At 41.5% G+C, this 265,728-nt stretch overlaps 18 protein-coding genes and 1 long non-coding RNA gene across 24 annotated transcripts; 9 read left to right on the plus strand and 10 right to left on the minus strand.

Annotated features, from left to right (window-relative positions):
- Window positions 1-1,917: 1,917 nt before the first annotated feature.
- rin1b (Ras and Rab interactor 1b) lies at window positions 1,918-22,073 on the plus strand (the record flags this gene model as incomplete). The annotated part of the gene is made up of 12 exons (XM_083936896.1): window positions 1,918-1,923; window positions 8,679-8,819; window positions 9,670-9,784; window positions 10,003-10,075; window positions 10,890-10,981; window positions 11,518-11,684; window positions 11,958-12,242; window positions 12,393-12,948; window positions 16,863-17,171; window positions 17,628-17,759; window positions 17,857-18,026; window positions 21,750-22,073. 12 exons carry the CDS (start codon window positions 1,918-1,920, stop codon window positions 22,071-22,073), a joined length of 2,370 nt encoding a protein of 789 aa, XP_083793022.1.
- A 2,853-nt stretch (window positions 22,074-24,926) lies between these two features.
- On the minus strand, window positions 24,927-31,122 carry LOC310963724 (actin-related protein 2). The gene is made up of 9 exons (XM_083936637.1): window positions 30,945-31,122; window positions 29,658-29,768; window positions 29,006-29,164; window positions 28,543-28,672; window positions 28,301-28,437; window positions 27,998-28,147; window positions 26,453-26,598; window positions 26,237-26,369; window positions 24,927-25,324 (listed from the first exon to the last, which is right to left on the minus strand). The coding sequence occupies exons 1-9, from the start codon at window positions 30,990-30,992 to the stop codon at window positions 25,154-25,156; spliced, it is 1,185 nt and encodes a 394-aa protein (XP_083792763.1). The 5' UTR covers window positions 30,993-31,122; the 3' UTR covers window positions 24,927-25,153.
- A 3,233-nt stretch (window positions 31,123-34,355) lies between these two features.
- On the minus strand, window positions 34,356-36,822 carry six7 (SIX homeobox 7; the record flags this gene model as incomplete). The annotated part of the gene is made up of 3 exons (XM_083937512.1): window positions 34,356-34,566; window positions 34,825-34,988; window positions 36,415-36,822. 3 exons carry the CDS (start codon window positions 36,820-36,822, stop codon window positions 34,356-34,358), a joined length of 783 nt encoding a protein of 260 aa, XP_083793638.1.
- A 19,604-nt stretch (window positions 36,823-56,426) lies between these two features.
- Window positions 56,427-60,605, minus strand: b4gat1 (beta-1,4-glucuronyltransferase 1). Its single transcript, XM_083936807.1, has 2 exons — window positions 59,248-60,605; window positions 56,427-58,248 (listed from the first exon to the last, which is right to left on the minus strand). The coding sequence occupies exons 1-2, from the start codon at window positions 60,352-60,354 to the stop codon at window positions 58,057-58,059; spliced, it is 1,299 nt and encodes a 432-aa protein (XP_083792933.1). The 5' UTR covers window positions 60,355-60,605; the 3' UTR covers window positions 56,427-58,056.
- A 1,445-nt stretch (window positions 60,606-62,050) lies between these two features.
- On the minus strand, window positions 62,051-65,936 carry pfdn2 (prefoldin subunit 2). The gene is made up of 4 exons (XM_083937395.1): window positions 65,848-65,936; window positions 64,667-64,755; window positions 64,250-64,373; window positions 62,051-63,346 (listed from the first exon to the last, which is right to left on the minus strand). Exons 1-4 carry the CDS (start codon window positions 65,926-65,928, stop codon window positions 63,161-63,163), a joined length of 480 nt encoding a protein of 159 aa, XP_083793521.1. The 5' UTR covers window positions 65,929-65,936; the 3' UTR covers window positions 62,051-63,160.
- Window positions 65,937-66,574: 638 nt separating this feature from the next.
- nit1 (nitrilase 1) lies at window positions 66,575-69,956 on the plus strand. Its single transcript, XM_083937225.1, has 6 exons — window positions 66,575-66,707; window positions 67,042-67,275; window positions 68,622-68,725; window positions 68,878-69,014; window positions 69,219-69,344; window positions 69,438-69,956. Exons 1-6 carry the CDS (start codon window positions 66,619-66,621, stop codon window positions 69,702-69,704), a joined length of 957 nt encoding a protein of 318 aa, XP_083793351.1. The 5' UTR covers window positions 66,575-66,618; the 3' UTR covers window positions 69,705-69,956.
- Window positions 69,957-71,226: 1,270 nt separating this feature from the next.
- clcn3 (chloride channel 3) lies at window positions 71,227-121,430 on the plus strand. Of its 6 annotated transcripts, XM_083937388.1 has the most exons (15): window positions 71,227-71,367; window positions 82,909-83,090; window positions 98,811-98,971; window positions 101,393-101,492; window positions 103,013-103,200; window positions 104,080-104,202; window positions 105,981-106,187; window positions 106,341-106,421; window positions 106,512-106,768; window positions 106,994-107,282; window positions 107,375-107,561; window positions 107,822-108,220; window positions 108,968-109,184; window positions 110,914-110,989; window positions 117,781-121,430. In XM_083937388.1, exons 2-15 carry the CDS (start codon window positions 82,928-82,930, stop codon window positions 117,958-117,960), a joined length of 2,628 nt encoding a protein of 875 aa, XP_083793514.1. In that variant the 5' UTR covers window positions 71,227-71,367; window positions 82,909-82,927; the 3' UTR covers window positions 117,961-121,430. The 6 variants fall into 6 exon arrangements, with proteins under 6 accessions (XP_083793514.1, XP_083793516.1, XP_083793518.1 ...); XM_083937390.1 differs by lacking the exon at window positions 110,914-110,989; XM_083937392.1 differs by lacking the exon at window positions 82,909-83,090 and having other exon boundaries at window positions 71,253-71,367.
- A 3,171-nt stretch (window positions 121,431-124,601) lies between these two features.
- On the minus strand, window positions 124,602-133,182 carry mfap3l (microfibril associated protein 3 like). The gene is made up of 3 exons (XM_083937099.1): window positions 133,055-133,182; window positions 131,071-131,480; window positions 124,602-126,537 (listed from the first exon to the last, which is right to left on the minus strand). Exons 2-3 carry the CDS (start codon window positions 131,342-131,344, stop codon window positions 125,606-125,608), a joined length of 1,206 nt encoding a protein of 401 aa, XP_083793225.1. The 5' UTR covers window positions 131,345-131,480; window positions 133,055-133,182; the 3' UTR covers window positions 124,602-125,605.
- A 5,052-nt stretch (window positions 133,183-138,234) lies between these two features.
- aadat (aminoadipate aminotransferase) lies at window positions 138,235-147,010 on the minus strand. Its single transcript, XM_083937484.1, has 13 exons — window positions 146,943-147,010; window positions 145,684-145,852; window positions 145,379-145,511; window positions 145,113-145,187; window positions 144,126-144,335; window positions 143,872-143,937; window positions 143,679-143,761; window positions 142,878-142,974; window positions 142,221-142,282; window positions 142,015-142,079; window positions 140,659-140,765; window positions 138,605-138,706; window positions 138,235-138,504 (listed from the first exon to the last, which is right to left on the minus strand). Exons 1-13 carry the CDS (start codon window positions 147,007-147,009, stop codon window positions 138,463-138,465), a joined length of 1,278 nt encoding a protein of 425 aa, XP_083793610.1. The 5' UTR covers window position 147,010; the 3' UTR covers window positions 138,235-138,462.
- A 1,672-nt stretch (window positions 147,011-148,682) lies between these two features.
- ino80b (INO80 complex subunit B) lies at window positions 148,683-152,256 on the plus strand. The gene is made up of 6 exons (XM_083937466.1): window positions 148,683-148,844; window positions 149,678-149,807; window positions 150,311-150,491; window positions 150,575-150,741; window positions 151,062-151,234; window positions 151,344-152,256. The coding sequence occupies exons 2-6, from the start codon at window positions 149,768-149,770 to the stop codon at window positions 151,806-151,808; spliced, it is 1,026 nt and encodes a 341-aa protein (XP_083793592.1). The 5' UTR covers window positions 148,683-148,844; window positions 149,678-149,767; the 3' UTR covers window positions 151,809-152,256.
- A 65-nt stretch (window positions 152,257-152,321) lies between these two features.
- Window positions 152,322-175,741, minus strand: intu (inturned planar cell polarity protein). The gene is made up of 17 exons (XM_083937465.1): window positions 175,451-175,741; window positions 172,825-173,414; window positions 170,977-171,062; window positions 166,740-166,955; window positions 163,863-163,981; window positions 162,798-162,887; window positions 162,166-162,243; window positions 161,655-161,838; window positions 161,250-161,303; window positions 160,963-161,025; window positions 160,573-160,791; window positions 160,358-160,450; window positions 158,018-158,428; window positions 155,852-155,946; window positions 155,576-155,765; window positions 153,296-153,438; window positions 152,322-152,902 (listed from the first exon to the last, which is right to left on the minus strand). The coding sequence occupies exons 1-17, from the start codon at window positions 175,534-175,536 to the stop codon at window positions 152,791-152,793; spliced, it is 2,829 nt and encodes a 942-aa protein (XP_083793591.1). The 5' UTR covers window positions 175,537-175,741; the 3' UTR covers window positions 152,322-152,790.
- A 5,201-nt stretch (window positions 175,742-180,942) lies between these two features.
- On the plus strand, window positions 180,943-185,790 carry trmt10b (tRNA methyltransferase 10B). The gene is made up of 8 exons (XM_083937303.1): window positions 180,943-181,169; window positions 181,483-181,591; window positions 182,871-183,004; window positions 183,158-183,310; window positions 184,139-184,217; window positions 185,108-185,175; window positions 185,328-185,451; window positions 185,531-185,790. The coding sequence occupies exons 1-8, from the start codon at window positions 181,038-181,040 to the stop codon at window positions 185,665-185,667; spliced, it is 936 nt and encodes a 311-aa protein (XP_083793429.1). The 5' UTR covers window positions 180,943-181,037; the 3' UTR covers window positions 185,668-185,790.
- A 2,674-nt stretch (window positions 185,791-188,464) lies between these two features.
- cxcl19 (chemokine (C-X-C motif) ligand 19) lies at window positions 188,465-193,614 on the minus strand. Its single transcript, XM_083937048.1, has 3 exons — window positions 193,535-193,614; window positions 190,673-190,808; window positions 188,465-188,975 (listed from the first exon to the last, which is right to left on the minus strand). The coding sequence occupies exons 1-3, from the start codon at window positions 193,584-193,586 to the stop codon at window positions 188,846-188,848; spliced, it is 318 nt and encodes a 105-aa protein (XP_083793174.1). The 5' UTR covers window positions 193,587-193,614; the 3' UTR covers window positions 188,465-188,845.
- A 4,721-nt stretch (window positions 193,615-198,335) lies between these two features.
- On the minus strand, window positions 198,336-200,731 carry LOC310964254 (uncharacterized protein). Its single transcript, XM_083937312.1, has 4 exons — window positions 200,540-200,731; window positions 200,257-200,374; window positions 200,048-200,128; window positions 198,336-198,845 (listed from the first exon to the last, which is right to left on the minus strand). The coding sequence occupies exons 1-4, from the start codon at window positions 200,598-200,600 to the stop codon at window positions 198,734-198,736; spliced, it is 372 nt and encodes a 123-aa protein (XP_083793438.1). The 5' UTR covers window positions 200,601-200,731; the 3' UTR covers window positions 198,336-198,733.
- Window positions 200,732-206,032: 5,301 nt separating this feature from the next.
- On the plus strand, window positions 206,033-207,066 carry LOC310963773. Its single transcript, XR_014593706.1, has 3 exons — window positions 206,033-206,171; window positions 206,277-206,401; window positions 206,687-207,066. It is a non-coding gene; the product is annotated as an uncharacterized lncRNA (long non-coding RNA).
- A 35-nt stretch (window positions 207,067-207,101) lies between these two features.
- Window positions 207,102-212,416, plus strand: LOC310963940 (protein mono-ADP-ribosyltransferase PARP15-like; the record flags this gene model as incomplete). Its single annotated transcript, XM_083936897.1, has 12 exons — window positions 207,102-207,691; window positions 207,774-208,010; window positions 208,548-208,772; window positions 208,868-208,922; window positions 209,038-209,184; window positions 209,795-209,857; window positions 209,940-210,116; window positions 210,221-210,403; window positions 210,493-211,116; window positions 211,271-211,407; window positions 211,566-211,746; window positions 212,130-212,416. Exons 1-12 carry the CDS (start codon window positions 207,221-207,223, stop codon window positions 212,414-212,416), a joined length of 2,787 nt encoding a protein of 928 aa, XP_083793023.1. The 5' UTR covers window positions 207,102-207,220.
- A 1,857-nt stretch (window positions 212,417-214,273) lies between these two features.
- Window positions 214,274-223,285, plus strand: LOC310963941 (protein mono-ADP-ribosyltransferase PARP14-like). The gene is made up of 14 exons (XM_083936898.1): window positions 214,274-214,508; window positions 214,603-214,727; window positions 215,011-216,540; window positions 216,623-216,859; window positions 217,096-217,320; window positions 217,421-217,475; window positions 217,591-217,737; window positions 219,264-219,326; window positions 219,409-219,585; window positions 219,887-220,069; window positions 220,160-220,801; window positions 220,956-221,092; window positions 221,758-221,938; window positions 222,771-223,285. Exons 1-14 carry the CDS (start codon window positions 214,340-214,342, stop codon window positions 223,055-223,057), a joined length of 4,158 nt encoding a protein of 1,385 aa, XP_083793024.1. The 5' UTR covers window positions 214,274-214,339; the 3' UTR covers window positions 223,058-223,285.
- Window positions 223,286-223,408: 123 nt separating this feature from the next.
- Window positions 223,409-235,452, minus strand: f13a1b (coagulation factor XIII, A1 polypeptide b). The gene is made up of 16 exons (XM_083937028.1): window positions 235,435-235,452; window positions 235,187-235,304; window positions 231,686-231,940; window positions 230,020-230,208; window positions 229,677-229,925; window positions 229,438-229,556; window positions 229,252-229,359; window positions 228,080-228,254; window positions 227,563-227,701; window positions 227,276-227,379; window positions 227,061-227,149; window positions 226,183-226,336; window positions 225,402-225,677; window positions 225,024-225,184; window positions 224,624-224,760; window positions 223,409-224,469 (listed from the first exon to the last, which is right to left on the minus strand). Exons 3-16 carry the CDS (start codon window positions 231,903-231,905, stop codon window positions 224,328-224,330), a joined length of 2,262 nt encoding a protein of 753 aa, XP_083793154.1. The 5' UTR covers window positions 231,906-231,940; window positions 235,187-235,304; window positions 235,435-235,452; the 3' UTR covers window positions 223,409-224,327.
- A 4,215-nt stretch (window positions 235,453-239,667) lies between these two features.
- LOC310963942 (uncharacterized protein) lies at window positions 239,668-247,874 on the plus strand (the record flags this gene model as incomplete). Its single annotated transcript, XM_083936899.1, has 5 exons — window positions 239,668-239,745; window positions 240,033-240,131; window positions 240,476-241,252; window positions 242,725-247,040; window positions 247,155-247,874. The coding sequence occupies exons 1-5, from the start codon at window positions 239,715-239,717 to the stop codon at window positions 247,872-247,874; spliced, it is 5,943 nt and encodes a 1,980-aa protein (XP_083793025.1). The 5' UTR covers window positions 239,668-239,714.
- Window positions 247,875-265,728: the final 17,854 nt, after the last annotated feature.

The raw sequence follows: 265,728 nt of genomic DNA on the forward strand, positions 1-265,728 counted from the left end.
ATTAAATTGTTGTATTTTATCAGATGCCAAAAAAAAAAAACTCCCGGCAGCATGATATTGGCATTGCAGTGCTCTCTAAATATCAGCATTGGTCATTACAAACCTGTTGCGGTCGAACTAGTTTGTTTTTGAAAAAAGAAGCAGGTTTAAATGTTTTCTTTGATTATCTAACTCAGGCATGTTTTGCATTTTTACAAGCTGATCATTACCCTGTTGAATGGAAATCCGTGTGTGAGAAATCAAACTAAAGCCTTGTGTTATGCTTAGAAAAATGAGCTGCAGCAACAAAAATACGTGTGCAATTTTAACTTTGTGTGTCTTATGCACCACTTAAAAGTGTGATTCCAGTGCAAAATCATCCCATGGTCTTTTTCAGCACTAACATACATCAAATAAGCCATTGAGACAGTTTTTTTTGTGCGACAATTATTAACAGAGAAATCCGGGAGAGTCGCTAACAGCTTGACGTGGCTAACACTGATTAGCTCGGGGCAGTACGGTGAAGGCATTAAAACGTCTTTTTTAACCACTAATGCTGCTCAAAATAACACCAAACCTCTGCAGCAGCATGAGAAGAGTCCCTACACAGAAAACAAAGCACCAACAACGTAGTTAAAGAACCCAGAGTTTATTAAAAGAGTGTTTGAAAGACTTACCAACTGGCCCCTGTACCAGCTCCTCTCATAGTAAAGTCCATTCAAGTGGATTACCAAAGTCAATCCAAAAGGAAAGAGCCCATTGGTGCTTTGTTTTCTATTTTGAGCCGTGTCAGTGGTTAAAAAAGCCGTTTTTATTGCCTTCACCGGACTGCCCCGAGCTAATCAGTGTTAGCCATGTCCGGCTGTTAGCGACTCTCCCGGAGTTCTCCATTATTAGCTTATACGCGAAAAAAACTGTCTCGATGGCTAATTTGATGTATGTAAGTGCTGAAAAAGACCATGGGATGATTTTGCGCCGGAATACGAAACACTTGAAAGGGAATTTCAGCAATTTGTGTAACATTAAGACCAACTTTAGTGTCAGACCAATGTGTTTTTGTGGCCTTTATGAGGGTCGACACTTTAAGAATGAGTCTAAAAAAAGTTTAAACAAAACTAATGAAGACTGACTTTCCTTCTCCTTGCACTTTTCGTATGTGAAGTTGCACAAGAACCCTCCACTCCACTTCATTCACCACCTCATTCTGCATGAGTATTCTTGTGCTCCGCTGCAAGCTCCTTCACCTTGCACACACTGAGCCGTAGGTGGTGCATCTCCTGACACAACTGCTCACCTGACTCATGTCCTCCTCTTCTTCTGCTTCACATGACAAAGCTGCTATCGGGGAACCGAGAGGGATCTGGAGGTGGTACAGAGTGTCGACACTCTTCAAATAAGGTCGGATCCCGTTGATCCCACGGGGGCGCTGCTCTAATCTGTAACCAGATGGGGCACTGGTTTGGAGGTGGACAAATCTGGACACGGTGATGTTGTCCATCTGTAGCGGACTGAGCTTCCTGGGGAGCAGCTGCTCACTGTCAGTGATCTCTTTCTTCCTACACTGTTGTCCTGAAAATTTAAGATCATCCTCCTCTTCAGCTTCACGTAGATGAGTTTAACTTCCGTTTCCTCTCCGGCCACGAAAGCCTTTTTTTTTGTCTTGAATCCCGTCTACTCAAGATGATCAAATCTGACCAATCGCGTATCAGTGTAACAGATCTGTGGTCTGTTGACATCTGGTGATGCTTTCAGCGTAAATCATACTTATTATTAGAATGCACAGATTATTTTTCTTCTACCAACACTTTGAAAATCTACAGGGAAATGTAATTGAACACTTATACCTTATGCATTTGCTATGTTTTTTCAGATATGACAAAAAAAAAATTGAAAGTGTTTGAGTCACTCCATCAATCCGTCATCCCTCGCTCAGCCAGCATGTCGGTCAGTCCTTCTGTCCACTTTTGCATCTCTTTCCAAATCTCTTCTCTTTTTCTGCCAAAAAAAAGTGTAAACTGGTCAGGTTTTCTGTACATTTACACAGAAACAAATCTGAAATATGCATTAGCAGCCTGATGATTGTTGGCAGTGTAAATGCTCACTCCAGATTTGCTTTACAAGTCCGTTCCCCTTCTACTAAGCATGTCTCCCAGAAGAGGGAGCATAATAAAGGGTTTTCCTGTACAGCTCCCCACAGACTCTACGACTGTGCTCAGCACTCCTTTCCCTCCCTCTATTCCCCTCTTCCCCCTTCAGACAAGCTCTAACTGTCTTTTCATCTACTTGTTAAGTAGTCTATCAACAGCATCAGACTTCAGATTCTCTGGTCTATCCCGCTAGGTTCCCTGCTGCTGCTTCTACTGGTGCTGCTGCTGCTGCTGCTGCTGTTGTTGCTGCTGCCCTCAGGTGCAAAAACACCTTGTTAGGCATACAGTGTGCATCTTCTGCTTATTACTCTTCCAGTCTGCCAGCTTGAACCTCAGCGCTGCAGGCTTACCAAAGTTGTGATTTCCTTACCAAGCTTTAATTTTCAGTCCCGGCTTTTCTCTCCTCTTTTCATCATTTTGTCTTTTATCTTTCTCTTCTGTTTCTCTCTCTGTGGCTCCCTCGTTCTCTGAGAGAATTACATAAGTCTTTCTGTGTGTGTGTGTGTGTGTGTGTGTGTGTATGTGTGTGGGCAGCGTTGCATTTTATGTAAGGCAGACCTGGAAATGACTAGTGAACACACCAGGGTCTTGCTCCCTTGCCCTATAGCCTTGTGTGGTTGTGTGTTTGCGGTTGGGTCATCGGACTGTGGATCTGCGTGGCGGTTGGCTCTAGATACACAATGAGGTGTCTCTGCAGGCCCACTCAGACTCACACTCACAGCTTGTTTTTTTAAAAGCACACCTTGAAATGAGAAATTTTTGACTCCTGATATGAAGATGATGATGCTTGTTGACTTGTTGAGTGTCTGTTTTGAAGTGAGGAATGTGTGAAGTGCATCTTTTGACAGATAAAACACTCATACTCTGCTTTATTTATTTGCATTCGACAGATCGCTAAGCTGACGATGCGCCTGTCAGACTTTGCGTACGACACGCATGCAGTTTTACAAAAATAACGGTTATCATTTCTCAGCTGACAAAATCAACAATCTGTGCTAGAAATGTTTGTCACTAGCAGATTGTATCAACTGTAACTAGCAAGCGTAGGAATACAAAATCAGGAGTTGGTTAAAAACTCCAGGAACTTCCAGATCCTGCCACTCCGATCGAGACAGACGAATATTGTGTAACATCTTTCAGCAAAGACCCCCCCCCCACACACGAGATCTAGCTTCACAGCAAGCATCACATTCATTTTTAATTGCAAATTCATTTTTATTAGCAATAAACATTGTTTTGATCGCAGCGAAGAAGAGTTTTGCTTGCAGTGTGGAACGTTTTCTTTTTGATTGCATAATAAAGAAACAGAAGTAAGCCCACATTTGTACATGATAAAGTGTTTGGCTAATGTTATGTAGCACAAGCGTGGTTGCTGGGGCATAAACTTCCTAAAACTACATCTTCAGGGGAGGCTCAGTTAATGCAAGTGAAAAGATATTAGAAAAGAAGATCACCAGGAAAAGCCTAAATGTGTGATTTGGTTAAAGAGACAGTTCAGAGTTACTGTTTTTATCACTTCCCTGTAGTCAGAACTAAAAAATGCCTTAGGACAGACCTTTTTTATGTAGCCTGAAGTTATGTACAATAGCAATATTAGGCTATTTTGGCTCAGTTGTTGAGTGTCTTTGGGATGAATTCACATAATTATGACCCCATAGGGATCCAGGAATTGAGTGAGGTATAGCGTGGGGAAGTCCCGCTTTTGTATTTCCAGTATATGGGACCTCAATATGAAGTTCTGATGAATGTATTCCTATGGCTCATAAAAATAATCTTCTTGTCCCGTTTGAACTGTGCCATGAATTAATGTTGTTTGTGGTTTTTAAAGATATTTTTTCATGCAAAAAAACTAAGATTTATTGCAAAGAAGTTTGATAATGGTAGGTTTTTGTGTGAGGCCGCTTTGAGAACTACAACTCCTCACTGCTTTCGACGTAAATGGGATGCATCACCACGTGGGCCTGGTCCTCTGGTGCAGACACGGCGGTATCTCTGCTCCTCTTCACCGCTTTTTTCAGAGGGGAGAATAAAAGTACCGAAAGGGGTGAAAACCCTTATAAGTCGGGTGACGACGTGACGTCACATACGCGACATGACGTAGTCTTTCTCACTGTGTTTTCTCTACAGTCTTAAAATGAACAGCTGCACAATAAACAGACAAACTGTTGACATGAAAAATTATCATTTTAATCCACAAACAACATATTTCTAATTCGGGGCCATCAAATAATTAAATTATCTTCATTGAGACCCATTCATTTTTTATGATCTCAGAGGTTCCATGGGGGTCTAGTGGAAGGGGTGGGAATTTGCCACCCTATAGGCAGGTAAATTTAGAGGGGTAGGGGTGCTATTTTTTTCCCAAGCTTTGTATGAGGGAAGGCTGGGGCTCAGGGGGTAGAGTGGTCTCCCCTATACCAAAGATCAGCTGTTCGATCCCCGGCTCACATTCTCAGACTTGACCTGTGCTCTGAACTTGTACAGTAGCGTGGTTTTACTCTCACAATGACCAGGTATTTATCCAACCTAACTGGTAACGCTACAGAATCATGTATATGGCTTATAACGCGTCCGATGCCTGAGGAAGAAAATGCTAGTTTACTGCTAGCACCTATTGTTCCACTTATGTATTAGCCCACTTGAACTGGCAGTGTTTAAAAAAACCAACTGGGGCGAGGTTACTACTGTAGGTGTAAAGTAACATTTAAAGCTTAGAGCATAACTCCCTGTTGTTCCACTCCTTACATATTTACTCTTGTATATTTGGTTTAAAGCTATGTGTTTGCCTAACATGGCTCTCATAATAGCACACCGTTTGCACACATGGAGAAATCTCTACTTTCAGTTGCTAAACTATAATCTGACAATTGCTGTTGAGCAAACTTCTCAATTCTTCTTATCTTCTTATCAAAATGTTCTGCAAGAGCTTCCTGTAAAGCCTCACAGCTGTCAGAGCAAACCTGTGATTATTACACAACACCGACCCCCTCCTTTGATTGATGTCTGCAGTACTTGATTCCTAACCCTCTAATGCTATTTACCATTAACTGCTAATGGTCCTTCAGAGTGCAGATTGGCGCACGGATATCTGGTTTCCCCCGAGAGGAGGGGAGCGTTATGCAATAAGTGGCAGGGGGCGATGAAAAATGTGAAAAATTCAAATGTGTTATTGAATGAAAACAATATTCACAATGTTTCCTCTGATACCACTGAAATAGGCGGCTGCGTGTGACTTGGGAGCAGCACATACGTTTGCTCAGATATGAACTTTAGTGCTTTGATGTGTGGGAGGAAGCAACAAAAGAAAATACTGATTATTAATGGCATCACTTCATTGTTTATTTAGCGTCATTAAAAAAAAGCTTCCTAGAAATAAAACCCTTGAAGACCTGTCGCATTTTGAAAATAGCGTGTGTGCGTTTGTGTGTGTGTGAATACGTGTGTGTTTGCATGTTTGGTTGTGTGTGTGTGTGTGTGTGTGTGCACGCGCTCCTCCAACTCGTCAAAGAAAGGGTGTTTCACTGAGTGGGAATGCCTGGTAGGTTGTGTAGGCCCAGGTTTCTATGGCAACCATCTGCTGCTACGCTCACATGCGCTTCGCCAGCAGCCCACACAGTGTGACATCCAGAGAGAGAGAGAGAGAGAGGGAGAGGGAGAGGGAGAGGGAGAGGGAGAGGGAGAGGGAGAGAGAGAGAGAGAGAGAGAGAGAGAGAGAGAGAGAGAGAGAGAGAGAGAGAAGCAAGCAAGCAAGCACATGTGACACATTTTTCCATAATTTTATTACTTTCAAACACTTTGATAAGAAATATGTTGAGTTTTCTGGTGTTATAGTGAAGTCAGAAGGACGGGAGGTGTACAGCACATCTAAGCACACAACTAGAGCTACTTTAACATGTTTAAAACTGTGAACTGGAATAGACAGAAATAATACATGTAATATATATTATGGATATGTTGTCATTATCCCTCAAAGTCCCAAATAAAATAATAAAATGTAAAAACCTGACTTGACAGAATACGGTGAAAGCTGAAAGGTTATAAAAGAAAACCTACGGAAGAGCCAGGCTGTACAATTATATCAAATGTTATGTTATATGTCATGCATTTTGTTATGTTTTCTGATTGTTTCAAGTGTACACAATTCTATGTGAATGTGCGGATAATATGTAAAATAATGGACGTGAAATGAACTTTTAACTGTTAAAAGTTTGTTGAAGGATAAGTTAGTTAAAGCCACTTTTAGACATCAGGTAAAGTTAGTTAAGTTGGTTGAGAACAACTCGTTTCCATCTCTCCAACTTAGATCTAATAAAGCGATAAAACAGCCTTTAAAAAAAAAAATCACAATAATAAAAACTGTTTGTAATAGGACACAAAAGATCTGCCGTTATTTACTTAAAGAAGGTAAAATCTGACGTTTCCAGCTGTTATATTTTTTACTTGGCAACGCGGCTCTGAAACCAATGAGATTTGTGTTAATGCAGTCACGCTCTGACTGGATTTCATGAGTCATTACGTCACCGGTGCCAAACTGGTATTATTTTACATGCGTGTGATCGTAATGAAGCACCTTTGTTATCAATTACTAACCAACCATCAAACTGTTGCTGATGTATAATAATGTGCAGGAGGGCTAACGTTAGCCGACTCTATCAGTAACAGGAGATCAATAACAAGGAAAACAAGCGTGCACATTTAGATCCAAACACATAAGTCAACGTCACGTAATGTAATCTCATTTTTCAGTCAAAGTTCAACAGCTCAGATATGATTTCGTTGTTAGTTGTTAACTTCAATGCAACTGTCACCAAAGCTAAACTGTGATGACTCTTCCTTCTCTGAGACAATCCTCGGACGAACAAACTGTCAAACTGTGGCTGTTGCCTTTAATCGTTAAAGCTTCTGGGCCTCCCCTTTCCCTCCACATAATGTTTATTTATAAATACATAGGAGGCCTCGGGGAAGACCCAGGACTAGGTGGAGAGGTTATATCTCCACACTGGCCTGGGAACGCCTCAGGATCCCCCAGTTAGAGCTGGTTAATGTGGCCCGGGAAAGGGAAGTTTGGGGTCCCCTGCTAAAGCTGCTGCACCCACGACCCGACCCCGGCTAAGCGGATGAAGATGAGATGAGATAATATACAGTGGGTACGGAAAGTGTTCAAACCCCCTTACATTTCTCACTCTGTTGATTTGCAGCCATTTTCTAAAATCATATAAGTTGATTTTTTTTCCTCATTAAGTACACACAGCACCCATATTTTGACAGAAAAACACAGATTTGTAGACAGTTTAGAAATTTTATTAAAAAACAAGAAGTGAAATATCACATGTCCATACGTTTTAGAATATAATAGAAAATTAGAATTGTCTTTATTGTCATTGTAGCAGTACAACGAAATTTACCGTACAGTACAATCCCTTAAAGTGCAGAAATAATTTAACATTAAAAGCATCAAAAAGAAGAGGCTAGACCTTTAAAAGACACATTTAAAACAACAAGCTTACACACACACACACACACACACACACTTGCTTGCTTGTGGTTGTCCATCACTTCTTTAACGGTGAGTTCTTTGATGGCTAAATAGCCCTATCCTGGCCCCACAGGTTCTGTTGCAGGTGGGGCATGTAAGAACGGTGTTGATGTTGCTGGCAGCCATGGATGCATTTCTTCTTAAAACACACACACACACACACACACACACACACACACACACACACACACACACACACACACACACACACACACACACACACGTAGCAGCTTAAGGAGACAAAAACAAAAACAGTAGATTGCGGAGACCCTGTGCATCATGTACCATCATAGGTAAAGGTATTTGCAGTGTTCAGCACTGTTATGGCTTTTGGATAAAAACTGTTCTTAAGTCTCAGTTTCAGACCCTTTGTTGTGATACTATATTTAACTGAGGTGCTGTCCATATCTTCTGATCATCCTTGAGTTTGATCTACACCTTTTGGAGTCCAGCTGTGTTTTATTTAATTGATTGGACATGATCAGGAAAGGCACACACCTGTCTATAACCTTACAGCTCACAGTGCATCTCACAGCAAATGAGAATTATGAGGTAGAAGGAACGGCCCGAGGCACAGATCAGGCAGTTCTGTAATTCTGTGCTTTTCTATAATATGGGATGCTTTGTGGGAAAAAAATAAATTTAAATGATTTTAGTAAATGGCTGCAAATTAAAAAAGAGTGAAAAATTGAAGGGGGTCTGAATACTTTCCTTATCTGCGATGCATAAACGATAAATCCGTATGTGTAGCTTTATGCTTGTGCGTTCACCTTTACGCACACAACCTTTAACTGTCTTAAGTACACTTGTGTAGTGCGTAGGTTTCACTTCAACATTAAGGGTCACAGTCTCTAAAGTAATATCTAAATATACATTTTACTCATTGACGGAAAATACCGTAAAGCTAACCCTTTAAATAGGCCTAACAGGTGGAAACGGACGTTCAGACAGACACAGAACAAGAACAACAGCTCATCGGATGGTTGTTGAATAATAACGTTGTGCATGTGTTTCAGATGCAGACGGGCGGTAACCATCGAGGCTCTCCGCGGGTCTTCAGCGTCCTGGATCGTCTGCTGCTCACACATCCCGTGTGGCTGCAGCTGTCACTCAACCAAGACGCTGCCGTCTACATCCTGCTCAGAGAGCCTGTCGGGGTACGGACAAGTCACTTAGAGCGTACTCACAATGTCCTTCCGCACCGCGACCCGGGCTTTAGGGTACTTGTCCCCCCTCCCTCTCCCCCCCGCGCCCCAGCCCCGTTTGTACTCACACTGCCTGGGCCGGCCAATGCTTCTTGCTGTCCATACGCCATCACGCCGTAACACGTCACACGCATTGATCGCGTGTGTGTGGCTTTGTTTACAAATCTTTCCACAGACCTCAGAGTTTTTGTGCGTCTTGTCGACTGTTTTTGAATCTTTTCATCCGACCAATTCTGCAGTAAACACTCAACATCCGCACCACACCAACGTGAACCTTTCACCGCCATTGTTGTTGTTGTTAAATGTCCGCGCATGGTCCGTCCTTCTATTTACATGTCCGAACAGGCGCACATAACGCTCGTACATGTGCAAACGGCTCCGCTAAAGCCCACCTCTTTCAAGTGGGCCGTGGACGGCCCGCTGGCCGCAGTTGTGCGCGGAGCGGATGCACTCACACTGCTGAAAGGTACTAGGCTTTAGCTGAAAAAACGGTTTTGGCCCCGGCCAGAAGGACAGTGTGAGTAGGCCCTTATTTCAAACGTATGACCTCATCAGTTTCCACGTTTTTGGATGTATTGACTCAAGAGTTCAACATATTGGAGAGTATTTGCTTTAAAACCCTCTGTACCATGTCAGTTTAACAAAGATAACACTTATGTGGTGCATGGGAATCATTGCTAAATACTCACAAAATATTCTTGCTATTATTATATATTTTACTTTGCTATTTGCACGCCCTGGGCCTCCTCCAGAAAAATATGTGCAAGATAAAACGTAATTTGAGCATCTCTGTACTTTACAGACCTTTTTGGTGCGTAAATGCAGCTCCAGCCAGAGGAAGGTGCTGTGTTTGAGAGCGACAGCGGACAAAAGTGCCTCCTCTGTTAAGGAGTGCTTCATCTGTGAGGAGGACTCCAGTGAGTATGAAACAAGACAGATTGACAGGCATTATCCACACAGCACGCTTACATTTCCCTGCTCACCGTTTGTGGCACAGTGCAGTTCACATACTCGGTGGAGAGGACGGGGTCCTCCAGGTTATTTGCAGACACCATATTTGCCTGTTAGATCTGAACAAGTCTCCCACTGCTTCCACAGCAGCTGTCAATCAAACTCTTGTCTGTTCTATAACCAGCATTCGCCTTGGAGAGCTCAGCGCTCACCTTCCCTGACCTGTGTCGACTGGTGGCCTTCTACTGCATCAGCAGGTGACGTATTATTTTCACCAACACACAGTGTGGCCAAAAATATGTAGAGTGCCGGACAATGTTTGGAGTGCTACATGTGCCGAAATAGCTCAGTTGGGAGAGCGTTAGACTGAAGATCTAAAGGTCCCTGGTTCGATCCCGGGTTTCGGCATTGAATGTGGATATTTTTTTATGTGGCAGTGGCTCAGACCGAATGGTCGCTGGTTCAAATCCCATACGGACCAAGAGAAGGGGTGGGCCTCGTGGCTGGGGAGGTGCGATTTCGCCATTTAATAAGAAACTGCTCTATTATGAAACCCTGCCCCTAGTGGACACTCAGAGAACCGCAGTTTTTGTCTCTTTGCTGTGGTTGGGACTTAAAAATAAAATTAACACTAATAATTATCATTTATTAAAAAATAATATTGCCCATTAGCTACGGTGTAATGACAACACAGCGCCTATTGTGCACAATTGTTTAAATAGTGTTTTCGATTTGAGATCCATAAAGAAACTGTTTTCCCAGTTTGGAGTCCAGACCTGAATCCCATGCAACAACTTTGGGATGAACTGGACAGCGAGCCTGGTCTTATCGGCCAACATCAGTGGTCCAACTCTCTGATGCTCTTGTGGCCGGATGGCCAGGTCTTCAGCCAGGTTCCAAAATCCTAATGAAAGTTTCCCCACAAGAGCAGAAGATGTGCAACAATTACGTTTGGGTGTCCATATACTTTTGGCCACCCAGTGTACTTGATGTCATTAAGCTAATGCTCTTCTGAAAATCTCACAGTCAACACGCACATGCTTAGGGTTTAGTTTTCATTTTCTTCTGCAGAGATGTGTTGCCCTTCCCGCTGCAGCTACCAGAGGCCATCGCTAAAGCCACAACACACAGGCAGCTGGAGAACATCTCACACATGGGACAAGGTACAGTGACTGAAGACCAAAAAAAAGAGCATACCAACATATAATAATGCTAAAAGTTCTATATATCTTTGTGTCAATAACTAACAAACTAAAGCTGCAGCATTGGAGACTTTAAGGATACAGTGAAGCTCCTCTGCAATGGCTTCTCCTCAGCAGCGTATTGCAAATGTGAGAAAGTAAAGGAATAAGTGACTAAGTAGTGACTGCCAGCTTGCATCTATTTTCACACGGTGACATGTACCGATGCAGCGTGGCGGCAGAGAGCGAGGTGTGACTTCAAGATGGCTAAAAATGACACAAGTAAGACACAGTACTGTATGTGTCACTGACTGCAGCCCGAAGAGAAAGACTCTTTTCTCACCGTGGTTCTGCAAAATCTGTCTGCTCCACTCAGATAGACTTATAGTACTGTACTTGTTTAAATGCTAGTCAAAATGATTCCTCCTCCCCTTAAAGTTTTGTGTTGTGAATAATTACATTGCAATAATTGAATGTGTAACTGCAAAGTAAACAAACTCTTCTTCTTTGTGGACTAGACTTCTGGAGCGCGCCGACTGCTTCAGAGATCCAAAACGGACCAGTGGACCTGGTCGCATCAACCAGCGGCAGCCAGGGTCAGGACCGATGCACCCTGCTGACCCGGGGTAAACCCGGCAAACTCTGCTTCATAAACCCGCTCTTTCTACAGCTGGAGGTTAGCAAGGTTAGTGGTGAAGGCTGTGCGCTTATCTGAGTTGTTTCTGAGACGTTTTAAGGCTCCACTGTTGGTGATTTAGCGTTTTAACCAATGGGGAGAAAAACACTGAAATTTTGCTTTAAGAAAAGCTTCCGTCTCTGTTTCCATCCTCTTGTATGACTGCTGATATACACTTGTTCCCCTTGCACTTCACTTTTTGTCCCTTTGAAAATAAACAGTTCAAAAAGCCACTGGCTCTCGTAAGGTGAAGGACTGAATCAAGTTTTTTCTCTTTTACAGCAGCCACAACTCACTAATCACAGTGCCTCCAATAAACGGCACCGCTTCAAGCGCAGCATGCGGCTCCGCCTCTCCGAGTCCTCCATGAATCTGTCCCTGGAGGGGGTCGGGTCCTACTCGCCTCCGTCGTCACTGGAGATGCCCGGCGGATCAGCGAGGCTGCAGAAGGCCGGCACTAACCCACAAAGAAGAGTTCACCCTGGGGCAGGGGTCCTGAGGAGAACCCCCGCTGTATCACCGGGTTCTGCAGAGGAAGAGGACATGATGTCTGTCTATGTGCCACAAGTAACACATCTTTCGGCCAGGCATTCACTTCTGTTGACTGTGATTATTAGGATATTTCTTTATAGGCTATTCATGCTAAAGATGCACTAAGAAGTTTCCCACCACATCTCAATTACTGTGCTGTAAAACTATCACTTCTGTCCTGTTAAGACATCTGCAAAGGTAGAGGAGCCTCAGCAGCCCCAGCAGTTCGCCAGAGCAGAGGAGCCGAACTTTGAGGTGGCAGTTCTGGCCCTGGAGCGGCGCCCTGCTCCATCCCTGGCCGAGCTCGACAGCAGCAGCTCCTTCAGCAGCATGGACGAGGACGATGAATCGGATTCAGATCCAGAAAGCATGACCCAAACCCAAACTCACTTCTACCACCGCCCGCCGTTGGTGCGCTCTCGAGGCCGCGGAGGGCTGCACCGTATGAGCGAGGCATTCGTGTGTTTCTTTGCTCCGGACAAGCGGCTGACGCGGCTGGTGGAGGAGCTGTCCAGAGACAGGCGCTCCATCTTTGGCGGCATGGTTCAGGACTTCCTTCTGGAGCAGAGAGAGGTGCTCAAATCCCTGGCTTCCTCTTCTTCATCCTCTTCCTCATCACGCGTGACCTCGGTGCAGCTCCTTCAGGGCCTGCGCCTCTTTCTGTCCCAGGCAAAGTGCTGCCTGCTGGACAGCGGAGAGCTGGAGCCTCCCATTGAAACCCTGGTGCCAGATAATGAGAAAGGTAAACAAACACATTATCAAAGTAAAACACATTTGCAAAACATATTTGAATCATAGCGTGAAGCGTGTCTTTGAAATACTGACCAATGACCTCCAAATGGCTTTTGGTCTCCCAGGAAGGAGAGGAACAAGCACGCTGAATTTCCATTGTCTTGCACAAATAGATTAAGTAAATGAGTAACTTTTGAACCTGTCTTGAGTAGAGTGTCTTGGACCCTTTCTACCTTCTTGAACTTTTGTGTTCCCTTACACAGAGCTTCAATATTTGTTTGAACTTCTGAGCACTCAAGACCTTTTTTCTTGTTGTGCAGCCTTTTGCCCCAAACACCTTGATTGGTTGTTCCAATTTTCTGTCAAGAAGCGGGCTCGAAATGATAAAACAGGACTTGTAAATTAAATCTCCCTGTGTGTAGGGACTCTTCTCATGCTGCTGCAGAGGTTTGTTGTTATTTTGAGCAGTATTAGTGGTTAAAAGAGACGCTCTAATGCCTTCACTGTCCTGCCCTGAGCTAATCAGTGTTAGCCACGTCCGGCTGTTTGTGACTCTACCAGATTTCACACGTTTAAACGAGGAGCAGTGAGTGCAGCATGGGTGGGTGGGTGTGGGGGGTATTAGTGGTTAGAGAAGGGAGAGAAATGTTGGAGATAAAAAAAAAAACTGTACTATTAGAAAACACTGATTCAATAGAGCACAGTGCCAGAGGACGCAGGTCTATGGAAACAGACATAAATGGTGGGCTGCCCAGGCTCCAGTGAAAGACACTGTCAACACAAAGTAGTTTGCGTGGGGGGGGGCTCATTCACTCGAGCTCATATTGTCTGTTGTATTTAGAAAACAGCATTAGGAAAGCCCTTCCCGACGAGGCCGGCACTCACATCCATCACATTCAAAGTGCGATTCTTCTCATTACTGTAAAGGCATCGCAGGGTGCTACTCTGGAAGGATCGTAGTCAGATCTTTTGACACAGTCCTGTGCGTAGGTTGGTTCCTTTTTCTGAGCTCCTTTTGTGTGCGGCCGAGTGTGCGTTCGCAGGTGCGTTTGTGTGTAAATGCGCGATGATGGATGGTTCCCTGGCAGTGCAGAGGCTTCAGGGGAGAGCGCTCGTCCGCTGCTCTCCTTCCTCTCATCCTTCCTTCCTGCGCTCTGATTTATCTCACATTGCGTCGGTGGGAGGCATTTGCATTTTTTTTTTCTCCCCCTCATTTATCATAAAAATATATCACAGTCCCACGCTCACTTGAAGAGCAGCACGATTCAGCGGAGGGTGGGAGGGAGGGCTTTTTGAAATAGGCAGAATACTTTCACAAATGTAATCAGTTACAGATCTGTGAGTCACAGCTTTTGTTTGTTCCAGAACCGGCCAGTAACTAACAAGGTTGTAATCCCATTACATGTAATCTGTTACTTTCCAGAGCTGGTAAAAGAGAGAGGAATGAAGGGAGAGGGGGTAAAGAAACAGAGAATGGAGGGTGTGAATGATTAATCACAAGAGGAATGATATAGTAAGGTAGATAGGGAGGGGTATTATACAGGAGGGGGACATGAAGGAGGGAGAGGAGGATATTGATGATGAGTGGCAAACAGCGTGCACCGGAGAATTGTTACCCACTTAGTCAGGACTGCCCACAGACTGCAGGAGAATCACTTGAGGTTGTGTGTGTGTGTGTCTGTGTGTGCGTGAGCATGCGTGTGTAACATATCCACAAGTTTGTGTGTTAGCTACATCTCACTGTTGTCAGGCCACAAAAAAAAAAAACAACGTTAGCTTTTCAGGTGCGAAGAAAAATAGCATTGTTTTAGTTTGAAGTTGCATTTCTCATATTCACATTACTATAGATATTGTTATAGTTACTGGAAGTGTGTCTGTCTCTGTCTTTGTGTCTGTCTTTGTCTCTCTCTGTCCATCTGTCCGTCTTTTCTCTCTTTCTCTCTCCTTCTCTTCCTCTCTCCGGTGCAGACAGATGTGCGTCCTCCACAGAGCTGGGTCTGTCTGACGTTCCTGTCTGTTATAGGGAAGGTTTTCGTTGCCACCGTACTCTACGGGGGAAATGTTGGGTCTATGTTTATCATAGAGTGTGGTCTTTACCTAGCTTGTAAAGTGTCCTGAAATAACTTTTGTATGATTTGGCACTATAAATAAAATTGAATTTAATTTAATTTCTGACAGTATGCAAACAAGTTTTTAAAGGAGAAGTTCACACATACAGAAGTCCTAAAGATAACGTGATAATAAATAAGAAAAGTGATAGGCCTGACATTTCCATCATGTCATACATAGCTTGTCAACTATGTAGTTAATGACGACATCAGGCTCACTTAGATTGCGCCTCAGATGAAGATGAAGCCTTGCTAACCGTCTTCTTGGATGACGCACGTTAATGTAAAGATTATCTGTAATAGCGAAGGGTTAAAGCTAGTTAAGACTGTCAGACCTTGATTGAAGAGATATAATAATAATAGATCAGTTTTATCTAGCGCTGTTCTCAGTACTCAAAGATGCTTTACAGGAAATACACATAAAAAACAGACAATCAAACAGAAAGCAAGTTAAACAACACATGAACAAAAGAACATCACATTAATAGAAAATGTGGAAGTTGGCGGATTTGAGTTGTGTTAGTTAGATTTGTGATGGTGATCGGTGTTCTCCTGCTCCTCTGACGTTGCTCCACTGAATGATGTTTCCTGCAATGATTTAATAGTAATAACGTTTTAATTTCTCCAGATCTCAAATTAATGATCTTATCTAACGGCAAAGCGGAGGAAAAATATCTCTTTATCAGGGAAAAACAGAGGAAATAAAATTAAATATGTATGACCCTTTAGGGCTTCTGTACATTTTGGGAAAAATATGGTTATTTGTTTTCTTTCCTGAGGGTGAGATGTTTGACACCGTTTTCATATCTGTGTGTTAAAGGTCCCATATCATGCTCATTTCAAAATCTGTGAAAACTGCACAGGTGAAGGGGGATAAACAGCATTTAAAGGGGCCTAACAACTAAACAACTTTTGCCCTGGGGCTCCACGCATATACTTTAGGTAGAAGTGTGAAGCTGTGAGCCTTTTCTACGGTGGAGAGTCATCGTGTTTGAAGAGACCTGTATGATTTCCATAGTTGTGCTAAAGCTTTCCTGACTTTACACGGGTTGTACAAAAATATGAACGCCTGTACAATCTGATGCAATCCAATAGAGTGACACAGCAATCACTTCTGCCTGTTCGGGGAAAGTTAGGTTTGTCAAGTCTGCGTCAGAATGTTTTGATTGTGCTGTTGTCTGAGTTTTGTTGCTCTTCTTCATTCTTGTCTGGAGAAACTTACACAATACGATGCGAGGCAGAAGGATCAAATATAGTATAAACCAACTCTCCAGTTGTAACTCTTCATGATAAGAGTATTGGTATTCACTAGGTTTTCCAGGGAATAAAGGCGATTTTTCATTTTTGTAATTTCTTAAAAGGCATCCTCGATAATTCAATTGGGGTTTGGGGCTTTTCATCGTCTGAACAGTGAAAATACAGTTTAGAAATCCCATGAACACAACATGTTGGTGTTCCTGTGTTTGTTTCATCCATTGGTAAAAACCAAAACAAAACAACAATTTAATCACATGCAATCAATGTAGAATCAGAAATCTCCGGCACAGCAGAAGAATTGTCCTTGGTATTTTTAAACCTTTTTCCAAGAGTGGACTCCAAATTATTACTGTTTACACTTCATACTCTAATGATTCAAATGCAATAGCAAGCTGGGCCAGTTGCCAAGGCCTCTAGGTATGCAGACAATTTCTCTACCTGCAAATGACCAAATCAATAAAACCCACAAGCAACTCTGTCTACAGAAAGCAGCCTCACAGTAGCACAAAAATCATCCAAACATTAACCCCCCTCCCCTCCCTCTGTCCTCTGTCCTCAGACCTGGCGCTGGAGCGGGCCATGTTCTCCTGCGTGCTCCGGCCCCTGAGGTCCCACCTTGAAAAAGCTCTGGTGGCGTCTCACAATCAGGACAACAGCAGCCAGCGCCTCACCCAGAACATGATCAGTCTGAAGGGAGACGCCGCAATGGAGCGGCTCGGCGTGCGGACGGGCGTCCCCGACAGCCGCGAGGTGGAGCGAGTGAGGCAGAAGCTGATCCTGATGCAGAGGACGCACTCGCCCATCGACAAGGTGCTGCTGCTGCTGCAAGTGTGCAAGAGCGTTCACAAGGCCATGGGGTCCTTACACGGTGAGACCACATACATTGTTTTATTGGATTTTAAGGCTCTACTGTAACTTTAAAACATACTTACTCAGTCCCAACTGTTAATATTCCACTTGCTGTAACGTTTTTAAACAACCCGTGTGAAGCTTCCCTGTAAAAGGAATGAAGGTCAACAATCTTCGAGTGTCACTTTGAAATGCTGCACACTTCAGACATAATGTATCTGCGTGAGCTGTGGCCCGACCTGTCTCTTTCTCAGTATGAACTGCAGGAAACGAATGCATCATCATGTCAGTACAGTTGAATTCTGGGTATCATTTTGGAACTGGTGCAGAGAAACAGTTGGAAACACAGATTTGGACCCAACTTTTGTTATTTCTCTTCTTGCATTGCTACGATATTTAAATAATTCAACTAAAATTGTTAGAAACCTCCTTTTTTTTAAAAGCCGATCGCATCCTACTGTTACTTTCTATCCAGGACAGGAAGTGAGCTGGGACGACTTCCTGCCGTCGTTGTCTTACGTGATCGTGGAGTGTAACAGGCCTCACATCCTGATAGAGGTGGAGTACATGATGGAGCTGCTGGAGCCCTCCTGGCTCGGAGGAGAAGGTGCGACCTGAACTCTTAAATGCTGCTAAATGTTGAACTGTGCTGCGCTTTTAATTTGTTAAACCAAGATCGTAATTTCAATTGTCCGTGACTCCAGGTGGGTACTACCTGACCAGTGTGTACGCCAGCCTGTGTCTGATCCAGAGCCTGAACAGGGAGCAGCCGTTGTCAGGCTTCCTGACGCCGGAGGCCCAGGAGGCGCTGAAGGAGTGGAGCTGCAGACGGAGCAGAGAGGCCCAGAGACACAAGGAGAACCAGCAGAGCCAGGTAGGTGCAGTACCAGGTGACTTTGATTGTAGCAGCACATAACAGAAACACCGGTAGTGTTACAGTGTGTGGGTTTGTACAGTAATCACACATAATCACACATCGCTGCCCTGCGTGAAGTGCTGATTGATGTGTAGGAACTGCTGCTTATTATGCAGCGAAACAATCCCATGAGATATTCTCCAATGGACTGAGAACAAAATGAAAGCAACATTTCATTTAATAGCTGTTAGTGAACATACGTATATGTATATATATATATATATATATATATATATATATATATATATATATATATATATATATATATATATATATATATATATATATATATATATATATATATATATATATATATATACTGTACTAGCATGTTTTTTTAAATAACCAAGGCACTTTTTTGGCACAAAAAACAGGGAGCAAAATTAGAGAACAGTAACCATTGTGTCAGAAGAGAAGATTTAAACAATGTTTTCTTCTCTAGGATTCAAAAATGAACAGGAAGTGTAGAGGCCACAGCTTTGAATGACTTCAGCACACCTGCGCCCACAGGACATCACTAGTTTCTCACTCTGCTCTGGTTTGATCTTGGTCCGTTCTTCTTCAGTCTCTTCCACAGTTCAGTAACTGTAGTGGGTTTTTTAGACATTACTTTGTTGCCAAGGATTTTCCAGAGACTCTCTATGGGGTTTAGATCTGGACTCTGACGTTTCCTCCTCCAAATTTAACTGACTTCTTTACACACTTTGGGTTCAGTCTTTCCCCAGTCCATCAAGACAATGCCCCCTGTCACACTGAAAAACAGGTTAAGCCGTTCCCGGCAGTTCCTGGCCTGGGCCCTTCTGTGTGGAGTTTGCATGTTCTCCCTGTGTCTGCGTGGGTTTTCTCCGGGTTCTCCGGTTTCCTCCCACAGTCCAAAGACGTGCAGGTGTTCGGTTCATTGCTGTTAGGTTAATTGCAACCCCGACAGGGACAAGCGGTTGAAGATGAATGAATGAATGAAACGGCCCGCCCAGAGTCCAGATCTAAACTCCATAAAAATGTCTGTAAAATCCTTGGCAACAAAGTAATGTGTAAGAAACCCACTACAGTTACTGAATTGTGGAAGAGACTGAAGAAGAACGGACCAAGATCAAACCAGAGCAGTGTGAGAAACTACTGATGTCCTGTGGGCGCAGATGTGCTGAAGACATTCAAAGCTGTGGCCTCTACACTTCCTGTTCAGTTTTTAACCCTATAGAAGAAAACATTGTTGAAATCTTCTCTTCTGACACAGTGGTTACTGTCCTCTAATTTTGAAAAATGTTTTTTTTCACCAAGTAAAGGTTTTTGTTGAAGTGCCTTGGTAATTTAAAAAACAATGCTAGCACAGCGCATATTTGTGTGAAAACATGAAATTGACTATTTACTTTCCCAACTCTACTTTTGATAACCACTTGATGACCCCGACACTGGTTTCTAAAATCCTCCGTGAGTGATCAGATCACAAGTGAACAGCTCGAAGTAGAGGCGTGACAAAATTGTTGTTTATTGTTTATATGTTTCCTTATTAATTGTTACCTTGGAAACAACTTCTGGGTCCTGGGGTCGTTGTTTGATGTTTTGGGTGGACTTTGGGCAAGGACATGGTCTCTCACGTTTTTTTTAAATGAACTTAAGCTAGGAAGACACTGCATGAAGTAAAGGCCAATCATGTCTGTGCTTCATTGAGTCTGTGCAGATGGGAAAACAAAAGCTCAGTCAATATCGGTGCTTTATAAAACAGTGTCCAGGATCTCTCATCTCTCATCCTCTGAGGAAACCAATCAGAATCATGTCAATCGTGATTTTTGCAGCTGAAATGTGAACAAATCTAAAGTGAACCATTAGCTTTTGAAAGTTAACAAGTAGTAGGAACTGTAATCTGTGAAATTTGTCCTATAAATGTAAGATGATGTGGATTTTAAAGGTCGTCTTGAGCGTTTTGCATCTACAAACTGTTTCCACATTTCACGATATGTCTTTCGAATGGCACTAAAGACACAAACGGCAACAATACCAAGGCGTTAATCAACCAAAGAGGTCACACTTGACATTAATTATACTGATGGAGATGCACGCGGAGCAAGTTACATCTGCGACAACGGCAGGTTGGGTAGAACGAGCAACAGCGGCCCATATATATTTCAGTTGATCGCGGGTATTACCGACGCTGCCACTCGGCAAAGTCGAAGGCAGCACTCCAATTTTCTAGAGTTCATGCAAAAGGTGTAGATTTTCAGTGGAACAGTAGGTCATCCATAAAAAAAACAGACAACACGCCTGGGTTTCCCTTCTTTGCGTGCAAACAAGTTTCAAATTCATTTCAGGGGATTAGTTTTTAGACATTTTTAGAGGTAATCCCCAGATCTGGGGCTGCCAGGGTTATGACAGGGTGTGCACTAATGCGTACACACACACACACACACACACACACACACACACACACACACACACACACACACACACACACACAGAGGCTGACTTTTACCTACACTCTCTTATTATCACCCTCCCGACCCTCAGATTGGTAAACCGGTCCACCAGATGCCATGGAGAAAAAAAAAGGGCATTGTCATCCACAACGTTTCTGTCTCGTCACGTGGTGCCTCTCCTGGCTTCAAATAGCCGATCTAACTCACCCGGCAGCCAGATTTTCCACTGACACAGGCGGGGATCAGTGAGCCAAGTGCTATGAAGAAGTGGGCGGTCAGATAACATGAAATTTATTGAGCTGCATCTACCCATCGAAGCAGGCAAACACAATATGCACACGGACAGCGAGGAGCTCAGTGACTCTGTAAGTTTTGATGATGGCAGACCTGTTGATTCTAATTGCCGGTGTGTGTTTTTAGAGCATATTTGGCCACTTGGTGTGTGTGTGTGTGTGTGTGTGTGTGTGTGTGTGTGTGTGTGTGTGTGTGTGTGCACGTGTGTGTGTGTGTGTGTGTGTCTGTGTGTGTGTGTCTGTGTGTGTGTGTGTTGGGAGGGGGGTAGTTGTGTGTGCAGATAGGATGTGTGTGTGTGTGTGTGGCAGAGGAGTGGATTCTCACTGGTTTCTCGAGGTTGGCTGTTTGGTAAAAGGATTATGTTGAGTGTGTTTTCACCGTGTGTGTGTGTGTGTGTGTGTGTTTTAAGCAGAGTTGTGAGGGCGTCTGGAGGTGGTTGAATGTGACATTATACAATAGCTCAGGTAGCTAAGTGTTTGAAGAGCGGCGATTGTTGAGACCGACTCGTTAGTTTGATTGATTTTTTTGAAAATGTCTTGAAAAGTTTCCGTTTGGATTCGAGTGCAGAGGCAGAAAACTTCAGCAGAGTGATCCGAGTAGAGTATATGTGGTGGGTTTGGACGTGGACGTGCTCCAGTGGATTAATATTGGGGAGTTTGTCAATGAAGCAGTGACATGCCACGGAAAAGGAGCAGTTTCAAAAGGATGTTTTTAATTTATTTAAATAATAAAAAGCTCTTGGATACACTGTTTGTGTGTGTGGGAAGTAGCAGCTTTGTTTGAGAGAGAATCTATTTTATGAGCAATCATTTATTACAGTGGATTATCAGCCTGTGTGCCTCCTCTGGCTCTCTCTCTCTCTCCTCCCCCTCTTTTGCCCTCACTCCATAAGCCTCTTGACCTCTGTTTTGCATGAATATAGTATGTATTCACTTGTTTTTCTCTCTCTATCTCTTCTTCTCCTCCCGCCCTCCAGAGGTGCGTTCGGATATTGTTCCAGGACGGGGAGCGGAGCGCCGTGCGGACATTGCAGTGGAGAGCCGGGGAAACCAGCCAGGCCCTGGCGCAGCTTTGCGCCGCCACCTTCGGAGTGTCCGACCCGCAGCAATACACCCTGTACTGGCGCAGCGGCGGCGAGATGAGGGCCCTGCCGCCTCAGGCCCAGCCCCAGGACCTGGCCAGCCACAGCGAGGGAGGCCCCTCGCTCTCCTACCTGAGGACCGACCACGACTTCAGCAAGATGAGGCGGCTCACCAGAGGTGGCGCCGTGGACCTGAGCGAGTCGGTGTGTGAGGAGTGAGTGGGAGGAAATGGAGGAAGGAGGGAGGAGGAGGAGGAGGAGATGGATGGTTGCTCTCGCTTTCTCTCTCTTTCTCTCTCTTGTTCTGTCTCTTTCTCTCCGACGGTGTGTCGTGGGTCAGGACTTGTTGTGAAAAACCACAGCCCTTCTCCGGACTCGGAGCAGACCTTTAACGGTAAACTCTTTCCTAAACGGACCAACATGCAGAGCACAGCAGGACCAACATAGGGGACTGTTGCCAAAAGTTGTACCATGCACCACTCAGTGTGGCTGCTGGTGTAAAGGAGTATACTACTATTTGTGACATGGAAAATGTGTAATAAATGGATTTGGTTGTTATTTGAAACATGAACCCAGAGTTAAACCATGAAGGGATTACATCATTAAAACATGAGGAGGCTCAAATCCAAAGACAAATTCTATGAGACTACCGTTGCCTGGAAACAAAACCACGTCCTTTACATACAACAAAACGGGCAAATTGTCCACCGTGGTGATGTAACCCTTTCACAGTATAGCTCTGGGCACCATCTAACAGACACTTGGATGTTTTATTACTTCACTTTTATGTGTAAAGGTCTGCGGATGGAACCACGTTGTTGAAGGGTTAGAGGACACAAACCTTTTTCTGGAATACAGTGTGACACAGATGTGTTCTAGCCAAGACCAAACCTCAATACCAAAGTGACAAAAACAAATCTAACAGAGAGGCTATTTCGTCATGTTTACGTGAAAAGAAATCAGAAGCGAGCTTTTAAAATCAGCCGTTTATTTTTAGGATCACCCACAGAGACAATCTTATTTTTGCTTTTCGAGGAAGAAGCGCAGGCTCTCCTCCTTGCTTGCGTATTCTATTAAGTGCTTTTTGGCAGGTGGAGTAACGGGCGAGTAGGAGGGAAGTGATAGGAAAGCATCCGCTCTCTGTTTTTTAAAAAACCACGTGAGAAACAAGAAAAAACATCAGCGAGACGCAGCGAGACAACCTGCAAACAGATTTGCCGAATGACTTGCAAATGTATTAAAACTCTTTTTTCCCCGTGTCAGACTTTAATCCTCTCACGACTGCATCGATTTCACCTTTCGATTCACCGCTTTTGAGTTCCTACTGTAAGATAACGAAGCCCGGACTGAGCGCACAGTCGGACCAATGAACCAGGACCTGGCGGTGGACCGGTCCAATGTAAATGTTCTGGTGACTCCTGCTGCAAGTCATCGCTATCGACTTGACTGTTCCACTCGACATGGATTTATCATCATATTGTGTATTTTAAAGCTAACTTTTAATTGTTCAATTTGTTGGGTAGATATCAAAGTATGGATTTTCAACATATCTGGAGTTTTTTGATCCGCGGGTTCATTTTGATGACGTGCTTTTGAACATTATTGCATGCTTTTCCTTTTCATTTAACGTGAAGGTTCTGCGAATGTGGCGTGTGTTGCGCGTGAAGCATGTGTCCGTTGTGAGAGCTCACTATTTCTTTTTCTTTTTCTTCAGTGTGAAAACAACATTACTGTATCTCGTCAGGTAACTCGGTATCGCAATAAAAGTTGCAACATCTGTTCGCAGTGGTCCATCCGGATTTGTTTTGCAGTGGAGTTGTGAATGTTGTGCTTGGATGTCTCAGACAAAGTCGACCAGCAGAGGGCGGCAGATCATCACACCGTGTTACATCAGTCTTTACCAGCCCCCGCAGATGTGCTTTTTATTCAACATCTGTTCTAGTGTTGACATCCTGACAGAGTTGATATTTTTGGTCTTTATTTCAGCTTTTAACAAATCAAAGAAAGCACTGCTCAGCAAGCTAAATTAGCATGTTTGATTACATTTATTTATTATTATTGATTTAAAATATTAGGACTGATATTGTGCATTAACCCCCCCACACACACACACATACACACACACACACACACAAATATTTATTTATAATCTTTTGAGAAATAGAAAGCAACTTTGTTCCTGTAGTCTGCTGGGTTCATGATTGTCTAACATTTTAAACCATTTCTACATGAGTTAGTGTTGTTTTCCAGCATTTATAACCATAACTTTATGATTGTTTCCAGTATTCTTTTACAAAGCACAATATGGAGTTGTATGTGTTTTCATAAGATGTAACAAATAATTTTAATTCATTGACAGAGTTTCAATTGTGTCAAACAATAACGGGGGGAAAGCACTTTCATGTTGCTGATTAATCATGAGAATATGTTGAGTCAACTTGATTTTTTTAACCACTAATGCTGCTCAAAATAACACCAAACCTCTGCAGTAGCATGAGAAGAGTCCCTACACATAAAAAGAAGCACCAACAACGTAGTTAGTGAACCCAGATTATTAAAAGAGTGTTTTAAAGACTTACCAACTGGCCCCTGTACCAGCTCCTCTCATAGTAAAGTCCATTCAAGTGGATTATCAAAGTCAATCCAAAAGGAAGGAGCCCATTGGTGCTTTGTTTTATGTGTAGGGACTCTTCTCATGCTACTGCAGAGGTTTGGTGTTATTTTGAGCAGTATTAGTGGTTAAAAAAAGACGTTTGAATGCCTTCACCGTACTGCCCCGAGCTAATCAGTGTTAGCCACGTCTGGCTGTTAGCGACTCTACCAGATTTCTCTGTAAATAGTTGTTACACAAAAAAAACTGTCTCATCAGCTTATTTCATGTATGCAAGTGCCGGAATTACACTTTAAGTAAGAATACCACAATCTAAAGATACTCCATTACCACTAACCCAATACAAGTTAAAGTTCTGCATTCAAAATGTACAGTAACTTAAGTAAAAGTAAACTAAACCGTCACCTCAGCAGAGATAGCAGAGGTCTGCAACTAACAATGAATTGTAATACCAGTCAGTGTGTCAGTTATTTTTAATCAATTGTTTAAAAGATATCAGAAAGGAGTGAAAAACACCCATTACATTGTTATTTCATAAAAGTCCAAATCTCAAACATAATCAGTTTACAGTTTTATAAACAGAGGGAAACACTTGATAAACTGGATGCACTATGAAAGCTGTTTCGTCCAGCGTGCCAGGCAATAAGAGGTGAGGAGTTACTATGAAGTTATAAAGCTATCTGAGTTTTTATCTGACTCCACCTCCCAGCTTCTGCAGCACTCCCAGGCCCTTCTCCTCGTACTCTGCCCTGCTCAGCCAGAACGAGTCCTTGTCCTTCATGATGTTGGCCAGCACCGCGCCGCCCAGGAACACCATGTGCTTACGCCGGGGAGGGTCCTCGATCCGGATCTTAAACTTCTGCACAGGTGAAGAAAGAAGGAGGTCATTGAAATACAGCACTCTCTCTACATGTACATACATTTCCTCTTCTATGCTTTTATGCTGTGTGTGTGTGTGTGTGTGTGAGAGAGCTATATTTTACACAGGTGATTATTTAATGCTGGTTTTATTGATATACTCAGTTTCTTTCATTTTTATTGTATTTCTTATTATTTTAATTATTGTATTTTATACCCATTAGGTTTAAACAAACTAAACTTTTTTTTAACCGATTTATTTTATTTTTTTTATTCTATTCTTACTATTATTTTTATATCTTAACATGATATGGTTTAAGATACTTCTGGACCTGTAAGACATTTATAATTTGACATTTCCTCTTAATTTCCACTTCCACTGTACTAATAAAGTAACTTGACTTGACTTGAGAGCACTTGATAAAACTGCTCTTATAACTGCAGTAGGAAAATGTCTTTTCAAATAACCATCCACACACATATATACAGTATATATATATGTGTGTGTGTGTGTGTGTGTGTGTGTGTGTGTGTGTGTGTTAGCTATATTTAACACAGCTGATTATTTAATGCTGATTTATTTGATATGTACTACTGTACTAATAAAGTAACTTGACTTGACTTGAGAGCACTAGATACAACTGCTCTTATAACTGCAGTAGGTAAACAATAACCATCACAATAATCCTATTTAAATCTTTATATGTATATGTGTGTGTGTGTGTGTGTGTGTGTGTGTGTGTGTGTGTGTGTGTGTGTGTGTGTGTGTGTGTGTGTGTGTGTGTGTGTGTGTGTAGTGTTTCTCTGTGGATTGAGAGTTGTGATACATTCACAGTTGAAACCCCAGCTGTGTCGACACCACATCATTCCCCAGTAAAGCATAAATCTCATTAGTGGGTATAAAAGTTCTTACGTTAAGTTTCTGGGTGTCTCCATCCAGCACCCTCTCCAGGTAGAGCTGCTTGATCTCTCTTTCCAGCCTGGATGGGAGTCCGGGGTACATGGTGGTGCCTCCAGACAGAACAATGTGCTTATAGAAGTCTGACCTGCACAGGAAAGAGAAAAAGGTGGGACATGGGGGAAATGGCATGCTTTGTTTGTCTTCTGTAGCGCAGTGAGGAGCTCAGACCTGAGGTCGATGTCTGCAGCCTGGATGGTGTTGAACAGCAGCTCGGCCACTCCTGCTCCCTCCACGTTGACCAGATGAGGCTGGAAGAGAGCTTCAGGGGCCCCGAACCTCTCTCCGCCCACCTTCACCTGCCGGCCGTCAGGGAGCTGCACCACAGAAAGGAACCCAAGGAAAAACAATATGACTGTGCCATGTATTTTCTTTTACATCAGGAGAGAGGCTGAACAAACAGATAGAAATAGACATTGAAGGAAGTATCTGATGCGTTGTTTGTACAGAGCGGCAAAAACGGCCGTTTCTCCGGTGCGCTCCAAAAGTGAGTCAGTCCCCTTCGACCCACATGTTAAAGTACCCAACTTTAGGTACAAGCAACGGTTTTGGTCTTTTTGGTCTAAATTTTGCAGCACTCTGTGCCGAAATAGCTCAGTTGGGAGAGCGTTAGACTGAAGATCTAAAGGTCCCTGGTTCGATCCCGGGTTTCGGCATTGTGAGTGAATATTTCTTTGGTGGCGGCAGTAGCTCAGTCCATGGTCCACTTGGCTTAGTTCGAGTCCCTGTGTGGACCATGAATGCAGCGTTGATGGTCTCCTGTGCACTGCTGAGGTGCTATTTATCAAGCCACCGAACCCCCAACTTCTTGGGGCGCTTGTCACTGGCCCCTCGCTCTAACATCTTTCCATTAATTGCATGTATACAGGTTCTGTGTCATGTTGCGAGACTAATAAATTAATATTAAATTCTTCTTCTATAACTCACGCGTTTCAATTATTTCGCAGAGACCACAGGGTCCACAGGGCTGGTAGGTCCCGCCCCTGTAATACAGCTTCCCGTAGACCTCGTGGGACCTGTAGCCTTGTGAAACTATCCTGATCTTGCGAGCTCTATTGTATTTTACTCACAGATCAGTCTGGTAACGTGCAACGGAGAAACTTTGGAGATGTTTGCCAAGCGAATGTCCAATCAGAGTTAGTTTTGAGGCAAGTGCGATGCAACGCATGCAAATCTGACCTGATCTAGACATATTTTAGATAGCAGTAGCCCTAATTCTGTTAGCTGTTCACTGAGGCTTCATTCCCTTGGATCCTCCTGTTGGAATATGGACCGGGCACCTGAAATTGTGCCTTTTATCCGTAAATTCACATCACACAAATGGCAAATATCCTTTACCGACATGTTGTTTACTTTCTGAGCTTTGCCTCGACGCTCTGTTTGTACCTGATACTCTTCGTTGATCTAATTGGTTGATTTTGCCCGATAGGCAGATGGTTTATCCAATCAGCAACCAAAAGATCACCAAAGGAGAGTTCCCAGATTGATATTCTGAGCAAATGCAAATCATGTGAATCAATCCACCAGGCGGAGTCAGATTATGTGTAATCCAGGACAGATAGTGACTGAGACCAGAAAACAAATGTTCTGGAAGTCGTGTTAAAGGGTAAAAGATTTACCAGCCCCATATTTTATACAGTCCATAGTTTGTACACTAACAAGAGTGCATATCGAGTGGCATCGATCTGCTCATCTAACGTTTGTTCCTCTGCGTACCGTGAACGTCTCCACCAGGTAGGTGGTCTCAATGGCCAGACGCTGCTCCTGCTCGATGTTGTATCCCACGTAGCAGAGCTTCTCCTTCAGCATACGCACAGTCTCGAAGTCGGCTGTGTGGTTGAAGGCGTAACCGCGGAGAAGCAGGAGCTGATGGCGGGAAAATAAAATATGAGTGTGTTTGTCGGGTTTTTTAAACAAATCTTTACCATAGTGTGTTTTCTTGACTTTGTTCCTCATTACTTCATGTGCAATATTCAGACCCTACATCCCAAACACTGAAACAAGTATCTTCCGGCGAACCTTAATAAGGTAGCGTGTGATGTCACGTCCCGCGATGTCCAGCCTGCGCGTGAGGTGGGGTAAAGAAAAGCCCTCATACACCGGACAGATGTGGGTAACACCATCCCCCGAGTCGAGGACCACACCTGTCAGCAAACCTGTAGACCAACATTCCCAAAAAGCATATTTTATGAAACATTTCCAATAATCCTGGAGGTCAGACATCAGACATTTTCACATCTCACTGAGCTGCGATGTCTTACCCTGAGCATACAGAGTGAGCACAGCCTGAATTGCCACATAAATGCCATGGAACTGGTACTTCTCAAACATGACCTCCGTGATCTTCTCCCGGTTCTTCATGGGATTCATGGGCGGCTCAGTCAACAGGATCTTGAAGTAGTGAAGTAAAAAGTGAAATACAAATGTAATGTAAAGTGTTTTTCCTTTAATTCTTGCAGGTTGCAGACAGAAGATAATGCTGGAATACAGAGGCAGAATTATTTACAATTCAGTCCTTTTTTGTTTTGCTACTTCATGTGATGTGACAAGACTTATATATGTTTCTGAGCTTTATTTTGAAAGGTTGATTGTGTGTTTCCTGCAAACCTCTGTAACAGGTTCACACAACATTTTTCCCAAAGAAACTTGTCTTGACAACTTGTCCTGGGGATTATTGAAGTATTTCTGATTCTGATTGTCATGCAACATCTGCCCAGCTGTTACCTTGCATTCTGACGGGTTGAGGTCCAGGCGCTCTGGACCGAAGGTGTAGTCCCACAGGTGGAGCATGTCATCCCAGCTGCGCACCATACCGTTCTCCATGGGGTAGGTGATCTCCAGCATGGAGCGGCATTCGCTGGCCTCGTCACCCACCATCAGGTCCTGATGGGAGAGATTAGATAAAGGTGTAAGAGTTTGACTTTTTGGAAAGGGTTTGTCAGTTTATCTTTGCATAAAGTCAGGATGAGGAAAACATGCACTTTTTCTTTTTTTGTCTTTTCCTGTTTTTATGTGATGCTACAAGTGTTTACTCCAGAGTTTCTACATCGTTTAAGGGATTACAAGAGAAAAGGTCAGGTTACATGAGCGCATAAACTTAACTGTGTCTTAGGCAGTTCTAAGACAGCTTGATGAGCTGTGTGGTAGGAAGAGCAGGAGGAGAGGAAGAAAGGTCAGGTGTGGAATTAGCTTAAGAAGTCTTACAGTGTGTGTCCAGGCATCCCATTCCCTTTGCTTTAAATAGACTACAACCACATAGATACAGTGGTTTTAAGTGACGGATTGTTTCCATCCATTTTCTTCTCCTGGTGTGGTTTATCTCAAGTCAAACCCAGTTCCATGGTATAATAAAGCAGTTTATTTAAAGTAATCTCACCTTTATCTCAATGTTGCCCACTTTGGCGGTTGATCGAATGAGCGGTCGACCCACCATGGCAGGGAAGATGTGCTCGGGGAAGTTGGATCCAGCAAAGCCACACTTGACAAACTGGGAAAGGGATGTGAGAGTGAAACATGAAGACATTTAAGTTTTTGTATGCTGACTGAAACTGAAAGTTTGTCCGAACATCCCCGAGTCAATGCTGCACATTAACTGCCAAAGTACTCATAGTGCAGTTAATTATTCCCGACCAGTGTTTTCCTATTATATATGATGTTTCTGGATGTCTGAACTTCCCCACAGGCTCGAATCACCCCGCTCTCCCCTACATGTTTCACTAGACAGGACTAGTCTAGTCAGACTCATGTAGTGGAGTAGAAGGTCTTTGAGATGTAGGCTTTGCATAAAGTTGCATAAAATGTAATTACGCAATAAAAGTACGAGTACCTCAAATGTGTACTTAAGTTGATTGTACTCCTGCACTAAAGGCTTTTGTAGTGGATGAGTTTCATTCATAAATCTGTTCTTTTCAGTTTAATCCAGCACATGCTTAATCTGTATCCAGGAAACAGTCCAAGAGTTTATTATCATGATGCATTTACCAGATTATATATCAGATACTTTCCTTACATTTTTTAAAAAGCATTTGCAATAATTCCTTTGGAAATCATGGTGAAATAGATATATGTTGATACATTGTTTTTAAATGGGCTGCAATCCACTGCTGCTTCTCTGCCTGTCATGACTACACCTCATACTGTAGTGTCTCAACTTGTCTTTGTGGCCATCGACACATTCCTTAGCCCGGAGGGATGCAAGGCATTCCAAGATAAGATACTGACAGTTTCTAACTACAGGTACAGTTCATAACTTGTGTTTGTCCTAACATATCTCAACACTATTGAAGAGCCACTCCTGATGTTTAAGTAACTCAAATCTCTCTTCCTGCTTCATCCAATTGTTGCTCAGTTCAAAGCATCACAACCATTTATGGCTCTGTGTGTGAACATCAGAGGCAGAGTGACAAGTCCAGACAGATGTGGAGTCAGGCTGGAGTATGCACACAGATTCACACCCTTCACATGTTAAGAAGCAGACTTCTTTAAAATAAAACAGATGTTTAACGCAGCTGATGTAGGTTTGCATGAACAACAGTGTGACAGGTTGTAGATAACACTATGAATACAGACTAAAGTTTACTGGAAAGGAAGCAAAACAATAACCAGTGCTGTTAGAAGGCTGTTGGGCTAGTGTATGGCTCAATAAAGACAATATTTGACTTACCCCTGTCCCATTGTCACAGACCACCACTTTTCTCCCCTCACTGTCCATGCTTACAGCTCAAGATACTCCCTCCTGTCAGGGCAGGGGACTGACTGAAATAACAAATTCAAGGTTTTTGTTCATGAATTTAGCCGTGACTATAACTGACGGGTAAGCAGAAGTCCTCTTGCTGCTCCTTCCAGAGGGGGCGGGATTGGCGAATATGTGGACGCCCATTTTCTGTGACCAAGTGAGGGGTGAGGAACCTTCACTTCCTACCACTTATTTGAGGGAAATAGGTAGTGTTCTCTTGAATGAGGCATTTGCAAATCACTTTTAAAGTTGACATTTCATGAGACTGCTCATTTTGCAACAAAAAAGAAGAACATTTTGTCCATTTATTATGGAAATTTCTCTACATTTCACACTTCTGGGGAGACCTTTCTCTACTTATGTTACTATATGAAGTTACCTCCCTCTATAATGAACAAACATTGCAAAGTACATTATCTTTTTCTTCTCTTTTTTTTTACATTATCTGTTCCTTTTGTATTGTTTTGATTTTAATACAAAACATTTTGATAAAATATTTTATATTACATGTTCAAAAAGGAGCAGGGAGAAGTTTGCACTTGTTTGTTCCTACCCCATTATCCACTATTCACCATAATTCATGTTTAAACACTTATCTCTATTTTATATACAGCCCAATATGCTAGAAGCATAAACACTTATTTTCTTTCATTTTTATGGGGCAAAACTAATTAATAATATTATCACGTTCAGTTTATGTACTTTATTTATTTATAACCTATTCATTTCTTATTTTCATTTTTAATTATTTATCATTATTGAATTGTCCATGCACTTTTAAGCTTGCCATTTTCCTTTTTTATATTTTTACCATAATCAGTATAAAATAACAGTAGCCTAGCATGATTTTAGTATGCTACAGGGTATTTACACAGCAGATGGTAGCCTGTGTGTTATAGTATTAGGCCTACTCTATAGAATTATGTTTTAATAAAAAGTTAAAAACCGTTGCTATATGCACTGACGTTGCTGCATTTGTAGTCAATATAGCTTTTTTAATTACTTCCCAAATTGAGGTGATAAAAAAAGAGACATCTAGCATCAAAATCATTGTTATTCAGCGTGTTTATTTCACTTAATACCATTGTATGCATTATAAAAAAAGTGAAACAGCCCGTCGAGACGTTGGAAGGTGCCCCATTATTGTTTTTTCTACCGTTAACTCCATAGACTTATAAAAAACTCCCGTTAGGCCGCAAGACGAGCAAGAAGCTATGTCACTTCCGGCCGCCATCTTTGTTTTGCTCAGGACAACAACAGTTGCCCCTAGGCTCGTTAAAAGTGTCAAATAACGTCTCCATTGTGCAGCAGAAACATTATTTTTCTTTCAAACTTGGTGGAAGAATATTTTGGGAACCAGGCAATGACCTCAGAACATGGGTATGTATGTTTTTCTTTTTTAAAGTTTGGCCTGTAACAGTTGTGTTATTATGTTATTCATGACAAAAACATGCTATGGCTAGTGACTTGAAGCTTTTCCCGCTTCGACAATGTTTGTAAAGCACTAATGTGTGGTATGTTATAATGTAGTGAGACTAGAGAAAGACAAGTACAGTTTTGTTTGGTATAATTCACTAACTGTTAGTTGTGTCTGCACTTAGGTCCAGCTCAGAGTTGTGTTAGTATGCCATCATTACTGTCTGTAATTTAAATAGAGTGTGTTGCAATTTTACCTGTGCTTTTGTTTCTGTTTTCGTTGTTAAATGTAAATTAAATCCAGGGCTTTATTTTCATATGAATTAACAACAGATTGTGTTCCCTTGTCGTCGTCTCTTACCTTCAATTGACGTGATGGAGAACATTATCAACAACAAAAACCATGACACCCCTTGCAAGTTTATACTCTATATGTGATGTTAGAATTCACACAAACAACAACAATTTTCAAGTGAACCATAAATATCTTAAAGGAGCTACAAAAATACTTTAAAATGTTGTTTGTCGGTAGGTGCTCCAACATTATCTTGTATTGATAATATATGAAAATAAAAAATTGATAATATTTGCACATTCAAAATTAGACCAAGCACTAAAATAGCATAAAAAGTGGTGTGTCTTATCTGTTCACTGGGTCACATGACTTTGAACCTATTGAAAGAAATGATTATATATGCATATTAGTATTCATATATATTAAATTATATTATCTTATATATTCAAAACTAACTTCACCACGGTTAAGACTGCATTAATACAACTTATAAATACAGTGAGACAGTATAACGTTTGAAAAAAATAGGTTCGTTTATTTACATAAAACATTTACAAAATACATTTTTCCATTGAAATGAAGTAATGTGTTATGAGAAATGATGGTTGTAAGAAAGACAGCAAACAGTAGGCCTTTGTTTGGTTCTGACGTGAGGACACACAATCATATCCGACCTGGTCTCACTGTTCTCAAATGTAATAGGCACATTGAGTTAAGACCGATTAGTGCTTTACATTCTCGCTGTCTCATCTTTTTCTGTTTCAGCTCCTGCAGGAATTCATCATCAGAGCAGCTCAGGAGCGTTTACAAACAGCCCTACGCATTTCAAACCGTAACCAAAAAGAGAAGTGAACAGGTAAAAACACAGCTGGTAAGAAAATGACTTGTATTTTTAGCAGCACATTTTGCATCATACCATACATAAAGTCAGTCTAAAACTTCTTTTGTTTGCATTGTAAAAGAGTGATGCCCTTAGTTCCCTTTTAAGGCAGTGAAATGTGTTAAGTTGGTCAATCACTATTTTTATGTGTACATTAAAACCTAATCACTCTGAATAACAAGATTAAGGTAATTATAATGTCATTTTCAATTATTTTTTCAATAATTTATACATTGTTTATGTTTGAAAAAGCCAATTAAATGGTTGGCAAATCACCATAATCTACAGATAATCCAGTTAGTAATGTGCTTGTGAATGCAGTTACATATAGTAATAGCCTACTCAAGGCATTGTTCATTGTGTCCTCACAATTTCCATACAAGTAAATAATGTAGCTCAGATACTGACTATTAGAAAATCATCTATCCGATAATATTTACTGACACCAGTATCAAAACTTGAAATATTAATATTCACATTATCTAAAGACCATGGTCAACAGTAAACTAATTTATATAGTGATCGAGGCCATGGTGCTTTTTTAAGTGCATGTTGTTTTTGCATATCGTTGCCTAACAATGTCCACTCGAAGCCACATCGAGTGGCCTCACCCTCCTCCCACTGAGAACGCCTCCAGTGTGTCCGCAGCCGGTTCAAGTGTCATTATGTCTGAGTCTGATGATACACGCTGCACTCTCCTCTGCAGGGAACGAGAGTCTGTCAAGTGAAAAAGATTCCTGATCCTCTCTCAAGACTCGAACTCGCTGTCGCTGCTGACGGAGATCTCTGGAGTGGAGGCTCCTGTCCCTCTGCGCTCGTTCTCTGTGCTACAGTCGCTGGCCTCCGGGCTGCCAAGGTGGCGAGGGGATGGAGGCAACAAGTGGGGGTGATGGCGGCGGTCCTGATGAGAGCCGTCAGGTGAGCTCCCAGAGGGCAGGTGGGAAGGATCCTGCTGCATTCTGGGTGGAGGAAGAGATGAGAGTGGGTTTAACACATGCATTTTTTTTCATTACTTTGCCTCATAATATCAGACCATAATTTATATTTCTATTTGACTGAAGGCCTACTGAGTCTGTTTCTCACAAAATCTTTGTAAAACACAAATATAATCTATACCTAGAGTAAACAGCACAATTTGAGTTGCCATTAGCCCAATTCTCCTCCTCTTTTCTCCTTTTTTATTCACAATTGGCAAATGTACGTAGCTCTTGACATACCTGTTCTTTGCGGATGCAGCGCGGTCTCTTTGGCGACGGTTCTTGAACCAGTTGCCGACCTGTGTGGGTGTGAGTCCCGTGGCCTGGGCCAAGTGGCGTTTCCTGGATGGGTTGGGGTAGGGGTCTTGGAGGTACCACTCTCTCAACAAACTGCGAGTTCTTTCCTGTAAAACACACAGAAATGCGTATATTCGTTTAGTTCAATGCATACTTTATATTATCTTCTGTTACGTAGACAATACAGCTTTATTAGGATGGAGCAGCACTTTGAAAAGACACCATATGGTATCTTGATATCATCCTATTAAACCACAATAATCTTATCACTCTCATATGACGCTCAGTATAATCGTATTAGACTGGACTTATGAATACACTGGATGATTACTATCTGCGCCATAAGTATACAGGACAATTTACAGTCCCTCAATTGGATCATGTTAAGGGGTTTAATAGGCAGTTGGAGAGACTATTCCCCCAGGAGTTAAAGATTAACCACACGTTTGAACAATACTTCACCCTGCCACATGAGGGAGACACACATAACCACACACACAAAGAGGCAAAGTGCATGCTTCTTTGCTTTCTAACACACTTTTTGATGAACTTAATCTTTGGATCCTGTTCGTTCATTCTCCCCTGTGATATTTAACGAATAACCGGTGTTATTATAACTTTAAATGGATAAAAATAGAGTATATTTGCTTCCAAAAGAACCACTAATGATTGCATGACTGAAAAATTTAAATGTGTTTGTATGCATGATGATGCATCAGCAGTCTGCTGGTGTAAACTGAAAATGTTGCTCTTAAATATGGAATAATTTTACTTCTACATGGGCTATATAGCGGATGGATGGCTCATTTAGACTCCAACAGGTGTGTGCTAATAGCCGGTTCAAGTGGGGTTCATGTTTGAAAGGTGTAGCTACTAATGACTGATTAATGCATCCTCTGGCGAAACCTGGCCTTTCCTTTTCCACGCAGTAAATGTTACAGTAGGGTAAATAAAAAACAATAAAATTATGCTGAAGTGACAATTTTTAACACAAGAAGATATTTGACGTGCATGTAAATAAAAGTGTAAAAGTACAAGTTATAAATCATATATGAGACAAATAAGAGAACGGCAACAACAACAACAAAGAAAAATCCAACTTCAACAAACAAACAATGCAACATAACACTTTAAATGTTAGGATAAGACTAATGAACGGACAATAATCTGTGATAAAAACTTCTTGGCATGTTTAGGAGCCATAATTTAATTATATGACCTTGTTTAACTGTATATCAAAGCTTGGATGCCCTGGTAAGAAACTATTGTCCAGATTTCTGGTCTTGCACCAGGCCACCGTGTCTAAAGCAGTTTAGTGTCCACGGCAGAAGGCAGAGGGATAACCACAGCTCTCTGACCATTATCATCTTAAGAGCTCAAAGATCAGACTGCTGGAGGTTAAAAAAGCACCTTTAAGAGAGAAACTGATGTCGATTCACTTCCATGTCAGCTAAAATGCATATTATAACATGATGCCCAAAAACTAGGGTCCACACACACACACACACACACGTGTCGCCACATTGTGTTTACCTTAAAGCAATGCGTCTTCTGCTCGCCGTCCCAGATGGTGCGGGGAAGGGGAAACTTCTTGCGGATCCGGTACTTCTCCACCGGGCCCAGCGGCCGCCCTCGGAGCCTCTCCGCCTCTCGGTAGTGCGCGTCCAGCCACAGGTCTTGAAGCTTGGCGTGCGACTCTCGCGTAAACCGGTGGCTCTGGAGGATCTGGTACAGACCCTCGAAGTTTCCACCGTGGAAGGCGACCAGCGCTCTCGCTCGCATCACGGACTCGTGTCGGTTCAGCGCTTCACCCGCCGAGCCAGGAACGGCGGCGGGCAGCGACCAGAGGAACCTGCCGAGGCGCTCGATGTCCCCGGTCTCCTCCAAGTTCTCGCACACCCGAGCGACCTGGTCCGGTGTGAACATCGGCAGCGGGAACATGTCGACTCGTTGCTTCGCAGTAGCTCACCGAAGAAGTTCGGAAATGTGCGCAAGGCATGAAATGATGTATCCAACCGTGCGTAAAGCTCCGTGCGCTTTTTTTGTTTAAATGACGGCAAATATTGACACTTGCAGCATGTATCTGCTGCCTCTCTTATGTAACTGAGACTTTCCTGGTATTTGGTCAAATGTTTCATGGAAGACGGTGCGCAACGGCGGCGGCTCGAGGTTCTCCAGAGTGAGCCAAATAAAGAAAGACGCCAAGGAGTCAACCTGTATTTATAGCTAAATACAATTAGCATCTCTGTAGTTGTTTTGAGAAGGATTATACTTCCCGGCCATTAGCTTCTTAGTGGGGGGTAGTGTGTACAGAGGTGACTTGCTGATCAGCTTGTTTGGCTTAGCCTGAGGATACATTGACTGCCAGGATGACTGCAGTGAGCAAACAAACGAGGATAGGTCATTTGATAGGACGGATCTGGTGGAGATGGAGCCCAGTCTCATGGAGGAGATGATGAGGGGAGTTAATGTAGAGTGAGAGGCTGCATGCTACAGAAAACAACTTTTTTTTGCCAGCAGGAAAAAAAACAACCAAAAATACCAAGAAATCGGCTCATTTGGCTTTTATAAGTGAGTGAAAACCTTAAAGCTGTATTAAGTAACAGTTACTCAACACACACTTGGATGGCACAATTCATGAGTATTACATGTGCCTTGCCATTTGGCCAAGAGTCCCCAACCAGCTAATACCCATGTAATTAAAACAGACGTGGTTGCACCTATAGGTTAACCTCAGTGGCCTTCTTACCAGGACAAGACATAATGACAAACGCCCCTAGACATCGATGCACTTCGGAGCAACTCCAGGGCAGGGAATTAATGATCTGCTGCCCAGTGCAATCCTTCTGATCTCAGTAGCTCATTAATCAGTCTTAGGATAAATTTCTTATTAATCAGGTTAAAGATCCTGTAAGCATCTGTCAACGACAATGCAAACATGTTGCACCTCATTTGCACATCATGAGGAACATATATATTGATGTATAACAAAAGCCTGACATGTTAAGTTATAGATTATCAATACTAGTTATAGCCTCTGACCTGAGAGCAGACATAGATTAATTAATCCCTGGACTGAATATTAGGCTTTGCATGAAGGTTGCAGTCAGGTGAAGGATCATCTGGTTTAAAATGAGGTGAAGTGGCTTAAAATCCGTCTACAGATCTGTCTAGAATACAGATATGAGCCTGCGAGACACTGAGCACTGATCTGTGGACATCAGGACTCCTAATTTATAGAGAAATAGGATATGTTGTGTGTTTTTAAACAGACAAACAACAGACATGTTTCTTCTTAATTAACATACTTGAAAATGATCCGTTGAACCGTGGGGGCGATATGAATCTGATACATTTTGGACAAATACTATTAAAATGAGAAGTCTATATGTTAGGAGTCACCCTGAGACCTTTATTCACACACCAGTTGTGTTTGTCAGGATAAAGTGTTTTCTGGTTTTTGAAATATTTACCGGTGAAACAGGAAGATAATCCATGTTGAGCTAAATGGATATGAAACATGCGCAATGAAATCGTTCAAAGTGTTGTTGTAATTTTTGTTGAATCACATTTTATTAATTTGTACATTAAGAAACAAAAACACACTTTAGGTTCCTAATCTACATTATTGTTTGCATTAGAGTCATGTCAAAGGGAGGAGGTTAGACGATCCACGACTTATTGTGAGGACAAGGTGTGAGTGCCCTTTCTGCGATAGGTTAACAAGATCATTAGGAAGAAAGTCAAGAAGGGGTTGCTTCATATTATAGAAAATATTGTTGTTACCCTTTAAATTAGAGCCAAGATGTTCCATAGGGAGAACCGTAAATGTTTCTCTATAACAGAATACAGAAATTTATACAATCAAGCCAACGGTCCAGTTGATAACGAGAGCTGTCCGTAGGTATACTTAAGAAAATGTTTGTTCTGTTTCATGAGTTTTATCCTAAAATGGTTTAAGTTAGATTTGTTTTCCTCAACATTGTAATTATGATTGAGTATTTAATCTGACAGCTTTTTAATTTATACATTGATTAAAGGCCCTGGAAACCCAAATCCTCAATATCTTTCTAAATATGTCATTTAGGAGTGTGTGTACATGCAGTACGCATATAAGATAAGGTATTGCTTTGTTAGTTCCTCACAGGGGAAATTTCTTACTCACAGCAGCAAAAGTGGAAAGCACACAAAGAAGAAGAAACAATAAATTGTAGAAAACTATGAACAATATATACATAGGGATATGGGAAATATAAGAATGACAGGAACAATATATACAGAGTTTTTAAGTAAGTTAGTATTTGGGTAGCATTAACAATTAGTTTAAATCCAAATTTGAAATAATTATATATTAATTAAAGTTTTTTTAACGGTCCTGGTTTTGGATTGGAAGTGGTTGTAGTCATATTCAGAGAAAAATGACGTCGTTGCTCCAGTCTTGTTTTGGATATATGTATAATTATTATTATTAATTTTTACAACAATAATATAATAAACATTATATAAACAATATAATATATTTTTAGACAGCACCTTTAAAAACAGAAGTTTACAAAGTGCTTTGACAGACAAAGCAAAAGAGCAAACAAATCTATATACATATGTATTTATATACTGCCTTAAAAGAAACAGTAGAAGGACAAATGAATAACTAAAAATAAAATTAAAGGTGAAAAGGTATGAAGACGATAAAAAGAAGATAAAAAGGCGACATCACAAAAAAGCCATAAAAGTGTGACCTGAGAATCAAATGTATCACTTCTTAAAATTATTTTATTCTGTGTTTAGTCCATAAACAGTACAGTACAATCTACTACATGTAAAACAAATGTCCAACCAGTGATATAAGACAGAAAAAGCACAAAATGATCTCATCTGAGCAGCTGAAATGAGCAAGTATGTTCCACGTAAATTACTTACTTAAGCAATTAATCGATTATCAGAATTGACACGAGTACGTTTCCAGTAAACTAGGCAGCTAATCCTTCTACCACCAGTCCACAAATCTGTTCTTGTGATGCTGTTCGGTGGAGTTTAGGGTATGGAAAGCGTATAGAATTACTTTATAAGCAGTGGGCAATCATTCGATACGTGTTAGATCCTAAATCTAGATTAAAATACCAGGTGGGATTGGTGGACTAATGGAAAGGGGGGAGGTGTGACTGTGTGTGTTTGAGTGTGTTTCAGCCACACCTTAGGGCACAGAAGGGGAGAAATGAGCTCAGTGAAGATCATGCTCACAGTTAATCTCCCCCCCCCCCAAATTTCAGACACTTCCCGCCACTGACCACCCTCCACACACACAAACACACACACGCTCACCTTCATTAATCCCCCCGACCCAATCTGTTTAACACTTTGAGAGCAGACTGAACCAAAATCTGCTTAAGCGCTCCCAAGCCGTTAGAAACAGGATGAATGATAAGATGGTGATGGGATGAACAGATTATGTATGTGTGTGTGTAGAAGGGTCAGGGGTCATTTTTGCATTATATCTTATACAGTATATATCTGTAAAATAGAAAATTTTAAAGTGGAGCGGCTGGCAGGTCAGTGGTTTGAGCAGTCGGCCCGTGTGAAAAGACTGAAGGTCCTTGAGTCAGCGAGAGCGGGTTCGACACCCACCTGTGGCCCTTTGCTGCTTGCCCCCCCCCCCTCCCCCTCTCTCTCTCACCCCACTTCCTGTCTGTCCTTTGTAATAAAAGCTTGGAAAACTGCTCTAAATACAATCTGAAAAAAAATTGAAAATCTTAAAGTGTTAGTCTGGCTAAAATGGACGACATGGTCTTTTTGGCATGAAAATACATCAAATAAGACATCGAGACAGTTTTTTCATTGATCTGCCATGTATGGAGAAATCCAGGAGAGACGCTAACAGCCCCAAAGGGCTAACACTGATCTAGGCGTTGTGTTGAACGCAGTCCTTAACGGCATTCTTTACCACTAATATTGCTCAAAATAACACCAAACTTCTGCATTAGCAAGACTACACATAAAACGAAGCACCGAAAAACGTAGCTAGCTAACCCAGACTTTATTAAAAAAAGACTGTTTTACAAGTCTGTGCCTTACCAGCAGGGTCATGTGGACAGATAGTCCTTACAAGTCGATAACCGAATGAACTGGAGTTCAGTGCAAGGAGGAAAGTTTTGGCAAACATAATTTGTTGTTTGTTGTTTGTGACAGTGTCTATTGAGTTGCATAAGTTACAAAATAATAATCGACTTGTATGGACTTTACTATGAGAGGAGCTGGTAGTTGGGCAGTTAGTAAGTCTTTTAAAACAGTCTTTTTTAATAAACTCTGAATTCGCTAACTATGTTGTTGGTGCTTTGTTTTATGTGCAGGGACTATAAACATGCTACTGCAAAGGTTTGGTGTTATTTTGAGCAGTATTAGTGGTTAAAACAAGCCGCTTTGTATGCGTCCAGCGCACCGCCCCGAGCTAATCAGTGTTAGCCCTTTGTTAGCGACTCTCCTAGCATTCTCTAAACATGGTTGATCAACCAAAAAAACTGTATTGATGGATTTGATGTATTTGCATGCCGAAAAAAAAACATGGGGATCATTTTCACCAGACTTGCACTTTAACATCACTGGCCATGCTATTGTCACTATTGAGAATTTAGTGCTCAATAGTGCTTAAATGTCTAACATCAAGACCATTTAAATGATATATTTTCCCTTTATGTCCCACCGTGGCCCTATTTTTTGTCAGCCTAGCACCACCTATCACTGTTTCTGTAATAATACTCATCTGCAGCAAGAAAGGTTTGAACTGCACCTGGCCGGTTGGAGCATTTCTGTGTGGAGTTTACATGTCCTCCGAGGTTACCTTCAAGTTCCCGCCCTCAAACAGTCCAAACACATGCAGGAAAGTTGAACTGGAAAGCCAACATGTACCTGTAGATGTAACAATGCTTGTGTGTCTTTTCTTGTATTCTAATTCCGTTGGTGAATCACCCAAAGGACGCGGCACAAGATCTGAAGGCCGGACTGAACCCAAAACCCTTTCCCCAAAAGGAAGAGACTCATACTACTGGTACATCCAGGTCCCCCCTCATGAACGCATCAGGTAAAATACTCTTCAAGTTTACCGCCAGGAAGGTGACCTCTAATGGTTGATTGGATCTAAATATCCGTGCAACAGTGTTGGTTATGACGAGCCTCCATTATTTCTACCCAGCAGAGGCTTCTTCATAAGTGTAGTTCACGTTAACGAGTCATTTGAAGACCAGCTGTAGATATTAATGTGATATTTCATGACTTTATGAGTTGACGAGAATCAGTTGATGCACACAGTGGTTTACATGCAGTTTTAAAACCTGATTATATTCGGGATAAGGGCATACTCCGGTTTCTCAAGCACCATGGAAACAGTGTACTGGGTAAAATCTGAGTTCTCATACCAAGACCTAGATAACTCCTTCAGTACCCCGATTATTTGTGCATGTAAACAGCCTTCCTGGATTACTACTGGGTTTCGCGTCTGCACAGGCTCCAGGTTATAACCCCCCCTCCACTCAGGCAGCAGTGGTTTCTAAACCGAAACTACAATAAAACAGGAAATAACAGCGCCGAAAACTTGGAAAAAACAACAACAATAGAGCAGAATGTTAAATCGAAGGAGGACTTCACCATGGCAACTGACATCAGTACCAAGAAGACTTGTTTCTCTCGTAACTCGGCCCAAAAGTTGACCATTTTTCCCAACGCTTGTGATTTTGCCAAAGGAGAACCGGAAGGAAAAGCCATATTTTGACCAGTTGTATGTTGGCGGAGCGTCACCCACTGTACCAGAGGTCAAGTTGCTCCGTCATTTTCCCATTCAACCCCCTTTCATGTATATGAGGGGAACTTCAATAATCTGATTATTCCCTTAACTACTTAACTTGGGGTTACTGACATGCATGTAAATGCACTGACTGAGGGCTGCTAAGGGTGTAGTGGTTGTGGCAGAAGAAGGTTCTTAACTGGCTTTGTAGGAGCATTTGACACAGGACCAGTCTTGTTGGCCTTAAGCCTGTGAATGTTCTCATTTGTCCAGGTCATCGTTATCCCCAAAGCAAGTCCAAGCCTGGTCAGATGCGTACATGAACTGATGAAGCCTCTTGGGTGAGAGGGGAAACGTCTATCTAGACAAATAACCAAGTCTTTGTTGGCCTTATTGACATATCTCGTTTTAAAATGCACACTTCAGGGGATCCATTCCAGTCCCTGAATCGGGACGCTTGCCTATGCTTAACCCAATACGTGCTGGCATATATTTTAGCTCATGATCAGTGTAAATGAGTCTAGACAATAGCAGGATATGTTATTCTGCATCTTGTTTTACAGTTCTGTAGAACCAAACTTCCTGTTTCATTATGTAATGTAGGTAAGTCACGATATGAGATTTTGATATTACGATTCTTGTCAGAGGAAATGTCACGCTTTTCACGTTTATTAAATCAGGGAATTTATTATTCAACACTATGAAAAGTCCTGCAAATTAAAACACGTCAGTCTGCTTTTTATTGAAAATAGAGGGTTCAACATGAACTCATTGAACTGGAGTTACATCCAGTTAACTACTACTATATCCTGGGAAAATTCAGAAAGTTCTAGCTTAGTAACATTACATTTGCTAGTTCAATTTTTACCTTGACTTGAGCATAAAGGCGTGGATGATCATCTCTTAGATGTTGAGACATATTCAAAGTGTCAGGCCCGTTTGCAGTCACTCTTCGACGGCACCTCTTCAACAACTCCCTGCCCATTTTGTAAATATCCAAAATGCACCACGCTGCTGATTTAAGGTGGGGTGATAAGGCTGTCAGTTCCCTTTGACTTTTTTTACAGCAAACAAACCGTAAACATGTCACGTGACTCCTGGGATTTGTTTTCAAATGCCGGGCAACAACGAATGAATCAGGACACCATATAACTTTTACATTGTCTGTGTTTTAGCAAAAAAGGGTAGGTGTCCGAAGATCATTTACATCTCTGGTTCACCCCAAACAAAGATAAAACCTTACAGTAATCCCACAAAATCATGTATTCCATAAGCATGTGGTCATATCAGCGCAATTTAGACAAGTCCAATGGATTCATAGACCCATTAAAACATGGGACAACCTGGACGCCATCTTAAAAGTGACACCTTTCTAGTGGTCAAACTTTGGTAAACTTTAACTATGTTATTGAAGACACCTAATATTACGAAAAACAGCTGAAAAACGTTTTTTTTAGGGTTAGGCGTTTTTTTTCATACTTGCAGCCGTTTAATCGCTTCTACATTTCGTACAGTTATGAAACTATGACGTCATGCAACCACAGTTTTGGCAAAATCATTCTCGGACTCCCGTAATGTAATGTTTACTATAAAGTGAGCTGTCGGAACTATTTAACCTTAGAGGCAGCAGACATAAACCTGTAGATCCATGGATATATGTGTTTGTCTGGTTACTGTATTATGTTTTAATTAAGGAACAAACTGGAGAATATATTAACATGGTTCACACGCACACACACACACACACACACACACACACACACACACACACACACACACACACACACACACACACACACACACACACACACACACACCCATGGATGGTGGAACCCCACTTGGCATAATTAATTAGAGGCTTAAACAGAAGCCTCCTGCTTAATACAATGACCTGTTGATTTTGCCAAAAGGCAAAGCGGGGGGCATGCATCTGTGTGTGTGTGTGTGTGTGTGTGTGTGGAATGGGGGGTATTACCATGCTGTATAAATCCACACCAAGCACAATTAACAAGCAATTGGGAGGAGAAGTAATTAGTATTATCTGCTTATCACCGTCGACCCCTATTCTGAGGAAAATGGGTTAAAAAACACACAATGACACTCACACACACACACACACACGCACACACACACACACACACACACACACACACACAAACACACACTATAAGTCCCTCCAGGCAAATGTGTAAGGGCTAATTACAAGCTCATTTGCAACTCAATAGCAGTATCCTCTCAGACAGGTCTATCCCCCTGCATCCGCCCCTCCCCTCGTCCTCAACATACTGTGTGTTAGCTTTACCTCTCAGCCCACGCCGGGGGCTCTCGCCAAACAAACGACCAAAAATTGCTTCCCCGTCCGTCTCTGTAGGGTGAGAGGAGAGAGGTAGATCTCTTGATTCAATAGACACAGGTGATATAAAGTAAATGTGGGCTGTGGCGGGGGATTTCATTAAAACTTTGACACCAAATAGAGGTTTTAAATTAGAACTCCATCTAAGTTTGATAGATGAATATATATAAAGTATTAATATAAATGAAGGACAGACACATACTGTTACAGTGTGAATATCAAAAAAGCTTTATCAGACTTTTGGACCTTATGGGAGAAAGGCATGTGAGCAGTTATGGCTCGTAACTTATATAATTATGACCTTTTTCCAGATTTCCCACAGCTGTAACTGAAAATAAGTTTGGTCTCTAAAATGTCAGTAAATAGGGAAACATTACAATTTTCCAAGACACAGAGATACTGTAAGAAAACCAACAAATATTTGGTTGCTGTCCAGCAGAAACATCGTATCTCCATATTTTTTACATCCACATTTTTCTTTTTCTTCATAAATCAGTGCTTTTGGTCACTCTTTACGTCTGTGTGCGGGATTTATAAAGTTTTAACCAATGAAAAGTTAAAATAGAGCTTGTGACTAAATCTTGTAAGACCACTGGATCCCCAAACTTTCAGCAGAACCTCACATTCCTAAAAAATAACGGCCTTGGACGTGTACGGTTTACGCCCGACAGCAACGATTTGCTCTGAAAATAATGACTCTTGTTGCAGATGAATAGATTTTTGTACTTATTGATTAACTTCCAGTGTGTTGTCTTTATCCATGGATGTACTGAAGTGTGAAGTGTAATCAATCCGCTTCTATTATCACCATGATGTGGAAACTGGTTTGTATTTTTAACCACTAATACCAACTAAATATACCTCTGTCCTCGCTCTGAACTGAGACAAACAGTATTTTTTCCTTCACCTTCACCTCCAAACACAATTGAAACACCGTTAAACCAACAGGCAACTAACCCTAAAGCTATATTGGCCGATCACACACGGAAGAAGAAAAAAAGTACATTTTCAGGCTTTCAAAAAGTTTCAGGAACCCAGAAGGAGATTCTTAAAAGTCACCTATCTTGTGACTTGTGACTTCATTCCCTTCCCTTACGTAGTTGTGTGTCCCTGTGCCTGGTTTCGTGACATTAAAGCATTTCCGAGGGGAAATCCCCTCTGCGTGAATTAATAAGTCCGAGCTCCTGACAAGCTCCTTTACACTTCACACAAGGTGTGAAGTGGAAAAGCTGTCTGGAGATTATTTGAGTAATGAGATGTTCTTTCCAGGTATCGTTAACCAGTGGATCGGGTTGATGTTCCCTCCGGTACAATGAACCACCCCCAGACGGTATCATGTTCGCTGTTTGAAGGATCAGCTTACCACATGCTCACGGTTAGCTGGCAAACTGTAATTTAAGCCTTTAAACAAAAATAGCCTGGCAAATCGGTGCACGTACACTGGATGCTTTGTGTTCTTGTCTGATTGTGAGACTGAGATCTGACCGTCTGGTTACACAGTCGGTGATGTAACGGGTAAAATCACTTTAGTGGTTGTAAAGTTTGTTTGAAGGGGGTTTATAGATATGTGTCGTCCCTGTTTGGTGGGATTTTTTTTGAATAATTCAAGTGACTTTGCCATTTTCATCCTCTTAAACTGTGCATTTCTCTAATTTTTAATAAAACCAAGTGAGCTGAGGGTCTTCTGCACATTATTTTGATTAAAGGTGGCTTGATTTAAATTCAGTTCAGTAGCCACCGGCCCACTTAATGTGTTTAATACTGTAGAGTGAATAAACTTAGACACTGTAGAGTTACTCTTGTGTAGTTTTTGTTAAAGTACTGCCAAGAGTTCATTTCTAATTTGTTTCCCTTTATCTGCACTTTTATTGAGAGGGTTCTGTATAAAAACATTAATCAAAGACGCTTCACGTGTTTCTTTATAAATCGGTGTCACGAATGGGTTTGACCGAATAAATGAAGCGCGTTGAAGTAAAGTACTGATAGCAGGCTTAAATCACGCACTCGCATTCCAACTTTGTGTTACATAGAAGAACATGAGATCAATATATGTAGTACATGACAATATATGTCTGCGTATGATAAAAGATCGCTTCACTGGAAGTGTCTGTGCAAAATTTATTTTGTATTTCCTGTCGCTGCTGTCTTCAAAGTGGCGCCTGCAGTAACACCTCCGTGCTTTTGTTGGTTTTAGATGCCGTTATGGGTGATGTTTACTTATGGCAAAATTTGGTCTTGGAGACACTGTCTGTCTGTAGCGGGAACTACCACAGAGGCGGTGTCGAGTGGTGTTTACATGTCTGTCTTTGGACCGATTTTGTCACCACGAGCATCACAAACGTGCAAGATACAGTCAGGAAATGTTACAGGTTTGTAGTTGAGATCAAAATGAAGGTTGAGTTTGAAGACAGGTGTGGTCCGAGTGACAGAAGGAGGGAAGGCCCCTTTAGGCCCCCGGCCCAATTCGGTGTCTGGTTGATGATAATGAGATGGTTCTCATTTTTATTTGTAGTTGACGTGAAACAACATGACCAGAGCAGCTTTTTCACACAGTAGATACCTTTAACTGCAAACTATGCACCAGGTTCAAAACCAGAGCATTGTGCAATAGCAGTATTTTTACTCTAATGAAAAAAATGTGTCATATGTTTGTAATTTCATCTAGTAAATCATATTTCCTAATATTGGTATGGAGCCCTCCGTCATGCTTTGTCATAAAAACCCTCCTCTTCCTCTGCTTCCCTCCATCATCATATGTAACAGGTGTCACTGGAGTTGTTTAGGAACCCTTAAGGATTTAAGGTGGGACTTATTCTTACCTAATACTATAATGCTCATTAATTCCTGCTTTGGTGACTTACGTCCCCCTGATCCTCTCTGGTTGGCCCGGCCCAGCCCGGCCCTGCCCGGCCCATCCTCGCAGAGCGCTCAGCTGTCAGGTGGGAAGATGAAGAGGCGTCGGAAGGATGATTTGTGTTTCAGAGGGAAACCGTAGGAGAAGGCGGGAACGTAAGACAAGGGTACATGTCTGCGTGGGCGTACCACCGGGGTCAGTTTAGTCAGCGCAGAGTGGTGTGTCGGAGGGGTGTGTTTCCCCCTGAGTATCTCTAATTGTTTGCAGGGATTTGAGCATACTGTGTCCAAAACAATAGTCTCTTAAGTTTGGTAAATTTAACAATGTTTGTGAAAATGATCCGTTACAAATAAAAGTCCTGCATTCAGAATATCACTAAAAGGACAAAAGTATTAGCTTATACTAACTGTACTAATATGCACATTGTTCAATTTCATATATATCATATTACTGAATCATAGTTAGTGATGCACTTGATTGTATTGTTTTATATACTCCTGGGTAGCTTACTATATAATATTACATTGTAATATTGTTATGAGCATTCGTATTAATAATTTAAATCTGCAAAGTAACTCAAGCTGTCAAATAAATGGAGAGGAGTAGGAATATAAAGTAGAATAAAATGGAAATACTCGAGTAAAGTAAACCTCAATACAATACAATACTAGCATTTTAAAAACAATCCTTGTTATTTCTTTTAATACTACAGCAAAAAGATGTTTATTCATCTCTGCAGCCTTATAATATATAATTATAATAATAATAATAATAATAATAATACATTTAATTTGTAAAGCATTTTTCATTGTTAAAACAATCTCAAAGTGCTACACTTGGGTTAAAATCTGATTGTAGATCTGCTTTTTTATAGCTTCAACAGGGCAACGCTTTTGATAGCATCGTATCTTTTGAAAGATTTACCGGTAGTATTGAAGTTTCGATACTTTTGACAACCTTAGTATTTGAGTAAATTGTCTTCCACACTACAAAAGGAAGCTATAAACTATAATTGGGCTATAAGTACACAAAATTCATGGTTTCGATACACACGGTGCTTTCGGGGTCACAGTTCTATTATTTTGAAAAACAGATAAAAAACAGTAGCAATGTTAGTGTAAAAAAATTAAGGAATCAAACATTTGTGCATTATATGTATTGTCATAGTAAATGTATCATTATTGGTGTAATTATTTACAAACTGATGCCTTCAAGAATCAACATTATAGCGAGCTCTAAACGCTTTATGTTCTTGCGTATGGTCACATATCCACAATAAAATACTCTTCTATGATAAGGAGGTTATTGTTTGGTTTATAAGGAATACCGAACTATAAGTGCTGATAACCACTAGAGCGTGTCGGGGCAAAGATTGGTGGTTGGTGACCTTTCTGTCAGGAGGGGGGGGGGGCAAAGGGAGACACAAATACCCCTATAGTGGTTACTTTGTATGTTTTCTATTGGCTCATGTCTGAAAACATTGGGGGGGGGGGGGGGGGGGGGGGGCCTGTTTATGGTGGCACCTGTCAACATGTGTCAGCCCTGAGCTGCACTGACTAATGAGAGGATCATCTTTTCATGTTGACCAAAACATGAAAACATTGCGTTCAGGCAACCACAGTCCGATACTTGACTGCCCTTTGGCGATACTTACGGAATAAACGGAAATACTCTCCTTGTGTCGCCGATGTTGGGATGATGCTTAGACACTTAAATGAGTGATAATCTGAACTTGATGAGAAGTCTTACGTCTTTTGTTCAGGTTGTTTAATGTTAATGATAGGAATTACACGCTCATTTTCATAATGTTCTGTTTTTACAGTGACTATACAACATTTCTACAACCTTTTTGTATTTTTGTACTAACAGGAAGTGATACAAGACATACACAAAAAGCAACCCGAGGGATTTAATGTTGCTTTTAGAGCCTTAACACAAATACTTAAATCTAGTGTTCGTATTTTCTTACAGTAAAATGAGTCTGTTGTTAATATTAAGCTATTACTCACCACTGACTTTGGTAGCATCAGCTGTGTATGAACAGGTGTTTTAGATGCACCTGCAAACAACTCACAAAAAAGCAGTGAAAACAAATACAATCACCTTCTCTGCTGGCTTATATTGATTTTGTCATGTTGCGCGATCCTTTGATACAAGGGCCGACAGCTCAACTAAAATTTAATCTGTCATATAAGTCCCACTTAATCTCCTGTATTACACCTGCTATATTAAGTATATTAGCTAGAGCAAGTGGTCAGTTAAGTCCCACTTCTACTACTACTCAATTGAATCTTTTGTGCTACTTTTGAAAGACTTTTATATAAAGTAGGAAGGAAAATCCGTGTTTGTTTTGCGGGCTGCAGCCGTGGTGAAGCATGGTGATATTACTGGAAATCCTTCAGGAGATCGTTGCTTGCACACACGCCGTTTATGTTGTGTAAACATGGAGGGTAATTGTATCATAGCGTCCATCATCTGTTACTGTATGGCCTCGATCGATTGAAGCAGAATCAGCTCAACGTGGCCTCGGCAGCCACTGTAAAGTTTGTGTGTGCGTGTGTGTGTGTGGTCGTGAGCATATGTTTTAGTGCTTCACCGTGTGGTGTGTGTGTATGTGTGTGTTTTCTGCAGTATGGCAAAGTCGATTAATCAATTAGTTGGCATCTAATGAATTTATCGTGAACTATTTTGAGTCATATTTTTATAAAAATTCTCTAATTTCAGTCTCTTAAATGTGAATAATGTTTTTGTTCCTCCACCATGACAGTAAACTAAATATCTTTGAGTTGTGGACAAAACATTTGAGGACGTCATCTTGGTCTTTGGGAAACACTCATTGACATTTTCCCCCCATTTTACGGCCCAAAACGCTAAAATGCCAGATTAATTCGATTGAAAATATTACTCGCTTGTGTGTGTATATGTGTATGCACACGTCCACACGTCTGTATGTCTGTATTGTGTCTCTTCCTGCTGGGTTCATGTGACAGCAGGGGTGGGAGGCTAAGAGCTTGGTGAGAAGGATTACCTATATCTGTTAGGCCTCCTTTTCTTTCCCCCGGGCAGTGTCACGTCTCATTACTTCTGTCCTCCAGCCGGGATCGTCTAGCTTTAGCGGGATACATTTAAAATGCGGGCAGCCTGGGCCTCCAGGAACACCAGGTTAAGAGGCAGAGTGATATGCATGCCCTTTGCCTGAGAGGCTTTTTCCAATAAGCAGACAGGTAAACTTCTCCCAAAGCTGGCATTGATGGCAGCTAAGCCCTCACTTGTTTAAGTGAAACGGATGGCTGCATCTCAGAGAGAGACATGCTCAGTGTGTGGTTTCAATCTGTCACGATCAAGACAGAGTGTCCGTGTTCACCTGCATGTAATTTACATGTAACAGGGCGCACAAGAGGGGAGGTTGTAAAGAAGGATGGTGGCAGTGACACGTTGGAGCTGGAACATTTTTCATGTAAAAATGAAATACATTATGTGGTCCCAGCTTCTCAAATGTGCGGATTTGCTGCTTCATTCAGTTTTATGTCATTATAATTAGAAATCTTTGGGTTTTTGAGTGTTTGTTGGACAAAACAAGACGTTTGAGGATGTCAGTCCAGGCTCTTGGAAGTTGTAAAAAGCATTTTTTAATTTAAATTATTGATCGAAAGTGTAAATAAGAAGAAGCTAGTTCTCACTTTAAAGGGGATTTTATTGATATATATAAAAAAACAGAAGATGATGCCTTTAACTCGCAACTTATAGACATTAATTTTATATAATCATTGATTCCCATCAGTGATAATAAAGGGTAATATTGTAATATGTTTGGGTTTTGGACGGCCGGTCGGACAATATAAACAATTTGGATTCTAGGAAATTGAGATTTTTCACTGTTTTCTGACGTTCAATAGAGTAAATGACACAATACTCAAGAGGACATTCACTGATCATGAAAACAATTGTTTGTCATATTTAGTCAGATTCCTAATCTGTGTTTTCCACAACCTTTGCCGCCTTATATGCATGTGACATTCACTTTTCACCGTTGCTGTTCTTCATCTGAAGTATTTTCTGTATTTATACATCCAACATTTCCAACCACGTTAGACAATCTGCTCCTTGTTTACACCGGTACGTTATACATGGATTCAGGTGTGTTAATAAGGATGGAGATCTATTCTTTTTGTTTTGAAACACTGTTTTAGAAAGAATACGTAGTCGTTGGTCTCAGTTATATAGTATCACATTTGTTTGAACCTACATGTTTGTGTTTTTACCTCATCAGGGAAGTTTAGGGAGAAGCAGTAAAATGTTGATTTTTAACTATTTTTTTACATTTTCCTCCCTGCCTACCCACGGTTTCATCTTATCTTTGGTTGAGAGACATTTGTTACTCAGCTGCTGAAACTCTTGTGTGGCGAAAACACAACTATTTCATTGTTATCTGTTTGTAAGTCATTGTATCCCCTTTGAGACACTTCAAATCATTCATTCAATAATTGCAAAGATCTCTTCAACCATTTCTCGTAACAATGTGTCCTAATCACTTTGCAAATCCTTCCAGTCAAGTGGCTCATTATAGGAAATCACTGATGTCAAGCTGAGGGGCATAAACATCCTTCTATAGTCTTTTTTTCTATTCAAACTGCTGTTAAACATGCTACAGTGGACAAACAACCATTTGAAACAAACAACCCACATGTCATTTCTTGAATTCCTTTCATGAGTATGGGTCATTGACTCCTTCATTTCTCACCCATTCACTGACCCAGAAGGACTACAACGCCTGTGTGCTGACCCCTTGCTCTCGTTGCGCTCCCTCCCTCTTGAGGAAACCCCCGATGCCCGCTCATCTCGCCCTCCAGCTGGTTGCCTCCACCGCCCAGAAGCCAGTGGAGCTCTCCTGGCCTTAGCAGGGCGGCTAATCTAGAGGGCGGGAGGCCTCCCTCCTGCTAGCGTACACAAGAGAGGGAAGCCCTAATTGCTTATGTCGTAAAGCTCCCTGACCCAGATAAGCCTCCACTCCCCAAAGCTGTCGATATAACCCCACTTTACCTCACCAAACCTGCCTCTCCTGATCCACAGAAGACCCCCCCCCCCCCCCCCCCTTCATTTCTGCACCTTCTGCCACATTATTAACACCCAGGTCAGGGGGAGATGGGAAGAAGAGGGGCAGACGAAACATGAGTAGTACTTTTCTTGTCGGGACAATACCAACAACGTATATGTTATATATGTAAGTTACGTGAAACTAATTAAATTACGTGCCATTTTTAAAAAAGTCCTCATGTAGCTTGAAGGAGAGTGAAAAAAGTGTGGATAACAGTACGGGACAACGCTTCTTTTTAGATTAATGAACAATTTTCCTTAAAAAATGCAAAAAAAGAAACTGATCAGTTCATGCTTGTACGTTGGATTAAGAGCACATCTTCAAGGAGAAAGCCGTGACATAAATGATCAAAAAGCAAAAGTGCTGCACATTTACAAACGACACACAACTTCGTTTAGGTAGACGCTGATTAGGTGGGCTCAATGAAAGCCGATCTAAAAGCCAAAGCAAGGAGTTGCGTGCAACTTGCTCTTGCATGGCAGGCTCATTATTGAGCCCGGTAATGAAGGCTTAGCCACAAAATGCCACAGTGCCCCGGACAGTAGTCGAGCGGCGAATGTCACACGTGCTCTACTTCACTGACAGATGGTCACTTCACCAATCAACACTTGGGGAACTTTAAAACCTACGCAAACACAGAGATCGATGCTTTGTTTTCTCATTTTCTACGTCAACTTTCTAACACGTTTGTCATGCAGAGAAATGACAATTTATATAAAGAAAACAGAAGAAGTAGTAAGTCATTCATAACAAACAGGAGCCTTACTGAGAACTCCTTTAAGTCCACTTTAATAGACATCTTAATTACTAAATAGGAGCTTTTAATTGGGATGCTGGCCTGACTCACCTTGTAATCACCCACCACATGCTATTGCTGCAGGGATGCCTTTAAACCTCCATGTTAAGCCATGTTACACCACAGGTTAATGTCAACTGTGTCAAGTGCTTGGTGAACGATACTCCCGACTGATATCTACACATAAACAACCCACCACAAAGACAAAAATACAAATTCCTACAGAACTGGAGACACAGTTTAAGCTTAAATGAGTGAAAGATGGTGTTTTGTTTGTGAGGAGCATGTTTTTTGGACATGAAGCTCGTTAGTTCTTGGCCTGGACTGACCTCAGCTTCCTCACCTCCTATTGAGGTGATCCCTCCAGAAACACTGTGGACGTTTCTCGTCATTATAAATTCTTTTTGGTTAAATTAATTGATTGGATCTGTGCTTAAAGGGCTTTCAGATGATTGAGGATGTTCATTCAGTAGTTGAAACAACTGACTGTATTTTGTGTGTTAGGTTAATTGATGACTCTAAATTGCCCGTAGGTGTGAATGGTTGTCTGTCTCTGTTCGTCTCTATGTGTCCTGTGATAGACTGGCGTCCTGTCCAGGGTGGACCCCGCCTCATGCCCGATGTCAGCTGGGATCGGCTCCAGTCCCCCCGCGACCCCGACAGGGACAAGCGGTTGAAGATGAATGAATTAATTAATTAATTAATAGTACAAAATTAAATCAAATTAAATGAGTTACAGTTTTGGGTCAAATAAAAGTCACCAGTTAGGTTTAATAGAAATTCCAACTATACAAATCAAGCATCATGTCTCGTGAACACAGAAGAAAAAATAAATACAAAAAACAAAATGCATGTTCAAGTAAGGGAAAGACACATCACGTCATCACACAAGGTAACACGTTGAAATTGATCGAAAAATACCAAATTTTAAAAAATGAACAATAATGTCCCAAACCAACAAACACAATGTTGTGCTACAGTTTTCCTGCTTCGGCCATTTAAAAAAATTCCAAATGACGGAAAATATTTTCACAATAAATATATCATAAACACTGCAAATGAGGAAGGAAAACATATTAAAATATCTCCAAAAATCAACAATCACATATCAACTTAACACTTAAAATGGACCAATCTCTTTTCTATATGTATACTTCGCAGTACATGTGCTGTTTATGTGGCAAGAGTGGTAGTCAGTGTACCAGTACTATACAGAATAATAACAAGTTTAATCAATAATTTCATATTTTCTAGTGGTGTTGAGATAAACTTTCCCACAGAAATCCTCTTGACAGCACAGAGGGCTTTTGATTGAGCAGTATTTCTTTTAATCCATGCTACCTTTCTACCTATAGCCCCCTGGCCCCATCTTAAAGTCTACTTCAGGAGAAAAACCCCCAAACTCTACATTATCTGACCGACTACCAGCGTCAGATCCTCCGTGTTATAATACAGCAGTTTTCCACAGTGTTGGGGAAATCGTAGTGTCGTACGTAACGTTCTGTGTAAAAGTTTCCCAGTGCTTTTGGTTGTCCTCATGACTCGCGAGTAATCTCTTCAGACAGTTTGCGGCAAGAACGATCACTCACAGGGTACTGAGAACGTCTGAAATGTGCTGACGGTTGTGGCGTTGAGTAAAACGACCTCCCCCCTGAATCCCTTGGGTTCTGCTTCAGGCTAAAATGTATTAACTGAAGCACTGCACTTAGCAGTCAAGTGTCTGGCGCCACCTGGTGGTCGGACAGCATCACTGATGACATTCAAACAGAAACATCAAACATACACAACTGAAAACAGGGTTCCTACACAGTATGGAAAAGCATGCAATTCAATTTGAGTAATTTCCAGGTCTGGATAAGTCGGAAAAAGGGAAAAGAGTATGGGAAAATGTTTGTATTGTTTCCCGACTATTATCTCACTTCCTTAAAATTAAATATATTTATATTTACAAATCAAAAAAAGCTTGTTAAGGCAACATTGCCGACCTGTAGATGAGATGAAACTAATCAAGCTGGCAGCAATTTTAAGCCACACGCAGGGGTAAAAGCACTGGTGTCTCGTCAAAGCATCTAGCACTGGACCACTAGCCTCTCAACATCTGTTGCCCAACCGAAGGAGAGCCCGAATGACCCACCGACCACAAGTTGGCCTGATGAGTTACTAAGGGCGCACTCACACTGTCCTTCCGTAGAGTTCCCAAACAGGTTTTTACGGGTAAGCCCAGTACGTTTGACCAGTGAGAGTGCAACCGCACCGCGCCTAGCTGCAGCCCGCTTGCCGTCCACGGCCCATTTGAGAGAGGTGGGCTTTTGTAGAGCGTGTTTGAAAGTGTACGAGCACAAGGCCTACGGTGGCTCTTATGTCATTTTATGTGCGCCTGTTGGGACATAGAAAAAAGAAGGACGGACCATGCGCGGACATTTAACAACAACAAAAATGGTGGCGAAAGGTTCACGTTGGTGTGATGCGGAGGTGGAGTGTTTACTGCAGATTTGGTCGATGAAAAGATTCAAAAACAGTCGACAAGACGCACAAAAACTCAGAGGTCTATGTAAAGATTTGTTAACAAAGCGACGCATCGCGATGATGTCAATCAATGCGTGTAACGTGTAACGTGTTACGGCGTGATAACGTATGGACAGCAAGAAGCATTCGCCGAGGCCCAGGTAGTGTGAGTACAAACGGGGAGAGGGAGGGGGAGACAAGGACCCTGAAGCATGGGGCACGGTACGGATGGACAGTGTGAGTGCGCCCTAAGTTATTAATTGCATTTAGCTTGAATAAAATGCTGTGCGTTGAACATGTCTCAGTTTAGAGTTCATTCACTTATATGAGCTACGATATGTAGGTTAAAATATCTTGTAATTACTTGGCAACATAGTCAGAATTTAAAATACTTGTGTTAAAAGTTGGATTTTAAAACCATTTATTCACATAAGCATCTAACAATTGGTATGGAGATGTTTAATAACGACTGAAAATCCTCAGAGAAGTCTGGAAAAGTCTGGAATTTTAAATATAAAATGTAAAATGTGTAGGAACCCTGAAACAAAGTGATGCATTTGTGGAAAACCTAGGTTTGTGGTCAACCTGATCCCTCAGACTGGATTGTGTTTCACTTCATGATTGATGCTTTAGTGGATCCATGCCAAAACTACAGTCCAACTGAAATCGACATAATGTGTCCTGGGTTCTCCTTTCAGAAAAAAAGGAATAATAACATATTTCTGTATCCTAAGGGTTCTGGTTAAGTTTGTAGTCCGTTTATAGTCTAGAAGTATTGACCTATCACCTTTGAGCAGGTTGTGGTTGCATGCAGGTAAACCGTCCGTGTTGAGAGCAAAAGAGGCCGAACGCGTTGGTCGTAATCTCGTAACCCATTGGGGATCGTCTGATGACAATCAAGCTTTTTATTATTTGCATTCATATGCAGATATATGTTATAAAGAAGTCGTCTCTCAACTCCAACTCCATTCTGTCGCCTCAAGTTGTTAAATCGAACACAAAAGAGCGGAAACCCAAAAATATCGACCGTTGCCCCCGGAGGCTGAATTATCACCAGACGGATGCTGATGAGCTCTGAGATGAGAAGGCTGTTAATTCTTTACATCTACGGAAAACTTGTTTTCATACAGCCGGTCCTATCGTTTCATTTTAAACTATATTTGCATAAAGCAGTTACGTCACAGTTCTATCTTTGGGATAGGAAGATGTTTTCATTATTAAACACTATCAACTATATTTGAGATAACGTCCGACAGCAAAAGTGATGACCTTAACTTAAGTTGGACTTTGAGGAACAAGGCAATCTTCGATCAGTGGTCATGAAATATTAAACTCTAGGATACAGTACATACAGTGGACTATTCTTAGGATCTCTCTCTCTCTCTCTCTCTCTCTGAGTGAATAGGTAAAGAGTCTTTTAGTCACATCTGTGCCCATGTTTCTTTTTATCTGGACAAGCTAAAAAAAAACGTTAAATAGAAAATGTACCTATACTTTAACATTAATGTCGATCAAATGGCATCTACATTTTGGATTAAAATATTCTCCAGCCAGTTTTCCAGTACTGGACAGTTCCAGGTAGCAGGACGCTCTCAGAAATCCCCAGAGAACATTTCCTTGCTGTTCACTTTCAGAGAGGACGGAGAGAGTGTTGGATTAGATTTAACTCCTACTGTGCTGTCATCACGAGAAATCAAAGAACAGAACTGGGACGTTTCGATTAGACAGAGCCTGACTGGAAGCTAAATCAGGTTAAAAAAATACGTCGATCATGTCAGCAGGAGATCCTCATCGTGTTTTAGCATCGTCGGTTGGAAGATGGGTATTTGGTTTTCAGGCCCTCTTTGAAGCTGCGAAACAGAACCCGGTTTCGTTTATTCTCCTCGTCCTTCCTGGCGTGGAACTCCCCCTGGATCTTGAAGCCCCGGTGCACCACGAAGGCCGAGCTCAGCACCGAGAACTTGTATCCGGCTACATGGAGCTCGCATGCCTGGAGGGAGACAGAAAAGAGAAGGCGCTTCCTGTCAAAGATGTTACTTCTCCAGCCCAATATCAGTCTGACTCAAAAAATGTTGCTGAAAGAAAAAAAATGTTCACAATGTGAAGCTAAATGACTGAAAATAGACAAAAACAACCACATGGAGACAAAAAAGAGGACATAGAAACGTAAAATGTTTAAAAAAACAGATGCAAAACCACCACAAAAAGATGCAAAATGTTCAAAAACAGATTCAAAACCACCACAAAAAGTTGCAAAATGTTCGATAATAGATGCAAAACCACCACAAAAAGATGCAAAATGTTTAAAAATAGATGCAAAGCCACCACAAAAAGATGCAAAATGTTTAAAAATAGATGCAAAACCACCACAAAAAGATGCAAAATGTTTAAAAATAGATGCAAAACCACCACAAAAAGATGCAAAATGTGTAAAAATAGATGCAAAACCACCACAAAAAGATGCAAAATGGGTCAAAATAGATGCAAAACCACCACAAAAAGATGCAAAATGGGTCAAAATAGATGCAAAACCACCACAAAAAGATGCAAAATGACTAAAAATAGATGCAAAACCACCACAAAAAGATGCAAAATGGGTCAAAATAGATGCAAAACCACCACAAAAGATGCAAAATGACTAAAAATAGATGCAAAACCACCACAAAAAGATGCAAAATGTTTAAAAATAGATGCAAAACCACCACAAAAAGATGCAAAATGTGTAAAAATAGATGCAAAACCACCACAAAAAGATGCAAAATGGGTCAAAATAGATGCAAAACCACCACAAAAGATGCAAAATCACCTCAAAAAGATGCAAAATGTGTAAAAATAAATGCAAAACCACTACAAAAGATGCAACCTGCCATTCTGATGTGCATTAGATTACACTCAACGACACTTTTACTTTTGCTTTTTACAGCTTTCAACTGAATCTCACAGTCTTCTTCAGCTCGTATGTGGACGTGCGGATGAACTTTGTACAAACCTGGCTGATGCGATTGAAGCCGTACTGCTTGAAGTTCTCGTCGTAGAGGGGCACAGTGTGGGGCCCGATGTAGAAAGGCTCCCAGGGGTCCACCCAGGTCAGCGTGTAGGCAACTTCCAGGGTGCCCGTCCCTCTTTGTACGTGGCTGTTAACCCAGCGTGAGTAGTTGGTGGGGGCTTGACAGCGAGGACACAGCTCTTCATAAAAGGGCCGGACTTCGCCAACCTGGTAGAGCTGAACCAACTCTGCCTTGTTGGCGGGGATCTTCCGGGCGTGACGGATCTCAAAGGCGGGCAGCACGAATACCTCATCGCTCACAGGTTCACGCGTCATGATCAGGGCCAGGAACTGCTGGTGCAGGTCGGCGCTCGGCATCATGTCGATGTCAATGACCAGGATGTAGGAGGACTCTGTGCCACTCCGGGCGACGTTACGAAGGAGGTTGTTGGGGTAGGAGACGTTCCCACTGATGTCATAGTTCTTGTATTTATCCCTGTGCGTCTCCAGTCTGGAGAACACGGAGGCGCAGTCCTCAAGCCCTGCAAAATGCTCACGGTCCTGGTCAGGGAAACTGGCCATCTCTCCAGAGAGGCAGACCAAGTGGAAGTCCACCAGAGACTGGATCTGAGGGCAGAAGAAGCTGAGCGCGTAGACCAGAGCTGTGGCATACCTGACATCTTGCCCGTGCGCGAATATGACCACAGAGAGAGGGTTGTGCCACCTTTCCAGAAGAGTTTCCAGGTGATGCAGGTTGTTGATGGTTGTGTGCGTGGCTAGAGCCAGGACATTGGAGGCGGGGTCGGACCCTGGTTTGTTATTTGTGGTGAAATCACTTTTGATCAAGTTCTTGTACACCCGGTACTGACCACTGTGGTCAAAGATCCCACCTGTGGACAGCGAGTACCTCAGACGCTCCTTCCGCGAGTTTTTCTCGGGGTGCCCATTTTTCTTGCCCCCAGAGCCTCCAAAGAGCTCCGAGTATCGGTACCGCTGCTGCTTACCGTGAAACTTGGATAAGAAGGACAGGTATATGAGCTGCAGGAGCGCCACTATCAGCAGAGCACTCAGCACCACTTTGAAGACGGAGCATTTCTTGGAGAGATGCATGCCAGAGAAACTGCAGCCTGGCCAACTAGTGTGCGCAAAGCAGATCCAAACACCGGAGCAAGAGGCTATTTCTGTCCAAGCGTCCCAGCTAGCATTACCTACATAGCTACCACAATGCTAACACAGTGAAAAGCAGCGCATACTTGCACATTCTGCGGGTTAGTGGCATCACTGCCCCAGATCTTGTTTGCACACGGCTCTCGACAGCACGGTCGAAACCCCGAATCTAACCCAGTTTCAATGATCTCCATCAAAACATCTACACTGTTGTTACCTTTCTGCTCTTCTGCAGCTGCTGCGACTGCGGCGCATGTCAACACGTCACAACCGTAATGTCGGGAGTAAAGGCGCACCACCGCATCTGTGCCTGTATGACGGCTAGCTGTTAGCTGAACTGGTGCTAATAAAGGGCTATTGCCACTCAATTACACTTATTACACGTCTAGACGTATGGATTGTATAAAAAGGTGTGGTATACACATATGTAGTCCAGGGACGAGGTGGCCGAGTGGTTAAGGCGATGGACTGCTAATCCATTGTGCTCTGCACGCGTGGGTTCGAATCCCATCCTCGTCGAATTACATTTTTAATTTTTTGTAATTATATTTCTAGTGTTTCACCATTTTTTTCAGCCTTGATTTTATGCATAGTAAAAATCCATCAGGCTCTTCTCCATACAAATTAGATTTAAACAGAGGGGTTATCTTTCACTGGTGGTGGTTCTCAACCTTTGTACTTGACGGACCACCTCAAAACATATCAGGCTCTCTCAAGTACCTCCACTAAGACCAATGTTAACATACAGCAGTGTAGGCCGACACTGATCTGCTACGAACAGGAAGGTTTATACGTAATCAGAGGATTATTTATTGTCGACTGTCTTCATCCACAGCCACACTGTAGGAAAGGGAAGCACCAGAACTGACAGTGTTTCCAAACCACTCATTTCACCTCAAATCACTCTCTGCCGTCACAGTTTAGCTCGAGCGTGACTACGTAGCAGGCTGATGTTCAAACAAAAATATTACAGGAGATGCTGAATTTATTTTAAACTACATTTTACAGATCTTTAATGTTATAGTGGTTTCTTAATATTATAACTTACTAATTAATGTTTCCTTTTTTAATTAAGGAGATTCCTCAAAGTACCACCAGTGATACAAATACCAGTTTGAGAACCAGTGAATTAATATACTGCAGGGTACAATTAATGGTAGTGTCTTTGCTCAAGGTAAACGTACACTTGTGAATTGAGATGGATGTTTTATCTATAATTACAAAAAAAAAATATATATAGGTGTTTTTACAGTATGTATGTTTCATTTTAATTTTACAATTCCTTTTTCATCCAAACCCCAGGCCAAAAATATTGGCGTCATTTAAAAAAAAATTGCATTAATCCCCCAGTGACTTACCTAATATCCATGTGGCTGTATGAAAACATCTGTCAGACCTTGATTTTCATCCTCCAGTGCAAAGATAAACCAGGAAGGGGAACAAAAAGATGGAAACCAGTCGACCACCCAAATTTAAATAGACTGCATTCATTCCCAATCCACAGGTTTCGCTGTCACATATTTTTAAAATCTAAACTTGACTTCTACAACACATGCATGGGGTGATGTTTGTTAAAGTTGTAAACAATAAGGGCTTCGTGGCAAACAGTAACAAGGCTTCAAGACACCACACAAAAATGCACAATTGTGAATTCTTTTAATGCATGACCACTGACAAAAACAACTACATGAACAGTGCAGACAGACAGCACACATCAGGTTCTAAGTGGCATCAGTTAACACATTCATTTCTCTTTAACTCTTAAATGTGCTACAGATCAGAAAGAATGACAATTTCTATTGTGTTTTCAATGACGGGGCTTTATTTTTAAGGTTATGGGGGTGGAAATCATGTTTCACAGAGACAGGGCGAATGAAGCTGACACATTCAATTTGATCTATAGTGACAAGTTTACAGTATAATATCTTGTTCATGCTCATAACAAGTAGTTCAAAAGGACCTGTACTGCATTGGCAAGGGTGGCTTCTTGCAAAGCTTTAGGGCCCTATGAAGTCAGCTTTTATTTTTCCTCATTTTCTAGCTGTTAGTCCAAAATCCTAAATTTACAAAACGCAAAAACATGATGACTTAAAAATGCATGTGATCTAGTTTTTAAGGTAATAACCGTGTGCGCTCTTATGTTCTAGACCATGGGTGTCAAAGTGATCCAGTAAAGGGCCGTGTGGCTGCAGGTTTTCATATCAACCTATCAAAAACACACCTGGTCCAACAAATCAACTGTGTGAAGACAGTTCAGGTGATTGAGTAAGTGGAGTCAGGTGTGTTCTTGCTTGGTTGGAATGAAAACCTGCAGCCACACGGCCCTTTACTGGATCACTTTGACACCCATGGTCTGGACATTTGGTATTTTAACCCAGCAACTTGCCAATTATACCTTAGATGAGGGAAAATTTTCTGTAATCTGAGGCTGTAAAATATTTACTTGAGTAAGACTAAAACAAATACTCAGAATTGAATTGTTTAATTATGCCACAGTATATCAGAAATAAGAAAAGTCAGCTTCACTGAAAGACACTGTATAAGACGAGCGCACTAGCACTCACAGATGTAAGCAGAACACAACGTAAAGTGAGTATTTCACTATCAAGTGCAGTATGTTTAGCAGAATTCTCCAAATCTAAATGCATCCTGTGAAAAGTCCAATTTTGAAACCTAGATTTTGTGACTCCAACTCTATTTTCAGTACTGCAGAAATCATAAGGCCCGGCGGTCGCCCTCTTACTACAAACTACGACACTAACACGCTCGCTCCGCTTTTAGACTCGCCCCCTTCGCTGTCCTGGGAGGACGGCGCCGACTGGCCTTCTTCTTCGCCCTCGCCCACCAACCGGATGTTGTAGCGTTCCCTGTACTCTGTGAGCTCCCGTCCTTTCGTCTGCATCTGTGTGTTGAGCGCCGCGATTATTTTGTTGATCTGTGGAGAGAAAAAAAGGAAAAGACAGTGAGACCTTTTCTACTAAATGACATTTTAGATTTGAAATGATGTTAAATTGATATTTAAAACATTTGTTATTAGTGTATTACAATGCAACAAGTGTGCTGGCATTAGTGTTGACCGTGCAAATCTATTCTTCAGGGTTTTTACACCTTTTCCAAAGTCGAATTCAGGCACTTTCAAGGTCCATTTTCAAGCTTTTCCAGCACTTTGCAGCTGTGGTAAATTCTTGTTTCTAAAATGCAGACTTATTGATTGACATTATTATTTCACTTTTTAAAATAACATTAACAGATATAGTATTATGCTATAAACAACGATTTTTTTGTTTATATTAGATATATTATATATATTTTGTTTGGTAATACCAGATGGGTAAGAATTTAAAAATATTTAAATTTACATCCTGTTGCCATTTGTTGGGAAAGAAATGCGAATACAACTTCAAGCCTTTTTCAAGCACTTTAACCTAAATTCAAGCACTTCTAAGGTCCATTTTCAAGCTTTTCCAGCACCTTACAGCTGTGGTAAATTCCACATTTCTACAAATACATACATATTGAAAGTTAATATTTCACTTTTTTTTTAAATCACGTTAAGAGAGATGGTATTTTGCTTTTAACAACTAAAATTTTGTTTGGTAATACCAGAAGGATAAGAGTTTAAACAATATTTAAATATTTATCCTGTAGCCATTTGTTTGGAAAGAAATGTGAATACAACTTGAAGCATTTTTAAGCACTTTATCCTTAATTCAAGCACTTTTCAAACCTTGAAAACACATTAAGATGAAGCATTTTCAAGGATTTCAAGCACCCGTTTGAACCCTGATTCTTTAAACTGAAATACTGGGACATTTGTTTTTCTTTTCTCATCCATCACCTGTTCTTTGTTGTTTTCCAAAGCTGGTAGAACTTCTTTTACCGTCCTCTCCACCAACACGCCTCCGACTAGACGAAAGCACTTCCTCGAAGGATCCACTTCGTGCAGGGTGTCAATTACTAAGCTGGATGGAAAAAAAGGGATGTTAAAAAAACACCTAAAAGATCAGTTTTCTGGTCCAGGAACTGTAACTGAACTGAAACACGTAATCTCTGAAATGTGCATTTCTTGGATTGTGACAGATTTTTATGACATACTGCGTTAAATATCAAAGCCAGACTCAGCACAATCAGGTCTGTGGTGGGTCGGTCAAAGGGAGATGATGTGAAATGTCTTTCATGATTAAATATAAGACACACTGCCTATAGAAAGTCGTGATACCCTTTTTGAAATAGTCACTTTTTTGTTTGCACCAACCTGTGCTCGTTGATCTCCATCTCCAACTCTGCAGATTTGGAAGCCATACTGCGCTGCTCCTGACGCATCCTCTGAAATGTTGCCACCACCTGTCACACAAAAAATACACCGTCAGCAACGTAACAGACACACAGACTTGTGAGATAAGCCTGTGAGTACTCTCAATCGACCAGGTCATCGTTATCCCTAAAGCAACTTCAGTAAAGTAAAGTCAAGTGCACGGAAAACAGATATTTTAAAATGTAATAAAATAAAAAAAGCTGCCTGAAACACAACAAACAATGGCTTAATTAACTTGCTGTGTATGATGTTAATAAAAAGACATGACTGGATCGGTGCATCTCTAGTTTTTTCAGCAACATATTATTTGTCAGGGTCCCTGACTTTATGGGCTGTAGGAAATTGTAATGTGCGTTTTTCAGTATTTTCTGCAAATTTAAAGGCTAAATATTAATATATTAATCAATACAATATAGTATTAAAACCTATAAAATAATTAAGATAGTCCTTAGTTACAATCCTACTTTCATTACATGTGGCTAATAATAAAAATATTAGCAGCATTTTAAATATTTTGACCTTTATAGAGTATTAAACAGTGGTAGTTTTATTTAGAAAAATGATGTGAATACTTTCTGTAGGCCTACCTTGTTGGTAAATTGTCTGATTTATTTCATGTTAGCTTTATTTATTTTTTATTTATGTTAGCTTATTGTTACTCTGAGCCTTTCCCATCTTTGTAAATGTATAATTTCCCTCGGTATAAATAAACCTTCTTGAATTTTGGATCTTAAAACAGGGCTGGGTGTAAGTGTCACAGGGTCTTCAGTGATAAAAATAGCATCTCACACTTGTCTTTAACTGGACACCATTCCTATAACTGTTACGTTTGTTACTTTAAATGCACTTAAATTACAGTTACGTGTCCGGTGACAAAGTCTTAAAGTCTAAATAATCAGATGTGACTTCACTCTGCTGTAACGTTTTGTGATGAGGAAGCAGAATGATGGCGATGGGGAAGCTAACGTTAGCCTCGGTAAGCTAACGTTAGCCTCGGTGAGCTACAGTTAGCCTCCGTTAGCTGCCCGTTAGATTAGCGGCTTTAGCTTCACCGGACACGACGGAGCAACATCACCGTTAACGGCACCGACTAAAGCAGCCCGAGGTGGAGGTGAAAGTACCTGCTCGGCTGACACGCCGGACGGTTTTCCATCGGCGCTGTTGCTGGATTTGCTACCCGTGCTGCTACTGTTGGCTGCCATCTTGAAAGGGTTTATCTGAGAAGGACCCCGGGCAGAATGTGTAGAGCTGGTCCAGAGAGTGCCTGTGCGGAAATTATTAATTTAGTTTATTTATTATTATTATTTTTTTCCCTGCAGCTTTATTTAAAATGAGTTGGCATAGATACAGATGGTATACAGGGAAAAGTATGCAATGAAAATACAGATAATGTCTTCTTCTTTTTAGATTTATACACTGAAAATGAAAAAAAAAACAGAACAGACTACATATCAAGACAAGGATTCATTTTCCCTGATATCTACAAATTGATTTTGTCATTTTGGGAAACCATTTATATCCATAAAAGTACATTTTTATAATAGAAGTAGATCCAAACCAGACCTCTACCAACCCCAGAACCTTAAAAACTGAACCTTAATGCAATTTGTTTATTTAAAGTTATAATCTAAGTATATTGTTTGTTTTTAATCAATACAAAAAAGTAAATTTCAACACTCTACTCTAGGTATCATACACGTTGTCAGACAAAAGCAAATGCTCTCCAGCAGGTGGAGACGGTAAGCCTTCATGTTGGTTTTATCCTCTGAAAAACAACAGAGAAGAAGAAGACAGTAGCTCTGATCCTGTCCTTCCTGCTGCACAGTGCACTCAACACACTGAACAAATGTGTTACTAACATGGACTAAAAAGGAAGGAGGACGTGCTGTCCAATGTTCAAGGTGAGGTGCATTTTGGGAACATCTGTAAAGTATTTGGCCTCTCTCTCAGCTCGGAGACGAGGGATCAAGCTACAAAACAGGTATGTTTATTATTCTGACTGGGGAATGTAATGTTTTGATATCAAACAGCTGATCCTCTCAGCAGGGAATTTATGACAAAGACTACAATTGAATTGTGTTATTTGGATTATTTTCTGCAGTACAGTTACTATAGTAACAAACGATGTTAGAGCATGAATAGAGTAAATAGTGCATTAATTTCAGCATTTAAATTAGATCAACATTGGTGCAAAGCTGTACAATATTCTATAATAATTAACTAGTGGAGTTAATGATTAACTATTCTTGTCCTAACATCTTTGCCAGTCATTCAGCTTCTGTACACTGGTTATAATAACACTCTCTTCTCTGCAGGATGTCGACTTTACCTCACCCAGTGGCTGCAGTGTGTCAGATGACAGCCACTTCAGACAAAAAGGCCAACTTTGCCGCCTGTAAACAGCTGGTGGAGGAAGCCAAGGAGCGGGGGGCCAGCATGGTCTTCCTGCCCGAGTGCTTCGACTACATCGGATCCAGTCAGCAGGAGACGCTGTCGTTGTCTGAGAGCCTGACGGGAGACACAATGTCACAGTACACTCAGCTGGCAAAGTAGATATACGTTTCTTTTTTTCATTTCTGTTCGTAGGAAAACATTGACACGGGTCACATTTTTTATTGTGATAGTTCAGGAACGCCTTAAAGTGTAATTCCGGCATGAAATCATCCCACATACATCAAATAAGCCATGTGGCTAACACTGATTAGCTCGGGGCATTACAGTGAAGGCATTAAAACGTCTTTTTTAACCACTAATACTGCTCAAAATAACACCAAACCTCTGCAGCAGCATGAGAAGAGTCCCTACACATAAAACAAAACATCAACAATGTAGTAAGTGAACCCAGAGTTTATTAAAAGAGTGTTTTAAAGACTTACCTACTGGCCCCTGTACCAGCTCCTCTCATAGTAAAGTCCATTCAAGTGGATTACCAAAGTCAATCCCAAAGGAAGGAGCCCATTGGTGCTTTGTTTTATGTGTAGGGACTCTTCTCATGCTGCTGCAGAGGTTTGCTGTTATTTTGAGCAGAATTACTGGTTAAAAAAGAAGTTTTAATGCCTTCACTGTACTGCCCCGAGCTAAGCAGTGTTAGCCACGTCCGGCTGTTAGCAACTCTCACAGATTTCTACGTTAATAGTTGTTACACAAAAAAAACTGTCTCAGTGGCTTATTGATATATTTAAGTGCCAAAAAAGACCATGGGATGATTTTGCGCCAGAATGATATTTTAAGGGATTTTCTTCAGATTTATCACATAAAAGGTCACATAACTAAAGAATTCCTTCGCTAATTATGACATTTCACTCAAATGTCTAATTTGAGTGATGTGAAATAATGGATTTTCATATCCAAAAGGTCAAAGGTCAACTTCACTTTGCTTTCACCATGTTCTGCATTATTAACGCTTCTCTGTGCATCATTCATAGCTCAGGAACAGGAGGGGAGACGTTTGGTTGGATCCTGAATTATTTTGTGCTGCAGGGATGTGTGAGAAGCATCCACGTTTCGCCAAAAATACACTTTTTATAATTCCTTGATATTTTACTACATATATTATGTAAGTCTGGACGGTTTGGATGCGAACTGCACCATGACAAGTTGGTGGAGGCATTCAACCACACGGTGGTAATTCTCGTTGGTTTTGCTTTAGGTATTTTGCTCAGCGCCCCGCTTTGGCAGAAACGTTTGTTTGAAGATATTGTTCAGTTGGCTGCTGGCTGAGAGCAGGAGAAACTACTCTAGGCTCTGTCCTATTTAAATAAACAGTGTTTGTACATGAGATTAAAAAAAGAGCTAACAGGGTTTTATCTTACTGCTTCACCACCTTTTCTTGATCATGTGCTGACGATGTGAATAATTGGCACATGATTGGTATTTGAACCTCTCTTTCTTTCAGGAAGTTGGAAGTGTGGCTGTCTCTTGGAGGATTTCATGAACAAGGGCACGACTGGGAGTCCGACAGACGAATCTACAACAGTCACATCATAATTAATGATAAAGGTACTGCCCATTTAACAATCTCTCTTTACATTCTCTCAGAAACACACTCATGAAACAAATCCAAACTAGTTAAAGTGCTTATTAGATGCTTTTTAGGACCCACAGTCCATGTTTTACATTCTCATATTAACGCATCGTCATTGCACCCACAGGTGACATCGTTTCAGTCTACAGGAAGTCCCATTTGTTTGATGTGGAGTTGCCAGAAAAAGGCGTATCCCTTAAAGAAAGTGCCTTCACCATCCCTGGACCCTCCCTCATGCCTCCGGTCCAAACTCCCATCGGCAAGGTGTCATTTCCTGTGATAATAACTATCAACAATTAGAGCTTTAAATGCACAGTCATTCCTCATATTATTGGGTGATAGAAAACTATAACAGTAGAGGAATATAAGACTATTTCTCAGCTCTGAAACCTTAACACAAAATGCTAAATATCAGATCTGTTTGTGTTCTGTCTTTTGTTTTTGAGCATTTGTATTTTGTGTCCACAGGTTGGCCTGGGCGTCTGCTATGATCTGAGATTCCCAGAGTTATCGCTCGCTCTGCAGAGTCACGGGGCCGAGATTCTGACTTACCCATCAGCCTTCACTGTAGCAACAGGAGCTGCTCACTGGGAGGTGAGATGAGTCATGATAAGACAACAGACTGTTTGATTACTCGTTATATATAAGATATAAACCCACGCCAACCAAGCATGTATGTATTCCCAGGTGTTACTGCGTGCACGGGCAATCGAAAACCAGTGTTTCATCCTGGCGGCGGCGCAGGTCGGCCGGCACAACGAGAAGCGCTCGTCGTACGGCCACGCCCTGGCGGTGGACCCCTGGGGTGAGGTGCTGGGCGACTGCGGAGGGGAGAAGCCGGGCGTGGTGCTGGTGGAGATCGACCTGGAGAAGGTCAGCAGCACCAGGAGGAACATGCCGGTCCAACAGCACCGCAGAGACACTGGTTTCTATCACAGTCTGGAGAAAACTTGACTACAAAGAGACGTACAATGTTCAAACTCTTGCTGAAAAAGAAACTGCGATGAAAGAAGCACACTTTCTTCAAATGAAGTATAAACATGGAGGATTTATTCTACTGTTGATGAGATAAAAGTAGTGTGATCTGTAGATGTTTGGAGCCTCTTATTGTGACTTAAGCTCACGGTCAGGAAAACCAGCTCTGAGCAAATAAGCCTGTAATGGATATTACTCGTTCTGGTCAATAGGTGGTACTGTTGGGTAGTAGCATAAAGTAAAAACATTCTCATTTTAGTTAAATCACTGATGTTCATTGATCTGTGATACTGAGTGGATATGTACAAATTCAAAATGTTATTTTTCTGTGATTGAATTAAATATTGTTACTGCCTAAAGATTATAAAGTCAAAACTTGTCCTTCACTTTGCTTGTCTTCTGTTGCCGTACAAATACGGTGCTGACGTTCTTCCTTTTGCTTGATGGTAACGCTTCACTATCTATGATGTGCTGAATAATGATATCTAATTGTTGGAGCCCATAAAATGAATGCACCCCGCATATGTAAATATAAAAACACATCTTCTGAAGTATGGAAGTCTGTCTGAGTTTGAGGTTGATTCCCTGCTGAGCATCTTTTTCTCTTAATGTTCAGTTCACTCATAAAGTCAGAATCTCTTTCAGAAAGAGTCTTAATCAGGAATGCACCAATACTGATATTACTACTATACTGACTCAATAACCTCTGCAGTAGCATCAGAAGAGTCCCTATACTCAAAACAATGCAGCAGTAGCTCAGTCCATAGGTGATTCGGCTAGGAATAGGAGGGATGTCGGTTTGAGTCCCTGTGTGGACCATGAATGGAGCGTGGACTGTAGGCTGGAGAGGTGCCAGTTCATCTCCTGGCCATTGCTTAGGTACTGTTGAGCAAGGCACCAAACCCCCAACTGCTGGGGGCGCCAGCCACTGGCAGCCCCCTCGCTCTAACATCTCTCCATTAATTGCATATAATTGCGTGTATAGTTCCTGCTTGAGTGTGTGTGTGTGTATATCGGGCCTGTGTGTGTAACATGAATAATAATAGAGACACAGGGTGAATACAGGTATATTCAGACAGACACGATGAGAAAAATCATGTGTTTTTTAAACATTTAAGTAAGTAAACATGTTCTTGTAGAAACCCAAAATACAAATAAACAAATAACCAAGTCCAGTTGCTTTTGACTGGAATTGCTTTGAGTCTAACGATGACCTGGACACATGAGAACATTCACAGGCAAAGTGCTTAACAGTGACACTGGCTGCCATTTGTAGTCAGTGACCCCATTCTTTTTTTTAATTATTTTTTATATCTGTTTGATTTGCAGTGACTGGATGAATTATTGATCAGATGTTTTCTCCTTCCTGCCTGTTTTACCACCACAGACTGTGGGTGGGAGCTGCTGCTGGAGCTGCTGCTGCTGCTGCTGCTGCTGGTGGTGATGGGAGGGGAGGGGGTGAGCAACAGGAAGTGAACGTCACTGACACAGGAATGGGACTGAAAAAAGAAAACACCATCATGATGAGGAGAATGTCAAATCCACTCGTGTGCGGAAACCAGAAAATCGGTTAAACTCCATTTAAAAAAAGGGGGAAAAGGATGAATCGTCGTGTCCGAGCTGGAACCGAGGCATCAGGAAGGTACGGTGTTGTTTCTTTAGTGTTTTTAACATAAATGAGCTCATCACGGCTCGCTTCTAGTGTGTGTTCCAGAAAAGATGTGTGTGTGTTTCACCATCGAGAGGCCACCCGTCCATCCTCCTGCCGCTGTCAGACGTGTCTTGGTGGCTCGGTGTCGATGCCGCCGTGCACTTTGTGGTGAAGTGGTGAAGTCACTGTATCTTAGTGGGCAGACTGACGCTCTGGTTGGTCCAGGGCCTCTTGTGTGGATGCTAAAGGAAACCGAGGCTGCACAATCCAGCGGCTGCATGCACCCAATCCCGCTTGTATGTGATTTTTCTACTGGATATTTGCGCCGTGAAATGCAGATGTGAAGTTAATGCATGCGCCGGTGTTGTGCCGTGTTCAGCACCCTGCCGTGAAACGCACCCCCTCGCATTATAGGTGATATTCTGGATCAGAAGGCTGTTGTTTTCACCTATAGGAGTAGTTTATTTACAGGTAACCCAATAAAAACACATTTGAACCTATGAATTGCAAGAAAAGCTGGGATTATATTTAGGTAACACTGAGTCAAACACATTCAACTTGCTCCAAAGATCCATTTCATTCATTTTGTAATTATGGCTGCAGTATATTTGCACAGAACATACAAAAGGGGTTGTTTTGTGTTCGAAATTATCCAAGTTTGTGATTTTAAACTCTTTAAAATAGTTTAAAGACTGCAAGTAACCAATGTTCTGACCGATGTGGGTTACGTGTGTATATAACCGGTGTGTATATATATAAAAACTACTCCTATAGGTCCAAACAACAGCCTTCTGATCCAGAATAACACCTGTAATGCGAGGGGATGCATTTCATGGCAGGGGTGCTGAATATGGCTCAACACCGGTGTTGTGTAGGAGTAGTTTATATGTATATATATACACATACAGGTAACCCACAATGGTCAGAGCATTGATTACTTACAGTCTTAAAATCACAAACTTGGATAATAGCGAACCCAAAACAACACCTTTTTGTATGTTCTGTGGAAATTTACTGCAGCCACGATTACAAAATGAACTAAATGGACACGTCCAGCCGGAAGGAGGCCTCGGGGAAGACCCAGGACCAGGTGGAGAGATTAGATCTCCACACTGGCCTGGGAACGCCTCGGGATCCCCCAGTTAGAGCTGGTTAATGTGGCCCGGGAAAGGGAAGTTTGGGGTCCCCTGCTAAAGCTGCTGCCCCGAGACCCGACCCCGGATAAGAGGCTGAAGATGAGATGAGATGAAATGGATCTTTTGAGCAAGTTGAATGTATTTGACTCAGCGTTTCCTAAATATAATCCCAGCTTTTCTTGCAATACATAGGTTCAAAAGTGTGTGCTTTTAATGTGGTTACCTGTATATAACCTACTCCTATAGGTGGAAACAACAGCCTTCTGATCCAGAATATCACCTATAATGCGAGGGGGTGCGTTTCACGGCAAGGGTGCTGCATAAGGCACAACACCTGTTGTCACTGCTGAGAGTGTGCTGGGACGCACTGAGGTTTTGTTTGCCATGCTGACTGTCACGGATGTTTGTCACCATCAGTCTTGCGCTTGTGAATTCTGTCCTCTTGCCTTTAATGTGTTCTTTTAAAAACACTCTTCTCCCTCCTTGTTATGTATTCACTTTTTGCATAATAGTTGTTTTGAGGGTAAGTTGCACCCTAAACATTCAGCTTTACGGTGCAACTTAACATCAAAGCAACTATTGTGTAAAAAAAAAAGTTGACGCATTACAGTGATACATTTATATCTGTAAAATAATAGAACATAATAGAATAGAAATACTTTATTGCAGTGTAACAGCAGCATTACACACAGACACATCAACACAGTAATATAAACAATATAAAAGAGACATTAAAATGTATAGATAAGCAGTCTAGTTGAGGTGCAAATGTAAACCGATAACAATCTAAGGTGCAGTGGACAGATTATGAGAAAAACATATCAGGTGTTTGTGATTGTATTGTTCTGAACAGTCTGTTGCGCTGTGTGCTGGCATGTGGCAGGACAGATTTCCTGTATCGGAGCTGATGTTGTTGACTTTAAAAAGTCCAGAGTCGACCAATAGAGACACTTTGGAAGTGTTGAATATAAAACCCAGGGAGTTGAATTAACACTTTCAAAGTGGCTGTGAACAGACTAATTATGGTTCCGATATTATTATTATTATTATTCATATTAATATATTAATAATTGCGGGGGGGCTGGAGTTGATCCCAGCTGACATCGGGCATGAGGAGGGGTACACCCTGGACAGGACGCCAGTTTATCACAGGACACATAGAGACGAACAGAGACAGACAACCATTCACACCTACGGGTGATTTTTATTATTATTATTATTATTATTATTATTATTATCATTTGAGAATCAGTTCATCTTGTAGTTATTTTTGAGGCAAACATACCAGAAATACTGCTACTACTAAAATAGTTATAATAATAATAATAATAAAAAATTTAATAATAATAATGATTATATAGCACCTTCCATAACATGAAATGTAGATTTGTCTTTTACTAAAGAAACAAATCAATAACATAGAAATAAAAAACAGGAGACATAAGTAGCAAAAACAACACAATAATGATACAATTTTACAGATTTTAAAATAGGAAAACACTGCACTAGTACAAAAGTGAATATTTGCTGGTTTTCTTACTCTTCTATCAAAGCTAACTTGAATATATTTGGGTTCTGGACACTTTTCTTGGAGAAGAAAGAAATGCAAATACAATATAAACTATGTAATAAATTATAATGTATGTTTTATGGACCATGTGTTCACGGAGCCATTGTATTTATCCAGTTTCTTTGCATAGGGACGCGTTTAGCACGGCGACTACACGTCCTTGATACTTGAACTAAACTCAAGTTAATGTTTCCCCGCTGTAACCTTTCCCCCTTCGTCACTGTTGAGGTATTAAATCTTTGATTTGTGATTGGTCAGCACAGAATCAAGACTCTTTCCACCCGGTTGGTTCCAGACGGGTCAAACCAAAGGCCCTGCACTGCACTCTTTATTGGATTTGCTCTGCCTGTTGGTTTAATCAGCGCTCCTGATTGTGTTAACGTCGTCCTGGAGCCGTTGCCGTCATTTCGTCAAAGTTTGATTCCCAGTCAGACAGTCGAGGCATCTCATCTCAGTGATTATCTCCCTCCCGTCTGTTTTCTTCCTGTGTTGCTGTTCCTGAAGTAGAAGGTCGGATTACGCGCGTCAGCACAGATAACAGATGTTTTTGAATTTTTGCTCAATCACACGTCTTCACTTTCACTTCCTTTATCGTAGCGTCTTAGATGAAAACATCCGCCTTTGGACTCTACATCCCCAGAGTGGCAGCACACAATTACAGCATAATGAGATATCTGAATGAACATGTGGTGATTTTTCACCCCAAAGTGAATAATTTTACCCGTCTGGTAGATTTTTATTATACTTCTTTTTTAATATTAGGATGCATCGACTGCTGTCTCCCAAGTAAAACAGTATTCTCTGACTGGCGTAGGCTGGATGAAAATCGATCGATAACACACATACACACACACATACACACACACACACACACACACACACACTCACACATATACCGACACACTTTCAGGATTTCTTAAATGACTGCACTTCTTTTAACTTTTGCTGCAGGCCAGATAGAACATGCATTATTCATCTTCCAGCATTCATTTTGTAAAACTATGAACTTCCTCTGCCTTTAATCGGTTCTGTTGCTTTATTTTTGAACAGCAGTGTCTCCTCGTGAGACAGCAGCGTATTATTGACTGATTATTAAATGCTGTGCAGGTTTCTATTATCTAAACCAAGTTATCTAATTAACAGATTAAGTGATAATACTTTTTATTATTGGTTGAATCCACTGAACGCTGTAATTACACAGAGTTTAAGAAGCTGCTGAAACACTTGACTTGAGTATCGCGATATGAGGTTTTGTGATACTGCATTGATTCTCAAACACAATGCATTGATTTTTAATTAACACGTGGCACCACTGGCAATCTCAGATGACGTAAATGACTTTAAGAGGCTTTAATGGGCTTAAGTGAAGGTATTAATTAGCATCATATTACTCTACATAACATCCATCAAGGGCAACCATGTCGTGCCAGCTTGTCGAGAAGGAGGCTGAATAATGTACGACAGTGTTTATTTTGTGTTTCAAACCTCTACTGCTTACATCAGCATTGTAATGTATCCTCAGCAATTTGACTCTTCCACTCCAATGTAACAATATATGATGGTGTGTTGTTTATACTCTGACCGTTGAGGTGAGCTTTAAAAAAGGCAATATATCGTAGGGCTGCAACTATCCATTATTGATTATTTAATGGATTCTTTTACCAGAGCCCAAGATGACGTCTTCACATTTCTTGTTCTGTCCACAACTCAAGGTTTTCCAGTTTACTGCCTAAAGCCCTGTTTGCACGGGATTAGTTTAATATGGGGACCTGGGGTAAGGTCATTTGTAGAGGTTTTATACCTGGCCAAGCCCCCACCACAGCGAATTCCTCTTTGATTCAATAATGAAGCGCCAAAAACTGCAGTTCTCTGAGTGTCCACTAGGAGTAGTTTGCATAATAGAGCAGTTTCTCATTGACCCCCATGTTAAACAGGACGTTTTCACAGCATCATTAAACCTGTTTAAGGCCTGGTACAAAAAACTATTTTAGTCTGTATGTTTAGCTCATATCTCCATGACAACACTGAGGGGGGTGAATTGTTTTGTACCAGGCTAGTTTTTATTTTATTGGAGGTTAAAGTTTACAAATAATTAGGGGCGTGGCCTCTTGAGTTACAGTTAGCCTCTGGTCCTCACTTCTCCTTGGAGATAAACGTCAGCCAGATGGACGTATCTCCCTCCCCCCAACGTCACATACAGTACTTGCCCTTTTTTGGTCAGAGGAAATGAGGCGGAGACTGAGGCTGACTCCCGTAGGCGAGGACGGTTGAATCAAGTTTAGACAACGGACCTCGACGGAGAGGCTACGTCCATTTTTTACACAGTCTATTGTGCTCTCTGAATGCGTCATGTCAGTAATTATTCAGGAGAATGTCAGTAAAAAATACGTTGATTTTCATCTTCTGTAAAACAGTCCAGTAAAAATACCTCAGGTAAAACTAGTCCCGTCCGAATACGACCCTCTGTAAAACTCATGTCCGGTCATATCCCATCAATACGTAGTTTCCACATTTTTCGTGCATGGAGGTGCTCGATAAAGCACTCATGACTCTTTTTATATAATCATTTCTGTCCTTTTTTTTCGTGTTTAGCTCATTTTGTGACATCAGGAAGCTACGTAGCACGCGCATGGCAACAGGAAGGTGACGTAGTGCGTAGATCGAGTAACCCCTCACACCTCTGGTAGAATACAGGGATTTCTTAATCCTATGTGAATCGGCCATTTATATTACAGACGTCCTGAGGTAAGACTGTTTTACCCCACATCCCCATATTAATCTAATCCCGTCTGAGTAGGGCTTTAGGGGAGGAAAGAAACCACAAAATATTAACGTTTCAGAAACTGGAATCAGAGAATTTTTACTTTTTTTCTTAATAAAATGAATCAAATTGATGAGTCGATGATCAAAACAGTCGACAATTAAGCAGAATCTTGCAAAAACACAGACCTAGTAATAACAACTAGTTGTGAAGAGAAAGTTCTTTGTTTTATTTTTGGTGTCTGCATGTTTCAGACTGTCATCACTACATTCCTGCACAACTTCAGCAGTCAGTCCGTGCTGCATGTTGCTGTTAATTGTGAGGTGTGAACGCTCCCTGTTGCGTTGGATCTGCTGAAGGTTTTTGCTACAGAGCGATCCATATATCGATCACCCGCCGCCGCAGCTGTTGAAGGATGTGTGTCAACTCATTGGCCCCCGTCTGTGGAGGAGGTGAGAGCCTGTCTGTTAGATGGAGGGCAAAACGCTGAGTCACATCCCAGCAACAGTCGCCACGGGCAACACCTCCATGGTGACCAGCCGGAGGAAGATAACGGCTCTCGCTGCTCAACTATAGTTGTGTAACATGAGAAAGTCCCTGCAACGTTTTGTTCCCTCGCAGTTGGTTATGCTGCTGTTATCGACCGCACACACACACACACACACACACACACACACACACACACACACACACACACACACACACACACACACACACACACACACACACACACACGCCCCTCTCTTTAGCTTATCCACGTCCTCAAACTGCAAAATGAAATCTGACTCACATGGATAGTAGCTTCTCAATAATCAACAGTCACCCCGGAGTAATTACTGTTTTGATTACTGTTGCAAAGAATGAAGGGAAACATGAATAAGTAGACTGCAGACGTAATTATAGTATAGCTATCAAGTGTCGGAGAGAAATGGGACAAAAGATGACAAGTCTAATTGAAGCAGACCTTCGTTAAGAGGCTCAGCAGCACAGCTAAATGCATAATTTTAACATGCACTTCCTACTCCCAGTCTAAGAAATGCTGCATGAATCAGCACCCTGCTGTGCTTAAATGTGTTTTCTTTACTTCTCAGAACTGCCACAAAAGCTTAGTTTCAATCCAAACAAAGTTATTAAGAAGAAAGGTTTAAGGTGAGCTATTCTTGCTTCACATCGCTGCGGTTCAGCAGTGTAACCTGAGGTCAAAAGGCGACATCACATGAGCTCACCTAGACGAGACCGACACTGCAAACGAGCTGAATTGAATTTCCTGGCCACGCTGATTTGATATGGCTCAAAGGGAAGTCCTGTCTCATGGCGAATCAGTGCGATTGTTGGCTCAGGGGGAAATGTTTCTCTTCCCTCTTTGCCCTACCATTATAGAGTTTGTGCCAGAGAGGATTATCAGTTCCACTGTTGGCCTTGTTGGAGGGCTTTTGTTCCTGATGTGGCTGGGGCTTTAATGTGGTATTCCTATCATCACAGAGTGTCTGGGTTTGTTTGTGTGTGGAGAGTGACTTTCACTCCAACACTCCACAAAGTTAAAGGGACACTTTGTAGCGTTTTAACTGATTTATGACCTCAAATCAACATCTTCATTCATAAATAAGTCCTCACTGGTGAACAATTATCTCTGCCAACAATCTGACTTATCCTCAGGTAAGGACAGGTAAGCTCTGTGGAGGCTTTCATGTCCTTCTGGTCTATAAAAAACTATGAACGGTTGAGAGGGACATAAAGCACTACGTGGTACCGGCAAGGCTAAACGTGTTTTTGCTCAGACTGGAGAAGGAGCTCAGTGAGACGCGCTTGTCACTGCAAATTTGAACTTGCACTGTACTTTTGTTCATAATGCAAGATCATACTTTTGCCACGCCACAGGAGAAGGAATCATTGTCGCCAAAAAAGCAAAAAGCAAATTAAAGAGGCAATATCCTTACCTGAAGGCCACCGTAGCTTCTACTACACGCTTGGAAAGGGAAGGGTGAGGGGAGGGGTATTCAGTTGGTTGTAATCTCTAACTCACTACTAGATGACACTAAATCCTACACACCGCTCCTTTAGAGGGTCGACGCCAGTGCAATTCATTTCTTAAGTATAAAATAAATCTGAATTAGAGCCTAGAAGTGTATCAGCCATTTACAGTAATAATTTCTATAAACAGATATCTGCCTGTGAATGCAGAACCTGTAGACAACGGTACAGGATTTTGGTGTCTGAATCTTTCTGGTTTCCATTCGTAGTTCAAGTAGTATTGAAAAACCATGTTTAAGCAGGCTTTCCGCGCAGTCTGTGTGGCCGAAATGCAGTCTCAGAACCCATAATTATCAGGTGAAAATGAAGATTAAGCTTTTTATTAATGTTGTTTTTTATTTATCCGCATTCATATGCATGCATTGGTTTATAGAGATTGGCTGAAATGGCGTCAGGACCTACAAAATCTACAAAAAAGTACCGACTTGGACAGTAAACGTTGACTGGCTCACAAAAGAGGAAGTCTTGGCCCAGATATATTTATCCGGATCTCTGCTGGCTACACCTGAAAACCTGAAATATTGGCCCAAGATGTGCGCCTGTTCGGACATAGAAAATAGAAGGACGGACCATGCGCGGACATTTAACAACAACAACAATGGCGGTGAAAGGTTCACGTTGGTGTGATGCGGAGGTGGAGTGTTTACTGCAGATTTGGTCGGATGAAAATATTTAAAAACTGTCGACAAGACGCACAAAAACTCCGAGGTCTATGGGAAGATTTGTAAACAAAGCCACACACACGCGATCAATGCGTGTGACGTGTTACGGCGTGATGGCGTATGGACAGCAAGAAGCATTTGTGCGAGGCCCTGGCAGTGTGAGTACAAACGGGGCTGGGGCGCGGGGGGAGAGGGAGGGGGGGCAAGTACCCTAAAGCCCGGGGCGCGGTGCGGAAGGACAGTGTGAGTGCGCCCTTAGTCAACAAACATACAATTTTGTCGATTAGGTGATTTAAAAAACTGTAAAACTGAGTTCCTCCACAAAGAATCTGGCAAAAGCACCACTTTAAATATTGTTTTCCAGAGATGTGCAGATAAGTTTCTTGGAAATAAGTCATTCAGCATGAAAAATAAATAAATAAATAAACTAAAGAAATTCTAGTGGACAAAGACCCAACGATTATTCAACTAATCGTCTCGGAGGGGGCGAATCTAGTCCAAACATTGTTGAGATATTTTCCACTAGTAATAAATGATGTCTGTTTTACCCTGACACTCACTGTTTTTATTTAAATTGTGCTTCAGCTCTTGTGAAATCCAGTTGTGTCCCTCTCTTGGCATTCGCTGTCTGTATTTACTGGATGAAAGCATTGTTTTGTTACAGAAGCACTTTCCACATTACGAGGGAAAAAGCCCACTTCCTAAATCAACCGAGCTGACTCCAACTTTTTTCTTTCTCTGCACTTCCTTTTTATTGTGGCCTTTTTCAAAGTCCACAGCACACACACACACACACACACACACACACACACACACTGCTGGAGAAAAACTCAAGATCTAATAGAAAGTCCGTCTATTAGGCGCAGGAGATATAGATGAATATGGAGCGACCTGTCAGAACGTAAAGGATTACTGAGGATCAGTCAGGCTGCAGCACAAGCGCGTTAAATCTTTTTCTGTAGCACTTTGTGATTCACTATTCGTTGAGGCTGATATTCCTATAAATATCTTTATCATTCTCAGGAGTCATTGGACTGCCATTGCCCGCTGGGGATCATTTTCGGTCCCGTCTGTCGTGTTTGTGGTCACAGATTCTGCTGTAGTTCCACCTCCTCCACAGGGGGGCGAGGTCTGAGCAAAGGTGGTGTTGAAGCCACTCTGCTCTCTTTGTTCCAGCAGTTTTTCTGATCATCCTCTCAGTGTAGGGAGGATGTCCATGTGCCATTTTAATCCATCTGCCTATAAATACACTTGACTGTTCAGCATTATATCATTGTAATGTCTCATCCCAAGTATTATCTGAAGGAAGCAATCGTAAAAAGTACTAATTATGTTAGAGCTGGGCGATGTGGCCTCAAAAAAACACAGATTTTTCTTTATAACAGACCAGATTTTTGATTTTTTTTTAAAAGTACTAAAGACAAAATAATTATTTTACAATGTTTTTATTTAAATGACAGAACCGCATGGATTTCCCTGCAAGAAAAGAAGTGGCAAACTTTCCCAGTTTCACCAGACTTCATCTATAAAATATAAATAAATAAATAATTCTATTCTCTTCAACAAAAATAAATCAATAAAGGGTGAATTTAGCTCTCCCTTTATGTAAAATAAAAAAGGGCCACACTGCCTCTAGGGAGGAAAAATGTAAAGTATCCCTGAATAAAACAATTTTGCAAACAAACCAATAAAAACCACCCAATATCACCACAGATTAAAGTTGTTACAACTCTCTGCTGTTTTGCCACGGGAAAAATGCTTCTGCAGGAGAGGAAAGGAAATACTGACATGCATGCAAATAGTTTTCCGAGCTTCTGTTTTTGTTTTTCTAGAGATCCCAACTCCAAACTTTCCTTTGATAACATCTTTCCTTTCATCCACAAGTAGAGCAAGGAATAAGAGTCCGTCATTGGTCCAGTTTGGTTTTCTCTTGGGTTTTGGCAGAGTATGGTGTCTGTATCAGCCATGGTTATTCTAGCCCTATAATTAAAATGCTTCTTATATAGGCCTACATATCCACTGATTGTCCAATGAGCTGCCAGACTTGTCGTAGTCCTACCTGTCAGAAAACAAGCTGAACATACTTACAAATCAATTTTTATACAAAAAGTATATTCTTGGTTTCATATTAAATCAGAGACACCACGTGATACATTCTATTTATAAACCTTAATTGCACATAACAGACTATTTCCAAAAGTGTTTCTATCATAAATACACACTCAGAGCCTACTCACACTGACCTCCCGGACCGAGACCCGGACTTTAGGGTACTTGTCCCCCCTCCCTCTCCCCCCCGCGCCCCAGCCCTGTTTGTACTCACACTACCTGGGCCGGCCAATGCTTCTTGCTGTCCATACGCCATCACGCCGTAACACGTCACACGCATTGATCGCGTGTGTGTGGCTTTGTTTACAAATCTTTCCATAGACCTCGGAGTTTTTGTGCGTCTTGTCGACTGTTTTTGAATATTTTCATCCGACCAAATCTGCAGTAAACACTTCACCTCCACATCACATCAACGCGAACCTTTCACCGCTATTGTTGTTGTTGTTAAATGTCTGCGCATGGTCCGTCCTTCTATTTACATGTCCGAACAGGCGGACATAACGCTACTGCCGTAGGGCTCGTGCTCGTGCTCGTACACGTGCGCACGCTCGTGCTCGTACATGTGCAAACGGCTCCGCTAAAGCCCACCTCTTTCAAGCGGGCCGTGGACGGTCCGCTGGCCGCAGTTGAGCACGGAGCGGGTCCACTCACACTGCTTAAAGGTACTAGACTTTAGCTGAAAAACCGGTTTTGGCCGCGGCCAAAAGGACAGTGTGAGTAGGCTCTTAGGGACTCATTAACTCTCAGCCAATCACTGTGGGCATAGAAGGTATGACATGATGTCATCCATCGCAGCGAGGTCGACCCTGCCCTCTAGTCTTAGCTCAGGAGTCCCCGTTCCTTAGTAAAAGTTGGTCTCAGAGGCTTTGGGAGTAGGTTTGACGAAATGACTCTGACCTGAGAACTGTTAGCGCTGAGATAAAATGTTTAGTGCGTACGGACCCTGATGATCATCTCTCTGTTGTGTGTCTGAGAACAAAAGCTTTGGAAACCGGCCTTTTTTCCCCCTTGCCGTTCAAATGATAAAAGTAGATTTTTGCTGGACTGTGAATGTGTGTATGACTATAATCTCTCCATCACAGCATCACTGTGTGTCTTTGCTGTTATTTTCTGAGTCCATATGAACGTTAACAACCCACCCGACTCATCTGTGCACCTAACCTCTTCCCCGTGTAGTCTATAACCGAGCATCCTCACAACACAGTGTGTGTATATATCTCCACCACTCCCCTCCTCTCCCAACCCTCCCTCCCTATCATCCAGGGCACCGGTGCGTTGCTAAATGGAGTCGGAGCAGCTGTACCACAGAGGCTACTGCAGGAACAGCTACAACAGCATCGCCAGCGCCAGCAGCGACGAGGAGCTGCTGGATGGAGCTGGCGCCATCATGGACTTCCACACCACCGAGGACGACAACCTGCTGGATGGGGACGCTGCCTCCCCAGGTAGGGAGAACCCCGGGATACCCTCCCCCAAGCTGTTTGATTGGTCCTGGAGCTTTTGAGTCCCCTCACCCTCCAATCAGATAGGAGCTTTTCCTTGAATTCTCAGTGGGCTTCGCACCGTTTTTTTCTGTTGCTGTGTCTTCAAGTCCAAAAAAATCAAGTTGATCTCCTGACAAAGCAGACACACTGTTTGCTGCTCTGGTTACGAGTCACCTCCCCCTGCTCCTCGCCGCTGATGTCAACACGCATCAAGTGTGTGTTTGCTCCTGTGTGTGTCGCTGCCCCCTCCTCCTCATCTCCATCCACACCCATCAGCCGCTCTACATGCCGTCTCGTCACACCCTGCAGACAGACACCTGCCGCCCAGCATCCATCCAGCGTCACAATCCTGCTCCCTCTTTGACTGAAGCACCCTCACAAATGGTTATTAAACCATTAATTAATATTCAAAGGAAAAATAAATATGGTTATAGACAGCCAAACTCTCTTCTCTCATGTTGGCTAATAATTCATTAAATAAATAGGCTATCTGAAATAACCACATGGTAAAGGCTTTTTTCTATTCACCTGTGTGAATTTAATACTTGACGAATGATAAGGACTGAGTATTTTCTCGTTTTAGTAAAAACTTTGGTGCAAAATTAACAAAAAGTGCAAGAATAGGAGCGTAAAGCATCGTCCAAATGAGGTAAGTATGGCCGTAACGCTCATTCAACAATAGAAAAGATGTAGAAGAATATATACGATAGACATTTTGATATATATTACATCATCATATCGCCCAGCCCCAGCTCAGTAGTGAACCTTAACGTCACAATAACACGTCATTATAGATTGAGTTGATAACCCAAAAAACTGAATGAATTAAGAAAATCGATTTCAAATCATCCCAATTCCTTTCAGCTATAATTATTGTCTCTGTAATCATTTGTCCTGTTCTTGTCCCAACCTTTACTTTGCATGTTTTTGTGTGTGTTTTCCTGTTTCCATCCACCATCTTGACCCGCTCACCTGTTTTAACCTTCTCACTTCCTGCAGTGTGTTTTTCTTGTATGTGTATGCTGTTGCTCCTCCCTCTTGTCTCGTGGCTTACGTGGATTGGTAGCAATGAAAGACAGGTGCTTATTATTAATAGTAATAATAATGCAGACACATGGGCGTGTCTTTTTTTATATAAATGCGTCATCCGCTGGCTAAATATAGAAGAGCTTAGGTGGAGCGTGGTGTACAAACGAGACACTGATTTTACCTTATTATAAAGATTATTATGGGCTTTTTAAAGAGTGTGTTGTGCTTTTGTGTTTTCTGCTGAGTTAGGTAATACGTTCAGATCGTTACCTCATTCTTAGACAGCTACAAGTGATCTCTGCCAATGCTTCGGCCTATCTGGCTACATAATTATCGTCATACCTGTCATTCCACTGCAGTCACCTGTTCCTCTTTCATTCAGAAAGCGCTTCAGCGGCACCCTCACACTGATGTATCTTATTTCCTATCTGCGTCCGATCTGCTGCATCCTGTTTGCTCCTCCTTATCTGACTTAATACGCAGATCCCTCTTGTTAGTTCTGACCTGCAGCTGATCAAACAGAAAGCACACACGCTGAGGTGTGAGAGGCTGAGCTCGGCTCTCCAGAAATGTGCTGGTTTGATCTTTGAATGCAGACAGAGCCCTGCAAACTAGGGTGTTTGTTTGCGTGGGATTAAGATATATACTGTATATTCTGTTTAGCGTTCGCTGAGAATAAAGGTCATTTTATTTCTATTTGATCTGGATAATCAGGATTAACTGCCTTTTATATGAGTCAGTTTAAAGATGAGGAAAATTAAAAACAGGTTGTGGTGAAAGTAAACGTACTTGTTGATCGCATAGAACAGACCTTTTTCTCTGCTGCTTCTTCTTCTATTATCTGCCATCTCTCTTTTCTCTTGTGCAACTTTCTTCAGTTTAAGTCTGAGCACAGCCTTTTCCTGTTTTGCACTGACGGGGCTGCAGCAAGACTCGCAGTAATGCGGCTCTCTGTGTCAAGCATTAGCAGTCATGCGGATAATATCGTTGGCACAAACCCCAAAATGTTTCTGTTAAAGTGAACATCCGATGCTCAGTCTTGTGTTCAGAGTTGCCCACGTAAACGCTCACAGTTCTGTGGGATGGTTGCTACGATCCTCAGAGGAAACGTTTCTAAGGTTACAGTGTGCACTAATGGTCTAATGGAGAAGGTTGCAGCTCTTTTAACATATTCGGTTGCAGTGCCTGGTATCTGTGCTGCTTTTACTTTTCTGCAGTACTTCTGTTTTTACACTTTTAATGGCAAAGCATCTGAACATGTAAACATGCTATTTGACGCCCAGAAGCTTGTGTTTTCTATAGAAATGTACCGTCTGCATTGTAGAAACACTTTCTCACAGCAACAGTGATAGATTGTATAGTATATTTACAGTTGTCTGCTGTCTTCAGTTGTATGATTTTTAGTGTAGCAGCAGCAGCAGCGATATAACAAGTCTAGACTCAGCCTAATTAATTATTGAAAAGGTGCCAGGTGACCAGGCTGTTCAGCAGGACACACACATTAATGACGTAACTGTGTGGATGACCAAGTAAAGTGCAGCAGGATGCACGACGGAAGTGGTGCTGCCGCGTTGTTGTTACCTCTAGTTACACTCAGTTGTGTCTCAAGCTAAATACTAACATTGCAGTTGGTTTGCTAACAAACATTTTAAGATGTTAGCATGCAAACGTTAGCATGTGGACATGTTTAAAGTATATAAAGAAATATTTAGAATATTAGTTTATTAGCTTACGTACTGTAGCCCGATTGACATTAAACTCCTAAACTCCAATCTCAGGGGTTCGTTAAAATTTAGATATTTTCTTTTCAAGAATTGTGATCAGAAACTTTAAGTTTAATTCTGGCGCAAAATCATCCTGGTCTTTTTAGGCACCAAGATACATCAAATAAACCTTTGGGACAGTTTTTTTGTGTAACAACTATTAACTGAGAAAGCCGGGAGAGTCGCTAACAGCCGGACGTGGCTAACAGTGATTAGCTCGGGGCAGTACGGTGAAGGCATTAAAACGTCATTTTTAACCACTAATACTGCTCAAAATAAGACCTGCATGAGAAGAGTCCCTACACAGAAAACAAAGCACCAGCAACATAGTTAGTGAACCCAGAGTTTATTAAAAGAGTGTTTTAAAGACTTACCAACTGGCCCCTGTACCAGCTCCCCTCATAGTAAAGTCCATTCAAGTGGATTACCAAAGTCAATCCAAAAGGAAGGAGCCCATTGGTGCCTTGGTTTATGTGTAGGGACTCTTCTCATGCTGCTGCAGAGGTTTGCTGTTATTTTCAGCAGTATTAGTGGTTAAAAAAGACGTTTGAATGCCTTCACCGTACTGCCCCGAGCTAATCACTGTTAGCCACGTCCAGCTGTTAGCGACTCTACCAGATTTCTCCATTAATAGTTGTTACACGGCTTATTTGATGAATGCTGTGTGCAGAAAAAGACCATGGGATGATTTTTCGCTGAAATTACACTTTAAAGCAATTCTTACCTTTCTGGCATGTCGTACAAATTTGAACATGAACAACTCCGCCTCCTTCCAAAGTCCCACCCTCTGCCTGACCCTTGACGTTCCCTCCTCCCCAGACTCGCGAGCGATGACAGCGGTAGGCAACTGGAAGGGAGGCTGCAACGGATGACAGGCAGGAAGCTCAGCAAATCATTTTAGTCCGTCCGAATAGAATGATTGGTCAGATTTTTACCAGAAATATATGAGAATTGAATATTGTGGGTTTCAACAGCTGGTGGATTTCTTTACATTTTAGTGCCATACGCTTATTTGGAGCATTTAAAGATTATAAAAGAAAAGTGTAAAATGCCAGGAAGGTAAGAAATGCTTGTCAGTGCTCCTTGTAATGGAGAGTTTGACCTCCGAACTGTAATTTCTTGTTACCTATCGGCCGACGTGTACACGGCGGTAGGTGGAAAGTAAGGGGATAACCAAAGTTGTTGCAGATGCTCAGGGGAGTTACTGCTTTTCTTTGGGATTTTCCATATTTATGAGTTTTCTATTTTGTCTTTTGCCGTATCACGTTACTTGTAGATGTAGTAGAGGTTGTGTTTAATAAGGTGAAAGCAACACTGCCACCACATATGTTCTCACTGCTGCTACAGTAAAATGTTTTTTAATTAATGAAGAAATCTGAGGTTGTATTAACCCGTTCGCAACAAAGGCTAACAGTCATTTATAACTACTACTTTGTTTACAGTCTTCCTACTTTGATAATATTGTAACTACTACTGTACTACTGTATTTTCCTGGGCTCCACCTCCTGCTCTGGTCAGTCTTGGTGTGTGTGTGTGCGTGTGTGTGTGTGTGTGTGTGTGTGACACCCATACTTGCACCTACATTCCCATGAAGCCGTTTGGCAGCCAGCCGGTGTGTGTGAGCTACCGTTTCAGGAAATCTCTGGGTCCTGGTTCTTCCTTGACGCTGGTGCTGCCTGTCTCTGCCTCCCCTGAGCTATTTTAGTGGTGAGGGGTGGGCTCATAGGAAAGGCTTGTGAAGAGAACCCTCCTCTGGGGGCTGGCTCACGCTGTGGTCCCGTGGAGATTTTTTGTCTGAAACTTTTTGTTTACTTGGAACGAGTCAAGGAGATAAATGGAGCAATGCTTTCGGGACGTTTGAACTGAAAGGGATTTATTCTGTTTCCTTTTTTAAGAGTCACTGGATTACTGAGACTTTTCTGTCTCAAACTTCATGTTGTGGTTTTGCTGGTTTGACGTCCTGCTCGGGACTCGTTGAGCAGGGAGGTAACAAACCATGGCTGACATCACCTGTGTCATTGCCTAGCAACAGGAGCCCTGCTCAAAGGTAAGGGCACTGTTTTCTCGCGTGTTACGGTGAAAACAAACAGCGTGTGAAATGTCAGGTCCCATTGTTGAGGCCTGGGAGCCACAACACTTCACTTAAGCTGCATTGTTTCATATAATTTTAATAATAATAATAATAGTAATTCTTCTAACAACACATGATCGCATCAAGTTTATAAAAGGCCTTCTGTCTTGAAAGAGCGACTGTGTGATCGCTTCTGGATTTTAATCCTGACCACATCCTTTGACACTGGCGTAAAGGGTGGAAAGTAGAGAGGGTTCCTCTACGTTTGTAACGTCTGTGTTGCATCATGGCGTCCAGATGATTCCTCGCATTTTTCATGTCCTCCCTGTAGAGTGAACATAGGAGGATTGAGCAACTGCTGTGTGACACCGGAGTCACTTTTTGCTTGTTTCTTGCTCTTATAATTCCCCCTAAAACAGTATTTCATTTTCTGTTTGCATGCTGTAGGAAGGGCAGAGCCGCAGTGGTATTTATTCAGAAAATATAAAAAATGGAAAGACAGGTTGGGGATAACTTCTTGTTTGTGGAAGCTTTCATCTATGAAGAGTCTAGTTGGATGGATCATTTTTTTGTAAAGTAACATGAGGCCAGGGATTTCAGTGGCTCTGGAAACTGGGTTGACTTTTTGATCGATGCGTCTAAAGCTGCAACTAAAAACTATTTTCCATATTGATCAATCTGCACGATACGTTGTCAGTAATTTACTCTACACAAGCCAAACAATTTTGAAAAATGTCATCTTCAAAGCAGGGCTCGACCGATGTTGTCTGCTTCCTTACACAATAATTAAAGAATATTTAACATTATTGTACATTATAACTTAAAGCTGCAACTGATAATTCCTTTTTTTTGTATCTATCGCTTCTATTATCGTTTAAGGGATGAATGGTTTGGTCTATAAAAGTCACATAATGGATAAAAATCTCCAAGTCCAGGGTGATGTCTTTAAATGCTTTTTTTCAGTCTACATTTTTTATTTATATAATATATAAACATAATATGATATAAAACAGAGAAAAGCAGGAATTCTCCGAATGAAAACTGCATTTTTTTTCCTTTTTTAAAGTGAATCAATTATTAAAATAGTTATTATTATTTAGTAGTATTTAATAGTCGATTGATTAGTCAATTAATCGTTTCAACTCTGTTAATGAATAAATAATAACATGTATTAACACTAGCAATGAGCACTGAGAAAATAAAAAGCTAATAAACATCAGTTTGTTTGCTCACCATATGAATAAAATAGCTATATAGTTCTGTATGTTCAGTATCAGTCAATTACTGACAATTTAAATAGAAAAATATATAAATACTTTTGTTTTCTGCGTTATTTGTTATGTAAATAAGGCCAAATGTCTCTATTTGTAAGTCTTTCTGGTCAGACTTACTTCAGAACTCAAATATATTCAGTTTACCATCACATGAGACAAAGAAAGCACAAAATATTCTAATATATATAATAATAATTATTATAATAATATATAATATTTTTGGGGCTGGAGCCAGTAAACAAAACATGCATTTTTGTTTGAAATTTGACTTAAACACTGAATTAATAAGCAAACTATTTACTGTGACTAGTATTTTCAGCTCTCTGATCATTGTCCACCTGACAGCAGGCCTGTTCCACTCTGACCCCCCTGCACTCACTCAGAATGGACTGTTCCATTTTAGAGTCTCTCCCCCTGTGACCCGCCACCTTGGACTCTCCCGTGCAGGCAGGGCTGATCTCCCCCAGCAACCTGCTCTGTAAGGAGGACTAAACATGACTGAAGTATCAATAGATAAATGCAGAAATAAATACAGGAGTTAATAAATTAATGCAGAAATAAATGCTGAAATAAATAAATGCATGCATGAATCAATGTATAAATAAATACAGGAATGTATGCTGAAGTTAATACATAAATATAGAAACAAATGAATAAATAAAGGTATAAATAGATGCATAGATAAATGTATAAATAAATACAGGAATAAATAAATGAATAAATAAATACATTTATGTATACATTTTAAAATAAATGCATATATAAATAAATAAATGTAGAAATAAATGCTTTACATATATTTCTAAATTTTTGTATATTTTATATTTATTCATTTGTTTATTTCAGCATGTATTTATTTTTTTTTACTGTATTTATTATTTCCAGTACTTATTTATTCATTTATTTATGTATTTACTTTTTTCCTGGATTTATTTATTCGTTTATTTATTTCTCTATTCCGGTGTTCATGATATTTTTCATTTATTTATGTCAGAACTTATTAATTAATTATTCATTTATTTTTTCATTTATTTATTCCTGTATTTGTTTAAACATTTATGTATTTATTTAAACATGTATTTATTCAAACATGTATTTATTTATTCCTGTATTTATTTAAACATGTATTTATTTAAACATTTATGTATTTATTTAAACATGTATTTATTTAAACATGTATTTATTTAAACATTAATTTATTTATTCCTGTATGTATGTATTCCTGTACTGAGCCGGAAGTCGTGTTGAGTCCTCCTCAGCTTGGTGTGATCGTCTTTCTCTCTCAGCGTGTGTGATGACATCATCACCACAGTCAGCTGCTGCAGTGGAGGGAGAAAGAAACGGGAGGGAGGGGGGAGGACACAAACACACACACACACAGTCTCACACACACACACAGTCTCACACACACTCTCTCTCTTCCATTCAAACACACACCAGCCCCGGTTGTCGTAAACATGGCAGCAGCGACAGACACGGAGAGCAGTGCGTAGTGAAGCTTAGCTTAGCTTTAGCCTCGTCTCGACTGTCAACATGGAGGAGGAGGACGCGGCGGCCGACCCCTATTTGCCCTACGACGGGGGAGGGGACACCATCCCCCTGCAGGAGATCCCTAAAAGAGGTACGCCACGTCCCCTCTCGTTGTTCGCGGAGGCCGCCCTCCTTCACATCCGTTTGCGGTGAACGCACGGAGCCATATGGCAGCAAGGCGGACACGGAGGTGCAGCTCCGGCGGACCTTCATGTGTTGTTGATGTGTGGTGCGGCGGGGTCAGTGTGGATTTAAAGCTGCCTTTATTTCACTGCATGTTCTGTGGGAGCACACACTGCGACCTGTCAAGGCTTATTTCACCATGCACCTCTCTGTTGATGATCAACCAGCACTGTGTGTGTGTAAGTGTGTGTGTGTGCATGTGTAAGTGTGTGTGTGTGCATGCACTTCAGCCCAGAGATAATGAGATAAAGAGGGAGCTGGGTAAGGCTTGTTCTCGGGCCTGTAAGCGACTAAAGGCATGGGCATCCATTTTAATTTCACACACAGAGGCACAGTCAGGCTTTTTTGATACTACTGTGTGTGTGTCTGTGTCTGTGTGTGTGTGTGAGAGAGAGAGAGAGAAACGTCTCACAATGTTCCTGCAATGTGAGGACACCTGTTGGCCAGGTTCAGGACGCCACCTTACGTCACATTAACGCATAACCGGGCCCTGAGGGTGAATGCATGCTGTCAACTCTTACACAGTATCCTTGTTTGCCTTTGTTTTCAATGTGGCCTTCAGGGAGTTTTTCTTTCAGTTGTGTGTGTGTGTGTGTGTGTGCGAGCGGTGGTTCCTGCAGGCCTTGTTAGATTTTTACGGTGAGCGAGCAGAGACAATGCTCCCCCAGTGAGTTAAAGACTGCTGCTTACGTGCTCTTTGTGCAGACGGACGTCCCTGCATCCAAACTTTTTATTTCCCCTCTCTATTTCCTCTACTCTTCAGGGAAAGGGAAAGGATACCCCTTGCGGATTTTTAACAGGTTTCCCACGCTCAAGAAACCTGCTTAAACACGCTAATTTGCGTGGGTATAGATGACCGCATCTAACCATACATCCACCCCTCTCTGTGTTCATCTTGTCAGCCCTTCACGCAGCAGCTTTTCCCACGTATCTTCTGGCATTTCCAAAATTTCCTGCGTTAATAACCGGTGAAACCGGACCTCCGTGTTTGCACTATATTTGCAAAACAAAATATAGCAATGTGGTCGCTTTTACCTTAAACACTGTGTCCTTGTCTCAACTATCCAAAACCCACATGTCGCATGTAAACACACACAAAAAAGGGGCTTTTTTTGAGACTTATCCACTCATCTGTCCGTCTTTTCGTGTGACTCGGGGGATTCCAGCGGTCTGGTCATCATCAGGCTGGCGTCGGTCAGCGTCAGGGCTTCTTAGCCTGTGAGGAGGTTATCAGGGTCAGTTTGTGATGCTGATCACATGATGGCTGAGCAGACTAACCCAGCTCCAGCCGGGCCGTGTCCCAGCCAGCTGCCTGTAAACCCCTCTGATCTGATTTACTCTGCTCTCAAACCTGGAATTTCTCCACGCATTCGACACAGAAACCTCAGGCAGTTATGACGTTGGCCATTTCCCACCTCGTTGATCACAGTGAAACAGGAAGGCCGTGCGTGTGAAGTGCACTGACGTGGCTTTTTTACCCCTGATGCAGGAGGAAACAGAACCGCCGCGTCACTGTACTTGATGCACAACGGGAGAGAAACTGAAAGCCTTATGTTAACGTGTGGCTTTTGTCTGCGTGCTCGCTGGACCGCTGGAGCGTGATGCTGGGGATGATGCCGCGCTCGTGTATGTGCAGTCCCTTTCGCTTTCTGTTTTCCCCCCGTGGCGTCACCCTCCCTCCTCCTTCAGCTCCACACTCCTGATTCGACTGATTCCTCCTCATCAAGGAGGTCGGATTTATCTCGGCAGTCAAATCCCCTGTTTATTATTCTTTGAGTTGCAAATGTATTAAAATGATGAAATAACACATTTGCTGTGAACCACAAAGCACTCAGTTTGTAGCACAGACGTTTACACTGCTGGGCACTGGCTGTGGACTTCTCTCCCACTTAAGAACATGTTTGGTACCATATTTGTTTGTGTTTGGGGTCACAATCGTCAGAAGTCGACATCAAGATGCTCAGTGTAAACATTCGACAACGTGCTCTTTGGATTTGTTAATGAGCATACACCAAGACACACACCTACAGTAAAGGTGCGCCCTCACCGTCATAACCGTCATAACCGTCATAACCGTCATCACCGTCATCACCGTCACCATCTCATGAAATGGGTGGTTAGAAAGGCCTGTTACAGAAATCAAAAAGACTGCGGTGTCTTCAGTCCGTGTGATTCTTCAGGAAACATCTTGGCTCTTTGTCTTTGACTCTGCCTGGAACAGGACGTCCAGTTCCCTTCAGAGCAAGATTTATTATGGTAACGCTTCTCTGGCAGCGAAAGAAACTGCATCCAGCGGAGTGAAACACCCAGTTTAACGGGGAGTAAGAGACCCAGGATGCAGAACGTCACCCTGCTCATTGAGTCCATCTCTTCTGCCCTCGCTGCGTGTGTCATAACAGACGGAAGTCAGCGACCGATGCAGCTCTGTGATGTCAATAACACTTCCATTTTATATTTCTACATTCAAAAAAATCAATGATTTTGTCACCTGCGGACTCTTAGACTAGCTGCTCACCTTTTCCAGTAATTTAAACACCATGCGGCGATGCAGGTAGAGCTGAGGTTGCCATGGTTACTCAACTCCAAGAGTGCTCTCAGGAACAGGGACATGGACATTATAGCGCAGTGCATCCAAAAAAAGACATATTACTGTTTACTCAAGGAAAAATATGTTCTGTTAAATACCAGTTCTTCCTCCAATAAACCAGAGCCCCAAGACATTTCTTAAGAGTCGTAGGTCTTGCTTCGTTTTGACTGAAACAGCTCGGCCTCTTGTGCTTACTGTGCAGATGTAAAACTGATGATTCGAAGGAAAGTCGACCCTATAACCACGTAAACACTTCTTTTTAAAATGCTTAACGAAAGAGAGTCACACACGAACAGCGCTACTGTTCAGGAAGATCATCGCTCAGTCCTGTCCAGAAAAAGCCTCTATGCTGTTTCAGACTGAGTCATCCCACCTCCCCTACAAACACACACACACACACACACTCACTATCCGTGTCCAGACTGTAGCCGTCACAAACCAAAATGGAGACTGATAACATCAGCTGCTGACGCTCTCCCTGAACCGGTGAACTACACTTTGTGCCATTTTGTCTCTGCTTCTTCTGGAGATTCTCAGCCACAGTTTGCAGTCATGTGTCATTGTGGCCCGTATATTTGTAATGGTGGAAACAAGTGTCCCAGTTATTTAGGCTAAAAGCATCTGATTCTCACCGATCATGGGCGTATTATGAGACAATGGGCCCCCGGGCACAGACGTAAAAGAGGCCCCCCACTCTGTCTAGTAGGAGCAAGACACCTGAATTCAAACAGTTTACTTTTAGTTGTTTTGTAGTCCTTTAAATTCTCTTTGTGCTCATTTAACATCCATCTGTAGTTGTTGTGATTGTCTTTGTAATTATTTTGCAACTGTATTTGTTTTGTAACAATTTTCAGTCATTCAGCATCTTTTTGTGGTGGTTTTGTATCTACTTTGGTATCAGAGTCTTCGATTTGTTTCTATTTTCAATTATTTTGCATGTCTTTGCCGTCATTATTTGTCTATGTGGCCATTTTGTGTCTATTTTCAGTCATTTAGCATCTCTTCTTTGTAATTTTGCATCCCTACAGGGATTTTTTGTCTCTTTGTGGTCATTTTCCGTCTTTTGTGTATACTTGTGGTCAGTTAGCATCTCTTTGCGATCCAGCAACATTTTCTGAGTCAGGGCCCCTGACCTTATGTGTGCCTGTGCCCAGGAGGCCCATTCAGTAATCCATCTATTTCACTACTTATAACATTTCTCACCTGTTACTTACAAATCTTTGGTGCGTTGAGTTGTGTAGCTCATTCATTATATGAATATACCTTTGTACTGTCATGGCAGCTACAGTGTAGTAATGCTAAGAAAGGATACAAAGGTGTTGATGCACTTTTATGATGAGTTTTAAGGCCGTGTTAGGAGCCATCTATAAGATTTTTCAGATCACAGAGTGTTCAACAGCTTTGAATGAGGCATTGTGTGACAGTCTTGACCCTGCCCAAGTTTCCGCTCAGGAGATTCAAAATGTATTGTGGACTGGAATGTGTGTGTTCAAGGTTTACTATTAACTGCTGTGTGTCATTTCATTGGCATTACCCTCGCCCACATTTCCGCGTTCACACCTTTTATCTTCAGCAGCGTGAGAGCCGCTGCATAAGGGCATGCTGAGGTTCTTTTGTTTCATTTTGTTACAGATCACAGCAGTCACAGAATGGCATGCAGCGTGCAGAATTAGCATTATTTGTTTTGTTTGTGGACTCTTAAGTGCCACTTTGGCTGGAAAACCAACAGTCATTAAGTGGTTTATTCCAAAGTTTGATTTCTACCTTAAGATCCTCAGTGAATATTCAGCAGCAACATGGCACTGAATGAATGAATGAATGAATGAATGAATGACTAATTCAATCTTCCAACCAGTAATGAGCAGTGAACAGTGCATCATGGCTCGGTGTTAAGTTCCTCTTACACAGTGAAATGCAAAATTAAATTTTCCAGCTCTTATCTTTTGTCCCTGCGGTAATTGTTCTGTTATTTCTTGGTAAACGTCTAAATTGTACCCCATCCTCTTCTTCTGCTGTCTCAAAATTATATGTATTGTTTGACAAATGTGTTTACTGGCTTTTCCGTATAACTTGACATAATAAACAACAAAATACACTCCACACAACATGAAGGCACACAGGAAATGAGCACAGACTTTGGATATAATGGATGTAAATCACAGTCTGCTGTCAGACTGGATGACAAAGTATGAAAATGCGATCTTAGTGGGTAAATGGAAATATTCCGACATTTACTAATAACAAAACTGTTCAAAAATGAAAATAAAACAATAATTTACTGCAAGGTCTTTATACACTGCCCCTCCAAGAATTTAGTGAACGAGCCTGAGATCTTATCAAAATGATTAAACTTCCACATTACTATATATGTAAGTTTCTCCAGAGCCAGAGATTTCAACAATCAGACTTTGCTCTCTTGGTCAAAAACAGATTTACATGATAGACCTGTGTATTTCCTGTTTCAATGCGTTTTTATTTCAGAAGCTAAAAGCGCTCTTTATGCTGTTTCTCAGCTTCTCCTAATTAAGTGCTTTGGTGACATGGCCAAAATCTTCTAGGTCGACACTGGAGCTCAAAATTAGAGAAATAAGCATTAATACTTGATTAGCTCTTAATACTGTTGTTTTTTTTATTGTTCAGAATTTGATAGAATATCAGCTGTGACTGTACCACTGCTGTACCACCATGTTTTTTTTTAAATAACCAAGGCACTTCAACAAAAACCTTTATTTCTGTGAAAAGCAAAATTAGGGAACAGTAACCATTGTGTCCCAAGAGAAGATTAGGATTCAAAACTGAACAGGAAGTGTAGAGGCCACAGCTTTGAATGACTTCAGCACATCTGCGCCCACAGGACATCACTAGTTTCTCACACTGCTCTGGTTTGATCTTGGTCCGTTCTTCTTCAGTCTCTTCCACAGTTCAGTAACTGTAGTGGGTTTCTTATACATTACTTTGTTACTAAGGATTGTCCAGAGATTCTCTATGGGGTTTAGATCTGGACTCTGGGTGTTTCAATATTCTTAGCTTCAAGGAACTGCTTCACCTGTTTAACAGTGTGACAGGGGACATTGTCTTGGATGAAAATGTGCAGCTGATTGGGAGACAGATGCAGTGAAGGTATTACATGTTGGTGAAGGAGGTTCACATAAACATTTGCATTCACTGTGTCATGTAGCTGAACAAGAGGCCCAACTCCTGCTGCAGAAAACATCCATCCCCAAACCATGACATGACACTAAAGTTCAATTTATTTGGGTCGGATGGGAAACATTATGTTCAGCGTCAGACTGGGGAAAGACTGAACCCAAATTGTCTAAAGAAGTCAGTTAAATTTGGAGGAGGAAGTGTTCAGTTTTGAATCCTACAGCCCGAACGTTGTTTAGATCTTCTCTTCTGACACAATGTTTAGTGCCTTGGTTATTTAAAAAACATGCTAGTGCAGCAGTGTTAAAGCCACAGTGGATATTCTGTCAAATACTGAACAATAAATAACAATATTTCAGAATAAATCTAGTGTTATTACTTTGTTCTGTAATTTTGATCTCCAGTGTATATACTGTATATGTTTTTCTGGTACATAAATACATCACCACCTATTTTTGTGTACGTTTGTGTGAATTAAATACTTGAAATATAAAAAAGCACTGATTATTTTCACTTTTTATTGAGAACTTTAGTGCCAAACGAACGTAACGTGGACGTTGCGATAGAAACGATACAGAAAAATATACAATAGACATTTTTATACAGTTTTGCCAATAGATATGTATCATCATAAGAGTGCCTGTGTTCATCGAGTCCCAGGAGTCGTTCGTCGTGCTTCTTAGTCCTTTGGCTCCTGTTTTGTTTCTTTTGGCAGGTCACATTTACTGTCAACACACAGTCATCGCACCCACATTCATATTCATCCGTCTGATATCGCTGAATGTACACAGACGGGACAATCAAGTTATTCTTCCGACGAAGAGTGTACTCTTCTTCTGTTGTTCTGAACGCTTAAACAGAAGCTTAAGCTGTGGCTCTGTCGTTGTTACACCGACTGTACAGTCTTTGTGTTTCTCTCACATATTTGCGTCGTCACACGTGGGAGGATTAGGCTCGGCTTTTCTGCCAATTTCAAATGTCGGAGGGCACGTTCTCCCTAATTCATCAAACACATTTTGTGCCAGATTAAAATGAATGAGACGGCCCTCTTATACTTGAATATTGGACTCATGAGGATGTTAAATAAGAGGATTACGAAGACTTTTGTTCATCACATTGTTGACTCAAAACTATATTATAAAATATTACAGTTTCACTCTTCTTTTATGATGTAAATGTCTCGTCATGCAGCCAGGAAAGCAAAGCGGGAGCGCTGCAAATCTGCCTAAATGTTCTGTTTTGCTCGTCCTCCTTATATTGAATCAATGCATCCTGCCACATGAGACCAAATCTAACCAGAGACATTCAGTCTGATGTGACTGTCCTGAGCAAAGTCTCTGTAGTAATGTATTTAGAGTATCGGCACAATCTCCTAAAAGGGCAGTGGACAACGTTCACTTTGTATTTGTTGTTGTTGAATCATTAATATATGCTGTGACTAATCGTACTCCCTCACGTTGAAGTCATTACTAAACTTTCTGTACATGCTTACTGTCTGGCGGCCCGATACAATCAGCGCTAATGAGACCGCCAGACGTCGGAAGTAGTAAACGATTTTATGTGTGAAAGGACAGGTTGAATTTAGAGCTTTGAGGAAAAGGCAGCAAGGCATCTTTTAACGGTTTCAAATCAACAAGAATGGCTTTGTCAAGGTGCCCACGAGCAGCTTCCCAGTTTAGTTTAGATGTGACTGTGTGTAGAAATACGGATAAAAGATGACTTCAGGGGCGTTTTTCATCCAGATAAACCTCCACTCTCTTTCATTGTTGAGGTATTACTGATGGACTGCAGGCTTTTCTCAGAGCAGCTTTGTCATCGTCTGTCAGCGGTGCCTGTGTGTTGAGCTCTGCAGTGTTTCTGATGGGGGCCGGATAATCGCTGTTGCTCTGATGTGCAGCACGCAGCCATCTATTTCCAAGGATGAGATGTTTGTCTTGTTGATAAGACTTTATATCTGCAACATGCTCTGTCATATCTTATTGAATCGTAAAGATAGCGCCCTGAACGCTATATGTTTGCATACAGGATACTTTTAATAAGTCAAATTCTCATATGCCGTTACCCTCATTACTCTCTCTTTCTGTCTGTCTTCTTCAGCGTCTAACTACGTCATGTCTAACGGGGGCGGGGCACCGAGCAGCACCACACACCTGCTGGACTTCCTAGAGGAGCCCATCCCTGGTGTGGGGACCTACGACGACTTCCACACCATCGACTGGGTCCGTGAGAAGTGCAAGGACCGCGAGAGGCACCGGAAGGTAACCGTAAACCTTTTTAAATGTCTCAGTGAGCGTCAAACAGGCTAGTTCGTACGACTTTCGTCTGATTGCGTCTAAAGGCAGAAGTCTTCGAGCTTCAGTAGGTAAACTGCAAAAAATGACTGTGATTGGCCAAAGTCTGCCGTCACAGAGAGGTTTTCTAAAGCCTAAAAACAGTCACGAGGTCGTGCAGAAGTCTCTCAGAACGCTTGAATTACAATATGATGAAAGATTATTATAGACTTGGATAAACTGCCTACCCCTCGATTATTTTCTATGTCTATGATGCATTTAGTGACCTCAGATCGTTGGCGTCCACAATGCTACCTCTGCTTGTTCAAGAGGTTCATTATTTCGTCCTCCTCAACCGTCGCCACGTTTGTTGACTCTGAGCTGCCCCCGAGTGGAAGTATTACTTAATGTCTATGACAGGGGGCTGCAATCTGCGACCCTGTAGCTTTGCCAAAAAATAACAATGGAATAAAAACGTTTTAGGGAACACCTGTTATCTTGGAGTTCAAGGTGATACTGTGACAGTGAAATATATTTTTTAAATATTACTTAAAACTAAAATATGCATCACATCCTGTGTACGGCCCAGCGCCTTTCCCTGCAGGTGTCTAATCTTGAGTTTCGGTGTAGAGTGTTTAATTCTTTGTGGACAGATGAATTTGCTTTCACTGCCGACAACGATGGCTAATAACCTGACTATCGCCAGATGACTTTCGTTCCGCCTTGACTCCGCCTCGCTCCACTCGACCATCTGGGATTGATCCATTGCGGAGGGATTTCAGGGTCCGTAAAAAATGGTAGAGCCAATCGGGACCGACGAGCTAGATTAGACGTAGCAGAGAAACAACTGTTGACAACAATGGTGGCTCACATCGAGGAAGCAGCTCTCATCATCGCCACGGGTTGGTTTCGATGTGAGTGGTTGAAGTAGCACGTCAATAAAGATGACGGACAAGTGGTTTATCCAATCACGTGCAAGGATTTTTGATAAGGGGAACAGGTAATAATAGGAATGAAAAATCAACAGTTGTCGTTCTATAATTTCATGAATGCAACAGACTATAATTATTTTTACATATCATATAACTACATATACCAAACTTTATAAGCTGTGATATGGTAATAAGGAATAATAATATGAAGAATATGTTTTGCGGCTCCAGAAAAATGTAATTTGATGTAAGAGGGGGCAAAAATGGCTCCTGGTTTATGTCAATGTACAGTAAAGTAGGCATGGAAGTATGTAGGCAGTGAGTTTAATACGTAAAAAGAGCATAAAAGAGTCTTAAAGATGCCAGTTTGTAGCATTGTTTATGCAAACAACTGAACACTATGAATGTTTTCCATTAGGGAGTGAGAGTAAACGTGCACCGTCCTCCCCATATTATATGACGGTCAGCTTTTCACGCATAGCCTTCAGTTGTGGCCGTTAATAACAACTTACACACTTTTGATTTCCAACGCGGTTGAACGAGAAGTCAGTCCAACGAGCACTTTATCTGAAGCACACAGAGGCCTCCAGCCTTAAGTCATGGAAAGAACGAAGCGTGAGTGTGTAACAGAAGGTGCAGAAAGCTTTTCCACATCAGCTGGCGTCAGCGAAAACTCCTCCGCTGCACAGGAAAGTCTGTCTTCCACGCTTCCTGTGGAGCAACAGTTTGTTTGTGTCACTCGAAAGAAGAACTCTGTGGTTATGTAAAGTCAGCAGTTTTATCCTCCTAAAACCTACGAGGGTTTCAGAAGAAGGGTTTAATATCGACGCTGTTGCCAAAAATCCAAGTTCTCTGCATCAAAATTCAGATGATATGAGAAAAACAACACAGTTAAACAAAGAAATTCATTCCCACGGTTCAATGACGAGCTCGTTTCAAATCTCACGGTCTTCATTAGCATGAGCTCATGAATGATCCAGACTGAACCCACACACACACACACACACACACACACACACACACACACACACACACACACACACACACACACACACACACACACACACACACACACACACACACACACACACTGTCGGCCTCCTGCCCTTCTTCTCCCTGTATCAACACTTTTATCCAAATATTGACACAACATTTTACAGTCCGCTTTCCAGAAGTGATTTGCTGAGGGACTCCTGGAAATGATACCTCTGAGAATTTGAATACTGTGTCAAATATTGTGTTTATAACCCGGTCTCACCTTCCTCACGGGTTTTTTATTGTTTTATTGAAGCACACGTTTGAAATCCTGCCACTTCAGTCAGTCACTGTGTCATTTCTTATCACTGCTGTAGTCATAAACCTTTGACCTACTCCCATTACTGCCAGTGTATGTAATGTGATGCTTGTTCATTTAATTTCCTTTTTATGTATTCAATTTAGCGTTTTTGCGTATGTGTGTGTGTGTGTGTGTGTTTAGATCAACAGTAAGAAAAAGGAGTCAGCATGGGAGTTCACAAAGAGCCTGTACGATGCCTGGTCTGGGTGGCTGGTGGTGACGCTCACTGGCCTGGCTTCAGGTAATACACACACACACACTTGTACATACACGCAGACTTGTACAACACACACACACAGCTGTTATCTCCTCTGCTGGTGACTGTCACATGCTTCGCCTCAGTCTTTCTCTTCATCTCTCCGTCTTTTTCCCTCATTTAACCTCAAACCGAAGCAATTTTATGTCTCCTGCACGAGCCTCACCAGAGCAGCGATAGTCTGCACCAATCACGTGTGTTTCTGTGACCGCCAAAACAAAGCAAACACACACGGCAGCTGGTTAAGACGGGAGGGTTCATGCTGTTCCTCGACGCTTTTCCAAATAATTTTTTCTGCCTAAATGAGCCCGTGACCTGGAGCATCTGAAATAAAGTCATAACATTTGTTATTAGTGTGTCTGTTTTCTGATGTGGATATTTCTAATGTAAATTAGAAGTAACATTTCTGTGGTGTTTCTTGGTTTTTAAAAAAAAACTTAAACTGAAAAATAGTTTGTTTATTATTATTGTATATATTTATTAGAATTTACTACATTTATTTTATACATTTATTAGCGTTTATGTTTCTATTATATGTTTATTAGCGTTATTTATTACGTTTATTAGCATTTATTTGGGTTTATTGCTTTTATTGTATACGTTTATAAGCGTTTATTTTATACATCTATTAGCATTAATCACATTTATTTTATGCGGTAATTAGCATTTATTCCGTTTTATTATACGTTTATTAGCGAAACATTGGTAGACATTCATCAGGCAAATGGTATGTGTGTATCACATTCTCTACGTGCAATAAAGCATCGATATCAAACATCAGTTAACTCAACGTGGAGCTTAAAGAAAGTACAACATACTATAGTAACGATCATAAGTGTTTACATTAGATGGATTTACAGATGTCTGTCAAATGATACTTAAATACCCAAAGGCTAAACAGCATTCTTAAATAGAGTTATTCCCAAATATTGGAGGTTACGTTTGTAGGTGCATCTGAAAAAAAACACATAAATAATCACATTTACCTCTGTCCTGTCAAGACTGCAAACATTCATTTGAAATCCCTATAAATATATCCTGGTGATTGCGGTCAGAAAATATGTAATTTGGCTCGTTATATTTGTTGACGAACCCAGCATAACATACAGAAAAAGTCAACACTGTAAATATTAATTAGATCCCTCCACAGTATTAACTGCAATATACGAAACCGTCCGTTTTGTATTTGTGCAGGTAAATGTTTAGGCAGTGTGACTGTAGCAGTCCCTGCTCTTTGACCATCAGCACTAATGAGACACTAATGAGGACAAAAAGCCTCCATGTTGCAGCGTTGTCAGGTTTATTTCTTGTATTCTCTTTCACTGCAGCAGCTTCTACAGACTGATCAGACAACAGGCTCGCATAAAACCTGGTCGCATCACTAGCGAGCTAACTGCCTCTGCCTCTTTTTTCTCTTCCTCCTCCCTGCCGTCACCTCTTTGCCCCTCTTTTTCCTTCCTGGTTCCTCCTCCTCCTCCTCCTCCTCCTCCTCCTCCTCTTGCCAGGTGCTTTGGCTGGCCTGATTGACATTGCTGCTGATTGGATGAACGACCTGAAGGAGGGCGTGTGTCTCAGCGCCATGTGGTTCAACCACGAGCAGTGCTGCTGGACGTCCAATGAGACCACCTTCGCTGAGCGGGACAAGTGTCCTCAGTGGAAGAGCTGGGCTGAGCTAATACTGGGGCAGGCCGAGGTAGACTAACACGTGCTCCTCGGGACATCACTGCTGCTAACATCCTGACCTGATACACTCAGCACATTTTAGAGTATTTCCATCAACCACTCTGCTGCTTTGAGTTGCTCTTGTATAATGCTGTTTGCTCACTAATTATTTCCACTTTTACTTTTCTGTTTGTTTAGTTTGTTATCAAGCTGTTGCCAGTGAAACTCAGCATTTCCTGCAGAAAATAAAAGTGCATAAACGCTTTAATTTGAGGTATATGCAGAAAGTATTGGCAATCGCAAAACCTTACCAGTGATACCGAAAAGGAAAAAAGGAACAACTGACTATAAATAATTGAATAAATTATTATTTTAATTAAATTAAAAAGTAGGGATACACAGATTGTGAAATTCTGGACTTAAACCGTTTTGTTGTTGTTGTTGTTGCTGTTATTTATTCTGCCTTTCATGAGGGAAACAAAGAAATCTTCATTATAAAAAAATAACTGAATTGTAAACTCCTCCCTTCATTACACGATCTTTGAAACAACCTTTAATAAATCCTTCTTTCACATGAAGAGTAACTGCTTTAAAACACCTTTTAGCTGCTGTACAACTAAAACAATTAACAACAAAGACTAAAACAGTCATAAAACATAAATTAAATCTAAACATTATTACAAATGTAAATGAAAATAGTATCCTCGGAGTGTAACACTGCTTTTGTCGAGTTCAAATCTTTGTCAGTCCACTCTGAGGCTAAGCATACTCACATGGTAGCGTCTGATCTCCATATATATCCAGTAACCGTAGCTTATGTATGTGCTTTTTCACATCCACACATTAAACGTACGTATGAGTTTACATTGAGTTTCAAAGTGTTGACTCTTGTGCTCCCTCTCCTCTGCAGGGGCCCGGCTCGTACATCATGAACTACTTCATGTACATCTACTGGGCTCTGTCCTTCGCCTTCCTGGCTGTCTGTCTGGTCAAAGTGTTCGCTCCCTACGCCTGCGGCTCAGGGATCCCTGAGGTGAGGCAAACTGAATGTTAAAAACCCTTTTAGGTGCACTTGAAGTGTGCCTGCAGCTGCATGCAGGGAGCGGTCTGAAATCTCTGCTTGGTGGTGCATTTAAGTCCTTTTGGGAAACGCCAACATCCAAGAGAGTTGGCTTTCTTTTGCCAATGAATGGACCAGTTTTATCCAGGGAGTGCCGTCCTGCTGGACCGCTTTTTTCTCTAAGTGAGAAAAATGGGACAGTATAATCTGGTTGACATTCAGGGACACCACTTTATTAGGTGCACCTGTCCAACTGCTCGTTATTGCAAATTTCTAATAAGCCAATCACATGGCAAAACTCAATGCATTTAGGCATTTGAGTTTTTGTAGACATGATGAAAATTAAAATCAAATGAATCGCACGATGAAGACTCCACCGGTGTATAAAGGCCTTCATACAGTTGACTCATGTTAGGTCTATGTGGACTTGTCGCAGTAGGTTACACAACCTTAGAAAAAGTGCACCATTTTAATAATGCGCGTGCACACATGGGCGTGCGTCATAGGTGCGCTCTGATAGTAAAATATACAGCACTACACCCCTGGTTTTCTCCTCCTAATGAGGAGAGCAGGCTGTCTCTCTAAGACTTCAGTAAGTCTACTTCAGAGTCTGCTTCAGAGTGAGTGAAGGAGCGTTTGTTGGATTGCTGCACATTATTGATGTTTTGTTTCATTTCTCGTCTCTCTCGTTTTCTCGTGTTCAGTAAGTTTGCTCTGGGCGTCAGAAACTCAAAACAGCACATAATAATAGAAAGCTTGTAAATCTCAGCAGCTTCCCTTTAACTCTCGGTGAAAGTGGCGTCATTTTCATGCTTCTTGGGTTTCCCTTTAGTCTTGAAATGGTTTCCCATCCCGGCCAGCATCAGTGTGACCTGCTGCAGGCGCTACAGGTCACACAAAACATGGACAAATTGACTCAGGGTTAGCTTCATTCCTAGAGCTGTCACCAAATCAAACACGGAAAACAGTATCCACACATAACCTCCATCCTAAAACCTGACACTGTACCATCATGCCATTAATCTGTAGCTGTTACGTTTTCTATACTATCGTCCAAAGTGCATTCATATTTATATTATTTATATTTATCGTAAATATAAATACCATAGTAATTCAAACCACTCCTTTCAATTCCTTATCTTTTTTCCCATGCTTGTAGCTTATTTATTCTTGTATTCTAATATTTTAAACCCCTTTTAATCGTTTCAATTGTGTCTAAATTTGTATTATGCACCAAAGGAGTTGCACTCAATGATAATCAAGGCTATTCTATTGAAATAGTTAATTCAGTGGTCAGCAGGGAGCAGTGTGACCGTGCCATGGAGAAGAAAAAAAAGCTAAATTGTAGGTGTGTGCGCGCTGGGCTTTGGAGAAACTGTCCTTTCTGTTGCCATGAGAACAGGAAAGTTGGTGCATCGCCAAGTAAAGTGTGCGGTCGACTTTGAACAGAGTAGAGGAAAAGATCAGGAGGTAGAGATGCAGCTTAAGCAAAACCTGGAGGTGAATTTTCAAAAAGAAATCGATAATGCAACTTTATGATTAATATTTTATTAGAAGCAGGGGTGGAGTGGGACACGTGACGTCATCTGTCTACAGATTTTAATTGGTCAGAAATGGCAGACGTCGGTCATTTCCTGTCGGCTGGTTCCAGCTTGTTGTCTCTAGACTATAGAGAGCACACTGTCCATGACCTTTGACCTTCACCTTCCTCTATCATGGAGACTCAGTTTAACCTCTTCCTCTCTCTCCAGATCAAGACCATCCTGAGTGGGTTTATCATCCGGGGCTACCTGGGCAAATGGACCCTGATGATCAAGACCATCACTCTGGTGCTGGCTGTGGCGTCTGGCCTCAGCCTGGGGAAGGAGGGCCCCCTGGTCCACGTGGCCTGCTGCTGTGGGAACATCTTCTCTTACCTCTTCCCCAAGTACAGCAAGAACGAGGCCAAGAAGCGAGAGGTGGGAGAGAAGAAGTCCAAGTCCATGTTTTTAGTTATTACGTAGATAAATAGTCTATGATGTTTCTAATCCCCCTGGTATTCTGTTATTATGACATATGAGTGTTTTAGACCTCATCACATCAGCTGAGGTGCGTTTGTTTTGTTCACTCAGGTTCTCTCTGCGGCGTCGGCGGCTGGGGTGTCGGTTGCTTTTGGAGCCCCGATCGGAGGAGTGCTCTTCAGCTTGGAGGAGGTGCGGCGCAAGTGTTGAACTTAACAGAAATGACTCACTTTCATGCTCTGAACTCACAATAACCATCATCTGTCTCTCTCTCTCCTCCAGGTGAGCTACTACTTCCCTCTCAAGACGTTGTGGCGCTCCTTCTTCGCCGCCCTGGTGGCGGCCTTCGTCCTGCGCTCCATCAACCCGTTTGGCAACAGTCGCCTGGTGCTGTTCTACGTGGAGTACCACACGCCGTGGTACCTGTTTGAGCTCATCCCGTTCATCCTCCTGGGGGTTTTCGGAGGCCTCTGGGGCGCCTTCTTCATCCGAGCCAACATCGCTTGGTGCCGGCGACGCAAGTCGACGCGCTTCGGCAAGTGCTCTGTCTTGATTCATGATTCAGATTGGGATGTGTCAGCCAACCCAGGTGTGAAGTCGGAGGTAGTTGTTGGAAATGTTTGCACTAACAGGGAGAAGTGAAATGCAGACGTGATTTAAAAGCCTCAGGGTGGGTGGGGATCTCTCAATGCCCAATGAACACGCGTCAGTATTTAATTTGGGACCTCCCACAATCTGACATCATGTTTCCTCCCTTCAGGCAGGTACCCGGTGTTGGAAGTGATCTTGGTGGCGGCCATCACAGCCGTGGTTGCGTTCCCAAACCCGTACACTCGTCAGAACACAAGCGAGCTGATAAAGGAGCTGTTCACCGACTGTGGCCCGCTGGAGTCCTCGCAGCTCTGCCAGTACCGCAGCCAGATGAATGGCAGTAAAGCCTTCACCGACAACCCCAACCGGCCGGCGGGGCCCGGCGTCTACGCCGCCATGTGGCAGCTCTGCCTGGCGCTCATCTTTAAAATCATCATGACCATATTCACCTTTGGACTGAAGGTGATCCCTGGATGTTTTCTTCCAAACAGGCAGAAGCTTCACCCGTCATGTCTTTACGAACACTAAAACCAGTTCCTGTTTCTCATCCTTAGGTACCGTCAGGCTTGTTCATCCCCAGCATGGCCATCGGGGCGATCGCAGGGCGAATTGTTGGCATCGCCGTGGAGCAGCTGGCGTATTATCACCACGACTGGTTCTTGTTCAAAGAGTGGTGTGAGGTGGGAGCAGACTGCATCACTCCAGGGCTCTACGCCATGGTGGGTGCAGCGGCGTGTCTGGGTGAGTCAGCAGATAACAAAGTGATAACAAGCATCATGTTACTGTCACCGCTAAATGTTAAGCTTCCCATCAAACAGATAAAACAACATCACTGCAGTGAGAGAGCCAATGCCCTGCTAAAATATATGATTTATCCATTTTTTTCTAGCTGCCCCTGTTTTTTATACTTCTCGGGGTATTTTAATTTTAATTTGATTTAAAAAAGTCAAATTACTTTGTTTCTTTTTGCACATGTTTATTTCTTCCTCTGGTCTATTCAGGCGGAGTGACCCGTATGACCGTCTCTCTGGTCGTCATCGTCTTCGAGCTGACCGGTGGGTTGGAGTACATCGTCCCCCTCATGGCTGCCGTCATGACCAGCAAATGGGTCGGCGACGCATTTGGCCGTCAGGGAATCTACGAGGCCCACATCCGTCTGAACGGATACCCCTTCCTGGACGCCAAGGAGGAATTCACACACGTCACGCTGGCCAGGGAGGTGATGAGGCCTCGGCGCAGCGACCCACCGTTAGCGGTCCTGACGCAGGACGACCTCACGGTGGAGGAGCTGCAGAGCACCATCAATGAAACCAGTTATAATGGTTTCCCTGTGATAGTGTCCAAGGAGTCCCAGAGGCTGGTGGGCTTCGCTCTGCGCAGGGACATCACAATCGCTATAGGTAACTGATTTGTTTCTCCCATATTTCAGAACAGAATGCTAGGACGGTAAAGTCCCGTTAGAACCATAGTTTTGTGATGAGACAAAACCGTTTTAGGATGTTGCAGGGGAAAGTTGCAGCGGTGTGAACTGGCCCGTCTCATCTAGACTCAGACCAGCTGTTGGTGTCGCCAGCAACGTAAAGCACGAGCTGCAAAGTCCTCCGGTCAAGTCAGTCGAAATGGCAGAGCTTTGAACGGAGGCTCAGCGCGAGAGAGAAAGTTGAGCGAGCTAGACCATAAATGAGGAGAGGGAGTGCCCTTTATCAAAAACAAAGCAGTGAATCGTAGAAATTATAGGTTATTTATTCGCTATTTCATCACCACTAGAAATGTAGCTGTAGCAAGTATCTCACTAACTCTGTCCGCATTCATATTTGAAGATGCTTCAAATTTTATCCAGCTACAAAAAAAGCCAGAAAAGTCAGAAGTTGGAGCTGAAGTACAGAGAGTCGATGCTATGGAGATGATATACGGTCTGGTCTCGTTACATCGGTTTATACTTCCACAAGGATGATACTCGGCCTAGATTAGTTGAAGAAAATAGCTCACTGAATCCCCAAAGTGACTAATTGGGACATATGTTACTCCAACTCCAAATTGCTCCCAATGTGTACCCATGGAAGTGAAACTGCCAAGTAAATGTAAAGTACTGACAAGGTTCAATGTTTATGATGCTAATGTCTTTATTTACTTTCCTTCCTCAACAGAAAATGCTCGTCGTAAACAGGAGGGCATCATGTTGAACTCCAGGGTTTACTTCACCCAGCACGCACCCACCCTGCCGGCCGACAGCCCCCGGCCCCTCAAACTGCGCTCCATCCTGGACATGAGCCCCTTCACCGTCACCGACCACACCCCCATGGAGATCGTGGTGGACATCTTCAGAAAGCTGGGGCTGCGTCAGTGCCTGGTCACTCACAACGGGTAAGTAGGAAATGAAACTCTGGAGGAAGGATGTGCCGTTACGATTGTCTCAGTCACGCACAAACACATGTACACACTGTCCGGTGTTGCATGGGCTTTAAAATCCCTGTAACCTGCATGGCATGGCCTGGCCTAACCGCGGTGCTGCGCTCCCTCTACCCCCCCTACTGATCAATAACAGACGCTCAGTGAAGAGACTGAGCTGCAGAGACTAATATCAGGTATCATGTTGGGGAATATAATCTGTCAATAAAGGCAAGTTGACGACCTTGAGCATTTAAGCTTTTAAGTGAACGTCTCATGATGGGTTTGACTCAGGAGGTCCCGTCTACGTTTTTACAGATTCAGGTTTTTGCAGATTCAGGTTTTTGCAGAATCAGGTTTTTGCAGATTCAGGTTTTTGCAGAGAGCCCCCTGCTGGTGTGATGTGAGAATTACAAGATGGATTTTGTTTAAAACTTCTCGATTTACACATCGCTTGAGAGAGAGGAGCTGTGCAGCAGTGTTTGTTTTCATTTATCTTATTTCATCTTTGTTTTTTCTCACCTTTAATTTTATTAAGGATTTTTACGTTACATCGATGTTAACGCCTCAGTTCAAACGAGTAAATACAAAAACAAATATAAACACATGGCAGTCACTATCAAAGAAATCTGTCCGTTTAATTTTACTCAATCAAGTTTTTTGTTTCGTCCCTGTTCAGTCATAAATATTGTCCATCTCAACCATTTCTCTTCGAATTGAGCTTTCTGTAGCCTCAGGCGGTGTTACATCTTTATGTTTAACTATTTTTTTTATCTGCATTTTGAAGGATAACGCCGACATTATTCTATATTTTTACTCATAGTCAACAAATCTCCTGAAAATGTTCGTTTGTCTCAGTATTTTACAACCTCCCTTCCCTCTCTGTGGCATTACTCAGGAAGAAAAACACACAAAATGTCAAATATATTGATTTATTTTTCCTCTAAAGGCTAAGTTTCATTTCCTAAAGAAGCTGCAAACTGTGGTTTTTAAATCTGAGACTATTTTCTCATGGATTAATACACATTTGGTGCTTTAGCGAGTATTTACAGCAGCAGGACAGCGTTTGTGGGATCTTTCGTAATCAACTTTATTATAACGATGTTCTTTGTCGCCCACTGTGCCTCATTAATGTGCTTTTAATAGTTTTAGGACAACAAGAGAGCTCTATGGCACACTTACAAGGGTGTATTCATTGTTTTTGTTGTTTTTTATGGGATTTATTGACATTAAGAAACAACATAAAATATCACAAGACCTGCCTTTTAACATTTGTCAAGTTCACATCTGAATTTAGTGCAAATTTTAGCTGAATTTCCAGAAAATCACCAAAAATAAAATGTGAATTAACGTGCGTTTCCATCCACTGCTGTTATGTGAACATTGTGGAGTCGGATGGTTCAACATAAACAGTCCAATCTTTGCAGGAGAAGAGGTTTTCCAACTTTACGACGTAATTAAGAGTCTAAATAGTTTAATAGCAGAGTACAATATCCCTCATACCACGTGAAATTAATTTGTTGTTGTGTTTATTGAGTTCTACTTTATGTTAATGTTGAGTTTTCTGTTTGATATTTTAAGTTGCACCCTGTGATGGATGTTTTTGTGCTGCTGTTCTCTCTCTGTCTCTCTTCTGTTTGTTGTTCATTTGTTGTCTTTGTTGTTGTTTTTGGGCAGTTTACCGAGTAACAGGTGTGTGTTTCAGGATTGTGTTGGGCATCATCACAAAGAAGAATATATTAGAGCATCTGGAGGAGCTCAAGCAGCACACGGAGCCCCTGGTGACTAGCCCCGCTCCCTTTTACACGTGACCCCTCCCCCTTACTTCCGCACCTGTCTCTTAGGCTCCGCCTCTTAGGGGGGCTGCATGAACACTTGGTGCGAAAACTGTTGACAGTTCCCGGCTAAACATTCAGCCTTCCTGTTTCTTCTCCCTCTTTTCACTTACTGTTGGCACTCTGTTGTGTTATGGGTTGGTTTGGTGTGGATTCACCTCTAACGCAGTCGTACATCTGTAAAAGACGTCCTCTGACCTCCATTTTCACCGCTGGTAGCCGTTTTCTTAGTAGTTGTGTGTAGAAGTTGTGTTTACCTTGGTCCTGTAATGTTGGACCTCTATGGGAACTGTCACCCACATCAGTCTGGAGCCTCTTTCAGACACGGGCTTCATCACGCAAACATGTTGGCAATTTAACGCGGTGATGTTAAAGTTATTTTAGGGTTAAAGTCGTGACAGCGCTCTCTTAACAGGTAACATGTCCGTAAAACTATAAAGGTTTTAAATGTTCCGCACACCAGGAAAACTGTGATAAACGTCTCCTTTCATTATCAACTTATGCACAAAACTTTGAACCAAATCAAGCTCAAAAATTATCTTTCGCCCTTCACTTTTAGCCAAAGTAAATGATTAGGACGCAGAGTGTTATTGATAAAGGCTACTGAGCTTATACAAACATACAAACATGCACCAGTGAGTGGTGAGTCGAGTTGAATCAGGGTTTCTCGATTTTATGGTAAAAATTCTAATGGCAATTATTTGACACAACTTTGTAAACATTGCGGCTTTTTTTTAATGACTTCTTAAAAGTGCGCTTTCTTAAACTTCAAATATAATTCAACTGAACAATTGGACAAATAAATAATAATAAAATATATAAATATGTATACATTTGAATATGTATAAAATAATAAATACAAATACCACTGAACATACATATTTAATACATAACATAATAAATAAAAATAAGTCCCACCAAACTTTACTACAAAACATGAATATTTGATATATAAAATAATAAATAAAAATAAATAAGTACTACTAAATATAAATATTTAATGTATAAAATAATAAATAAAAAAATAAGTTTTACTAAACAAAACATACATATTTATTTTATACATAATAAATAAAAATAAATCCTACTAAACGTTACTACAGAACATAAATATTTAACGTATAAAATAATAAATAAAAATGAGTCTTACTAAACTTAACTACAAAACATAAATTCAATATATTAAAAAATGTATTAGACCAAATCAAATCAAATATGGTGTTGTGAACAGCCAACTTACTGAAAACTCCTTAAGATATATTATTGTATATTCAACATTTTGGTGAACCAAAATAATATTAAAATAAAAATGTGTGTTCTTAATAATTCTTCCCCATGTGGTGAAAAAGGGTAAAAACAAAAAGAGTTCAGTTTTAATTCATGCCAGCGTCTTAAAGTGTGTTACCTTAAAAAAGGTTTACACACAACCATGTACAGCAAATAGAACTTAAATGTCAATCTGAACATTTTGTCTTTTGCTTGAGCGCTGTCACGTTGTCGGCTCTAAAACAGGCTGGTGAGTCCTTTACATTTTATCATCAATGTGATTATTTATCAGATAAAATGTATTCTAAAATCACGATCCCTAACGACGATCATTAATATCTTTAATTTATAGACTCAAAATACAAACAAAATAAGTTTTTAAAATCCATCAGTGATGCGAGAACTTTTCTTGTCGTAGCCGTTATGGAACATTAATGTAAATGAGGTTCATCATGAGCTCAGATAAAGGTTTTTAGGTCGAGCAATAATACGTTATTACATTATTTATGTATTTTAAAAAGACATTAGTGTAACAGAAGAAGCAGCACAGATACTTTGTCCATGTCTGAAAGAGGCTTCGTAGATTCCCAGAGTGCAGCTTTGCAGCTCATCTCCATTAAACTGCATTCATACTTTTATGTAGTTCTGCTTAGTGTTGTTTCAGCTGCATCGTGTTCGCACCTTAAAGGTCCCATATTATAAAAAGAGAGATTTCCATGTTCTTGTTTTTTTTAATTATTAAGCAGGTTGAGTTGCTTCATTAATACTGTGAAAGTATCAAAATATTTAATCCACAGAGAAACACACACAGTCCATATTCAGAAACTGTCTTTAAACGAGCCGTCAGGACTTCCTGTACGGTTGTGATGTCACAAATACAAAGTGCTGTGTACTGAAAGTATGCAGACCCAAAATTTGTCCCTTTTTTTTGTAGTTTGCAGCCATTTTTTCTGTCAAAATGGGGGGATGTGTGTGTATTAATGAGGGGGAAGAGCAAACGGCTGCAAATGAACAAAGAGTGAGAAATTTAAAGGCTCAGTAGGAAGCTTATTTTTGGCAGCATTAGGCAAAAACGTCCACGATAACCTTGAGGGTAATGTAAATGAAGTGATGTCTTCGTCTCTCCTAGGCTGTTTTCAGCCAGCATAGAATCTACCCCGTGACGGAGCGGTTAGCCGCCTGCGTTTAGCCTCCTGCTAACCGTAGCCAAAGGCATACGGCTACTGCTAATACAAGATCAGGTTTACGTTGCTACGTTAGAGTCCTGAATCAAACTATTCCACCTCAAAAAGCTTCACATACCTACAAGTTTGCCAAGAGTGACAGTAAATTCCCTTCCATGATTTAACAATCATGATCGGGACGAGTGAAATGAGTGAGGCGTAAGCAGACTGATACAAGAGAACATGAGTAAAGTTAGTTTCCATTTCAGCTCCAATGAACTTATTCAGAAACTGTTCAGTATCACCTTAATATAAACACTATTTACTATCGCTCAGGTGTTTAAAATTAAGGATTTTCTTACCTGTGACTCGGACATTATGGAGGATAACGTAAAAAACAAAAGAAGCTTTGGCAAGTCGGCGTTTACCTCGAGACCCGTGTAGACAACAACAAACAATCACCTTTTTCTTGCCTTTAAGGGCATCTGAATACTCTCCGTACCCACTTTATATGTAGAAAGTGCTGCTGCGGTGACGTTACAGTCATTCCTCAGCTGCAGTGACGATACAGAGACATTTAGAGAAGACCCAGAAACACTGACCAATCAGAGCAGAGTGGGCTTTTTCAGGAGGGGGTCTTAAAGAGACAGGCGCTAAAACAGAGCGTTTCAGACAGAGAGTGAATACAGGTATATTCAGACAGACAGGATGAGAAAAATAATGTGTTTTGAACATTAAAGCATGGAAACATGTTCTAGTAGAAACCCAAAATTCAAGTATGAACCTGAACATTAGCAGAATATGGGACTTTTAATGAGATGTTCATCAAACCGCGTAGCTTAGATGTGTTTTACTCTCATTTTGAGTGTTCTCCAACCCTCCATTTTCTCCCTTCATTAACGACTGCTTTTGTTTCTTCTTCTTGTTTTTTTAAACCCCTCTCGACCCCACCGTTTCGCCCTGGGTCTTCGCAGATTGACGACTTCTGACCCGTCGCCTTTACAACCACTTTGGCGAGTAGCTAGCCGCCCTGGGAAAGCGGACCACCTGTTGTTGCAACGTTTTCATAGAGGGTGGTGTTTGTTGTCAGGAGGGAGGGAGATCTCTAGAGATAAAGACTCACCCCCGTGTTTCCCTTCATGCTGTAGTGCTAGTGAGCGCTGTGATGCAGTGGCGTTGTTTGTGTCGATGGTAGTGCTGTAGTGGCCCGGCTAGTTAGCGTGTGGTGATCAAATGACCATGATGAAGTAAATACTAATCCTGTGCTCTAACCTGCCACTGTTTCCTCTCAGCCAGCTGTGTCCTGTCCCCTTCCAGAATAAACACATTTATGTTCTTAAAAAAAGGGTAAAAACTCTGCGTCTTTGCTTAATAAACAAAGAAATGACACAATAAACACATTTATGTTCTTTAAAAAAGGGTAAAAACTCTGCGTCTTTGCTTTATAAACAAAGAAATGACACAATAAACACATTTATGTTCTTTAAAAAAGGGTAAAAACTGTGCGCCTTTGCTTTATAAACAAAGAAATGACACAATAAACACATTTATGTTCTTTAAAAAAGGGTAAAAACTGTGCGTCTTTGCTTTATAAACAAAGAAATGACACAATAATCATATTTATGTTCTTAAAAAAAGGGTAAAAACTGTGCGCCTTTGCTTTATAAACAAAGAAATTACACAATAAACATATTTATGTTATAAAAAGAGGGTAAAAACTGCATCTTTTTACATTTAAACACGTTTATGTTCTTTAAAAAAGGGTAAAAACTGCGTCTTTACTTTATAAACAAAGACAACATTTAAACACATTTATGTCCCACTGTAAACCTTGTTTGTGTCTGAGACCGAGGCTTTAAACGAGCACATGAACGCACAATACTAATTACTAATGCTGCAGCTCAGTATGGAAAAAAATCATAATAATTATTAAATTTGAAACTCTGCACTCTGCAAACTGTGCATTTATTTGTTTTTATTATCTTTTTAACGGTGGATTTTTAGATATAATCCAACAGAAGAACTATTAAATAAATAAAAGAAATAATCAAATATATATGCATTTAAATAAAAAATGTTAGAACTAATACAGAAAAAAGTGTTTTTAAAAAATCAAACATCCCCCCGCTCTGGTACTTAAAGCAAGTTTAACTTTACACCAACAACAAAAAGCATCAGTCACACTCTAAAGCCGTACACACCCAAGATTAAGGGTGGAAAGGAAGAGAGAGGGAAAATAAATTAACAAATAAAACAAATTTATTTATAGAAACAAACAATGCTAATTATTTAAAAGCAAAAGCTGAAGAATTAAATACAAAGAGAGCAAAAACTGGATCGTGTAGTGAGTGGATTTAAGTCCCATTACATAGATAACGTGACCCAAGACACATGTTAGTGAACTCTCAAGGATTTGACAAGAAAAAAAAGCGTAATTTCTGAATATATTTTAATAATAATTTCACTCTGGTCGTAGTTTCCAGTCCTCACCTGGAATGAAAGCGTGTGTGGACACTGCTGGCTTACAGAGAACACTGTCTCCTTCCTCCTCCGCCCCTTCATTCCCTCTGATCTGCACCCGTCACCCCGAGCATCTACGACTGTCTTCACCTCACTGGTTTTCAAAAGAACGAGACAGTCGTAGATCTCCGCAGCTCTGTTTTGGGGGGAAACCGGGTCTGATCCGTGTGTTTCGTGTCTCCTGCTGCTCCGTAGCTGTAGCTCTGATCCACACACGGCTCATCCCAACTCCTCTCACTAATGTGTTGATTCTGGCTGCACTTTAGGGTTCACATGAAGCTGAACGTCTTCATGAGCAATACGTGAACTCCGTGTGACAGTATTAAAGCTTTTTTGAACCCCTCGCTCTGCTCTCCTCTCTATTCTGTAGCGGACGGACAGCTGCTTCTCACGGCTGTCGGCTGTCTCAGATGCTTCTCTTCTACTTTCACGGCTGCATTCAAGAGTATCGCGTTCAAACGAAATCAGAGCCGTTTTACATTTAGCTCACGCCTGCGACGTGCTCTTGAATCAGCAGGAATAACCTCGACTAACTGAATATTAACAGACGAGTAACTAAAGTCCGGCCCAGTCTTGTTCACCTTGGGTCGATCAGGTAAATGTGCTGTGGTGGAGGGGAGGGGCGTCACATGAGTCACAGGCTGCTCACATCACAAACCAGCGGGTCTGTAGCACCAAATAATGTTAGAATTTCACCAAAAAAGGGAAATAAAATGTGAACTTAGAGCAATTCTTACCTTTCATTTGACACTTTTCTTTTGTAATCTTAAAATGCTCCTAATAAGCGTATGGCAGTAAAATGTTAAATAAATCCACCAGGTGTTGAAACTCATCAGTATTCACTTCACATATATTTCTGATAAAAGTCTGACCAATAGTTTTATTCGGTCCGAATACAATGATTGGCTGAGCGTCCTCCCTGTCACTCGTCGCTCCGTTACACATGCACTGCACATGCTGCGTTCAAGTGCCATGCGAAGTCCGAAGTCCCCTGAATTCACTAGTAGGAGGTCCCACTTTGACAGCATTCCAGTGCGCTTTGCCTCATTGGAGGTCCGAAACTTCGGAATTCAAATGGCACTTGAACGCAGCATTTCTCTCTCACCACGTGTGTGTGGGGGGGAGGACGGAGCGTCAGAGGTCAGGCCGGGGGAGGAGGGGGGGACGCGCTGAGTGCTCTAATGCAAGAAAGGTAAGAACTGCTTTAACCTGATCATACATGTAATAAAACCCAATAAAGTGATAGAACGTATGGACTGATTTCCATAAAAATCGCTCGCTCGTGTCCATCCTAAAAATAACTCCCCATCCATCCACCTAAAGGATTCCTGACTCCTGTGACGTCTCTTCTCTCCACTTCCTGTTCACGACTTCCTGTCTCTGTGTAGGATCCAGTGTTTCCTTCTAACCATCTTCTTCTGGACGGATAACATAAAACAGCTGGTGCAGCGTTCTGAAATGACACCCTGCTCTCTAGTTTGTAGTCGGGTGCTGTTTCTGACCTGCTTTCATCCCTTTTCCCCCCCCTCTGGTCACTCACCCCCTCCTCTCCTCCGGTAGACGTCTTCTTCCTCAGGGACTCGTGTTTTTGTTGGCTTTCCAATCGAATCAGTGAATGTACTTTAAAGCTCTCTGGTTGAAGACTTCCTCGCCCATTTGATCAAAACGTGCCAACAAAAACACGACGTTGTGTTTCTCTCCTTCGCTCCACAAAGCACCAGCACCTCCTCACTTCTCTAAACCTCTTCTCTCTCTTTTTTTTCGTTCCTCCTTTGTCTCCCTCTGCAGGCGGCTTCTTGGTATTATCACAAAAAAAGATATCCTACGTCACATGGCTCAAATGGCAAACCAAGATCCCGAGTCCATCATGTTCAACTGATCCGCTCCTTCCAGGACGGCTGGGGGGGAGGGGGAGACGACAGCGAGGAGGAGGAGGTGGTGCGCCTCCTGGACGGCTCCAATCTCTGACGTTGGGACCCCGTCTTTGTTTTTTTCTTTCTAGTTCTCAGCTTTGTAGACCCTCGCGGACTGACTGTGGACCCCAGAGACTTACCGGCCATGAGAGGGACAATACATGACTTTGTTATTATCATTGTGGCTGCTGAGGACACACAGAGGTCACGGCTTGAAGGCGCGCACACACACACACTCGCACACAAACACACACCCACACGAGGAATGCACCTTTTACACGCACACACACACTCACGATAATCACACTTGTGCACTTGCAGACACCTCAAGCATGCATGTTCTCTCTTCACATACACGTAACCTGTAAAGACGACACCCATTTGCACTCTTCACGTGCCTCGCCCTTGTCCTGTCGCCGCGGAGGTCGTGGTAGAAGTCACCTGGCAGGGGGTCAAAGGTCAGAATGAACCGCCGATGAGGTGACGCGATGAGGGACCTTGAAACCTCCAAGCTTCTGTTCAACGTACACACACACACACACACACTAGACCTGTCCGTCCTCCAGAGAAATACATTGTTTACCTGTGAATTATGTGTGTTTGTTTGTGTGTGTGCGTGTGTGTGTGTCCGTCCTAACGTCACTACATTCCAGCCAGGTTACCATGGGAACTGAGAGGACGCGTGCCCCTGCACCTGCTCCTCACCCCCGAAAAACGTGGCAGAAAGTTAAGATCACATGGCTGCTTCCCCCGGGTGCACATTAGTCTAAATGAAACGGCTTTAACAAGGATGTGTGTGTGTGTGTGTGTGTGCGTGCGTGCGTGCGTGCGTGCGTGCGTGCGTGCGTGCGTGTGTGTGTTTGTGGTCGAGAGACGTAGATGGGTACTGTATTTCAAGAACAAAAATGTTCCCTTTCAGAAGGAAAAAAGTGGAAAAAGTAAGATCTTTGTTAGTTTGTTTTCTTTTGTGTGTGTCAGTCAGTCAGTCAGTGTGTGTGTGTGTGTGTATGTCAGTCAGTGTGTGTGTGTGTGTGTGAGGGCAGGTCGAGTGTGTATGTAAAGGAAACAAACAAAAAAACAAAACAAAGGAAAATCTGTCCGCGTTGATTTCTTCTGTGTGCTCTGTTACAGGAAACAAAATATATCAAACTTTAGTTTTCTTGTCAAACTATTACTCTCGCTACTTTTTAGATTATTGATCACGTCGCTAATAATCCGTTACGTTTTTATGCCTCGAAGCAAAACAAAACTGGAACTCTGCACTGTTTTAAGTGATGGTCGGTTCAAAGGGGGGAGTGCGTTCACGCTACGCGGTTACTTTCCTTTCTCTGAACTCTGTCCGCGTCTTTGCGTTTGTGTGTGTTTAAGGTGCTGTTGAACACTTTTTCCATCGTTTGGAAGCATGAATTTTTCCACCTGGGCACAGACTCACGAAAACAAGAGATATATTGATCTATCCAGCACGTTGTCCCCCATCACACTTTGATTAAATAGCATTTCCCAACAGTTGATATAGTTTGATTGAACCAACCCCACATGAGCCTGCGTACTTGCGTCCAAACCCGACCCGAGCCCCATTTAAAAATGTGAAAAACGCTGCTTTTTAAAAAGAAATGTGCGAGTTAGTTGAAGAGATATCCTGAAGGTGGCGGTCACACACTGCCCACACATTATGCAGCACATTGCACCAAACTGTAACTGAAAAAAACCCGATTTTGGGGAACTTACATCCCGGCCGTGCTCGTACCCGGCGGGTCGGGACCAATCGGCTGAGTAGAAGTTGATGCGTCAGATAGTTAAGATTTTGAATTTTAAATATGACATTAATAACATGCTTTAAAATGACAAAATACAGGAAGTCCAACCTATACAAAAGCTCACTAAACAACTAACAAATATTTGATTATTATTTTTATTACTCAAACCCACTTTTGGCTAAAATAACACAATTTAACGTCTCTAATGTGCTTTTTCTGTCCAAAACAAACAGACTAAAGCTATAAATCCTCACATTTTAGAATCTGGAACCAGCAAAACATCAGCTTTTAAAATGACATAAATGATTCAAGTGTAATTCTGGCGCTTGCATACATCAGATAAGCCAGAAACAGTTTTTTTTATATGTATGAACTGAGGAAAATGGGAGAGTGTCGCCAACAGCTGCATGTGGCTAACAGTAATTAGCTCGGGGCAGTACGGTGAAGGCATTAAAACGTCTTTTTTAACCACTAATGCTGCTCAAAATAACACCAAACCTCTGCAGCAGCATGACAAGAGTCCCTACACATAAAACAAAGCACCAACAACGTAGTTAGTGAACCCAGAGTTTATTAAGAGTGTTTTAAAGACTTACCAACTGGCCCCTGTACCAGCTCCTCTCATAGTAAAGTTCATTCACGTCAATAAGGTCAATCCAAAAGGAAGGAGCCCATTGGTGCTTTGTTTTCTGTGTAGGGACTCTTCTCATGCTGCTGCAGAGGTTTGGTGTTATTTTCAGCAGCATTAGTGGTTAAAAAAGACGTTTAAATGCCTTCACCGTGCTGCCCCATGCTAATCAGGGTTAGCCACGTCCGGCTGTTAGCGACTCTACTGGATTTCTACATTAATAGTTGCTACATGGCTTATTTGATGTATGTAAGTGCAGAGAAAGACCATGGGATGATTTTGTGCCAGAATTACACTTTGATATAACACATATATTGAGTTGAAAAGCTTCTTTCTTCTTAACTTAACTTCCTTGTGCAGTAAAAACCCACCAGTGCCGCCGTTGAACATAAGAACGACTGCTGAAAGCTCAAAATGAGTTAATTTGGTGTAAAAAAAAGAGTTTCCTCATTTTAATTCTGCTGTCGTATCCCGTCAATCATCTCATGACCCTTAAGAACCACTGACATCGATGTAAAACGCACACGGCTACAACTGCACGCCGCTTTTAGTTACAGCAGGTCGTGCTTAAAATCCCGCTTGTCCAGTTTGATGACATCTGCCAAGTGCCTGGCAAAGCTTTTTCCGGCTTTTCACGCCCGTATTTGACCCCGGGAACACCTGCTCACCTTTCCCCTCTTTGTCCTCAGAACATGTGACGTGTTGTGATCCTTTTTAAGTGCAAATGACGAAGGGAAGCGATGGTGACGACGGCGAAGCGGGGACAAACAGTAGCACTTTACCTGTAGAGTGGCGTCAGTAGTGTGTGTGTGAGTGAGTGTGTGTGTGAGTGTGAAGGTCGGGTTCATCCTGTGTACGTGTTTGCGTTGCAGCAGCGGCTCCTGCGGCGTGTCCACAGGCGGCAGAGCATCGTCTTTGTTAACCCGTGGTGTTGCCTAACAGTGTATTTCATACTGATCTCGATGTTTTCTCCTTTCTTTTTTTGTTTTTTTTAATTTATGGGTAGTGTCGATAGCGTCGTGCATTATTATGAAGAATTTTACGTATGATTACATTGATTGTTTGATTGTACATTTAAAGCAAAATATGTAAAGATTAAATTTTGTTTTAAATTAAAAAGGAACAAAAAGAGTCACGTTGCACAGGGTGGTGGTCTCGGTGCTTTGGTCCTGACACACACATAATTATTTTATAGGCAGGTTTTAAGGGTTTTCACGTCTTCATCAGCGAAACAAGTACGTTTGCTTATAAGGTCAAGAATTAAACGTGGAGCTCAATACGTAAGCAAACATGCAAGAGAAGTATTAAGTTGTGTTCAGACTGGCCGCATTTCGCGCAAATTGGGCGGCACGATTACATAAGAGGTCGCAAATTCCCGGTGGGCGATGCAAACGACGAGAATGACGCTCCTTTTGCATCATTTGCATATCCGTGCAAGTTAATATATTTCAATTCGAGCAATCAATCTCACGGCACGGAGCACATTTTCACAGCCAGTCTAAAGACAACATTAGAGGTCCTGTGTTGTAGAAGGTTGAGTGATTATAAAGCAGGTTGCGGTGCTTTTTCTGTGAAAGTGTCAAAACCTTCAATCCACAGAGAAACGCACACAGCCCGTGTTCAGAAACTGTGTCTTTAAACAAGCTGTCAGCACTTTTGGACAGTTGTGATGTCACAGCTATTCTATATAAAGGTAGGAAGTGCTGCTACGGTGACGCTACATTTATTCCCCGGCTGCGATGACGGTGCAGAGACAGAGGGCGAAGATGTGGACGACCTGGACGTGTCGACCAATCAGAGCAGCTTCTCAGGTGGGGGTCTTAAGGCCAGTTCAGACCAAAGATTCACAACACGATGAAACCGTTTTAGAACGTCACAGGTGAAAGGTGCAGCGGTGTGAACTGACCCGTCTCGTCTGGACTCAAACCAGCTGATGTTGAGACTTCGATTCAGCTGTTGGAACAGCCAATCAAGTGTTCGCAAAGTCCGCTGGTCAAGTCACTTACAAACTGTCAGCTGGTTGAAAGACTCAACGAGAGACAGAGAGAGAGAGATAGAAATACACTAAATGAGAGCGAGCGCTGTAATCCAGAACAAAGCAGTGAATCAGGGAAATAAAATGTTTTCGCAACTAGAAACACAGCTGTAGCGAGTATCTCACTGTCTCTGTCCTCATTTATATTTTATAATGCTACAATTCTATCCATCTACGAATAAACAGCCTGAAAAGTCAGAGGTCAGAACAGAAGTACAGAGATGCGTCGCTATGGAGATGATACAAGGTTTCGCCTCGTCTCACTGGTGTGAACGGGCAGGTTTCAGAACGTTGCTGCAAACCTGCATGTTGCAAGTTTCAACTCTTCTTGTTGCGAGTCTGGGTGAATCCAGGTATATTCAGACAGACAATATAAGAACAATAATGTCTTTTTTGAACATTAAAGCATGTAAACGTGTTCTAGTAGAAACCCAAAATAAAGTACGAACCTGAAAATGAGCCGAATACGGGACCTTTGATAGTGCCGTGAATGTGTGATCCGGTCAAAAGCTCCAGAATAAGTGAGTAAGGGGACCTTGAGTGGAGATTTCTGCGACTATTTCCAACGTTTGTCAAGCTGCAGCCAGTTTTTTGATTCTCAAAATAAGCCAAACTCCAAAAATGTACAAGTAAATTTAGTCTCATCAGCCGGCAGTCCCCCACTAAGTTCGCTTTAAAAAAAATAAAGTCAAATATTGGCAAAATTATTATTAAAATCAGTAAATATTCAGTCAAAAGAAAGTAAATCTAAAAATATTGACCTTTAATTCCCAGAGAGAGTAAAAAGTCAGTGAAGTACGGAGCACCACTTCACTCCTTTCTTTCCTGGTTCACACTTTCTGTACTGTGTGCACTTGTCTTCAGTCAACAGTGCTGCGTCTGTCTGCGTCCTCGTTAGTGTTAACAGTGGCTTTACTGTCGGCACGCATTCGTGGGAGTGGATTAGGAGAGGTCTGGGGAGGTGATGGGGCCTTACACTTCCCAAACACACCAGCCTTTGTCAGAAAAAAGTCCGCTCAGTGTTCAGTTTGAAAGTATCTCAGAGACACGACAGACGGTGAGAGTTGTACGCTTCATGTCTCCTCCTCGTGTCCTGTTACAGAACATCTATCATTCATGACTGAACCTGAGACTTCAGTTAGCGTCCGCTGCTCTTTATGAGGAGAACAAACACGATTTCCACCAAACTCTGTACAAAAGTCACACGTTTTAAAGTCTTTGCTGGTGGAGTCAAGGAAAGGATCTTTGGATTGTATTCCTAATGTTTTCTTTTTCCATTTTGAAATTTAGTTTCTTCTAGTCAGACAAGTTAATTGTATGTTAAGGAAGTCCTCTTACAGTTTCGGCTGTACTCCAGTCGTCCTCAGAGCTGCTGTTTTCTTTAAAACTGTCAGCTAGGAAAAGGTAAGAGGACATCCTTACCATATAACTAATTTGTCTGACTAGAAGAAACTCTTAAGTTTCAGGAAGCATCTTTTTTCATCTTCTTTCAACAACAGGCTGTATATTTGGGAAAGTGGGAAAGTTAGACTCTATGAGCAAATGTTTTCCCTGCGCGTCCGAAGTAAGATTGTAGATTTTTAAGGACACTAGTCAGAGGTATTTCAGTACCTTTAACTCTTTACTTCTCATGCTGAAGGTTTCCAGCTCCGTCATCAGATCCATTTCCTCCGTTGCCTTTGTGTCACATCAGAAGAGACAAGCTTGTAGCCATGGATACCTGGGTTATCTTAAATAATGCAAGCTTAGTTAACCTTTTTGAAAACCTATATTTATTTACAGCATGCTGAATTAACTATTAGCAGTTTCTCATGAATGAACAGGTAACTATAACTGGATTACTTTGATGCTGAAGAAAACTTAAAATTGTGATGATTCTCAAGCAAGGTCTGGATTTATGATGAATCTTTTATGTATTTAAGGTCAATTACAGCCTTTCACCTCACGCTGTCTTTACCTCAAGTCTCTCCCTCTGATTTAGATAAATATAAATGTAGTAAGTTCAGTGTTCAGACTCCTAGCTAATTAAATGTCCAGCATCTGTCGTAGTCCAAGTAGTTCTCGTAATCTCGTAATCCTCTGAAATAAACTAGTAAAAGTACATGTACCAGTCTTTATGTTTGGTTACTACTACTGCTAAAAACTACAAAAACATATAGCAGATAGTTTTGTGTGAGACCGTCTGATGATGGATTAAAAATTAAAAATAAACTGACCAAACTTTGTTAACCATGTTTTCTTTACACAGCACTTCCATTTTATTCCACTACAAAAAAAAAGAGCCATCTCAAGAGCACCACTGAAAGCAGAACAGCGTCCAGCTCCTCTCCGCAGCAGACCGGGCTGTCGGCCGGGCAAAGGAAGAAAGAAAAGAGTCCATTTATTTATCCCGCTGTCCACGTTCACATGCAGCAGAAACGCACACTGCGCTGTTGAAGCCTCTGCAGAAGCACGGCGGTCAGGAATGAAATAACAGAAATCAGCACGTGGAGGAGGAAAAGAAGCTACCCGTCTCTACGGAGGAGTTTATTTTTAAATATTGCTGCTTAAACTAGCTGAGAGACAAAATTCCACCACAATGGGTAATAATAATAATAATACTTCAACACATTTCAAAGGAAACGGACAAAAACTCTACCCAGAGGTGTGTGTGTGAACTATACTGTCCACACAGATTGACCTGGGTTACTTGTTGTTTTATAGAAATACAGTAGGGCTGTACAATCATGAAATGGTGACCTATTACTCAGTCCAGCATGCATCTCTAGGTGAGCGGCTGTAACAGTAGCTGGATGTGAATTCTTGAGCGGATGAGGGAGGCTTAACTTTCATGGTTTGGAAACAACGTCATGAAGAGCAGCTTGAGGCAGATTTCTGGAGCTAATCATAAAAACCCTAGCACTGTTAGAAACTAAAAACTGAAGAATCGTTTCTCCCCCCCTTGTGAGTGAAGTACCCTTATTATTTAAGTAGTAGTCTGAGCTATGAAGATCTCAACACACCATTTACAATTCGCGTCTTAATACATTAATAGTAGTATTGATTACCCCTCCCGTCTACATTCAAGCATGAAAGTTCAGTGAAAAACCCGCTCAAGTGTCTGAAGACCGTCTGATTTATTCTCAGTAGGACAGCGACAAAGGTTTTCGAGAGATCGTCAGAAAAGATGCGATTGTTTCCAAAAAAATGTGAAATTAAAAATGTTTTGTTGACCTTTTAGTTTGTCTTCAAGTGGAAATGCATAGCAGGATAACTCCGGGTTCCTCCAGGGTTTGTCTCGTCACAGGTGGCTCTCATAAAACACCTGACATGGGGCGGTATCGTTTGCATCTGTCGCTTCGGGAGCAGGCTGCTCGTTTTCCTGCTCTCCCTCCGCCTCAGGCTGCTCCTCGTGGTCGAGAGGAGGAGCGTGCGGTGGGGGTGTTGAAGGGGGAGGCGAGGTGGGCGTGGCCTCCGGCTGAGCTGGAGCGTCGATGCTGCAGTAACCGCCGATGGCGAGCTGCGGGTGGACCGACACCTGGATGGCAATGTGCTGTGGCTGCTCTTGAACGGAGGAGTTGTCTGAGTCGGCGGCGGGGGATTCGCTGCGCTCCCTGTCCGGCCCTCGCTCCATCTCCCTCTCCTGCAGGATGGTGAAGACGTCTCTCGCTCCGATGCCCCCGATGGCCCTGCTCGCACCCTCGGGCCCCTGTCTGACGAAGGTGTGCCTCATCTCCTCCACCCCCACCACCTCCAGGATCTCCTCCATGAAGGTACGACAGTTCATGATGAGCGGCGGCAGCGGGATGCTGCGAGCTAGCTCCTCAATGTACCGCGCAAACTCCATGGTCTTGAACTGCGTGACCTTGGCGAGCTCCAGCGTCTTGGCCGATGTGATGATGGGAATTCGTTTAGCGATCTCGAAGGCCTTCTGTAGCTTCTCGGCGCCCTCGGTGCGGAAGAATTCGTTTATGGCTTTCTCCGTCTTCTTCAGGTGGCTGCTCATCATGCAGAGGCGTGTGACGTTCAGGGCCATGATGATGGTGAAGGTGACCAGACATACCACCATGTAGTACACGCCCATGTCACCGTATGACAAGACCACACGCAGCGTCACCGTGCAGTTGGAACTGCCATGCACGTTGGACGCCATACAGGTGTACTTTCCGCGGTCTGCAAACTCGATGCTGGTGATGTTGAGGACGCCATTGTCCAGCAGCCACCACTTCTCACCTGCAGACAGAGACGGGGGACGGTCATGAACACGGCACGCAGAGACAATCTAAAGTTCTTAATAAAAGTCAGTATTTTTATTTGTTACATAATAAATTCACACAGGAGTAAACAAAAATCAAGCAGTAAAAACACTTCAGCCAGTCCATTCGTTTTGGAACGATGCGGTAAAAAAAAAAAAATCCTCCTTTGCTGACCTGCTGTTAAAAAACACTAAATATGCAGTTTTCCCATTAACTCGCTCTGAAGTTAAAACCCTGAAAATCCCCTCAATGCATCTGTTCCTCTGCCGTGTGATTCAACAGTAAACTGCAGTGTTGTTCCAGCTGCTGTTTGCTGCTTTAACAGGAACTTGCAAACTCAGATGTGCTTACGCTGGACTTCTGCGCTGTTCTGAGTCGCTTTATGGAGTCTGACAGCTTCACAGAACACATTGTTTCAGCAAACGTCTTTTTAAATCAATGAAAACAAACAGAGTTCCTCTAAACCTAGAAGCAATTAACGTACGTAAAGCAAAAGCGTGCACTCTGATCTCAGGTATGAGCCCACATCTGTGCCACTTCATGTTCAGTATGTGCCGTGTTGGTGTGTGTGGTGTATAACTAAGACAGCAGAGCGCCAGTGACCTCATTATTCCTGCCTTCAATATTTAAACAGGTGGCGTGACTGCTCTGTGCGCTGAGGTTTGTGTAATCAAAACAACAACGATCTATTTACACAATGGAGTGGTTGAGTTAAACGAGCACGGTTTAAAGGGTCAGTTCTCTTAAACGTTTAAGTGCACAATAACTTTCAAACCAAAGCTGTTGCAAAGTGAGTTAACCAGGGACACGTCTGTCCGTCCGCAGCTAGAACGTTGGTAATAAAACAGGAACTAGACGCAGAGAGAAGCCAGTCAGTCGACACCTGTTGTAAGTAAGCCCGTGGTGGAGAGAGTCTGGAATGGGCTTTATAGTCGAATGAAATAGCTTAAAATGTACCAATCCTAGCATGTGTTGGGTTTATGCACGTGTGTGTGTGTGTGTGCAGCCTGGCTGTCGTGTGTCTGGTGAAAATCTGGTATTTGCTTTGGTTATCAGTTCTTATCAAAGTGATGAGGAAGTAATTTTGACTGATAACCTGATCGACCTATATGCTGATGTGACGGCCTTTGTGCAGATCAAAGGAGTAGTGTGGCGTTTTAGGAAGTGCTCTTGTTTGCCTTCTGGTGGAGAGTTAGATAAGAAGATTGATGCCACTCTCGTGTCTGTCCTGTCTGCTAAATATAAAGCTGAGGGCAGCAGATGGTTAGCTTAGCTTAGCACAAAGGCTGGAAACGGGGGGGGGTGAACAGCTGGCCTTCTGGCTCGTCCTAACGGTGGAAAATGTTCAGAGCCAAGGAACAGTTGCACATAAAGACCTGAGTCAGACTGCAAGCAGTGCTGGTATGCACACTGTGTTACCTTCAAACGGAGCCAGGCTAGCTGTTCGCCCTTGTTTTCAGTCTTTATGCTAAGCTACGCTAACAGGGCACTATTCTCTAGATGCCTAAAAACTGTAAACTAAGGTTCAGGGCTGCAACTGACAAATAATTAATATGTTGATCTGATTTGGTATCTTCTGAATAATCGATTAGCCCTCCTGTTATCTTTGGGGTCAATTCTCTAAAAACATGGTTGACATCCTGTTTTTTTGCTTTTTTTATTTATGACTTTTCCAAATTTCATGAAGACAACTGGAAAAACCTAAAATTGACTTGATCATATTTTTTCATTGTCCTGTACACGTACCTGTCGCATTGGTGTTCCTTTGGGTCAATTTGATCATTCGTATGATTCAATCATTATTATTATTATCATCTATTTTACAATTTAGATCATTAGAAATGTTTGAAATTGTTTGTTTTTCCTTTTCGTATGTTATACACGCTACTGTCCTCGATAATGGAAATTATATTCCAAACATTATAAATAACCCAAAATAGTACTTACAAATAATATACTTACTTTAAAACACACACGAATATCCCTTGATCCAATATTAGATCAAATCAATCAATATTTGAAGGACACGTCATACTGTAGGTATTCTGGATGATTAAGAAGGTGCTTAGGGCGCTGTGTTTAATTTAAAATGCTATTTAGTTTTAAACATACACACAGAATACCTGACATAAAAGTAGTACTTGAGTAACAACTTTGATTATGGTCCTTTTCTGGATGTTTAGGTTGCTGAGGGCAACAGGAGGGTTCGTTGTTTTGTCTATAAAAAGTTTGACCAGTGTCAAGAAGACGTCCTCAAATGTCTCGTTTTGTCCACAACTCGAAGATATTCAGTTCACGGTCATAAAGGAGAAAAGAAAACAGCTAATATTCACATTTAAGAAGCTGAAACTTTCCCTTTTTTTCCTTAAAAATGACTCAAACTAATTCATAAACAACTAATTAATGAATCGTCGCGGCTCCAGTAATGGTTGTGCTGTCTCCTGAAGCGGCCCTTCACAGAAGACTCCCAGGGCAGCATGTCGACCGCAAGCAACACACACTTTTAATGAATTAAACTGCAACTCCTCCTCATCTGCTCGCTGTCTCTACCGCGTGGGAGTAAAGATGGACAGATATCACAGAAGGCGTGTGTAAATCTGCGGCCTGGAGTCTGGACGACCGCATAAAAACACACGTCTGCCTCCTTCTACGCTGCTAGCACGATCAATTTCCCACACTGGCATCCTCTGGAGGAGATGAATGGGCGGCCAGGAAATGTAGCCCGGCCGACAACAGCGTCCCGCCCATCCGCCTTTTCATGTGGGAGATTTCTAATTATACCTCCACCACCGGATCATGTGATTGCGATTGATGTTCTGCCCAATACTACAAGCAAGTTTGTAGACATCCGCAGAAGGGCGATAAAGCTGCTGTGTACGTAACAACTGTTTATTACTGAGGGAAGTACTGCCTGTCCTGCTGCGGTGCAAGTCTCCCCTCCTTAATTATGTTCCTGTGGAGCCCAGGGGAGACGCTCTGCGATGGTACATACTCTGCTTTGGGTTTGTGCGGTCATAATAACAATGCCGCCTCTCCTCCCTGATGGCAGGTTTCAACAGGAGAGGCATCCAAACGACTCTTCAATCTGCTCTGTCCTTCTCTTTGGGTGAATCACAATATTCAAAGCACAACGCGGCGGAGGCTCTGCCCGTATGGAAATCACTAGTAAAAACTTTCTAAATGATTTCCTAAGTCAAATTTTCATCGCAGCAAGAGGACAATCACTGCTGTGAGACAAAATGTGCAATTGAGACAAATTCCCCTCAAGATTTCAAGGCCTTACGTCTGAACACGAAGAAAACAACATTCAAAGAGAGATCGTATCCACTAAAATCAACACTGTACACAAGGTCTTCAACTGAACTTCGCGGGACCAATAAAGGAAGGCTTTCTTTTCTTTCTTTCAGTTCCTGACTCGTCTTTTCACTCCTAAACATCCCAAATATCCTTGAATATACAATACATAAACAATTATAAGCTGTAGAGTCAGATTCTTTCCTCGTACCATTAGTAATCCTTGTTTTTTGTACCTCTTCCATCTTGTAAATCCAAATATAAACTATTTCGACTGGCATTTCAGGACCTAATGCAACATGAATCGATTTATTTGTTATTTATTTACTTAACCAGAAGGCAGGTTGATTGCCTGTTCTTTGACTGTAGCGTTATATTTTGTAAAAGACCTGCTACAATTGGTGTAAACTAAAACATCTGCAAGTATTGTTTCCCACGTAAGCTCACACACTGGTCTTTATGTGCATCAAAGCATCAGGACACAGGACCGCTCTGCACGTGAACGCCCCCAGAGAAGCAGCTGTTTCCCCCCTACATTTATGCAAGTACCCTTTGTACATCAGCTTTATAGTGTATACTACGTTAGGTACGCCTGTAATACCGATGACGTCAAACTATAAATAAGATATCTTGTGTTTAAGGTGGGTGATACGTAATGTGATAAATACCAGACAATATATAAATCTGTCAACTGGTACAGATTTGCCCATACTGTTCATACTGTGTTAGCCATCTTTATAATTGTACTATTTTGTCCTTACACAGAAAACAAAGCACCAATGGGCTCCTTCCTTTTGGATTGACTTTAGTAATTGACTTGAATGGACTTTACTATGAGAGGAGCTGGTACAGGGGCCAGTAGGTAAGTCTTTAAAACACTCTTTTAATAAACTCTGGGTTCACTTACTACGTTGTTGGTGCTTTGTTTTCTGTGTAGGGACTCTTCTCATGCTGCTGCAGAGGTTTGCTGTTATTTTGAGCAGTATTAGTGGTTAAAAAAGACGTTTGAATGCCTTCACTGTACTGCCTCAAGCTAATCAGTGTTAGCCACGTCCGGCTGTTAGCGTCTCACTAGGATTTCTCCGTTAATAGTTGTTACACGAAAAAAACTATGTATGTAAGTGCAGAAAAAGATGATTTTTGCGCCAGAATTACACTTTAACTCTCAGAAGCGAACAGGAAACCAGGTTTAAGGTAACAGTATGATCTGTCTCACCGTTCGTCTCCGTGTCAAGACGGCGTCCATGGGAGTTGAACCACTGAACACTGGGGGACGGCTCTCCGGTGACGTTGCAATCTATCAGCGCGCAGGTCCCCTCACGGGCAATTATCTGGCTCACTGTCGAAAACACAGCTGGGACAAATCCGCCCTCCGTCACATTTCCGCTTTCCGTACGGTTTCCATCCATGTCCAGCGATAAGGCCTCGGCGGTGTGAGAGGCAATGAGGAACGCCAGGACCAGAACAACGTATCCACCGGCCCGATGCATTTTCTCCGACTGTTGTGTGCGTCGCCCAAAGGGAAGGAGACTTTGTCAATCCTTCTGGGTTTCCATCCAGCACACTGGCTATCTCTCGGTAGTAGCAGGCAATTTGGTATTCAGCTCTGTGACTTGAAACATCTCACTATAAAACAACAACAAAGAAGAAATCAGTGACATGCATCAATAAGAGATGGAGCAGAACAAAACAAACAGGAGGCTTATTTTTATAAAACGATAACGGGACTGCAACTAAATATTATATATTTTTAATAATTTGGCCTACAAATGAAAACATGTCTTCAAATGACTTATTTTGTTCGATCATCTGTCCAAATATATTCAATTTACAGTGATATAAAGACAGCAGCAGCAATAGTTACCTATGGGCTTTTATTTATTTATTCATGTTCTGTTGATCCACTATGTTTTTTAATAAGATAAGATATTCCTTTATTAGTCTCACAGAGGAGAAATGTTCTTTATACAGCAGAAAGTGGATGGCAAACATAGAAGAAGCATCACTAAGAAACAATAAAGTGTAGAAAAATATGAATATAAATACAGGGAAATATAGAAAATAAGAATAACGGGAACCTTATACAATATTTTTAAAATATTCACACCAAGGCACTAGGGAAATATTACCATTGCACATTGAGACATGGGAAAATATTACTAATTTTTAACTGAATAAATCCTATTTATTTCCCCGCTTAAGTTACTGTATTGTTCATTATTACTGATTAAGTTAATTATCAAGCCAAAAATCTACTGTTTATTAAAATAATAGACAAAAGAGACACGTATGTATGTCTGCTATTAAATATGGATAAATGATGCAGGGTTATTAGACGACAACGCGTTAAAAAACAGCTTACATTTGATGCTTAATCATCCATGTTTGTGTAACATACTGATCATATTCATGTTCATTTATACTAATATTACAAAATAAAAGCCTTTAGTCAGGGGTTACATAGAGTTAAATCTGGCTAACATCTAAAAGCAGTTACATGTGTCAATAATAACAAAATACATACCGTTAGGTGTTAATAACTGTCAATAATATCTGATTTAATTAGCTTTCCCCTGTGTTATAACTGACTAATATGAAAACAAAGCCACATTACAACATAACGGAGTGTCATGTGGGCTCCGTCTATAACACAGTCCGCTTCATTGCAACGCAAACAGCCCCCAAAGATAGCGTCTAAAGCGGCGTAACCATGAGCCTAATAACAAGTCGTACGGATGTCATAGTTTATCGTGTATATAATAAATCATAATCGAGAGTGTTTTAAAGATTTCGTCGACGAAAACGGTGTCTTTTTAAAACGCTACACATCACAAAACAAGGGCGTGGGACACGGCTAAGTGCTGGACGGCGGGTTTTTTTTTTTATCACGGGACAATTCGAGAACAGTGCCACAGCAAACGGCTAACAAACGGCTAAAAACGGTCGTTGAATACGGTTTCTCTTTATATTTCCACATAAACGAAGACGGTTTAATGTGTATTAGCTATGGTTGACTGTTGAGTGTTACCGCAGATAGTAGCGGAAGGATACATCGGCAGAGACCGCATAAAGCACCGGATCTGATGCCGAGGAATCGCCTCTCAACGGTCCAGCAACGGTCGACATCAGCAGCCTTAACGTCGAGGAAACCGTCAAAATGCCGAATTTAACGGCTGATAAATGACCGTTATCATACTCACGTCATCGGTCCGTCGCTGTTACCGTTCAGGGGGAAACGCCAGAGTCGATTTGGCTGTTCCACTGCATCTCCATCCTCCCCCTGCTGCCGCTAGACGTCCGCTATGTTAACCAGCGGACTGACGGACAGACGGGCTGGGAGGACAGACGGCAGGCGGGACAATACAGTGGCTTTTAAGACAATTGTTTTTTTTTTAAATATATATATATATATAATTTTTTTATCAATATATGTATGTGTGTGTGTGTATGTAAACCAAAAAAAGTGAAAAAATGCTACTAAGCTAATGTATGTCATAGGTTTATTTTAATATATTTGTACAGTTTTTCTGTCTTTTAATCCAAAACTTTATTAAAAAAAAAATTCCTGGACAATGAAATGCAATAATCTTACATTATTATTATTATTATTAATCCAAAACTCAACCAAAAAAAAAATAATAATAATGTGTCAGGCACTGTTGACACACCAAGGTATAGCTGGTATAGCTGCCCAAAATGTCACTTACAATAAATAGAATAAATATCTCTCTATATATATATATTTATATGTATATATTATTTTAAAAACTTTGAAATTAGGTTTTACAAAAAGCCTTGTTGAAACGCATTGTACCGACTTTGAAAATATATTTTTTTATTAAAATAAACATTATGAAAATACATTTTTGTGTCTATGTTTATATATAATGTAAAGTAAAGTTAGCAGTAGTATTGTGTTAACAGTGTAGCTTTCCTGCTGCCCCTAGTGGCCAAAAATAATAATAATAATAATAATAAAATGAATGAAATTAATGCAGCTTTAACTATTTTATTTTTTAAATATATATTTATTTAAAAAAAATAGATAAATAAAATACTTAAAGCTGCCTTAATTTCATTCATTTTATTATTATTATTTTTTTGCAGTGTTGAGAAAACAGTGGCAGAACTGCAATATTTATGTGATTTGGACGACGCTTACGTTCTGATCCTTGCACGTTACGTTTGATTCACACAGAAAAATAAGTTTTACCGTGTGGTTATTTCCTATAGACGTTTTATGTATTAAATTACCAGAAAGCATGCAAAACCGTTATATATATATCATCCTTGTGATATGACTTGCAGCCTGATAATGAATTATTGCTGCTTTAAAGTCAGCAAATCTCAACACAACACCTGTGGGCAGCTTTGGTGCCTCAACATTAAGTCTTACTACAGAACTTTATGCTGTTTCGTCCTTTAATTTTGCACCCACCTGTGTTTCTTATGTGTGTTTGTGCAGCAGCAGTGTCAGTTTCCCAGCTTCTCATCAACCAACTACAAAGAAAGAGTGACGTTCTTGAAAACCTTGTTCACATAAAAGGTAAAGTGCTGTTACGTCTAAGTGTGTGGTGCAATACTTGACCTTTCTGTGCACATCTGCTCTAAGACACGACCTCACTGACACTAAATGGCCCATGTGCCGAAAACAAAACCATTCCCTTCAGCATTTATTATCAATTAAAGCTAAAAGGTCGGACCATGAATAGGGCGCACAGGGCCGACTGTAGTGTTGGGGATATGCAGATAAAACAACAACACATAAAGAGCAGGATGATGAATAGAAACAAAACAATTCCTGGAAGAAGTGAATGCAGAAGAGAGGCCCCTCTAGATAAAGACCAGGCTAATCCAGGCTGTTTGATAACTGACCTTGAAGCCACAGATAAAGTCTGAAATCGACCAAAGGCCTCAGCAAACAGTCCATAACTAGGTCAATAAGGCTCCATCTGTGTACGCAGGGTTCGTTCGGGTGCTTGAAAACCTTGGAAATGCTTGAATTTCAATGTTTAAGTTTTCAAGTGCTTGGATTTTGGATCAAGTGCTTAACAGTGTTTGAAAAGAAAATATAATTTCTTCTTAACCTTCTGGTTTTAAGAAACATTTTTGGTGTGTGTAGTGTCATAACATCTCTTTTAATGTGATTTTAATGGGAAAAATAAAGGTGAAATAATCATTTTTTAAATATCGTTATGTAATCTTAGAAATATCTAATTGACCACAGCTGTAAGGTGCTGGAAAAGCTTGAAAATGGACCTTGAAAGTGCTTGAATTTGACTTTGGAAAAGGTGTCTGAACCCTGTAGAGGCTACAAATATGGATATTTAAAAGGGTGTGTTCATCAGGGTCCGTACAGCTTTTCCAAGGTCAAATTCAAGCACTTTTAAGGTCCATTTTCAGGTTTTTCTAGCACCTTAGGGCTGTGGTAAATTACATATTTCTATGAATACATATTGAAAATTAATATTTCACCTTTTTTGTCCCATAAGAAGAGATGGTATTGTGCTATAAACAACTTAAATGGTGTTTTCTAACACCAGAAGGATAAGAAATGTAATTAAATTTCTATTCTAGAGCCATTTATTGTGAAATAAATGCAGATACAATTTCAATTTCGAACGATTTTGAGCACCTGTATGAACCCTGGTTCATAATACATTGGGTATATCCATGCAATCCATTATTTCCATGCAATTTTCTGAGATATTGTTCTTTTTCTGCACACAATTGCATCAAATTCAGAGGGAAATTGCACTTCAATGCCTAACTACTGCAGTGACAATTAAAGTTAAAGTTTTAAATGCAAACATACAATAAGTTGTAAAAGTAAAGCTCCCAAAGTTATAACTGTTTACTGGACACACACGTGAATTTCAGCAGAGCGTTTCGTTTTAATACCTTTCCCTCACAGTAAACAAGTGTTGCAAAAGCCCGACCCTCTGACCCCGGTTATCCTTTACGGGTGAATGTTTCAGCTTTACACAAACACCTGAGCGCTCACACAGTGCTACATATTAACACAGCAGGGAGCAAGTCTGCACAAAGGCAAAGAAAACTACCTCCACCGACACGCGGACGCTCTGGGCGCCAACAGGTGCTGTTACGTGATCCCTGAACACGCAGGGGTTTTTTTTCAGGTCATCAGGAAACAAAGAGGGTCAAACTCCAGCTGAATGTTTGATGTTCGGTCTGGTGTTTGTGCTTCAATCATAAATCATAAAGTAAATGGTGTCTGCTGCAAATAGACCACAACATACACACACCAGTTTGTTTCTTTAAGGGGGATAACTACAGGAAACACATCACTTTTTTCATGCACTGGGTCATTTCTGTATTTCCTCTTGTAGACGAGTGAAAAGGAAACAATCAAAACACACATTTAGATGTTTATTTTACTGCACTTTGGTTTGTTTGCGTCTGTAGATTTCTGCTAAACTCACAGGAGATAATGCTGCATTTGCATATGTAAACATAACATTTAAAAAGCGTGTAATACAAAAGATGATCGTCCTTATGGAGGTTTTATTAGTTACATTTTTAACCCTATTCACCTGTTATGTGACATGTTTAAAGGACATTTTCTCAAAATGTGTTATTTTCTAGTTCTGAGCCTGAAATCTCCACTTCAGCAGCACTTACACACACACACACACACACACACACACACACACACACACACACACACACACACACACACACACACACACACACACACACACACACACACACACATACACACACACACACACACACACACACACACACACACACACACACACACACACACACACACACACACACACACACACACACACACACACATACACACACACACACACACACACACACACACACACACACACACACACACACACACACACAGACTTTCCAGTTTCATTCCTTTCTGTAGTCTGAAGGTTTTTACAGCAGGATTTGTTCATAGCCTGATTTATACACCATGGTATTATTTGAATGACTGCTGAGAGTATTTTCTGATTCATGGATTGATAAAAAAGAGATATACAAACCTGTTTTATCCAGTGTTCAGATTTTAGTTCCGGACATGTGTGCAAATTATTACATGAATTAAATTGAATTGAATTGTCTTTATTGTCATTGTAGCAGTACAACGAAATTTACAGTACAATCCCTTAAAGTGCAGAAAACATTTAACATTAAAAGCATCAAAAAGAAAAGGCTAGACCTTTAAAAGACACATTTTAAACGACAAGCTTACACACACACACACACACGCACACACACACACACACACACACGCCGCAGCAGCTTAAGAAAACAGTAGATTGCAGAGACCCTGAGCCTCGTGTACCATCATAGGTAAAGGTATTTAGGCACTGTTATAGCTTTTGGATTAAAACTGTTCTTAAGTCTATTAGTCCGAGCATTTAGAGACCTGAAGCGTCTCTATACGTCTCAATAATTTAAAGTGTTGGTGGCCTGGGTGGGACGAATCCCTTAGAATTTTTTTAGCCCTACTAAGACAACGAGAGTATATGTAATCATTTCATTTTCATATTTAGAAAACTTGTAATATGAAAAAACTTTGTAGTTGTCAGCAATCACCTGGAGGAGTTTCATAGTGATGTCCAATAGTTACATTTTTACCTTATTCACCTGCAGTGTCTCCCTTTAATCTTCTGTGATCTTTCATAAACAGCTTAAATGTTGCCCAAGAGTGCCTCAATCTTGATTCATCAATAGAACAATTCAGCAGATTAAATCCAGACTACGTGGGTTGGTTTAGATGTGCCGTGACTTGTTAGTTCTCTTAACTTCTGCAGCTCGTTTCTAACCTCACGTGTATTTAGAGACAGACACACTTCCTGAATCTTGTTAGCTGGTTTTTCAGTGTAATTTATTTAAAACGGCAGAGGCAAAAAGCAGAAGTAGAGTTAGAGTTCACCTACTTCAAAGGTGCACACACAAGTTTTAAAATACAGTTAAATCAGTTTGATTTGTTAGGACTTATGGCTGTCGTCTGTGCCAGTGATGAGCTTTGTGTCCGTCTTTTGTTTTGACCTTTGAGGGTTTTCACTCATGCTTTTTAACCACCTTTTTAACTGATTGCATCTTTTAACAGATTGCAATAAAGTAACATTTGGCTTTGCATCGCTAAACCTGTGCAATAATGTGACTTAAAAACTATCATCACACAAACGTAGGTCGCTGCACAATCTATATAAAGCTGTTGTAAGGTCTCCCAGAGCAACAAAACAATGATATCAAGTGGTGTAACTGTTGTATCCACAGGGTAAAAAACTAATGCAGCAGCGGTCGCACACATACAGACTCAAAAGACAAAAATCAGAAATCTAAAAAGTTCTTTATTTCTTTATATAAAGATGTCTTCACTGTGTTGTGCAACGATGGAGCAACAAATAGGAACTTTATTTTATTTTTCTCTAAAATTCATCCATTGCTCCAAATGTTTTTCAATGATCAGTACCAAGTACATTCATCCCGAGTGTCTCCTCTTGACGACGGTCAGAGGGTAAACAATAATATGAGTTAATAATATATTTCAGCACAAAAAACAATAAGTTAAAAAAACTGCAGCATCTTTTAGGGGAAAATAGATCTCTGCTCACAACGCCTCTTTGATGAGAGAGGAGAGTCTTCTGAACGCCTGTGGAGACAATAATGAGAGATTAGAGTCATTATAGAGTGTGTGTGTGTGTGTGTGTGTGTGTGTGTGTGTGTGTGTGTGTGTGTGTGTGTGTGTGTACCTCATCAATCTGCTCAGGTGTGGAGAGAGAAAAGGCCGCCCTGACGTACGGACAGGGGTCACTACTGTCGAGCATGAAGGCGCCTCCAGGAACCAGCAGCACCTTTAACCACACAGACAAACACACACGTTTCTTTAGATTTCCATAACTTTTGTCCAGTTTTGACTTACAAACATCAGACTGAGAGTATGAAACGTGGATTCATCCTCTTTGTGAGAATAAAACTAGTCTTTGTTGCTTATCAGCACTTGTTTGTCTTGAGCTTTTAGAGCCAAAACCATAGACTGTATAAAAAACGAACGTAGCCTCTCCGTAGAGGTCCGTTCTCTAAACTTGATCCAATCGTTGTCGCCTACGGGGGTCTCCATCTTGTCAGACTTTGACTCCGCCTCATTTCCTCTTACCAAAAAGGGCATGTATGTGACGTTGGGGGGAGGGAGATACGTCCATCTTGCTGGCGTTTACCTCAGAGGAGAAGTGAGGGCCAGTTTTACCTGCACAACAGCTTTTCTGCAGCTCTTCTCTTCATGGCAGAGCCAGTTAAGCTGTTTCCCCCTGCTTCCGGTCTTTGTGCTAAGCTAAGCTAACACACTGCTGGTTGAAGCTTAACATAGTGGTCGAAATCTCCTCTGCAATCTCAAACTATTGCTTTCAGATCTTTTGGAAGTATTGCAACGTGTTACAATCCACCACCTAAAAACACGGCTAACCAGCGATTTGCAAGCAGGGATATACAAACGCTGTGTGTGTGTGTGTGTGTGTGTGTGTGTGTGTGTGTGTGTGTGTGTGTGTGTGTGTGTGTGTGTGTGTGTGTGTGTGTGTGTGTGTGTGTGTGTGTGTGTGTGTGTGTGTGTGTGTGTGTGTGTGTGTGTGTGTGTGTGTGTGTGTGCGTAACACTCAGTTGTTAAACCCACTCACAGTGCTCATAATGGCCTCTTTACAGTCACCCTCCTACACTCAGTTCAGACACAAAAACCTGCCTTGCCCCGATGCAAAACATCTGCTCACAAACACACAGAGAGGACGAGAAAATGCATTCTGGGTACCTCAGTTTTAGCATATTGGAGTAGTGTTCGTAAACGTTAACCTTTTTGTGGACAGAGTTCATTATTTATTTATCCCATAACAATAAGAGAAGAGATAAATGTGTGAGAGTTTAATGATTTTAGAGTGCTTCTGTTGGTTTACAAAGCACTGAATGGTTTAGGAGCCAAATACATTTCTGATCTACTGCTCAGCTATGAACCATCCAGACCTCTTAGATCAGGGCTGTCAAACTCAGGCCCGTGGGCCGAATCTGTACTTATATTTGGCCCGCAAGATCATATCAGGGTCTATGAGAGCTGGCCCGCGAGTATAGAGCACATACATCGTTACTTTTCTGTTCACAAACATGAGCATCCATGCTACCAGTCTCTTCAGACAAACTTGATCCACCCCTCCCCAAAAACAGCCAAAAGAAAGATGGGAAATTAATGTAAAGAGTTTATCTTGTCTGCAGAGCCACCGTGGCTGAGACAAAACAATATAAAATAAGAAACACCACGACAAGAACAAGGACCTGCACTGAAAAGGTTCAACATTAAATACCTGCAGAGAAGGGAAAACATGCACATTTGCACTCTTTTTTTAAGTAAATATTGAGTTTGGCAACATTGTCCCAGTTTCTGAATTTGTCCCACTGTGAATTGGAGTTTGACACCACTGTCTGAGATCCTCTGGGACAGGTCTGCTCTGTGTCCCCAGAGTCAGGACTTAACATGGAGAGGCAGCGTTCAGTATTCATGCACCACATATGTGGATCAAACTTCCAGAAAACTGCACGTCTGCTGCAACTCTCAGTTCATTTAAATCAAGACTGAAGACTTTTCTGTTTGTCGCTGCTTTTCAGTGAACTGCACTGGAACCTCTGTAACTGCAACCAAGTTTTAAAAATGACCTTTTATGTGTTTTACGTGAAGCACTTGGAATAACCTTGTTGTTGAATTGTGCTCTACAAATAAACCTGCCTTGCCTTTAAAGTGAAACACAATAGGAGCAAGTTTTGTGCTGACCTCTTTCTCCAAGGCTTTCTTCATGATGAGCTGCTGGGTATCAGCGATGCCCTTCAGCTTGATCCACAGGAACATGCCTGCAGACGGGGCGTGCCACTCTGCAACATCTGAACACACAGGCACACGCACACACACACACACACACACACACACGCACGCGCGCGCACGCACGCACACACACACACACACACACACACACACACACACACACACATTAGGGAAAAAAAGAAAAGTCCGGGAGTGTGCTTTGTGATTCATACCAGGATGTCAGCACCTGTCTAATAAGACTTATTGAACTACACAGTCATTAAAGTAGTTTACACTTTCAGCTGGCAGGGAGGAACGACACACAGTAGTGATGAGTTGCTGCCTCCGGTCAAAAGTGACAAAGCAGCGTTCAGAGTAGTACTTATTCATGATTTACAGAAACATAGCGTGCAATAGTCCGCCGCCTCTTCCTCTCTCTCAAACACACGTGCAGGTGCTGCGGCCCTTCTCTCTACTGTATAAAGTTGACAGTTTGCGGTTGATTAACGGTGAAGATTGGCTCACACACACTAGATGCAGACGCCTCCTTTGCTTCCAGAACTCCGTCATTGCTGCCTTTGGACTTTTTCACTGCAGATGTCTGTGCATTTTATTTCAAGAGGACGGTGTGGACAGCTTATTTACTTATACGGGTAAAACTAATACAAAAACGAAGTAATTAGGAAACCAGTAGCCATTTTTCTCTAAGAAGTCAGGACATACAGTGTTATAATAATTAAGAGTCCATTCTTAAGTGTTTGGGAATAAACTGTCTCACCTATATCTTTACAGAAGATCTATTTTTTTATAGCAACAGTATACAGCTAACCACTTTTTATACTGCTGAGTGGACAGAGGACCTTTATTATCTGCAAATGTCTTACCGGCTTGATACCAAATTTTATTTTTGTCTATTTTTTAGTTATTTCAGTAAAATAATATTGTAACAGAGGTCCTCCCAGTCTCTGTTCCGTTTCATTAGAGCATCTTTATCGATGAAATATATGTAAACGATATCACTTTAATGTATTTTCACAGTTAAATTACTGCACATTATTAATGTAATAATGAGATGAGCAGGTATTACCTTTTATAGCAAATATTAAAAGGTTGACTTTACTTGTAATCAAGCTAAAGTTATGTGTTTTTTTGTTGTTGTTGTTTAATGCAGACCTTAAATGTACGTGTGTACCGCGGCGTGCGTTCGCCATCCTCTGGATATCTCTTCAACGCACACACGCAGATGAAAAAAGCAGCGGAAATGTGAATGAAACACCGTAAAGGTCCGTAACTCTCCGTGTTTTCTGCTTTTTCTCACAACAAACAAACCTTTGAGCCACTTGTCTGCAGAGCTGATCATGGCGTTGCGTTGTTTCCTGTAGAACTCGATCACCCTGTGAGAGGAAAGTAAAAAGGTGTCATCGCCGCACAGACGTGTCTACATATATATATGAAACGAGTCTATGTTTTACAAACCAGTCAAACCAGTTATGGAGAACAAGTGTGGCTGTGCAGCGCTGTGTAAAGTGACGTACCCGTCTATGTGTTGGAGGAAACCTTCTTGGCCCCAGGTGTGCAACAACTGAGACACCATGAGCTAAAAGGAAGCAGGACACGTGTTATATAATGTCAATAACGCTGGCACACATTCAAAATGATTTGACGCTGCAGCAGTTAATCCACTGTCAGACCTGTAGTTCTGGTGCACGACACACTTTCTTCCTTTCCCAACAGAGCCTTCAGATGTCCCGTTCATGTTTCCAGTTTTAAATCTCTCTGAGTTATCGCCAAAGTGTTAGTCCAGATTAGAGGGAGCAGCAGAGGATGACAGCGGATCCTAATTAACCTCCCTCTTCTCCCTTGTTAAAAGCTCCTCTGCACCGCTGCTGATCCAGACGCACCACAACATGACAACACACGCCTTCTCCCTGTCAAATGCGCAGATGTGGCGTGCCTGTCGAGTGAGAACGAGTGTGTGTACAAGTGTGTGGTTTCCCTCCACGTGCGGAGAGCGTGCAGAACTGGACCGCCCTGATGTGAGCTCACTGCTGCACGGAGGTTTACAGTTTTAGATCGTGTTTTTTTTGCCTCTTTAGATGCCACACAGAAAGCAGCGAGGATTTTAACCAACCAATTAAGAAAAGCTGTTTCTGCGGGAGCCCACAGAGTTTAAAAGGAAGGTTTTTATTCACCTGTGTGAAGGTGCTGGTGTGCATTGTGGAGGCCTGGATGTGCAGCACAATCCTGTCCACCAGCGGTTTGGGGCCGGTTACAAAACCTATCCTCAGCCTGAAACACAGAGAAAGTAGTCAGAGACGTAAACATGCATAACAACTCTACCTCGCATGGACACGTGTAACATTATACCTGATTTGACCTCAATGGTTAATCCCTTAAAAGTCCCTTTATGTCTTTGTATGTGGCTGTGTACGGCGGTATGTTCTGCTGCAGCTTCTGTGTTTGTGTCAATCTTGTCTCGGCTTTTACAGTAAAACATTTAAAAATAACAAACAGAGTTACAGTCACATCGTCCTAATCTGCGTGGGTTTGAGTCTCTTGCCTCACGACTTAGCCTCAAACTAGTCAAAGCTGCTGAGATTATGTCAAAAATCTGATTTTTATGACTCGAATCTTGGAGAAATGTGTTTGGGATCCTGTAGTTCAAGAAGCTTAATAGTGAAAACGTGAAAGAAAGAGTCTATAATGTGTTTAAAAATATATACATCCACAAAGCTTGAAGCAAAAATGTTGTAAAATATAAATGTATGCTGCAGTATTAAGATTTCCCTTAACTGGACTAAACTAAAAACCATCAGACCGGTGTGCACAATGGACTGGGGAAGGAACACGCCCTGTTTAAGCATCGCAGAGTCAAATAACATGTACTGGACTTAAACACACACACACACACACACACACACACACACACACACACACACACACACACACACACACACACACACACACACACACACACAGAGTCAGATACTCACCCTGACGACAGGATCTTGGAGAAGGAATCTGTCCTGATTATCCTCCCGTCCACATCCATGGAGAGAAACGTCGGCGCCCACGGCTGCCACATAAATGACACATCACATGAATCAGTTTGTTGTGTTAACTCAATTTATGTTTTATCCTCATCTAAGATCACACCATAAAGTAACAAATGAGCTGTTTTTGGACCTTGTCGAACTGCAGGAAGTAGTACGGGTCGTCCTCGATGATGAGCATGTCGTACCGCCGGGCCAGCTATTTAAAAAAGACGAGAGGACGTTAATAGAAGACGACGGCGTGAGTCTGCAGGGAAATCAGCTTCACAACAAGCTCTAATTAGCAGAGTCAGCGGTTCACTGACTGCTTCGCATAAATCAGGCTGAGAGGAGAGTGACTGGTGAATCATCTGCAGCGTGTGAATGCACTCTGCAGGGGAGACGGACCTCATACACGTCCCGCTTCCTCTGAACCGTCATAGAGGCGCCGGTGGGGTTCCCTCCGTTGGGGATGGTGTAGAGGAACTTGGGGGCAGTGCTGCCGGGCTTGTGGACCTCAGAGGGGTCCCACCGAGACAACACCTCCTTCAGGGCTGCAGGTATCATGCCGTGCTCATCACTGGTAACGTTGATTAAGTTGCAACCAAGTGGCTGCAGCTACAGAGGGTAAAAGAGTTAAAGGGTCAAACGGAGCTACTTCATATGTAGGTTGTGTTTCTTTAAACAGAGTTTTTTATTGTTTCTATTTTTCATTCATATACATTTTTCTTTACATATTTTTTTATTTTACATTGAGACATATATATAAAATGTTACATTAAGACATATATATATATTTTTTTACATTTATTTTGTTATTTTTACATTGATGTAAAATAAGATATAAAACAATAAAAAAATATATCTCAATGTATTGATATATATATATATTTTACATTGATATATATTTTACATTTATTTTATTATTTTTACATTGATATATATATTTATTTTAAATTGATAATGTATTTTTTTTTTTATTGAAATTAATATTATTTAACATAGATATATATTATTACATTAATAAATATAACTTCTATATTTTTTTCTATTTATTTTAAATACAAGTATTTTTTACATTAATATTTATATATTTTTTTTATTTAACAGTGATGCTTTTATTTTATATTGATATATATATTTTATTTTACAATGATTTTTTACACATTTCTATTTTTTTCTTATTTTACACATATATAAGACATGTCTGTAATGTGTTTCCATATTTACATATATTTTTATTTAACCTTATTATTTATAATTTGACATTGATTCTCTGTATTTATCCTTATTCTGTAGTGTAATGTCCTTATTGTAAAGCACTTTGCGTGGCATTTCTTGTATGAGAGGTGCTATACAAATAAAACAATTGATCGTACAAAGGTAACGTCTCACCGCTGCCAGTGTGCCTGAATACGTGGGTGCGTCCAGCAGAACGTTGTCTCCGGGGTTCACCAGCATCTCAAACACCTGAAACCCATAAACAAATACTTCAAAATCAAAGTTAAAGCAAAGCATTACGCTGATAAAACCTTGTTTAACAGCACATTATGTTCTCACTGAGGTCTTTACATGATCCTTTGTTTTCACGTCTAACAGCCGGCTCCACAAACAGCACGAGTGACAGTAAAGGGCAGCGTTGCAGCTGCGGGCGTCCGTACCTTACACAGCCCCTCCTGGCTCCCCGTGGTCACACACATGTCCATCTGGCCGTTCTCAGGGGTATAGCTGGCTGTGGGTGGGTTGTGGAGGTTCTTCTGCAGGTTCTTCATCCACGTCAGCAGCTCTGGTATTCTACGCAAGAACGAGAATTACACTTCCTGCACAACTGAGCTCACATTGTAATAAATCGACCTCTTTCCAGTCCAACCAGTACTATATTTATGAAAGCTTAGGAGCTGCTGCTGGGTAGGAGTCAAGCTTCTCCTGTGCACAACACATTTAAATGTCTGCCTTCTCCTCTCACCCGTGAGAGGCGGAGTACTGCAGAGCCCTCTTCATCGATACATCATCGAAGGTGAGCGTCTGTCCGTCCTTCAGCTTGACAGATGCCGACTGGAAGGGGAAGGTGTTGGGGTTGGGCGCTCCTCCGGCCAAAGAGATCAGGGACGGAGGAGACCGCTGCTGCAGCTCGGCTTCGCGCGGGTGGAGTGAACACAAGAGATGGACAGATCTACTAGACATTTAGGTTCAAATGTGGCGTATAGTGGTTGTTTTGTGGGTGCCTTTATAAACATATTAATGTGTTTTAGCAGCATTTCAGTGACTGTATCTCAAGTTAATAGAAGAGACCAGAATAATAACTCAAATGCTGTTGAAATAGTGATTAAATGCACCATTATGCATCACTAAATCCTTACATCAATCGTCACGGTGATGACCTACATTTGCTTTATCATGTGGGTCAAAATCTGGTGGCAAGGCAAGTTTATTTGTAAAGCACCTTTCAACAACAAGGGAATTCAAAGTGCTTTACATAACATTAAAAGCATTAGAATTAGAAAGAAACACATATAAAATGACATTCTGATAAAATACATAGAAAATTAAATATTAAGAAAACCAATCATATCAAAGGAATAGAAGTTACAGTGCAAAGAAATTCATATTTTTTTTGTTTACTGAAAGGCAGCAGCAAACATAAGAGCTGATAAAGCAGTAAAAGTTGAATATTTATAAATAAATGAGTTTAAGTTTGGTGTGTGCAACCAACAATTATTTACATTATTGATTAATTCCTGTTTGTCGCTGCTTTTCAGTAAATAACATATCTTTAAACTGCCCGTACTGCACTCTAACTTCCATTACATGTCTTGAAAATGATACTTAATGGACAATTAATGCTTTCAATGATCTTTTACTGATATTAGTCAAATGTCATTTTATATGTTTTCCAACACTTTTCTTAAAATTGTAATAATTTTACTTGTACAATGTTTTTAAATGTTATTTCATATGCGTTTCTTTCTAATGCTTTTAATGTTTTAATGTAAGGCACTTTGAATTACCTTGTTGTGCCAATTATTTTCAAGATGAATCGATTGTTTTGGTTTATAAAATGTCATCACTGTTAAACCTAAAGAACCAGGTGATGTCTTCAAATTGCAACTTTTATCAAATCAACAGCCCCAAACCCAAAGATCTCCAGTTAACTATCACCTCAGCAGGTTCAACTGGTGCATAAACATAAATAAATATATAAATAACAAATATATAAATACTCACTCAGCATCCTGATGGGGGAGGGTTTTCTCGCTGCGCTGACAGCAGTCAGAAAGCGAGTGTAATTCATGATTCCTGCGAAATGACATCAGAAATATTTACTCTCATATTTATTTTTGCTGTTGCTGAATGCCTGAAAACAGTACACAAAGCACCGGTGTTGTGCCGTATTCAGCACCCCTGCTGTGAAACGCAACCCCTTCACATTACAGGTGATATTCTGGATCAGAAGGCTGTTGTTTCCACCTATAGGACTAGATATATACTCCTATAGGTGGAAACACCTATAGGAGTATATATCATATAGGTGTATATATATAGATATATCTATATCTATATATAGATATATATCCTGGTAACCCACAACGGTCAGAACATTGTTTACTAACAGTCTTTCAACTATTTAAAAAAGTTTAAAGTCACAAACTTGGATAACAGTGAACACAAAACAACACCTTTTTGAAAGTTCTTTGGAAATAAACTGCAGCCACAATTACAAAATGAACTAAATGGATCTTTTGAGCAAGTTGAATGTATTTGATTTACCGTTTCCTAAATATAATAAATATAATCAAATATAATTCCAGCTTTTTTGCAATTAATAGGTTCAAAAGTGTGTGATTTTAATGTGGTTACCTGTATATAAATTACTCCTATAGGTGGAAACAACAGCCTTCTGATCCAGAATATCACCTATAATGCGAGGGGGTGCATTTCACAGCAGGGGTGCTGAATACGGCACAACACCGGGTCTGTGTAGTAACATTTATTATTAAATAAGAGACATAAAATAACCCCCATTTTCAACACGCTTGGTTGCAGATTAAATTACTGTTTCGCGTTGCACAACGTAAATACCGCCTGTAACGTAAAGGAACCGGACTGTCTCGTTATATTATTAAAGTAAATAAACAGTAAACTGTGTTAAAGTGCGTTAACAGACACGAGCAGGGGCCCGTTGCCTTTGGGACGCCACCGTGAGCCGGTGAACTCAAACTTTACTGAATAGACTTCACACATTTAACGTTATTTACGGTTTTAACTCGACCACGTTCTACTTCGTAACTGACCTTGCGTATCTCAGCCGGACTGCCCCAGGGCATTCTGGGTAATGTATTTCTCAATTCACCGAGCTCTACTGTGGTCTTCTACCGGCGCTCGTTACGTGAACTACATTACCCAAAATGTAAAATGTAAAATACACAACTATGGCAAGCATTCAATGACTTCGACAACGTTTAATATATGTTATTTTTACATAACTAGTTACATTTATTCACAATAAATAAAAAAGGCTGTAGATATTCACCGATTTGCGCGAGACGACGGTTAATTTCAGCGTCTTTCCACTGGAGAGCTGGCAACCATAGCAACCGTATCTTTATTTCAGATTAAAAACAAGCAAGCACATAGATATTCATACAAAATAAGACCAGTCTGCAAATAATACATGTCAAAAATATAGGTTAACAATATATTTAAAATAATAAATTAACATATCGATTTTTAAAAATTGTATTATTTTTTATTTGTATTTCTTCGTATTATTATTATTAGTAGTAGTAGTATTAATATAATCATTATTATTAAATCATTATTTATTAAGTTGGTTTTAATTTGTTTTTATTTATTTTATAGTTTTTATTTTAATTAAAAAAAAAAAAATTAACGTATCGATGGTTTTAAGCTTGACCGGAAATGACGAAGATGATGAACTTCCGTGTTGTTAGCTGAGTCGTGCTGCTAACTAGCTACGCGTTACAAACTGTGCAGCGTTGTAGTTTAATTTTAACTTATAAACAAACTTTCCTCAGGTTCGCAGTTTGAGTCGCGTCTCTTTCTTTCAAACCGGAAACTCTAAAGTCTATTTTTGCGATGGGAGTTTTTTCAGGCACGATAAATAAGGTACAGTTAGCTTAGCAAGCTAACCGCTCATATACCTCACTTAACAGATACAATATATATATATATATGTATAATAGAAATGTGTGGTAATGTCTCAGCTTACACGTTAAACAGAACAATTACATGCACTTACATTGTAATTATTTTGTAATTGTATGTATTTCTTTTTATTCATTTTGAATATGTATTTATATTAATTTGTATATTATATTTATTAATTTGAATACATTTGTATTTATATTTATTTATTATTATTATTAATTATTATTTATTTATTGTTATTCATATGCTTATATTTATATATATTTTGTTTTTCTTTTTATTAATTATAAATATATTTATTTTTATATTATATTTATTCATTTGAATCCATTTATATTTATTTGACATTATTTATTTTAATATGAATATATTTGTTTTTATATTATTTATTCATTTGAATACATTTATATATATATTTATTTGACATTTCATTTTATTCATATTAATATACTTTTAAATATATACATTTAGATTTCTCTATTCTTATTATACACAAAATATTAAAAAATATTGTATATAGTGTTCCTGTTATTTTTTATATTTCCCTGTGTTTATATCGTTCATATGTTTCTGAATTTATTGTTTCTTCTCTGTTTTCAATCCACTTTGCTGCTCTAATAAGGACATTTCCCCTTTGTGGGACTATAATATAATACATCTTATCTTATTTCTTCATTATGCAAACGAGGGGGTGTGTGTCATGTGTTATAACTGTTGCCTTTTTAAAATAATAATAATAATAATAATAGTAATCAGTGTTAAGGTATCAGGTGTGTTTCTCTCCTCTGCAGAGAGCACTTCATTTCCCAGAGTTCTCTGCTGCACTGTAGAGCTGTAACTCTCCGTCCTGTCCTGGTGTTTACATCCCTGCCGTCGTTTCAATGGGGAAAAGGAAAGACATGATTCACCCCAGGTTTCTTGGTGAGTATATGAGATTAATGGCATTTCATTAATATTTTTTATAGGCAGGGTTTTCCTTATGCTGAAAGATACACACAATCATTATGCACACTTTTAAAGCTTTAAATCTTACCTTCATGAAAGTTATTATGTTGAAACTAAGACGTGTTGATTCAACTTGATGGTCTTTGGATTCTGAATGTTGTCTTGTGGGGTGCTGTTTTATACTTATATGTAAGATAAGTATATACCAGTCAATATGCTACGAAAAATGAATAATATGTAATTAATTTGATCAAATGTGACAAAAAAAAATCTGTTTTAATTTAAAAAACGTTGTGTTTTGTTGATTCTGTTGAAAATGTTACTTTTTTTTAAGCAGTCTACCAAAAATCAGCAGTTAAAAAATGTTTTGGACGGATATTATTGCTTCATATGAATCTTTTTGTTTGACATTTGTGCATATATCTATGGCTGTATGGATTTAATAGTTCGTACATGGTTGTTGTTGTCGTCCTCTGCAGGTGAAGGCGGCTCTAGCCTGCACAGCGTTCACAAGCGAAAACACAAAAAACACAAGAAGCACAAGAGGAAGCACCACAGCTTCGCAGAGGCCCCGGAGCCCGAGCCCATCATTGTTCCTCGGCCTCCTCCGCAGCTCCGACTCAAGATCAAACTGGGAGGACAGACGCTGGGGACCAAGAGGTGAGTGCGAGGTGGTGAAGACGGAACATCAGGTTCACCTGAACCCAATCACTCAGGGGGTTTCTGTTTCCTGTCTGTAACAGTGTTCCCACCTTCACCGTGCATCCCGGAGTGGCTTGTCCTCCCTCTCCCTTGATGATTATTAATAATGTGGATGATGATGATGACGACGATGACGACGACGATGATGATGACGACGACGATGACGAGGAACCCTCTGTGCCTCTGGAGCAGTATCGGGCCTGGCTTGGTGAGTTCCAAGTACTAAAGTAAATGGTGTCATTAGAGTAGATCACCCGGGGTTTAAGTTAGAGCTGGACGATATGGAGCAAGATGTGCCAAATGTCCCACAAGCACTTTTAACCAAGTGCACAATATCAACGTGTAGATGAAATCAACACAACGTAAACTGCTGTTTTTTAAATAACCAAGGCACTAACAACAAAAACCTTTTTTTTATAGGTTCTGAGCAAAGTTATTTTTTATTCCCTTTGCTCCCTTTCAGTCTAAAAACACTAACGGAGAGGAGTCCAAAGATCCATCATGTTGTTCTTGTTTGTTCTGTATCAGATGAAGACAGCAACCTGGCTACGTCCCCTATGCCCAACATGGACTCAGACTCCATGCTGTGTGTGCCTGTAGACGAGGAGGAGAGGTGGCTGGACGCTCTGGAGAAGGGCGAGCTCGACGACAACGGAGAGCTGAAGAAGGAGATCGATGAGTCTCTGCTTACAACCAGACAGGTGAGGAAGAGCAAGAGCAGGATAGATGTGTACTTCAGTCCTCTTTTAATTAAAAAGATGATACATATATCCATGAGTATATATATTTTGTGTGTGTGTGTGTGTTCAGAAAGCCCTGTTACATAAGCAGCAGAGCCAGCCTCTCCTGGAGCTCCCCATGGGTTACAAGGAGAAAGAGATGACCGCAGAGATGATGCAGAAGCGGGAAGAACGAGCCCGAAAGAGACGCCTACAAGCGGCCAAGAAGGCAGAGGACAACAAGAACCAGACCATAGAGAGGCTGACGAAAACCAGCAAGGCCAAGATCAAAAGCATGAGAGAGAGGAAGGCCAAGCAGAATCAGTGTCCCATGGTTCGGTACAGCGACTGCGCACAGGGCATGGCCATCTCCTTTCCCACAGGAGTTCCCGCTCCAGCCCCAACACCTCCCTGTCCTCCACTAGCCGCCCCAGTGAGCTGCGGGGTCAGCGGCTGCTCCAACCGCAAGAAGTACTCCTGCTCAAAGAGCGGGGTTCCTCTCTGCAGCCTTGAGTGTTACAAGAGGAACCTGCTGCTCGTTCAGAGCGCAGCTTGAACTTGAAAGGGCTCAATACTTATAATGAACGCAGGTGTAGTTCTCATACTAAGCTGGGATGTGATGAAGGCGCGTACAGAGACTCCACAAGGTCATTTGATGACTTGAACATTAAAAGGATGCACGTGGCCGCACAGATGTGGATGGTTCAATTTAAACTTTAGTCAAAAGTCTTTTCCGGACTAAGAATGTGGATTTACTTTTTGTCCTCTTTCCCTTTTTTGTGTCACTTTCATAATAATGGTTTTCCCTGCAGTGATGCCGGGTACACAATGCAATTATGTACATTATAAAATATTACGATCTGTGTACCAAGCACGATGCCATTATGATTCCATTTGTTAAAAACTACACAAAAATATTATTTCTGTAGAAGTTTGAAGAAAGAGTAGAATTGGTTCCACTAGTTTGGACTATATTTTTTATTTTCTCAATAATGTCAAATGATGTTTAGAGACTGAAAATTGTCAATGACAAGTGCATTAATTTTGCATAGAATAAACAACAGACTGTATCGGTTCTTTAATTTCAATTTTGTATCAAATTATTCGATTGCCATACAAAACTGTACATCTTAAATTAAGTCACAGATGAAATGTCTTTCCAGCACAATACAAAGTGTGAAAATATCAATACAACCTGCTCTGCCAGCACGGAGATGTGTGCAGCGGCGTAGTTTTTATTGGTCCAGCTCAGAAACACTCACCGGGAAGTTTTGTCTTCTCTTCTCAAAGGTTTACACCAAAGTGACTGAGGGGCGTTTCAGATCCAAGAGGACCTTTGCACACATCTATGATGAGCAACAAGGCAAAAAAGTCAACTGGTTTGAATTCACTGCTACTTGCTTATCACATCTGAAAGGCAACAGTCAAACTGTTTATCTGCAGAAAAGCATCTGTTGCCCTCTGGTGTTTTCCACTAGCAACAGATGTGACAAGCAACGTTGTAGTTTGTGTGTCCGTCATTGCAACAGGTCTAATAATCACAAGGCCAGGCCGAAGGAGAGTCTGAAGGCCATCTCTACGGGAACCTCTGCCACCGAGTCATGGAAACACACGTAGAATTCCTGAGGGACGGGTTCAAGCAACATCCGCCTGGAAAGAAGAAAAAAAGGACCCGGACTTGAGGAAAAGCCTTTGATTTTGCAGTTATGTCAATGCTAAAAAAGACATTTAGCAGCAGAAATTTGTACTAAAATACAAATGAATTTACTCGGACAACTAAGAGGAGAAGAAGCAAACCAAAATGTACATATTCTGTTACCTTAGGGGTTCTAAAGCATAGTTATAACTGTCTACAATGCAACTGTGTGTAGCTCATAACTGTTATACCTGAATGGTTGCATTCCCTGCTTCTTGAACAACACGTACTTCCACTAGTGAAGAACTAAACGTCACCGGACGTTTATTTCTGTAAAAATATCAGGTCCCTCCCCAATAATTAAAAAAAATGTGGCTTGTGGATAAAACTGTTTAAAACTTACGTACCCTATAACCCAGTACGTCATAGTGGGAGCAGGTTTCCTCTGGTCAGTCCAGTTCTCAGGTTTGCATTGAAACAGGACTCCATGTTCCTTCACTGGACCCAGACCCCAACCACCTACCTGGGGCCGGTCTGCAGCCCGACGCCCCTGCAAGAGAGAACACACTAACAATTAGGAAAAAAATCATACTACTTTATGTTAAAAAGTTAAAATGAAAAAAAAAAAAAATATTTGTGCGGAATTATAAGCAGCCTTCCTCGTTAGTATAGTGGACAGTATCTCCGCCTGTCACGCGGAAGACCGGGGTTCGATTCCCCGACGGGGAGTATTTATTGTTCCAGGACGCAGAAATATATCAAATATGTCTGGAATTTACTTTTTTATTTAGTAAAAGTAGGACCTGGTCATGGGGGCATCCTTACTAGATGCCAAAACCACCTCAACTGGCTTCTTTCAAAGCAAAGGAGCAGCGGCTCTACTCTGAGTTCCTCACGGATGGCTGAACTTCTCACCCTGTCTCTAAGGGCGCACTCACACTGTCGTTCTGTCCCGGGCCAAAACCGTTTTTTCAGCTAAAGCCTAGTACGTTTAAGCAGTGTGAGTGCACCCGTTCCGCGCATAACAGCCGACAGCGGGCCGCCCACGGCCCACTTGAAAGAGGTGGGCTTTAGCAGAGCCGTTTGCACATGTACGAGCACGAGCGTGCGCACGTGTACGAGCACGAGCACAAGCACGAGCCCTACGGCAGTAGCGTTATGTGCGCCTGTTCGGACATAGTAAATAGAAGGACGGACCATGCGCGGACATTTAACAACAACAACAATGGCGGTGAAAGGTTCACGTTGGTGTGATGCGGAGGTGGAGTGTTTACTGCAGCTTTGGTCGGATGAAAATATTCAAAAACAGTCGACAAGACGCACAAAAACTCCGAGGTCTGTGGAAAGATTTGTAAACAAAGCCACACACACACGATCAAGGCGTGTGACGTGTTACGGCGTGATGTCGTATGGACAGCAAGAAGTATTGGCCGAGGCCCTGGCAGTGAGAGTAAAAACTGGGCAGGGGCGCGGGGGGAGAGGGAGGGGGGACAAGTACCCTAAAACCCGGGTCGCGGTGCGGAAGGACAGTGTGAGTGCGCCCTAAGTGAGACGCCAGCCACCCTCCTGAGAAAACCCATTTCAGCCGCTTGTACGCGCAATCTTGTTCTTGACCATAGGTGAGGGTAGAAAGGAAGTTTGCCAGATAGATTGAGAGCTTTGCCTTCCGGCCCAGCTCTCTTTTCGTCACAATGGTGCAGTAAAGCAAAAAAAATACTGCCCCGCTGCGCCGGCCAAACTCTCACTCCATTGTTCCCTCACTCACGAACAAGACCCCAAGATACTTGAACTCCTTCACTTAGGGGTAAAGAACTCATTCCCTACCCCGAAGTAAGCATCCACTGGCTGTTTAATACTCGGCTGCGAACCGATCCAGTGAGAGCTGAAGGTCACTGACCGATGATGCCACCAATGTCAAAATGAAAAAAAAAAAAAAAATCGGAAAATATCGTAAGCAGCCTTCCTCGTTAGTATAGTGGACAGTATCTCCGCCTGTCACGCGGAAGACCGGGGTTCGATTCCCCGACGGGGAGTGTTTATTGCATTTTTACGATGTATGTCTCAAAAATATCTTTGTATGGTATGTTATCATGGAAAATAGTTGTCTGGAACGTCACAAAAAGTCATATTGTAGAGGAAAAAAGTCTTAGCATGATATTACAGTATCTCAAAAAAGTCAAAATATAAAATGTCCAAAACTGTCTCGGTATAATTTGTCGAAAAAAGTCAGGAAAAGACAAAGAAGATGTGTCCGAAAAAATACGCCATAAAAAAGATTAATATGTTGAAAAAGTTAAAAAAAAAAAAAGTCCAAATATAAAATGTCCAGAAAATGCATAACTTGTCGAAGAAAGTCAAGAAAAGTTTTTCCAAAAAATGCGCCAAAAACCAAAAAGTCAATGTATAGTATGTCGCGCAGAAGATTGGGGTTCGATTCCCCAATAGGGAGAATTGAGTTGATTGCAATTATTATGTTTTATATAAAGAAAAAGGGAATTGTATGGTATACAATGAAAAGTATTTTTTTTATACTCTGTCAGTTAATTACTTAATACTTGAAAAACGAATCATTAAAGTCACAGTACAGTTTGCCAACATGCCAGTGAGTTGAAAAGAAGTCCTAATAGGCGACACATGGTCTGAAGTGGAGACTTTACACAGTTATAAATGAATAAACCCAGACTCACCCTGGCTGGCAGGCTCTGCTGAAACGCAGCCCGTATGGAGAGGCAGCAGTGGTGGAAGTTGCTGATGAGCTGTGGGTGAATGGAGCCACTGAGCTGAGCCACTTCTCTGTGAGTCGGAGCGATGAAGATCCCCTGAACAGTTTCCATCAGGACGTAGTGGAACAAGGTGTTCTCTGCACCTGAAGTCAGTCTGTTAGAAAGAGAAGATTTAGGTTCTTAGCTGTAGCAAGTTCCAGCTAATGTTTATTATATATGCAGTTAGACTGAAACACCCACTTCATGATGTTGTACATCTCCTCTGTCTCCTTTTCAGTCAGGGTCTTCTTCAGGGTGCCGAGGTAGAATGGGTTTGGGCGCTTCTTCCTGGGAATCTGATCAAAGCGTGCAACAAGCCTTGGTCAGAACATTACAATATGCACTATAATATTTAAATATATGACAAGAATAGAGTCTAATAAAATCTGCTTTTCTTAGACATAAGGGTTGGAAATACATAACCTTTTTGAATTGCAAAATTAAAGTGTAATTCTGGCGAAAAATGGTCTTTTTCGGCACTGACACTCATCTAATAAGCCATTGGGGCAGTTTGATTTCGAATAACAACTAATAACTGAGAAATCCGGGAGAGTCGCTAACAGCCAGATGTGGCTAACACTGATTAGCTTCGGGGCAGAACGGTGAAGGCATTAAAACGGCCTTTTTAACCACTGGCCCCTGTACCAGCTCCTCTCATAGTCAAGTCCATTAAAGTGGATTACCAAAGTCAATCCAAAAGGAAGGAGCCCATTGGTGCTTTGTTTTATGTGTAGGGACTCTTCTCATGCTGCTGCAGAGGTTTGGTGTCATTTTCAGCAGTATTAGTGGTTAAAAAAGACGTTTGAATTTATTATTATTTTTTTTACTTTTTATTTAAGTGTTGAACATTTCTAAATGTCTTCCTGGATCTTATCATTTATTATTTTGTAGATTATTTCAGATATTTTATTGAGTTTCTGACTAATTAACACTCCTAGGTATGTTGTTGATGTTGCTTCCCACTTCACTTTATATTTCAGCCTAATATCATAACTTGGTGTGTAATTAAAAGAGAGTATTTGTGTCTTAGCTATGTTCAATTTATATCCTTGACTTTTGACCATACTCATCTAAAGTTGACATGAGTTTCAGGGGTGTTGGATTAGGATTTTGGAGATAGATAATAATGTCATCTGCAAAGAGTCCTATTATATGGTCCTCATTTGCTATGCAGATTCCTCTCAGCTCTTTATTTCGTCTTATGCTAGGGGCCCTATGAATATCGCAAGAAGTGCAGGGCTAAGACAGCAACCCTGGTGGGTGTCTCTGTATGGCCTAAAGCTGATTTTTATTCTAGCAGTTGAGTCCCTGTAATGTTCCTGCATGCACCGAACAAATTGACCATTGAAGCCATCCCTCTCTAGCACTCGATACAGAAAGGGCCAACAGACCCTATAAAAGGCCCTTTCTGCGTCTAAACTGGCCAGTACCACCCTTTTTTATTAATCTGTTCTATGATGTCACAGGTTCGTCTAATGTTGGCATCCTTTTTATAGACCCTGTCTGATCCTCATTGATTAAGTCGAGCAGGAGATGCTCAATTCTTTTAGAAATAATAGATGTAAACGACTTGTTATCTACATTCAATATAGAGATTAGACGATATGATTCACAATTTTCTTCATTCTTCCCTTCTTTTGGAATTACTGATATCACTGCCTCTTTCCATGATGGTAGTGCCACAGCTTTTAATAGAGTCCAATTAAATTAATCTAACATATTAGGAGCAATGTCCTTTTTCAAAATCTTACAGCATTAATGCAGGAAGCCATCACTTCCAGGGCATTTATTTGCTTTCAGTTTACTGATAGCCATGTCAAGTTCTTTTTTCGTGATGGGAGCAAATCATTTATCGTTTTGAAGTTTCCCTTTGGAGGGGCGGTCTAATGATGACAAATATTGTATAATGTTTTCTCCATCTACAGTTTTGGGCTGCAAATAAAGAGTTTCATAGTAAACTTGCAAAATTTTATGGATTGCATCTGGTTCACAAGTTATTGTTATTCTCTAACTTTATGTACTGCATAAAGCCTAAGGCGTTTAGTTGGAATTTTTGTTGCTTTTGGGTCTGACTCATAAAAGCTTTGCTTACTAAATCTCAATTTATTTTCCAATTCATCGTTCACAATATTATTTATTCAAACTTTTACTTCTTTAATCTGTTTTTTCAAGCCTTTGTCCTCATCTTTTAGTTGTCGCTTCTCTAATTTTCTCGGCCTATTCTCTAGTTCATCCTATTTTGATCTCATCAACATTTTTAAATATGTTGTTCTTAAAATGAGTTTCCCTCTCATAAATGCCTTAACCTGCCAAAAGTTTGACAAAGAAACAACCACACAAGAACAGACATAGGCTCAACAACTGTACCTTGAAAAGGCCCCCGCCACCTCCACTTCCATCAGACCCCAGCGAGTCCCGACGCCCCCCCAGCTTTCTCCCGGAGTCTGGGGTGGAATGTGGACTGAGGCCTTGAGCCATTGATGACCCAGCATCCAACGGTCCCTCACTCCCGCTGTCTGAGAGGCTCCTCTGGGGGCTTGACCTCCGGGCATTTTCACCGAACAGACTGCGGCCTCTGGATCCTGTGGAGGAGCCTTTAACTGCTCCGGCTAACTTGCTGAAGACAGGCGAGGAAGAGGCAAGGTTATCTAGCTGGTCACGGGTCGTGGCAGCAGGCAGGAACCAGTCAGCACAGGACAGGCAGAGAGCAGGTGGAGCATTCAGACGCTCCTCAATACCTGCCTCCAACACCTCCAACTGCAGCAAAGTAGCCTTCACCTGTAGTAGGAAAGGGAAAAATGAAGAAGCCACGTCTTTTACCAATCTTCAGCCTTCCTCGTTAGTATAGTGGACAGTATCTCCGCCTGTCACGCGGAAGACCGGGGTTCGATTCCCCGACGGGGAGTGTTTATTGCATTTTTAAGATGTATGTGTCAAAAATATCTTTGTATGGTATGTCTTTATTAGGTAAGTTAAGTATTCATTGCACCAAGAGGCAAAAGTATGTTAAATATGTTAAGAATTTCCTTTAGGGGGTCATTTGATCTATCAGGTCCTGTTGAAGCACAAGCACACACTGCATGAGCTGAGTTGGGAAAACTTAAAGTATGGTCTTTCCTGTTTTGTTATCTAATTCGGTGTTTTGTGATACTACTCGAAGCTCTTTCTCCACAGAAGTCCCCACCTTTGCTCATGCAGTGAAACAACCCAGGAGGGGAAGACGAGCCGGTGCGCTTGTGCGGCTCCGCAGACGTGGGTTACGGACGCGTGCACTGGCCTACTCTGACCACGCTATGGTTCACCTGATTCTTGCATACTGGCAGAAACTTAAACTTCCTAAACCTGTTGTGAGAACTCAAAGGAGTGGACCAATGAAGCTGTAGAGGATCTCCTGAGCGTGTTTGAACAGCTGTGTACCATCACCCGCCAGGTACTACAACAACAACTACTACTACTACTTCTACTACAAACCCTGATTTACAGCTGATCTGTTCATGAAAAAATAAAAATTGAAGCACCAAAATCATGTATATCCTTCCTCGTTAGTATAGTGGACAGTATCTCCGCCTGTCACGCGGAAGACCGGGGTTCGATTCCCCGACGGGGAGTATTTATTGCTCCAGGATGCAGAAGTATGTCAAATATGTTTGAAATTTACTTTTCCACTTTAGTAAAAGTAGGACCTGGTCATATTTATAGCATTAAGTTGTAAAGTCATATTATAGTTTGTATAAAAAAGGCCACAGGGGGCATCATTACTAAATGCCAAAACCACCTCAACTGGCTTCTTTCAAAGCAAAGGAGCAGCGGCTCTACTCTGAGCTCCTACGGATGGCTGAACTTCTCACCCTGTCTCTAAGTGAGACGCCAGCCACCCTCCTGAGAAAACCCATTTCAGCCGCTTTTACCCGCGATCTTGTTCTTGACCATAGGTGAGGGTAGAAAGGAAGTTTGACTGGTAGATTGAGAGCTTTGCCTTCCGGCTCAGCTCTCTTTTCGTCACAATGGTGCAGTAAAGCAAATACAATACTGCCCCGCTGCTCCTATTCTCCGGCCAAACTCTCACTCCATTGTTCCCCCACTCGCGAACAAGACCCCAAGGTACTTGAACTCCTTCACTTGGGGGTAAAGAACTCATTCCCTACCCCGAAGTAAGCATCCACTGGCTGTTTAATACTCGGCTGCGAACCGATCCAGTGAGAGCTGAAGGTCACTGACCGATGATGCCACCAGGACCACATCATCTGCAAAAAGCAGAGCTGAGATCACCAGCCATCGATCTGCAACCCCTCCCTACCACGACTACGCCTTGATATCCTGTTCATGAATATCACAAACAGGATTGGTGACAAAGCGCAGCCCTGGCGGAGGTCAACCCCCATCGGGAACGAATCCGACTTACTGCCGAGAATCCAGACACAGCTCTTGCTTGGTTGGATGGCTTTTTCATACTATGATTTTTTCCACAAACTATAATATGACTTATGATTTTTCGTAAGATATGCTTACAAAAACTTCTATTCAGCGCAAGGGCTTTATCGCTTCCTTGTAAGTATAGTGGACAGTATCTCCACCTGTCCCGCGGAAGACCTTGGTTTGATCTCTGACGGTAGAGAGAGTATTTATTGCTCCAGGATGCAGAAGTATGTCAAATATTTTTGGAATTTACTTTGTAGTGAACCTAGTAGGCAGTAGTAAAAGTAGGACCTGATCGACGTAAACACAATCCGGTCCTGGAGAGCCCAAAGCTGTTGAAGCACAGCCACCTGCCTCCAACAGCACACACTGCATGAAGTGTTTCTGAATTGGAAAGATAGAGAAATACAAACAGAGAAATATATTATTTGTAAAATGAATATTACTCTATATAGATTTTGGGCAATGATGTGGACAACGATCCCGATGATGATTCGCCTCCTTACTAGACCAACTATGAGAAGGAAGTGCCGTCCTTCAGGCTGGCTGTAGCCCGGAGCTACGTTGCTCATGCTGTTAGCCCTCTGCTGGGGAAACACCTCCCTCCAGATGACCAGCTGACCAACCCGCTGCTCGGACGCCAGCGGCAGCAGGCAGTAGTGCTGGCAGTACAGGCACACGTCCAGCAGGTCCTCTTTAGGGAGATGGTTGGCGATCAGGTAGGACTGGAGGGTGGATAATTTAGACACATTTTTAGTGTTTGAGGGCTTGAAACCAGCATTGTGAATTAAAATTAAAACCTCTAAATGTAACAATTAGAAAAAGCCGGACAAATCTTTTCTTAATGTTCCACATGACAAGGCCACTAGTATGTGTGCTTTCACTGAGACACCTACCTTGTAGAACAAACAGGAGCCAAGAATGACGTAGAGACGCCTCAGGCCAAAAAAGTCCTCCGACTGACAAAGAAATAAAGATAAAGATTTATTTTTTTAATGAAAGAAAGCAAACAAATAGAGTTATTGGAGGAAGTGACCAATAATTTGTGAGTGAAATAAATTGTAGACTGAATTAAGTTTCTATAATCGTCTCTTTTGTTAAGCCAAATGTCCACGCCTAACAGGTGGTACACATTTAAAAGTACTTTATACTTTAACACAGCAGCACTGGTGTGTTTTCTCACCATTTCTCCAAAATCAGACGACTCAAAATCAGAAAGAACTGTATCCACCTCCATCTGTGGACGGGAAAATCAGATACAATAGCATTTAGTTATTAGCATGGCGAAGATATTAAATGTATCTTGTGTATGTGCTTTTTCTTGTAGCGTTATCTTTAGTCTTTGCTCCAATATTATTACATTTTCAGCTAATTCTGAGTTATGTATCGTGGCATTTTCAACAGTGGACACTAGAGGGCACCAGAGCTACATTTGTGACAACATTATCACATTCAACTTCACAACAACAGAGACACTGTGATATACGAGTAGCCGTTATTACTGTATCTATATCTAATCCAATACTAAATTAGATTAAATATATATAAATATATTCTTCAGTCTTCTCACACACAGACAGAAATGCACCTTGATTTGTGGAGGCAGCGTGAGCCATCGGACAGCAGGCAGTCCGTCGAGAAAAAGGGTCCCTGAGATGTCGGGGGTCGGGCTAGAGGAGCCCTCCCTCAAGCGAGAAGGCTGGATGAGCTGCTGGAAGAACAGGCAGAAGAAGTGGTCCAACCTGGGAGCATGGTCCGCCTTACAGAACGCACTGCGGATGACACAAAAATGACAAATGAGTGTCATGACATTATAACACGTAAAGATTATTCATACAACTACAGAAGAAGGATAACATTTCAAGAAAAAATAAATAGATGGGAAAGATATCTAGGAGCAAAGAAAGGGGGGTTAAGAGAGTGAGGCAATGAAGACTTTGTGTAAAATCCAGCTGGAAAATTTCCTTTTGCTTTGAATTGGTGAAACACATCATTTTGATTTCAGTATATTTTGCATTTAGCATTAAAACAACAGCCAGAAAGGGGACTTTTCAACCAGCTCTCTCAGTGGGACCACAGGAAAGCAAAGACCGACCCACCTGTCTAAGGAGCCGTACATCACTTTTAGTGTCCGGACCACGTCTCCCACCACCGTCTGCAGATACAGCAGTGGAACTCTGGAGGGAAACGGAAAAATGTCAAACACAGACGTGAATAAACTTCAGCTTCAGCAGATCTGCTGTTCATCAAATATTTGGACTAACGGCCAGGAGCCGTCAAGCAAAAACATTTCATAGGTTATTGTTTTTTCTACACGCGGGTGTTTCGTCTAAAATCCGTGTATGTGCTTTTAAGCATGAATGAGATTTTGTCTCAACCGTGATGATGATTGATCGCGTTGACCTGGTTGCTAAAAAGCTGAAAAGGTGGGTAATATGACTCATCTCATGAACAACCATATGCTCCTTAAAGAGGTATTCTTCCTGTAAAGAAAAGGACAAAAGGAAGCACATGTGCACACTGAAATTGTTTTTACAGATCGCGCTCTTAAATCTCACTTAAATGTTTCCTCTTTGACAAAAGAATTTGTTCATTTCTTGAGCACACGTCATGCTCAGAAAAGTCTACTTTTCTCCGCTGGCAAAGGCTGCACTTCAACTTAAATGAGGTGGAGCTATCTCACAGTGTAATAATCTGCATGCAGCATGTGTTTGATGCTGCCTCCCTTTACCTCTCAGCAGGAAGGCCGATGACCAACAGGTTGTTGCTTTCCTTCCAGTAGCCCACGTGTACCAGCTGTTTTCCGAGCAGGAGAGAAGAACTGGGGAGAGGAGACAGAGACAGTTAAAGTGCGACATCTAATGACAAATAGCACACAGAGAGGGGTGCGGTTGACATGAATACAATGCAACTGTTATATTTTTAACACACAACAGCTTCCCCTGTCAGAGAACGTTCTCTCGCAGCTCACTGTTGTTTTAAACTCAACTGTATTGATATTCAAAACACCCAGCGGGGTACTGGCAGAAAAGATTTTGAGGAAGCTGCAACAAAAATACTGTGAGAATGTATCATCATCACATTCATTTTGATAGGGTTTGAAACAAGGATGAAGAAAAAAAATGCTCTGAAAACGGCACAGAATATCCCCACATCCTCCTCATGAAGCAACGAGCACTGACAGAGACAATGTGGTCTTGATTTTGAGAAAAGTTAATACTTTACAGTATCATTGATATCACATACAACCAACATAATCTATTAAAGCAATCTAGCGACTACAGTACAAGAACATCATTATGGGTTCAAAGCCGTCACCTGCGCACCAACTAAAGCTAAAACGATTTGTCAGCTTATAATTCAGTCAAAAATACATAACTTTGATAATCAGTTAAATGTTTAAATGCAGTTTCAAGCAGAATTACTGCTTTTCTTGGTCTCACATTGTCTGCCAGACAAAGAAATATATTTGAAGTAGGGCTGTGTGTTAGCAATAATCTGGCGACACATGATTGGGCTTACGATTAAATATATTGAGATACTGTAAGCAATGTGATATATTGCATTTTAAAACAATCGAACTTTAGGAACTCTGTCATGTTCAGAGAACTTGTGATGAGAGTTTTTCACTATTTTCTAATATTAATGGACCAAAAAAAACATGATTTTTATGTCATGACATTTAGGAAGACATCCTGAACTGATAAAAATGTTTAAAGCAAAGCATCTTGCAGTTATAGATAGTGATTTTTAAAAAGGTTGCATTGCTATTTTTTCTCCAGGTTGCTTTCCCTACCTGAGTATCTGCCCTCCTGTGACGTTCTCCAGCATGTCACACAGAGTGAGGAAGATTCCCCGCACTCCTTTCAGCTGGCTGGATGCTTCAGACAGCGGGTACTGGTACAAGATCTCCTCCTGCACAAACACGGGAACATCTAATTAAGTGTTGCTCTGTGTCATAAAAAGAATGAAAAGATGAATCACTGGATGTTTCTGTCACATCAACGATGTTAGTTTGGTTCAGTTTTACTGTCTCCAACCCACTCTCGAATGAATGTTACTAAAATATTTCACGTTTGACTTTCCAGAGTGAGAGAAGCACATTCAGGAAATACAGGAATTCGACTTCAGCTCGGAGGAACTCTCATCTGTGCTCTGGGAAATGGTTGTGCACACATTTTCAAATAGTTTTCAACCAAACTATATATAATGATTAGAACCAACTACAAAGCGGAGACGCCCCGGGCAGATCAGTGTACTGTTTGTGATATGCTGGCACTTTTAAAGGATACAGGGCGGATAAGAGGACAGACTGGTGGGTGAGGGGATAAAAACCTTGAATGAATGGGGGCCTTGTAGCCTGGCCAACCAAAACAAAGAAACAAAGAAACAAAGAAAACAAAGAAACAAAGAACAAGCAACATTTCAGGTACATCTTCTCTGTACATACAAGCAAAAAAAACTCTGAACCACCACTGAACCGCTCTAATTTCTGCTGCCCTGCAATCAAAGGACTGACATAAATCAAAGTTGTTGGTCTTGCACGACACTGTCATTTAGAAAATCAACCACTGTGCTGACAACCCGTACTCTCCACTGCAGTTTAGGTCGTGTAAAAACAAAATCTGGTTTTCCGATTCACAAAAAAGGAACTGCAGAACCTTGAAGAACAACCATAAAGAAAACATCAACCTGCCAATAGTGCTCCAAAGGGAAAATGTGATTATAGTGTAGGAGGTGTTGGTCAGGAAATTAGTGTAGTTTGCAGTTTAGTTTAACAAAGAAACACACTCTGGGATTAACACTTCACTGCAAGTGAATATAAAAAGATATAAATCACAGAGTCCCGAGCATGGATCCAATTTAAAAAAGGAAGTAATATTATTTTGTTAATAGACTGTTGCACTTAACCCAAACAGCACGTGTGAACTCACCCTAAAAAAATTGACAGCCTTAAAATGACAGGATCTGTGCTCAGAGAAGAGCGTCTGAGGCATCTCTCATTCTGTTTTCTCTTAGTGGCGCCCGAAGGTGTTGGAAACCGTCCAGAGCAGTAGCTTTCTGTAAGAGTCTGACTCACATCTGAGAAATTCAGAGAAAGCTTTCCACTCCTGGACCTGGGATTTCCTTCACGACTCAGGTCATTCTCAACACTCTATTATTAGAATACACCTCTGTATAGTTCAATATTTCATATCCAGTGTTTATAGGGCTGCTAAGAGTCAGTGTGCAGTTGACCACAAAGTCATGATCAGGTTTCCACAAGACCCAATATCTTTCCAGACGGATGGAAAAACATGTGGTTATCCAGGGTTTAGATATCAACCTTTATGTCCTGTTTTTTTTTGCCGTCATTTCTATTTCTGTTAAATTTACTAATATTTAGGTTTTATTTGTCCACAGTCAGCACCCACTGCACCTCTGAATGCCATGGTGTCATGCTTGCTCTTTTCCCTGCTCCCTCAATGTTGCTCCTTTATAACAGCCTGTGTCTGCCTGAGGAAGTCTCTGCTTTTCTAAATTTAGTTCTCTTGCCATGCCTTTCTAATCATAGGAATGCGTCTGACCCTTACCCATGATCACAGGGAAAAGATTACTCATTTACAGTATGTAAATATGTAAAAAACAATAAGTAATCGTCCCTGGGTGGGCTTGAACCACCAACCTTTCGGTTAACAGCCGAACGCGCTAACCAATTGCGCCACAGAGACTCCACGGCAATAGCAACTGGGTGTGGTTTTGAACGTTCACGCCCACTGCTGTGCTATTTACTCCTATGGCTGTATTCACATAGCCTCCTGCAGTACCACTGAATTGCCACCAGGTGGTCTGGCAGTGTCACTGTTTGTGTGACGTCCTGTTGTGTTCTTTAACCCCTGATATAGCTGAAGTAGGTTTTATATTTCACGCTTAGGCTATTGTTTTCCATCAGATCATTCAACCGCACTTGAAGACAGCTTAATTTCATGTAGAAAGAGAGAAAGAAAAAACACCGGAGGAATGAGCTTGGTGCTGGAGCTTGTTGCAGTGTTTCCTGCAACAAGCTCCAGCACAAAGCTCATTCCTCCGATAATCTTTGCACAAACTCCAGCGCTTGTTTTTTTTCTCTTCCTCATAGTTTTTAAAGACTCTTGTGTCAGTGACAGAGGCAAAGATGTCTACTGTTGACTATACAGGACTCTCACACCGTCTAAAAACGGACAAGATAAGTCTGATGATATTGGCCACCGCAGCGTGACATCAGGTTGTGTTTCTCCAAAAGTTGAATAATAATGGGCAGATGCATCGATAATGAAATTAAAGTGAGATGCAACCCTAAACAATGTAACCTCAACAACGTCATTGTTTATTGTGTTGTGGTATTGCATAAAAAAATAGCCGTCACTATTTATTGCACCATTGTTGAAGCTGTTTTGCTGCACGTTAAATTGCTTCCAGCCGTCACTTTTTAATGTCAACTGACTAATTAGCATAATATTTGCGGTGGCTTAAGACGCAATGGAAAACAGTGCGCTGAAGGACTCTTTCAGTTCATGAATTTTATTTCTTAGGACTTTGGTCAAAATGACTAAGCTGAGGTTTAAATTGAAGTTAAGACAAAAGTCTTTATTCTCATAAAAGTTTGTGGTGTTCTTCGTAATTGTCTGTAAAAAAAAAACAAAAAACAACTGACCTCGTCCTGCGGTGATGTTGAGTCCAGTTTAAGCGTGAGATACATGACAATGTGCGGGATGTGTCCTATGGACATCTGAAGTTCGGCGGTGTCTTCCCCCCACAGCAGACGCACCAGCTGGCTAACTGGAGGAGAGGCCTTCGTCTTACGGACTGATGAAGTGTCGCTAGCACTGCTGCCGTCTACCTGAGCCACTGTCTCCAACGTCAGCCTCACCTGGAGGAGGTGGCAGGAAGAGAAGAAAAATAAGAAAGGAATGGGTTGGTTAGATGGTTTTTGTAAAAGAAGACAGAAGATTGGGACAAGAAAAGGAGAGACAAAAATATAATATCAGTCTGCCTACCGGTCCCTCAGAGTTTTCATTCATTTCTAAAAAAAAAGATCAGCCACTACAGCTCCACATGATTATAGTTGGCAAGAAATATTATCAGTGCTCATGTGGGTGTTGTAGGAAAATGGAGGTGTGTATGCATGGCATGCTTCCAAGGGGAGAAAATTTCAATTATTACAGTCATTCAGGGAAAGGCAGAAAAGGGAAAATCAGGATGGTGAATGTCAGAGAGAAAGTGACACCAACATCCAGACCTAACCGCAGCATAACAAATAGCAGTCTGTGTGTGTGTGTGTGTGTGTGTGTGTGTGCTTGTCTGAGCGTGTTTGACTAAATTAAAACCAGACCTCTGCAACCCAACGAAACAGTGGCAAGACAACAGACAGCCTATCTTCTGTTGTTCATGCAGTATTTTTTTTTAAACTTTCCATACTCCAGCTCTCTATTTTACACTGCCATTCATAGAAAGTCACAATGGAAACAAAAAAAGAGCTGCACAGAATCCAACAAGCACGCACACGGAAACACATGCAGTCAAGATGCGCAGAAGGATGAGAAACTACAACTGTGGCGTGGTTGTTAAAACAATCCATCAAATCTACATTTAAATCTTATACACTACGTCAGATTATATCTAGTGTGTAGTCAAAGAACTGACAAATTTAGATTGTTTAGATTTTCATGCATTCTGTAAATAAATCCCACACATTATATATTTGAAACTTGCACATAATTGATTGAAACATACAACAACAAAGCAATAAATAATTCCCTTTATAGATTCAGTGTACATTGTTTACACACTATGGTGGCATACCTGTTCACACATTGGGCCTCATTCACCAATATCTTCCTACAATGTTTCTTAAACTTGTTCTTCAGAGAAGTCTATGTCAGATTCATGACGTGTTCTTAAACCGCTGAATATTTCTGTTCCTACATTTGTGAATCCCATTTCCTCATAAATTTAAAAGCGTGTGCTAGATTATCCTAATAAGCATAAATGACCCGCTAATCCCCATAAAAGGGTATGAGACCGCAAGACCTAGTGCAAACAGCCACACACAGAAAAGGAAAACAAAAGCTGAGAGAATAAAGTCAAAAATGCCCAAATGAAAGCCTCAAAGAGAAGGGAGCACCGGACTCCAAATGTAAAACAAAATCCAACTAAAGCTGCTGGGAAATGGAGTTGCTTTTGCAGGAAGTGAACAGCAAAACAGCTGTCAAATTTAGCAGAGATAGTAGTAGATATTAATAAAAAACCCTGCCTCAGATATCATCTGTATCTATTAAGCTCGTCTGGCAAAGCCTGTGCTTCAGGATGAATTCTTACTGCTACGTCAGAGGTTCGAGTCCAGCTCTTTGCCGCCTGTTGTCCTCTCCCTTCCCCCTTTTCCCTGTCACTCTTCAGTTCTATTACTGTTTATTTGATTTAAAACAACATTTTGCTATGTAAAATAATAAAAATAAATATTTAAAAATATTATAAATGCTTAAAATGTCAATGCAATTGACATCATTCAATATTGTACAAGGGGAAATGCAATAACTCTGTTTTGCCTAAATGTCAGCACTCAAATGTAGTAAGAGTGCTCTTCAGTGTGCGTAGATTCTGTTCTTACCTGAGAGCAAATCCCAAATAAGAAAACATTTTAAAGCTTTTCAGAAGAAAACTATTCTTAAGAACGGTTGGTGAAGGAGGCCCATTGTGCTGACTCTGAGCTAAAACCTGTCAGCGCTGAGAGGCTGAGTATGGAGGTCATGTTGATTGAAAAAAAAAAAAAAGAACCTGCGTCCAGATGTGAAAAGTAGAAACTGGATCCTAAAGTTTAAAAGAATAACACTGCTATCTACAGTCAGAGTTTTTTTTAAACACAAATGCGTGTTAAAAATTTAAACAGCATCAGAAAACTTCATATTGCAATATTCAACTGTTTCTATATTTTCTTACACTCCTACCAGGTATTTGGAAGTTTGGACCTTTCATATCCGACCAATGCATGATTCACTCAATAACGTCAGCATCTCTAGTCTGTACAACCACCCTTAAATGGCTTTGGGTTTGATGCAGGTTTTATTTCTATTAGAAATAAAGTTGTTTAACCCAAGGGGACACAAAAGGAATATCCTATAAATACAATACAGTAGGTCTGAGGAGTGTCCCCTGACTGAAACATTTAATGAAAAAGTAAAAAGGTGGTGAGAACAGTGGAGGTTCTGCTGGGATTTGACCTCAAACCACTGGGGACCCTGCAGATCCAGGTATAAGTTTCAACCACTACATCTTAACTGGACACGCCCAAACTACATTTTAGTTTTTGACTCCTAACACAGAATGTGAAATATGCCATTCACTGAATATGACTCTATAACTGCTTATACTGTTTAAGACAAATAGTTATTTTTTAAATAGATGATCCAGCTTGTGACTGCCATGAACCTAAGACAGCCATTTAGTGCGCTCAAAGAAATAAATGAGGTGCTGTGGTCATTACTTTCCAAAAACATGGGCAGTCCTAGGTCATATGGTCCATACTAAATATCACATTCCCCAGTCAAAAATGTTGAAACTGTATTTTTCTAATCCAACGATCGCTCCCAGAACTCTCCAAGGTCTGTCAGTACTAACCACAGGCCACTCGCCTCCCCATCAGGCGCCTGCATCTGGGCTGCCAGCCATCTGAGGGGTATTATTAAAGAAGAGTCGAGGAGCGGTAGAACACCATGTGATGTACCTTTCAATTGGTGACTCTGACTCGTTCTCTCAGTCCTGGAAGTGATAGGTAGAAATTGTGAAATTGATATCCTCTATTGGGATTCACGAAAAAGGAAAAAAGTAGTTTGGATTAGATTGAGCCGAGAGAATCCAATTCAGGAGTAAAAGAACGGTAGAAGATTTTCAAATAGGCAAACCCTAAATCTGAGAAATCACTGGGTAAAGAGGCTGAGTGGGCTAACTGCAGCACTTTCTCTCATCATAAATAATAAGGATGTGGTTAGACTGGAGTGTGCTCTCACTGGAATTCCAGTCTGTTGATGTCAGTCATTTAGCACTCGCTTATAGATGGACACACACAATGATGCACACAAACTGAGGCTTGTTTGGCTGTAAGGGTTAGCAAAGGGCACGGTGGACTGACTTTACACTAATATTTGTTTCTCCAAACATAATAGGTACTGTCTACGTGCCCACACAGAAAGACCATCCTCCAACACACACACACAAGCGTGCACTCACTAACACAAAACAATCATTCTGTCAGCAATACAACTCTATTTCCAGTTTTTTTTTGGAGTCATTGTAGTGCCTGAGGAAACCTTTTATTTTTCCCCAAAATCTCCCCCGCTCTTTCCCTGCAATGTAATTTAGTTTCCGACTACATCTTCTAATCAGCTGAGCTTCCAATCCCACAACAGCTTCCTGTGGCACTGAAAAAAGAGTCGCACCACAGTCACGTCTATCCGCCGTGTTTGCCATCAACCCGTACAAACTCTGTCATTTGGAAATTCCTTCTTTTTGATGGTCTGCTTTTTGGTGAAAAGGCTCGACTGAGGCACAGACTGTGGAATTTTTTAAGCTGCCGATCAAAAGGATCGTTTCTCAGTAATTGAGGGTTTTCTGATGTTAACCGGCACTGACTTCTGCTTTCTATACACATTTTAGCAGCTTAGAAGAACACATGCGTTCAAAGTAATTTCATGTCTATGTTTACTATCCGAGTTTGCAGTTTGTGACAAGCCAGGATCTTGAAGTTGTAAATGCTGCCTCACAAAAAAAAGAAGAGAACACTCATGTTGTGGTCCTCAAAAAAATGGCTCCCAGTATTGTTGGCTATAAATATTGATTCCAAAGACAAACTAGAGACTGTTACTGAGCCTTTATTTGGCAGATTTACACACACTTACCTGTGTTGGTCCTGGGATGCAGGACAGAACCCTCTCGATGTTTTCAGAGGTGACGTCCACATCGTCCACTGCTACAAGAACATCCCCTGAACACAGCACGCAGGGAGAAAAGGAACATTTATCAGTTGCACATCTGGGTCAAACAGTTAATAGAAAATAAGTAATGCTTATGGTTATTAGTGTATGTTTTACAGTCCCACATAAGGTTGTCAAAAGTATCAAATACTTTGTTACTTAATACAATCTCTGTTAATAATAGATTAAATAGTATTGAGAATACAGAAGCTATAAAAAAACAGATCTATAGTCAGATTTTCAACCTAAAGCTGAACAGATGAAACAACATGGGAAGAAAATCTGGTCCTCAACCTGTGGCTGCTAATGTCATTCTCTCAACCATAATCCCATGTTAAATCAGGTTTTCCACACACCTTGGGACTAAGAAATATATTAGAATTGAGAACCGATAGTGGAAACGCTCCGTGGATCTGACAGTAATGAAAATCAGCAGATTCTCCTGATGCACAGGGGAACATAATCATGTCCACATGAAAGGGAATGAATTCCAACAAAATTCAATCATTTAGTTACTATAATGAAGCCGCGTGCCTTCATTTTTTGGTGCACTCTGGCAAGTTGATTGTATTGTACTGATTGATTGTAATAATTTGCAACATTGCTTCTGACCTATTCCCTTGGCTGTATAGACCCAGTAAACGGCCAGTAAAGAGCTTCACCTGCTTTATGTGCAGGGAGGCTGAACCCCCATCTTAGTAACAGAGCGATTTCAGGTATTTAACCACTCTAATTGTTTAAGCATGTAGCTGTGCGGCATAAAAGCTTCTCTAAACAGTAACTCATGTGGGTAGTCATTTGTGGTGAAGCGCGACTGGCGTTCCTCCGTCTGCTACTGAAAGCTGTCCGATCATTAGCCCTGATAGTAGAAAATTTCTTCAGAGAAGCCGAGCTTTTGAAAAAGACAGATTATCATTTCTACAGAACCAGACCTGCATTTCATTTACTCTACAAAACTGTAACAAAAGTTTCTCTAGGACTGAGTATACATCCTGCTAAGAGTTGGCCATGAGAAGTAGCTATTAAACATCCTACGGATATTTAACAAGAGCTAACACAAAAGTGAAACTATGATAATGATTTGTATCACTTTGTTGTTGTTACTATGGATTCAAAGCACTGTAAGAATTTGGCTATATCTACACAACATGATGAAGACCTGGTTGTTGAAGTACATTGCTTCAGATTAATAACAACCACATCAAATCAGAGTTCATCCAGTTAAGTACTTGGCTGTATGGTGACAGTTACTGACTTAATGGTGTTGTACATGACGCTCATTAATTAGGCTTTGGACTCTTTTCTTTAGAAATAAGACTGTGTTGTAACAATTGTAGCCCATGTTTTGGCAGGGTATTTGTGTGGAGTGGAAATTAATGAGTCAGTGCCGGTTATTTAAATCAGAAATGCTGCATTTTCCCTGTCCTGAGGGCAAATGGGTCTTTTTTAAGGATGGAGAAAGTGTTTTCTGCACAATGTCAAAGATATTTAAAAAAACAAACAATTGTATCCTCTACATCACTGAAAAAAATGCATGCCATCAATGAATATGAGATTAATCTGAGGCGTAATTAATGAACATATTGCTCTTTACCTCTCCTGAATGTTAATTGTGCAGCCAGACTTTTCTCCAGACTAAACTGGTGTAGTATTAGACAGCTGTATAGAAAATACTGGGATGATATTTAAGAAGATCACTGAATTTTATTCTGATAATATTTTTGGCAGTTTTATATAATGGTTAATAACAGCTAACTGTTGGAGTTATATTACCAATGAGGATTTGGCCACATTTGATGGCCGGGCTGTTGGGTATTAATCCATGAACAGTCAGTCTTTCCTCCTGTCGGATGACTGCACGGTCCGCCTGTCCTCTGCTCCAGGAGGGGCGATGCATCACCCCCAGCAGCGCTTCCAGCAGGCCTCCACTGTCAGACAGAGGTGTTGATGAACCTACTAGACGTTTAGGATTGAGGTAGACACACACTTCCTTCAGCTGCTGCTGAACCGTCACACCCTGTCTTTGACCTGGCTGGTTCTTCAGGATGGAAGCTGGAGTCGAACCGTCTTTACCCCCATCCTTCCCTCCTCCTCTGCGCTGAGATGGCCGACGTTTCCTCCTCAGGATCCTGGCAAGCCTTTTAAGCGTGGGCTCACCTTTTGTCCGTGAACCGCATCGCTGCTTCTTGTTTTGCTCTGTAATGACCTCGGCCTCCTTTTCGCTAAAACGAACATGATTAGTGGCCACACCTTGACAGGCGGTGGCTTGGGCCAGTGCAGCCTCCTCTTCACCCTCACTCAGCTCCAGGTAGAAAAGCTCACCATTCTTTTGGATGTCATCCAGCCATTCTGGTTCCAAGTCACTGAAAGAAAACAGACTGAGCATTGAAACACACTAGTATCAAAGGAAGGCTGGTATGAAACTGAAGCGAGATGGTAAAGTTGTATGTGTAGAGACTAATATTTACGGATATTAATCACAACAGAGTTTAGATGTTGTCTTTTCTGGTCTAAGAAACTGTACTAAAGCTAAGAAGCACAATTTTAATGAGTGAAATGTACAGTAAATGCTTCTACTAACTTGCTTTTATATCCTTATGATTATTATTAATTATTTCTGTCACAAAAAAGAAAGAAAAAATACACAGTTAACTCAAAATATATTTTTGCCTTTATAATTTACTTTTATCAGTTATTACCCATTTCTATATTGTAATGAGAAAAAAAAGCTAAACTAATAACTACTATATGTAGAAAGCGTAATCACATGCTTGGGCAAAAGGGTGGGACGAGCAAGGAGATATTTTGCCTTTTGGTTTCTCTCCTTTTAAACCTGCTTTGAAGAACCTGTGGTAAGTAGCTGTGACGAGTCATGCGATATCCATAAATTTACTGAGGATGGGCAAGAAGCATACAATTATTTATGAAGGTTTACCTCCCAAATTGAAAACACTCCCCAAAAGCTATGAAAAGCACAAGGAAGGAGAGATGGAAACGTACTGGTTTGGTTTCACAAAACAAAACAACTATTTTTAGATTAAATGTGTTAATGTGTCGAACTTTTCTGTTTGCCACTGCTTTTCAGTAAACAAAACATATCTTTAAACTGCCTGTACTACACTCTAACTTCCATTACGTGTCTTGAAAATTAGACTTAATTGACAATTAATGCTTTCAATGATCTTGTGCTGATATTAGTCAAATGTCATTTTATATGTTTTCCAACACTTTTTAAAAAATGTTAATGATTTTACTTGTCCAATGTTTTTAAATGTAATTTCATATGCGTTTATTTACAATGTTTTATGTAAAGCACTCTGAATTACCTTGTTTAATTTTGCTGTACAAATAAATTAGCCTTGCCTTAATAAAGTGCCTAAAGCATCAACACACCACAGTCTGCGTTTTAAATCCGCAATGTGAAACATCAAAACGACTGTTTAAGTGTCAAGTTACAGCATCTCCTCCACGCAAACTTTTCTGCAGCTCTCCCCTTTTCAACCAGACTCGTCTCATACAATTAAGCTGCGTCACGGGCTTTTTTATATCTGTGCAAGCGTTTTTTTGTTGTTGTTTTAGTTTGTAATCACGGAGTCAAATTTCATCTTACTCAGAGAAGTCGGAGCTGTTGAAACTCGATGATGTGGATTTACAGTCACTACGGTCGCCATGCACGGCACCATCTTCCTCCGTTTTACCGCTACAAAGATTTCCCCCGGTACACGTGCGGGCGTTTGAGGCGGCCATTTAATTACAAAATGTTTTATTCCTCACGTAAACACGAAACGCGTCTTTAAAAGCTCAACTTTTTTTTTTCTTTTAGCAAAACAAACGGCGCTACTCGCTCGCCATGTTGGAAGCAACCGACGCGCTCCCTGGCTTTGTCACGTGTCAAGGAAACGCCCACTGTGATTGGTCGGCGGTGCAGTTGCCCCTAACAACGCAGAAGCTTCGCTGTCCGGCATGGGGGAGACTCTCCTCCCGATTAATAATGTAGTAACCACACAACTGCTCATAATATATCCAAAGCAGTGTTTAATTAAGTTTAAGCTACATAAACAAATACTAGGGGTGATATACGACATGTCATTAGAAAAAACACGCTGTAAAAACATTTCAAAATGCAAAATAAGATTGTTATCATGAGGGGTAAAATATACGAGAACCACGCTGACTTCTAAATCTCACAACAATTAAATGACCCCAGAAAAATGTGGAATAGAGGATGCAATAACCAATAAACTAAACGCATGTGCTTTTATTTTAGTTTCCCCTCCCTGCAAACTTGCACGAGGTTTTTAAATCCCCTCCGGTATTCAGCAAAAGTGCCTCCGGTCAAACAAAAGCACGATAGTTTACACACAAACTATATAAATAAAGAAAGGAGGGCTTTACTAACCTGTAAAGGAGAACACTGCGGATGGAGTCGAAGTCCTCCAAATTGTTAGAGAATGAACCTGCATCTATAGAAATGTTAAACATCATTTGTGTGTCATGTTTCCTCCGGGCCAACAACGCTGCGTTAACTCAGAGTTATCCAGTTTATGAAGATGAAATGTAAAACTCCCAAGAGGTCCGAAAGAAACGCTTTAAAAACACAGTTTATCCTCCGCCGCCGACAAGATCAGACTTAATTGCTCTGCCCCTGAAGTCTGTGACCGCATGAACGCTACCATGCAGGCTGGGCTGAGTCTGCGGGACCGGAGCGGAGCCTCCTCCCGCTTCTCACGTCAATCACTGACACCGAGGAGTGAACGGTTCAACACCAACGCCATTCAAAGGGAGAAGAAACCCACTGGAGCTTTTTTTATTAAAGTTGTGAGTGTTTCTCCAGGCCAGCAGAGCGGAATTTGTCCCAGTGGACTTCTTGGCAGGTGGAGTGAAAACACGCCTACTCTGGGCAACCAACAAAAAGCTCCGCAGACAAACCCACACACACACACACAAAAAAACCCGTATAAACCATTCAAGCCTGGGGAAATAATGTTAGTTCATCATGCATCTCCTTGGCAATAAGCCCGACAACAAATCACGAACACTCACAACATTTACCAGTAAACGCAGCAATAAACTGTGATTTATATTGCGGGTGGTTTTCATGCCAAGCTGTTCCAACAATGTCATTTCCATCTTTTTACATGTACTGGAAAGAATGCCCAAGCATCTGAACACATGATTATGAGAGCTAAAAAGGAACTTAAAGAAAGTTATTCAATCGCGAAAAAATAGATACATGTACTATCTGTATCTAACTATTAATCGTTGTGCAAAAATAATAAATAAATAAAAAAAGGAGTAAAGGGGGTTTGTTACTCTCCACTTTTTGAAAAAAAAATATTCTTAATAAGTCTTGATGGACAGTGGTGGTGTCCTGGATTATCAAAAATATTTCAAAGTAAAAGTCCTGCATTTAAAAGTACATATTTTATAACTGCAAATATACTCACAGTAACTGATAGTATTGTTATTATTGCTGGTTTCACCACCATATTTTATTAGCCCAACATAGAGTAAGTAATAAGAGAGTACAGTAGAATACAAATTCAAAGTCCCATTGAAATAACGTGGCAAAATGAAATGCGTACTGAAGCCTTTTTAGACATCGGTGCTTCGTACAAAACATCCAATCAGAAGCTCATTTAACAACTGCATGTACCAATATTTAAGTCTAATGGCAATGGCGTCACCATTTAAATTGATTGTCTTTATTTTTCACAGTTAAGCACTACCACTCTGATCATACTCTTTCCCTCATTGCCCCCGAGGAGACAGTGAACGGTCATCAAAAGCAGAGAGCATGTGAAGTGAATCAAGTCTCTCTGCCCGCTTCGCGCTCAGGAAAGAGTATCACCGACTCTTCATCGTGGTTAGCGAGACCAGTCACTTTAGAAACACATTTCTCAAGTCAGAAACTATAGAAATGATCCCTGAAAGTATAGTCTTAACTTCTACACTGCTCTTGCCCTACTACTAGTATGACGAACCCGGGCTTCACTGTCACGGTGCTGCATCCAACAACGCACACACATTTGTTTTTACTACAGAACTAAAAACACGACAAAGTAAATCTAAACGCCTCAGCAACGGACTACACAGTATAACAGCCACATTATGAAAATATGTACATTTATCTGCAATTGTAAGATATAATAACATTTTTAAACGCATCATAAGAGAATATTTCTCACAATAAATACATTTTAACATCATTCTATCGACGATTAAATACACAGCATTGGTATGACAACTGTCCCGATGATAAAAGCCTTTATAAACAGTTAAATAATTATAAATTATATTTATTTAGAATACCCACAATACTGTGTGGTAGCAAATCCCCCTCCGAGTCTCTCATTGGCTGCTGGTAGGCAGCATGGCAGCGTGTTAGCCTTTAATACTAACAACAACACGCGTAGAGTCATGATTTTAGAGCCGCCATTTTAAACACTCGTTAAGACATGTACATTGGCTGAAGGCTGGTGTTACACAGTGTAAAATAACATAGTATACAAAGAAGGTCAGCGAGTAAAAAACGAGAAAATTCAATTTTAACGTTAAGGAGAGCTAGATCCAAGTGTGCACAACTGTTTAGCTTCCGACAACGGACGAGACTACACGATAGTTCCTATGCATGATAGAGCAACACGAGGAAACGCCTGAGAAGCTTGTTCACGCTTAAAAAAACATACAGAATATATTTATCGCACTACGGTAAAATATTAAAAGCTATAAATATTTAGCTTTTATGCAAAGAAACAGAACAGGTTGCATTGATTACTATTAAATTGTTTTTAGACCGAGGTAATCACTGTTGTACTATTGTTGGCTGGACCACAGGATATTATTTTTTTTTGTTATTCTTCACCTATAAATTCATGTATTTCATGTAAATATACATGTTTATATGTACGTGATTAGTACATATGATGGACAAATGAGGCCTTATAAAGTTTTGGGTCTTTCTTTGCATTTGTGCTGAAAAAGAGTAAAGGCAAACAGTGACATCTGGTGGCAAAATGTAGCCTTTCAGGGCCATCCTAAGCACTCACGTGTTTCAATTTAACTAGTTTTAAGACAGTATAATAATAGTCTAATATGCTTACAACAAAAGTTCAGACGTGATGCATAGCACATAGATAGTATTTGAATGTAGTGATTATATTGGGGACATTTTTATTCTTGAAAATAGATATTTAAAAACAATCCCTCACTTCCTAAAATGACAAGGAAGAAGGCAATTGTTTAAAAAAATATTATACTAAAACATAGGTTATCTAACGTGTACTAAGTCCCTTTACTGAAGGAAAAAAACGGTGATACAATCCCTGTTTATACCATTATCTGTGGTATTTTAATGCAAGGTTATAAAGAAAAACTTAAAATTTGTGATTTACCTTTGTTTTGTTTGTGTTTTAGTTGTTTGTTTGTTGCTTAAGAATGGATTCACTTGTTTAACTGTACTACATGCAAAGTACTGAATTTTGAATTATTGAATTAGAAAAACAACAATAGTTAGTATTGTGTAATATGTTACAATACAGTAATACAATAATGCATTGCCCCAAAAGCCCTAATATCCAACATATTTGCTGACACAAAACTTTAATGTATCTTATTGGTGCTGTTAATGTCCATTATCCACTGTGAGCTCATGTGTTTATATAATATTTATGTCACATTTATTTAATATGACTCACAATGTGGCTGATAATGATATTAAGTGAATTAAATTATTGATTTATAGCATTATATTTGGTATCAAGTGGATATTTTCTTTTATTTCTATGATTACATACACAGGATTATCGTTGTCTTACGTGACCGTTAGCGTACGTGACCGTTGGCTTACGTGACCGTTTGTCTTACGTGACCGTTAGCGTACGTGCCGTTTGTCTTACGTGACCGTTAGCGTACTTTCATTAGCATAACGTCCTTGGCCTGACCTTGACACTTTTTTTGGGTCAAACTGAATATGAATGTCATTTTTTTTTAGTCCATAACAAGTTGAAAACCACCGCACGTTTTTATAAAGATTGAAAAAATAAAGTCTTGACCGCCGGTTTTGTTATTTTTATACTTGCCAGACTGTGAACTTTAAGAGCTAATGCTAATGCTACCGACCAACCGTCTGAACTTTCAGCCGATATTTCGACGTTTTAACTTCTTCGCAGCTTTAAAGAAAGTCCCAACCGTGAAACATCGCACACACGTGTTAATAATGCGTGTATAATACAAATACAAGAGGTCACGTCGGTATTTACTCACCCTTCGTTAATTACGGTGGAAAAGAAAGACCCTTACATAAATCGCGCCCCTTTGCGCATGCGCAGTGAGGACACGACGCGAAGGTTTACGAGGTTGAATTCAAATTAAACTTTTATTTTATTTATTTTGCGCTATTTTTTTTATCTGAATGTTAATTATTCGGTGCCTCCTTCAGAATAAATAGTTTATATTTATATTCTAGATTATTGGCAACAATAATGTAAACGAATTTAGTATTTCAGATTCTGATAATTATGATTTTATTGATTATTTACTTTGTTTATATACTTATTAATTCTTTAAAATACATTTTAATATCACATATTTCTGGAGACCACGTCATTTCAGCCGTAGAAATAAAGCAAAATAAAACCGTTTCTCTAAGGGCCACAGTGTAAAAATTGGCAAAATATAAAAAAAACATCTGAAGTGACTTAATTAATCAAATAATAGGTGCATGAAAATCTGTAATCGTCTACGATCTTCTAAATGAGTAGATTTGATATTTCTGAAGCAGTCTGATGTGCAAGTCCAAAAAGTATTCACATCACAACCGTATGATCAAAGCAGGTTAATCTTAGCATTTTATTTTACTCAGGGTTTAAAACCTCATATTTCTTGTTGAGGCAATATTCATGTTTTTAGATGACTGATAAAATACACAATTCTCCATGATCCCAGAAACTTTTGTGACCCATAAAAGCCACTATTAAGCTAAAAGCCAACCAAACTTATCACAGAGGCTTGTTTTCCACCTTAAACAGAGGGTCTTTTTACTTGATGGATGAATGAAACAAACAGTATCAGTTATTTTTGCAGTTTATCTCAAATACTTTTTTTAAATTGAAAATGCAGTTAAGAGTGAAAGAAATCACGATTGGAAAGTAATGATGCATGAGTTTGTACCTCTGCACACTGTGCATTTATATTAGACCTTAGCATTTCTTTAAAGACTGAACAACCTTTAGGAATAAGCTACTGCGACTCATTCACACCATGGTGCTTTGGCAAAAGTGCAATGAAACAAAACAAATGTCTATAACAAACGCAATTTAAGTCAACTTATTCAATATCAGAATAGAGTTTATTATGTAGATTTTCACATAGGAGGAATTTGCCAAACATATTAAGAGAAAATAAAAAATAAAGCAAGGTTATGCAACAGTCAATGACCATAATCGCAAATAAAACTATCATAAAATACGAATAAGTGCTATAAAATACTACGACAAATACTACAGTAAAATCTGTAATGAATACTGGAATAAAAATCTTACAAATGTGCGGATATCTTATAAAAACGCTGTAAATGTAGGACAAATAAAAGCATAAATAATGACACCAATCTTGAGGACACGGTACATAAAAAACGGTACATGTGTCCTTTCTGAAAGAAAAAACGACACTATAGGCACTTCCTCGAGCGACATTGTTATTGTTACTATTGCTATAATGTTTGAAGATTGAAAAGTCTATTTGTGTAAATACAGTTACGAACACGTGTTGTCCCCGCCCCCTTTCTCTTTGTTTACTCTGACGTCACTCACATGCGCCGCTCACGTGGAAGCAACATCTCGTCGCCTTGTCTCTCTTTCTCCCTTCAGATCATTAAAATGTTGCTTTTAAATTGCACACATGTCTAGATGCGTGTTACATTAACAGTGTGACAGAATAGTGTCTTCTTCTTTAGGTGGTGCGTTTGAGGTCAGTAGCAGCCTGAGATGGCGCGTGTGTGTTCAGAAGTGTGTGAAATAGAGATGAGTGGAGTTTCAGAGGTGATGGAGCTGCTTCACATAGACCTGGGGACAGATGTGGAGGAGCACAGGCCAGGGAGCGGAGCTGCAACGGCTTCAGTAAGTTTGTTTACTTCATTTCCTCATACCTTTTGTTTTGAAAACAGTCTTTTTTTTTTAGATGACTGATAAAATACACATTTCTCCATGATCCCAGAAACTCCTGTGACCCATAAAATGCACTTTTAACAAGCTAAAAGCCAACCAAACTTTACACAGAGGCCTGTTTTCCACCTAAAGCAGAAGGTCTTTTTACCTGATTGATGAATGAAATAATCAGTGTCAGTTATTTTTGCAGTTTGTCTAAAATAAGTTGACTGTCTTGAGCGCTCTGCACTGTTAATGGTGTTTTTGTTGTCTGTTAAACGAACAGAGGAATGTGTTGAGGAAGCAGCGAAACTGGGAGAGACAGCTGGCAGTGAAGAAAAGCAAGAGGAAAGAAGAGAAGCAGAGGAGGAAGCTCAACCGTGAGCAGGAGTCAGGTACAGAGCAATGACACATCAGTTTTTCATTGCCCATTTTTCAATACGCAAAGACACTTCACTGGTAATACACATGAAAAAGACAATCAAACAGAAAGCAAGTTAAACAACACTACGTCACATTAATAGAAAACAGAGGGTGGAAGATGGTGGATTTTAATCGTTGTAGGTGATCCTGAAGAGATGGACTTTAAGCTGAATGATGGGAGTGATTCTGAGTTCTGGATGGCGAGGGGCAGCGTTCAAGAGGGTAGGGGCGGCGATGGTAAAGGCTCAGTCCCCCAGGGTGCCATACTTGGTTTTGGTAATGAGAGTGAGAAGGTTTGAGCCAGCAGAGCGGAGGCGGCGAGTGAGGGAGTGGCGATGGAGGAGATCAGTCAGATATGAGGGTGCAAGGCTGTGGTGAGGAGGATGGAGGATCTTGAAGTTGATGCGTTGTTGTATGAGAAGCCAGTGAAGTTCACAGAGGATGGGAGTGATGTGTGCTCTGGAGGGGGAGTGAGTGAGCAGTCGGGCGGTCCAATTTTGTACATATTGCAGTTTTTGAAGTGCAATGGAGGGGAGGCTATAAAGCAGGACTGCCCAATCCTGCTCCTGGAGAGCCACTGTCCTGCATGTTTTAGGTTTCTCTCGGCTCCAACACACCTGAATCTAATGATGTGCTCATTATCAAGCAGCAGAAGCTTGTCACAGGTTTGAAAATCGCTAGACTCAAGTGTGTTAGAGCAGGGAGAAACCTAAAACATGCAGGACGGTGGCCCCCCAGGAGCAGGATTGGGCAGCCCTGCTGTAAAGGATGCTGTTGCAGTAGTCGAGTCTGGAGGTGATGAAGGCGCGGACGAGTGTTTCAGCCGCTGAGGAAGAGGGAGTGGGGCAAAGGCGTGCAGTGTTGAGGAGGTGGAAGAAAGAAGTATTGGTGACGTGGTTGATGTGTGACTTGACGGAGAATGTGGGGTCCACGATGATGCCGAGGTTTCTGACCAGGGGGAGGGAGTAACCATCGATGCAGAGGGAGAAGTTCTGGGAGATGGGGAGGATTGATTTTGGGCCGAAGATGTTGATTCCTGTTTAATGGTGTTGAGTTTCAGGAAGTCGTGGTCCTTCTAGGTGATGGTAGGATGTCGGTGAGGGTAGAGAGAACGGCGGGAGTAATGGCTTTCAAGAGAAGAGGATCTTATTTGATTTCAGCGTGGTAGATTGAAGGTGAAAGTCATTTACATCTCACTCCAGAGCTTCTTTCCCCAGAACAACCTGTCTTCCCTGTGTTTTTGTCATACAGGTGCCGGCGCAGATAATCCTCAGTTTACCAAACGCGTCCTGAAAGCGATCACCAAAGAGCGTTTAGTTGAGGCTCAGTCCACGGGGCTCAAACTCTGCGTCGACCTGAGTATGACGGACAGCATGTCAGACAAGGTAAGAGCCTCAAAACAGCATCATTAAATCTCAACCAGCCTGATTTTTAAAGATTTTTGAGGGTACAAAACAGCTGTTGATTCAAATAATGGGATACTTTCACCCGTCTGCATTAACTCACCTACCTTCAACTGTGTACGATTGTGTGTTCAGGAGATCAGTCGACTAGCTGGACAGTTAAGGCGGCTGTACGGGTCGAACAGGAAGGCGACTCGACCGTTTCACCTTCACCTGACGGACCTGAGAGAGGACGGCCGTCTCTACAGAGAGTGCCTTCGGATGAACGAAGGCTTCCTCAACTACGTGGTGATTATTAAAGTTCACATCCTGAGTTCACCGGGAGATATTTTTCAGAGGGAAGATGAAGCAGAACCACTCTTAAATAGTTGTTGGTTTTTCCTAAGACGAGATACTTTTTTGAGATTTGGGGCTTTTTTCTTCCATATCATGTCTTCCTTTAGACGAGTGGAAAGAAAACGTCCAAAAAAACACATTTAGGTGTTCATTTAACTTCACTTTGTCTGTTTGCGTCTGTAGATTTCTCCTAAATTCACCAGAAGTTAAAATTAGATAAAGCCTAATTTGTATATTTAAACATAACGTTTTAGAAAACTTGTAATACAAAAATAATTGTTCTCCGGTTTCCTCCCACAGTCCAAAGACGTGCAGGTGTTCGGTTCATTGATGACTCTAAAATTGCCCGTAGGTGTGAATGGTTGTCTGTCTCTGTTCGTCTCTATGTGCCCTGTGATAGACTGGCGTCCTGTTCAGGGTGTACCCCGCCTCACGCCTGATGTCAGCTGGGATCGGCTTCAGCCCCCCGCAAACCCCGACAGGGACAAGCGGTTAAAGATGAATGAATGAATGAGATACCCAAGCTCACCTCTGTAATATGTCATGTTGCATATTTAAACCCAACATTTCAGATTGTAAGAAATCAACCGGAGAAGTTTCAGTTTGCGTCTGTTGGTTGAATTCTTTCTTCCCTGTTCACGCGTAATGCCTCCCTAGCTTTGAAGTATTTTTAATATTATTTCAGCCAGACATTAGATTAAACACATAACATGCTATGTAATCTGGACCAGGAATAGTTTGAATACTTAGCAAGAGACTCTGCTTATTTGTTTGTTTCAGATGGACATAACAGAAGACAGCTGTCTGGACCTGTTTCCTCCAGAGACGCTCGTCTACCTCACACCAGACGCTGAAGAAGGTTTGAGGGGTTTGTCTCAATAGAGGAGACATTTCGTTTCATTTCATACATGAGCATACACAGATACTTCAAATGCACTGTTTTTGGCCAACAGGAGGTGCATTTAGACCACATTCATGTCTCTTTAACTGCTCAGGGAGGAAGGCACTTGATTGATCCCGAAATGGGAAATTCTGTTGTTACAGCAGCAGTCAATCAAAGTAGTGCACAGAGACAGTAAACATATAAACACTGTAGGAAGAGAAAAACATGTATCAATAGAAAATAAACAAAATATATTGAAATAGGTAAATAAATTAGCATAGCATACTCTATACATTTGAAATACTCACTATAATAATAATAATATAATATTTACAGAATACACAATGTAAGAATAAACTAGAATACACTATAACTAAACTAAACTAACTTCTAAAGTTTAGAAAATACGGGTGGTCCATAATTTGATTTGATCATTTATCGATTTTAACTGGAATCATATATCGAGATATCATGATACACAATTAACTCGTCTAAACTTTCTGTGTCACCTAAAGTTCTTATTAAAACGAGGAAATACTCAGTGTTTTTCATTAGTTGCATATTAAATTCACATTTTGAGTTTGTATTTTATAAGTTCTTAATAAAAGGATTTTGGTTTTAGTTTTAGCCCTATACAATAAATAAGTGATTATTGATTTAATGATTATTAATAATAATACTAAAAGTACATAGATAATGTACGGTTAGTAGAAAAAAAACTCAATGAAAACTAAAATATTCAAGAAAAATGAGAGAAACGTTTTACATCGGGACAAAAAACTGTATGTATATCCACATGTCTGTATTTTGTGTCTTTTTCTATTTGATTTTCTTTGATACTTTAAATAAAAATCTCTTTATTTCAGCTTTAGAAACAGTGGATGCTGACAAGGTGTACGTCCTCGGGGGTCTTGTGGATGAAAGCATCCAGAAGGTATTTTACAAAAACACAGACTTCACATACAGCCACTTGACCAGCTGATACAAGATGACTGATTACACGTTAGTTTTCGGTTTTCTTCTATGTTCAGCTCAAATAAATATTGTTATTAATGCAGTGATATCGCTGCCGTCTGTCCCCCGCAGAGGTTGAGCTTCTCCAGGGCCAGAGAACTGGGCGTCCGCACGGCGAGGCTGCCCATAGACGAGTACATGGTGAAGAGAAACAACGCCAAGAACTTCCACTCAAAGATCCTGGCTGTTAATCAAGGCGAGTAATTGTATTTCCATTTGCAAGAAGCTGTTCTGTATCCGTCATTAATGTTTGTTCATTTGTGTTTTGTCCACAGTGTTTGACATCTTATTGACGTTTTGCAACACCGGCAGCTGGACTGAAGCCCTGCTGGCGTGGTTCCCCCCGGGGAAGGGTTACGTCGTTGCACCAGACGATTCCCAGCCACTTCCTGTCTCGCCATCACCAAATTAGCACAGGGATCCATTTTCATTAATGCTTTATAAAGGACGCTTTTTGGGTCCATGCTGAGTAGCTGAGGGGAGCTGATTCGATGTGAAACGTGACTGTTTTTAACATTTACTGTTATATTGAAACCAAAAAGGTCCAGTTTTTATGTTGGAGATGTTTATGAGTGGTGATTTGATTATTATTTTTATTAAGTTATATCAGTTTACTACTTTTAATCGATGATTCTTTGTTATTGTAGATAAATTCTTGAGGTTTTGCCAGTTGGCGTTATCTTCACGGTTGCTCCTCCCTGAAGATAAAATGTCCTTGAAACATTGTTTATTTAGTCTGTTTTTGGTGGTTAAATCATATGTATCTTTATTTTTTTCTGGCAAACTATATGAAACACAAGTTGTTTGATTTGGCACAGAGGGAGTTTTTTGCAACTGAAAAGAAAAAAATGCCTCCGGAAATGATGCCAGTGTGAGGGAGCGATTGCGTCATCCCTCCGAGTTGTGAAACCAGTGTTAAAGGTGAACAAAACGTTAATGTTTTGTAATTTTAAGTGCCTTCTTTCGTCCAAAAGCAAACCTTTCTGGAATTCAGAACTGTAATAATATAATTTAATATAAACTGGTTATGCCCCTCTCAGTTTTGTATTTCTAATAAGATCAGAGAAATTCATTTTAAGATATATTTTTATGTAACAATCATTTCCAGATGTGTGTTTCTCCAGCTTTTGTGGAGCCAGACACAGTTTTGCTCTTTTGTGTTTTGGAGGGAAACAGAGACATGTGTTCATAACAAGACTGGGCACACGGCAAAATACATCAACTCTAAGTCTGAATGAAGTAATGCATCTTTGTATTAAAGACGAATTCTACACTTACTCATGAAGCAAGAACCTCTACGTCCGTCTGAGAAACCAGTGTTAAAGGTGAACGATGTTTGAAAACGTTTGGCGTCCTTTTATATAACATCTAAAGAAGTAATGTGATAAATGAGGCGGGCGAGGTGTTAGCGTATGTGGGGGATCTACAGTACTTTTAATTCATGCTCTGTTCCTTTTAAACGCTGTGAGCTTGACACAATGTCCATATAATGAACCCTGTCTTTAAACAAACGTTCAACCTGATTAACAACCTTATGCTGATGATTTAATGTTGTTCACAATTTATTCTGGGAAATAAAACATGACCTTCACGCTGCGTTATCAGGAGCAGTATTGCAAAACTATGCTGCCAGTTCTCCTCAGCAGTGGTTTGTATTAAAGTGCTAATGGCTAAATGGGGGAGACTAATACTGTATGTCTTGGCAGATGTTAGAACTAATGTTATCTCAGGGACTTGGCGGGGGCGTTCTGCTGCACTAAGCTGATTCCTGGAACTATTTAATAGTTATAACGTTGGTTGGAAGTCTCCCACCATGCAGCCAATTTGGTCTAATCCGTTTCACGGGAAGGGCACACATATGTGTTGACGCTTGTGCAAAATTAGTGTCGATTAGGAAGTCGTGCAGGTTTTGTATCATAGTGATGTCCTCTGTTTTAATTCAATTCATTCAATTTTCAATTCGATTTTATTTATAGTGCCAAATCCTAACAAAAGTTATCTCAGGACACTTTACAGAGTAGGTAAAGACCACACTCTGTGACTTATTTATGATTTACAGAGACCCAACAATTCCCCCGTAGAGTACGGTGGCAACTGTCGTGGAAATTTTCTGCTCTTGGTGAAGAATGAAATAACGAATTCTTGCCGGCCGACAAAGTTTTATTTTCTTTGCAAAGAAAAGGTCAATCGACATGCGAGCGGTTCGAAATGAAGAAAGACCAGGAGCATCAGGGAACTTGAACATTTATACCTGAGGGAAAGCCCACCCCTTGAATGTGTATTACATCCTTTGTCTACTGTGGGGTTGATCAGCCCAGACATCCTGCAGTATAATTAAGAGGTCTAATCAACACAGTTCACACTCTTGTCTTTTCACAGGTATCAGCCCAGACATCCTGCAGTATAATTAAGAGGTCTAATCAACACAGTTCAGAATGCAAAAGGGTTTGAATACATCATGAGACAGTGAGCGGTTGGCTGTCTCCGAAACTTGAAATGCAATTACAAGGTTTAGACATTAAAATACACAAATGGGTAGCAAAGAAAAAGAGATCTGATATCTTGGGGGGAAAGCAGGGTGTGGAGGCTTCTCAAGGAAAAAGGAATATTCAAATTTACCATTACACAACGAAAACCTTCCCCATAACAGACAGGAACGTCAGACAGACCCAGCTCTGTGGAGGACGGACATCTGTCTGGACCGGTTTTAAGTGTAGTTCTGCAGTTGGTTTCAGCAGGTATACCTATATATTTTTAGATTTTTAGCCATGCTAGCAGTGTCGCTCCAGGGATTGCAATATGGGTCGGCGACATCGACATTCATGGTCCCCAGAGAATGTCCCCTGATGACCTCCTGACTTTCCTCTAGCACCATCATGAGTTTGACATTTGTGGTTTTGAGTGAAATGTTTGTCAACTACTGGGTAGACTAGATATTAATGTTCCCCTCTAGATGAATTATTAGGACTTTGGGGATCAGTTTAGTGCAAAATTAAAATGGTGGCCAAGCTCCAAATAAGGAAATATCCATGTTAATGCATGGTGTAGATGTAGGCTTGTCATTGTGCATTTTATGTCAACAGTGTATACGAATAATATGTGGCGACAGGATTCACAGTGCAAAGGCAGGTTAGGATCAAATGCAAGAAACAACAGATTTTATGTGTTTATCTTTTAATCGTCACATTAAATGTAGACATAGAGGTTTAACATAAGTGATCATTTCTTGCTTTTCTCTGAGAAGCTCCACACATTAAAGGAATTATGTTACATATGAGAATATCACATAATTCATGCTACATACAGCTTTTTCAAAGTGCCTTACAACCAAACTTTCTACACAGGTAAACTACTTTAAACACGCAAAATGAAACACTTTACAGACACAAAGTCTTCTTTAACACAATAACACACTTATCTGCAGCTTTCTAACGCTTGAAATGTTTAAAAACAACTTGCTCAAAAAAAAACTTTCAACTGAAATAGCACTTAGAACAGAAATAGGTTGTTTAAGTTACACAACCTGGGTTATTAAAGTAAAACAGCATGGCTCATTGTTGCAGGAAGAAGTTGCTTTCAACATCATGTTATCATCCTTGGTTCTTGGGAAGTGCTCCGCCCTGTGAGTGAAGCTGTTTCTCAAGAACAAAGTTGATTAGCTTCTTCACCCAGGAGGAGCGAGGGTTCAGGCACACCTTCTCTCCGCTCGAGAGTCCAGCTCTGGTCAAACAAAAGAAGAGCCAGGAAGGATTTTAGAAACACTGAGATCATGAGTCCAAGAGCAACTGCACCAACTCTAGAAATGTCTGATTAGCAACCAAACATCTGTATTATTCTCTGCGTATTGTCTCCCCGCACAATGTTTAAAGTCCTGTCTCAAAAGCAAATGTCATTTTTTATGTACAAGTAACTGTTTAATGACATGTAAATGATGTCTCTCTACATGCATGATTGTTTCAAATTGAGCTCATTATTATAATTAACTATTCAATTACTTCTGCCTAAAAAGAACAAGAACAACATTAAAATCATAACATTATAACATTTGCCTTAAAAACCCACCGAGGGTTATTTAGAGAAAGACCTCATCATGTCATTAAAACGACAAAACTCCCCAGAAACAATACCAGGGACATAACCTGAGTGTCCTTCAGTGTTATATCCATTTTTAATGTTAATGTTTATTGAATCTCTTCAGGGACAAAATTAGCAACATGGAGACATCAGCTTGGGCTCAATGGTTTTACGATTTTTACAAATGTTCTGTTGTTTTGTAAACGCTTCAATGATGATTCAAAGAACCACTCTGCAGATTCATTGACGATGAAAATAGCAAAACGTTCTCACTCCCGACTCGTCAAACACGGCAGCTTGGTCAGTGAACCTCAGCTAGAGATGTTCTGATAACATGTTTTTCTTCCCAATGCCGATTCTGATACCTGAATGTATCAGCAAGGCGAAAAAACTTACTTATAGAGAATGAATGCCATAGAACTCTTTTTTAGGGGTCGTCGGTTCGAGTCCCTGTGTGGACCATGAATGGAACGTGGACTGGTGGCTGGAGAGGTGCTGTTGAGCAAGGCACCAAACCCCCAACTGCTCGGGGCACTGGTCCACTGGCAGCCCCCTCGCTCTGACATCTCTCCATTAATTGCATGTGTAAATAGGTCCTGTTTGTGCACGTGTGTGTATTGTGTGTGTGTGTGTAACCTGAATAATAATAGAGTGAAAAAATCGAATTTCCCGTTGCAGGATTAATAAAGTAATTCTTCTTTTATTATCTAGTTTGTCAGTCAGTCATAACCGAAAACAAACGTAAATAACCAACTTTGAAGGAGATATTTCTTGCGGCTAAATTACGTGGTATCAGATCTCGGCAGACTTGCGTACTCTCTGATGCTGACACCAGCATTTCAGGCAGTATCAGAAGCATTTCCAATGCTTGGGGGATGGATGAGCGACATTTACACACCGTGCTGCGCATGGGTGTGTGAATGTGGTGTGAATGGTTACATTAGATTAGATGGTCTGTAAATGTCCACTGCCATCTGTGTGAATGTCTGTGTGAATGGGTGAATGTGACAAACACTGTGAAAGCACCTTGAGTAGTCAGAAGACTAGAAAGGCGCTATAGAAGTACAAGTATAAGTATAAGTACATTTACCATGAGTCAAACAAACAGAGGACTTTCAACCAGGAGACCAAAGTCTGTGTCCCGCGTGAAACCAAGAGTCAATATTTGAACTTAACTTAACTCAAACCCGATCTTTTCCTAAACCTGAGCGAGGAGTTTCATGCCTAAACCTAAACATACCCTGCACATTTACACCAAAAGGTTACCCAGAGCGTTAAAAACAAGGGACACCAAGTGGTCCTGAACAAGCGTTTGAAACAGTCGTCGATATGAGAGCACTCACATCACTTCCATGTTGGGGCAGTGGGGCCCTTCGGGGACAAGCTTGATGCTCCTCAGGTTGTCCGGAGGGATGATCCTCGACTCCACCTGAAGGCAGCGGCAGTGTGTGTTGTAGTCCCTGTTGATTGGCGGCATTCCTGTCACCAACAAACATTCGGTCAGATGTTATGTAGGTAAACAAACCTCTTCTCACTCTTACAGAGTTTTCTTGATAAAATAAACTTGAACTAAAAAAAATGCTTTGGTTGCTGTTTTATTCCAAGCTCAGAACATGCAGATTTTTTTCGATTCCGTCTTAAGTGTTTTAAAGTTTGTATTATTTTGCAATGCTTTAATTTGTTTTGACATCAGCCACTAAGTAGATACAGATGTTTAGAGATGTTATAAACTTGTTAACGCGATCCTCTCATCTCAAACACAGTGCAGAGTAAACTGAGGTTTACAGCACATCCCCAGAGTTCATCCTCCTTCAGTGGTTTTACTGCAGCCTCCCCTTCCTTGTTTTAGTATACTGGGAACTTGGCACTGCCTCATCAGAAAGTTGTGAAACCAGATGTTTGTGTGGTCATTTCTCCATGAATCAAAAGCTGACAACAGCACTTTCTAACTCCAAATCACCAGCCTCGAATTTCCTCTTTCTTCCTTCCAGTCATCTTCCTGTTCACTACGACTTAAATTCTCAAAGTCACGGTGACTGAAAGGTTCTGGTAATATACAGCCATTGGTCCGACATGTATTCATTCAAATAAGATAAAATCATACTGTATATTGTTAATCTATTATTGCCTTCTATGTTTTACCTTTAAGTATTGTATTTACATTTGAACCAGTATTGTTAATGGTCTTCTATTGTCTTGTCTTATTTCATTGCACTCAAATGTTATTTCATCTATAAAATGCCTGATATTCGATTACACCATGAAGTGATTTTATATGTTAAATCTTATTTTGCAAAGTAACTAATTGTAAGATAAATGAAGTGGAGTAACAATATTTCCCTCTGAAATGTAGTGTTTAAGTATAAAGTGCCATAAAATGGAAATAAGTACAATTAGGAGGTATTTTACTTTAATTTTACGTACAGTAAGGAAGTAAATGTACCGAGCTGCACCACTGAAGTAACTTAGACAAAAAATAAAACACAAGCATGATGTTTACTATAGTGCATTACCTATAATAATAGTTTTGCCTTACATGGTAAAAATGGGAATAACTGTAACTGTAAGTATCTGACATTAGCTCTACCTCAACCAACTACCAATAATTAACTACAAATTATTATTTATTCACAGATTAAAACATTTTGATGATAAAAAATATGCACATTCACTCGAGTAACATTTTGAACGCAGGACTTGTTACACTTGTACTTGTTACGCTGCGGTTTTGCCAATTTTCCTCAACTAACGCGTCTGAATACTTCTTCCACTTCTGTTTACCTTGTTTTGTTGCGGTTCTGCACCACAGTCTTTTTCAGATCAGGGGTCCGTTTCACAAAGCAGGTTCACCAAACTCTGAGTCTAACCCTGAACTCTGAGTTGATCTACTCTGAGATAGGAAACTCTGAGTTTCCCTCATTTCAGGGTTAACAGACTCAGAGTTTTCACTAAACCTGCTTTGTGAAACGGACCCCTGCACTCACAACACAATAAACAATGAAGCAGAAATGATGTTGTTGTGATGGAACAGAAGCAAGTTTCACGTCTCTACGAGTTGATTGTTTTTAGTTTAGTTTAGTTTAGAATATGTGAAAAAACAAAATTATCGCACATTAGTGGGCAGTCATAAAGAAAAATAAATGAACAATAACAAAGCATAACAGAGTAAACTGAAAAAATACATTTACATACATAACATATCCGAAAAGGAGTGGGAAGAAGTATAAACTTGTTTAATTCCACCCCTTTTTTAATAAATATTACTGAAATAACACGTACTGAAACATTTTGCCTTCTATCTATAAAAAGTAATAATAACAACAATAATAACTTCCATTTGTCATTCTTCGATTACCCTTGTTCTTTATCTAACAAAGCATAATTATATTACAAAGGTATTTATCTTAATAACATATTAAATAATTCTTTATATTATTATAATATATAACACACACTCACATACTGAAGATGACACAGAGTGCAATATAGCTACCTATATAAACATACACACACACGGGAACAATAGAGGAAAGATTAGAAACCAAGAGCTGCTGAAAAATCATAAATGCTGCAGCTTTGGGTTAGTAATAACTTAAGTGCATGTGTTTTAGTACTAGCCTGCAAAAACGCAGATATAGTCAATTAATACTTAACGCAATATTGCAATAGAGTGTGTGTTTTCTATGCTTCTCAAAGGAACACAGCAAAGGTCAAGGGATTCCTTTATTACTGCTTCCTGCTGTCTTCTCTAGACACATTTCCTTGGTGTCTACATGTTGATGAAACGCATCTGTAGCTGCTGTTACTCTTTAGGAACTTCAGTTTCGCATCAACCTTCAAGAACCCACTTCAACCTGTCATTCTAAACTCCTGGTTTAATACGTTACCATTACACAGGAATCAGCCTGTGAATGTTCTCATTCGTCCAGGTCGTTGTTATCCTCAAAGCAATTTCAGTCAAAAGCAACTGGACTGGTTGTTTGTTGACCAGGCTGGGACTCTTCCTCCTCTACGCCGCTCCTCACCCGTCCCAGCCTGGTCAGATGCGTACATGAACTGATGAAGCCTCTTGGATGAGAGGTGAAACGTCTTCCTAGACAAATAACCAGTGCAGTTGCTTTTGACTGAATTTGCTTTGAGGATTACACAGGAATGTTTAGTCACACCAAAATCAAACCATAGTTAAGTCGTACTCAATCTCTTACCTTCAACAAGGACGAGCAGGGTCCCGAACATGAGCAGGATGCAGAGCTTCATCTTGTTGAGGCGGTTGCTTGTTAGGTTCTTAAACTCAGACAGATATCATGTAGCTGTTGCGACCGCTTTTATACATGCTGCTCTCTAATATTTACACATACAGCGATCATGTGCTCTGCATCCACTTTGATTGAGGAAAAACCCAGTTTGTATACGTGTGTGTGTGTGTGTGTGTTGGTTTCACTTTGGTGCATTCACATGTGCAGCAGAAGGTAGTCATGGGACGGGAGTTCACTGTCAGACAGGAGGCCTCGTTGAGGTTAAGAGACGGCATGCTCGCGGTTGGTGGACAGAGAAATTAGTCATACAGACGGAGGGCGTCTGTCTGTGTGGTCAGCCAGTAGCGTCATCTCTCTTCTGCTTGGCCTAACTCTACAGAAGTATTCAACTCTGTATACTCTGAATTAAAATGATCAACAGATGCATTTCTGTAAACAAACCCAGTTTGACCCGTGGCTACTGCACATATGACACTGGGTTGCTGTTGTTTTTGTCCAGGGGCTTGTTCTGACCCCATATACCCAGCACAATAGAGTTACTATACTAGAGTTACTTTTCTTATGCTGTTTTCAATATATTTTCTCATTTCTTTGCTCTTAGTAGGCTCTGTTGTGATGTATTTTAGCTTGGTTGCAAATATTCATTGATTTGGGACCAAGAGGGGTAATTAAAGCAGCATTAATCAATATTTTATGTAGGCAAAGGCTCTATTGACCCACGTGTTATATGAAAGAGTCACTTATTAGCTAATTTAATTACCATTCACTTGTCAAGTGATCTTTAAGTGAACTTTTGAAATGAATGAAAAAATGCATATGCTGTGTTTAACATCAACACGGGAACCGTTGATGTTAGGTCGCCTTGCGGTCTGGGAGTCTCATTGTGAATTTGACCAAAACGGTTGTTACTTGGTTGGGTTTAAGCAATAAAAGTATAAATAAAAAGCAGGAGCATTAAAAGTATAAAAGTAGTAATTATAAAAAGATCAGATGAAATAGTAAAGACACGTAATGTAAGAAGGTTAACACAGGGGGCGGCCGGTGGAACAGTGGTTAGAGCAGTCGCCCCAAAAGGCTGAACGTCCTCTAACCCTAAAGGCTGCAGGTCGGAGTCGAACCCACGGCCCTTTGTTGCATGTCTCCCCCTCTCTCTCTCACCCCATTTCCTGTCTGTCCTTTATAATAAAAGGCTTGAAAACTGCCAAAAAAAAGAATGTTTAGAAAGTTAAAACAGAAGTCACCGTTTAACGTGGGAGGCAATCCCAGATTTCCCTTTTGTTTTGAGTTTTGTATTTTTAACTTGTGTAAAAACAACTTTTTTTTAAAAAAGACCTTTTTTTTCACATCTCTTGAGTCATCAAAATGTGTCTAATCTTGAACTGTGTTAGGATGAAGGGAATTACTGTAAAGTAGAGCTTCCCTTCCTTTATTATGTAAAACATAATGTGAACATTTGGAAAGTCTCAACCACCATTTACACTGTTTCAATCCACAGTATTTGCCTTGAGGTGAAACTGATTAATTGGCACTGAAAATACAAGATAACGGTTTGTTTACACGTCTCTTTCTCTCTTAGTTTTTTCAAGTTAGTCACAATCTGTTCACCAAGTATGCCCCATAATTAGTGACAAAGATAACAGCTGATTTCATCTTTTTGATGACAAAAGGAGTTCAGACTTTGCTTATGACTTAAGATTTGAGGCATGTGTCTTTGTCAGACGTCCGGGTCATCAATGTGGAATCAAAGCCTCGAGGCCACATGACTGAGAAATGAAATTATGACATTACAGTATGACTTGGCAAAATGTGTCATCGTTTGAAAAACAACCTTGAGGGGACTTTTACGACTCAAAGCACAGTGACTATAATGTTGCATATACTGTAAACACTAGCTTTTGAATTACAAACGTAAATGCTGTATGGAGATCAGTGCTTCCTGCTCTTAACTGGGTCACTGATGGATGATTTGATTATGTTACAGACGTGAGCAGTTCGGATCGTTCATAAAAATGGATTTCTTGAGCATACTCATCATCTTTTCTGTCAGTCGCACTTGATCAAGCTTGATGATTTGGTTAAGTACACCACAATGATATTTCTTTACAAAGCATTTGTTAACGTATTGCCACCTAACCTGCAACAACTCTTTGAAAAAAGAGATAATGCATACAACTTGAGAGGTTACGGAAACTTTGTTCTACCAAAGATCCGGACTACTCGCAAAGGCTTTTGTGTGTGGGTACGAGGTGTGAAGCTATGTAATATGCTGGATATCCAGCTCAAGCAATGCCAAAGCATCCACAAATTTAAATTACTATACAAACGCTTTATCTGGTCACAATATGTATATGGGGGGCTATCTTAAACCAATAATTGTCTTCATTACCATCTTGGACTCGTTGTCCTGACATTCATATGTATTGCTTTTTTGTTTGTTAATTGTTTATCATCATCTTTCTTTGCTAAACGCCGTTATGATCGAATATAAAAGTATAGTAATAATTCTAAGTTACTTCAAGTGGATCAGCTACCTAAACATTATGTAAGGGGTGGGGTATACATAATGTTTTTTCTTTTTCCGGCTCCTTTTCAGGCACAAATTGCATTCAAATGTTGCTGTTTTCTGTGCAAATGCTATTGTAATGAATGCTGCCTGACATAAATGAATAAATGAAAATGAATGAATGAAAATGAATGACAGAACTTGAATCCTAAGACACTGTTATGAGCCAAAAACCTGAAAGCAGTGTTTGTAATATTTCTTGTAGTTCTCTTCTAATTGACCAGCTTGTTTATGTCTATTGATAAAACATGATCCGTGTTGAGTTCAGGCCACATTAAAAAGAAGGGGATTGAGGGCTATAGAGGCTGTGTGGAGACCTGTTTAGGATCAGTGTTATTGCAAAAACGATTGCAGCAGAGGGTGTCAGTGATGATTGATTTGTCACTTTTTCATTTTCCTTTCTTCTAAGAGAGAAAGTAGTGCAATGCTTGTCTTCTCTTCGCATTAACTCCTAACTCGTAGTTACTTTCAGGACGTGGATGGAGTAAAAGCACGGAGACAGCTCCGACTGGACAACTTTCCCTTCTTTTAATCGACCTCGTATCCTTCCGCCGACCTCAACCGCCACTGAATCACAGGCAGAGCACGACACGTCAGACAGTTCCTCCGTTAACCCAAATAACAGGACACACTACGGAGCTACGACCAATTCAAACATGCAACTCATTTCAGTCACAAAAGAAATCTCATCTTACAGTAGTATGCCTGCATGCCCACAGAAATCCAGATTTAAGATATGTTAAGGAGACTGCGTTCATTAAGATCATTAAAGATCAGGGGCTGTATTTATCAAGCATCTGTGCCATTTTACACTAAAGTCTGAATTTGTGAAATTTTAGTCCTACTCTCAAACTTTAGAATTAAAGCTATTTATCAACTTTCTTTAGTCTGAGAATCACTCCTACTCTCCCAGATACGTACGAGATCTCCAGAGCTGTCCTAAGTGGTCAGGAGTTGCCAGCAGGGGATGGCACTGAGGCGAGAGAGACGTTCCAGGAGTGGAAGGATGTCCTGGCTTTGTTTGATGACAAGCAGCTGGTCAAACGGTATCATTATAGACAGAGCGGGTGTTATTTTTTTGTCACAGATTTAATAAGGGGCGTCATCTCATCAGCAACATCACGCAGCAGAACTAAAGGTCACCACAATGCTTCCAAATGCAACATATGTTTTGTGTTATTTTCAAATCAAATCAAATCAACCTTTATTTATACGGCGCTTTTCATACAGAAAAGTATCGCAAAGTGCCTCACAGAGATGTACAGAAAAAGAGAAACATCAAATAAAATCAGGAGAAGAAAGTTAAAAGAACCCAACCCTCCCACAGTCGTGCACAGAGACACACACAAATGTATATACGTTCATTCACACATTCACACAAACACACACAGCCACGCTGACACACAGACACACACACTCACACCTACACAAACACTAGTTGTCACTACAGAGACATGGCCGGGCAGCGAGACCTGAGGTACAGAGGAGACTAGAGGAAGCTACCTTTGGGGGGCCGACCACACTGGGAGAGGTCCCAGTCCAAGGTCACAGGGAGCACCGCCACAGAGACCACCCCGACCCAGGCAGACAGGAGCCTCCGCACCAAGGTGCAGAGCCCTCTAGCTGGGCCGGAGCACCCCCCGCGGCCAGACCAGAGACAACTCCCAAACTGACAACTCCCAAATTTTGTAGATTATTTTCAAAATAAAACCCTCCCATTGTCCATGTCAAGAGATTCCCTTCCACGATTGGTCATTTCCAGGGACATGGAAGTGACGTCGCCTAAAGTTCAGTTTAAGGCACATAGTACTGTCATAATTCAGCGATATTTTTTATTTTTTTAGACAAGATTTATTAGGTAGTATGTAGTTTTTACAGCTCTCTGACAGCGTCACATGTCAAGACTCAGTATTGTACATTACGGCACACGCGCAGTATTTCGTATACACACATAAATACACATTTGTATGTAATAAAAAAAAATAGAAAAACAGGTGCTAGTTGCTCAGCGGTTATAACAGGTGCCCCACATACAGAGGCAAAAAGTCCTCGCCTCAGCGGCCCAGAGTTGGACTCCGACCTGTGGCCCTTTGCTGCAGGCCTCCCCACCCCCTCCCCCCTGTTTCCTGTCAATCTTGAGCTATCCTCAGAAATAAAAGTCATGAAAAAGGCCAAAAAATAACTTCAAAAAAAAGAAAAAATTTCAAATTACACAATGACATACGATGCATTTACATATGACACATTCTCCATAGTTTTGATATCCATTAATGACCTTCATATTATTATCTGTCAGCTTGAACTACATCATAAATAATGCTTTTACAGAAAGTTTGACAGACTGGTAATACTACTACTACTACTACTAGATACAATACAATACAATCACAGTTTTAAAAGAAAGCTCACATTAACAGTGGATTTAATCTCTAGGCAGTATTTTAGTACTTCCCCAACTCCACAAACAGTTTCCTAAACATGCCAAAGCACAGTTACGGCTGCTGGAGTATTTAATAATTCACGTTGTTACATATTGCTGTCCCTTTTAGCCTCTTTTCGTGAAGTGGCATTATTTCCCATTTGCATTATGATGATGTCGGCATGACTGTGGCTGAGACTGTGGCTGAGTCTGTGGTCGGTGCAGTGGTTGCTTTGCCAGAGGTGATGTTCATCTTAAAAGCACGCGCCGCTTTCTGCCTGAAAAAAAAGCAAATCATGTTCAACCTTTAATTTGAAATTTGAAAATCCTCCCTTTGTGGCTTGTGAAATAAAGCATTTAAATAAAGCTTTGTCTTCTTATAACTCGATTTTTGTATATTCACAATATTTTTATACACTTAATTCAATGCCTGTAATACACTGTTGTGGAAATAGATTCTTCAATAAAGATCAACAAACAGGATCAGCTTTTTCTCCGTGGTATTTTGCCAAAGCATTTTCCTCTGCAGACAAAAATACGTTCACCCCTGCGTCCTCACAAAGTTAGAGTCTAGCAGGAATGACGATGAGCCAAATCTCGCACAGTCTTTTAGGGAGAGGGACACCAAGCTAAGCCTCGGTTGGGTGAGGTCTTTAGACCAAACTAACACATGCCTTAGACATTACAGTTCTGAACACTCTGAACCTCTCTCATCACAAGGTCTCTAACACAGGGTGCAGATGCACACATATGCCATTATACCATCATGAGTTTTTTATTTGCATTATCCATTAAGAAGGTGAGACAGAGGAGACACTGGACTGTGTCTGACCTGTCAAAACTAGGATTATGAATTACAAATATCCAAAATTCAACAACACAACACAAAAGCAGTGATCGACCCCTTAAAATGCAGCTATGTCTACTTGCCACCCTTCATTATTAAATTCAAACAAATCTTTGTTGTATTTCTGGAGAGCAAAATATGAAAAACACAACAAGTTTGCATGTACGCATGGTTGCAAATACATGTTGTTTGGATTTCCGTTTTTTTAATCGTCATCCCCCCTCAGATTAATCTTGCAACCGCTTAAAGAAGGTCCCGGACCTTTTGTTTGGAACCACTGCTCCAAATCTAACAGGATGTTCCTGAGAAAGACGGTGGCTCAATAAAGTTTCAAAATAAAGTGCTTATTAGGAGCCTCTTTCCTTGTGTCGGCTGCCTCTGCTGAAGTAGCTGCAGGATTAATTGCATGCTGATTCATCCGTCCTTCGTACACACTGACGGTGATGAAGCCCATACGAGCAGAGCTTCACACATAACTGCTGACCTCCTGTGCTTGCAGAAAAACTTCAAGTTACCTCCCCGTGCACTGTCCTTGCTAATTGACTCTTAAGCTCATCCAGTTGCATGTTAGTGAGTTCACGCTGGCAGTTCAAAGCGCACGACGTCCAAAAAAAACAAATGCGTTGGACTTACATGTGAAATGTTCGCAGGACTGCTTGGGTGAACTTTTCTTTGGGGTCAAGACACTTTGGTTCCTTATCTTTCAGTATGACACTGTAGGAGAAAGAGAAAGCTTGAATGAAAAACAACTCTCTAAACAAAGACACGTGGTCGTTGGAAAATCAACATTAATCAAGACTGAATAAAGTGGTCCAACTGTCCACGTTACTGCAGATACTTACATGACTTCTTCCTTGTTGCAGTATGGACGAGGCTTATATTCCCTGATATCAGCGATGAGAGAGGGCTTTACAGCCTTGCTTGTTTTTGCACACTGGCAGTCCAAAATAGTGATATCATCTGTGGAAGGATTGCAGTTTCACTTTACATGTTTTCCTACATGTCAGGCTCAACAAAAGACACAGTGGGGGATGTTTGTAGTCAAAGTTTAGGACAATTAAGCCAAATAAATGCAGAAATACTGCAAAAAAAGCTTTCCATAATCCAATAAAATAGCACACTTACTCGTTGAAGTGCACATGATAATGCAGGCCAGGAGAACGAGGCACTGGATCGTAGTATTCATCCTTGTTTTAAATGGTGGAGATTAGTGAGTGATGTTCAGAGAGGATCTGCAGAATCTCTCGGTCTTTTGAGCCTTGGAGTCCACAGACGTGAAGAATGTCCTCCTGCTGAGTCTTTTCTTCTCTGAGTGTGCAAGACTGAGCCCCATGTTTTCTGCACCTCCTTTTTATAATCCCGCTGTTGAACTGGACGGTTTTCCTGAGAAGTGGTGGATTTGCAACCCCCATGTTTTTTCTCACACTAATACTGGAAACTCGTGCACAAAAGGTTTCGTCATCCATTTTTCCTCGTAATCCTGGATGTCACATCTCACTGCCTTTTAAGGACTTGCTTCCACATTGAAGTTCCTCATGTCGGGTCATGTTTTATCTCGGATGTCGCATCTGCTTAATTAACACTGTAGGTTTAACATGCTCCAAAATGCAAAGTCACTTTTGCACAGAAATCGTGCTCCTGCAGAGCTGTTTTTCCTAGTTAATTAGGTCAGATCTTCCTCCAATCTCTTGTATATTTGTTCAGGATTTATTTGCTAAACATGGTCATTCTAACTGTGATGTAGCATCTTGAAAATGAAGCACTGACTCTCCCACTGCGGGGTGGTGTAAATATTTGTATTGGGACTCCATTCCTGACTCCAAAAAAACAGAAATACGGGAAGCTTTTAAAATAACAACTTTAAGAAATGCGCCCTTAGACAGAAATCTCAGTTTCTTCCTTGGAACTCAAAATGTTTGTACTGGTAATCGGGATCATTTTTAATCCAAGAAGAATTAGTTTCTTCGGAGCGGTCAGACATTTTCCGATGGTACTTTCATTGTAGTTGCCTTTAAATATTATATGTTATTACACTATGAAGCATCTTTCATTTAAAAGCCCATCTAGGGACAAGCATTACAAGTCATGGCAATTTGTGCAGTGTGTTCAGATGAACGTTGTGTGGTCCGTCTCTATGGCAGAAGTCCCCGCAAAACGGAGCATCAGTGATCTGTCGAAATCCGCCATATTGCGCGATTTGCATAACTTGCGGATTTCTGGTTTTAGGGCCGTCTGGAAAACCATTTTTGAGCTCTGAATATTCTGTAATAATCAACAGCAAATATCTGCATATTCAAGCTGTCCGGCAACCCTCTTTTTACTCCCTACATTTCACTGTACACTACTGCCAGTTTGTTTTTTTTTGTTGTTTTTTTTAACTAAAACTCATCTTGCGAAACACAAGATCTCAGCATTGCCTCAACCTGTTATGTTGTCAGCCAAAGGAATGTGGTGGGTGTCGTGTGAGCAGTACGTTTGACGTAAACTAACAGATTACATGAAGTGAAAAAGAAAGCAGCCATCCTGCTGACAGCACAATCTTTGATCAGGGCTCAGAGTCTCTGGGCGCACTCACACTGTCGATCCGTACCGTGCCCCATGCTTTAGGGTACTTGTCCCCCCCTCCCTCTCCCCCCGCGCCCCAGGCCCGTTTGTACTCACACTACCTGGGCCTCGGCGAATGCTTCTTGCTGCCTATACGTCATCACGCCGTAACACGTCACACGCATTGATTGACGTCATTGCGGTGCGTCGCTTTGTTTACAAATCTTTCCACAGACCGCAGAGTTTTTGTGCGTCTTGTCGACTGTTTTTGAATCTTTTTATCCGACCAAATCTGCAGTAAACACTCCACCTCCACATCACATCAACGTGAACCTTTCGCCGCCATTGTTTTAAATGTCCGCGCATGGTCCATCTGTTTTTTCTATGTCCCAACAGGCGCACATAAAATGACGTCAGAATCGCCGTAGGCCTCGAGCTCGTACACGTGCGCACGCATGTGCTCGTACATGTGCAAACACGCTCTACAAAAGCCCACCTCTCCCAAACGGGCCGTAACCGGCAACCGTACCACTGGTCGACGGAACTAGACTTTAGGCGTGAAACGTGCTTGGGCCCGGTTTGGATGGACAGTGTGAGTGCGCCCAGAGCTCTGACTGCTCTGAACTCCCATCAAATTATTAAACTAGGCAGCACTGATCCAAAATGAATCAGTATTCTGTTACTGTATAGTCTATTTCTCACATAAAGCTTCATTCAAAACTTTAAAGCATTATTCTCTATCTACACACACCAGGCAGCTTGGTTATAATGTGACTCTGAAAGAAGTGTCTGTGTCTCCAACATGCACAGGCTGCAGTGTTTCACTGGAATTCAGAAATCAGCGGCTTATTACTCTTAATTGCTCCGAATCTCAGCCTACATGCACACCTCTTAAGCCTACACTGTTGAAAAAAAGCAGCTAACGTTGTTACCAGAACGACAAGTTAGCGACTGTCCTGTAGCTGCCTCGGTTGCGCCCACATTAACCGAGCGTGAGGAGAGAATAGAGAAAAGAGAGAAGAGAAAAGCAACCACTGAAATGTAAACACCGTGTTGAAACATGTATCTTTCTGTTTATTAAAGGACATTATTTTTTTAAGGAATGTGTAAAAAAACAAAAACAATCTCCGAATATTCAGGTCCAGCTCCGTCGGTTTTAAGCTGTAAAGTGGAAAGAATCAAGTCTCTGCTTATGTTTCTGTCCCTTTGAAATAAACTTGTATTTAGAAAAATGAAGACAAAATGAGGTGTGGATTAAATAGCAATATTAAGAATTAAAGTTGTCATCTGTAACTTTGTATGAAAAATGTTTGTTTATATTCATATTTGCTTAATGTCAAATATCCCGAGAGCACATTGAGACACACGATCTGTGAAAACACCATGAAGCTCCTTTTGGCATCTGCTAGCTCGTCTCTCTCTGTCCATCTGTCCGTCTTTTCTCTCTCTCTCTCTCCTTCTCTTCCTCCCCAACCGAGGCAGACAGATGTCCATCCTCCACAGAGCTGGGTCTGTCTGTTCCTGTCTGTTATAGTGAAGGTTTTTGTCTCCACCGTACTCTACGGGGGAATTGTTGGGTCTATGTAAATCATAAATAAGTCATAGAGTGTGGTCTTTACCTAGTCTGTAAAGTGCCCTGGGATAACTTTTGTTACGATTTGGCACTGTAAATAAAATTGAATTGAAATGAATTGGCACTAGCCCACATAAAACTGACAACAACAGCTCCTCCCCATCTCCAAGCTACGGTGAAACGTCTAGCACCGGACAACTGGACGCCCCATCACTCTGAGGACTTGTCCGTCAAGGTTCTCCTCTGTTCTGGCCCTAATTACATCTGGACATTAGACTCTACCACAGGCAGAATAACCATCTTTACCTGATGAGTATAACTATCAACAAATACTTAAATGCTGCTTAACCGCATAAAGCATGGGTGTCAAAGTGATCCAGTAAAGGGCCGTGTGGCTGCAGGTTTTCATTCCAACCAATCAAAAACACACCTGGTCCAACAAACCAACTGTGTGAAGACAGTTCAGGTGATTGAATAAGTGGAGTCAGGTGTGTTTTTGCTTGGTTGGAATGAAAACCTCCAGCCACACGGCCCTTTACTGGATCAGTTTGACACCACTGGCATAAAGCAACATAAACATAAACATAAAAAACACAAACACAACAAATTGAATAAAATTATTTTACATTATCTTCAACTCAGATTTCATTGGGCTGTAAAAGTCACTGTATGAGGTTGCAAAGGTTAATTGCATTGACAGGCTGAAAACTCCTGTTTTATTGCTGTCAGTGTACCAGTTTCTAATCTTAGTAGGACATCTAGTGGTTTAACCGGATAATGCCTCAGGATGTCAGTTTAACACCAAAACTTCCTGTCGTCTATTTTGGTTTGTTGTACATTTGTTTCTATGGTGTGAAATAAAAGCGCATAAACTCTTAGCACCATCACTATCATGCTTCAAGTGCAATGGGACGGAAAGACTCTTTTGATAGTTGGACTACTGCATCCAGTCCACAACGCAGATGCCAGTCTGGTGTTCAACCTAAAAAGTTCACACATTTCTCATTCTCTCTTTTCTACACTGGTTAACATCATAAAGCAAGAGACACATTCCTGCGAGGAGTATAAACATGAACCACAATTTTCCTGGCATTGTTGGTGCAAATAACTGAATATAATGATTGTTTTATATTATCTTATGTACAGATTCCATTGGGCTGTTACAGTCACTTTATGCGGTTGTAAAGGTTAATTGTATTGACCGGCTGAAAAATGCTGTTTTATTGTTTTATTGTGAGTGCATCAGTTTTTAATCTTAGTAGGACATTCAGCGGTTTAAACAGATAATGCCTCAGGATGTCAGTTTAACACCAGAACTTCCTGTTGTCTCCTTTTTTCCCCTACATGAACTTGTATAACCATCATTATCATGCTTCATGTACAATGAGGCGGAAAGGCTCATTTGATAGTTGGACTACTTCTTCAGGACCATATTGTTTTTGTAAGTGCGCACTTGCAAACACCCAATGCAAATATGAGGATTTAAATGGGAATAATTCCACTTTCAGTACTTGAAAGTGAAACTAAGTTAAAGTACCTCAGATACCACCTCAGATACCACGCTAAGGAGTAGAGCCGCTGCTCCTTAGCGTTAAAAGGAGCCAGTTGAGGTGGTTCGGGCATCAAGTAAGGATGCCCCCTGGGCGCCTCCCTAGGCAGGTGTTCCAGGCACGTCCAGCTGGGAGGAGGCCTCGGGGAAGACCCAGGACTAGGTGGAGAGATTATATCTCCACACTGGCCTGGGAACGCCTCAGGATCCCCCAGTTAGAGCTGGTTAATGTGGCCCAGGAAAGGGAAGTTTGGGGTCCCCTGCTAAACCTGCTGCCCCCGCGACCCGACCCCGGATAAGCGGATGAAGATGAGATGAGATGATGATCCCACCTTTCACTGAGGAGCTGAGGGATGATCAGGTGCAGTACTAGAATATAAAGTTCAAAATTTAGAGTTTGAGGTGAAATGGATGAATATTGACGTTCTTTGAAGCTTATCTGAATCAATTTGGAAAATAAAAGTTAAAAAAAAATGCCCAGTTTTCATTTTTAGTCCTCGCTAATTTGAAGTGCAATTACAGTATCAGGCTTTTGTGAGAAGGATGGTTAATTACAACTGATGCATTTGATGACGACACAAAGAAATGGGTTTGAATCTGATCTGTGGCCCTTGCTGCATATCACCCCCCCCCCCCCTGTCTGTCTATCTAATTAATGAACAAAAGGGCAAAAAATAAAGAATTAATCTTATCGTCGACTGACCCAGCTACCTGCCCAACAAGATGAACCAGTGCAATGCCTCAAAGGTAAACATGAACTATTTATGTCACTGGGTGTGAAAAGAAAAAACATGAAAGTGAAAGTAAAGCACTTCAGATCACAAAGTTAACTCAAGAGGCACGGTGGCATACTAACCAGTGCCTGACTCTTTAGTTTTTTGTTTTTGTTTAGTTTGTTTAGTTCATAATTGTATGTAAAATGGATGAATACCAACATCCGGTGTTCTTTAGAGGGGAGCAGCTGACACTTTTAGAGAAGACAAAAATCAGGGGGCACTTTTACAATAGAGAGGATTCGGGGGGAGGTGATTGTGGAATGATTGAAAAGGTTGGAAGCGACACCTATAAAATCTGTTTCAAGGAAAAAGAAGGTAAGGAATTCCATTTTGCTCGAATGAGTTAAAGGTTCAATATACACTGCAGTTTCAGGTTAAATGTAAGATTATGTTGAGATTTTGGACTTGTTGTGTTTTCAGACCAGGAAAGGGTTTTGCAGAGGAAGTTTCACACCATCTCCCGTCCTTCTGGAGAACTACGTCTGACTGTGAGCCGAACCGATTCTCCACAGACCACTGAACAGCCATCCACCAGTCAGTCACAGGTGAGAAAACACCGCACCAGAAAACTTTGGCTGACAGGTTCATGATTACAGTAAACGCTGAGTCATTAACATTCCAGGGAAATAATCTGACTAGACCTGTACCCCGGGGGAATTTCTGGGAAGATTCAACACGTGATAATCAAAATCTTGCGTACGTCATAGTGCTGGCTATTGTGACAACACAATCTTCCTCTTCCATTTTTTTTGTCATTTATAGATCATAAGATGTTTTATAATACTTAGATTACTATAAATTCATTTGTTTGATATTGCTTTTTTCTGCAGACATTCACAAACGCAAACACAAAAGGCCTTGAGAAGATTTGCAAGTTAGATATTTTAAAACCGAACCCAGAGAACCCTGTGGTTGTAGGAGGCGCTGAGGCAGTGAATGAGAGGATTGCAATCCTGGAAGAGAGCCTGCCAACCCGGAAGGACTTACCAATTGTGGGGAAGCAGTTCCAACTGGTAGAAGAAGAATTTAGTCGAGAAATGCGTGCACATTGCCCAGAAGTTAAAATCCTCATAGGAAATGACTTGATCACCCTGGAGGGCCCTGACAAGGACGTGCAGTCAGGAGCTATGAAACTTGATGAATTGATCAAAAATATAAAAGTAAAGAGAGTTACGCTCTGTGCAGCTTTAATAGATTTTATAAAATCCAGCAATGCCATCTCAAACTACCAGTCTCGCTTCCAGCTGAGCCTCAGAAATCCTGTGTCCCTAGAGGTGGGGTCAGATCTGGTCCTGTCCAGTTTGTCGTCTGATTCCCTGGATGAGGCTGAGGCAGCAGTGCAGAGAGATCTTACTGTGGCCAAAATGCTGCTGCAGGGACCTGCAGCTGTACCTCCAGACCTAGACAGAGTGAAGGAACTCCTCATCAAAGCCAAGAACAAGGAAAACTCTCAAGAGCTCAGAGTGGATGTCAACTTCATTCCAGGACCCAGTGGAACCGCAACCACCAAAGTACGACTTGTGGGCTACCGTGAAAATTTGAACAAGCTCAAAGAGGTTTTGAATGACTACCGGATGAACCAAGTTGGGACTCAGCCGAACTTCCAAGCTGAGGGTAAAGTGGGCATAAAGCTGCCAGAGAGCTCCTGTCAGGTACTAATTAAGGAACAGCAGGGTGTGCCCTCTCCAAATGTGCCAGCTAAACCACAAAGCAGCCCCAGCCCCCGCAGCTTCACAGCCCCACCCATTCCGAAGCTGCGCTGTAAAACTGTTGGGAGTATTGCAGTCAACAAGATAAGTCTGGAGATCCAGCTGGGCAGTTTGGTGGATGAGCAGGTTCGACAATTTCTCTTCTACTTTACATAAAATAATACAGCAGCAATGCAACCACTCACTGACGTTCACCTTATTTCCACAGGTGAATGTGTTGGTGGTGCCCATGCTCAACAAGCAGCTAACTTCTACTAAAATTGGTAAAGGCCTGTTGCATAAAGCCGGGATTGCAATCAAGTCAAAGTTCGACTCAGTGGTGACAAATTGCAGCCTCGCCCCTGGTGATGTTCTGCAGGTCGACGCGCCTCAGTCTCTGGGCTGCTCCAAGCTCTTTTTCATTGAGTGCTTGCCGTGGGATGGAGTGAGAGGGCGGAGTGTGCAGGTAAAGTGAAATGCTTTCAAAGTGAAAACCCTATGAGGGCAAAATTCAAATTCAAGTTCAACTGACTCACATAAAACCAATGTAGTGGACTTTACAGCAGCGCAACTGCACAAACATTTAAATGCCAGTAATCTTGAAGATTGCAATTGAGAATTTAAATATTCTAGGCCTAGAGCTGCAACGATGAATCGTTAACCCGGCTAGTTATGAACTATGTTGATGATTGATTAAATTAAAATAACAATAAAAAAATCATTGTAAAATCTTAACAAATAAAATGCTATTGATCGACTGAAACATCATAGATTGGATCAAAACAGAACCGTTATGACACTGCTTGAAACAATCTAGTTTATTCAAATTTAAACAAGGTTTTTCTTCAAAGGCATGTTTTAAGGGGACTTCCGTTAAAAAACTGGGGTATCTTTTTCTTTGAGTTAAGCTCTGCTGTATGTTAGCGTATAACACATTTTTAGAAAGCAATGTTAAATGCAGTGGTAACTTTTGAAAACAGTAAACACTATTTCTGTTTCACAGGCACTTGGTAGTGGGCTGAAGAGGTGTTTGGACCTCTGTGTACAGCAGGGCTTGTGCTCAGTGGCCTTTCCTGTTATCGGACCTGGAATTCTTTTCAAATACCCGCTGAAAGAAGCAATTCAAGTGCTGACTGACAACATTAAACAGATTGGATTATCTGCGTCCTCTGGGTCTCTCTCCACCATCCACATCGTCATTAAACCTGACTATCCTGACTCTGAGGAGGTGACTACCAACACTTGAACAACTGTTTAAACTCTTTTGGTGCGTCCATGATCTATTTATCAGAAAGCATTCAATATAAATGTTTTCATTAACAGTGCTATCATGAAGTCTACAGGCACCTCAGCTCAAATATGAACCAGGGAGGCCAAGGTAAACTACTTGGACTACTTTGAATACCTGTTAATCATAAATACTCATTGTATTTGTAACATTTGTAACCAAAATAACAGACCAACATGACATATTGTGTTGTTCTTTCTCTTAGCAATCTTCAGGTCCCTCACCGGTGACCTTGACGACATCACAATGACGGTGGGAGGTGGGGTTAAACTACACCTGGTGTTTGGTGACATCACAAATGAGATTACGGATGCTGTGGTGAACTCGACTGACTTCGTTCATTTTCGGAATGGTGAGTGAGAGCTGAGGTCAAATTTTCACTTATCCATTTATATACCTAAACATTTATGTGGTGGATTGGTACAAAATGTGATACGGGCACTCATGGTTTCTAGTTTATGTATCCTGATGACTTTGGTGAGCGTTTGACTTTTCATTCAGCGCCAACATGAGGTTAACAGTTGTTAAACTATTACATAAAAGACTGTCATTGTCATGCAGAGTCGTGTAATTGCGAATTGTGCTGCAAAATGTACAAAGCTGAAACCCTGCAGTTCTCTGACTGGTGTGGCATTTTAAAACCAAACCATGTCCATATAAAAGATTTTGCACTGATCTTTTCAATAATTTCTCCGCTTCCTTGTGTGCTGCGCTTTCAGACATTTTACCTGTCACTTGGTAGAGTCCAAATCCATGCTGTGACGCAAACTCATACCGGTGTACTATCTATACTGTTCATACCTTACACCCCTACTGGGTAGTGTAATCCATAATACTATAGTATTGGAATATAACTGTAACCTAGCATCAAATAGAAAAGTACATCAAAATTGTACTTATACTTGAGTAACTGTTGTTTGCATACATTCCACTGTTGATTATAAATATGATTTATTCTACAGGTGGTGTGTGCAGGGCCATTTTAAATGTAGCTGGACCAGAGGTGGAGGCTGAACTCAGAGCAGGTGAGAAGGGAACCAGCGAGACATGTTAATGCATCAGTTACTTAAAATGTCTCTTTTCATGTTTCCTGTTTTTTGTGTGCAGCAAAATACAACCAGGGAGACATATTTGTATCCCAGCCTGGATCGTTCCCCTGTAAAGCCATTTTACATGTCGATGGTAAAGAGGACGCTGCCACTATTGAGCGACTGGTGCGTCGCATCGTTGACTATTGTGAATTGCTTGGGTTTGAGTCCGTCGCCATTCCTGCTATCTGTGCTGGTGAGTATTTGGTAAGACCTTCTACAGGATTCATTTTTTAAAAAGAACCCTAAATGTACATTTTGTCAGTCAGTGTCAGTTTTAATAATTTAATTATTGTGCAGGAGCCGGTGGGTTGGTCCCTGGTGTCGTGGCAGGTGCCACCCTCCGAGGGGTCAAAGCAGCAACGTCGTCCGCTCCTCTAAAGTATCTCACTGACATCCGCCTCGTCCTGATTGAGATCAATGTCTTCTTGGCCTTCAAAGAGAATGCAATGCAAATGTTTCCCAATGCTGTAACCAACAGAGGTGATTCACACGGCCTTCTGTCTAGCTTTTTGTTTTTTCAGAATCCTCTTATTTGAATTTGCACTGATTTAATTTGACCCACCTTGCAGTGACAGTACCTCAGCTGCCTCATGTACAACAACAACAACCAAGACAACAACAGCTTCCTTCGCCTGTGGGTGCAGATGCAAGCATCCTCAAAACCAGCTCCACAAGTCAGCAGTCTGTCGTCGTGACTGTCTCCAGAAAGGATGTTGAAGATGCCATAAGAAAGCTGAAGGATCTGTATCAGACTCAGTGCTCCACTCAAACGTTCAAGAAAGAGGAGCTGGCAGGCCTCACCCAGGACGGCATGAAGGATCTGAAGCAGCTGGTGGAGAGCGAGGGTCTGAACTTGCAGGAGGACAAGTCAGACCGTGGGGCCTTTACAGTGAGCGGGTTAAAAGATGGGGTCAACAAGGTGATGCAGATGATTAACACATGCCTCACAAGGGAGGTGAGAGTCAGAGAGGAGGAGGATCTGTACAGCCGTGTGGCTTGGTGCATCCTGGGACAAAGTGGCAACTGGGAGAGACTCCCCAAAACAGCCAATCACAAGCTGGAAAATGGTGATGTAGCAGGAGGGATAGTGGACGCACAGAGCGTTCAGTGGCTTGTGGATCTGCAGGGGATGAAGGCCACGAGACGATTAACTAGACGGACTGCAAAGCTGAAACGACTTGAACATCTCTCAGGTGAGAAGAAGCGATGATACACAACACAACGACAGTCTGTGTCTGAGACCTTTCACATATTCAGCTCAAACATACATTTTGTAGGTACGTATATACATTAGGTTTGGAAACAAATCACATTTACTCTGAGTATCTAACATTGCACTTCTTTCAGACTTCACTCTCCCTTTGTACTGGGACAACATGGCTGTGGGTGAAGCTTTCAAGGCGGTTGCACTGCAGCCAGACTCAGCAGAGTACCGGACAGTGAAGGAGGCCTTCAAACGAACTGCCGCCAAGACTGTAATGAAGGTGGGCAATTTTCACTGAAGGACATTTAATAGAATAAACCTTTTATATTTCGCTTCTCTATATTATATACGTATTAGATACAGTACATTTAAAAAGATCTTTACATCCTTTCAAGGTAAATGATCATTTTCTTGTTTTTTTTTTGTTGTTGTTGATAGATCGAGCGCTTGCAGAACGTCCATCTGCGACGCGCCTATGAGGTGCAGAAGAAGCACATCTCTGATAAGAACAAACAGCAGGGCGGAGCCGGTGAAAAGCTTCTGTACCACGGGACGACCCAGGACAACTGTGACTCCATCATGAAAACTGGATTCAACAGACGCTTCTCTGGGCAGAACGGTAAAGATTTTGTCGTCGTCATCGCTTCAACATCTTTCTGTTTATTCAGAACAATTCACTGCTGTTGCCTCTGTTTTAGAAACATCACTACCTACTGTATGCAGCAGCGTTTGAGGAGAAAATGCTGTTGGTTATTTATTATTAGTTGGTGATAGAGAGTAGGATGGTAGCTAACATTGAGGTCTCTGGACTCATGAACTCTGTATCTCTACAATCCTGGCTAGAGCCCTGATTGAAAGCACATATATCACATTTATTTCTGTGAAAAACCTCTCTTCTGAAACTGACATTCATTGTAATCTTTCCTCAACCAAGTAGTTTGAGTTGCCGAATCTTAACCAAACCCTTAACTAAAGCTGTGTCACTGTTGTTTTTGTGCTCAGCAACTTTATTCGGACATGGAACCTACTTTGCCGTAAACGCCAAATACTCAGCCCAACCCACCTACTCAAGGCCAGCTGCTGATGGCTCCCAGTTGATGTTTGTGGCCCGAGTCCTGACCGGCATCTACACTCAGGGCCACAGCAACATGAGGGTCCCTCCTCCTCTCAGTGACCAGCGGCCCCACGAGCGCTACGACAGTGTGGTGGACAGAACGGACAACCCCAACATGTACGTTGTGTTCCACGATAACCAAGCGTACCCAGACTACCTCATCACCTTCAAGTGACACTGAGGGGAAAATGAAGTGAAGAAATGTACAGAAAGATGGTTAAACTAAGTTTCTTTGTTATATTCATACATTAAAGACATTTGAACATGACATAAATCATCAGTTTTTAATGTTTAAGTGAAATGTTTTTTGCACAAACTTTAGATGCCTGGTTACCTGCAGGGTAAATCCTTCATGGATGAGCATGCTTTACTGTTGCACTTTGCACAAGAATTAATAAAATTCAAAATCATTGATGGTGTCTCAATGTTTTCTAATATCTCACATACACATAGACACTAGTGAATATACTGTCATAAAATGATTCAGTTCATCTTTTATTTGGTTTGTATTTGCATTTGTTCTTGTACAAAGAAGAAAATGGGAAGAAACTGATTTTATAGATCGATATGAAGAGGTTGAAAGAGCTCTTTGTGGTACTCAAGTAGAAACATTGATTTACACTTAAGTTTAATGTTGCATTCTGTAAGATTTTCATCTAGTTAATGGTTCGTTAAGTTACTATTTATCAAAAAGTGAGTTAAACAATGGTTATTGAGTATATGATCCACTGATGAAAGCGCTTGTAATTGCTGCTTTGCCAGGATTTTGTGTCACTCAGCTTGTTTTTGGTATGTTTCTGCTCCCTAGTGGTCATACATTACCGGTAATTAATGCAGCTTTAAAATGAACATGCTGTGTCTCAGTGACGTGCAGTGAGGGTTGGGGTTGGGGAGGCACTGACTCACAAGTCAGATTTACAAACATACAGTAGGAAGCCAATAGGATAGGATAAGAGAGTAGGAGTGAATCGGATGCTGAAAACCATTTTAAAACACCAGTGCCACTGTATATTGCAGTATATCTTACCTTTACTTGTAAATTACTTCTTGCTTTGACGGAAAGTGCAGCTTTGAAAAATGTCTTAGTTTAGAAATCAAATCCTCCATTTTCAGGGGGAGTAATGACAGCTTGTCTCTAAGCTCTACAGCGTCGCACAGCACACTTCTTGTGTTTGCTTTTTGCACAGGGGTCAGAGTTCACCGTGACCTGGCTGATGGCAGGCTATCAGGCTGCTCACTATCGCCGCCTTCCTTGAGGCAGAGGCAGCATTCTCCCTGTGGATTTACTAATTGACCGGATTGTTCTTTGAAACTTACGAGAATATTTTGGGAAAATCAAGAATCAAGAAGAGTGCCCAGAGGGGTTGTTATTTTAATTCTTCTCTAATTTGAAGTGCTTGTTTTTCCTCTCACATTACAAGATCACTTATTTCAAAATACATGTTAAAATTAGATGAAATGACAGTATCAGTCCTTTGTGAGAAGGATGATTAATTACGTCTAATGAATTTGTCGGCAAAGCAGTAATAAAAGTTGTTGAATCGAGGATGTAGTCACTACCACTTTGTATTCAGATGTTAAAACCAAGATAGAAACCAATTAACACATCAGATTAACATAATTTGTGTTTTAAATAATGATTAGTTGTTGATTCGTTATGTGGTTGAAAGTCTCGTACAAAGACACAATGGAAAGAAACTGATTCCACAAAACTTGAGTACAACTGTAAATATCATAGAGGGAAGTTAAAGCTGCATGAATCAGTTTTATGTATGATTAAAATGTAACACTGAAACCAATAATCATCACACAAATAAATGGGTTTGAATCTTATCCGTGGTCCTTTGCAACGCACAAAAAGGCCAAAGAAATATTGTAAAATACAACATCATCAATGTAATCATCGTCACTACATAACCAGGGTGATGCCTTCAAGCTAAACCTGATCCACTTATGTCACTGGGTGCGTCCATTTACAAATAAATGAGAAAGTGAAAGTAAAACTTAACATAGGCACTTCAGGTAACACAGAGGCACGGTGGCATAGTAGGAAGTGCCTTATTTATTAAAAGTTTTAAAGTTCACAACTGTATGTACAATGGATGAATACCAACATCCATTGTTCTTTGAAGCAAAGCAGCTGACGGACAGAGAGAAGGAGAAAATCAGAAGGCACTTCACCAAAAGACGAGACTCTGGGGGAGGGGATTGTGCAATTGAAAAGGTTGGAAGCAAGACCTATAAAGTCTGTTTCAAGGAAAAAGAAGGTAAGTTCAAATGAATTGTAGGTACAACATACACTGCAGTTACAGGTTGAATATAAGATTTTGCTGAGACCTTAGACCTGTGTTGTGTTTACAGACCAGGAAAGGGTTTTGCAGAGGAAGTTTCACACCATCTCCCTTCCTTCTGGAGAACTACGTCTGACTGTGAGCCGAACCGATTCTCCACAGACCTCTGAACAGCCATCCACCAGTCAATCACAGGTGAGAAAACACTGCATCAGAAACTTTGACTGACAGGTTCATGATTAAAGTAAACGCTGAGTCATAAACATCTTAGTGAGATGATCTGACTAGACCTGTTTGGGGGGATTTCTGGAAACATTCATCATGTGATAATCAAAATCGTGTCTACGTCATAGTGCTGGCTATTGTGACAACACAATCTTCATCTTCCATTTATTTTGTAATTTATAGATTATAAGATGTATTTATTAGACTTAGATTACAATAAATTAATTTGTTTGATGTTGCTTTTTTTCTGCAGACATTCACAAGGGCAAACACAAAAGGCCTTGAGAAGATTTTCAAGCTAGATATTTTCCTCATGTATTTCCTGCGAGACAACCCTAAAGCATATAAAGTGTTACAGAAGCAACTCTCCTCTATCGGCTGCATGGTGAAGTTAGATTTTGATGAGGAGGAGGTAGTGGTCAGTGGGGATATTGAGAAGGGTCCTGGAGGAGCCTTTGGTGCTGCAGAAAAATGGGAGATACAGGTGGATCGGGTCTTCATCGGCCTCACTGAGAGCTACCTCTGCCATCATGTGGTTGAGCCGAAAAAAGCCAAAATACTAGTGCAGGACCTGTCCTTTGTGACAGATGATATCAAAGTGTACCAAGAGAATGGTTACCCTGTGGTCGTAGGAGGCGCTGAGGCAGTGAATGAGAGGATTGCAATCCTGGAAAAGAGCCTGCCAACCCGGAAGGAATTACCAATTGTGGGGAAGCAGTTCAAACTGGTAGAAGAAGAATTTAGTCGAGAAATGCGTGCACATTGCCCAGAAGTTAAAGTCCTCATAGGAAATGACTTGATCACCCTGGAGGGCCCTGACAAGGACGTGCAGTCAGGAGCTATGAAACTTGATGAATTGATCAAAAATATAAAGGTAAAGAGAGTTACGCTTTGTTCAGCTTTAATGAACTTTATAACATCTAGCGGCGCCCTCTCAAAGTACCAGACTCGCTTCCAGCAGAGCCTCAGAAATCCTGTGTCCCTAGAGGTGGGGTCAGATCTGGTCCTGTCCAGTTTGTCGTCTGTTTGTTTGGATGAGGCTGAGGCAGCAGTGCAGAGAGATCTTACTGCGGCCAATGTGCCGCTGCAGGGAGCTGCAGCTGTACCTCCAGACCTAGACAGAGTGAAGGAACTCCTCATCAAAGTCAAGAGCGAAGAAAACTCTCGAGAGCTCAGAGTGGATGTCAGCTTTGTCTCAGGACCCAGTGAAACCAGAACCACCAAGGTACAAATTGTGGGCTACAGTGAAAATGTGAACAAGCTCAAAGAGGTTCTGCATGACTACCAGATGAACCAAGTCGGGACGCAAAAAGTGCTGAACCTACCGGATCCTGAACTGCTTGACTGTTTTGATAAAATCCCAGGCCTGATTGGCATGAAGAAGACCAATGTGACTTTAAAAGTCTCACATTTCCCATACCCATGTGTGCTTGTATCTGGTCCCCGTTGTCTGGTCCAAGATGCCCAGAGGGCCCTAAACTCAGCTCTAGCCAGTCTGACAAAAGACACGTTGGTTCTAGATGGACTAGGGGCTCAGCAGTACTTCCGGGCAGAGGGTAAAGTGGGCATGGAGCTGATAGAGAGCTCCTGTCAAGTTGTTATCAAGGAACAGCAAGGTGTGCATTCTCCAAATGTGCAAACTAAACCACAAAGCATCACATGCCCCAGCACTAGCAGCTTCACAGCCCCACCCATTCCGAAACTGCGCTGTAAAACTGTTGGGAGTATTGCGGTCAACAAGATAAGTCTGGAGATCCAGCTGGGCAGTTTGGTGGATGAGCAGGTTCGACAATTTCTCTTCTACTTTACATAAAATAATACAGCAGCAATGCAACCACTCACTGACGTTCACCTTATTTCCACAGGTGAATGTGTTGGTGGTCCCCATGCTCAACAAGCAGCTAACTTCTACTAAAATTGGTAAAGGCCTGTTGCATAAAGCCGGGAATGCAATCAAGTCAAAGTTTGACTCAGTGGTGACAAATTGCAGCCTCGCCCCTGGTGATGTTCTGCAGGTCGACGCGCCTCAGTCTCTGGGCTGCTCCAAGGTCTTTTTCATTGAGTGCTTGCCGTGGGATGGAGTGAGAGGGCAGAGTGTGCAGGTAAAGTGAAATGCTTTCAAAGTGAAAACCCTATGAGTGAGGGCAAAAGATGAGATTAAATACAAGTTCAACTGACTCATATAAACGGGGGAAAGGGGGACTTCAGACTGCTGTTGAGTTAACTTCTTCAAAAGCCCCCTCTGCTGTATGTTAGCTTACAACACTTTAGAAATCAATGTTAAATTCAGTGGTAAATTTTGAAAACTCAAAGGGAACGTCTAATTTCTGTTTCACAGGCACTTGGTAGTGGGTTGAAGAGGTGTTTGGACCTCTGTGTACAGCAGGGCTTGTGCTCAGTGGCCTTTCCTGTTATCGGACCTGGAATTGTTTTAAATTACCCGCTGAAAGAAGCGATTCAAGTGCTGACTGACAACATTAAACAGATTGGATTATCTGCGTCCTCTGGGTCTCTCTCCATCATCCACATCGTCATTAAACCAGACTATCCTGACTCTGAGGAGGTGACTACCAACTCTTGGACAACTGTTAAAACCGGTTTGTAGATGTGTGTGCATTATTTATTCATGAAAAAGTGTTTAATGCCAGTGCTTTCATTTACAGTGCTACCATGAAGTCTACAGGCACCTCAGCTCAAATATGAACCAGGGAGGCCAAGGTAAACTACGTAGACCACTTTGAATACCTGTTAATCATAAATACTCATTGAATTTTTAACATTTGTAACCAAAATAAAAGACCAACATGACATATTGTGTTGTTCTTTCTCTTAGCAATCTTCAGGTCCCTCACCAGTGACCTTGACGACATCACAGTGACGGTGGGAGGTGGGGTTAAACTACACCTGGTGTTTGGTGACATCACAAATGAGATTACGGATGCTGTGGTGAACTCGACTGACTTCGTTAATTTTCAGGACGGTGAGTAAGAGCCGAGTTCTACGTTTTTTTAATATTTTCATTAAAATATCTCAACATCTACGTGGTTGGATTGGTAGAACAGTTGGTACAGACACTCATGGTCCCCAGTTGATGTGTCCTAATGACCATAGTTGTTTACGTTTCTGTTAATATTGCATGGAATTTGGGAGATGTATGTCATGTATGTTCCCCACTGTATGAATCATAGGTTTGGGGATCCCTTAAACTACCCCTCCACTCAAAAAAGTGATTTGTTTCTGTCGTCTAAAATGTCTGATACTGACTATAGTGAGTCATATCCAAGCAAATGTTGTCACTAGAGAAGATGTTTTCACAAAGATGTTTGTGAACTTTTCTCTAGATTCAAACGTATTCCTGGCAAGCTTTGGTTGGAACATCACTAGTAAATAAAGCAATCGCCTTCTGATATGTTAAACACTATCTTCACACCCTTCAACGGGGGACAAACATCGACACCGGCAAAGAAATCTGAAACCTCCCGTTCAGGACGGACTGTCAGGACAGAGAGAAGACACACTGCCATGCCAGCTGTCAGTCATACAGTCACAAACTAATAACCTAACCAACAGCGGAAACAAATACAAGATGCTAACTACACTTACAATTCTTATTTATATTTTAATATGAATTAATCTGCTTGGATTCATGTTGATACAAACGTAAAAATAATTTAGTTAAGAGGGCTCCTGGGCCTTTTTGGGGGGCTCGAGCTCCCCCTCGCTGGAACGCTTGCTTGTTCATGTAATGGATGTTAAAGTAAGCACTCGCTTTAGCACCCTATGACATTATGTATAGATATAAGTACACAGATACAAGTAAATCAATGTATACATTAATACAGGAGACATAAATAAATAAATACAGCTATGAATAAATAAATAAATGCATGAATAAATGTGTACATAAAGACAGGGGAAAGAATGAATAAATAGAAGAATAAATAAATGCATGAATAAATGACTACATGAATAAATGCATGAATAACTGTAAACATGAAAACAGGAAATAAATGCATGGATAAATAAATACAGATATGATTACACAAATGCTTAAAACATGAGCAAATAAATACCTGTATGAATAAATGTATAGATACATAAATAAAATGATAAATAAATGCATGAATGCATAAAATAATAAACAAATGCTTTACATTTGTTTCTACATTTGTGTTCACCTGCATTTATGTATTTATGTATTTCTGTTTCCATTTGTGAATGGGGTCTCATTTATTCATGCCTTAATTTATTCATTAATTTTAATTCCGCATTTAGTTATTTATTAATTTATTTATTTATTTATTGAGACTCAAGTCATGTTAAGTCCTCCATTCATTTACATACTGCTGGGTATTTAATCCATAATACTTTATTAGTTTATTTGTTTTTTGTTTTATAATCTGAACCTGCAAAATAACTACTCAACAAAACCTTTGAAATAAAGGTATTGGAGTAGAACTATAACATAGCATCCACCAGTGATTATAAATATGATTTATTCTACAGCTGGTGTGTGCAGAGACATCCTAAATGTAGCTGGACCAGAGGTGGAGGCTGAACTCAGAGCAGGTGAGAAGAGAACCAGCGAGACATGTTAATGCATCAGTTACTTAAAATGTCTCTTTTCATGTTTCCTGTTTTTTGTGTGCAGCAAAATACAACCAGGGAAACATATTTGCATCCCAGTCTGGATCGTTCCCCTGTAAAGCCATTTTACATGTCTGTGGAAAAAATGATGCTGCCACCATTGAGCGACTGGTGCGTCGCATCGTTGACTATTGTGAATTGCTTGGGTTTGAGTCCGTCGCCATTCCTGCTATCTGTGCTGGTGAGTATTTGGTAAGACCTTCTACAGCAGGGGTGTCAAAGTGATCCAGTAAAGGGCCGCTCGCTGTGGCTGCAGGTTTTCATTCCAACCAAGCAAAAACACACCTGACTTGAGTCATGCAATCAACTGAATTGTCTTCACACGGTTGGATTTGTTGGATCAGGTGTGTTTTGGCTTGGTTGGAATGAAAACCTGCAGCCACAGTGGCCCTTTACTCGACCACTTTGACACCTTTGTTCTACAGGATTCATTTTTAAAAAGAACACTTTTTAATTGAATTCATAATTGAATTATTGTGCAGGAGCCGGTGGGTTGGACCCTGGTGTTGTGGCAGGTGCCATCCTCCGAGGGGTCAAAGCCGCCACGTGGTCCACTCCTCTAAAGTATCTCGCTGACATCCGCCTCGTCCTGATTAAGATCAATGTCTTCTTGGCCTTCAAAGAGAATGCAATGCAAATGTTTCCCAATGCTGTAACCACTAGAGGTGATTCACAAATTCTTTTTCTATTTAATCAGAATTCTCGTACTTTCTTGGGAATTTGCACTGATTGTTATAATTTGACCCACCTTGCAGTGACAGTACCTCAGCTGCCTCATGTACAACAACAACAACCAAGACAACAACAGCTTCCTTCGCCTGTGGGTGCAGATCTAAGCATCCTCCAAACGAGCTCCACAAGTCAACAGTCTGCCTTCCTGTTCCTTGGTCTCTGCAGAAAGGATGTTGACGACGCCATGACCAAGCTGAAGGATCTGTATCAGGCTCAGTGCTCCACTCGAATCCTCAAGAAGGAGGAGCTGGCAGGCCTCACCCAGGACGACATGAAGGATCTGAAGCAGCTGGTGGAGAGCGAGGGTCTAAACTTGCAGGAGGACCAGTCAGACCGTGGCGCCTTAACAGTGAGCGGGTTAAAAGATGGGGTCAACAAGGTGATGCAGATGATTAACGCATGCCTGCACGGCAGCCTCAGAAGAGAGATGAGAGTCAGAGAGGAGGAGGATCTGTACAGCCGTGTAGCTTGGTGCATCCTGGGACAAAGTGGCTACTGGGAGAGACTCCCCAAAACAGCCAATCACAAGCTGGAAAATGGTGATGTAGCAGGAGGGATAGTGGACGCACAGAGCGTTCAGTGGCTTGTGAAACTGCAGAGGATGGAGGCCACGAGAGGATTAATTAGACAGACGGCAAAGCTGAAACGACTTGAACATCTCTCAGGTGAGAAGAAGTGATGATACACAACACAACGACAGTCTGTGTCTGAGACCTTTCACATATTCAGCTCAAACATACATTTTGTAGGTACGTATATACATTAGGTTTGAAAACAAATCACATTAACTCTGAGTATCTAACATTGCACTTCTTTCAGACTTCACTCTACCTTTGTACTGGGACAACATGGCTGTGGGTGAAGCTTTCAAGGCGGTTGCACTGCAGCCAGACTCAGCAGAGTACCGGACAGTGAAGGAGGCCTTCAAACGAACTGCTGCCAAGACTGTAATGAAGGTGGGCGGCTTTCACTGAAGGACACTGAATAGATTTATAGATATATGCTGTGAGATTTTCAGCTAGTTTCTATCTATCAAAGAGAGATTTAAAACAATGGTGATTGATCATATGACCCACTAATGAAAGCACCGGTTGCCTCTTTGCTGAGTATCACAATCTGCGGTTCTGTGGAGGCATTCCCTCTCTAAATGCAAATACGGCGCCATGTTAGTGACGCTGCTGACAGCGGTTGGTCTGCTGCTGGAGCTCGTCACTGCCGGTTATGGTGCGTTTCATTGTAATCGGGAATCCAGAGCTTCCAACTTCTGAGTCAGGCTATAGAAACAGGTGTGTGTGTGGATTTAAGAAGGTTACATATAGGGAACGGACCGGAAGTAGAGATATGAAGGTGTTTCAATAAAGTTTACTAAAGAACAAAAACAAACAAAAAAAGTTAATTCCTTTGGCGACCGCAAACGTGAGCAGATGGAGGGCTCTGAAAGAACATTTTTTACCACCAAAGAGGCCAGTAGTCATAATTATCACGGATGACTATGACATTAGCCTTTAAATTTCATACCTCTTTATAATATAATGAACACAGTACATTTGAAAAGATAGTCATATCCTTTCAAGGTCATTTAGCTCATCATTGTCTTAATTTTTGTTGTTGTTGTTGATAGATCGAGCGCTTGCAGAACGTCCACCTGCGACGCGCCTACGAGGTGCAGAAGAAGCACATCTCTGATAAGAACAAACAGCAGGGCGGAGCCGTTGAAAAGCTTCTGTACCACGGGACGACCCAGGACAACTGTGACTCCATCATGAAAACCGGATTCAACAGACGCTTCTCTGGGCAGAACGGTAAAGATGTTGTAGTCATCAAGTGGCTTATCGGAAGCTAATGCACTTACTTACTCTTAGTTTCACTGGTTTGTACCCTAATTGTTGCACTTATTGGAAGTTGCTTTGGATAAAAGCGTCAGCTAAGTAAAATTGAATGTAACTTAATGTGTCGTTTGCACCAGTAACCAGTTTGCCTTTAACAACAGCTTCATGCTAATATTTTCCCAACCAAGTAGCTTGAGTTGAGTTGTTAATTGACTATTAACGGAGAAATCCTGGAGAGTCGCTAACAGTCGCTAACAGCCAGACGTGGCATGAAAACGTCTTTTTAACCACTAATGCTGCTCAAAATAACACCAAACCTCTGCAGTAGCATGAGAAGAGTCCCTACACATAAAACAAAGCACCAATGGGCTCCTTCCTTTTGGATTGACTTTGGTAATCCACTTGAATGGACTTTACTATGAGAGGAGCTGGTACCGAGGGCCAGTAGGTAAGTCTTTAAAAACACTCTTTTAATAAACTCTGAGTTCACTAACTACGTTGTTGGTGCTTTGGTTTATGTGTAGGGACTCTTCTCATGCTGCTGCAGAGGTTTGCTGTTATTTTGAGCAGCATTAGTGGTTAAAAAAGACGTTTTAATGCCCCGAGCTAATCAGTGTTAGCCACGTCTCTCTGTTAGCGACTCTTCATGATTTCTACGTTAATAGTTGTTACACCAAAGAAACTGTCTTGATGGTTTATTTCATGTATGTAAGTGCAGAAAAAGACCATGGGATGATTTTGTGCCGTAATTAAACTTTAACATAACATTTAACTGAAACTGTGTCACTGTTGTTTTTGTGCTCAGCAACTTCATTCGGTCGTGGAACCTACTTTGCCGTAAACGCCAACTACTCAGCCCAACCCACCTACTCAAGGCCAGCTGCTGATGGTTCCCAGTTGATGTTTGTGGCCCGAGTCCTGACCGGCATCTACACTCAGGGCCACAGCAACTTGAGGGTCCCTCCTCCTCTCAGTGACCAGCGGCCCCACGAGCGCTACGACAGTGTGGTGGACAGAACGGACAACCCCAGCATGTACGTTGTGTTCCACGATAACCAAGCGTACCCAGACTACCTCATCACCTTCAAGTGACACTGAGGGAAAAATTAAGTGAAGAAATGTTCAAAAAGATGATACGTTTCTTGGTTATATGTTTTGGGTAGGTTTAAAATGTACGTAGATCTTTAGTATTTTATGTTTTTTGCACAAACTTAGTTGCCGGGTTACCTGCAGGGTAATTCCTCCAGGAGTGAGGATGTTTACTGTTATACTTTTGTTTATTAGATAACAAAGAGATACTGTTAAGACAGTTTTGAGTCATACATTTACTGCCAATCATGTAAGCATTAATAGAATTCAGAATTATTGATGGTGTCTCGGTGTGGATAACGTTTTAGACTTGCTCATGAGGTAAAGATCACAATGACTCACACAGACACACACTTATGGGGAATTTACTGTCACAAAATGATGCAGTTGTTAATCTTTTATTTGGTTTATATTTGCATCTGTTCTTGTACAAAGAAGAAAATGGGAAGAAACAGATTTTATAGACTGATATGAAGAGTTTGAAAGGGCTCTTTGTGGTACTCAAGTAGAAAGATTGACACTTAAGTGTGATAATTGCATAGTGGGAGTATGTTTAAACAATTAAGTTAAAGCTGCATTAATCAATAATTCCCTTATTAAATGAAACAAAGCATCCAATCACTTCATAAGGTGATAAATCTGACAGTCTGGATTTTGTGTCTCAGCTTCTTTTTGGCATAATTCTTCCCCCTAGTGGCCATAAATTGATTAATGCAGCTTTAAAATAAACCGGATGTGTCTCATATTCCTTCCTACGAACTCGTATTACCCTGTATTTATTTGAGAGTATGAATTCTGAATGTGAAAACTATGCATTACACATTGCCCCCAAACGTGAAATGAATTGAAACAAAGAAAGTCGTATCCATGGCAGGTACACTTCTTGCTACAATGATTTATTACTGTCGGATGATGATGATGGATGTCGGATGATTTATTAGTTCAGTTATAAGTTTCCCCAAAATGTCTTTTCTTACCCTCAAAATATGATCAGTTAACATAATTTTGGGACTTTAATGAGATATTTTTTGTCATAAAAAACACCTAATTAAACTTTGATGAAAATTAAAATTTGATATGGAACAAACGTGTTGATTATCCTCTTTTTTTAATCAAACTGCACAAAATGACTGTCTTTTCTCTTATGATTTAAACCATCACCATTGTAATCATAAACGCTGAAGCTGTTGTAAACCTGCAGTAACTGTAGTATAGACTTATATTGTGTAAGTGAGTTGACTGTTGTCCGGCGTCAGTGATCCTACGATAAACCTCAGGGCGCGATGATGGTGGTCGCCTGGCCGTAGACCTGCCTGACGGCGGGACAGTCCAGAGAAGCGATCACCCTGCTGCTGCCGGACCTCTGCGGGGTGAAAAACTCGGTCCAGGACAGGGAGGAGCCCGCCGGGATCAGACTAAAACCAACAGGATTAGATGATTTGTCCCAGTTCAGCGACATACAACAGATCATTTCTTAATAATGAACAACAGGAGCCTGTCTTAAATGTGCCTGGCCTTAGCGATCCAGAAAGACTAACATTGAACCTGTTTCTTCTGCGTTCAGCTCACCTGTAATATTTGAACTTGGGCAGCATGATCCCGGGTCCTTCCATGCGAATGTAGACGTCATCCAGGCTGAAGGTGAAAGGGTTTGTAAACTCCACAGTCGCCGTCATCTCTTCGTTCACTTTGCCGCCTTCTGACACCTGGAGAACGCAAAGGACACACAAAATAAAACAAAATCACTTTCAAAAAGGACTTTACTTTACATCCAAGATGCTTTGCAAATTTTAAAAACACACGTGCACATGCTCACTTCTGTGATGTCTTGGCTTTTGCATTTGAGTTTTTAAAATTTGCAAAGTGTTTCGGATATGCAGAATGTTCCACATTTTTGACCACTGCACAGGATGCTCCCAAAAAGCTGTTTTTTTTTACACAAAGCCAGAATAAAAGTATCATTTCAGACCGTGACGGTGAGCTTGGGATTGTGCAGGGTGACGACTTTCATGGCCGTGACGATCTGGTTGGTCTCCTTGATCTTCCCAGTGGCAATGAAGTTGAGGTTGGCCTGTTCCACCAGATGCTTCATGTAGTTCTTGGCCTCGACCGTCACAGTCTCCTTCACACCTGGAGAACACAAAAATACACTGCTTTTACCTTTTTATATTACTTCTTTCTTTTAAGCGCATGTTTTCACTTTATTGAGTTCTTTCTTGTGTAAAATTCTAGTAGTTTGTCCAATGATTTCTAACGGTGCCTACATATTCTTGATAACGTTGGCTTGTTGATGATGTGGTAGCTGAGTAATTTTGTTGGTGAGAAATAAATAAAACGCCTTCCTCACTTTTTTTGGGGCCAATCTTCACTGTGGGATTCCTGAACAGGAACTCTGCGCTGGTGACTCCGGTGTAAAACACCACGCTCCCGCTGATGTAGGCGTCCACGGTGCGGGATTCATTGCTGCGGTTTATGAACTCCAGGCTCAGCTCGAAGTCGTCGCCCACGCTGATCTCCAGGGTGGGCAGGACCAGGTCCACGTCAGCCACAGAAGGGTCGGAGCTCTCTCGGTTACAGCCGAACTCCTCCGCTTTCTCCAGGACGGTCCGCTCCTCCGTACTGCCTAGATTGGAGGAGTGAAATATATTACTGTGTCCTGATGTGCGGTCCTCCAGTAGCAAAATGGCTTAAAACAGCAAATCCTTGTTGCCAAATTCATACCAATTTGTGGTAAATAAACCAGAATTAACCAAATATTGTGGTAATTTCCTGAACCAAGACAGAACGAGGCCAACTGGAACTCATTTCCGGACCAAATCCACAAACCTTGTGAAATCTGGCAGCCACACAGGACCACATGGCTGGGCAGACAACAACCGAATTAACTTGTTACCCAACAGTGACTCAGAGGCTGCTCCAGAGAAGATAACTCATCACAGTGAACATGAAGCCGTGTTTCAGTTTTTCTGTTTTCATCATGACGACAGGATAAATGTATTCATGTAAGTGCCTCTTGCGTCATTATTCCTCTCTCCTCCTCTTAAACAATTATAGACACATAATTCATATCTAAATGAGGCTGCAGTTGAGAAAATGGTTTTTAAAACGTTGCGATTTGTGTCTCGGACCTTCAGGAAACTTGTACTGATCAGTGATGTTGCGGCGCGTCAAGTCTCCTGGAGTTTTGGTCAAAACCATGCGGCCTACGTGAGTCCGGTTCACTTTGACCGGCTCCATGGTCCCATCTTTATTGCGGGAATAAAACACCACATCGCTGTTGACCTGTCGGGAGAAAGACATGACAAGAGATAGGTTAGGTTAGATTCTTTGTTGTCCCCAAGGGGATAATCGTTTTCAAAGTCAGTTCTTTTTTCATGGCAGCATACATTTAAAAAGCCACAACACATGGACATCACTTACAGATAACACACCCTCTCTCCACAAATAACAAATAGACCCTCTTCCCACATATCCCTACAACAACATATAGACAGCACATAGCCATGGCTGAGGGGACAAAACTTCTTTTAAAATGGGCTTTCCTCCAGTCTAACATCCTGCATCTGCGGCCAGATGGGAGGAGAGTGAAGCGTGGGTTCAGGGGGTGGAAGGGGCTGCTGACTATCACGCGTGCCAGGCGTATGATCGCAAGTGCATTTGTTTCTGTGAGGCTGCGGGTAGGGAGGTTGATTAACTTGGCTGCTGTGTGTGAGATTTGGAGGAGTCTGTTTCTGCTGGTGACAGTGAGCAGGGGACAGTACGTGAGGATAGGTTGGATGATGCTTTTGTAGAGGAGTAAGAGTCGGTGTGGGGGGCACAGACAGTGATTTCAGTTTGCGTATGAGGTAGAGTCTTTGATGTGCATGTTTGTGTGTGATGATGTTCGTTAAAGTTGAGTTTGTTGTCTATGGTGAGCCTTTGATGTCATCTCAGCAATTAGGCTTCGGACAAAATAAGAAACCTTTGACAGAAAATGAAACTGAAATAATGTTGTTTAAAGACTCACCTCAGCAAACACAAAGGCAGCATCGAACGGGAAGCATATCTGCCCATGTTTGATGGCCTGAACCGATGCAGGACCACATCTGTACATGCCTTTATGGATCATGGAGGAAGAGATTGATATTCTGTGATTTCTCTGAGATAAACTGTTAATAGAACTCTTTGTAACCCATAACCAGCTATTATATTTCATTTTATTATTATTTTATTATTATTTACCATCGCTGGTCTCCTGTGGGGTTGCATCCACAACCTGCCAGCCTCCAAAGCCAGCTGGGAGATCTGGTCTGGACATGTAGCACTCATTCCAGCAGTGGTAGTTCCTGATAAACGTGATTGTAAATATCAGTGGAGACGTTAGTGCAATAAAAGTGCTGTTTTGTTATGATCGAAACTTGCTGTGTTACAAATAGACGCCTCAAAAGAGAAAAGCCAAGGCAATCTGGCTCAAAAATGAAAAAGTGAAGCTCTCTGTATTATGATAAGCTACACAGAAGACGTGTTACCAGATAGAGTCTCTGGTGCGACTGCGGTCGACTCTGCCGTTCTCGTCCAGGATGATGTCGGTCTTCAGGTTTCCATCGTTGTCGTGAGCCGAGTAGAAGTTGGTGACGACCCGGGATGGGATGCCAAGGCAGCGCAGGACTGCAGGCCGGACATTTAACAACAAGTAAAGAGAGAAATCATGGAGAGAAGATGCAAAAACAGAAGCCATGATGAGACAAAAGCTGAGAAAATGTGGCTCCATGCTTCCTTTACTATCTTGTTGAGACTACAAATTAAGTCATACCACAATTACTTTTCTGCGTGACGGATCATTTTCGACTTATGCGGCATGTTTTTTTAGAAAGACATGCCTACACTTCCTTTTACAGATGGAAAACAAAGAAGTTACTTTCTTAAGTCATAACCACGGGAGGAGTTAGTTCGTTTTTCTCTCTTTCCTCTCAGAACTTCTGCAGCCTCTCCTCTGAGGTCAAAAATTCTTTTTTTTTTACTACTTGGATCCAGTTAAGATCTCACAGGTGTTGAAGACGGCGGCGTAGACCCAGCACTGAGCGAAGCCGACGGGCATCTTGCTGCGGGCGTAGCTGAGCAGAATGTCTGTGCTGCCGATCCAGGAAGTGGGCGCCACCCCGTAGGTGTAGTCACCGCTCCAGTTCCCCACCAGCACGCCGTCGTCATCACGGGAGTTTAGCTGAGTACGACAAATAGAGCAGTTTTTAGATATTTATGGAAAATATTTTCGCTTTAAAAGGACAACCCCAAGACTTCAATATAAAGTCTAATTTGTCAAACATAGTATGCACTTTCATGTAGTTTCATTGTTTATTATATTATAACTTATGTATCTCCCCGTATTCATCTCTCTGGGACTTTTACACACCTTTTTATTTATTGTAAAATCACACCAACAATCAATTCTCCCTTAAATTGACAGGTAAATATTCAGTAAATAAAAAGGTGTGTAAAAGTCCCAGAGCGATGACTATGGGGAGATACATAAGTTATAATATAATAAACAATGAAACTACATGAAAGTGCATACTATGTTTGACAAATTAGACTTTATATTGAAGTCTTGGGGTCGTCTGAAAGCTAGCAGATAAAGAAAAATAAACATATTATCAGAGAAAACACCAACATTACAGCTCGACATATTTCAAGCTGCTGTCACAATTCAAGTGATCTCACGGAAAGAAAACAGTGAGTCAATAGCATTATTTTCTTCACTGTATCAGTGATATTTTTTAGTTTGTTTTATTGCACAATCATGTTCACCATTTACCGTATTTCCTAAAATAGTGACAGGAATCTTTATTCACCTCAACTACAAAAGGTAATTCCCTCTGTTTGATAAGTATTAATAATTAATAGTAATTAATCACGTTTTAGTACAAAGTTTCCTTTTGATCTGCTCCTGTTTGCCCTGTGAAACTTACAGCAACACTTCCTGTATCTGTTTAGAATGAAAAACACTTCAGAACAGCAAGGTGTTAAAATAGCATGTTCATATTGTTGAATTCATTAAATGAAAGCGATGGAAATAGATATTATGCTGACTTGGCATGCACACAACATGACAGCCTGCCAGAGTTTGTTCACCCTTGTTTTTCCCCTCTGCCTTTATTAGAGTAAATACGTTATCTGCATATCTGATGTGTTTCAGAGGATGCCCTTGAATATTTTCTCACCATAGCAGAGGCCTTCCTGGTCACCCTGACGGGGTCTCCTCTGTTGATGATGGGCATGTCACACTTATCCATGATGTACAGACAGGCGTCCAGGATTCCATAGTTAAACTAGGAACAAGAAAAACCCACGAGTCAAAATAAATCAGGAAAATCACTCCTGAAGTCCGTGATTGCACTTTCTTCTACCTGTCCGTAGTTCCAGTTTCTCTCAGCGACGTCATCGTACGCTCCGTGGTAGATGATTCCCATCTCGTTCATCACGCACTCCTCCCTCTCTTTCTCATCATCCAGAAACACGGCGTCAGCTGGGGGAAGAACACAACAGCTCATGTGGATGTTTGTGGACACGGGAGTGAGAGAATGTGACAATACAATGTTCAATAAAACGGCAAAAAAACAAACAAAAAAAAAAAGCCTAAACCGACCTGACGCCCAGGGGTTGAAGAGGATGTAGAGGTCTCGGCTGTCATCCCGTCTGGTCCTGCGGATGCCGAAGGGCGTCCCCACGGCGATGTACATGTGGTACTTCCCCACAACGCAGTCGGCTTTAGGAGTGACGCCCATGGTGACCGTGTTGTCGGCGGTGCTCACGATGCGGCCCTCCCAGGGGCTCGGGCGCTCCTTGGTGGTGAAGACAGGAATGTAGGTGCCCTTGCTGAACGCAGGGGTGGAGCCTAGGGAGCAGCGGCAGAGACAAGGGGTCACAATGCAGAATTAAGAGAGTTTATAAATGCAGGATGGAAAAGATCACCTTTACGACCGACTCACCGATGACAAACTCCACAGCGATCTTGTCTGTAGCAGGTTTGTAGGGACGGTTGAAGGTGATCTTGACCTGGAACTCTTGTCCTCGACGGACGATGAGATAGTCAGAGTTGAACGACTCGGTGTGGTGCTGCGTCTTGTTGGCATCGCGGCGACTCTTCATCATGTCCACGTCCCAGATGTCAAGATACTCTGAATGGACACAGAGAGGGAAAGACAGACAGAGAGTCTTAGGTTCATTGATGACTCTAAATTGCCCGTAGGTGTGAATGGTTGTCTGTCTCTATGTGTCCTGTGATAGACTGGCGTCCTGTCCAGGGTGTACCCCGCCTCACGCCCGATGTCAGGGACAAGCGGTTGAAGATGAATGAATGAATGAATGAACATTCTGATACATATTTTCAATGCATAAATATTCAGTGCGAGAAATTCAATGGCTTTTTTATTTCAAACTCCGATGACACAGTTATTTTTCCATACTGCAGCAGAAAAACAGAGACTCTGCATCAAATGCTACCAGATAGTTACAATCAAACTCAGAAACAGAAATTCTAGTCACAGCGTTCGTAATTTCCTTCCACATCTGGATATCTCAAGTCTACATCCCCAGTGTGTGCTGGAGCAACAAGAAGCAGGAAGTGAGCAGAACTTATCCCGTTCATGTGTCAATCATGTCAAGAAAATACTGGAAACTGTGTCACTGTCGGGAAAAAGGACTTTATCTTCTCAAATCAAGTAGTGACATCTGTCTTCACTTCATAGAAACAAATAACTTCTCTATGAATATTTCTTTGAGGGCGTAGTCCATAGGTGACGTGACTTGGCTGGGAACCGGAGGGTTGCCGGTTCAAGTCCCTGTGTGGACCATGAATGGAACGTGGCTGGAGAGGTGCCAGTTCATCTCCTGGGCACTGCTGAGGTGCTGTTGAGAAAGGCACAGAACCCCCAATTGCTCGGGGCGCTGGTCACTGGTCACTGGCAGCTCCCTCGCTCTAACATCTCTCCATTAATTGCATGTATAGGTCCTGTCTGTGCATGTGTGTGTATTTCGGGCCTGTGTGTGTGTAACATGAATAATAACAATAGAGTGAAAAAAATCGAATTTCCCCGTTGCAGGACTAATAAAGGAATTCTTCTTCTTAATAAGTGTTCTTCCGGCATATTTGCACACCATGGTCTTTTTCGGCATGAATACGGTATACATCAAAAAAGCCAACGAGACAGTTTTTTTCATTGATCACCAGAGAAATTCTCTAGAGTCGCTAACAGCCAGACATGGCTAACACTCTGGGCGGAGCGCTGAACCATCCAAAATGGCTTCTTTAACCACTAATACTGCTCAAACTAACACCAAACCTCTGCAGTAGCATGAGAAGAGTCTCTACACAGAAAACAAAGCACCAACAATTTAGTTAGCGAACCTGGAGTTTATCAAAAAAAGACTTTTCTAAAATGCTACATGCCATCTGTATTGAGAGCGGGGTTACCCTATGTTCCCCGGTCCTATAAGCCTATGCCTAATTAAGCATTTTGTTAGGGTTAGGGTCAGGGTTAGGGTCTACATAGGCCTTTTTGGCTGGGGAATTCAGCACTGATTGTAGAAAATATAACAGGCTAGGGAACATCGGACCCTTTTCTTAAAAAAATGTTTTACAGTGTACTGTCTCACCAGTCAGAGGTGGAAATCCTCTCGGGCCGGGCAAACCAAAGGGCTCAAACTCAGGTATGTCCGTTGTGTCAGAGTTGGAGCTGGAAATGGGTGCAGTGGTGCGGCCACGGTTCGTCGCCTTGGGAAGGGGTCCGGTGGGAATAGGGGGGGCAGAAGAGGGGGTCACGGTCGGAATAGGGGGGGCAGGAGAGGGGGTCGCGGTGGCGCCTTGATCAGACATGGTGGTGATAGTTCTGGATGGACGATCCGACAGAACTGGAAGAGAAGAGAGGATGGGAAACTGTTTTTAAAGGATTACTTTTTTGTATATTGGTAGAAACTCTGATACTTATGCTAGTTGTAAGGATGAATTCTAAATTATTCCTGTTTTAACACGTGTGTGTGAGAGAGAGAGAGTGTGTGTTCTTGTCCCTATTGTTCAAGAAGCAAATCCATTAAAGCAAAGGGCCTGAAAATATTAAAGCTTGTGAATGAAACGACGTGCGAGTGTGAAATACTTTCACACCACACGCCGTTTCCATGTGTGTTTGTGGGTTGGGTGGAGGGGAGTCAACAGTCACTCATCTAACTGTAAAATGCTGAATAAAGACACTTTTAGTGTTGGGAGACTTATTTTGACTTCATAAATATTGTGTGTTTTTGCGGGCACTGAGAGAAAAACATTACTCACCTCTATTAAAAGACAGTGTGAAACCATCTTATTATGAATGTGATGAAGAAATAACATCCAGCTGATACATAACATTCACTTAAGACATTTTTAAATAAACATACAATATAAATATCAACTGAGACTACTACCTGTTATTACATGCAGTCATATTAGGACCAACCAAATTTATAATATCAATAAAATATCACCAGCAACAATAGAAGTTGTTTTATTAGAGGTAGCAGTGAGGTAACTTACTCGAAATGTATATAGCATGTATGAAAAATACTAAAGAGTCTATAAAGGTAGGCACAATCAACCTAAAGTGTAAACAAAGCCCCTCAGTGTACTCAGAATGACTCATGAAACCCACGAAACATGACATTACATCAGCCCACGTGGGGTCCACTTGTGATTATGTAAGCAAGTGGTCAGGGTGACTTAACCATTAAATACACAGCGTCTGTTTTCATAAGGTGCTAGCAGGGCTGCACAGGACGCGGAGGGACAAACACCTGCCTGAGAACGAGACTCACTGTTGCGTCGTGTGGGTGTGTGCTGGTGGACGAGAGACGTTCGGGGACGAGGTTTGGCTGCATGAGTCATCGTCTAACACAGTGAACGCTCTGTTCTACAACTCAACCAGCTGATGGACATGCTTACCTTCTGCAGGCTGGCAGAGAGACAGACAGACGGACAGACAGACAGACAGACAGACAGACAGACAGACAGACACACACCCAGAGACAGACAAACAGACACACAGACAGACGGACAGAGACAGACACACAGACAGACGGACGGACAAACAGCGAGACAGACGGACAGACAGAAAAGAGAGACAGACAGACGGACAGACAGCAAGACAGACGGACAGACAGACGGAAAGAGAGAGACACACACACAAACACACACACACACAGACAGACAGAGAGAGACAGAGAGAGAGACAGACAGACAGAGAGAGAGAGACAGACAGACAGACAGACACACACACACACACACAGGCAGAGAGAGAGACACACACACACACACACACACACACACACACACACACACACACACACACACACACACACACACACACACACACAAACGGACAGACAGATAGACAGTAACATTACATTTACACTCTGTAAACTCAAACTCTAAACGTCTCCTGTGGTTTCATTCAGAGCCGGTCCGGACCTCTCTGGGGTCCTGAGTCAAATTCTGCTGCGGTGTTCTCGTACCTGACCCGTGAGCCATAAAACATTTTCCACACGGTCACACCAGACACCACAGTGTTCCCACTGTAATCCTCCCTCCTCTTAAAAAACAGTTTGCTCCGTGTGTTTAAGAACAAGTCGAGCTTCACATATCAGAATGAGACATGAACAAAGATCGATTCTACAGCACTGCAACTGCATTTTTAACAATTAATCGATCATCAAAGTAGTTGTGGATTCATTTAGTAGTTGACAACTGATCGATTCATTGGCCACGAGGCTGCAAAAGTAAAATGTTACTTATGAATTGATACATCGATATCTTTAATTTAATAATATATCAGTCACAGGGGCCATGTTTCTACAGCACAAGTACTTTAGATACTTTAAGTACTTTTGATGTTAATATGTCTGTATTTGAACACAGGACTTTTACGTTATTGTATATTTCTACTTTTACTTAAGTAAAGGAAAGTAGGAAGGTTTTCATCACCACTGTGTGCACAAGATTGCTGGATTAATACTGTATCTAATAACTATAATAAGTACTATTTTTATTAGAGATAGTGTGACTTGCTGCTGCTCATGGGGGAATTGTTGGTCTCTGTAAATCATGAATAAGTCACAGAGTGTGATCTTTACCTACTCTGTATGTAAAGTGTCTTGAGATAACTTTTGATATGATTTAGCACTGTAAATAAACTTGAATTAAAGTACTTAATAAAGTCCTATAAACAGTCTTAAGTTACTAGATAACTTGTAAGATTCTTGCAAATAAAATATACTGACACTTATTTTGTCTGGGCACTGGTGAAAGAAATATAAGTTGCATTACAATAATTTAGCTGATGCTTTTCTCCAAGTGTGGGTCGAACATTGAGAGACAATAGAATATACTGTTGTTCTTTTAGTTTAGTCACGTTTTCTGCATTAAAAGTAGAAGAATGAAATCTATATATATATAATCTATATATATATATGACAAAGGAAGTCAAACCGCCCTGAAGTCCAGCGTTCCTTCACACAGCTGCATGTCGCCGACAATTGGTACTTAAATGCAAACACGTTTTTAACACAACCGTGTCAAACGCTGACACAGGAGAAACCTCCACACGTTAACCAGCAGATGAGCTCTTATTGTGCTGCTGGGAAAGTTTTTGTGCTCACCATTAAAAACTCTCACACAGACCATTTTATGGACCACGTTTTGCAAGTGTAATTTACTCTTTAGGGACGAAAAACATGCATTTCAACGTAGGATGCACAGTTTTTTCATTCAATTGCAATTACTGTATAATACTCAGGTAATAACCTTGGATTGTTAGGGTGTTAAGCAACCCTTCGATCAAACTTTAGAGAGAGAAAAGTGCATTAAATAATCAAAGTGATGCCCAACAGGCTTTGAGTTTTTCTCAGCCTGTTTGTTTGTTACACAGTTTCAAAGATTGCACAACCACCGCAGAATGTTTTAAATGACTCTCAGATGTATCACTGTTAACTTGCATCTGGAAGGTATAAACAAAACAAAGTTACCGAGCTGCTGAGGAATTTGGTGCAATAAAACTGTTGCACCAAAGCAACCTTTGTGTGTATATATATATATATATCTATATATAGTATGTTTAATTTAAGTGGACGCACCTCAGATGAAGTTGGAGAGAGAAGCTGCTGTTGGTTGGAGTCGATCTACTGCTGCTGCTGCTGCTGCTGCTGCTGCTGCTGCTCCGTCTTGGGAGACTTCTGCTCCTGCTTATATACCCTACAGGGAAGAGGAAGAGCTATCCATGAGTGTGTGTGCGTGTGTGTGTAAGACTTTTGCAAGGAAACAGTGTAATTGTGGGTGTAACTGGTCAGTCCAACGTACAAGCAGGATGTGAAATCTACCATACCGGTATAAGTCACAGCTGGATGCTCACGCAGATAAAGTCCCTCTGAAGTTTGAGTCCTGCAGCTGTCAAGTGTGAAATACATATGAGAATTATCTTCCATGAAATTTGGTCCAGACACTCATGCTACCCAGAAAATACGTTGCAATAACTCATACTAATACAGCCATCATGACTGTGAAGGTCGAGAAGCTGTAAAAAGATAATTGTGTGTTATCTTCTAAAGGGTTTGTAATGTATTAAAGGTCTGATACTATAGCAAACAAAATATGTGTTCAGGTCTTTTTTTGATAATAAAGCAGGTGGAGGCGCTATAAGAATACTGTGAAAGTGTCAAAACCTTCAATCCACAGAGAAACACACACAGCCATATTCAGAAACTGTGTCTTTAAACGAGCCGTCAGGACTTCTGTAAGGTTGTGATGTCACAACTACAATACAAACAGGGAGAACGTGACGCTACGGTGATGTGAAAGTCGTTCCTCGGCTGCAATGACGGCGCGGAGACACAGGGAGAGCAGATGTGAAAGACCCAGAGACACTGACCAATCAGAGCAGACTGGGCTTTTTCAGGAGGGGTTCTTAAAGAGACAGGCACTAAAACGGAGCGTTTCAGACAGATGGTGAGTACAGGTATATTCAGACAGACAGGATGAGTAAAATAAGTGTTTTTAACCATTAAAGCGTGTTAACATGTTCTAGTAGAAACCCAAAATACAAGTATGAACCTGAAAATGAGCAGAATATGAGACCTTTTATTTTAGTTTTAGTTTTCATCTTGGACTCAAGCTGTAACGTCGTTTGACTGATTTCTATTTTGATATTGTTTGTGTTGCTCTTTTCAGAGTTGATTGGATTATTTTAATTCCGTCTTGTTCCTAGTTGTGGTCGGTGTGTGGAAGTCCGCTCTCCTTTGATGGTTTGCGGTTTGCACATATTTACGATCGCGACACCTTTATTTCAGGTGTTGGTTTGAGTTTGTGTTATCTTTGCACAGGTCGGACGCTCCCCCTGCTCCTCCACTGGTACACTTTTAGCGTCTGTTCCAAATAAAGAGGTGTGAGTTTTGCAGGTTTGGCCACACTGTGACTGTTGTGGCCTCTTTATTGAGGCTCCTGTGTCTCAGTAAAGTTGGTAATTCCTGGCAGGCTTCTTATAATTGGAGTTTTCCTAATAAGTGCCTGTTTACTGGACGTAACTGGCGACGAGAGACTGGAATAGACCCGAGCGCCTTAAGAAGTGGGAAGGACCTACTTACGGTGAGGTTGCAGGTTCTTACCAACTGAAAACTCCTCCCTTTCTTTATTTCAACTTCTTTTCAAACACTCCACTTAACAGGTGGATGAGATGCGCTTACTGAAAAATTATAAAGGCGTTGAATAGTTTTCCTTTACCATATAACATTTGCAAAGCTCATTTTTGGAAGTATCGGAAAGCTTTTTTGTTAAGGTGCATTGGTACGTTTCTTGGATACTACTTCACTACTAAGACCTCTTTTTGCTTTCCCTTCAGCATGTACACAGTCTTCTTTTCCATACTGGCACAGATACGGTGTTTAAGGGTAATAAAGAACAAGAAATGTGTCCAAACAAGTGCCGTAGAGCCAGCGGAGCCACCACTTTGCATGTGCACAAGATGTGCTTTTCCTCCGTTCCCTTAATCATCTGCTGTCTATGAGAGGGAATTTCCATCAGCACTACCAAAAACATTTACATAAAATGCAGTTTAATTTCCATCTAAAGCAGAAAGATGCAAGCTGCTGATGTTTTGAAATGATTGGATGTGCAAGCTTTACTTTAAAACTGATTTTAAAAGTCGTCGGCTGGAAGCAAAGCTGAAAAATACCCACAATCTCGACGGCAGAATGAAATTACAGAGGAAACGCTGTGCTGTATATTTCTGTTTCCCATTTCCACCACTTTTCTTCTTGATTAGCCAGTTAATTTCAGGGGCAAACAAATCAGCAAACGGCAATGCACATTTCTATGTTACATTAAAAAAAAAAGAGTGAGCTGGTGGTGTTTTTTCTTCATGATATGGAGTCTTTTAGATGCCAGAGCAGCCTCATATTTGGAGGGGAGTGCTGCCGTTGCTGCTTCTGCTGCTTCTGCTGCTGCTGCAGGGAGCCCAATAAAAAGTAATTCATTTGACATTTACAAAAAGCAGCACACATGTGAAAAGGCATCAATCATGGTAATATTCACCGAACACTTAACAGACCTCAGAACAACTCTACCCAGGTGAATGGCATCAAATCCATACGGCTGATTCAGTCCTTTCCATAAACATGTTTTGTTTTTTAACCCTGACTGTTGGTGAAGGAAAGGGTGAATCATAAAGGATATGATCTAATGTGTTGCTGTGTGTGTGTGTGTGTGTGTGTGTGTTTTCATGGGACTGGACATGAGAACAGGTTGTACCATGTATGCAGCCAGGGAACGCCACACAGCGGGGCCGCAGTGACAGCAGGCAGGCATGATGAAGGGATACTGGCTCTTCACACAATACAACGCTTGTTTGGAAATAAGTGTATCACACTAATCGCTGGCTGCGTGTTTTTTTAGGTCCTACTCCCTCATACTTAGAGGGGATATAAATATCTAATGTTTGCACAAAAACACAAACTCTGAAGGAGATTCTGAACAGAAACCCTAAAGTGATACAGTGCTTTACTTGAACGCCTCTTATTTAGCTTTTATAATGGTTTATAACCCCAGACTGTGACATATGGATGTCATCTCTGTGACGTCATCCATATGTTTCTGGAAAGACAAAATGAAGCTCCTACGCCACCTTCTCCTGGCTAGTCCAAAAATGGGCAAAGAGGTGGTGCGATTTGTGACAGCACCAACCTGTCACACCATCAATCATGCATGCAGTAACTTTAAGCCTTAATTTGATTTAAATGGGTGGGTAATATACAAATTCAACCTCCGTACAGTCTTCATGGACAGGGGAAACTAGGCGGTAAACATGTTCATTTCTGCTATAAAGATGGAGGTCTATGGGAATTGATTGATGAACCGGTGGATTGCCTACTCCGGGTAGGGAATGAGTCCTTACAGCAAGTGAAGGAGTTCAAGTACCTCTGGGTCTTGTTCGCGGTCGAGGGGGGCGATCGAGCGGGAGTTTGGTTGGAGAATCATAGCAGTGGTGGCGGTATTGCAGTCACTTTACCGCACCGCTGTGACGAAGAGAGAGCTGAGCCGGTCAATCTTCGTTCCTACCCTCGCCTGTGGTCATAAACTGGGTCATGACCAAAAGAACAAGGTTGCGGGTACAAGCGGCCGAAATGTGTTTTCTCAGGAGGGTGGCTGGAGTCTCCCTTAGAGAGAGGGTGAGAAGTTCAGCCATCCGTGAGGAACTCGGAGTAGAGCCGCTGCTCCTTTGCGTTGAAAGGAGCCAGTTGAGGTGGTTCAGGATCATCTGGTAAGGATGAACCGTGGGCGCCTCCCTAGGGAGGTGTTCCAGGCACGTCCAGCTGGGAGGAGGCCTCGGGGAAGACCCAGGACCAGGTGGAGAGATTAGATCTCCACACTGGCCTGGGAACGCCTCGGGATCCCCCAGTTAGAGCTGGTTAATGTGGCCCGGGAAAGGGAAGTTTGGGGTCCCCTGCTAAAGCTGCTGCCCCCGCGACCTGACCCTGGATAAGCGGTTGAAGATGAGAGAGTAAGAGTGGGAAGTGATTGACTTTTGGAGCCAGCCTCAAGTGGTCATTCAAACAACTGCAGATTTTTGCGTCATATTTTAACCCCTGGAGGTTTCCGCTTGTTTATAACACACGAGAGGTTTGATTATTTTGTCAATTCCTTTTTCCAAGGTCAAGAATTCATTTTCCAACTAGGGAACTGTCTACTGGCTTTACTCTAAAATGAAACAGTGATTCAATTGAGCAACATACAGTACAGTATATTTACAGATATAATAATACAGATATGATGAAAGACTTTCTTCCTCATTTGTTGCTCTTACTTTCAGTTTGTATACTATGAATCCAAAATTAGTTCTGCATGTAGAAACAAAAGACTGACTCAAAACAACCACATGTCAGTACACTTAGTTTCATAATTTAGCCTTTGTATAAAGCTAACATGTCTATTTGCTCACTCTGGTCCTTTAAAAGTAATTTGACGGGATAATTCGAGGCAGGAACTTGTTACCACACGGCCGAGTAAGCTGTGTATCACTCTGCCTGTGGGTAAAGGAAACAGAAGTGCCACACATTCACCACAGGACAGCGTCTTGACGGCAATGAGCTCTGCTGCTCTCATCATGAAGCCTGCATGTGTGCATCCGCATGCATTTACATGTTCTGTAAGTGAAAATATGAATGAATGAATCCTTGCAACCGTGTGCAGCATGTGCTTTTGTGTGTGTGTTGCAAGCAAGCATGCATGTGCACGCTTGATGTGTCAGAGCAGCTCACCGTGCCATTCTTCAGCTTCCTGTCGTCTTGAAAGAGAGCATGTGAAAAAAAAAACACAGGTTGGCCACGTGACACGGCAACTCTTCCACTTTCTGTCTTTAGTTTGTGCTGCGTGAATCTTACAATCAGGGTGTTTTCTTTCACAATGATGGTGAAGAAACTGTTCCTCTAAAAGACACAGGAACCAAAAAGAGGAAGAGGAAGGACAAGAGGAAGACAGCGGTGATGGACCCGATAGATGAGAACAGTAGTCCAGTCATCGTCACGAATGGTGGTGAGTTTACTGCAGGGCTCATACATTCTTTGTGTATTTAAATATAATTAAACTGAAATAGCATTGTATAGAGGCCCTTTAATGTGTGAAGTGAATAATAGTATATACTTTCTGATAGCTAATGTAGTTTAATGTGAAGCTATGTCATGATTATTAGATGAAGTTAATTTGCATGTAAACAATCCAATTAAAGTAAAGTAAAATAATATAAAATATGGTTTAAAGTGCAGTTTGAATTGAAAAGTAGAGACTAGATGACTGATGACTCTCTCCCTTCTGTGTCTTGTGTTGTTCAGCTTATCCGGTACGGTGCACTGAGGAAATACTTCTCCCTTTCTTCACAGATGAGAGTCTGCAGGCCGCCATGGACTCACACCCCCCTCCTGCGTCGCACAGCGTCCCTCCTGTTCTCCCGGAGCTTAGACTGGTCCTCCTGGGCAGGAAAGGAGCAGGGAAGAGCTCGGCAGGCAACACCATCCTGGGAGGAGTGGGAGGCTTCGAGAGCGGGAAGTCCACCGAGGAGTGTGTGAAAAGGCGAGCTGATGTGGCGGGGAGGAAAGTGACAGTGGTGGACACTCCAGGATGGGAGTGGTACTACCCCCTCAACAGCACTCCCAACTGGGTGAGGAGAGAGACTTTACGGAGTGTGTCGCTTTGCCCTTCTGGACCCCACGCTGTGCTTCTGGTGGTGCGATCCTGCGCCTCAGTAACGGAGGACTACATCAGTGAGATAGAGGAGCACCTGGAGCCGCTGGGGAAAGGAGTTTGGGAGCACATCATGCTGCTGTTCACCCGGGGAGACGAACTGGGCCTCATGTCCATGGAGCAAAGAATCATGACGAGCGGCCCGTCGCTCCAGAGGCTCCTCCAGAAGTGCGGGAAGAGATACCATGTCGTGGATAACCGGAGCAAAGGAGATGGGACGCAGGTTAAAGAGCTGATAAGGAAGCTGGAGGAGATGGTGGAGGGGAAGAAGGATGGAAGCAGTCATTTAGAGATGGATAATACTGTCCTGGCGGGTCTGGAAGCAGACGGGAAGAGACGAGCGAGGGAGAGGAGGAAGAAGCAGAGGCAGATGGAGGCGCAGATACAGAGAGGAATCATCAAAACTGCTCTAATGAGTGAGTTCACTTAAGTCTGTTCATACATGCAATCATATCACAATCAGGCACAGAAAACCTGCTGCAGTTTTCTTATTTGAAAATATAATTGAATGCTTAAAGCTGCACTCAATCAGTGTTTTTGTTGTTGACCCTGATCTATCATCCGACTGCACTTCCTCTTAGCTATAAAAAGAGTTTTGCAGTATTTTGAAGGGGGTCTATAAGGCTTTTTTTCGGGTTCATATTTGTACTTGGGTTTCTACTAGAACATGTTTGCATGCTTTAATGTTTAGAAAACACATTCTTTTTCTCATCCTGTCTGTCTGAATATACCTGTATCACCCTCTGTCTGAAATACTCTGTTTTAGGGCCTGTCTCTTTAAGACCCCCTCTTGAAAAAGACAAGTCTGCTCTGATTGGTCAGCATCTCTGCACCGTCATTGCAGCCGGGGAATGACTGTGACGTCACTGTAGCAGCATTTTCTACCTATAAATAGTATAGTTGTGACATCACAAAAGTACAGAAGTCCTGACGGCTCATTTAAAGACACAGTTTCTGAATACAGGCTGTGTGCATTTCTCTGTGGATTGAGTGTTTTGATGCTCCCACTATTTATTTTGCACCTCAATTTGCTCCAGAAGCAGCAGGCAGATGTTTTCAGCCAAAAAAAGTACACTACAGCAGCAAAGTTATCCACTATCTTGTGAACAAAGTGGAGTATTTAGCTGCTTAACAGCCAGATATTTCCTTCCTGGTGAAGCCAAAAAGTGAGAGGGAAAGTGAGTACTGGATTTGACATCAGGTGGCCATCAATATCACATTTAAATGAATGTGTTGATAATTTGTTTGCTAACAGGTTAGCAATAACTTGTTAAGCCGAAAAACCAGTAACTATGTTTAAAAAAAAAGTTTTTCTGGACACCAGTGGCCAAAAAATGAATTAATAGCTTTAACATCAAAGAAATTTTAGTCAAAAACAACTGGACTTGGTTATTTGCCTAGGAAGACGTTTCACCTCGACTTAATTTGTGGGGTCATAACGACAAGTCTTTGGAGCAGAGAAACCATCACTACACAGAGGAGAAGGTCTGAGACACCACTTATCTCCATATTTACAATGCTGCCCTTTCATCCCTTCCCAGGATATTCAACAATCTAACCACAAAGAACAACTGTTCTCAAATGGCCTCCTGTGACTCCAACGACTTGTCGTTTAGACCCAATAGAGCACTAATGAAGTTGAAACAAACTTCCAACCAACGACTGTCACTTTAACTCTAGATGCGTACATGAACTGATGAAGCCTCTTGGTTATTTGTCTAGAATGACGTTTCACCTCTCATCCAAGTCCTGTTGCTTTTGACTGGAATTGCTTTGGGCATAAAGATGACCTGGACAAATGAGGCCTTTAACATCAATTTTTTGATTAAGGGCGCACACACTGGTTATAACACGTTTCACCACAAATCTGTACCGTTCTCCTTTCCAGGCGAGGATCTTCAGGGTTCTGAGCTAGACGCCCACCAGTCGTTCTCCAAGGTTCCCCGACGTTTACCCGAGATCAGACTGGTCCTCCTGGGCGAACGTGAAACAGGAAAGAGCTCTGCCGGCAACACCATCTTGGGCAAAACGGGCTTCTTCCATGCCGGGGCGGTAACAGAAGAGTGCACCCGTCAGCAGTCGGAGGTCGCCGTGCGGCTGGTGACGGTGGTGGACACTCCAGGCTGGGAGGGAGGCGTAGCGGGTGCCACACCTGAGAGGGTGAAGAGGGAGATTGTCAGCAGCGTGGCCTTGTGTCCTCCCGGGCCCCACGCGCTCCTGCTGACTCTTAGGGTGGACACACTGGTGAGGGCAGCACATGTGAGGGAACATCTGGAGCTCCTGGGCGAGGGTGTATGGAGACACACAATACTGCTGTTCACCCACGGGGATCAGCTTCGAGAGGGGGTGGATATCGAGCAGCACGTCCAGGGTGGGGGCAGGGACCTCCGGTGGCTGCTGGAGAAGTGCAGAGGCAGGTACCACGTTATCAGCAGCTCAGACGGAGGAGGAAGAGGAAGTGGGAGCTCCACTGAGGTGACGGAGCTCCTGCAGAAGGTGGAAAAGATGGCCACGGTGAACAGGTGTGAGGCTTTCTCGGGGCTGGTTCAGGAGGTCAGAGATCTGAGCCGGCACAGGAACGAGAAATTCAATCAGCGCCTGAAGGAGATGGGAGATAAAATGCTTCGTCAGGAGGCCGAGTTGAAAAACATGAGGGAGAGGGAGATGAAAAGAATCAGGTGGTTTTCTGACATCAAGAAAAAAGTGAAATCACCCGGAAAAGCCGACGTTCAGAGGGAAGAAGAGGAGGAAGAGGACAGGAGGATGGATGAAAGGAAGAATGATATCGGGGAGCTAGAGGAGAGGATGCGGTGGCTGACAGAAGATAAAGAGAGAGAAATTCAGGATCTGAGCATAGAAAATGAGAGAATCCGCGCAGCACTAAACCAGAGCAGACAGGAAAGGGACGAGGCGACGCTCAACCTGGAGCTAAAAGAGAGAGAGATCGAGGAGCTGAAAGAACGAATTGACGAGCAGCAACTGAAGCTGCTCGACCTCGAGCGCACTGGTATAGAAAATGAACACGAGAGAAAAGAGAGGGAGGAAGCGCAGAAACAAGAGTGGATGAGCGAGGTTAAGAATTTAGAAGAAAACATAGAGCTGCAGAAGAGAGAGACAGCGGAGTGGATGGAAAAAGTTGAATCTTTAAGAGCAGAAATGGACGAGACGAAAAGACACCATGATGATATTCTCCAGAGGAAAGATCAAGAAAGAAAGAGGGAAGAGACACTAAAGCAGATAGCTCTTGATAACATAACACAATATGAAAAAGATATGAAGAGTAAAGTGGAAGAGATGACATCACAACATCAGAAAGAGATGAATGAGAAAGTGACAGAGATACAAGGCGTAAAAATGCAGCATCAGGAAGAGATGACCAGGAAAATCAGTAATATGGAAAGAGTGATAGAGACAATGAAAGTTCAACACCGAGAAGAAATGAATCAGTTGAAAGACAATGCAGAAGATATAGAAAGGGTTAAACAACAGCACGAAGTTGAAATGAGCGACGCAAAGCGAGAAAAACAAAGAGAGACGGCAGAGTTGAAAGAGCAGTTTGAAAAAGTAACAGAGGAAAGAATGCAAGCAGCAAAGAGAGAGATAGCAGAGTTAGAGCAAAGCTACTTTGATCAAATAGAAGCAAACATGCTGGAAAATGAGAAAGAGAAGGAACTTATTCATCTTAATTACAAAACAGACGTGACGCAGAAGATGCAAGAGAAAGAAAAGGAGGGAGGGGTGTTAATACTGCAGCATCGGGAAGAAATGGCGAGAATGGAAAAACTAATGGAGGCGAGGAGAGTGGAGAACAAGGAGGAAATCGACAGAAGAGTGAAAGAAAAGGAGGAAGATGTGGAAAGGGTCCTACAACAGTGCAGGGATAAAATAGGAGACATGGAGCTAGAAAGACAAAGAGAGATTAAAGAGCTGAAACAACAGTTTGCAGAAGAAAGTGAAAAACAATTGCAGGAAAAACAAAGAGAGATAAGAGAATTAGAGCAACAGCATGCCTCGCAGACTGATGAAAAAGTGCTGGGAAATAAAAAAGAGAAGGAAGTAATGATGGAAAAGCATGAAAAATACATTTTGCAACAAACGCGAGAGAGAGACGAACTGCTAGCGGAGATGAAATGTCGGCACAGTAACGAAGTCAAAGAACAAATGCAAGAGAGTGAACAAGAGAAGAAAAGACTCAAAAAAGAGATAGAGGAAAAGGAAAAGGAAATAGAAGAGATCAAAGTGAGTGTGAACGAAATGAAGGGAAAGAGAGAAACTGATCTTTTGAATTACAGGAAAGAGATGGAGCAAAGAGTGGAGGAAAGCGAAAGAAAAACAGAAGTGATGGAAGTGAATTTGAAAGACCTTGGGCAACAGCTGCGGCGGAGAGAGGAGGAAAGGGAAAGAGATCAGGTAAATTACAAACAGATGGAGCAAAAACTCCAAGAAAAAGAACGGACGATAGAAAAATTGAGTCAGCATGTGAAGGATGTCGACGAAATCCTGCGGAGAAAGGAAGAAGAGAGGGGGGAAATTATTCTGAATCAAAAGAAAGAGGCAGAGCAGAGACTGCGAGACAGAGAACGACAGATGGAGGAGATGAAACGACAGCTTTTAAACGACGCGGAGAGAAAACTTAAAGAAAAGGAGACCGAGATTGAAAGCGTTAAACAACAGGCCGACTCCAGGGAGACGAGATGGAGGGAAGAGCAGAGGGAGAAGCAGGAGAACGAGTTGAAGCGACTGTCAGAAGTCATTGACAAGAAAGTCAATGAAATAACGCAAGCACAACGTCTTCTTGCAGAGAGGGGCAGTGAGATTGAAAAGGGGCAAAAGACGTGTGCAAACTACTTAAAAGAAATTGAAGAGCTGAAAGAAAGCAATAAAAACCAAAGATCAAGTATCAAAGAGATAGAGCAGCGTTACGCGGAGCAGGAGAGGAAAAAAGACGCCGAAATGATGGAAAAACTTCAGGAGAAAGATGAAGAACTGAGGCAGAGAGACAGAGAAAGCGAGAAAGAGGTCGTCCAACTGAGGCTCACGATCGAGCAGACAAAGTCAGAGCTGAAGGAGCTCACCGGCAGGATGGAGGAGGAGATGACGAGCATGATTCAGGGGTATGAAAAGGAGATTGCGAGAAGGAACGAGAGCATAGAATCCGTCGCAAAGGAGAGGGATCGCGCTACAAGCTGTTTGGAGGAAGTCACGGAGAAATACGAGGAAAGTCGCAGGAGAGTCGAGGAGCTGCAGGAACAAAATGAAAAGATGAGGAAGGACGCGGACAACCTCAGGATGAAGTGCAACGAGCTGAAGGAGGAGAGGGAAGAAGAAGTTAGAAAACATCCCAAAGAAGCAGAGATACGAGGCATCCTTAAAGAGTTAGATGTAGACTTCGAGAGATTAGAGGAGGCAAAAGACAAACTGCAAGTAAAGGTTAAAACGATGAAAGAGAGAGAAGGTGAGGCAGAAAGGCAGATGGGTGAAGTGAGGCAGAAAGAAAGTGAGTTCAGAACGAAGGATGAGGAAATCTCCAAAAGGGAAAAAGACGTAGTTGAAAGGGAGCGGGTCGCGCGTAGAAACGAAGAAGAGTTGAGCAAAAGACGACGTGAACTTGACGCAAAAGAGGGGGAGCTTGTTGAAAAAGAGGCAAAGTTGGAAAGTAAAGAACAAGAACTTAGTAAATGGGGAGAAAAACACCAAAAGGAACAAGAGGAAATAGATAAACTTGAGCGAGACGTGAGCATGAGAACGCAAAATATCGCCAGAAAGGAAAGGGAGCTGGACGGCTTGCTTCAAGCTCTGGAAGGCAAACAGAAAGAGCTCAAGTGTCATGGTCAAGACCTCCAGGAGAAGGTAAGAGGGCTGAAAGATCACGGGAAGGACCTCAAAGACAGGGAGTATTACTTGAGAAACGAAGAGCAGGGCTTGCTCAGCTGGAAGTCAGAGCTGCAGACGCAAAACGAGCACGTGAACTCCACGACGCAGCAGCTGGACGAGATGGGGAGAGACTTGGCTCTGCTGAAGGAAGAACTCCACAGCAAAGAGAAAAACTTAAAGGCGTCGCTTAAGAAATTGAACAAATGGGAACAGAACCTTAAAGAACGGGAGGAAGAGTTGCTCAAAAAAGAGAGAGGAGATGTAGAGAACGGACAACACGAGGATGAGGGGGATTGTTTCGATCCGACAGACGACTTAATGTACCGAGAGGTCAGTGAGAGAAGGGGAAGAGGAAGAGAGTTAGATGGAGGAGGGAAGGAGAAGGAGAGGGAGGATCAGCGGATGGAACAAACATCGTCAGCTAAAGAGAGCAATAACTGTCAGCCTGAAATACTAAAAGAGATAGAGCTAGCTGAGGAAAAGGAAGGGATGAGGAAGAAGAAAGGCACAGAGGATCCTGAGAGATCAAAGGTCAGTAGAGATTTCACATTTTTATCAGCAAGTCAGGGCCACAGGCGCTCAAACAACAAAGACCTTCCTGGGTCGGACTTGAGGGTGGTGGTGATGGGGGAGTCCTGGTCGTCTGGCTCTCCAGCTGGAGTCTCCGTCCTGTGTGGATGTGCGGCACCCGAACACGACGAGTCTACCACCTTCAGGTCCTGGAGAGGTCAGGTAGCGGGACGCCGCCTCGCCGTCGCAGAACCGCTCGGTCTGAAGTGGCGAGACGGACCGGATCCCACCAACGCGACGGAAAGGAAAAGCATCCTCGACAGCGTCTCGTGGTGCCGCCCGGGACCTCACGTCGTCCTCCTGCTCATGCCGGCCTTCCTGACCTGCACGCACAAGTACAGAAAAGCAGCAGAGGAGCACATGAGTTTGATCGGGGAAGACGTTTGGCGACGCATGCTGGTGCTGTTCACGTGGGGGGAAATGTTAGGGGAGAGCGCAGAGCAGCACATCCTGAGGAACGGGGAGCTGACGGGGCTGGTAGAGAGATGTGGGGGCAGGTATCACGTACTCAGCAGCGAGATAAGCAAATCTTTGATTGAAGGGTTGTTTGAGAAGATGGAGGATATGGTGGCTGTGAACAGCCGAGGACTGTGACAATACTGAAGGAAAATATCAGTGTTTTTTTATCTTTTGTGAATATTTTTGAATAAATTTAAAAAGTGACGGAAGATGTACTCAGATTCTTTATTTACTCCTAGTCAAAGTAACAATATCACAAAGTATTTTCAGTAAAAGTACCTACACATTTGAATCCACTGGTTCCAATTTGGGATAACAGATAAATGTGAAGAGTTTTTATCAATTAGTCGATGGATCGAAAAATAACATGTAACTATTTTGACAATCGATTCATCGTTAATGTAATTTTGAATGCAAACAATGTAAGAAAATGCTGCATCAGCTTTTCAAATATGGAGATTTCGTGCTTTTGTGTTACACTGAATAACCTTGTTTTTACTTTGACGGATTTACTTTTTTTTTCTTTTTAATTCCTTTATTTGTCCCGCAACGGGGAAATTCAATTTTCACTCTATTATTAATTTTCATGTTACACACACAGGCCCGAAATACACACACATGCACAGACAGGACCTATATACATGCAGCTAATGGAGAGATGTCAGAGCGAGAAGGCTGCCAGTGACCAGCGCCCCGAGCAGTGCCCGGCAGTGCCTAGGAGATGAACTAGGACCTCTCCAGCCACCAGTCCACGCTCCATTCATGGTCCACACAGGGACTTGAACCAGCAACCCTCCGGTTCCCAGCCAAGTCACCTATGGACTGAACTACTGCCGCCCTAAAAGACTAATCTAAAAGACTAAAAGAAATAAAAAATAATAATAAATAAACTAAATACTGCCACACAAATATGCATCCAGACATTTCCCTGATCTTTGCTTTCTTTTGGTGAACTATCTGAGGATTTAGAGGGGAATCTCTCGTGCTACATGCCACATTAGACACTGCTTTTTCATAACAATCCAAAATGTTTGACAACCCCTGGATTAATCTTCAATAATGCATTGTATTTGTATGTATCATGTGTAGTAGTGGAGTGAAAACTGCAGTAGTTCCCTCTTAAATGTTGTGATAAACTTAAGTAGAGTACTTGAGAATTGCTGAAGTTAACATCCTGCTTTCTGAATGATTCATATAAGTAATCATTACTTATTCATTGCTTTTTAAAAAAAAATCATATAAAATTCTGAATGAGCTGCAGCTCTTGTCTGATTTTCTCAGATGAACCTGGGATGACCCGCAGCGTCTGCCTCCACCCGTGCGAGACTTTCATACTCTCTCCACAAGATGGGGACCTTGTGTCACGCAGAGATGACTCCCTGAGCACCAAAGTAATCAGTGTTGAAAGTCACTGATGACAAGGAGTTGATGGTGAAAGTATAGTGAAGCTAGTCAAATCTTTTTTTTTTTTAACCGTGTTTTACAATTTTCTGTGTAAATGGCTACTTTTAAAAGGAAAGAGTACACAAAGCCTGACTAGCAGGCCTGTGCCCCATCTTGACTGGAGGCATTTTAGGAGAACCAAAACCGCCTCGCAATTATAACACCAGGGAGCCTCCCGCACGCTGAGAGGACTCCTGCTTTGACAAGTAAATTATGACTCTTGATGAGAGGAGAACGGCTTTCTCAGAATGAAATTTTTGACAGCCGGGAAAATGCGGGTGGATACATACAACAACTTCCATCATCCGCAGGAGCCAGATGCAACAGCCATAAACACTCGTGTGCAATCATCAGGCTAATAATTATGGAGTGTGAGTGCTGGTCTGTATCTAACATGGCAGCAATGTTTTTTAATCTGTCCATTCAATGTGAGCTGCCTTTAGAGGCAAGATGAGAGGGTGTTGTGTCAAGATGGAGCCCCTGCTTCCTTGATCATCCCCGCAGGGTGTGACTGTTTTCAAAGCATCTGAGGGGAGAAATTAAGAAAAAAGAAATAAAATTGCAGTGGATGCAGACATCATTTTCATATTCATACATTTTAGCCTAATGTTTTAAACACATCAGGTATCCAACACAAATTCAAATCATCATATGTCATAAGCGATGCCCTTTTTCATGTCTTAGATTTACCATCGCACGGCTCATTTATACTATCACAACACTTGATTTATTGATTATAAGCTTGGATTGATTACAGAGTGCATGATGGTTTTCTGCAAAACCCAAAGACATGGTTATTAGTGGTTTAGTTTAAAATGCTTTTCGCAGTCTTAACTTTGCCAAACGCTGCAAGACAAAAACTTTTGAGTACATGATTAAAAATGCATGTTGCACAGCCATAGATAGAATATAGACAGATCAAAATGACTGAATATCTCATATGCTAAATGTAGGAGAAATGAGTTTAAAGGAATAGTTTGACATCAAGCTAATGCCTATATGTCATGTCAGTGCAGCAGGTACACCTTGCTAGTACCGGGTTGGACCCCCTTTTGCCGTCAGAACTGATTTAATCCTTCGTGGCATAGATTCAACCAGGTACTGGTGGCTGTGGAGGCCATTTGAGTACAGTAAACCCATTGTGACCCAACCCAAAGGGATGGACATGGTCAGCAACAATACTCAGGTAGGCCATGGTGTTGACATGATGCTCAATTGGTACTAATGGACCCGAAGTGTGCCAAGAAAATATCCCCCACACCATTACACCACCACCACCACCACCAAGCTCCAACCAGTCTGGCCATTCTCCTCTGACCTCTGGCATCAACAAGGCATTTGCGCCCACAGAACTGCCGCTCACTGGATATTTTCCTCTTTTTGGGACCATTCTCTGTAAACCCTAGAGATGGTTGTGTGTGAAAATCCCAGTAGATCAGCAGTTTCTGAAATCCTCAGACCAGCCTGTCTTGCACCAACAACCATGCCACGTTTAAAGTCACTTAAATCACCTTTCTTTCCCCGTTCTGATGCTCGCTTTGAACTGCAGCACATCCTCTTCACCATGTCTACATGCCTAAATGCACTGAGCTGCTGCCATGTGATTAGCTGATTAGAAATGTTAGAGATTTTGCAGCCTTTTAAGCTACGCTGCTGGATGTAGCTTAATATTTAGCTAACACACAGACATGATAGTGGAATTAAATCTCATTCAGGAACTTAAAGGCTGTGAATATTAATAGCCCAACATTTGGGTTAATATGCTAATTATTTTTCTTTATGAGACTTAGTTTGGAAGATTGATACTGCTCTCATGTTTGTGCTTTATCTAAATAGGAAGTCAGACAGCCGCTTAGCATAAAGATAGGGGAAACAGCTAGCCTGACTCTGTCTTAACACATCTACCAGCAACTCTGAGGCTCAATGATTAACACATTATATCTGGTTCTGTACAAAAAATGTTGGTTTGACCAGTGCTTAAGCTAAGCTAACAGGCTCCCTGCTTTGTATTTAGCTAACGCAGAAGCAGCATCTAAGCGGCACGGTGGTGTGGTGGTTAGCACTGCCGCCTCACAGCAAGAGGGTACCGGGTCGAATCCGGTCTGGGGCCCTTCTGTGGGGAGTTTGTATGTTCTCCTCGTGTCTGTGTGGGTTTTCTCCGGCTTCCTCCCACAGTCCAAAGACATGCAGGTGTTAGGTTCATTGATGGCTCTAAAATGCCCGTAGGTGTGAGTGTGAGTGTGAATGGTTGTCTGTCTCTGTTTGTCTCTATGCGCCCTGTGATAGACTGGCGTCCTGTCCAGGGTGTACCCCGCCTCACGCCCAATGTCAGCTGGGATCGGCTCCAGCCCCCCGACGAAGATGGATGGATAGATGGAGAAGTAGCATCTAACTCTTGGCACTAAAAGCGAATAAACATTTCCCAAAATGTCTATCTGTTGCTTTAAAATGATGCATTTGTATTTTTTTAATTCAATGTTTGAATGTGTTTGCTGTTTGGTTTTGGAAGTTAAGGGGAATGTGGGTTAAAGGATTTTAAGATACAAAACACTGCATTTCCACGTCTCCAAGGCCAGAGTGTTTGAGGCATGAGGATTTAATAAAAGTAAATAAGTATAAGCATGCAAAATGTGTTTACTAAGTGAACTTTGACCCCAGCAGCCATCATGCTCATTCTTCTTTCCAATTCAAGGCCATTCAGGAAACAAAAATCCCCACTATATCTGTGAGTTCAGAGGTGAAGCCTTGCTCCATACCAGCAAACAGTGAATGATGAAACCACTCTATGGCACTCATTTTGGTTTTAGCTGGCATTAGTTCAGATTAAGGCAACATGGTAACCCTAATTTATCTTTATTTGGAGCCTTTTAAGGCCCTGAATGAGGCTTTTTTGGAAATATGGATGGGGCCACATTTACATGCTCTACAATAGACGGCAGCGCACAGTCAATCATGTCCACAAATGTTGGAAACCAAATTACTGGGCTGTGTTAAAACAGAAGTTAATGGTTGGACTGATTTCTATTAAGGTCTGTGCACTCTCATTTGAATAATGGCGCTTCCAACAATGTTTTTTCTTTTCAGTACTTGACCCAGGAGGGAAATAAACGTGATTCCGCTTTAACACCTCCATTAATATTCAAGTGGCTTTAATTCGCCAGGTTTATTTCTGACTCACTGTAATTAGAATGGCAGTCTGGTGCTAGTTTATGACAAATCATGTTTTTGTGTGTTTGGATGTTGGGAGGTAAAAAAACTATGTATCCCAATTTTTAAAATAATCATAAAATATGATAATAATAACTAAAAAAAAAAAAACATAGCTCCTTTGAGAAAGAAAACATAGTATTTTAAAAAGCTTTTGTCATCAAACGTAAAATCATTATGTTTAGTTTGTTTTAGGAAGACTCATTGTTTTTCTTGCATTTTGAGTATGTTCTGCTTTGGATAAAACTTTCCTTTTCCCCTATTAATTTAAAATAACTTTGCTGTTAATTTTGCCTTGAACTATCTCAAGTCCTTTGGCTTTACCACTTTCTAATACAGCAAACTTAAGAAGGGGTTTGTAAGCTGTAATTAAAGTCTTTAATAATAGTTAATTTAAAAATTATAGATCAGTTATAAGAGCAACTTTTGGGCTGCCAGGCTGAGAAAAACTAGAGATAAGAGATAAGTTTTTACTAAAGCCAAACTGAAAACCTTGTCTCCAAGCTGAAACTTTAATAAAGTTTCTTTTGTAGGAATAAGTCCCATTTTCCTAACCTGACTCTCGCCAGTTGAATTTCGTTCCGCCTTGCTTCCGTCTTGACTCTGCCTAGCTCCACTTCACCATCTGGATTCGCTCCGTAGTGATTTCAGGGTCCGCAAAAAATGGGCGAGCCAATCAGGAGCGCCGGGCGGGGTTTTATAGATGTGACGTAGCAGAGAAACGACTGTTGTGATTCAGACAACAATGGCGGCTCACGTCGAGGAAGCAGACGTCAACATGGATGCTGCTGTTTCATCCGTGTTTCCAATCTAGAGAATATTTCTTTAAAAGAACCAGAGAACGGCTCTGAGGGCTTTTGTTGGTGGAAACAAGGTTGGTGTTTCTGTTTGGCTTTCCCCCGCGTCGCTCTCATCAGCGTCACGGGTTGGTTTCCATGCGAGCGGTTGAAGAACCACGTCAATAAAGATGACGGACAAGTGGTTTATCCAATCACATGCAAGGATTTTGATACGGCCCAGCCTCCTGAAATCACTTCCCAGTCGAGTGATCCAAGATGGATGAGGGAAGCAAGGAGGAACAAAATTCATCTGGCGAGAGTCAGGTTACCATTTTCCCACCAGGCAAGGAAACATTTGATTTCGGGAACTCTGGCACAATGATTAGCACATTATATCTCGTTCTGATCAAAAAAATGTTGGTTTTACCTTTACTAGATTACAGCGATCTACTCTTCGTGAATGCACCTGAGCAGCGTCTAAAGAAGATACTATGTATTATTGAGCTCTACATTTTAACACTGGCCACAGAGATCTTTTACACCACTGTACTGTAAAAACCAAAATGAGTACGGCCTCTACTCTCTTAACTCAGATGCAGATATTGGTCGCCAAGGTAAGAACAGAACGAGGTAAAAAAGCCTCTTCTTCCTGGAATAATGTTCAGAAGGACCTGACATTGTCAGAGCTGATTACTACGGGGTACTTTAAGTTCATTTTAAGGGATTGAGAGATTCTCACTCTTGGTCAAAGTGATTGCTCCTAATTTTCCTGCAGAAATCATTCAAAAACTGTTACTTTTTCCTGCATTATGACTGTTTTTATATTGAATTTTAAGTGGATGGTGCTCACTTGCCTTTGAAGTGAGGCTGTTGTATTTGTTTTTTTATGTTTGTTGCAACAATGTTGATACTGCCTTCTTGGCCAGGTCTCTCTTGGAAAGGAGATTTTAATGTTAACGTGAGTTTGAGCTGGGTAAATAAAGGATATAGTGTATATAAATACAAATAGATTTCGGTTCACCTGTGGTCAAACAGTCTGAGGGGATTAACTTTCATAAGTTCCTTTTTCTGCAGATGTCAGTCCTCAGGAAATAGCAGGCAGTTCATGGTGGACAGGTGGGTATTTCCATGAGCGTGGCTGTAAAGGTCAATGCTGGTTGCTCGAGGGCGAGGATTTATATTGAACCTGATGGACCATAAGGAGCTCCAGATCTGCCCCAACCTCAGCCTCCTCCCAGGGGGTACGCTAATATAACGTTAGCCTTTTAGAATAGGATATCTGACCAGTTACATAAACCACCCGCGGTCCCACAAAAGGCCCTCTGGAATCTGTACCCAAAATAGTTGTAGCGCAAGCGAGGGCCACAAATGCACAACACGTTCCTGCTGGGGTGAAGAGGTGCTCAGATGTCTGCGAGAACAGATGCTCCAACTTCTGCTGATCTTAAAAGCAGCGTCGACTTTTGATGCATGAGATGAGGAAAGATTTTTTTTAACAAAATGTAGGGAACATTTTTTTTTCTGTGCTCCTCTGTGTGCTCCACTGTCTCACCTCATCTTCCTTTACCGAGGAGGGAGGGGAGAAAGAGCGAGGAAGAAGAGACGATGCTGCAGATGATGAATCCCCCTCTGGACTGTATCCTTTCTGGCTGAGTGCGTCCAGTGGACCAGAGCCAGGTCCTGGAATCTAGCTAATGAGACACACCCCCCCGAGGGCCCCCTGTCGTCCTATTGGCTGAGTGGCTGGCGGCGACTGAGACGATTGGCTGATCGAGTCCTGTGCAAGCAGCTGTCAGAGCGCGTTACAAATCAAAACTCGCTGTGTTCTTATCCAGCATGGCACATAGTAAGGAAGCTAAATGAGCGGAGTGAAACGTATACTAAACGGACTTTAGCTTTTATTTTAAAAAACAGGTTAAATGATAAAAAAACAAAGATGAAGGATATCTTTATGAACATGTTTTAAGGTAGCTTATTTCCAAATGCTGGCAACATCATTTCTAACATTTCTAGATGTTAATATATTACTAATACAATACTTTTTACACAATTTCCCCGGGTTATTAAAGTATTTCTGATTCTGATTTTATCATTCAGTCATTACTAAACTACATTTAATTTCCTGTATTGAATCCTGCAAGCTTCCCTCTTATGGCTGTATGAGTTACTGTATGATGCCTCCACTGTGAATCATTTTATTCTTATTTTGATGTCCCATTGAACTGAAACACACCAAGAGATGAACCTACAGATATAAAATATAAACATGTAGATTTTATTTATTCAGTGAGATATCTGAGGAGGGCCTTTGACAATGGGAGCGACATGTTGTGCATCTCGCAGCGTGAATAAAATATTACATTTTTTACTCTGAGCAGAAAGGCAGAACCTCTCGTCTGAAATGTCCTACAAATATTTTTAGTTGCACTTTGACTGGGATAAACTGGCCCGAAACACAATCTGGACATTTGGGTGCAAAGAGGAACATGAGCCTCGACCGATGTTAAATATTAATACGTAATAGGGGGGAAATATATTTTTTTTCCAGTTTTTTTGCCCGCAGGTGAACAAGACCAACAGGGTGCAGTTTCAAGACATTAGAAAAGTGCCGCAGTCCAGCAAAGGATGTGAAAAAGTCGGACCTGCCGCTTTTTCTTTGACATTTTGCTTCTCTGTCTCAGTTGCCTCCTCGGAGCTGTGAGGCGAGTTCAGCTGAAGGTCAGGAGGCGAGAGGAGAGGATGATGATCATTTCTGGTCGTAAGTGAGCGTCCTCTGATCAGCTCATGGTGGCAGATGCCTGAAGGCTGAAGAACGGCAGAAAATGAAAAAAAAAAAAGGAGCAGCGAGAGGATGAAGAGGGTACGGCCACAACCAGGAGGGAAACAGAGGAAATAGAGGATGTGACCTCAGAATGTGGGATAGAAAAGCCAGGATGGCAACAACATGTAAATGGTCGCCCACCCGTCCTACAGTACATAACAGCAAGACACCCAGAAATTGCAGCCTAGTTGTATTGGTGTTTTGTGGTAATTTGGTGGCTTTTCGTGGTCGTTTTGTGTCTCTTTGTGGTCGTTTTGCGTCTCTTTGTAGTCGCTTTGTGTCTATTTGTGGCCATTTTGAGACTTTGTGGTCGTTTTGAGTCTCTTTGTCTCCGCTTTGTGTCTTTTTAACTGTCGTTTTGAGTCTCTGTGGTTGCTTTGTGTCTTTCTGAGTTTGTTTTGCAGCCATCTTTAGTTGCTTTGTGTCTCTTTGTCACAGTAGTCGTTTTGTTTCCCCTTTTTTTAAAGGTTATATTTTTGCCTTTATTATAGTACAGGAGAAACAGGAAATGGTGATTAGAGAGAGGGGGCGACATGCAGCAAAGGATCGCAGGTCGTAGTTGAACCGGCGGCCACTATGTCAAGGACCCCTGACCTCCGCAGATTGGGCGCCTGCTCCAACCACGGTGCCACGGGCTGTCCCATTTTGTTTCTGATTTGATTTCAACCAACAATTATTTTCACTGTCGATTAATCTGTTGATTATTTTCTCGATTAAGTTGTTTGGTCCATAAAACGTCACTGATCAGTGTTTTCCAAAGCCCGAGATGAGGTCCTCAAACATCTTGTTTTGTCCACAACTCAAAAATACTCACTTTACTGTCAAAGAAGAGGAAATAAACCAGAAAATATTCACATTAAAAAAGCTGAATTGAGAGAATTTGGACTTTTATTTTCCTTAAAAATGACTCAAAAGATGTGAATTCAAAATCAACCATTTAATCCGTCCACGGTAGAAAAGGGACAAGAGAGGAAAAGACTGACACAGCAGACTGCAGGACAGATGTGCAGATCTGAGGTCAGCTGGGAGAGGCAGAAAGCTGCTGTGTATTTTAATCGGCACAGTCAAGAGCAACATGCCTTTGAGTGTCCAACTGCATCGAGCAGAACGCACTCGCATCTATGACCACTCCTGTCAGCTCCTCTCTTCCTTCTCCTCCCACGCTCCCATCTCTCTCTCTTTCTCCTCCGTTTCATAGTTTGTCAATTTGCATCACTTCACGCTCTCCGTTTGCTTTCCCCCTTTAATCGTCCGGCTGTCGCTCTGTCCTCATTTGGACATTCATAGAGTCAGTGTGTAGCATCATATTCGCCTAATTAATCAAAGCTAGATGAAGTAACAACAGATGTGATGATGAATGCCCAGCAGCAAGGGTCAAAAGTTCACAGAAGACGAGGGCTCTCTAGCGGTGAACACAGTGTCCCAGTGTTTTTTAATGCATGCCGATGTAAACATGGTACAGAAGCGTGCATGAATGAACACACACCCTGGGGCAATGTTTATTTTTCTGTATTTGCATCATGACTTGATGTTTTGTTCATGTACGCTTTCTTTTTTTTGTTGCTCCTTACGTCGTCTTTTCTTTTGAACAGACACACAGAAGTAAACACACACACACACACACACACACACACACACACACACACACACACACACACACACACACACACACACACACACACACACACACACACACACACACACACACACACACACACACACACACACACACACACACACACACACACACACACACACACACACACACACACACACACACACACACACACACACACACACACACACACACACACACACACACACACGCGGATCCTTGAATGTTCAGTTCACCTTATCTGAACTACATTATATAAGACTGAGAAAAAAAGATTTGTGTGAACTTATTACACTCGCTCTCTCTCTCTCGTATCAACGGCTGCAGCAAAACAGGAGGGTTTTCCCCTCATCTGAACTCCTTACTTTCATAATCTCCTGATAAAAACAACAATTTCTACACTTTTTTGTGTGTATGTTTTAGTATAAAATGTCTTAGTTTATGCAGGACGGACTCAAACATCAGGACACACGTGAGTTTTTTTTTTACAAAAACAGGGGTAGAGGACATTGATCCTCTGAGCTTCTCTCCTCTCTGTCTGTATCATTCATGTCTCATCAATGCACGTTACTAATTCAACTTCTTCCCCGGAGTTGTTTGTGCTTTGTCGTCTCTCGGGTCTCTGCTGATCGTGGTGGTGCCTGCTGCCGTGGTCCTGCACGACGCTTCCTGCTGCTAATATCACTATTATTCATATATACTATCATTAGTGTTATAAATTATAACATTTGTAGCCATAAAAACATTACCAGAAGTATGGTATATCTCATTGTCACAGCTGTTATCACCACTACTCATCATTGATCATGTTCGTCATAATTATTATCATTGTCAAATTCTATCACCTTAGCTGTGCTTGTTTCTATTGTTCTATATTAACTTCCATAACATATAAGTCATATTCACATTACTAAAGATACTATTATAGTTACTGCTACTTTTGCGGTTGCTTGCATCTCCGGGACTGTCTCACTGTCTGTCTTTATGCACGTCTTTGTCTCCGTCTGTCCATCTGTCTGGATTAGTACTGTATATAATAACTATAACAACTATTACTATTTTTATTTGAGATGGTGTGACTTGTTGCTGTTCATGGGGGAATTGTTGTGTCTCTGTAAATCATGAATAAGTCATGTGGTCTTTACATGTAGAGTAGGTAAAGGGTCTTGAGATAACTTCTGTTATGATTCGGCACTGTAATTAAAATTGAACTGAATGCCACCAATCACTTATGTATATTTTGCTATTTTCACTATTTTCACCTTGAAAACATTTTCTTTCACCTTTCGTCCCGGATTATATGGAAGGTTATTCCATTTCGGGTTTATCTCGATTACCTTTATAAAAGTTTGATGGGCTGGCAGAGAGCGGGAGTCACAGCACCGGATGGAGACAAGGAGCAGATTCAAGATTCATTGTGAGCATATTGAAGTCAATCTGGGAAGGATTGTGTTTCTTCTGCTCAGGTCAGGACTGTGTTGTGTGTGTGCATGTTTAAATTCAGTGTTTGCAGGCTGTACGCACAACACATACAATAGAGGGAAAGATGCTAGGAAGGAAGGAAGAAAGGAAAGGCAAAGAAAGGAAGGAAGACAGGGGAGGGAGAAGGAAGGGCTTAAAGAGGCAAGGAAGGAAGGAAAGGGAAGAGAGAAGGAAGGATGGAAAGAGGCAAGAAAGGAAGGAAAGGGAAGAGAGAAGGAAGGATGGAAAGAGGCAAGGAAGGAAGGAAAGGGAAGAGAGAAGGAAGGATGGAAAGAGGCAAGGAAGGAAGGAAAGGGAAGAGAGAAGGAAGGATGGAAAGAGGCAAGGAAGGAAGGAAAGGGAAGAGAGAAGGAAGGATGGAAAGAGGCAAGGAAGGAAGGGAAGAGACGAGAACAAGGGAAAGGAAGTATGGAAGCGGGAAAGAAGGAAAGAGGGAAGAAAACAAGAAAAAAGGAAGTGTGGATAGAGGCGAAGAAGGAAGGAAGAAAAGAGAAGAAAACAAGGAAATGGAAGTACAGAAAGAAGGAAGAAATCAAGGAAAAAGGAAGTACTGAAGCGGGAATGCGTCTTGTTGTTGTTGAGGTGACAGGGGAAGGCACTTAATCACGACGGAAATCACGTAGCGTCCTACAGGAGCTGGGCTGGTCCAAAAATATGCAGTGCTTTCAGCAGTGAGTGCGGACCCAGGTGCGATTCAGAGTCAACCGAACTAAACAAGGCTGGTGTGAAAGCGCCCTTAAAGGCTGGATTCAATGTAACATTTGTGCGTCTAGTGCATCAACCTGCTTCTTGTTTCAAACCAGAAATCTGAACTGGAAACATGTCGGAATAATCTTTCTGGCCGGGCAACTTTAAAAGTTGATGTTTGTTTGGTGCTGCATGACCAGAGCCAAACAAACAAACACCCCACCGTCAAATGTTTACAGACACAGATGCTGTCAATGGAGCTCACTCACGACAGGATCAACCACAGCGCTGCTCTACCACCTCTGTGCCACGACGGCTCACAACCTGAATCAAGACCTTCGCTCTGCAGCAAAACCTGGAAACTCTGAACGCTGAAAATAACGAAACATGATCTGATTTGTTGTTTGAAGGCATTTTATCCCACATCAACAACACAGGGTTATATGTGCGGAGAGCCAAAGGATGCCTTCGGGTCAGATCATTTCTCTGCGTGGTCATGAAGTATGAAGCCATTTTTGTCTCTCTTCCTGGTGTCCAAGATTAAGAGCGTACTCACACTGTCCTACCGGACCGAGACCCGGACTTTAGGGTACTTGCCCCCCCTCCCTCTCCCCCCCGCGCCCCAGCCCCGTTTGTACTCACACTGCCTGGGCCTCGGCCAATGCTTCTTGCTGTCCATACGACATCACGCCGTAACACGTCACACGCATTGATCGCGTGTGTGTGGCTTTGTTTACAAATCTTTCCACAGACCTCGGAGTTTTTGTGCGTCTTGTCGACTGTTTTTGAATATTTTCATCCGACCAAATCTGCAGTAAACACTCCACCTCCGCACCACACCAACGTGAACCTTTCACCGCCATTGTTGTTGTTGTTAAATGTCCGGGCATGGTCCGTCCTTCTATTTACCATGTCCGAACAGGCGGACATAACGCTACTGCCGTAGGGCTCATGCTCGTGCTCGTACACGTGCGCACGTTCGTGCTCGTACATGTGCAAACGGCTCCGCTAAAGCCCACCTCTTTCAAGCGGGCCGTGGACGGTCCGCTGGCCGCAGTTGAGCGCGGAGCGGGTGCACTCACACTGCTTAAAGGTACTAGGCTTTAGCTGAAAAAACGGTTTTGGCCGCGGCCAAAAGGACAGTGTGAGCAGGCTCTAAACACCTGAATAAAGTGAACCATCTCCCATGGCCTCAGAAGCTACAGGATCTCACTGTTTTGGGAAGCGTCACAAAAATATCAGTCTTCTTTATTCCTCAAAGACCCGGAGGCTTTTCTTCTACAGGAAATGCCCAATGTTGAATTACAGCATGACCATTAAGATTGAAGCTGTTCGGGGGGGTCAGAAAAGTGACCTTAGTCTTTATCAGGAGGTTATTATTCATTTGCTTTTAGGTTGTTTCTATTACTCTTTTGATCCTCTAATTATTTGGTAAAAAATGTATTATGCACGACTCATTTTGTGTTTTACAAATCCCTGTAAACCCTGACACGACCGAGACAAATGCACGGGTTAAGGTTCTTTTAGCGTGATTTTGGTTTTTAGTACTCTAATTAATTTGCGCTGTATGTATTTATTTATTTATTGAGTTTTACAATGACCTTTCAATGACAGTTAACCTCACAAAAAACATGACATGAAGTTTGTTAGAACTTGTAATTCAACTCCTTTTAAATGATACATTTAGCTTAATTTGATGGCACCAAACATTTTTAAGTCAATGCCACTTTTTCTTTTTTCAATGACCATCTCGTTTTAAATAACACTCTTCCTTGCCATTTGACTCTGTACCCAGGACAAGGCCACTATCGGGACGGCAAGGTAATATTTAAAGCGACCAGTAAGGTGACCTCGTGATAAAAGAAGCAATCCTGTAATCGTGATACGGCTTCAATCTCTGCAGCAGCTGTCACTTCTTTTATCGTGTCCTTTTATCATGTTGCTCCTCTCCATGAGCTCAAAGAATTTCAAAATAAATCCCTGAACCACCAAGTTGTATTTGAAAGGTAGATGGCATGTGTCGTACATTCTGCTTCTACCCACTGGGGAGGTTAATGGGAGGTTGGTTGCACACCCATTCTACCTCCAACCGCATGAATGCAGCATTTACAGGTAACGTTTTAGCAGATCACTTCAGTTCAGTTTAATTCTGATCATTTGGATTTTATAGAGCCAATTAAATGGGCACAAAGCAGAGGCGCAAATCCCTCCATTAGCTTCATGCAGCGACATTGGAAACAGTACAAGTGAGGATAAAAATTACTTTTGGTTTAGTTTATAAAGCCAAGTACATTTTATACTTTTCCTAATGTATTTTATACACTTATTGTATCATAGTATTTGTATAGCATCTGTTTTAAGTGTACTGTACTTTGCCAACTTGATTTTAAGAATAATCAAACTGACAATTTGACCAGATTTCATCATTTAAGTGTAATTGCAACGCAAAATCATCCCTTGGTCTTTTTCGGCACTTAGATACATCAAATAAATCCGTGAGAGTTGCTAACAGCCGGACACTAAAACTGATTAGCTCGGGGCATTAAAAAGTCTTTTTTAACCACTAATACTGCTCAAAGTAACACCAAACCTCTGCAGCAGCACAAGAAGAGTCCCTACACATAAAACAAAGCAGCAACAACGTAGTTAGTGAACCCAGAGTTCATTAAACAAGTGTTTTAAAGACTTACCAACTGGCCCAGGTACCAGCTCCTCTCGTAGTAAAGTCCATTCAAGTAGATTACCAAAGTCAATCCCAAAGGAAGGAGCCCATTGGTGCTTTGTTTTATGTGTAGGGACTCTTCTCATGCTGCTGCAGAGGTTTGGTGTTATTTTCAGCAGGATTAGTGGTTAAAAAAGACGTTTTAATGCCTTCACAGTACTGCCCCGAGCTAATCTGTGTTAGCCACGTACGGTTAGCGACTCGCACCGGATTTCTCCGTTAATAGTTGTTACACAAAGAAAACTCTTGATGGTTTGCTTGATGTATGTAAGTGAGGAAAAAAAGACCATGGGATGATTTTGCGTCAGAGTTACACTTTAATGGACCATCCAGGTGTAAGTAAATAAAATTAATTATGTTTGGAAGGATAAAGTCCCACATGCCAGAAGAAAATGTTGATCTTCTGCAGAAACAGTGACATAAACGCTGACAGGTCAAGTTGTAGCCCACTGAACATATGCAGAAGTCTGCCCTTGCAGTTACTGTAGTATTGCTGTGACTCCAATTGTGCCCCGGAGGCGTGAATGCAAATGTGCATCCTAGATTGTCAAATTAGATCTGCATTCGGTTTAGTTATCTGAATGAATCACATGTAACAGATTAGGGCCTTTTATTCAGATTTTTTATTGTCCTACACATCCCTGTGTGGAGTGAGATTTGGTTTCTGTCTATAAAAGATTCACAGTTGCCTATGTTATCACTTGTATATACAGAGGGGCAGTTTATCCTGTATAGTTTCAACACACAGTGTGTGCACTGCTGCAAAGCCCCAGAGCCTGTGAGCAAAGGAAATTGTTCAGACTCTGCAAGTAAGTAGGCCCACATCATAAAAAATGCATACAGAGGCATATGGTGTGCCAAGCTGCGTTAAAGGCAATGTAGCTACAGCCCATACACTCATAAATCCATATCCATTACTGCCATTTCTATTTTTTTTAAAGGCCAGGGTCAATAGTTCACATCCCGTCACACGGGAGAAACCCCTCCACATCTGCTTCTGTTGCCATGGCAACTGGCTGCTACTGTTGCCTGACAGATGAACAGAGAACACATGGAAAGAGAGGGGTTTTTTTTCTGTCTTGCATTTTGCTGCAGGTGCATTTTAATGCGTTTTGACGTCAACTGAAGAGCAGCGTCGCCTGCTTTTCAGGAGCACTGCAGGTCCTCAATCCTCTCACACACCTGGACTATTACAAGAGTTTTTACAACACATCAGAAAACATCTTATTCCAGCTGTTCATGAGGGAAAGAGGTGCACAGAGGGGGCCTATATGTGCAGCACGGTACAGCAAGGAACCACAGCAATGTAGAGTCGTCCTATTTACCAAACTTTAAATCATGTATTAAATTAAATTTGTGGTACTGCGTTGTATAATACAACAGAATACTCTGTAAACTTGAGCTCACTGTATGAAATGAGCTGTTGTGACCTCTAGGATAAACGCAGCCTCTTGAAACTTTACAACCACAAAGTAAGGCATTCACAAACATCTTCACTTTGCAACTGAGCCTCTGAAAGACAAATAGCAGGTGGGTGTATTTAGATCAGGGGTCCTACTTGTATTTACTACATATATTATAAAACATGCATATTAAATGAGGCCTATAATAACGTGTAGGGCAGCCTTAAGCCTTTGCACAACCTGGTGCACATGACACTAAGTTATTAAAATAATAATTATTTACATCACGTTTCATAGGCACAGTGAATCCTTAACTGTGTCCGTGGGTGGCTACGTTGGTGCCTACCTTACCTTATCATCAATTTGTAAACTAAATGTGTTGATTTTTCATAAATAGGCCGCTTTAGCTTTGCTTATATGTTGGATTCACCTGAATTTATATTTTCAGACATATTTTACTTCACACAGTTATCAAACAGTAATTTTGCAGCAACTCTGAGGACCCTCTGTTGAAGATCTGTGCTTTAGATGATTCAGTACAGGAAAGTTTATTTATTTATTATTTAAAAAAAGAGAAAAGAGTCTGCATAACTGAAAAATAATAAACTGTAACATACCTGTAACACACTGAGGGATTCATGTCGCTAGAGTGTAGCTCATCTGTGCACGCGGAAGGAAAAGGCAGTAAGTGTAGTTGTAACATCAATTTTAAATGCAACTTCAAAGAGTATCTTATTTCAACAACCTTGACCTCGATTCGAACCTTGTACACGAGATGACGTCTGAGGAAATATTTAAAAAAAAAGAGGGGGAAAATACATAAAGGAAATATGTCATGAACTTAATGCGGCTTAATTATGTTTGTATTCTGCCTCAACACGTGTTGACCTCCGTTTAACCGCTTCACTTTAAGGCAAACACTCTTCCCTTCTGGCTGCTTTAAAAGGAGCACACACACACACACACACAAGCACGCACACACAGCACATTAATGCAGCCATAAGGGCTACTGTAGTGAATGCACCGCTGGAAAGGCAATTTAATTACAAAATAACCACTGGACATGAAATTTAAAAAGTACTCAGAGGGGGTAAAATAACTGTGCTATAGGCCTGATGTGACTACTGTGGAAAAAATTACCCCTGGCTTCTTTTCTTAAACGGAGCAGTGCACATAGCATCATGATGTGGATGTGGATTTGTTTTTACTATTTTGTTTTATTCCTGTTTTATTTTTAACCTCTGTTAAATCTCTTTTTGCACCTCGACTTGTTTGCAAACAAACATGAGTCTGTCGCCACTGGGAAACAAATTGAGCTATTACACAAATGAATACTTAAATTAGTGGAGGCTTTACAAACTGTGTTCAAATTTAAAATTAATTTCCCTAAATCTGTTTTCAAATTAACAAGAGGGTTAATGCAGCAGGGCCATTAGAAAAATATTTTTTCCCACCATCACATTAATTTAATTTCGTGTTTAATTGTACGCACAGGAGATTGGAATAATAACAATAATAATGATGATGTTTAAAAAAAAAAAAAAGGCACCAATTAGCGTGCTCATCTATGGTTCTGATTGTGTGATGAATTATTCATGAAATCAGAGTGAAGCAGAAGGAGAGTGAAGGGTGCCCAGCGAGGAGGGTTTGCTATAAAGACAGGATTCACTGCCGCCTGCCCTTAGACGACTCACAGTCACTCTGCTTCTGACGGTGGACACAGCTGCACAAATCAGGTACTTTTCACTCTTACAAATAGACACATTGATGCTGATACAGTTTTGTATTTTTATTTATTTTTTAAAGATTTTTAAACATTAAATTGCATGT

Source organism: Echiichthys vipera (assembly GCF_963691815.1).
Source record: "Echiichthys vipera genome assembly, chromosome: 22".
Classification (NCBI taxonomy): domain Eukaryota; kingdom Metazoa; phylum Chordata; class Actinopteri; order Perciformes; family Trachinidae; genus Echiichthys; species Echiichthys vipera.

What these genes read in the sequence shown, in the direction of transcription:
- mfap3l (XM_083937099.1), bottom strand. Translation starts at nt 131,344, where the DNA reads ATGCATCGGGCCGGTGGATACGTTGTTCTGGTCCTGGCGTTCCTCATT. An exon ending in TCTTGACACGGAGACGAACG is followed by an intron (nt 126,538 to 131,070) that starts GTGAGACAGATC and finishes CTCTGTCTGCAG; the next exon opens with GTGAGAAGTGGTGGCTGCTG.
- intu (XM_083937465.1), bottom strand. Translation starts at nt 175,536, where the DNA reads ATGATGTTTAACATTTCTATAGATGCAGGTTCATTCTCTAACAATTTG. An exon ending in GTGGCGGGGGCCTTTTCAAG is followed by an intron (nt 155,947 to 158,017) that starts GTACAGTTGTTG and finishes CGCTTTGATCAG; the next exon opens with ATTCCCAGGAAGAAGCGCCC. An exon ending in GAGATGTACAACATCATGAA is followed by an intron (nt 155,766 to 155,851) that starts GTGGGTGTTTCA and finishes TCTTTCTAACAG; the next exon opens with ACTGACTTCAGGTGCAGAGA.
- nit1 (XM_083937225.1), top strand. Translation starts at nt 66,619, where the DNA reads ATGTTCAAGGTGAGGTGCATTTTGGGAACATCTGTAAAGTATTTGGCC. An exon ending in CAGTACACTCAGCTGGCAAA is followed by an intron (nt 67,276 to 68,621) that starts GTAGATATACGT and finishes TCTTTCTTTCAG; the next exon opens with GAAGTTGGAAGTGTGGCTGT. An exon ending in CAGGAGCTGCTCACTGGGAG is followed by an intron (nt 69,345 to 69,437) that starts GTGAGATGAGTC and finishes ATGTATTCCCAG; the next exon opens with GTGTTACTGCGTGCACGGGC.
- trmt10b (XM_083937303.1), top strand. Translation starts at nt 181,038, where the DNA reads ATGGCGCGTGTGTGTTCAGAAGTGTGTGAAATAGAGATGAGTGGAGTT. An exon ending in GCGGAGCTGCAACGGCTTCA is followed by an intron (nt 181,170 to 181,482) that starts GTAAGTTTGTTT and finishes TTAAACGAACAG; the next exon opens with AGGAATGTGTTGAGGAAGCA. An exon ending in AAGGCTTCCTCAACTACGTG is followed by an intron (nt 183,311 to 184,138) that starts GTGATTATTAAA and finishes TGTTTGTTTCAG; the next exon opens with ATGGACATAACAGAAGACAG.
- b4gat1 (XM_083936807.1), bottom strand. Translation starts at nt 60,354, where the DNA reads ATGCATCTCTCCAAGAAATGCTCCGTCTTCAAAGTGGTGCTGAGTGCT. An exon ending in GCTTCAATCGCATCAGCCAG is followed by an intron (nt 58,249 to 59,247) that starts GTTTGTACAAAG and finishes GTCTCCCTCCAG; the next exon opens with GCATGCGAGCTCCATGTAGC.
- aadat (XM_083937484.1), bottom strand. Translation starts at nt 147,009, where the DNA reads ATGAATTACACTCGCTTTCTGACTGCTGTCAGCGCAGCGAGAAAACCC. An exon ending in CTCCCCCATCAGGATGCTGA is followed by an intron (nt 145,853 to 146,942) that starts GTGAGTATTTAT and finishes ACCCGCGCGAAG; the next exon opens with CCGAGCTGCAGCAGCGGTCT. An exon ending in ACTTCCTGCAGTTCGACAAG is followed by an intron (nt 143,762 to 143,871) that starts GTCCAAAAACAG and finishes TTTATGTGGCAG; the next exon opens with CCGTGGGCGCCGACGTTTCT.
- f13a1b (XM_083937028.1), bottom strand. Translation starts at nt 231,905, where the DNA reads ATGTCTGATCAAGGCGCCACCGCGACCCCCTCTCCTGCCCCCCCTATT. An exon ending in CGCACCAGAGACTCTATCTG is followed by an intron (nt 227,380 to 227,562) that starts GTAACACGTCTT and finishes CACGTTTATCAG; the next exon opens with GAACTACCACTGCTGGAATG. An exon ending in TCAGTACAAGTTTCCTGAAG is followed by an intron (nt 225,678 to 226,182) that starts GTCCGAGACACA and finishes CCTCCAATCTAG; the next exon opens with GCAGTACGGAGGAGCGGACC.
- ino80b (XM_083937466.1), top strand. Translation starts at nt 149,768, where the DNA reads ATGGGGAAAAGGAAAGACATGATTCACCCCAGGTTTCTTG. An exon ending in CAGACGCTGGGGACCAAGAG is followed by an intron (nt 150,492 to 150,574) that starts GTGAGTGCGAGG and finishes TGTCTGTAACAG; the next exon opens with TGTTCCCACCTTCACCGTGC. An exon ending in GCAGTATCGGGCCTGGCTTG is followed by an intron (nt 150,742 to 151,061) that starts GTGAGTTCCAAG and finishes GTTCTGTATCAG; the next exon opens with ATGAAGACAGCAACCTGGCT.
- LOC310963724 (XM_083936637.1), bottom strand. Translation starts at nt 30,992, where the DNA reads ATGGACAGTGAGGGGAGAAAAGTGGTGGTCTGTGACAATGGGACAGGG. An exon ending in ACCTGGTGGAGACGTTCACG is followed by an intron (nt 26,599 to 27,997) that starts GTACGCAGAGGA and finishes TCTGTGGTGCAG; the next exon opens with CTCCCTGACGGCCGGCAGGT. An exon ending in GCTGCAGACATCGACCTCAG is followed by an intron (nt 26,370 to 26,452) that starts GTCTGAGCTCCT and finishes TTTCCTGTGCAG; the next exon opens with GTCAGACTTCTATAAGCACA.
- LOC310963941 (XM_083936898.1), top strand. Translation starts at nt 214,340, where the DNA reads ATGGATGAATACCAACATCCATTGTTCTTTGAAGCAAAGCAGCTGACG. An exon ending in CATCCACCAGTCAATCACAG is followed by an intron (nt 214,728 to 215,010) that starts GTGAGAAAACAC and finishes TTTTTTCTGCAG; the next exon opens with ACATTCACAAGGGCAAACAC. An exon ending in TATGAACCAGGGAGGCCAAG is followed by an intron (nt 217,476 to 217,590) that starts GTAAACTACGTA and finishes TCTTTCTCTTAG; the next exon opens with CAATCTTCAGGTCCCTCACC.
- pfdn2 (XM_083937395.1), bottom strand. Translation starts at nt 65,928, where the DNA reads ATGGCAGCCAACAGTAGCAGCACGGGTAGCAAATCCAGCAACAGCGCC. An exon ending in CCGGCGTGTCAGCCGAGCAG is followed by an intron (nt 64,756 to 65,847) that starts GTACTTTCACCT and finishes TTTGTGTGACAG; the next exon opens with GTGGTGGCAACATTTCAGAG. An exon ending in ATGGAGATCAACGAGCACAG is followed by an intron (nt 64,374 to 64,666) that starts GTTGGTGCAAAC and finishes TTTTCCATCCAG; the next exon opens with CTTAGTAATTGACACCCTGC.
- cxcl19 (XM_083937048.1), bottom strand. Translation starts at nt 193,586, where the DNA reads ATGAAGCTCTGCATCCTGCTCATGTTCGGGACCCTGCTCGTCCTTGTT. An exon ending in CCTGCTCGTCCTTGTTGAAG is followed by an intron (nt 190,809 to 193,534) that starts GTAAGAGATTGA and finishes TGTTGGTGACAG; the next exon opens with GAATGCCGCCAATCAACAGG. An exon ending in TGCCCCAACATGGAAGTGAT is followed by an intron (nt 188,976 to 190,672) that starts GTGAGTGCTCTC and finishes TTGTTTGACCAG; the next exon opens with AGCTGGACTCTCGAGCGGAG.
- LOC310964254 (XM_083937312.1), bottom strand. Translation starts at nt 200,600, where the DNA reads ATGAATACTACGATCCAGTGCCTCGTTCTCCTGGCCTGCATTATCATG. An exon ending in TATCATGTGCACTTCAACGA is followed by an intron (nt 200,375 to 200,539) that starts GTAAGTGTGCTA and finishes ATCCTTCCACAG; the next exon opens with ATGATATCACTATTTTGGAC. An exon ending in TGCAACAAGGAAGAAGTCAT is followed by an intron (nt 200,129 to 200,256) that starts GTAAGTATCTGC and finishes TTTCTCCTACAG; the next exon opens with TGTCATACTGAAAGATAAGG.
- clcn3 (XM_083937388.1), top strand. Translation starts at nt 82,928, where the DNA reads ATGGAGTCGGAGCAGCTGTACCACAGAGGCTACTGCAGGAACAGCTAC. An exon ending in TAATACTGGGGCAGGCCGAG is followed by an intron (nt 103,201 to 104,079) that starts GTAGACTAACAC and finishes TCTCCTCTGCAG; the next exon opens with GGGCCCGGCTCGTACATCAT. An exon ending in TGCCTGGTCACTCACAACGG is followed by an intron (nt 109,185 to 110,913) that starts GTAAGTAGGAAA and finishes TGTGTGTTTCAG; the next exon opens with GATTGTGTTGGGCATCATCA.